Source organism: Trachurus japonicus, chromosome 16 (assembly GCF_045865225.1).
Source record: "Trachurus japonicus isolate A0001 chromosome 16, Traja_1.0".
In the NCBI taxonomy this organism is placed as follows: domain Eukaryota; kingdom Metazoa; phylum Chordata; class Actinopteri; order Carangiformes; family Carangidae; genus Trachurus; species Trachurus japonicus.
In genome coordinates this window covers 11,127,459-11,362,919 of record NC_140922.1, presented here as the reverse complement: position 1 = coordinate 11,362,919, position 235,461 = coordinate 11,127,459, and the positions used below count along the sequence as shown (strand labels likewise).

Below are 235,461 nucleotides of genomic sequence, written 5' to 3'. Positions count from 1 at the left end.
ATGGCTAGTAAAGGTACTTTTATCTCCTGACAGGAATCAAACCCTCTGCCCCCTGAGCTCTGACCTTTGACCTCTTTGTTATTTGCAAACGTAGCATAATGCTGCACTCATTCACAGGGAATTTTCAGCTTAGCCTTAAACTGCCACTTATGTCATTCATTTACAAAGCAGTCTAAGAAATTAAATTAAAAAATAATAATTTGCCAAACTACTGTGTAACTGATTATTGGTTTTAGTTATTTGTCAATAAAAATGTCAAATATTCTCTGATTTTTTTTTTATCCTTAAAGGATTTTCTTTTACATCTGTCAGCTGATAAAATATCTTTAGGTTTGGGACTGTTAGTCAAGCAAAGCAAACAACCTAAAGACATCACCGTTGTTTGAGTGAGAAATATCAACACAAAAAAAAAAGAAAAAAATAATCATTAGATTCTTACAGTATATAGGCTAGGTTACTAGGTATATTATCTAACCTATGTCTTAAAGTTTTTAACTGTCTGCCATTAACTAGCAACTGTGTGATAAAACACAAAATTTGATGAAAGTGAATAAATTGTTTATCATTTAGTGGCATATATATATATGTGTGACCTCATGCAAATGCAAACACCCATTGTAAACGTTGACCTTTGCAGGTTAGTGTGGTTTTGTGTTGTATCTCAGTTGCAGTGACCCTTATTACAGCCACAGCTTGTTTTCCAGAGAGATTTGGCTATCTTCCTGTCCTCATGACCCCATGGACTATAAAAGGAGCATGTCAAGGCTAACAGACTGACATACGGCACCGTATGACTTACCTTTAGACTGTACCTTGAACTTACCCCAGATAGAAACCATTTGCAAATGTGGGGATTCAAATGGACAAGGTCAGTGAGGTCATTCTTCATGTGAACGGCAATCAGCAGGTCTGACATACAATAATCAGAATTTCACTCTCAAAACAAGTATTAAATAGCTGCGATTGACACATTCAACATGTTCATGAAGTTGCATTGACATTGGTCTTGCTTTTCAATTTGTTGCTGTGAAAAAAAATGTATTGGTGATGACCACTAATGCAAATACATTAGTGGGTTCATGCATGCCCAGCTATTGTGTGTGGGCTAAAATGGCATCCCCTTTCATTGCAAAAATAGCAAGTTGTAGAAGTAATAGGTCATAAAACTGTTTGAATAATTTGTAAAGTCTGGGCTAAAATATGGCTTATTACCTGTGTTCATATGGGCTCACTCTCAACAAAACTCCATGAAGATCACCAATGTTGTTGTCTGTTTATTCACCCCTTTTACTATGGTTTTATACTATCATATAAATGATATCTGAACTTTAACAATATGTTTTCCTCTTAACACTGAGCCACCTGTACAGCAATTCAAAAAGTTGGAAAACAAATGGACTTGGTGAATGTTGTGAATCCGGGTAGTGAGACTTTTTTTTCTTCAGCCTTTAGTGAGCTCTGTTATGGAAATATTATGTAGTCATCCAGCTCACAAATAATTTCATATAGCATGTAGGCTACACTTTCATTTGCAAAAATATGTTAGACAGATGTCAGAAAATTTAACTGAGATCAGCACCTCAGAGAAAAAACTGTAGCTAACATTGTTCCACAATGAGAAGAGTTAACTGGAGCTAGGTTCTCAAAGATACAGCTAATACAGCATTTAATTCTGTTGATCAATAAGAAGCCTACTCCCATAACGAGCAGTGTAGATAACAAGCTCTGGCACATCAGTGGTGAAAGAAAGTGCGCTCTCTTCTTCCGATTACATGTGCTCTTCTTATGCCCCCATCTGGTCACAAGACAGACGTGCGCTCTCCTTGCTGTGGCATTGGTGTTGAATCATTCAAGTCAACACTGATCCTCTCGCTCTCTGTCTCTCTGTCTCTCTCTCTCTCTCTCACACACACACACACACACACACACACACACACACACACACACACACACACACACACACACACACAATAAATCTCATCAGGACATTTAGTATGATACTTTTTATTTTAACTTAAAAAGAGAGTGGATCAAAAACAGGATTCAATAAATTAGAAATAAATATAATTGCTGTAATAATTAATACATACATTATAATTACTCGATTGCAAGAGTCTGACAGAAACAGGCCCTCAAAAGGTTTTCTCTAGAAAATTCTAAAATGAAAATATTGCAACCCACTCAAACCCCTTCTCCCAATAAACAAAATAACTGATAAATTAGTAAATAAATAAAAAATAGCTCAAATATTAAAACCTCCCGAATAAAAGTGCAATCCCCCCCTCCCCTGTGTTTCACCTAAAATCTAAGTAGAAATTTAAAATATGTTAGTGATTTCCCATTTTACAATTTGGAATGTAATATCCCTTTATGTAGATGATGATGTTACTAGTGGTAATAATAATAATAATAATAATAATAATAATAATGATGATAATAATAATAATAATAATGTTGCTGTGTCCTGTTCAGTGTTTATCTAAAGTAGTATTCTTTTTGCATTTTTTCTTGTTTTTTAAATGCTGCTCTTTGTAAACTAAATTATTTACAGGTCATTAGGATTTTCTCCAAAGTCTCTCTAACCTACTCATTTAATCATCTTTTTTGTATTTTCTTTTTTTTCTTTTTTATTATGAAACATCGGTCCCTCTATATTTGTCATGTAATAGACATGGTATAGACATGTTAAAGTCTATTGAAGTGATATATCAGCATTTTTCATCAGTACCTTCCATACACACTTGGTCTGAGTTGTCGTAACTGTACTAAACACCCTGTTGGCAAACTCCACACAGTCTATGGTCAAACCAAGCTCTCGGCTGTATGGGTAAGATTACTGACTCGCGTGAAACCGTGTGTATCTGTGTGAGTGTCGGCAGGTGTATTTGTGTGTGTGTATGGCCATGTGTGTGTGTGTGTGTGTGTGTGTGGTTGTGCACTTTATGTACATTTGTATATCAGCCTTGTACCGTTTGAGGTTCTGTGTTGAAGAGTGCATGTGTATTTGTGTGAGTGTGTGTCAGTGTATGTGTATGTGTGTGCGTATGTGGCTGCACTCTCCGGACGCTCAAAGGTAGCAGACAGTCTGAAAGCATAATGAACCCTGGGATTCCACCTTGGCTGGACGCTGAAGGGTCACCTGCGAAGGGAGGGAGAGTTGGGGGGAAGAGGGAGTGATACATAAACAAGGAGAAAGGGACAGAGAGGGAGGGAGGATGTGTCAGAGTTATAAATACACTCGAGCACAGAGTTTCTGTCTTACATCTTGAAAAACATGCCCCTCCCATCAAACCAAACTCTCCTGTAGGCACGACTTGAACTGCTACCATACATATTGCAGCAACCTGCACCTCAGGATGCTCCTAGCTCGTCTCTGTTTCAGTTTCATCTTGGTGAGTTAAAACAAGAAGACATCATTCACAGTTGTAAAGCTCTGTCTCTCAACAGCGGTAAATCATGGTGCTTTAACACATACACACACAGTGTCTGAATCATGCAACTCAGTGAAAATCCACTATTCGTGTCCTGGTGTGACTGTGTTTCTAAATGTGTGTGTATTTATACATGTACTGGTATGCATATGTGTGTGTGTGTGTGTGTGTGTGTGTGTAAAGCTCCAGTATCTGGTAATCATGTGTTTATATGTGTGACCTTACAGTATATGCATGTGCTGCACTCATGTGCCTCGAATCATGGCAAGCAAACACTACTATCGACATGCATCACTCTCTGGCATTTGCAGTATAGAAATTCTGGGTGACAGTTTGAATCAGGCTAATGTAGGGGCAGCAGGGTTTAAAGAGCTCAAATAGATGTTTTTTTTTATCAGACAGGTCCATTGCACATAAAGACCATTTTATTACCCACAAGGATTCGTTATGTAAAGGTTTGTCTAGAAATAGAAACAGAATCCTTTATTTATAATGTGTGCTGCCATGTGATGGTGCCTCCACACACTGACTTGACAGCAGCTACACATTTTCTCCTCTTTGGTTAAGGTAAGAGTTTGTGGAGGATTAAATTTACCTCAAACTGCATCCTATAGATTCTTTATTTCTATGTGTTATATTTCTCCCAGAATTCCTATAGTTGAAGGCTGTTCTCCAATAAGCAAGAGGCATTTGTTTTTCCACCATGGCAACCACATACCCTTTACCTTTAAACTCGAGCTAGAGGGACAGAAAGAGGAGGCTGGGATGAAGAGAGGCGGGGACAGAATGCAACAGAGGAAGGAGGAACAAGAAGGAGGAGATAAAGGGACCAGAGGTGGAGGAGGAGGAGGAGGAGGAGGAGGAGGGAGGTAGTGAGAGGGAAAGGAAGGAAACACCACAACAGCAGTGACAGAAGGTGTAAAAGAGACCAAGAAAGAGAAATGAGGGAGCAAAAAACTAAAGTGCCACATCAAACAGTGTAACAAATCAGAACCCAGAGTTACAAACTCAGCCTATCAGAGTACAGCTCAACAAAATGCATGCTAACCCAAAATAGTGTGCTTTTGTCATTGCCTTATCTGGTCTTTTCTCCTCTAAAATGTATGGCCCATGTTGTGGACCATTTTGTAGCCATATTTAAACTGTAACTAACTACACTGTATTTCATAATACCTAATAATCATCACCTCTTGTCCAACACTGCCTGCTGTTTTTGTATGTTGCATGAAAGCATAAAATATTTCCCATTTCCCATCAACAATTGAATGATATTTGGCAGTAAACTGTGGTGCTACTCTACATTTCTTCACAAGTCCTCTATGGAAACCTCTGGAAAACCTCTCTATACAGACACCGGTACAACAAGGATTATGCACTCTTGTATTACACACTAACAGTGTAACACAGACACATATGTACACATAGATGCCCACGCTCACTACTGTACCCAAACAATTTGTTCAAATAATAATGACACCAAACAGAACACTACAGAAACTGATCAAAAACAAAGCTGCAAAAAAATAACGAGCGTTTCTACAGAATTTATCAAATTACTATGCAGTGATTAAGTGTATCAAATATCCAATCAAATCAATTGTTTCTGAGTACAGTCCTGGCTATTGATAGTTATTGATCAGTATGTGCACAGGTCAATACAAAATAAAGTCACAATGCACCAAACACAGTCTGTGGTCACTACAGCAACAGGACATGCAGGTCAACGCATGGCTGGTTGCTCGAGGTGACAGAACAAAAATTGCCAAGGGCAACCAACACAGGCAATCAATCGCCACAGCAACCCAAACACAGGCCAACCAATCAACTTACAACAATGCGAGAGGAAGGGGGGGTCAGGGCTTTATCGGTCACTAGGCAACCGTTGCCATAGCGATGGGGTCCTCGTGAATTATGATTGGACGGAAGGATCTTGGGTGAGGTAAGTTGCCGTTTCAGGAAAAGATCAAAACAGCAGGAAAGAAAATAAATAAGATTGTGAAAGAAAAATAAAAAGGAAAACAATATTTTAGTATTTTCACTTTTCCTGAGTTGATTAAGCTGTTTTTTATACGAGAATCCCAATGTTAATTCACTGATATGTCACATTAAGTTTCTCCTCTTAACTTTTTACCATCAGTTAGCATTGAAGTGTCAAGCATAACTTCTCCATGTTTCTCTCACTAAACTCATTTCTTCCTCCTGCTCCCCCAACATACAACACCCCACCTCCCTTGAAGTCGTGCCATTCATCACCTCCTGATTGCCACCTCACCTCTTTTTATTTCTTCCTCCTCCTCTCAATTATCACTCAGTACGGGCGATTGGCATCTTTGGGCCTTTTGAGTTGCACTTTCAGTCTTTTCATGCCGATCTGGAAACCATTCATGGCCTGGATAGCGGCCTGAGCGCTGGCTGGGTTGTCAAAACTCACAAATCCTGAAAGAGAAAGAAAAAAGCAGACCTTGCGTTGCCTTTATCTCACCTTGATTTAGATAAAGAAATGAACACAACAGTTTGTCCTCCACACAGCCAGCCCCTGTCTTGTTCATTCGTCCTTTCCTCCCACTGATGCAAGTACTCTCCCCTCTCCCTCCCTCTTTCTTCTCTGTCTGTGTCTCACCGAAGCATTTGCTCTGGTTGGTGGCCCGGTCCACAAACACCTTAGCTGAGATGACATTGCCAAAGGGCAGGAACATCTGCAGCATCTCAGAGTCACTGAACTCCTGGGGCAGGTGGTAGATGAAGATGTTACACCCCTCTGGACCTGGGATACACACACATGGACACACAGACACACACACACACGTTACGCAGAGTGTGATCAATGATCTCAGGCTGTGAAATCCCTGTGAAAAACAACTTTAAATTGAATAGAGGGGTGTGGCCCCAGACAGACAGGAAGTCACATCACCTTCTCTCTGCTGCTGTTGCTGGGGTTGCTGGTGTTGCTGGGCAACCAGTGTTGGCTGCTGGGGGAACGGCTGCCCAACCAATCCGTAGGCAGCAGGGTAAGCCGCTATTGGGAGAGACAGACAGTAACAAAATCTGATTGGGTAAAAACAACAGGTGGCAACATAGCAGCATCCAATAGAGTCATTTTGTTTGAACTGAAGTGTGTCCTGCTGAAGGTGAAAACTATTAACTGTAACAGCTTAATGGAGCAAGTCTGCTAAACAATGACACTGTTGACGAGTCTGGCATACACACATTATTGTCTCCCGCTACTACATGGTAGTAAATTGTGAGGAACATATCAGATGTCAGATGCCAGTCATTTATTATTTATCTTTTATGTATCATGTTATGATACAATCATTCATTCATCTGTCCTAGACCTAATCAAACTGCCCCTGGTCTTCCTTTCTGTATAACACGATTTAACCTGCTAGTAGTCATTTCTGATAACATTCTGATTTATTGGTATTTGCAATTGACATAGAATGTGTCTTTATATTTATGTGCAATGGTTTGTGAAGGAACTTATATACACTTACACTGGGAGCTTAGTTTTGTTTTGTTTTTTCATTTTACATCAACCCATATACTATCACGACATATTATTTTACACCTGCCCACAGCAAAAAGTTGTAACTCAGGGATAGAGGTCTGATGGTACTGTCCACACACTGGGCTTCATTTTACCATACCTTTTGTTGAATTTTGGAATACCGTACCAATTGTAATAGCAGAGCATTTGAACTGACTAAACTGTCTTTTAACTGTATCTGTCAGCAAACCTGCTTTAGGTTTTAGTAGCTTTGCTCTAATTACAAATGGTTTATACTTTATAATGTAACATTTAATCCTTTATGCTTGTTCATATACCAACCGGTGTAGTGCTGCATGCCTGCATACGCCTGCTGTAGGGGGTCCAAGGCAGCTGGACTCTGAGCTGTAGAATAAAATAAATAAATAAATGAAAAAAATGCACAAAAAAAATATGGTAATGTCATAATAAATCCTTGTTGTTTTTCCCTGTTTGATGTGTAAATTGAATTTCTACAGACTTCACTACAATACCTTGATATGGGTGAACGCCATTGGTGTATAGTGCTTCTGTTGCTTGCTGTCCATTGGTTGGGGCTGGCAAACTGCTGTAACCGTTAACTCCTATTGGTGGAGGAAGAGTTGGCACAGGTGTTGCTGCAATAGTTGGTGGAGTGTTTGCACCTGCAGACATAGATCACACCCCAGGCATTAAGCCTCTCTCATTGCAGGTCTTTACACCTTTTATAGGGCTGTATCTGTTTATGATATCATTTGTACAATCAATCATATTGCTCTATTTATGCAAAATACTGAAAAAACATGATTACTGTAATCAAGTATAATTTGTCTCATGACTTGTATTATGACAAAGCAAAGCATGAAAGAGAAAAACTTAATCTGACCACACACAAATTCAAATGCATCTGTGTGTGTGAGCCTACCCGAGGATGGTGTGATGGGTGTGATGGGTGTGGCAATGATTCCGTTGGCATTGAGCGCCGCCATCTGCTGCATCTGTACGGCGGCAACTGTTGCCACAGGAGACAAGTATGCTGACTGGGCAACCAAGGCCTGCTGTTGGACAAGCTGTGGACAGGGAAGGAAACAGAGAGAGAGAGAGAGAGAGAGAGAGAGGAAGGGGATGGGGAAAGCAAGAGGGGGAAAATGAGGGAGAGAGAGGACAAAGAAACAGTTAAATGAAAATAAGAACGAGAGAGAGAGAGAGAGGAAAAGGTAGGAAAAGGGAGAGGAAGGGACATGCAGAGGGAGTGATGGAGGAACAGATGAATAGAGATCTAATTACAAGGCCATTATGTCTTGAGTCAGTGGGTTAATGGTTGTGTGTTGCGGGAAAGCTAATGCCCGGTGACGTATGTTCTGTTGTCTGGGTAATAACATTAGCCCCAATTAGACTACTGATAGCCTCTTCAAACTTATTACATCCTTTCATAAGCACAGCACTCCCCTTACAAACTTGGTGTGTGTATATGCGTGTAAAACAGTGAATGTTTGTGGTGCATGCACTACTTGCCTGTGCGCTGACCGCCTGTGTGTAGGCATTGTAGGCGGGGTAATTGAGGGTCATGGGGCTGAAGATGCCGAGCTGGGAGGCCACCTGCTGCATCCTCCTCAGCCCCCGCTCTTTCTCCGTATCAGCGAACTTCACCACCAGACTGGACGATGCTCCCTGAGGGGAGAGAGATAGAGCCAGGCCTTAGTTTCAACGGCAATTACAAGTAACGTTATGTTATCTTCTTTTTGTGTTAATGGGACTCTGCTCTGTTTATTAATTCATTCATTTTCTCTATCCATTTAATCCTTTTACGAGGCACATGGGGCTCAGGCCGAGCCCAGCATATAGGAGGATGCCCAGGACAGCACCAAAGCGGATATACGCTTACAATACTTACACTCAATCAGCAGCTACATAAAATGTAAACTCTCCCAACTGGCCTATGCATGCACACATCTTTAGAGGGCCATTCAAACGTTATGTCTTTGTGCTGTATATGACTGGTTTTAATCACATATTACCATATGCATGCAACCTACAGGCATTGTGCGGCTTCCATGCAAGCTGTTGATGGCAGCCTGGGCTTCAGTGTGTCCTTGGAATTTTACAAAAGCACACCCTGCAACAAAACAGAGTGAGCACACAGGCTGGTTTTTAATTACACAGTACTACCACATGAAATATTTCATTTGTGAGATTTTTTTGTGTGTGTGATACCTTTGCTGGTGCCATCGGGTCCTCTCAACACAGTACACTCGTCTATGCTGCCAAAGGGCTCAAACAGCCTTCTGACGTCCTCGTCGCTCTGTTGTTTTCCCAGCATGCCCACAAACAACTTTCTGTCCTCTGAGTGATCAAGGTCATGTAGAAAACAACAATGCAGATACAAATACAAATGTTATTTTCCTTTAACTGGTAAAACCTCTGATGATAACTGTAGAAATTGTTTTATCGAATGGAAGCTACCACTAGCGACCACCAGGGAGCAGTATTGACCACACTGAATAGTGATATGAGCGGGGAGTGGAAATGTGTGTCTGTGTGTGTACTTGTGAAGGCTATTTACTAAAAACATGAGTCCAGTAACCCTCCAAGCACCCCGCTGCCTAGTTTCTATCTTTATCTGATCCAGCTTGACACCTACCCCTGGCGTCTGTGTCTGTGTGAGTGTGTGTGCGTGTGTATGTTCATATGCATGTCTCACCTCCTCTTCCCTCACTGTCAGCTGGTTTCACCTGGATTGGCCGATTCATCTGAGGGACAAAAGAAGAAAGCAGGAACATTAGCACAGATTGTCAACATGTCCATTCATTTATATCACCCATATTACAGGGAATCTATCTACTTACACTAAATAGTCTCATGCCTTTTGTTGCTGTTTTCATTTATCATCATTTGTTGATAAAGACAACAGAGCAATTTTATTCTAAACGTTCCATGGTTGGCCACTTCACTAATCTTCAACTGCATGCTTATGCGGCCAAATGAATTGGGTAATTAGTCTGTAAGGTATAACACATCAGAAGACAACCAGTGTCTTTTGACAGAGCATGTGACAACTGACCTTCATCAAAACAGTAAAACAATAAGAGATAATTCTCTGTACTGACAGATGATTTTGTGTGATATCGAGGCCTGTGTGCGCATGTGTTTGGGTGTGTCCACGTGTTTCTTAGCCCCTGATAAATCAAGGTTAGCAGGTGACAGGTGTGTCTGAACTCGGTCCCCTGTTGCTCTCTTTCTGTGTCAAACCCCACACAACCGTACTATCTCTGACTTCTCACTCTCTTTCTCTCTCACTCTCTCTCTCTCTCCAACACACACACACATACTCACAGAATGGATGGGGGATTGAGAAGTGATGAGATTAAGAATGCAGGCCAGCTGATCTGGATTACAGAAGAACTACGGATTAGATGAGGGACAAGAGTAGGCTGAGATAGAGAGGAGAGAGGGAGAGAGCGGGTGAGAAAGACTACAGTGGAATGAGATGACGAGTGTGTGAGAGGAACGGGCGCAGTCAGCTAAAAATAAAAGAATGGAGAACGAGAGACAGAGGCCTGGGGGACCCCGACTGATTTCGACAGACTGAAAGGGCAGGTGGAAGGCCAAGAGGAACTCAGGGAGTGAATGGAAATGCTGGAAAAAGGAGCATTACATGGGGAGGGAGAAAGAGAGAGACAGGGAGTGGGAGGATGAAAGCAGAGCTACCCCTGAGAGGATGATTCAAAAAGAATAGAAAGAGAAAGAGGAGGAGGAGGGAGGGAGGAGGAGAGGGGCGTGAGTCAGTCGTGACTTGCTCTGTCTAAAAAATGTCACGACTACAGAGATCCGTTGCCTCGAGTGTTGCTGCGTGCATGCACACACATATTCTGAATGGCCTGCACTATCTATACACACACACACAGGTTTGTCACATACACATACATGAAGGCACGCACAGCCTCGGAAACATACTACACACACTGTGCTTAGTCATAGCACTGAGGCAATGAGACAGAGTGTTAATGCCAGAGGGATGTGATGGGGGAGGAGAAGGGCTGCAGGATGATGGCGATGAAAAGAGGGCAGAAGTGCAAGAAAGGGAGAGATGCATATGGTTGGATAAAGAAAGGCGAGGAAGGTAAAGCAGAATAAAGAAGACAGAAGAAGCAAGAAAATGAATTTTAAAAAAGGAATAAAATCAACAACGTGCTCGTGGAGCAGACTCTGCTTTCGGCCAATCCGAGCTTTGACAAATTGTTTTTGAGTCAGGCTCAGATTTAAAGTTCCTCAGTCTGCTGCAACAGAGTGTAATTAATGCTTTCTCACTGCCAGTCAAAATGTGATTTGTAGTAATAGTGGCTGAATTACTGTTCTTGGCATCCATGAATGGTTATTCAAAGACAGGGAGGAGAAAAGTTTCAGAGGGAGGAACAGAGGATGAGAAGAGGGACAAGAAGGGACAGGCAGGAGGAGGAAGAGGGTGGGGAACGAGGGGAGAGGGAGGGGAGGAGAAGGAAGAATGGAGAAAGGTCCCAGAGGGGTGTTAAGGCAATGTAATGAAGCTGGTAATTGAGGAGAGGGCAGAGCAGAGAGAGACTGATCCATACATTTGATTAATCAGCTCTTAGCTGTCACCACAAAGCTATTGATCTAAGGCAAGGCCATCACACACAGTCAGAGACACAAACCCACACAGATGCAAACACATCTGCACACACACACACACACACACACACACACACACACACACACACACACACACACACACACACACTGTAGGAAGGGATGATGTCCATTTTTAACCCCACACCTTTATTGACGGGAACTGTCAGCATAAATATAAACTTAACGGAAAATACACACACCCCACCTCCCCAGTTATCTGTGACCTTGGAATCACACTGTCCATCCATCCATCCATCCATCCATCCATCCATCCATCCATCCATCCATCCATCCATCCATCCATCCATCCATCCATCCATCCATCCATCCATCCATCCATCATATTCCAGTCCTGGTGTTATTGCTGTCCATCCACACTGCCATCCATCTTGCACTATCAACTCATCGATCAGTCCCGTCTTGTTCATTGATTTTGGGCTGTGTTGTAGAGCAGGCTGATTGTAGCGAGATTTGTGTCCACAAACCCTTTCTCTATCCTTCCATCCATCCATCACCTCCTCCATTTCTTCCTTCATTAGGCCTATTCAAGCTCATTCCATGTGACCGTAAAATAGACTGAACAGAAACACCTAATGATTACAAACTATGGCATATCAATGTTTTGGTGTTTATAAGCATTGACATAATACGCATTCATATTCTAATACATAAAGGAAGATGGGAGGAAAAAGGAAAGGAGATGGAGAAAAAGCAGCAGGTGAGAGGTGCACACTGCTGTGACAAAGACGACACAATGGCATCGGAAAATTGGCATGGCAACCGGCTTGTTGTCATGGCAATCGTATGACGGCACACTGGGTAGGTAAACAAGGATGCTGGTTGCCAAGGGTGACTGCTGTGCTCTTTGGATAAACAAAGAATTTTGTGCCGGAGAGTGGTTTGCTGGCTTCATACCATTTTTTTCTCTCTGAGTTGTAAAAGAATGAAACACGGGGGACAAAATGAGAATTGAGTATTAGTAAAAATGTATGAGAACAAGGGAACTGAGCAAGACAGGAAATTTATAGCATAATGAAGAGTTGTGGGCAGTATCCAGAAGAGGAAGTGAGTGTGAGTTGGCTCCGAACGAGAGGAGGCAAGGGAGAAGGTGAGGGAACTGAATCTATATTGTAGCAGAGTAATTAAAATTCCCTTGAGTCCAAGAGAAAAATATATAAATAAAGTACAGTCCTTGGTAGTCAGTCACACTGTACTCCACTCCGTCTTTCCCGCTCTCTCTTTTACTCCAACACACATGAACAGCCACACGCTCCTTTCAAGTCAAATTATCCTCTAATTACTCACGTTCCAATTAAGACTTAATTAACAGTAACCATCTGCAAACGTGCGCACGTACAAGGGGCTGGTTCAGTACTGTAGCACGGTTTGATCTGTCCTGCTGCATACTAAGAAGCCCTTGCTCAAAGACAGAGTTTCTGAATCTCTGAGGAAAGTGGATTCGTATGTGAGCAGTGGCGCGGTGATGCATGAGGGCGAGATATGTGATATATGATCGTGTGTGTGTGTGTGTGTGAGCTCGCATGACCACTCACACTCAGTGGAGGCACGTCGTCCACTAATACACGCATGGCCAAACCCTGCATGCAAACACCGCTCCATTTGCATGCTGTGGCGCCAACACAAATACAAACACAGTGCATGTCATTCATATGTGCACACACACACAGACACGCACACACACACTCGATGTGTACGCTACACTTGTCCCAACTCCCAGAGCACCCACCCTCCTGCACACAGAAACAAACACATACTACACACATACAGTTAATCTTGCTCCCTGCAGTAATGCAGAGAGGATTGTGCCAGGATTAGGGGATATTAAATCCTTGGATTATCCAATCAAATCGTATTCTGCCCCCTCCCCCACCTACGCAAAATCAGTGGAACAAACCATTTCACCACATCATGAGGGTGGGGGGGTCGCTGTGTAAATGTGTGTGTACATACAGTATTTGGAACATGGATTAAACTACAGTGTTGAATCAGTGTTTTTTTCACTTTGGTCTTTTTTGGTCCAAAAAAAATAGCTGGAAGGCAATACTTCCATAAAATAACATCTAAAACTGACTACAGTGCACAGCATGACAACAGACAATGGCGAGTGTGAGTGTGTGTGTGTGTGTGTGTGTGTGTGTGTGTGTGTGTGTGTATAAACACACAAACACTCTCTCTTCCTATCTCTTTTTCTCATATACACACATGCACACACCCTTCCCCCTTCAATCTCCCTCTGGAACAGTCCATCCGCACAATTTCAGATGTCCATTTTCCAGAGTGCACAAGAAAGGAAAACTATTTTTATCCCTTCTCCACTATTCCTCCCTCTTCCTCTCCCTCATCCTCAATTCCCCTTTTTCCACTCTCAGCCCTATAATCCCCCCACACCCTGACATGGGCATTTCTGCTTTTTTTTTTTATTATTATCTTTTTCCATCCCTTCTCGCTCTCTCTTACTCTATCTCATTCACTTCTTTCTCTTGTGTCACTCCTACTCTCTCCATCTCTCTCCCCACCCCCCCACCCCCATCCTCCACCCTCTCTCATTTTTTCTCCATCATTGCTGTAACATGCCTCGCAGGCCTACAAACTCATTATCATCAGTGTAGTGAAGCCGTATGTTGATTTGACAAAACCAAAATTAGACTAAATAGCAGCACTGTTCAGCACAGTTTTCTCTCTCTTAAAAACTGAATTTTTGACTGTTTTTTTTTTTTAAAGAATTACCTTTACTTTTTTTTTTTTTCATTTTACGCAAATGTCAAAAATAATTATATTTTGAACTAGACAAAGTACCTACTTGGCCCTTGATCAGTGCAAAATGACGCAGAAAGAGTTCACTGTTTCTACTCTGTGATAAGTTAACAACATGGTTTTACATGGTTTTACACAATAACTTATACATTATAAATAATAAATAAATATAATTTTTGCTTGAGTTGTTTTGATTACGACTGCCAGTGATTTCAGAGATATTAACAGAAATGTTTCATAAAAAATGAATCTGCTGTATCGATGTGATGGATTTTACAGCTAGGAGGATTTTTTTCCCCATACCTTTCAGCTGAGATGGACACATTTTGAAATTTCCAACTTTTAGTTTCAGCAGCACCAATGAGTGCATTAAAAATTAACCTGCAGTTATCAATTACAAATACTATCAATTACTGACCTTAATAGTTTTAAAACCAAAAAATTAAAAAATTAAAAAGAAGAAGAAGAAGAAGAAGAAGGAAAAAATCCAATATCTTTGTGTTTTGTTTGTTGGTTAAAGCTTGGCATTTTAAGCTGTCATAATGGCTCTGAAAAAATGCAAAGGTCACAGTTTGCTTTCATTCAATTAATTCAGAAAAGAATTGGCACAATAAACAAAAATGAAAATAATCATTAGTTGTAGAACTACAGACAATAATCAGCCTTGAATCACAACACTGTATCTACATATTACTCAGCTTCACTACATGGACCATCTGTGTGATAATAATTCATAGAAGCTGTTTTTATGTGGTGTGTCGGAGTGTTTACATTTCTATAAAACGGGGAGGTCGCTGTAACGTCTACCGTCACGGCTCCAGGATGAAACTGAGTTTGCGGCTCTCATTCACAGCTGGATGAAGATACAGAGATGTGAGAAACAGAGAATGAGCGGGAAGGTGGAGCAGCCCGGCAGCGCAGCTCCACCCCACCCCTCTCTCATCTCTCTATCACACCACGTTAAGGCTTTGCATCCCCCAGGTTACCTAGCAACCTGGCATCTCGCTCTGATTTGTTGCCAGGCAACGGGGGCCCGCAACCATAATACACGCTCCTGAGCGGCCCATCCCCCTGCTCTCATCCCACCTTCCTCTGTCTCTCTCGTTCCATTCTTCACACCTGAGAAGTCTGCCCTCCTCCTCCTCTCAGTACTTCATCTGGCAGTTAACCCTTCATCAGCCTCTCTACTGGAGCATGGATTACCAACATATTCTCTTCTCTCGTTCTCTTTTTCTCTTTATCATTCTCCATAGTAATGGTATCAAACCATGCATAAAGCAGAACTAACTACCCTGTTGATCCCTATAATATTATGCTGTTTTTGTCAAACCCCAATGAGAACATTTTGCATGTAGCAGTGGTGCACTCACTGAAATTTGATCCTTTGGATTTAGTCCAACATAATCCAACAGCACTATAGCGGATAACTGTTAGACCTATGCACTTGGACCTTCTTTCTATTTTAGGGAGTGTAAGTCCTTTGGGAAATGAGCTGGTGAATTAAAAAGGCTGCTCAAAGCCATACAAATTCATGATTGCAAAAATCTCTTATTCACCGAGATTACATTCACTACGGTGCCAGTGACACATTTTCAGATGCTCACAGTCATGGCGTTACGCAGAAACCCATAAAATTAAGGCAAGACAAATATGCAAATGAGCGGTATGTTCTTTTAATAGCTTAACTGAAAGGAACATATCATGTTGAATATCGCACTTTTTGTTTTTGTGCTGTCATAGGACCGAAATAAATCTATGGCGGTGTGTTTTGTGTCTCTTTGGGGCAACTCAAAAGAAGTATTTTAAATTTCTAGAATGCAAATCATGTCAAGCTGATCTCACTTTACCTGAACGCCAGTAGGCGGATCAGTATCTTCAGATTATAAAAGAGCAAGACAGTATCAAATCAGATTACAAAATCTAATGCCTTAATCTACTTTAGATTAGGCTAAATTTGAACCATTGTGTTATACCAACTATGATTTTATACTGTATCTTTCCTGTACTCATGATGTTTTACATAATACACAGTAAAGTGCTTTCAAATGGAGAAAGGATGTAATTTTTGAGTATTAAACCTGAAACATGATGATGACAAATTTATATGTACTCATATAGTCAGATAATAGCTGGGCTAAATGTATGTCTAAAAGTTACACTTCTTTTTTATTAATTCAAAGTTATATTCTACATGATAAGTCTAGTCTTAGTATCTTAAAATGTTTTTAAAATCTAAATATGTGGTTCAATAAATGTAAAAACCAAAATTTTAACAAAAACTTAACCTGAATACATATAGCCACATACATGTCAACAACAACTGCATTATGAAAGGCTCCTGGCTGTCACACATTAACAAGCCAAAGAAACAGAGCTATTTAAGTCCTGCTGTCCTATTCTCTTGTCCTCTGTTGTTGAACAGTGTGGTGATCTACACCAATGTAATTTGGTGGTATAAAGCTCCAGCTTTGCCCTGTGGTCAGTGTGAAAAGGCCATTATCTAGACAGCAGGTTGAAACGTGGTTAGAGAGGGGACCTCAGAGCAGAGGTCACACCCCAGGTGCAACTTAAGTCCTGTCATCCCCTTCCCCGCCTAATCACACACACACATACACACACACACACACATACACACACACACACACACACACACACACACACACACACACACACTCACGCATATGCAGACACACACCAGTGGCCCCCTCTGACAGATGTCTCTGTTTAAACTGACAGAAGTGCACCCGGGCCCCCTCCCACCCCTCCACCACCCAGCAAAAGCCCTTTCTTCCACACACCACCCGCCTGCCCTTCCTCCACGCTCATTATAGCAAACTTTTGTCTTGTTTCCTCCTTCTCTCCAACCCGACCTCCTCTGCTCCTCCCCTGTCTCACCCTGCCCCCTCCCTGTCTATACACCCCTATTAATGCCAAACCTCTTCATGGCCCTCCTCCGCTGCTCTTAACCCCCCTTTTCATTCAGACAAATTCACACACTCATTCAGCCCCCCGTATGGGCCCTGGTCTATACGTCCATCTCAGAGCAGACAATATAAATATTGCATGCTGAGGCAAGGTGTCTGGATCGCAGGCTCTTGGTTTTAGTTGAACAGTCCCATGAACACTGTGACACATGCTAACTTATGTCAGTATCATTATTGACTTGTCAAGATGTTACATTGTAGAGCATTTTGTTTTTTCAAACTGAGGACAGCAAATTTAAACAGAAAATAGTGTAAATCAACACAAAGTAAAATGTAATCTGCCATACACTTGTGAAACTAAATTTAAAAAAAACTTTATGATTGAATATTCATGAATCCAGTTGTTACTTTACTTTTAGTGAATTTAGTCATCTTTGTCCTTCTAAATGGTAAACTCAGCACATGATGTTCAGCCAATTGGAGGCTTGAAAGCACTTAAACTGGTGGCATATGCATCGTCTTTCAATCTAATGTTTCTAAAATGTCACATTTTTATGTCCATACAGGCTCTGAGAGTCCCAAAGCTCCCAAGAGTAAAGATCTGTGCTTGGAAATGGAATTCAAAGGGTGAATGTTACAGTAAATGAGGTAAAAAAGGAGTGATGTTTGGTATATGATCTGGCACTGGACATCAGTGACACAGCTCAGTGATCAAAGTCCTCTCCAAGTGCAAATGCTGAGATCTGGGCAGCGGTTACAGTCATTGCATTTAAGTGATTTTTTGGCACACTCTACCTTCTGACACTTGTTTTCTTCATTGATGACTCCTTAAAAACCCAGATATATAAATAAAAGACATTCTCCTTGTGATGTTAGAATAATCTGTCATTTTCAGTTTCGCAGCTGTATGCTGTGGTCAGTGTGAAATATCTGGCTTTAATATCTATGTTGAGAATGAAGATTGAAAGAGAAACACTTTGATTTCCAGATTCATCACCTTAAGTGAGCAGCTTGCAGTAAGCCAATGTGTGAATCCAGGATTTAAATGAGCACACTAAAGCTGCCCGTGCTGCGCTTCACTCAGGGTCTGAAGCCAGCTTCAAGTTGCGAGAACAAAGCATGCATCAGTCGGTCATCAGAACCAATAATGATGACTGGTAATTGCTACTAACTCGATGGTCTTTTCCAGTCTGAATGGGGAAACTAGGGCCCACAGATTTTTGTAGCGAGTTGGATTTACAAAACAGATGGTGTGTGATATGGACTCAACTCAACTTAGGGCTACTTTAGAGCTCAGCATCTGAGAGACACAGATTTGGCAGTGAACAGTCACATACCCTGGTAATCATGTGTCCACACAAACATGATTTTCAAACTGGCCAGGATACAAATGTTCCTCAGTGTACATGTGTGTGCATGTGTGTGTGTGTGTGTGTGTGTGTGTGTGTGTGTGTGTGTGTGTGTGTGTGTGTCAGGCCTTAACAGAAGCAGGCGCTCTCCAGGGTCAGGCTTTTATGAGACTATGATTAGATTCTGCCTCAATTTTGTGGTGAAATATGAGGCAGGCACTCCTTCTCTCTCCATGTTCAATGCACAAATGCACTCACATGTTAACGCACATGCAAGAAGATACACACACACACACACACACACACACACACACACACACTTTCACATACTACAGCAAAGACTTTTGTTTTAAACAAACAGGCTAAATCCCCCTTGGTCTAAGCTATATACGTACAACCCCACACAAACATTGCATCTGCATATACCCTCTCTGTATCACTCTCTCTGACTCCTCCTCTATGTCTTTACTTCTTGTACACACACACACACACACACACACACACACACACTTGATTCTACACCTGTCCCTCTACTCCCTTCCCATCCCACACACAGTGAGGATAAAAATAGAGAAACAGCACAAGGGAGGGGGAAGCGATACACATCACAAACCCCATCAGGCGGGGAGAGATAGAGGCAGAGGGATGGCAGAGGAGGAAGAGACACAGAGAAAATGAAAGAGAGAGAGTGAGAGAGGGAGCTGGGGTCTGTTCTAAATTGAAAGTGCAGCAGTAAGCAGTGAAGGGGAATAGTAAACAGTGCTGCTGACCACATAAATATGCTAAATTAGCCTACAAAGTCGCCCTAGTGGATAATTGCTCATCATAGCTTTGCCCCATAGGGAGGCTGCCTGCCAGGCATCTTAGATTCCACATGGAAACGCACATTCAACATACACAACATGCACACGTTACATGTCCTGGGCGGATTTGATAAACATCAGCTACAAGTTCTGGATGATGGACATGCAAATGCCCAACTTTCCAGTCTCGTAAAACAGCGTACGCCAAAGGGGGGTAGGAAATTTTGTGTTGTCAGTGAACCACATTGTCATGTTTCATTTGATGTCAGCAGTGTTAACAGATATTTGCCTTGCATTTCAGAAATAATTCATGTACAACTAACTATCAGGAAGTCACACTCTTGGCATTACTGCTGAGCTGCTGTTGTTGAACCTTGCAAGTAAGTACCCAACTGAGTCCATACTGTCCATGCATATAAAATATAGCCTTTTCAGCCTGGGACATAAATAACTTTGCTGCTTCTCTTTTCGATCTAGGCTCAATAAAATACACAACAACTCCCAACATGTTTGCGCAACCCAGCGTCACCCATGGACGTAGACAAATTTATTGGATTACCGTAAGAATGCCACTGTCATGCCATATAATGCATTTGAACAATATCCACAGTACAAACATTTATTATATTTTTCATAAGCGTATTGATTCTGTGCTGTATCAGTTATTGTTAACTACTTGCCTTGTAGCACTTCTCCTGCCTTTTTAATAATTCAGAAGGCATCCAGTGTGTCATTGCATGTATGTGTGTGTGTGTGTGTGTGTGTGTGTGTGTGTGTGTGTGTGTGTGTGTGTGTGTGTGTGTGTGTGTGTGTGTGTGTGTGTGTGTGTGTGCTACATTTTGGCTCTAATCAAAGAACAGGGAGCAGAGTGCTGCCTGGAGAGCATTGAAGCATGACAACACACACCTGGTAAGCTGCTTATCACACTTTAATTTCACCTGCGGAAGCCAGCGTGACCAAACAGATGTGTGTGAGTATGTTTGTATGTGTGTAGGTGTGTGCGTGCGTGTGTGTGTGTGTACCAACACTTGTGTTTGAAGTAGGACAAAGATGAAGGGAGTGATAAACGCAGAGAGAAGAGAGTGCAGATTAAATGGAAAGAGAGATACTGTTGGTAAAAAACAAAAAAAAACAAAAGACAAAGATAAGGGAGGAAATACAGCAGCAGTAGGCCCTGGAGAGATGGAGCGATAGACAGAGAGTGGAGGGAGATAGGAGGTTAAAATCTAAACAGGCTGGGAGGGAAGTGTGGCCTGATGAAAAGGTGGGGAGGGGGGGACTGGAGGATTAGGAAGCAAGGACAGTTGTATTAATGATTACTATAAATTCTGCATGTGTACAAGCAAGGATGTGCATTTATGAGTGAGTGTGTGCAGTATACGCTTTGATAGATGCATATTAGGACTGTCCGTGCTGTGCACCCGTGACGGTTCCTGATGTGCAAAAAACTCGTGTGAGTGAAAGGAAATGAGAAAGTGTTATAATAAAAGTTAAGTAGGTTAAGCTTCTGATTATTTATCATGGGTTGCAAATATCAACTGATCTGTTACTGCTTAAATAAAGGCAAATTGGTAATGACATACAATCCTGGCGACCAACAAAATGCTGATTTAATTGGCTTACATTGTAATATAAACCCACATTAGCCTTACACTGGCGAATCATTACGTTGCATTTGTGTTACACTGTTAATAAATGAGGCTGTCAGACAAACTCTGCCCCGAGAGTGTTAACTCCAAAAGAAACTGAATAACATTCATTCTGTATCCAACTTTCACTTCACCATCCCTTTGCCACCATTCTGTCAGATGTATTATGCTAAATAGTGCTGTTCCAAACACTAATGGGAGCTGTCATGTCCTTCTACTGGTTCTCCTGAAAAGTTTTACAGCTCTGAGACCAGCCCCCCCTGAAATTGTTGACTAGAGGCTGAGCCCTGACCTTTGACCTCCGACACGCGCCATCAGCCTAATGCCACCATCTCTGGACTAACGAGGCACACGCTACTCGCTAAACAACTGCGCCTCCACTCTCTTGAACTGCAGATGATCCTGTGTTTGTTACAAAAGCTACAGTATTGTGGCAATGCGACGTGTACTACAAGTCATGTTTGCAGATATGATAATGAGTATCCCATGGCTCCTCTGGAAAATATGCAAAAGTAATGACATAAATAAAAATCACTGCTTAACGGAGATGTTTCTTTTTTTGTATCCTGATTATTTTCCTATTTGTCCTGTCCTGTTACTTCACTGTATATATCTCTCATCTCATCCCCAATTGATGCAAACCCTGCATGCAAATGCGTATGAGAAATTCAATTTTCAAGTGCAAATAAGCACTGATATGTGACAGCTAAACATGAGCTCTTTCATGTGAATGAATCCCAGAGGGGAATCTCTGCACCACATCTAATACAGGAAAACATCTGTATGCTACACTGTGACTTGCTAGTGGTTCCACTGTTTCTGCCACTGTGACTAATATAAAGCATCTCTCTCTTTTCCTCTTTCTGTCTTTCTCTCCCTCTCTTCATCTTGTGCTCCCTTTGTGCTTCTCTTCCCCTCTCTGTGTCCAAATTAAACACAAGGCGCAGGGCATTCTGATAAGACCATCTGTTCATCTCTCTCTCTCTCTCTCTCTCTCTCTCTCTCTCTCTCTCTCTCTCAATCCCTCTGTCCTTTTTCCTCATTTTCCAATCTGACAGTCTACTGCCTCTGCCGGACCTAGTGGGGGGGCGGGGGCGTTTGTGATATAGTTTCTCTGCATCCGTCTGTGTTTGTCTCTCTCCATTCATTCCTCTACTGGCTGGTTGGAACTGTTAAATCAGCGTTAAATCCCATCAAGGAGTGACAGACAGGAGCAGCAAGAGTGCTCTGTACCATTGAACTTGCCACCCGACCTTAATTGCTTGGCCATGGGTATAAGCAAATCACGTCTGTATGAATGCGTGAAGCTACAGTTCTTTTTAAGTTGTATAAGGGTGCCTGACTTTCCACCAATGCTCGCAATTAAGAGTGATCCCAAGATTCAAGTCCCACTCCACCAAGACACACACACACACACACACACACATTCAAATGCACCTTAGCTCGCTCGGCCCGCGGTGAGCCTGGGATTGTCCTATGAAAATGAGTTTGTGAGAAACTAATCATGCAGCTTAACAAGTGGAGCTGGGAAAGGGGGGTGGGGTTGGGGGTGTGAAACGGTCGAAAGGGTCAACTAATCAAGAGGAGGGGAAATGAGACAAGGGGTAGTGGAACTCATGGGGGGAGGGGGTCGGAGGAGGGGAGACGGAGAGAGGAGGACTGATGTTGGGAGGAGGTCTTGGGAGAGGGGTTACCATAAATGACTGTGAAATGAGAATCCGAGGAAGAAGCGCAAGCGTGCAGTAAAGGGGGAAAAAAATGAGTAAGAGACAGCAGGAAGGGAAAGTGGGGATGAGAGAAGGATACCATGAGGAGATGTTAGAGAGGAAAAAGGAGCGAGCGATGAAAGGGTTGGGGGGGTAGTGAAGGGAACATTCTGTAATATTCTACTGGTGCAGAGAAAGTGGAGGGAGGAGTTGAACACAGGACTGAGTGGATTTGAGGAGGAAAAAAGGGAGATAAATGGAATGAGGGGAAAGCATGGAGGGCTGGGGGGAAATAAAAGGAGGAATAAGGCAGGGATGAAAAAGCAATTCTTGGGGAGAGAAAAGAATGGGACAATTGGGAGGATGTGTGAAAGAGAGGGAGAAATCCTCTGAAGACATTTCTAGATCCTGTCAAAGGAGACAACGGCTGCCAGGGAGGGGGAGGAAGAAGAAGGAAGACACAGGAGAGAGAAAGGGTACAGACAGGTGGTGTGAAGTGAGAGTGGAGCTGAAGCTTAGAGAGGATACAGGGGGAGGAGGTATGGGCACTATAGAGCTATACAGAGAACTCCAAGATAAAATATTTACATAAATATTTGGAGACATGAGATGTTGATTTATCCTTTGAAAAATTACCGGTATATCAAACCCACGCATGAGTCAACATATTACGGTGGTTAACATTATCAATACGGAATTAAGTAAGACTGCGAAATAGCTTCTGTTTACTGTTATTAGTCAACCAATTCAGTGAAGTCAGACAGGCATGTTACTGTAATATAAGCTCTTTGAACATTTTTTCATATTCTTATGAGTCCTCTACTCCGATGACTTTTGGAATAAGGGATGATAGCACGACAGCGAGAGACACTCCAAATCAACCAAGGCCACATGCAGAAACAGTAATGTTGCAACGTTAACACTTTGAGATTATTGAGAACCCGGTACGCAACAGCCACACCCACGTTCTAGTACTTGTTTTTCCCAGGGGAGTGGTGCTTCTGATTGTTGTGTGCCGCCTCTTTAGTAAATCTGTACAGCTAATGAGCATCCTCCCTGCAAATGTTTCCTCCGAGTGTCCGCAATATTCATCACAATTTAACTGCTCGGAAAGCAGGCTTATTGATAATTTCCTTTGCTCCAATGAGCCTGTTGTTGGTGTCGTCAGTTGGAAAGGACAGAGTGAAAAGGGGTTAGAGGGGTGAGTGAAGGAATAACACTGAAGAGAAGAAGGCACAGAAGACAGCAGACAGTGGAGAGGTGATTTTTCCCGAAAGGTCAGACCCCTTAGTAGGCCCTAATTGGATTAATGTCAGTATTAACATGCTGTTTACGTGTGAGCATGTAGTTAGCTCTAGACTTAGTTACATGGAAAATGCATGCATGATTGCAATATATATATGTATGCAGAGATATGTGCACATGTGTGTTAGAACATCTCCCCTCCCCCAACGCTTTTTCTTCAGGCTCTCCTCCAACCATTTTCTCACAGAGATCTTATCAACACCCCAGCTTGCAGAGAAGGAGGAGCTGAAACTCTGAGCTGAAACTCTGATCAGTGGCAGAGTGACACAGAGAGAATGAGATAGAGGATGCCTCAGAGATGGCAGACATCGTACATTCACGACTGTGTTATAACTGTTCAAAATCAAAGCTTAGATACAGTTAGGAAAATGTAATTTCTACAAAACGCCCTGTACTTTCAAAAACACCCTGTCTGGGGCTGGGTAGCTGCGCACACGACCAGGTCTAAGAAATAGGTTAAAATTGGCAAATGTTCCAAAACAGTTACTGTAAAATCCGTTGTTAACTGGAAACCAGGTCAGAGAGAGAGAGAGAGAGAGAGAGAGAGAAAAAAAGAGCGAGGGAACGACAGAGAGGTACAGCCTATGAGACAGACACAGATCCCGCACTGTGCCCCATCCATAATGAACAGTGTCCTACCCCAGCCCAGCCGCAGCACTCGATCCCTCACTAGAGAGACTGAGGGAGACTGGGATGAGACAAAGGGGAATGGCCACATTAATTACACACACTCTCTAGGCGGGAGCTATCACTGGAGGCTAACAGAGGGGCCGACAGAGAGATGGAGAGACGGAGGAAGATAGAGAAATGGAAATAATCATGCTCACAGAGTACCGTATGTGTCTCCGGTGAGGGGGAGTGTTTGTCCTTAGCAGCAAGACGCCTGCTGGCTGTTATATTATGTTATGTCACAGTGTTACTAATGGGAGCTGAGCCTCCAATTGCACAGACACACACTGATGTGAAGTTGTGTGTGTGTATACAAGATAGTTGCCAGTGTCCGTGCATGCAGGAGGAGGAGAGGGGACTCTTGTGATGTGGGTGTATCTGCAAACTTGTGACTTTTATTGCGTAAGTGTGAAGTGTGCACCGTCTAGGACTGTGTGTTTTCTTGTATATGTTTGTGATGTGCACTCACCCCTGGTAGTGTCTTCTGCTCGTGTAGAGCGCTCTGGGCTTTCAGTGCCGACTCTCTCGCACAGTACGTCAGAAACGCACATCCTGTCAGACAGAGAGAGACAGAGACATAGACAGAGAGGGAAAAGGGATGGAGAGAGAAAAGTTCAGTGAGTTGCTCCAAGATTTGTCATCCTCTGACTCTGTACCACTCTCCTACAAACACACACACACACACACACACACATACACATACACACACACACATACACACACACACACACAAACACACATTTAAATGTCTCCTTTTCTGATGTTTCCCTGGGTAACTTGTCACCTATTCTGAATTATTACTAGGCCAACTGTTGTGAGAGGATTAAAAAAAAAAACATAATCATGCACTGTGACTATACTTGACAACACCATGATGATGCACTCTAGAGCAGAGAAAAACACTCCACGGCACGGCACATTTCAGAACGGCACGGCACGAGTCAGCACACGACAGCACCACAGACGTGCGCGGGGCTAACAAGGCCTTACAGGCTGGGCACAGTCAGGTTCCTGACCTATACCAACCACTATGCATGCCTCACGATCACTCCAAATACACTCCCTCTGTTTTCCTATGTGCTGTACCTGTGTCTGTGTGTGTGAGGGAGGGGTAGGTAGCAGAGCTGGCTGGCCAGAGCTGTTTACTACACCTGTCACCAGCACTAAGACAACAAGATTAGCAGCAGGTTAGCATCCCAGTGACATCTCAGAGGGACTAATGTAGATTCAGAGTGAAGAAGAAAAGATTTCACCATTAGGAAGGAAACATTCTCGCAGAGTGTACATCTGAAGAATTGAGAATGACTCACCATAATGCCAAAAGATAAATAAAACACATACAGAAAGACAAGACAAACCAAACCACACACCAGTACACAACCAACACACACATACACACACGGGCACACATGCATCTTATGGCCCATCTCATTGCTTTTAAGAGGGGCTTACTGTGACTGTGGGGATTCTCAAAACAACAGATTCTTTCCCTTGTGTCACCCTGGCTTACAGGCCCATTACACTGATTGGAGCATACAGCCTAATCTGGTTCATAACACACAGGACCCCAGGTCAGTTTGTGTATGTGTGTGTGTGTGTGTGTGTGTGTGTGTGTGTGTGTGTGTGTGTGTGTGTGTGTGTGAGTGTGTGTGTGTGTGTGTGTGTGTGTATGAGAGAGAGAGAGAGAGAGAGAGAGAGAGAGAGAGAAAGAGAGAGTGAATGTGTTTGCTACAGTCGTTTGTTTTGGTTTACCTGATCTTTTGTTAAAAGTGGCAATTATTTGCAGGCTCATTATCTTTTACATATTAAGGAGACTCTAATTTTAATATATCTTATATTATAAAGCTACAGCACACCTATCCTATTCTGTGGAACAGAAACATGGATCAGCAATTCCCCAATTTCAGTACATTTCCACATAGACTGCTTATTTTCGCCACAATTGTACTCATGCATAAAACTGCATTTGATTCAGTCTTCGAGTAGTAACTGAGTTTCTTTGGCTGCCATCATAATCTCACGTTGCAGTGTTAACGGGAGAGGGAGACGAGAGGAGGTGTGACAGTTTCCATGGAGACATGTGACACTCACCGCAGGAAAATTCAGCCTTCTATCTGCCTTACTGTCACGTCTATCTATCTATCTATCTATCTATCTATCTATCTATCTATCTATCTATCTATCTATCTATCTATCTATCTATCTATCTATCTATCTGTATTTCTATGTTTAGGCTGTGTTATAATGGCAAGACCTACCTTTGTGCATGCCAGTGTATTTGTCCTTAATCACAGTTAGCTCATAGATCTTGCCAAACTGCTCAAAAATAGGCTTGAGGTCCTTCTCTTCCAGATTCCGGGGAATCTGCCCCACGAACAGCTTGATGGCGTCGGCCTCCTTCATCGGGACAGAGTGGAGAGGGCGACTGGGTACTGCAGGGGCTGAGGGGCAAACGGATCAGAAGCAAGTATCCCTTGGGAAGAGCAACGAGATGCCGGACAAGTCTTTGGGTCCCATCCGGATAGGTGGAGACAAAAAGAAAACAAAGGGAGACTTGGATCAAAAATCACATTAATAATCCTAAAATAATTCACTTAGTGACTTATTGGATGTAATAATCAATTCATAATCAATAAGCTTTATGAAAACTCATATGGCATATGGATAATTAATATTTCCTTAGGAGCTTGTGTTTATAATATGACATTTTTTCCAAATGTATAATAGCATTAGAATATCTGTAGTTGTAAGGTGAGAAAAAAATGAAGAATAAAAAGATATTACTAATATACTTTCTTAATAAAATATCTTATTTGGAGAGGCTCTTAGGCTATAATAAATGTGCCACAATTATATTAAACCGTTTAAAGACTATTTGCGTAGTTATTTTGAATATTTATTGCCCAGTCGTTGATGACAAAGGGCTCCAGTGGCTTCTGGAAAAACAATTATGCAAATGTTAATTAGCCAATCAAAAAACAATAATGGCACTTTTTCTCCCCAATTAAAAAAAAAATCTATTTATATGGTGAAAATATCTGTAAGCATGCATTTACCTTTTGATGGATAAACGGCGGTCAGGATCCCTACACATGAAAAAGAGGAGAAATTGTGTGACTGGGGGTAAATCATTGCAATAGAGCGGTTTCTTTGTTTAGCCAGCTGTAGGTTACAGCATACACACGGATGTCATGGGGCTCCCTTGCTCTTTGTCCGATCTCCCCTCAATGTACACACACATACATATATATATACACACACACACATATACACACGAACGAACACACACACACACACACACACACACACACACACACACGCACACACACATATACACACGAACGAATACACACACACGCACACACACACAAGAACAAAACAACACAAGGAAATATACCGGGAACATACATTAAGGCTTACCGTTCACAGATGATGCCTATGAGCACAGTGTTGCCTGTGCAGATCAGAAATTTAAGAGGGATGCTCTCCGTCGGGTCCCCGTTGTTGTCCTCCCTCCGTGCTCCGCTCCGTCCTCCTTCCTCCCCTCTCTGGATGCTCTCCGCTCTTTGTGCCGTGCCGTGCTACTCTCCCACTCCTCCGCCTCCTCCTTGCAGCCGCGTACAGACACTACAGACTCGGCTGTTTCCTTTACAAAACCCCGGTGTGGTCCAGGTCTGGAGGAGGTGACGGACGGTCGGTCGGAGGAGCAGAGTCCTGGCAGCAGGTGACTCCGGATCACAGCTTGTCACGGGTCCCGCTGAAACTCAACCAACCTCCCGACTCCCGAGATCCAGAGTGCGTCGGGGCTGGTTATCACTTTAAGGAAAGTCCACTGTTTTAATGCCTGTAAAAAAATTTCAAAGTGATAACAGGCTAACCAGCTTAAATTTCGGGTAACTCCGAACTGTTTAAACTTGCTTGTTCTCTCGTTAACAGCCTATTTCGGCGTCGCCGTTGCTCTTCCGACGGTAAATGGTGGGTTTTTTGTCGCTTCTTATTCTTGCAATTTTCTGTTGTCTCTCGGTGTCTCACCCGTTCAACGGCTGGATGGCTTTTCACGTCTTTTACCGGTATCTCCCCTACTCTCTTTCTCCCCCTCCCCCTCCTCGCACCAAAGCGGTTGCTAGCCTGTGACGTAACACCCAGGGACCGTCAATCATTTTCTTCTCCGCACTCACACGAAAAAAACACAATATCGAGTCTCATTTACTCATTTTACCTTTAAAGCTACACTCGTTAAAGTCGAAGCGTCTATGTGCTGTGTCCTAAATCCACAATGTGCATTTTCGTAGGCAATTTATTTTATTTTTTATTTTTTAATCGATTTGCTTGAGCTACGGTTTGTGGGAGGAACTTTACAGACGTTGCCTAGACGACACCGTGCGCGGAGCCGCCTATTGTTCTAGCCGCGAGCCCTGGCCTTGGTGCTGAAACGATTCTTGACTTGACGAAGTGAATCCGAACGCGCGCCGCCGACGTCGTGCACGCAGTCACGACTACTACAGCTGTTCACGCCCGATCCAGAAAACACGCTCACACCCACACAGAGTAAAAAATGTGTGACAGAGAGGGAAGGCGAGATAGCTCCGGGTTGGAGTTGGCCTACTTTGGAAAAACCGGTCGACATTGGGGGCTAAACAGGCTACTTCCTTTGCTAAACACCAAAATCACACCATCTTTTTTTTTTTTTTTTCATGTAAGGTGCGTGATGAGGGTCTTCGTAGGAAACAGGGTGGAAAGAGAGAGTCATAGGGTTCATGGTAATCTACTCCAAAAGGTCACCATCTGCCTGCTTTGCCTCGTGCCCTCTTTGAACGAGCATCCCCCGCCACATTCATCCACCATACATACACCCTAACCCCCACCCCCACCCACACCCACACACTCATACACACAAACTTGCACGTATATCACCACACCAGGGGCTTCTTACAAACCCGGCACCGCGAGAAGTGGCACGCAACGCCCGCTGCGCCCAGCGGATGTGAGCGGTGTGTGAGGCAGCACGACAACGGGGCTGTTGAGCCTCCCTGCACGATGGAGGAGACTCAACACGCACATGCAAGACCTCGGTTGCTGAAGGGGGATTTAAACTTTAACTCTATGTGACTCGGTTTTCCTGTCGACACTGCACATAGGCCCATTCCTTCCCCTCCTTACAGGCTACTTTGAATGTTCAATTTCATTTAAAAGCAACAGTAACAGATTACAAAGACTTTGCATCTTCAAGATTTAATCATTTGTGTGTGGGCCTGTCATCACTGATAGACAATGCATAAAACCCCCCCAGTTTTCTAGAAACAGCATCATCTGGCAGAGCCTTGGCTACTAAAGGCCCAGAGGTCATGAATTTGGCCATTAGATTCAAGGTGGGCCTATTGTGTGTATATATGGGGAGCATTCTCCACTGTGCCTTGCCACAGGCCTAATATACTTGACGGTACAGTTAACAAAGTTGCTATGCCATTTAAACTTTCAAATCCTTAACTTTGTTTTACACTTGGCCCTTCTTGTCATACTCCTACTCCTCCAGGCCACCCTATACATTTACACCTCAGGCATTAAGAGATATCTGACCTTTCTATCTTACCGTTTTTTTTATTCCACATTATCCAGTATGGACTTGGAATAATCTCCATTATAAACTTATTCATGGTTTTTGTATTGTAAACATTAGAGGCTTCATGAGGAATGTGATTGTTTAACAAGTGTTTATGGGTTATTTAATGTCTGTCAGATCCCATTCTCTTCTACACAGGAATGTGGTAAAATGACTGTGCATACTGAGTTTCTTTTTCTTGCAATTTTCCTCATCTCTTTGTCAAATTGTTAATCAAAGGTAAATACAATTCAACAATATATAGTCTCAATAGAGATGTAGCACCAAAAACAGGCATTTACCCTGTAGGAAATTGATTTCTGAGGACAACTGGACCTGGTAATTTCTTTATGAGACTCAATGGCGCCATCATTTGGAGGAAACTATCTATATCAACCTCATTCACTGGACAAAAAACACAACCCATGAATCAGGAATCTTAATGTCTCTGTCGTTTCAGTTTTATTTAAAATGAAGGTTTTTTTTATTTAATGATTTTTCCACACAGTTTTTTGTTTTTGCATGATAAAAAAAAAAATCCGTCCATGTATCAATAATAACAATCTCATAAACTCTGGTGGTAACAAAACAAAAATGCTACAGCCTCTTAAAACAGAAAATAAATTACATGTTCTTTAGATAATAGATAAATTACTATCCTTTTTTTGTTTTTTATATAAAATGTAATTTTTACTACGAGGGATTAGAGACAAGAATGACACATTCAAAGCCATGATCACAAGAGACACAACCATACGCACACGCAGGCTCACATGCACACACACGTCCATATCACAAACACCCACAATTCATGTGTACTTTTCAAAGGCAAAATACAATCGTTATATGACAATTAGATGTGAATAAATGCAGTCTACAACAACACTTCTGATAACTCTACTCAGTTATAAAATATAAGCACCGACTATGTTCAAAAGAAATTATAGACATTAAAACATATCTGACAAATATACAGACTCCTCCTTACCTCTGAGTGGGCAGAGTGTGAGTAAATGCTTGTTGGTGGGAAAGGTAGGAAAAGGAAAAAAGGGAGCTCAGTAAAAAGAGTCAGGATAAGAGAAAGAGAAAAGCATGGAGTACTTACACACATATACAGAGGTTGCCACTTCAATATGCAAAATATTTACTTTCAGTTCAAAGCAGAATGGTTGTATTAACTGCATAACTCAATTTAATAAAAGACGGCTGTAAGAAAGCAGCTTTCCCAGTCTTCATGAGGTTTTCTTAATTCTAGCTTCACCTATTCTCATAGGACAGGTTGATCCTCTGACGGAAAGGATGTATTGAGATGAGGCGAGGAAACAAGGAGGACATTAAGATGTGTTTTTTTGTCACTGCACTGTGCGATCATGAAATTGGAAAATTAGGTCAGCCAGGAGTGACTCATTTTACATCGCCAAACCTGTGCGTCACCAAGGTCATGGTTAAAGGAGACACTCTGTTTTTCCTGGTGTCAACAAATCCCATTAAAAACACCAAACTAACAATAAATTGAATTTAACCAACCAGCCTTATAACTATATTTTTCTTTGTTACGAAGCTCTACTGCTGTTGAAAATATTCAAAATAATATTGCACTGAGTGACATGTTCCTTCATTAGGTATGAATATATGCACCGTAGTTTGTTTTCAGACAATGTCATGAATGTGCGCTATTCCCTAAACATTCCCTAACAAATGCACAATTCACTAATTACAGTGCCCATGTTTCAGACAATTACTGAGCCTTTTTGTTAAATGCTTCATATTATTGTGAGCCAAGATTTAACTCTTCAGCAGGAACACCTGGACTTAGGCTGGAGTGTCAGAGACGTAGTCGGCAAACCAGAGCATCTCCAGAGGCAGAATCGTAAATTAATGGCTTCAGTATTTCCAGGTGATTTGTTGAAAGGAAGAGAATTATACAACCAACCACCGTCATCATATTGTCACTTGATAATTTCACTTTAATTTCTTAATTAACTTATTGAGCAGCACTGTCTTTAGTTTAGTAAAATCATAACTGCAAAATATGAGTCTTCACACCTTTATACCAAAGGTGGATTTTAACACATGAATACGTTAAAGGCCTGTGCAGAGTCTGTGTCTCTGCTCGATTACCATCTCTGTCTAATATCCTTCTTGTTCAGGAAGCCTCTCACCTCTGTCTTCCTGCTCTGATATAATTTATTTGGTCACTTACTGCCATGGTTACCCCCACTCCTTTGGTTCGTCTGTCCAGATACTGAACTGAACAATAAGAGGACACTTGAGGAAATATTTTTGGCAAACAGAAAACAAACAAACATACAACATGTAATTGAAATCCTTCTAGGTCAGTTGGGGCAGAGGTGGGGTGGGGGGTGGGGGGTAGCCACTGTAGCTCAGCGGGGGACATCTGCTGCATACAGAATAACAGTCGATCTATTCCAGTAGATCTTCAGCACACATAGAACTACAGTATAAACACTTAACCTACCACACATGGTAATTATTTGTTCAGCACATAATTAGTGGTATGCATGTCTGGCTAAATCTCTCTCAAGATCCTGTAGATTAGGAGGAATCTTAACAGAGGCTAAATTCACTGTTGAACCACAGCTGTGTCCTCAGTGGGGACCATTATCATCTCTCAGCCAAAGGAGCCTTCAAGAGCGGAAATCACAGCAGAGGCATCACTCAGCCCTGTGTGACACATTATGAACCTGTTAAAGCTCATGCACAAAGAAAATAGAAGCAAGCTCAGTGGAATATGTGGCTCAAGGAGACAAAGTAAAACTACATACAGAGAACTAGTGAGAGGAACCGGCTGCTTTCACAGTGTTTTACCTGAAGACTCAGGAGAAAAAAGCTGAATGTTTTCTGAACATCATGCCATCACATATCTACCCTGGGCTGTCCATTTCTACAGACTCGTCATTTGAGGGGTAATCAGCCCTTTTGACATCATTCTCGCACACAGGGGCTGTTTGAGCTCGGCAGGTCAGTGCCTCTTTGCACGCTGTGCACTCTGGGTACACGAGGCACAACAGGCCGTCTTGTAGTAGTGGTAGACGCACAGCCTGGCCTGCACCACCATCACACAGTTGTGGCGTCTGTCCCGGCAGTTCTCATCTGTGATTAAAGAGGAGAAGAGAGATGCTGGTTGGGAGAATAGCCAAGATACACATGAATGCACTGTCACATCAACACACACACACAAACCTGCAACTTGTGGACTGCAGGGTATTGTGTTGCAGATTTGCTCCTGTTCAGGTTTGGTGTCGGAATCACAATCGTGGCTGTGTTTTTTGTCTGGTGTTAGACACCGCGCCTCCCTCATCTGTAAGCCTTTCCCACAAGAACGTGAGCACTGAGGGAAAAAAAGAGAGAGTTAATTTAATAACATCATAATATGTTTTAATTAGCATACAAAATGCCAACCATGTTATTCCCACTCCAGCATGCATGTCCCCTTGTCTCTTACTGCGCTCCACTCGGTCGTGAACCACTGTGGCTGACACTCTCCCATCTCACACTCCTGGACCGCAGCAGGCTTGTCCAGATGTGCACACTCACTGGCTGGTACAAGAGTAAAATCATTCCCCATCTTCTGGACACAAATGATGTCTCGTCGCTGAGTTCCATTTCCACATCGGACGTTGCACTGGAAAAAGAACAAAAGCCTACTGTTATTTCAAAATAAAGGGAATTGAATAAGATTGTAGGTGATGAAAAAGATGATAGGAAGATGAATGGTAAATTTAAGAAGGAAAGTTTAAATTCCTGGCATACCAGGCATCAAACTCATAGAACGACACAAACAAATACAGTCTCTGGATTTCTTTCCTTCCTTATTTCCTTCTTCCTACCTGGGTCCAGGGGCTGCTGTACCACATGGCTGTTGGGACACAGGGACCTCCGTTACAGGCCTTCATCTCTGCAGGTTTGTCCCCAACACATTCCCCTACTCCTTTCCCCTCTCTGACCCCTCCTCGAGTCAGACACACCACCTCCCTCCTCTGCACCCCAGGACCGCACTGCGCCAGACACTGAGGGGACACAAAGTGGAAGATCGTGTTGAGGATTACTGTGAAGTGCTGTGAGCGTTCTTTTGTATCCGTGTATGTTACTCACATTGTTGGACCAGTTGGTGAAGTACCAGTTGGTTACACAAGGTCCCATATTGCACTCCTCAGTCCCCTGTGGACGGAGCCTGGAGTTGCACTCCTTGTCGTTCACCACGCTGCCTTGATCACTCACGCAACGCACACTCCTTGTCCTCCTCCCTAATCCACAGTCCACTGAGCACTGTGATAGACAGAGGGGAGAAAAACAAGAACAAGAAGAAACCGATGAAAGAGAGGGCACAAACCATTAACATATCCACTGCGATCTAGAGAGAAAAGCTTGATTATTAATCATTTAATCACTTTGTTTATACCAAGTGGGTGTAAAATCAGAAACACAAGATAAGACAAAACACACGAAGCACATTAATGCATAGATATAGATATAAGTTTCATTGGATACTAAGTACTAAATTAATGAATACTTGAACTAAAAAAAAACAAAGTAAGACTATACTATCTATACTAACTATCCTAAGGCAGTTGTTTGTTACAGAGCATTTGCTTTTCTTATGATTGATAACTATTGTAATTATACATATTAATTTTATGATAGTTAAAGACTCCCAAAACTAGAAAAAAATAGCTGAAACATTAAAAATGTTGCAACCGGGCCCATGGCACAGTTTGCAGTGGTCTCTGACTTGAAAAGTAATCACATATTTGTAAGCTGATCTCATGAAGGCATTTCAAAATTTATGATAGAAACCACTCACCATGCTTATTTTAACCAGACCACACCCACTCTCTCTCTCTCTGTCTGTGTTATATAAACAGATACTGAGATACAGGCCTCTTGTTACCACGTCTACTGACATATAAGCAGACGCAGTTCCCAGTCATGTGCTAGAGTTGCAGACCTACCGAGCTCCAGTCCGAGCCGACCTCCCAGTGGGAGCAGACACTGAGTTGACAGGCCTGTGTGGAGTCTGGTGGGGTGAGGTGTGCACAGCGCTGTGGGTGGACCATGGTGGATCGGTTCCCAAAACTCTGCCTGCACTGGAGCTGCCTCTGCTGCACTCCGGGGCCACAGGACACACTGCACTCTGACCATGAACTGGCCTCCCAGCTATCACACAGATGGTAAAGGAGACCGAGAGAGGGACCAGTTAAAGGTAAATGTTACTGGAAAATCACACGAGGTCACATGCATTGTTTGTTTGTTCAAAAAAATACCATTTTTATCCATATTTTGAGACTGCGGATATTTATTGTTTGTTTAAAGGAACCACTACAACCACTATGGTGTTTTAGCATATTTTAGTCCTTTACAAATTACACATATTACTTGTGGCTCATGTATACAATAACAATGATATATCCAGTGTTATCCAGACGTAACTACTGGTGTTTAAAATTTGACATTTTGGCATTTTGACATGCTGGCCAATGGTTTCGAATCATAATAATCTAATATGACATAATAAACTGACAATGATAATCAGTTTGTCTTGAGACTTTCATCAACTCATTGCAGTCAGCATTATTCTCAGTTTTAACAAGCCACAAACTAAAGTCGGTCTAGACAAATGGGCAGTGACTCGTGCTTTCCAAAACACAATCTCCAGATTTAGAAATCAACTTGTTTTATGAACTTTTCCAGGAACCAATGCTCAAACAAAACGGACTAAAAACAAGATGCTGCACTAGAGTCAAGAAAAATGTAACTTGTTGTAGGAAAAGGCCTTAGAAAAATATTCTAAACAAGGTGTTTTTGTGTTTTCAGCTATGTAAAAACAGACTTTTTTTGGCAGATAAAAACAGAAACCCAAGGTCTGTATAATTTGCATCTCTGGAAGATAAATTGTGTATAAGCTCACAATGGCGGGCAGGGGTGTGTGTTACAAGGCTCCTCCTCTGGTACAGGTTTTGCTGCAGAGTCACACTTCCTCTCTGGGACCTCCTCGTCTGTATGACGGTCTATACACAGAATCACTCTATACTGAAAACCTGTGGAGACATAAGGACAGGTTGACAGGGGGTTTATCTCCATGCTCTCATATTTGCAGCCATCAACCACAGGAGGGAGACATCACGTCATATTAAGAAGCGTGTTCGGTGTGTACAGGGCAATTAATTTTACAGTGACACATGTATGACGGTGTCTGCGTCCTATCAGAATCTGACCTTTGCCACAGGAAGCAGAGCACTCTGTGAGTTCGCCTCTTCTCCAAACAAATGGCGGCTGAGTGTCTGGGGGCAGGTCAGTGCGAGGGGGGATCCGAGCGTTTCTGTTGGGTGCAGCTCCTCGAGGGCGCAACCTGTCAGGTGCCCATCGGTCTTGGGATGGGGGAGAAAATACAGAAGAGGAAGCGGAGGAGGACGAGGAGGACGAGGAGGACGAGGAGGACGAGGACGAGGGGAAAGAGGAGCCCGAACCAGGGAAAGGAGCAGGAGGAGGATTTTCGACTGACACTGTGAGAGGACCTGGGAGAGAAGAAGAAAAAAATAGATGGACACAAAGACAAATTAAAGAGGGCAGGGAAGGTGGGAGAGAGAGGCAGAGATTGGGAAACAGAGATAAGGAGGGGGAGGAGCAAAGAGTGATAAAGTGAGAAGAAAGAGGCAAAACACATAAGTTGAACTTCTAAGAAAAGGAGGACGGCAGTGACTCAGAGGCTAATGATGTCATGATGAGGTCAGGGTCTCATGACAGTGAACATGTGGACCAGATAGCCTCCCATCTAGGTCATACACAAACACGCAAACACTATACAGAAATCCCTCCCACTTGGCTCACAACCACACCCATCCTCATCCATAAACACATCAATCATTCTCCAAGGATATGAGATGATGTTTCCTTGAGTAATTTGGAAAGAATGAATGGAGAAATCTTTGAATTTGATTCAGGGTTCAACTCTGCCACCCTGCAATTTTTCCACATTCTGTTATGTCGCAACCTTAAATCCACCCCCCAGACAAACCCACACCATAATGGCAATAGCAAAAACAGAATTAAATTACTGCAAATTCATGAATAGACCCTGAGTAGACCCTATGTTGTGGTACTTTACATTTAGCTCAGGCGCCTCCAGTTCATCCCACTTTGTTTTTGAAGCCTCATGATCTGAATTCCAAGTGTCAAAGGGTCTGAATACTTTCTGAATGTCTATGTCGATGCTACCGTATGGAACAGCAAACAGTGAAATGTTTGCCAAACAGAGATGTGACGGACTTACTGCGGAGGGGCGACCTCGCCGGCTCTCTCTCCCTCGGCCTCTCTCTGACCGGCTCTCTCTCCATCAATTTCTCCCTCTCTCCCTCCTTCTTCTCCACGGGGATGTAAAACTCGTAGTCGATGCCCGGGTTCTCCTTGTGGAAAATGATCTGCACGGAGGGAGGAGAGGCAGAAAACTACATGTGAAAAGTAGCCAGTGACAAGAAACCACCCTAAAACAACGTAACTCATCCCCAAAGACAAATGTACTTCTCCCTTTTCCTCACGGGGATGAGCAGAGGTCAGGATGAGCTACAGGAATTCAGTGTCATGCTCTGGGTGCCTCAGAGGGGAGTATGCCTGTCGTATGTTCCTCTTACTATGAAACCCTGCAGCCCATCTACAAGACTTAACATGGTAAAGGTCATCTGAACTTCATCAGCAGGAGTCTCAAGTTTAGAGGATAAACCATTTTTATAAAAGAGACATAGCACTACCTAAAGACTGCACTTTCTTTCTGAAAAGTTTTTCTTTTGCTATTTGTTATATATATATATACCAAGTATATTTACATACGTATATATGGTATATATATGCTCCTGGCCACACATTGCAGGTCATGGTGAGTGTCTTCACACCAAGGCTACAGGGACACCTCGATATTAGATTTCCCTGCTGATCTACAGATAGCAGTCTTGTCTTTCTATTTTAATCCACCCAACAATTTATTTTCCAACGTGTAATGGGCATTACAGCCTCACTGTGCCGCTGGCATGGTTACAGAGCTTCAGTCTTATTTCTATATCCCACTAAGCCCTAAAAATGTACGTGACTCCAGAGGAGATCAAACTCCAACTTTGGTGGGTGCTTGCTGTTTTTACCCCCCTCCTGGTCTGTACCTACTGGATGTAAAGCTGCACATGACTCCTCTTCTTTAATAAGATCTTAGCCTGGGGTTAGAGCTGTTATTATTAAGCCATGGATAGTCTTATGTGGCTCAGGCGAAGCATTAGTGTAGCTGTCTTTATCCCACAATAACGCTAAAATAATGCTGACTATCTTGGGGGATCTTGACACAGAGCAGGAGAGCGTAGCCTGGAGGCTTACAGCGATGCGAAATCGTCTGTGTGCACATGTATGTCTCTGTATGATTCTTATCATTAACTTCATTTTGTCATGTCCTGGTTCATGTTTACTTACAGGGTTAAAACAAATTCTTCCTGTGTTGCAGTACTTACATATAGCTGTAGCTGTGTGGTGGTGGGTCCTGGGGCCTTGAGGGACTCTCCTATCTCCTCCTCCCCCTCTGCCTGCGCTCTAGGTCGTGTGTAGGTGAAGGTAGTCCCCCCTGCCGGGTAGTCCCCTGGGGGGTCCACGGCCCAACGCCCATTCACCACTGAAGCCCCCGTGCCGCTCCTCATGGCTGGAGAAGTTATTGGGGGGTTAGAAGGTCAGAGAGGAGGAGAAGATCGTGCTTTAAGTGCTCTTTACTTATTTTGACCTTGTCTAGTCAACACAGTGTTGAATTCTTAGGAAACCCCCCGTAAACAACACTCAAACACACACTGAGACTGACAAACACAGACTTTGGAGGGCTGTCTCATTACCAAACAGGGGGCTGGAAAGACAAACACTCACACGTACACACTTCACTGGCTCCTTTCGGGCTCTAACAATACGAGCTTTATCTGCCCCGAGTCTGCAAGGCCACGAAATTTACAGTCTTAACCATCGCACACGCTCGTGGGCCAAGTCTCATTCCAAGATCTGCAGTTTCCTCGCCAACGTCTCACTTTTACAAGAGCTGCAAACAGTAATCTTAAACTGCTTTTGTGTGAGCGTGCATGACATGTTTGTGTGTGTGTGAGTGTGTGTTACATCCTACCCAAGTAGTTAGGGCTTGCTCGTCTCTCCGTGATGTTAATGAATGTAGCTCCAGGTGGGATGTCCAGGATTTTGTGGTAGCCAAGGGGAACCGTGACATTATGGAAGCTTCCCGTCACCTTTCGACAGGAGGTGTCCCGCCCACCACATACTCCGCACTTGTCTATCACGGAGCCGGAGCCCAGTATCCCATCACAGCCCTCGGTCTGGCGTCAGGAGAGGAACGAGAGAAGGTGTGAGTGACGGGTGAGACAGTGGGGAGAAAAGTGGGGTAGAGAAACAAGGGAGAGTTGGGGACAGCAGCAGAGAATAGCTATTCCAGTCTTGTTGACATTTCACATCCTTTGCCAGTGTTTATGTCACTGTTGTTTGTGCAAATTGGTTACTGGTGCTCGCCACATTCCTGCCAGACACTGGAGTGTGGAATGAGGGTGAAATCAGAGAGCGAGATTGCAAACGAAAGAAAGAGAGAACGATGCAGAGAAAAGAGGCCCGGAGGAGGGAAATAAAAAAAAAAAGACTGGAGACGCTCCGAATCTGAATGCCAGGCTTAAATCAACCTCCAGACGTGAGACTACGAGAGCCAGGTTCTGGACTTTGTCAACCCCTGGCTAGACAGGAGGGACTTGGACTCAAGACACCTAGAGAAAAGAGAAAAAAAAATCTCACACAAGCACTCACCAGACATTGTCCTTCTACGCACACATCATTTGAGCTGACATTGAAGCAGGGAGTCCCGTCTCGGACACGCTCTGCCTGACGGACGTAGAAACGATAGCTGGCAGGTCTGCAGGTCAGTTCGCACTGCTTGTCCACACCGACTGCAACACGGAGAGAGGGTATCGTGAGGTTACGGCGCAATACACGTTTGTCATAAAGGTAGTGTGTGGCTGTGACTGTGTGTGTGACTCTTCTGGGTCTTTGTGCGTCTGCCTGGCGAGGGGAAAGACGCAGCTGGGTGATGAACGTCTTTCCATGTGGCCAGGAAACCGAGGTCAGACCATATAACACATGACTGTCAGACAGTCAAAGAGCGATTAGCTATTTCCCCCGCTGCTCACTCCTTCTAGTGTGCAGACCGCTGCACCTTCCCCGGGAGATACAGTACATACCCAGAAGTGTAAACGTAAACTCGAGGAAGTTTAGATTTATGAGAGGAACCCAATGGGTGCATACTGCAGGGAGACATGTACGCAGAAACGAGGGGGGGAAGAGGGGAAGAGTCAGAGAAAGAGAAGATCGCTTCAAGGTAAAAGAGGAAATGAGAAGTCCTTCAGCTCTTGGAGAACACGCAGAGAAACAGACGAGTGGAGAATACAGAGGGTCTCACAGGGGAATGGGGGTGAGGTAGAAGCAAAAAAATGTGGATTAAGTAAGAGGAGTGTGTCTACGTGGTGAGATACAATGGACAGGTTTAAAGCACTGGTTCACTCTTGGGTTTTAACTCCTTCTAAACCCACAGATGATCATTTAACAGTGTGGAGAAGATGACTTTGAGGTTGTAGGTAGGTGTATACTCTGAACTATCAATTTAAGTCAGGCTCACTCTTTCTTCCCATTTTAAGTCTTTATGGTAAGCTAGAAGCCCAACCACAGGCCTCCAGCTCCATACTTAACACACGTATGAGACGAATGTTGATCATCAAAGCACCTTTTATGTGGTTGTAGCAAAGGTGAAAAAACACAAAAATGTTTCTGTGACAGGCCTTCAGTTCAGATGTGTCTACTCTAACTTTTAATCAGCAATAAATATCAATATGATTCACCAAGTGGCTCCATGCTCCTGCCACACAGGACAACAATAAATCCCATTTTGGGCCTGGATATTGAATGGATGAATGACTGGATGGATAGATCCATGGATGGATGGGTGTTAATCTTTTTGCAGAGAAGAAGTGACTTCTTGCATACCCCAAATAAACAAAAGTATTTCTTTACCATCTCTATGGATATTCTCATTCATCCAGGTCATCGTTCTTTTCTGGGCAAATTGAATCGTAGGCAACTGGACTTGTATTTGTCTGGGAAGACGTTTCGCCTCTTATCTTATTTCTTTACCAGGAAGAAAGCAATAAACACATGGGTGATAAAGTCAGGAAGGGAAAGTGAGCAGCTCCACTGCTCCTCATCCACTCTGAGGTAAGACACTTGGGGGTGGGACAGAGGTTAGAGGCTTCAGGCAAAGCTGGTGTGTGTGTCCTAGTGTGTGTTTGTGTGTAATAGAGTTATAGACATGAGCTCATAGCCTGAATAAGGGGTCATATATTAGGTTGCAGATGGGAAGGAGGGGTTTCTGTCACTGGGAGTTCAGGGGTTAAGAGGACAATTTCTGTGCTTCTGAAATTGTGACTTCCCATTGTGGTGTTGTATTTCTCTTGACACATATGGACAAAAATGTACACACTGTTAAATCCTATATATGTCGATATGAACAGCTTGACACATTGTCAGTGTGGTGGTCAGAGACTGCTCTACAGTTTTATTATTCTGCCCTTGAAAAACAGTACTTTCTTTCCAACAGTCTTTTATTTTGTGAAACAATCTTACATTTTAAAAGTAATCAAATTGTGGTTCAGCTATCACACTGTTGCCACGACATTTGAATACAATAACACAAGAGATTGTTTCACTATGCAAAGATTTCCTCTCCCAGCACACTGGAACATTTACAGCAAATAGCCCGAAGCTCCTGCTGCCACCTTCAAAGTCAAAGGGTTCATAGGAGATGGCCAAGAACAAAGACTAAAGGTCAAATACCAGATCCCTGCTCTCTGCTTGTGAGTCCAAAGGAGAATTTAAAACCTGTGTAGTATGTGGTTAACTCAGTGGGACACTTTCGTTGAATTTGCGAAGTTGCCTGAATTTCTGGAAATACAACAAAACACTGCCAGGCGTAACACAAGTAAGATAAATGATTAAACATTAAAAAGAGAGGGATTAGTAAAACTGGACTGTTAAGATGCCATTACATTGTTGTGTGGGTTTCCATTTCAGCAGGACAGAGGGATAAGGTGCAGAAGTATTTCAGTGGTGGAGCAGAGTGCACCAAATGTAATGTCTATTGTGGGATTTGTCATATCTGCGTCAGGGAGCAGGTGTGTTGTGAGTCCTGATAAACAACACTTTCGTTCAGACAACACACCATGTTCAGTGTTGTGCCTTTGAGCCACGGTTGTTTGCATGACTAGTTGTGTTAGGAAGCGGTGAGGAAGTAGTACACGTGAAGCAATTGACCCCTAGACTGGATGTTTATCTTTGCACAAGCTTGTAAGGAAGTAAAGATAAAGCATTTTTTTTGGGTGCATCAATCTACTTATAAATAAACACAGCAATGGTCCTTCAGCCCTGGGTGCACCTCAGCTCAGACATCCTCCAAATAATGTTGCAAGGGTCTAGGGAGCAGCGCCAGGTTCAGTGGTGCAGTGGACGTATCGGAGCTTAATGAATTCTGTCAATGTTTCCAAAATACAGCAAGAGATCATATGAAACATTAGAAAGGAAATGGTATACTGTCAACGTTTGGGGAAACCTTGTGGTGCCAATTAGAGAGAGAGGTCTGCAGTGTCACAGAGGCACAAAGAAGACACTGATTTATGTTTTATAATGTTTTCTTATTATGTGCCATACTTCTATTTTTATGCTTCTTTTTAATTCTATTTAGCGCGTTGAAGGACCTCTTTGTACTATAATGTGCTATACAAATGAATTTGTCAAACAAAAACTGTTTTCTTTTTGAAAAAATCCAGCAGCAGCTATTTATTCTTATTTATGGATCAAAAGTTAATGTTAATTTGATTTTGATTAACACATGACTGTTAATCTCAGGCATGACTGCTGTAAAAGATGAAAGATGTTGATGATGTTAATGAGCCAAACTTCATTTTTCAGCCACTTGTTTTACTTCATTGTTTTTCATTATCAAGTCTATAATTGTAGGGAGACAGATGTACAGTACATATTTAGAACGAAAGAGCAAAAAGGGAGGCAGTTCCCACCCTCTCTCTCTCTCCACCCTTGCTCTCTCTTTCCGTCTGTCATAGTTATCTTTGAGAGATTAGACTGGAGACAGTGGCAGAAAACAGAGTGGGAGCTAAAACTGGGAGACGTGTTGCCACTCATGTACTCGCTGCCTCTCGCTCTCTCTCTGTTTTTTTTTTTTTTGTCTTCCTCCTCGTCTCCCTCATGCTCCATCTCCTCTCCTTTGATTCCTGTCCTGAAGTCATGCTTGAACACTCTCCAACTCCGAGCTCACCCCTAATCTCTCCTCACTATTTGGGTCGTTATCTCTCATTTGTCTCTAGCTACTTCTCTCTTTCTCTTTCTCGCCTCGATCTCTGGCCTCTCGTTCTCTTCAACTGTCTCGCTCTCCCTCTCTGAGCTTAGTGTTCAGACAGTGGAATATATGTTGTCTAAATATACTTCCCCATTATCTCTCCATCTAAACAAACTCCAACAGGGAGAAAGAAAGAGAGAGGCAGCGGGACAGGAAGAGGGGATGATGGGTTTGCAAAGCAGGGATGAGGCCTGGAAAAAAAAGGGGAATATTCAAGTAAAACAACACCTGCACGTGTCGTGCAGCAATTACAAAAATGAGGTGCTGCTTTCAGAGCGGATATTAGCCTGGACTATCACCTCTGTGGTTTATTACAGCAGCAGCAGCTTCACAGTTTAAGCTTCCAGTTCCAAATCACAGGCTGCGCTGCATATACAACAGGGTCGTTACCTTGGAGGCATGTGGATCGCGCACAAAGAGCCAAGAGCAGCAGACACACTGAACCTGCAGCACTGTACAAAGCCCTAAACAGATGAGTGCAGCTGGAGAGAAATTACTAATACGCTATTCAAAACAGACACACACTGCTCGCAGCCTCCAGTATGTTGATGGGATGCTAGATATGAAGGTCTGGGCTGCAGCCAGTGGGAATGGGTAAACAGTGTGATACAGTTTACTTAGCAGAGTGGAAAAGGATCATCCTCAGCACAGATCGAGAGAGTGTGTGTGTGACCCAGCTGACGTCATCTGCAAATAGTTTTGACACATACAATACTGTATCTAAGCCATGAGAGCAGCCTCCAATAAATGTGACGTCTGCCATTTGGTGGCTTCCTTTGTCCAAAAAAAAAAAAAAAAAAAAAAAACCTCACAGGCCGCTGTCAGGGGTTGTGTCTGTTTTTCTTCTCTCTCTGTCCAGTTCTCCCCTCGTCCCCTCAGCAGATCTCAAGGACACGATGATTATAAAAAAAAAATCCCCAACTGGATCAGAGGGCAAGGACACACAGCAGATAGAGAAAATTTAAGAGCGGCTCAGTTCAGTAATCTCACTCACAAACACACAGAAAGAGGGGTGGTGGGTAAAAAGAAAAAAGGAAAGCCCCTGTGTGTTTATGCAGACAGTCTGACTCCAGCTGATACCCCGGCGAGGGCTACCGCTACAGATGTACGGCCTGCGTCGTCTAGATCTGCCCCCGTCCTCTAACTGCCCTCAGTCTGCTCTGACCAAAATACACAGGAAGAAAGCTGTAAGTTTGACGTCTTTGTATTTGCTTAGACAAAGCGGCAGAACACCTGCTGCAATAGGAATAGGTTATGTCGATTAGTCATTTTAATTCTTCAATTTATTAGCAATTAAGGATTGTGTAAATGTATGTCCAATATGCCCTCTCTTACATTTCAGTCTTCGGTCTTTACTGATCCAAACCGCAGTATGGTGCTGAGCAGGTAGTGCACAGTGTTTAGGGAGCAGAACGTTTTCTCAGAAAACATCTGTCTGCTGCAGCTGACAATGGGAAGGAGTTGATGGGAGCAGTGAACCATAACAGAAAAAGTTGTGGGCTGGAAAACCAAAACAATGGATCCAAAGTGGGAGCTGCAGACCTGGGTGACGACTCTCGGCGGATTTGTCCTTGTGAACGTTCATCTGTTATATTGTTGTTCGTCAATTCCAAATACTGTCTGTTCAAATCTGTTTCTAGTTTTGCATATTACGTATATTTGGACGAGTGTGTTTTGCAAGAATGTGATCGAACTAATGTATGTGGTGTTGCTGATCTAGTGTTACACGCTCTGCACTCTCACAGTGTGTGTGTGTGTGTGTGTGTGTGGAGGAACCTCAGCCAGCTGATACTGTAATCACAGACAGAAAACAAACATACATGAGCAAACATCTTTTGCACATATTATCTCAGCTCCATTAAGCCGTTCATCCTCAGTGCCAGCACTTGCCAATAAAGTTGTAGTGTAAATACACAGAGGCCCGTGGACATATTTTTAAGTCTAATGACAAATACTGTTGATATCATTTCACAGCTGTGTTTCTCTCACCCCCCCTCCGCCCCGCCCCCCTCCCTCCTGACTCCCCACACCCCCGTGTTTATAATATTCTCTCTATCCACTCTTCCTTTTCTGTCAAATTCCTCAAATATCTGTTTGGTGTTTTCTCTCTTCCCCTTTCTTCCCCGTCCAGCGGTGGAAAACAAAGATAAACAGACACAATCTCCACTGAGCTGAACTATCGTACACTTCTCAAGAAAGTAAACAAACACGCGTCGCCACACATGGAGAAAATCACACATACGGCGAAACAAAGAACCGCGTTGTCTCCCTTCGCTCCCAGTGGTCATGTGACAAAGCACTTGCATCCCATCACCTCTCACCTCCCTCTCTCTGTCTTTCTCTTGCTTTCTTACTTTATCTCACCCAATAGGAATCCGTGTGCTCAGTCAGAGCAGGGAGGAGAAGCTTGGCCAGAGAGGACGGGAGAAAAGGGATATGTTGAACAAATGAGAGGAAAAAGAGAGGAGGGAGAGCGTTTTGTGCAAAGAAGAAAAGCGGACTGAGTTCCAGTCATTCTCTTTTCCTCTTGACTCTCACCACCCTTGACGACGTAGGCCTGCTCCAATGAGAGGAGGGGGTTGTGGTGGGTTGGGCAAGCAGATCGAGGCCTGCCAACACATACTAATACCAGAGAGCAACGTTTAACTCACTTAAACACACATTTTACTGATGCTTTTCAACCCCCTCCGCTCTCTCCTCTCCCATAAGCCTATTATCACATCGAAGCATTGTGCAGCTAAAGCCTTAACTACCGTGTGTGTGTTAACTCAGTCCTCACCCTCAGTGAAAGGTTCCCAGTTGTAGAGGCGACCCATGAACTCCTGGGTGTTAAATGCCGCACACTGCTCCGCTCTGGAGTCCAACGCTCCTCCCGCACAAACCTGGAGGACAAAAACAGAGGGAAACGTGAAAAAAAACAAAACGTGCCACACATTGAACTAATATGAAATCACCCAGCTAGTAAACCTGTTTCTCTCCTGGTCCCCAGATAAGTCAGGGCGGAGCGGACTGTGGTAAGTAAAAGGCGAGGAAAGAAAGCTCATAAAAAAAAAGAGGAGAATTAAGTTGAGATCATGGAGGTAAGTGCAAACACGCCATACCCTTATACACAAACACACACACACACACACACACACACACACACACACACACACACACACACACACACACATACACACATACACACACACACATGCACACAGTCTCCAAGCTCCTCTTGGCAGGCAGCGAGAGTATTAGAAACATATGGAAATAATGGATTTTTTGGAAGCGGCTGCTCACATAAATCCATCGTGGCTCTCAGTGCATGACCACAGAATGCTAGTGGCTGTGTGAGCACGTGGACGAGTGTGTGTCTGTGCACGTCTGCGTGAGCACATGTCCAACTTGTGCGCTTACGAACGAGTCCTTATGGAGCCGTACAGTGGAAAGAGTTTTAACATACCTGCACTTAAACAACAGCTGAAACATCGGTGCATCTGTTGTTTTTTACTGTACTAACTCACTGAGCTCTACCCAGCTCCTGTGGGACACACACAGATAGAGTGGTGAAAACAAAAAAGTGCGTTTGTAGTATGAGTAACAACACTGTAATTAAGTGTAATTTTGTTGCTTAACTCTGGTATTTTCACTTTATGCTACCTCATAGTAACAACAACACTACATTTGATGAAGAAATATCAAATCTCTTAAGTACAGATGGCTGCACAATGGATTGCTAAATTTTGTATTTTCATTCCACAGTGCTTGAATCATCCAGTGTCAGCATAAGGTCTAAATTTCACTGTCCAGTTCATTTCTTTAAACACATGAAAAACCAATAACATTACTCTCAGCCTCTGCTGGGCTGCTGTGTTTAGCAGCATATTACTAGGCCATAACACATTAAAGGGATAGTTCAACATTTTGGCAAATTAGCCCATTGCAATAATCCCTATAGTTTTAGCAGTAGGTTTGTTACCTTTAATTGTCAGTGCAAGCTATTTTTAGAACGGTGGAGCAGAGCCGCGAGCTGCTCAGAGCTACGCTACAGAGGCTCATGGGATTTCTTGGTTTCCCTCATCAAACTCATCCAATACACAATCCAGCAACTCCAAAACGCTGTCATGGACAAGTTGTGACCTGCACAATCACCACGCTATGAGATAATAACGGAACGTTACGAGACGGAGTTGTTTTAGAGGTAAATTCATACAAAACCATTGATGCGCGTCCCCGTCAGGGGCATTTTTTCGGCAAGTAGTCTCTGCATTTGCCGCTATAACAACTCTGTCTCGTAATGTTCCGTTATTATCTCATAGCGTGGTGAATGTGCAGGTCACCAGAGCGTTTTGGAGTTGTTGGATTGTGTATTTGGTGAGTTTGATGAGGGAAACCAAGAAATCCTATGAGCCTCCATAGCGTAGCTCTGAGCAGCTTGCGACAATTAAAGGTAACAAACCTACTGCTATTAGGGATTATGGCAATGGGCCAATTTGCCAAAATGTTGAACTATCCCTTTAACATGCCAACTATAATCAACACAGGCAACATTTTACTGGCTTTACTTTAGTGTTGTCATTATGAGCATGCTGGCATGTGGCTCCTTCACAATAGCCTCAGAGTGCTGCTAATGTAGCTGTTTACTTCTAATTATTAGTCTAATAATGCATCACACAAGGCTGCCGACATCAGCTGGTTAGCTTAGCTTAGCATAAGGACTGGGAAAAAGGCTGGAAACACTTAGCCTGGCTGTGTCCATAGGTAATAAAATTCACAAACAAACAACCTCATTAAGTAGCTTCATACTGAATGGACAAATATGACATGTGATATGTGGTGAAAAAATGTTACACATTTGGTAACTCTGTATTTTTTTCCATTGTTCTGGATTTTTCTTGAGTAAAAGATCTGACAACTTCTTCCAGCACTGAACACACACATGCAGCTTCATCGGGTTGTGTTACTTTGGGAAACCACAGCCATCCTGCCTGGTCAAAAACCCACTGGGTTTACAACCCCTCTGATATACAGCTGGTTCTAACACACTTACACACACACACTCTTGCACGCCGCACACAGAGCTCTCAGATTTCCTTGCAACTCTAATCTCTGTTAGCTCCATAATGTTCTTGTCTTTCCCTCCTCTCTTTATTTGATTCGTTCCTCTTTTCCTTTTTTTATGATCCTCTCTTCACTCACACAGCTGTCACAAACAGCTGGAAAGTTCCTCATCTGGGGAGAGAAGAGCAAGGGAGTAGTCAAGTTCATGCACACACACACACACACACACACACACACACACACACACACAGATTGACAGTTCCCATGTTCCCATGTGAACGACGGTGTAACTAAAAGACTCTCATGGATAAAACGTCAAAGCATGTGCTCATTGACACCGGCCTAGCTGGATTTCACACTCTGACAACGCTGTGTGTGAAGGAATGTATATGTGGCCGTCATGTCACCAGGCTCTCATTAGGATCATCTGTTGTTTCTCTTCTGGGGAAGCGTGAAACCGGCTCGTCAAACTTTATGTGGTACGCCACGCCACACTGTCACACTGCTGAAAGAGACTTAATTCTGTGTTATTTATGGCCGGTGTGTTATTGACAGGTTTAAGGCTCTAATATGAGAGTGCGTTTGAAGTGCATCCTTGGAACATGTGAGTGTATGTGAGCGCTCGGAGGTCAGTACACTCCTGTGATCTGCTATTTTCCAACTTGTCTACATGTGCCCGGATGTGTGTGAGAAATGCGGTTGGTAATGGTTGTAAATATTTCTGCTGGACATAAACATGTTGGGCCCCATTTTAAACCAGATAGTTTCTGTGTATCAGTGCTTGTAAGCCCATAAACAAAGAGCAAAGACCCTAAACACACACAACGGTTTTGAATGAGCAGCAGTGAGATGCTTCAGTGTAGTGAAAACGACAGAAGGTGCCTCCTTAAAAAGACAAAACGGGGGACGTGCGATGAAAAGAAAGAATGCAAGAAAATGTAAAGTGTGTGCATTCATGCGTTGGTGATTGTATGAGGGCTGCAGGGCGAGTGGAGCCCCCTCCCAAAGGAGTTTAGGGTGTGTAAAAACAGAGGGAGGCTAATGGACTGAATGAAAAGAGGAGGGAGTGGAGGTGAAGTGAGAGTAAAAACAGAAGCGAGACACTTGTTCACTGGTGTTTCATGGTCATGGAGGAGAATTTGTATGTTATTCTAAAGGCTGGTAGAGTCTTGTGTTCCCTCGTTTACTGTGGAGCTCGTGTTAGGGGGTCTCCTCATAACTGCTGAGGGGTGGATGAACAGAGGGGAGTGGGGAGGGGTGGAGTGACAGAGGGGAGAGTGGCAGTTATTGAACGAGAGGGAGAAAAGAGGGCGCCGGCTTTTTACAGACACAAAACAGTTAAAGATGTGGTGAGGATGGGTCTGGACCTGTAAAATGAAATTGAAACAACTAAAACCACAAGAACGCCCCATAGCACAGTCGCAACCACTGAATCACTTAACACATAAGGAACAGTTTTAACTATTCCCAGTTTCAGAGCAGTTTATTTACCTGTATATCAACCAATTACGGCTGCTGTAAATACGCCACAGGAGAACAATCTGTAGAAAAATGTCCCTGGTTCGTTGTGATGAAAACGACATTTCTTAGATGTATTGTACAACTGAAGTTGGGTTTGAACTGAAATGTGTCAGGATCAACTTAGAATGAAAACAAGTCAATGGTCATAAGGTCAAATTTCAAATACTGCTTACTTGTTATATCTATACTCAAAAATGGCCAATTTAAGACACTTTTATAATGATAGATAGTTCCTCACTAAAAAAAAACCAAAACGAACCTTGCTAATTTTAGCCAAAGTAAAAGTTCTACTTGTGTTTAGACATTGAACATCTAGTCTCTTTTGTCAAACACAGAGGAAATACATTTTTATTTATCTATATCATTTATTTTATCTATAAGTAAAGAAGTTTAAGTTGTTTGTTTTTTCAACTGGGACTTTTAGTTAAGTATCAAATGCGGAACAATAACCACATTTAAATCTAGCAAATAAGATGACTATCTAAAGTTGATTTGTAAAGTCAATCAAAACTTTTTGTATTTGTCCTTGTCGTCATTTTACAGGGTTAGGGTCTTCTGTCTTCATGTCTGTGTAGATTATCAGTCATCCAGTTCAAATGTGTGTTAGAGCTGCACAGAGGCGACGGGACTTGGACGCTGTTGCTGAGGACGTTCCACATCACATTCGACGGGCGCCTCAAGAGCCTCAAGCAAGTCGAGTAAAGCTCCAATAAAATTGTCTGTCTGCATTTTCTTTTTGTCTAATATTGGCCAAATGAAAATTACAGTCACCTCCTACTACCTGTATGTGGGTTTTGTTTTCACAGTTCTGTCAATCATTTACACTCCACATGGCAATCAGTCAGTTACGATAACACTGCTCAATGAAGTAACGACTGAGAGCTGGAAAACAACACTGTGGTTTCATCAGTACAATGAAGAAACACGGGGAGAGAAATGTGAGCGGTCAGACAATCAGACAGGATGTAAACAAGCCAACAGTTTAGCCAGACAACTAAACCACTTTAGAGAGGGAGCATAAACAACAATAATCCCCCCACTGCACATGAACCCAGACCTAAGCTGAATCAAGAGACCAGCCAGTGAAATGTAATGGATGTTTACAATGGTCGGTTTGGGAACTCATTTCAACTTTTGCTTTCAATTTCTCACAGTGTCCCACAATTTAGCAGCATCAGCATGGTGAATATGGTGTAATTACTGATAAGAGAGATGACTAAAACTACTAAACTAACTAATCAAAACAGTTTATCTGCACCCTGTGGTTACTGAGGCTGGCCAAAATCACTCCTTAAATACTATTAAGGAGCCTGAGAGGGAGCAGGTTGAGCCCACAGACAGGCAGACCTGTGTAAGTTAACAAAAAAAATGAGCATGAAGTGAAAGACGTAGACACTGGCAGCTTCTGGGCGGGAGACTGACAGAGTGAAAGACGTCGAGTTGAGAGCAGGTGAAAGAAAAGTGAATACAGCTGGTGAGAGAGGGGCAGTCGTTGTTTTTGTACGGGAGCTGTGGAGCTTACAGATGTGTTTTACAGCCAGGGAGGGGGGAGGAGACAGAGAGAGAAAGTCTGGGTGTTGGGTACGACCTCGGGCACAAACACAAACACATACAAGCCGAGGTAACTCGTACACGTTAAGCACAAACACCAACCCAGAAAAGACGGACGAGTTTTGAGGAGGAACAGATGAGGTGGAAAAGCTTGAACTTTTCACCACAGTCTGTGTTTCTGTGGGGAAAGCCCTGGTGACACGTTGCTGTCATCTGGCTCCATACTCAAGCCATCCTCTTAAGTAAGTGTGTGCCTGCACAGCTGGCCGCATCGCCTCAATACCACATACAGGTTAAGGCTGGCCGGTCATTCCTGAAGCATTACTGCAGCGTTGCTCAGACTAAACAACTGACTGCTTGGCCCCTGCGGCCATAAATCAACACAGTCCACATGGCAGGACTAATCATTGTATGAAATGCACAGAAATCCATGATGTGTGCTAATGTGCATGCGTGTGTGTGAATGTGAAGTGTGCGTTTGTCCTCTGAGATCGACATCCTCCGGCTAATCTTGTGACTGAGGCCGTGTGTCGGCGCTTTTCAGGGCACCACCCAGCCTTCAGCCTTGACCCCGGGGGGGAAAGTCCTCTAGAGGAAACACTGATCATCCATCAACAACAGGCAACGAGTGAAGGAGGAGGAGGAGGAGGAGGAGGAGGAGGAGGAGGAGGAGGAGGAGGCCCCGTGCTGTGCGAAACGAACACAGAGATACCTCGCTGTTGTTTTCAGAGAGAAATGTGAGTTTGAAATTTAAAACAGCTTTAAGTGCTGGAGGTGATGAGAGGAAAAAGAAAAGGAGAGAAAGGAAAAGAAAAGTGCAGCAGTAGATAAACACTGTAACCACAAGATCAATAAATGAAACCAGAACTTTGCACTGAAAATGACAATATTTCCATGTTCCTCTTTCCATGTAGCAGCTCTACCCACATCAGGTTCCTACTAACCACACAGTTTTCACGCTCAGCGATGACTCTTTATTTAACGTGTTTTTATAATGACACATCGGCGTGAGACAGACGGAATGAGGAAGTGTAAACAGCTTTGCTTTTTGTTCCCAGGACTCGTGTTTTGCTAACAGATCCCAAAATTCACACTGGACTACGTAAAAGGAGTTTTACTGTGAAATGCTGCTTCCTGTGCCTGGAAACCTGAAATTGCAAAACGAGGTCGTTCTTTCTGTCTTCAGGCTGCTGATGTTATGAAACACTTCAACTTGGTCTTGGGTTCTTGTAAGGTGTGGTTTTTGGGGTTTGGGTCTTTTCTATGGTGAAATCTGTTGTGTGACACCGATTGCATAAGAAATTCTGTTTTCTTTTCTATTCAGCATATCTTTTTAACAATGCATATTTGTTTATTTCAGATCTTGTGGCATCTTGTATTATCTGCCTCATAATCTCAGTGTTAGTTCTGCATATCTTGTTATCTTAAGTCTTTGTATGGATTGAACAAACAAGATAAACATATTAATTCTGATGTTTAGACGCCTTGTTAGGCAGATATGTAACTTTGGACAGAGCCATGCGAGTTGTTTCCAACTGTTTATAGTCTTAAGTCGAGGAGCAGCTGGTGATGGGTTCATAGTTATTGCACAGACGAGAGTGAATAAGCTAAATGTTTACCTGTTCCTTTTACATAAAGATAAAATTATACAGAGAGGCAGAGTGACAAATGGCGAATGGGGTGGAGTGAGAGTGAAAAGAAAGATCAAAAAGGATGAAAAGCAACATGAAAGACGGATTTGAAGGGAACTCAGAGCGCACAGGAGCTAATGTGAACAGACTTTAAAGAGCACAGGTACCTGTTTTTGTTGAAAAGCAGATACCTGCTGCTTGTTAAAGTAATGAAGCAAAGAAAACGCAGACCACTCTGGCTGGTTGCATGTGGTCGAGTATTTATGTGTGTGTGTGTGTGTGTGTGTGTGTGTGTGTGTGTGTGTGTGTGTGTGTGTGTGCCACAGCCCAACACATCTGGGCCTGTTTGTCGCTTCATGGGAGCAGCAACATTGAGCGTGGCAGCGTCTGCACATGGTCACTGAGGCTGAGGAGAGCGGCTCAGTGCTCCGAGTCGTGATTCCTGTGTATTGACAGACTGTGATTAGATCATCCGACTCCGGCTGCAACAGCCTGAAGCCACGTTCGCTGTGTCTGCTTGGTCAAACACAAACTCCTCACAGTTTGGCTGCAAGAGTTTAGCACTCTTCAACAGTAGTTCAACAGTATGTGAATATACAGCCTGCATTTAAATATGTCTCAATTTGTCTGGAAAATAGCAAATGACAATGAAATCAGTTGAACTAATACAATGTTTTGCATGGAAACTCTTTGGTCAGCCCTGAAGTCTTCCTCTGAGGCTGCACATGGCCAACAGCCTCCAACATTTTATAGGACAGGGAAATAATCTGCATCTATTTTGATCACTGGTTAATCACCACACTCCTTTTGTCATAATGTAGTGGAGAAATGTCAATCACTCCCTGATCAAAGCAAACTGAATATTTTAGTTCTTGGCTCAACATAAGACATCTTAAGAGGACACTTTAAGCTCTGTTTTTGATATTTCATGGATTAAATGGCACATCAATCAATCATGCAGATGAATTGATAATGAAACGAATGATTAGCTGGAGCTGTGTGCAGCCTGTGGGGTGAAATCCAGAGTGAGAAGAAAGCTGTTGGTCATTAGGACTGTGAAGGCGCCACAATAACTGAAGGCAACTCAAACAAACGTATCAGCGTTTCCATCCGCTCATCTGGATTTTGGCAGATGGACAGTACGAGACAATATTCTGAGAAACTTTTAAGCCTTGACCTCAAACTGACACCATAAACATGGATGTGAGGGGGATTTGTCTCCCCTGTCCCCGGTGGATATCAGGCCCTCGTGTCTGCTGGTATCGATCTCATTAGGCCATGTGGTAAACCGCTTCCACATCTAAGATCCACAGGCCTCTGATCTGCTCTCACTCGCTGTTGCAGCGGCACGCACTGTTAGTGACTCCTGGTAAATATTTACCCCAGCGAGGGGGAGAGAGAGAGGAGCCATAAGGCGACAGGGAGCGCTTAAAGAATCATCACAAATTTGGGGTGAAAGACTTTGAAGAGTGAAAAAGCAAAGAAGAGCAAAACGTCTGTTTCAAGCTGGAGCGTCGCTTCTTCTTTTCTTTTTGTTTCAGGCAGCTTCTTCTCAAATTCCACCTTTTCCTCCCCTCTCCCTCCGACAGAATGACTTCTCCTCTGGTTACACTCTGCACTCGCTCACACACACACACACACACACATACAGTATATACAAACTCTCTCAAACACACACACTTTTCCATGAATCCCTCTCTTCCTCTGACACAAGCTTCCTCTTGTTTTCCTGCAGGATTTCTTTCTCTCTCCGTCCTGCTCTATCTCTTTCTGCTGCCAACCATCTCTCTGTATTTACTGCTCCACCGACACATCTCTCTGCTCTCACACACACCTGAACAATCCTCGCCAGCCTTCATCTCTGTTTCTTCTTTGTTTTTCTCTCCACCCACCTTTTGCCCTTTACCTCAGCCTCCCACCACTGTGTGCTGATTTTCTAAAAACAGTACTCTCTTTCACTACTACTTAACTGCGTCACTTCCTTTGCCACCCTCCACTTATATTCTCCCTCGCTCTCTCCCACACACACACACACAGAAACACACACTCTTCCCCTCTTGCCCTTCTCATTTCCTCTGTCCCTCTCTTGGTTCCCCACTTGCCTCTACGCAACAGTAAAAACACACACATACACACAGCCAATCACACTTGTGATGGGCCTCAGGCGCACTGTGTTATGACAAACACACCTAATAGATAATAGGATGTGTCACACTCAGTCTGGCTCACTCCCTCAACCACACACACACATGCACAAACTAATATACAGTCGGTACAAGCCTGGACAATGTTTTGCATTCATTAGCACTTTATTTCTAACAAACGATGAGAGTTATAAAAAATGTGTGCACCAATGTTGAACTGCAGCAGCAAACAAGTCTAAAGCGGAGGTTAATGCTGGGTAAATATGTAACCCAATGAGTCAGGCTCAGCCGTCACAGGACTGCTATTAGCGCTGCTGGCGCACAGAGGGCATGTGCTCTGCCAGCTACTAAATCTGTTTTAACATGGGGACTATCACACAAAGTCGGGCAGAGACAGGGAGGGGGAGGGGGAGGGGGAGGGGGGGCGGTGGGTGGGATGAAAGACAACAAGAGAGGCTGCCAAATGATCTAAAGAGAGGGAAAGTCAAGAGCCCCAGAGTGCCAACCTGGCCCCGCATTCAAGTGACTACTTCCAGTCAATGAGAGGCAAGCTGCAGACGTGATGTGTGAGAGTGAGAATGCGAAGGTTTGTAGTTGTGTGTGTGTGTGTGTGCGTGTGTGTGTAAGGGTCTGTGGTATTCGCTAACGTCAATCTTATCACCGCCCTCTACACTCTCTCTTAAGACAGTGTTGCTATGAGCGGCCCGCTGGCTTAAATAACCCGGTCACATGTCCCTCTGGGTATTTTTGTCCCCATGATCAAATCTTTGAAGAGGTTATGGATCGGTTTCCTTCTGTTTTTGTTTCATTCCTGCGTCTGTTGTGTGATTAAATCTGACACAAAACCACAGTTAGAAGGAAAAATCTCATCACTGCTTTTAGTGCTTTTTGATGTTTGTTTGTTTCGCTCTGATAAGCCTAATAGGGATATTTGTGGTGTTGTTTGTAGATCAAAGTGTTGTCTGAAAATGTATGACACCGCTGCCAAATATCTCTGATAATCGAGTTTTATAACTAATTTTAAAACATATTTTACTTACTAGGGAATTAGAACGTGTTTTTCTTTAAAGTAGTTTTTGTCATTTCACAGCAGAAACTAAATTTACTCAATATCATCATATACTGTCTAAAAACAAGCAGCTGTAGAAGCTTTGAAAAAATAAAACAAGATATTCATTCATCTAACCCATGACCCTCCATCTGTCATGCATGACCTTCGCAGGTACCATGCGTCAGTTTTTATTACTAGTTAACACTCGGCTGAATACAGGTGCGGGTGTTAACCTTTTTATGGTTGCAGTTGAGAACAAGTAAAACATTCAAGCTTCAGTTTGTGACTTTCCAAATGTTGTGTGTCTTCCTGAATCCCCAGGGAAAGTTGATTGATTGGTTGTTGACTTAACGCGATCACTGCAAACGGTGGAAAATACGCACGCTAGTCCGGTGCGGCATGCCGAGCTGAGGAATCTGATTTTGATTAACATAGATGAAATGTGTCACACTCATTTTCCAGGACAGGTGCAACCCCACAAATTGATTAAGTGCACTTAAACATGGTTTATGTGCTTTAAAATATTCACCGTACCAACAGACAATGTAATATCACAGATATATTAATTATTCTAAATGGTGGATATGATCTAAGAGGGAAACACTTGGTCATTAAAAACTCACTGTGTGGTTAGAAAAACCTCTAAAAACTCTGTCCACCTTGTTCACTCTCAATCTCTCATTTAATTGAGTGAAATCAAGCGTGGCATTCCTGTGTCAGTGAAACCTGAGTTACAGCGAGGTCGCCCTCAGTTTCTCACCTGCGTGTTGAGGGTGATTTGGCCCATCGGACTCGACCGGCCTCGTCTGTGTCTGTGGCTGCTTTTCTTGGCAACACGTACACACACACACACACACACACACACACACACACACACACACACACACACACACACACACACACACACATATATACGCATGCATACATCCACATACATGGCACATATCTACACTCACATGTGCGCAATCATGGATACACACTTCAGTACAATCACGTGTATTGCTTCACAACTGAGGTCTGTATTCTGGTTGTAACCCAGGACACACACACATACACACACACACACACCTCTGAGTCGTAGCAGAGGCAAGGGCAGGCATTTTCCATCCAAGCCCTCACAGACAACCCACTGGTGTTGGAGCTGGGGAATGATCTGCCTATCAAATACACTCCGCTGACCTTCAACTACTTAGTTTTACAGCTGCGTAACCGTTCCCTTCAACACGCGGCATGCATGTAAATCAAGAACAACTGCAGGCTAAATACAGATGCAGCTGAATACAGCTGAGGTGGATTACTGGAGTTATTAGGGAGGGAGTGGAGATGTGTGTGTGTGTGTGTGTGTGTGTGGGGGGGGGGGGGTCTGGGGTTAATAGATGGAATATTTTACCTGTGAGAAGCACTTGCGGTACTCCTTCTCCGGGCCAGAGCATCTGTAGACCTGAGGAGCTGCTCGTCCTCCATCCCTGCCCGGTTCGACCCCCAGGTGGGGGACGTGGCTGTGCTGCAGAGGGTAGACGTTGCCCGTGGGCGGGGCCTGCGGGCTGAAGCTCAGGTGGGGCTCCCTGTCTCTGTGCACGGGGCCGGGGCGGTGCAGAGGAGAGGAGAACGGAGAGGCGATGGCGGGGGAGTTTGGGCGCGAGAGGGGAGAGATGGGAGGAGGCGGAGCCGTGACCGAGTGCCAGTCGAAGTGGTGGTGGCGGCTGGACACCGACGGCGACGAGGAGCGCGAGAAGGGGTGAGAGGGCGGGACTCGCTCTCTCCCCCGCACGTGCTCCGTGTGGGAGTGCGAGGGTCGGTCGACGCTGCGGTGCGGTTTGCGGGTTGTCGTGGTGGTCGTTGTGGGCGCCTCGCCTGGTGTGCTCTCCTGCTCGACATTCCTCTCCTCCTCCTGCTCCACCTCTCTCCTCGCTACCTCCCTGTCTTCTCCATCACTCCCTCTCTCCTCCTCCTCTCTCCTGTTGCTCTCCGCCTCATCCTCGGTCTCACCTCGCCCAGACGCTGGTGTTGCAGTGTCAGTCCCGTTCTCTGTGTGGCGAGCCTGTCGGTTCTGACGGTGCAGAGGCAAAGAGAAGGGGACCCTGCCGTACCCGAACTGACCTGGACGGATGGAGGAAGACCTGCGAGACAAAAAGACACAGGGTAAAGAAAATGAAGCAGGAGCAGAGAATATTAGAGAGACGTTTTTACAGAAGGGCAGAAAGTGCGAGCAGCTCTAACAGAGAAAACAGAGAGACAGTATTAAGTCAAGATGAAGCTCTTGTAAGTTGTCCAACATCTTGATAACCCAGAGTGCTGCGGTGCCTGCCTGTATGACAAAGACCAGAAGTAATGATGCAACAGCACAGCAAATACCAGAGGCAGAGAGAGGCATGCCTCCAACTCCCAGTACTCAAAACATCATAACAAACGCTCTTTAATGCTTAAACAATGTCAACACTGTAACTAATAGCACCTAAACCAATACCAAGTGTGTGAGTCCAGTGCTGCCCCGAGGAATCAGCATTTTCTTTTACTCTGCTGGAGAACAGCGTTTTAGTTTTTCTCTGTGTGTTGTGATGAAATTACAAATCTGTTCGTTGTCAGCTCACATGTGGTGGCTATTGCTGCTCATCCTCGTTACTGTCATCCTCTTATTTGTCCCAAACATGCCACTGTTGCTACTGCCAGCAAAGCAAAACTCAGTTCCTGTGTGCACGAGACATTTTCCTGGAAAAGTCAAGCCAAGGATGCAGAGCTAAGCAAAGTTTCCATTACCTAGACATCAGTTAATCACTGCTCATGTCTTCTGACTCTTAAAAACACCAATAAAATATTCTGATATCATTATTTGAGAGTTAAAAAATGTCTGTCATTGATGTATTTGCTAAAATTTGTGGAAAAACATAAACATAACAGTCTAGATAAAGATAGAATAAATTCTGTGACAAAAAATAGGTACTGTTCGGAACAAACTCAAGAATATTGAGACAAAGTTGACATAAACAACCTCAGCACATGGTCCATTCAGAAGCTGCCCTGGAGTTTCTGATGAAACCACACAGTCTTTCTCTGCAGATGTAGATGCAGCAGATGCAGCACATTTATCATGGAAATGTAGAAATGTTAAACATCCACACTGATCACAACTTGGCAACTCCATCGGCTGACAAAGAGGGTGTGACGCGACTGAAAGCTCTGGACCGGTTGCAAAAAGGAACTTGTGATGAGATTGTTTTTGTCAACTTTACCCCAACACATGCAGCGAAGTCCAAAAGCCTGAGACCACAATGGGAAAACGGTGTCAGAGTGTTGGACCTCACTGTGTCTTTGGTGTCATGTTAGTGTTGTTTCCACTTATTTACAGGCCATCATATACACTGACTCTCATAAATAAGTGAAAAGCTTAAGTTGGGTTGTTTTTTTTTGAGTTGTCCAGTCTCACCTCCTCGCCGTCAAACTGTCCCGGATGCTGGAGACCGACCGTCTGCTCCCTCCTCCTCCTCCTCCTCCTCCTCCTCCTCCTCCTCCTCCTCCACCCCTCACTGCTCCTGGATTGGTTGGTCTCCTGATGATCCGTCCCGGCTGATTGTAGCCGTGTGAAGGAGGGTGATAGGGTGATCGGTAAACGGACACATGGTCCTGATTGGTTGGCGGGAATTCTGGTTGGTAAAACGGAGGACCTGGATTGGCCTGTCCGGGAACAGGAGCTCCAGCTCCTCCTCCTCCTCCCCCTCCTCCTGCTGCTCCTCCTCCGCCCGTAGGCGTATTCCGAAATAGAGACAATCCTGGGTTGTGACTGCCGGAGATTGGGGGGGAACGATAAGGCGGGTGTTGCCCCGAGTAACGAGGAGGGTAGAAGGGGCGCACAGGTGAGATGACAGGACCTCCAATGCCCCCGGGAAGATACCCCGCCCAGTTAGGAGGGGAGTGAGAGAGGGGGGGAGACTGTGGGGCTGGAGGAGCTAAACACCTCCTGCTCCTCTGTGAGATGCCGATGCCGCAGGTTTGAGAGCATTCTGACCACTCCCCCCACACAGACCACACCCCCTCCACCGGCTCCGCCTCAAACACCTGTCTGGACCGTCGGCCTGCCACCTGGGACACACACACATTTACAGAGAAGGAGAGATGCTTGATTTTTGATTTTGCACCAAAAAAAAATCTGAATAATAAACAACATTTCTAAAGCCAAATCAGTCATTTCATTATTGATTTTTTTCTTGATAAATAGATTAGTATTACCACAGATTTCTAGTTATTATATGAGACAAAGAAGAACAGAATATATTCACATTTAAGCAGCTGGAACTCATAACCCTTTGTTTCAGAAGTTATTATAAATGACTGAAAATCATTTTAGAACAACAATAGACCAACTGTTTCAGCTCTGATTATTTTACATGTTATATGATATTTTTTGTGTTTCCATGAACTTGTTTATATATGATGCATTTTTGCACATCAGTCCCTGTCATCCCAAAACAACAATATGTTAATTTATATTGGAAGCTAATCTAAGTCTAGCTGAAAGATCTGTCGTCTTTATTCAGTCAGATACCACAAAGAAATATACAAATAAAATGAAAGTTTTTGGTTTCCAAATGTCCAAGTTCAATCCAGGATCTAAACTTCTGTTGACATCCACCAGGATGGGGAAAATGTATTCTCTATTGCATTTTGAGAAAATGTTCAATTTAAAAGTCAGTTTTTAACCCTTTTTATACTATTTAGAAGTGTTACATCTGAATGAAGTCGTAAGGAAAGTTATTAAATCAATGAGAATCGACTGTAACCCTGACTCCGCTGTACAAAAGGTCAAAACTGCGAGCCTTGGCAACATTTTAAAGAAGTACTTAACTTAGCAAAACTGTTGCAACTGCAAAATCTAAAGTCTCTGGAAGGACTTATTTCTTCACAGTAAGTGAGTCCACTGATGAGCTAAAGTCTCGTGAGTTTCCTTCCTCTGAGGCCAAAATATAAATCCTGAACTCTTCATAGTTCACTCGAGCTTAGGAGAGACTCAGTCACCTGCCAGCAGCTTATGAGCAGACGGATAAACTCATTGGAGTTGGTGTCGTATGAACGCACGGCACAAACAACATAATCAGGGCTAATTTGGCTGTGTGTTTTGTGTTTGTACATACATGTGTGTGTGAGTTTACGTATGTGGGTGCCAGGTCAGGCTTTGATGCCTTCCTCTGTGGCCGTAGATAAATGTTTCTCCTCTCATTTCATAACTGAAGCTCTGGCCTGGTTGGCAGACCAGCAAACATGGGAGCTGAACAAAAGTTTCCATTCAGAAAGAACCGATACATAAATATGTGCTCCACTTCTCTCCCCTCTCTCTCTGAGCGTGTACATGTGTGTGTGCACATGGCACGCAATGCTCAAGTAAACATACTGTACAAAGTGTTCATGGATGGAAGGGAGAGGACAGGTGTAAGTGGCATACTTGTGTGTGTGTGTGTGTGTGTGTGTGTGCCCTGGTACTGTATTGTCCAGTTCACAACCTGATTAAAAGAGTTCCTGCCGCTGTATGAGGTAAAATGGTGGGAGGGTGGGAGAAAAGAGAAGAGAAAGAGGTGAGAGATGAGGGGGGTCAAGGCTGACAGGCCTAATGACCGTGTGTGTGCGTGTGTGAGTGCGAGTGTGTACATGTTTGTGCGAGTGTGTGTGTGTGAAGGGGAGGTGGGGTCTGTCGTAATGGGTGACATCAAACACACAGCTGCCACATAACTGGGACCATTAATGAGCTCCGTGCAGTGACCCTGCAGCAGCCGCCGCCGACCTCCGGAGCTACTGGTTAAACTCCTGCGACAATGCGCCACCAGTCTGGGCTGTGGCTGTAAACACCCGCTCCCCTCTCACTGCATTTCTGGAGGAAATTACCACACCGGTGTGACTGTGGGCCCTCTCCAGCTCAGTGAAAGAGTCATTAGTCACTGTCACTTCCTACTCTCCACACTAAGGGACCCCACCTTCCTCTTCTTCTTCTGCGTTCCACTTAAGGTGGTGGGAAATTTCTTCATCTTCTTTAACCATCGATAGCTGTTGTTTTGGCAACTTGGTGAATGAGTTCAATATTCTTTTTTTTTTTTTGCTCTGATTTTGGTCTCTACCCAGGGCCGTTGTATAGGGGAGAAAGGTGATGATAATTCTAGGGGCCCACAAAAACCCCCAGTAGTCTAATCTTTGTATGACTGAATTATTCTGCATAAGATCCTGACTAATACTCATAGTAATGCTGCATTAGCATCAAGACAAAGTAGGCTAAATAAAAAATGATGATACGTACTAAGAAAAAAAGTGGAGAGTCAGGGGGCAGGGGCCCACTTTAGTATTCTTTCAGGGGCCCAGAATTCCTACCAACGGCCCTGTCTCTACCAACTCCTGTAGGTTATATTTAACTGCAAAATGCCCCACCATGTTCACCAGCTAAACGCTAACGGTGTCTGTGCACTGTTCGGTGTTGGGCAGGTGATGCACTGTGAGATTTTAGAGCTGTGCAGGTTGGACAGATAAACAATGAGCTGAAACTCTGTGAAGAACCTGAGGAGAACTGAAGCTCCATGATAGTTGAATCTCTAGGTTCATCACTGTAGGCAACTCCTTCAACATTATCACTATCTGTTTTTACTTAGTACATCATTATTAAAAACAACAGATACAGCTGCTTTAGGCTAGATGAGCCATTTAAAATGCTTAATTGGATTATCTGGTAATTGCATTGGAACAGCTGAAAACGGGGCTGTTTATCTGAGCTCATAAAAAGGTGATGTGACCCATGATGACAAAAGTGTATTCAGATGCTCATCTGAAGTTAATACGAGGACTAAGTTCCTTACATGTCGCTGCTGTAGAGTTAATATTCAAATCATGTTCGTAAAATGTCCTTTCAGTCAGTGTCAGTGACCAATAACTCTTCCGATGTGCATACACGGCATGGGAGTATTATTTTAAGGGAGACTGGGGAAAAAAATGTGACTCTATCCTTTAATTGGGATCACCTTTCACCCCTCTATAGTGATGCCATTGTCTGAGACTTATGATGAGCTAATGACTCACCTTCCTCTTGGCAGCCTTGGTCACGGAGGTCGTGACCACCACAAAGCCCCACAGCACATAGAGCCTGGAGAGAGGAAGAAGTGGCAGATTCACAGGGTTTCATAAATCATACGGTTGAATAAGCTCTTTCATGTAATAACTGTTCCACAATCTAAAAGTTAAATCAGTGTTTGCTGTGTGAACTCGCACAGATTTTCGTTAACTTTCTCGAACCGCTTCCCTACATTTATTTGAAGCCAGTTAAAAGGTGTTGAGTGAACACCCTATCAAATGTTCCAGTAACTGTACTTTAAGCAACCAATTATTCCACTTTATTTCTCACTACAGGTGGCTTCTGGGCTTAGACGGGGGTGAACAAAAGTTTCTTTTTCCCTTCAGGGTTCACAGGCAAACATCTCAATCAATCTGGGGAGGCCTGAGAGGTGCTAACAAACTAATGGGTTTAAACAGCAAGCATGTTTTCCCTCCGCATGCCTCTCTCTGGGACTGTACACACCCTGAGGATGTGGTTTTAACACACACGCACACACACACAGCCACACTCCAGGAGAAATCAGTCACAACATCCAAAAATCATCTTGTTCTGTGAGGTTTATTTGAGGTTTGGTGTTCAAAGGAGGTGGTTTAAGGACTTGGTGTTACATGGCCTCTTTAATTTTGGTTTAGACCTTGAATTTGACATGAAACTACATTAGGAGACGTGTGAGTTGAGTGTGCAGTGAGTAAGAGGCTGAACAAGTAGATTTGACCATTTATTGATCCTTATTCAGTCCTATTTTTCAACTAGAGTGTGAAAAACGCACTTGTTCAAACAGAAAATCAACTTGTCTCCTGAGTTTTCTTGAATTAGTTAGTTTGTCCGCAATTTCTCAAACTCTGCTAGAAAACAGTGGAGACAAGTGCACTGGAAACAAGTGGAATCTGTGCATCTGCCAAGGAAATAGCCCGAACACGATCCTGAACGACTCGCTAAGATGGACATTTCAGCGCAGCTCTCAACGAGAACCAAAACCATCGCCGCAATCACCAGTCCGCAAGCCACATGTAGTCAGAGTAATTGGTCCCTTCTTCCCAGTGTGGTGCACCGCCGTGGTCTCTGGAACCTTCCCCACACCAGACTACACAATTACCCCCGAAAAACACAGACAAAGGTCCCGCACAGTCCGACACAACAGAGCCGCTCAGGCCGAAGTAACGACCCCCTACCCGGGTCCACGTTTCTCTGGCCGCTACAGTGGCACATTGTAGAATAAACTCCGAGTCGCGGCGACAGGGAGAGAGAGAGAGAGTCAGAGGGAGTGAGAGCTATGCAAGCACGGGGAAATCTCCCTAAAAAAAATCCACCCTGAGGAGAAATAGAGGGTTTTAACCTAAATCCAGATGCCTTCGGGTAAATTCCTATCATATATCCTGCACAGCGGCCAGCGCGCACTGAAGAGGCGTCGTGCGTAAAAACTGAAAAACTTCACCCGCAAAACAAAAACAACTTATTTTGATTTAGGTTAAATCTTCTACCGCAGGCAACGTTAACTCCCTGCTCGCTCAAAGGAGGATGCAAACTTCCCCCCCCGGGGGGCTGTTGTGTACAAGCAGACTGAGAGAAGCGACAGGTTGCAGCTGCACAAGTCAAAAGTGTTTTTTTTTGTTTTTGTTTTTTTTACCTGAGCAGTAAACTGAGCCGCATGCTCATCCAGGACCAGGAGTCTCCAACAACACTTCTCACTCCGCGATCGATCACAGATATTGATTATCAGTCCAGTTTAGTGGTCCGTCTAAGTCCGCGCAGCCCTTAAAGAAAGGGGGATGACGTCCTGAGAAGCTTCTTACTCTTATTGCTCTGCTGCTCCCTCTCTTTCTGTCCCCTTCCTCCTGTCACAGTCACTCCCCGTGATTTTTTGGAGAGTGGGAAGGGTTCAGTTTTTTTTTCTCTCCCTCTCTCTCCTCTCTCTCTCTTTCTCTCTCAGTCTCGTTCACTCGACAACTTTTTTTTTTCTTTCTTTTCTGGGTCCTTATTATAAACTGGTGTGACGCCTGGCAGCCAGGGGGCCAGGGGAGAGAGAGGGAGAGAGACAGAGGAGACAGGAGACACAAAATGGACAGATTACACAACTCTCTCTCTCTCTTTCACACGTATAAACATACACTCCCAGTGCCCCTCTCTCTCTCACACACACACTCTCTCTCCCTTTCCCTCTCTCTCTCTCACACACACATACACACCCCACTATGGGCCCTGACTAAGCTATAATAACTCTCAGAGCCGCTTTCTTAGTTGCACAATCCAACATAAGAATGCTCCATTGTACTAGGTCACACTGATCAGTAGTAATGATCTACTCATTGTCGGAAACGGCCCTGAGCTGGCAGCATCTGCAGCAGGGACACTTTGCTGGGGAACCTATTGTGCCAATACAAACATGAATTGTTCTATGACAAAGTTACTGACACAAGTTCAAAGTGGGAAAATAGTTTAGATATTCTTCTGCAAGGATGAAATATGACTTTTGACTCACTGGCAGTGCGTATGTGTATGTGTGTGTGAGAGTGAGTGTATTTCCAAAGCAGAAGATATTTTTATATGATATAAACATGTGCTGTGTTTTCTCATGACTGTTTAATCACTGTTGAACACTTGAAGCCAGACATGCTCCACCAATTTGGAGAGCTGGAGTAAGTGCACCCCAGAGACGGGCCACTTCTGAGCGGGAATGATGTGTGTGTGTGTGTGTGTGTGTGTGTGTGTGTGTGTGTGTGTGTGGTCTCCATCAGTCATGTGAAAAGGGCTTCATGCCGATTTGTTTACTATGTTTATTTGGTTGTAATTCACAAACCGTCCCATTACGTTAGCATAGTCTTCTCTAACTTAACGTGCTGATCAAACAGGAGCAGATAAATGAAAAGTTCTCTATGGTTGTACAAGTGTGTTAACTCAGTTCTTTTAGAGGAGGCTGATACACAGACACAAACACAGGACTTGTGGTGTAGCAGAGCTGAACTGAAGGCCACCAACAGGAACAGAAGTCTCACTTGTTGTGCTTATCTCCAGTTAAGAGCTGGTGTTCATCCTCCGTCTATTGAGGCTGACAGATGCAGTGACATTACAGATGGAAATAGACCGTATGAGAGAGAGCGTCCCATCTGACTGTCGGTTTTTAAAAACAGGAAGTATTCTTGTAGACAAATGACAAAAATTGAAGTGGTTATTTGATTTTGATGCGTTTAAGTCTGTAACATTGTGTGGGAAAAACACACAAGACAGATGGCGTGTGCTTTTCTTTCTAAAATATAATTTAGGAACTTGTTATGATCGTTTACAAGAGTTATGCGATTTGGTTTGCTTTATCTTTCTGTGACTATTTGTAGAGTTGTTTAAAAAAAAAATGATGTGCTGTACTCTGGGTCTGGTTTATATGAATTTGTGGTTTAAGTCCCTTGAGGACCCACCACATGCATGAGCAGCCAAAAAACAAAAAACACCCCCCCATTGTACTTATCATAGGAAAACAAGAAGAGAAGAGGGTTGAGGGTTGATACAGGAGTCAAAGAAAGGAGGGACAGTTTAACTAATGTGATACTTAAAACAGTGTTTACGGCCGATCCTACGAGCTCATTGACAAAACAGCGTAATTTCCAAACTTGTTCTCAAACATCTTGCTTCATATTTCCCACCCTGTTGCCACTGAGGGAGGAGAGGTGAGATGGTGGAAATGTGAGAGAGACACGATGAGTGGAAGGGAGGGAGAGTACGCAGTGAGTTATGGTCTAACACATATTAACACACCCAGGGCCTGAGATGTCCCAGGGCCGGGCCGCTGCTTTTCTTGGACAGGCATCCTGCAGCATGGGCACAGTGATGGTGACGGAGATTAGCGACTTCAAAGCGCCCTGCGAGCCAACAACTTAGACTTAACCACATTACAGAAGAGGCTTAAGATCTGATCTGTCAAAATAAAAAAGTTAATGTCAAAAGCGTACCAGGAATGAACAGGGTGGATTCCCCCCGTGATAGTGCACATACACAGACACATGTGCGGTAGCTCAGGGCGTGTTTCGTGTGTGATTAGTGAAATGGATATCTCGGTACTTCTAAGCAGCATGTCTATCAGTAACTACAATTAGCCAGAGGTCATTGCCATGACCACCAGTGGTCCGTGACCACTTTTAGCGCTCCCTCCTCCCTCCCTCTCTGTTTCTCTCTATCTGTCCCTTTCTTCTCCTCTGTTCTCTATCCCTCTTTCTTTCTCTCTCTCTGGATCCTTGAGATGCAATAAGTTGCATGTTGGCCTGTGGACATGCACCACCGACCGCAGAACGCTGATTAACAAAATGTCTGTATCAAGTAGTCACCACAAAACATAGATGTGGTGTGTGTTTGTGTGTGTGTGTGTCCAGGGAGGTCTGTATGTCGTGGTAGATCTGTTATTTGTCTCGGATGGCTGATCTGAGTAATAACGCTGCAGATCAGAGTGGCTGGCCCCTGTGGGGGCGATAAATCACTTGAAAAACTTCTAGCATGGACGCACACACCCTTCTTCCAGAAGGCACACACACACACGGACCCCGGCCTCAGGCTCAGACACAGTAGGCCCCCAACCCCTTTTATTGTTTAAGTTAATGAGGCCTCCAGGCTTCTTCAGACCAGCAGAGGGTCGGGGTTCAGGGTTAGACCACTGCAGGCGGCTGTGATGGAGGCAGCAAGACAGAGTGACTTCAACGGTATGAAGACCTGTCTGATGGTTATCATTCAGCATTTTCAGATGGTGACAGAGGAGTTCACCTCTCCCTCGCACAGAGACGGGGGGCTGAAGCAAGTGTCAGCAAAGATGTATGTAATCATCTGTTGTTGGTTGGTTTGTCGGTCAGTCCAAAGGTTCTGACTGAAACGTCTCAACAACTCTGAGATGGACTGCCATGAAAGTTTGTGCAGACATTTCAGCAGCCCAGGGGAAAAATGTTTACATTACATTTCTTTTTACATTTGGATGTACACCTTGCTTAACTGACATGTACGCTTGATACACAGGTCCATGCTGCTTGTTATTGAGACTTGCACCAGCTTCTCTTTATGACCTGCTGGTGCCCACAACACCACTTTCTACATAGGTTTGGAGATATATTTAAATGAATCTTTGTGACACAAAAGTGTGATGTAAAAGTTTTAGTATAATGTGGCGATTGTGGCTCATCCAATATATCCAAAACTATAACTACACTAAATCCATATCTTAAGGGCAGTGCCCATTAAAATTATTATCTATACCTAACTTACTAGTTATTTTTCAATCTCTTCCCTGAATTTGTGGTGTTCTCAGACAGGTTTTTTAGAGCGTAAACTGAAAATGCACATAAAAACAGGAGCAGACAATGTATTTATTGACCAGCTGTAGCCAAAAGGTGAAAGGCCGTCTTTAAATACTAAGGCTGGACTTTTTCCGTTTCTGTCTGGCTTTAGAGATGAGGCAGCCGGGCCGGCTGCAGCACATATGAATATAACATGAAAATATGTTGGCACAGGCCTTCAAGAAAGTCTTCACTCTTCACAGAGATGTAGACTTATGGTCAAGGCTTGAGGCAGTGGCAAACAATTCAATATGTGGATAATTTGAAATCGAAACTGGGTTTTACACTGAGATTTTCAACTCAGTGGATTCATCTCTGTGAAGGCATCTAATTCAGCGGAGAGGAGGAGGAGGAGGAGAAGCCTGACCTATCGGTACTGACAGCCTGAGAAGCCGGGAGAAGGGTAGAGAGGAAGAGAGAGAGAGACTGACAGACGGGCACACAAAGGGAGTGAAAAGAAAGGCAGCAGCGGAGAGGGGATGAAAGGGAATTTGAGAGAAAGAGGTAATGGCAGATTAAACGGGAACTGAGCAAGTGTAAAGGAGAGCGAGAGAGAAAGAACGCAGGAAGGGGGAGCGATTTGTCTGGCTCAGATGGAGTCAATATTTGCTCCATTCCTCCAATCCTGTGCCAGGGTCTGGATCAAAGCAGGGCGTGTGTCCTCTGGAAATGGTACAGAGAGCCAAAGAAGAAAACAGCTGACATCCTTACAGTCTGGTCTGTATGTGGCTGACAGCACAAACACAAATAACTTTTCCACTGACATAAATTTAATTTAAATTCAGCGTCTGAGAATTCATAAACACCCAGTCCCGAATAGGAGCCATCGATGAACCTCCGATGGAAAATCATTTTGAGAGAGAATAAGGAGAAAACTGTAAAAGCTGAGGAAGGTTAGAGGGAGATGAGTTGATAGACGGTCAGCGTGCTCTAATGAGGAGTTACAGTGTGGCTGGTGAAACAGGGACGTGAGAGGGAGGGAGGGAGAGAGAGAGGTCAGCTCAGTTGGACCCTAATTGGCTGACGAAACTGCTGAAATAACCTTGTTCCAATTATGCACACAAAGAACAATTGTGGCTCATTCAGAGAAGCCACTGTGCCACATATGTACACACAACCACAACAAACAACAAGATTTAAGTCTGTGTGAATGGGCATGTATGGTATGGCTTGGCACAGGACACACTGGGTCCCAGGAGATAGAGCGGAACGACGCAGCTGGGTAATAAGAGCTTCGGTATGTTTCTGCTCGATTGGTTATAGACTACTGAGTGTTGTATCGCGGCCTGCATTTCAGTTGAATTCCTGCCTGGTTTATTCATGAAGATCTTGGTCACTGATGGCAGATCTAATTGCAATCAGCAATCTATTGTCATTACTTCTAGATTACTGTGCTAAATTTGACACAGAAACGTTTTTGTTCTCCCGAGTTTTCCAGTCTACAGCCACTTTTATCTTTTATAAATGGATAAACCAAAGAATTGGACACATAATTTCATATCTTGACCTTCTCTGTTGGGACATGAATAGCTGTGCCAAAATCTTTGCTGATCCATCTTGTGGATATAAATACATTTTAAGTGATTAACTGCAAGCATTGACCTGTTGGTAGCACTGGAGTACAGGTCAAGGGGTCAACAAAGTCAACGGGCTTCATCCTCTGGAATCCATTACTGTCTGCTCGAAATTTCATGGTGATCCATCCCTTAGTTGTTGAAGTATTTGAGTCTGGACCAGAGTCATGGACTAACCAACCGTCACTTATCCGTACTTATCATCCATCCCATCCCTAAAGCCATATAATATGGCCATATAATATGGCTTTAGGGATGGGATGGATGATATATAGCTCCACGTGGACTGAAGAAGTGTCAGAGTGGAATCAATTTACTTTGTTCAACACCAATGACAAACAAGACTTCATCATAAATATATTTTGGCAGGTAAACACAGCACTTGAAATCATTATCAGCTACTTTGCTGCTGTCCTGTCCTGACATGTGCTCCAAAGAAGAAGCCAAAGGAACTGAACCACAACTACTACTACTACCAATAATACTTAACATTGCAGTCCAGATGCTTTGAGATAGAAGAAAACTGGAAAGCAACGGCGAGTCCTACTACTGAAAATTGTTTCAAGACCTTACCAGACATTTTAAAATGTCTCTCTAGACATTCATTGATATAAAATCCCTTGGTATGTCCTTTCTCTTTATTTACCAATTATTTATAAGTCCTGACCAGATTAATCCACTGTGAAAGACCCATGATACAAATGTACTATGACTTCAACCAAACAGATGAGTGAAGGGGCCCCCAGATCTGCACAACAGAGACGCAAGACTGACTAATAATGCAGCACTCTGAGAGAGGCCCCAATCAGTCCAGTTGATAGTGTGCCTGGGTGTTGCATATTCCCACACAAATTTACATTTAATCAAACTGTCACATAACAAATGAAACAAGATGAAAGTACAGGGCCCCTGGGCAGTCGAGGGCCTTTTTGACAGCGGGCAGCCATGCTTGAATTATAATTCAGCCTCAATAGAAACAGCTCTCCCTCAATATGATGTGAGGTCAAAACAATACGGGGAGTTTGCTCCTTATCAAAGAGAAACAGAAAAACAGTAGCTTTAGATTTATCCACCAAATATAAGAGTGATATCAATCACAAAATCATTCAAGAAAGTACATTAGTCTATTTCCCAAAAATGTTGAACTGTTTCTTTAATGCATTGGGTCATATGAATAACATTCACTTTAAAATCATCTTTTTCCTTATCCATCTGTACTCTATCTGCAGCCCAAACACAATATGTCTGAATTAAAACAGGATCAAACTTAGCCACACATATTTAAGTTTAAAGATGTTGGAAATCAGGGGCTCACCCCGTAGAGTGCATACCACACAGGCTCGGTCCAAACCACAGCAGCACAGGTTTGAATCCAATTCATGGCCCTTTGCTGTTTGTCATACACCCCCTCTCTCCCCTGATTTCCTGCTGTATCTCTCTATCACAATAAAGGCATGAAATGGCCAAAAAACAATCTTAAAATATGTTGGAAATACAAAATCATAATTCTACCGTACAGATAAATAGTTTTGTGTCACAAACAGGCTCAGTGAATGTGAGAATAAGGGCGATCACATATGAAAAAGCGTGTAGAGTTTCCCCCTGCAACATATTTGAACATGAACCTGAGCCTCATCAAAGCCACGTCAAAGCTTTGGCCGTGCACTCTCCTCCTTCAGCCTTGTATGAACTGAGCGGTCCATCTCTCCTTCCCTCAGCCAGGTTTAAGTTACCGTCCAAAGGCAGGAATCTTGAAAACAACCTGAGGTCGTGGTCTGAGGTCAGCTTCTCCTCCACTTACTCCCTAAGGCTTCACCAGATTCTGCAGAGCACACCGGGACGAGGACGAGGGAGTGAGTGAAAGTTTATACTGGTCATGTTGTGCGCACGGTAGATCATGTAGAGCTGAATTTCTGAATGAATACCATCTGTTAGAAACTCAGCTTCAGAAGAGCCGCAAAAGAAGCTATTTTGTTTTTAATTACTTGGATATACTGTTGAATTTTTATTGCAAAAAATCCATTTGAACCAACCGTCTACAGTAAATGTTATCTTATCCCATAAAATCTGTCTAATGACTGTGCAGTGATGGATGACCATACCTCCAACCTCCCAGTAAATATCCAATCATTTTGACTTCCCTTGTGTCCAAAATGTTGTGTTTTTTGTTACATAAGCAAAAATAAATCAACTTGCAGCTATCTGTTTTCAGTTTTCAATGGTTGACTTGTAACTTGGAAGTCATTGGGTCTAGATTTATATCCCACCCTCAGGTATTCTGTCAGTTTTTGTTTACTGCCTCTCTTGTTTTTTTTCCCTTCCTCTGTTCTTTAGAGTCCAGTAAGTTCGAAACAACACTAGCGTTAGTGTAGGATATCAGAGCAGGGGCGTCTTCCACATGGGTTGGCACAAAGTCATGGAAGAAAATTCAAAACTGATGCTTGCCTTCCAAAGCTTTTCCTTTCCTCACTGCTCCTCGAAAAAAAAACAAAAAGGGAATTTACAGTGAGCTGCTGCGGGAGGGAGGACGGTGACGGTAAATATTTGTAAATTTACTGAGGGCTTGTTTTATTCCCCTCGCTTACTAAACTGGCCTGAGAGTCAACATGACCTCTGACCTTCCCCCGAACCCATAAACTCCTCCCTTGTGAGAGCGACTCAACAGGTTGGCTAGAACAATAAACCAAATGCCTCTTTCAGGCGGGCGTTTTGATTGGAGAAAGCTTCTTTCTCCGGCCTCTGTCTGCTCCCTCTCCTCTCTAGGTATCCTGCTCTCATCAGAGCGGGATAGAAAATCAGGTCAGCAGTGTGTTGAGCATAGCAGACATACTTGGTAGCAGGCTGAGGCCAAGCTGGGACTGTACACTACTGTGCTGAGTTATGGGTTATCTGTGTGTCTTTGTGGGAGCGACTTCCACCGGCCTGGCAGAGCCGCCATCTCAGCATGAGTGCGCGCATCCATTACTTTTAAACGAATCTAAAGCCAAGAGCGCGCAGACGTCTACATGAAAGGCGTGAACTGCACACTGGCGGATTAGAGCAGAGACTGGCTGACGGGTTCAGAGAGCAGCCAGATCAAATAAGCAGAAACATACCCAGAAACCTTTTTTGGAGGGTTGAGACCGAGCTGAGTTACAGGACCCAGAAGAGTGAAAGCGAGGAAAAGAGGGAGAGAGAGAGAGGGAACTGCTGAAAGGGAATAGGAGCCCAGCCTGTTCGGCCAGGCAGTGCGGGTGGGCTGAGGTTTTGGAGTCAGAGAAGAAAGCTTTCTGACGACTATATTCTGCTGTCTTAGAGTCAAAGGAAAGATTTTTTTTTGTTTTGTTTGATTGTTGCACAACATGATACACAAGTAAATACATCCCCACCCTTCTGAGTAACGCTTTGCGGTGTGTTTTTATGTGTGCGCTTGCGCTGCAGTGCTGTCATGTATTTGCATGAAAAACATTTAACCCTGGCACACCTGTCGAACAGAGTCAACAATGATGTCCAAATGAGCCAGTGATATTCCCTCAGGTGCTCATTAACAGTCCCTATCTAAACAGTACGGACTTCACGAGTTGGACTCATATGCAGCTTGGAAATTGGAGGGAGAGGCTCGATTACTGCAGGCATGTTGGAGAGGCCAAATCAATGTGTGTGTGTGTGTGTGTGTGTGTGTGAAGAAGAGGTCAGTGAAGGGTCTTAAGCGCCAGGTCCCTGTCACTGTTTGGTTTCAAGACTCACAGACCTCCTGTTATTGTTTTCAGTGGCTTCACTTTCTGAGGCTGCCTTGGTGGCGATCACATTTCTTTCTCTTTGCTCACACACATTCTTTGTTTCTTGCCCCCTCTCTAAAACACACACACATAAAATGCATGAGCACAGGGCACGCACACACACACACGCACACACACACACACACGCACACACACAGAGGAGGGGTTATTTATAACATGGTGGAAGGGAAAGGCAGCCCGGCCTCGCAGGGCCTATTCTGGGAGGTTCAGCCTTCAATCAGTCAGGCTGACAGCTTTTCAGTGATACCAGGAGAACAATACTACAGAGCAGCCGGTTTATCTTCCCCTTCCTCCTGCGAGACTCTGCCGCCCTGCCTGGGTCACCGTCACCCTGCCTCCCTCCAGGAAAACTTGACTTCCAGGACAACAGCAATCTCAAAATCTGCCACTTCACAATCACTGTTCGGCTCCCAAAAATGGAATGGAAATATTTTTCCCTGACCAGTTTTGTGCGGCCACCGTCATTTCTGAACCGTTCGTCACCGCGGCGATAATCTATTTCTATAAAGCCGACATTCCACATATGCAAAAACAAAAAGTAAAACGAACGTCAGATTTCATTCCTTCAGACTTTAACAGTCAAAAACTCAAACAAACCTCCTGCAAAGGCCTGCACCAACCCTGAAGACTCCACCAGCAAGATAATTCAGCATCTTCACGTTAAAGCTTTTCAGATGTGAGGAGTTTATGTTTTTCTTCATGATATGAAACACTAATCAAATCTCTTTGGACTCTTCAGGTCGGATAAACAAACATTTGAAAAACATCCCTTTGGGCTGTGGGAAAAAAATCTACTTTTTCTTTTTTACATTTTTCCCTGCTGTTGCTTATTCTAAATGTGAAAGTACTGAGGAGAAGTCTAGAGAGAAAATAATGAATATTGCAAATAATAATAATTGGCAGTTGCAGCACTATTTGACACTGACTGAACTGAACAGATTGTGATTGAAATGCTAAACACCCTTTTTTTTTCCAGCTGTGACCGGCCCACTTCAAACCAGAAATTTCCTCAGGAGAAAATAGTGTCTTGATGCAGAGCCCTATAACTCATAAGAAGCTGATTGAGAAAATGGGTTTTCAGGGCCTTTAACTTTATTCTTCTCATATCCTGCTCTAGGTGTCCATCTGTTCCTCCCTAAATTAATTCTCCTCACTGTCTCACTATATACTGGAGTAAAAAGCTTCTGTGACTGCCCCAACAGCAGCTCTGTGTTTAAGTAAACCCCTTTAGCTAAAAATAATTTCCTATGAACTCTGCGCGACTCCAGATGACAGATTGCTTTGTGTGCGAGTGAGTGTGTGTGTGTGTGTGTGTGCAGCACGGAAGAGATAGTCGGGCGGAGGGTGGGTGCAGTGGGCTATTGAGGAGGGTGAAGGAAGAATGATATTGTTATCTGTTCAGTAAAGATTTCTGGAGTGTTTACTGGAGCTAATGGTCTGTGTCATCACGATGCAACTACTGTGCAATGACGGCTGGCAGCAGCTCTGAACTTCCTCCGGCTTAATTTACCTCCACATTTTGTACGAACTTTATAGAAATCGCAGCAGAGTTACACATTGACCACCACTAACATCATATTTTTGCCACTGCAAAAAGTAGACAATAAAGTTTTTCTATTTTTTATTCCAATTTAATCTACATTTCATCTGTAATAATTTTTATCAATCTATATAAATGTGAAGTTTTCAAATGTCTTGTTCCTTCTCACCAAATATATTCAGTAAACACCAGCACATGTTTGTTTTTGAGAGGTCCACACCAGGTTATTTTTGGGAGCTTAATGACAAAGATAATCCATCCATTATCCACTGAGTCAATTTTCTGTCAACTGACTAATTGCCTTAGTGATAATAATATCAAGAATAATGTAAGAAACTCATTCTCATTCTCAGAGTTTTTCTATTAAAGGGTCAGTTCATTGAAATTCAAAGAACCTCCTTTCTCGCAGGAAATATGGTTTTAGTTTTACTTTCCTGTGTTTCTAAGTAACTTCTGCTGTTGCTGCAACATAGCAGAAGTGAGCTGAATATTATTTATGTGGCTGTCTACATATTAAAAATTCAACACCAAGATCTCAGTCCAGACTCAAGTGTCTGAGTGATAATCCACACCTACAACACTTTTTAGTGGGAGAAATTCTCTTCCACTGAAAACTGTGAGGCGTGTGGATTATCAAAGCGTGACAGGGACATTGTTTCTGGACACACATGTTACCATTAGGTTTTTTGAGCATCACATATTGCCCCACCCCTTTGGTCCAGACTGAAATATCTTAATAGCTATCTGATGGATTGCCATGAAAACTCTCTATGGTCCCCACAGGTTGGAAACTCTGGTGAGTCACGTGAAATATTTGAAATTTCAGACATTATCTCAACACCATGCTACAACTGAACCAAGACAACAAAGTGGGAATACATTTTTTGTACTGGGGTGAACGTATGACAACTTAATATCTGCTCAACGACTATATCTCAGGTTTGAAACACCGATCCCACTGACTTGGCTTCAAATTTGGGCTTGACTGAAATATTTTGACCACGGTGACCTGAGTGTAACTAACGGCGGATGCTTCATCACGAACCTGCCTCACCTTTCCTCTCCGGCTGACTGAATTAACTCCGGAACAAGTAAACACACGACCCACACCAACTCTTTCACAATCAGCTTTGTCAGAGTGTTTCCTTTTGTCCAGTGGACTCAGTTTATTCTCTCAGAGCCGACACCTTCCTCACCCTCTGTGTCACTGTTGTGACTGATGTCTTTTCCATCCTGCTGCCCTCTCTCAATTAAAAAGGAAAAACTTCCAATCCCTTTGACCTTTACCTTGACTTGGCTGTTTCCACTAAACACACATGAAAACACACAGCCCTGACACGGCTGTTCCCTCTCCTATTTTAGTCAAATCCCCCTCTGTATCCTCCCTTTCTTCCAGTCTTTTAAAGGTATGCCTTGGTTTTCCATTCTGATATCATGACACAAGCTTACATAAGCAGGACGTTTGCATATTTAATGGCTTTTAGTGAACAAATTGCATCTGTAGCTGAGTAATGCTTATACTAGACCGATAGCGATCTTAAAACAACCTTAAACTCTTCTGTGCTTTCTAGTCGCCAGATTTACAAGTGACTGCTAATAAAGAGCAGAGAACACAGACACAAGTGAAGTTATATTCTTTTATTATAAATCTTAGCAGCAAGCCTTCCTCGAAGAAATCCAAAGTATAACAGCTTGAACATGTAAAACAGACACTAATTACACGAGTGACTCATTATTTCCTGGACGCTCTCCTCAAAATTCATCTTGGTTGCTCCTGGTGTCTCTTAGTTGTGTGAGGGATGTCAGCACCTCCTCCGTCGGCCTCCTGCCCAGCTGTTTACCCCGTCTGCTCCTCACATTCACTGTGCCACTCTCACTCTCCTTATCCCCCACAACTGCGTGGAAAAACACACAATAAAAAAAAAAGCCTTAATGTTACAATCAAATATGGTGATGTTACAAGTGATGACTCAGGAGACTGAGATTGTGCGGTGAATTAAAAAACAACAGTAACAGGATTTAGCATATTATGTGGCCTTAGTATTCGTCTTTACCAAATATGTAGTTGTACTGCGCCAGTTGAGCAGAGCGAATCTTCTTATTTAAGGTTGCTCCCTGATCGTCATTCAGATCAGCCATGAAGCCTGCTTCACGGAACCGCTGGACAACCTTAACAGGAGAGAGGCACTTCTTTTATCTCTCTAATACGCTTTTCACTTTGACAAGCAAATTAATAATGACAGAAAGAAAAGCGCCCATAGTCTGCAGATGTATCCACAAGAAAACCTTCCATCATGGACTGACCTGCTTGGCGTATGACTCACTGTTGCCCCCCACAGGAATAACCATGACCTGCGCTGGAGACAACCACAAGGGCCTGGACGAGGTAAAGACACAGAGGTTATGGGTTAAGGTGCGCCGTCGTTACAATAAGAGCCTGATATAGTGCAGCTGACTTCATGTCGATGTGATCAGTGTCGTTTTCGCACCATTTCCCTCCAAAGTTTTCAGCCAGTATGGCGATCATCCTCTCCAGTGATCCCAGCACAGCTCTGTGGACCATCACTGGCCGGTGCAACTGTCCGTCTCGCCTGAGAGGAAGGAGAGAAGATTCACTGTGGTGGTTATCCATAAATATACCTTGGATTATCAAGTCATTGTGTAAATCAGTGAGCCAGGTTGGTTTAATTATTTCTGCATTAGCCCAAATCACTCATTTCTTTTATTTTATGCTCAATGGTTTATCAGTTTCTTCTCCAGAAAATGTAGTAGGATGATGACATTTATGTTGAGCTATAAAACGACATAAATTATGATCGAGGGTTTTTATTCAGAGTTATCTTTTAAACTGTGTGGTCAAAAACACAAATAAGAAGCAAACACAGGTTTAAGGCAAAAACGGAGAGTGTGCTTGTTGCAGCTGATAAATTCAATAAAGGACCAATCTTTCGTGATCAAATTAGGCTCCTAAGCCGTTTTCAGCTTCAATAACAAGCATGAGGGTTTATCAAACGGACGGGCACGTGGTGTTAAGTACACGTTTGAAACGCTGCAGATGTAGGAATGTTTAAAAGACGGAAAGCCAAATGCAGAAGTGTATGACTCACCCGACGTACTGAAGATCAAATCTGATAGGCAGCTGAAAGTCCAACTGGATTGTGGCACACTGGTGCTGTCTGCCAATGGCGTCTTTGATCTGGATGTCAATCTGCGAAGAAGCATGGAGAAGTGTTTCAGCATCAGGCTTTGATTTTCATTTCCAGCCAAGAACTACAAATGTCGGAGCTTTTGAGACGCCGCTGGTGGTAAACTGCATTTTTGTGGGCCGACACGGTTACAAGTGAACTGCCAAGACAAGCTGCTAACAGCCGACGGTGGCTAAGACGCCCTAGCTAGACAACTTGGAGGAATGTTTGTTTGTTTCATGGAGCATGTTGGTGTGTGTCTAACCCCACTCTGCCTTGACCTACCTCAACTCTCTGCGACTCCACAGGAGCTTGATCATGTAATGTCTGCCTGACGCTGACTTCCTCTTCATGCTTACGAACTTCTTGCACGACTTTATGTGAAAATGAAATCTCCTCGGAGAAAGCCAAGGTCATTCTCACAAGTCACACCGATTTCCATCAGCGAAGAGACATAGTGCGACAAAATTAAGCCATAGTTTCACGCTTGCTTTTTACATAGGGCACATTATATGCCTTACATCGATACACACACCATGTGCTGCTTTGGAGTGTTTTAAAGTGCAGTGAAAGTGAATAATGTGAGTAGGAAACCAAACATGTTTTGTCTGCGGGTATTGTGATGAACAATATTTACTCTTGTGTGTTGAAATCAATTCCCATTCTTTCCTACGTGTCGCCCTTCCCACTGACCTTTGGTCCATAGAAGGCTCCGTCTCCTGGGTTCAACTCCCAACGCTCACCAAAGTGCTGCAGGCTCCTCTCCAACTGCTACACACACACAGAGAAAGTAGGCTAGAATGTAAGTCCATTACTGTACATTATCTTCTATGTGTGTGTGAGTGTGAGGGCACTGGGAGCTGTGGGACCTTGGAATCATAATGTTCAATTACACTCAATTGAATCAGCTTTAAATTGCCGCTGTGCCTATTTGAAAGGCGTCCATGGAGATTGAGAGATATACATCTACCCAGCAGCCCGACATGGAGCAGTAGAACTCTATTGGAAAGTACCACTCACATGATTGGTTAAGTGGATATCATTATACCGTGTTATTTTGTTTAAATAAGATTTTTTTTATCCTCCTGCAGCTGTGATTGCCTGGGTCCAGTTAACATTCAAGTTATTACCTGGCCTTGGCTTGGACTTACTCTGCTTCTTGGAAAAGTGTGTAAGTGTGTGTGTGAATGTTGTGTGTGTGTGTTTACCTGCTCAGCATTATCCCACTGTTCAGGCTCCCCTAGACACGGTGTGGGACGTGTGGACAGAAGGCAGTGGAAGGAAAACCCAAACACTTGATACACACTCCTCACAAAGTCCAAACAAGCCACAATCTCTTCTTCTAGCTGGACAGAAAGAATGAAAAACAACAACAACAAAAAAAAAGGTTGAAGACAAGTGTGATGAGAACATCTCATAATATAAAAAACAGCAGTAGAAAGCAGCATATGTATTTACTGAAAAGACCTGAACAGTCCAGAGATTGAATTAGTATTTCAGACTAATAAAGTAATGATCATCATGTGAATGTTATTCTCAACAGGACACAAACAGCGGGGCTGCAGGCACACAATCAGTATCATGGGAACGTTCCAGGTCTCTCTATAGGGGATCAGGGTTACACAGACTGTGCAGCCACACAGATGCACACATGGAGGTGTAATATTTAAGCAGCACAAAGACCTTCATTCATCTGGGCTAAGGCCTCCTGGAATGTCAAGTTATTTGTACAGCCCATCTGATCACTGTAATGGTTCCACGTGCGTCCCATTTACAGTTTCTGTCCCAGTTAATGCACCTTATAACAAGCACGTCGCCCTCGTCTGGAAAAGGTGAATGTTGTGACATGAAGCAGTGTCCGAGTGTTCGTGTGTGTAATGTTTACCTGCTCAGGTGCGCAGAAGATGTGAGCGTCGTCCTGGCAGAATCTGCGAACGCGAGTCAGACCTCCGAGTGCTCCGGAGAGCTCGTTACGATGCAGCGCCCCGAAGTCAGCCCATCGCAGAGGAAGCTCCTTCCATGAGCGAACTCGCTGCTCAAACATAAGACTAAACAAAACAAGGGTGAGTTAGTAGCCACTATGATGATGCTGCTTGACTACAGGAGTGTGTGTGTGTGTGTGTGTGTGTGAGAGAGAGATTCACCAGTGTGCAGGGCAGTTCATGGGTTTGAGAGCGTAGGTCTGAGAGCCCTCTGAAGTCACCGTAAACATGTTGTCGCTGTAGTGCTCCCAGTGGCCCGAGCGCTCCCACAATGCAGTGCTGTACAGAGTCGGAGTGACGACCTCGTTGAAACCTCTCCTCTGGTATTCGCTCTATGAAACATCAGGAAGGAAGCACGTGTGTGACACTGAGCGCAGGGCAGGGTCAGACTGTCACAACACTGTAGTAATTGAATGCTAACAAGAGTAATATCCTGACGGCCGATGTGAACGTGCCTTTCCCCAGGACACAATCAACACAGCACATTTTATAACACACACATTTCTGTTTGAAGGACTTGTGATACTTTTGTTTACATTATGTTATTATTCTCCACAAGGAAAGTTTTATCTACAATCAAGTCTGATGCTCCAAACGTGATGGAAGGTGGTACATGGTTGAGGAAACCCATTCAATTTTGGGGGCGGATCGATATCTTTCACTTTTAATTTAATATTTTTCTTTGTCTGGTGTACATTATTGGATATTGGCGGACATTGGTGTGGGTCTGTGCCCCCAAGCGCCCCTCTGGTTGGCTTATAAACCCAGTGAATGGGGAGGGAATCGTATCAACAAAAAGGCCAGTCTTCACCCATAGATACACAGTTCTAATACAAATACATTACCAGTGATTTTGTTTTGATTGTTACTGAAAGCATGAAACCAATGAAGGCTGTTTACAGTCGATGTGAGGTTGCAGTGAGCTCTGTGTGTTTACCTTAATGAAGTCAGTGAGTTTGTTGTAGATGTGGGCTCCTTTAGGGAGGAAGAAGCAACTGCCTGGACTGACATCATTGAAGAAGAACAGCTCCTGATCCTGTGAAAAAACATGTCCACATACCATTTTAAGACCAGAATTCACTCTTTCAACATTTAATTTTCACCTCCCTCGTTTTATCTGATTTTCATTTATCCTATTTCAGACTTCATCTTACCGTCCCGATGCGTCTGTGGTCCCTCCTTCTGGCCTCCTCCTGCTCCTTCTCCCACTCGTTTTTGTCCTTCTCCGATGGGAAGGTAACCCCAAACAGACGCATCAAACTTGACGACTCAGTCTGATTGGCCAGCGTCACGGGCGACAGCTGCGATGTTACAGAGAGGGAGAGAAAAACAATGAGTGGACACAGAGGTGGGAGAGAGAGAGAGTGACAGTCAGCCAGAGGAGGAAAGGTGAAGCGATGAGAGAAACAGCACGTCTGATGGATGGCAGTGTGTTTGTAAGAGCCTAGAACAGGAAAATGGCCTCTGACAAAGACAACATCCTGCTGCTGGTATTTCCAGCCCGGCTGCCATGAAATTCCAGTCTTCCCAGTCAAAGCCCAGTATGGAAACCCCTCCCTCTCCCTGGATCCATAAAGATCAGGGAAATTCCATTTGCCCAGCATGTGCAACGCAGCATGGGCCAAATGAGCCGTGCCAGTCCAAACATGTATAGTGTTTAGAGATGAGATAAGATTAACCCTGCTGCATTTATCTTTGATTAACAATTGGTATTGTTGCAATCTATTATTTTAAACAGTGATTATTTCAGATTTTAAAAGTGATACAGGCCATCAAGCCCAAAGATGAAATTGATGAAAGCGCTGATGCACAAGGTGAATCTGGGAGCGGGTGTGCAGTAAAATTCAAGGAAACAAGAGGAGAGAACAGAAGAAAAAACACAACGAGACAAGAGGACAATTACACACACGCAGGCACGCACACACAGACACACACCTGGAGCATCTTGAAGACCTTGAGGAGGCCGGTGTGTGGAAGGAGGGGGCCGCTGCAGACACCCACACTGTCTCCACACCTGAGTCACACAGGACGGATGAAACAGGTTTAATCTCTTCACGAGGGTTTAGAAGACACTGACAGGTCAAGTCAACATCAGGCCCTGTGTGTACAGTATGTGTGTGCACATGCGTGTGCGTATTAATACATGCCTGTATACTGTAACAGTGGGACCATTCATCTGCTCCTCGACCAGCTGCAGTCTCAGCTTGCAGCTCTGTAACAAGAACGCCCACAAAACACACAGAAAATTCATAAATTACCACAGTTCAACGTGGATGGCAGGAATACAGAGAGGAAGTCAACCTCGGTGAGTAAACTCTGGGATAGTAGAGCATATCAGCAGCACACTGTAAACATTATCACTGGCAACATAGATAAACACAGCTGCTACAGGTACAAATCAGACTTGCTATAAAATATTATAAATATTATTATTATATTATACAATATAAAATATATTGGTCTGTTTATAATTTAAAACAAATTAAATCAAGTTCATTTTTTAAAACAATTACCAATACGAATTAGTATAATTTGTATTATTCTATCAATTAAAGGCAAAAATATGCTTAAAAAAACAAAACACAATTAATTTCAATGTACAGTACAGAACATACAGATTTACAAATAAAATATATGCTTGAGTAATTCATCAGCCCTAACCTATTTCTATGCTATAAGAGGAAAAAAGCCAGACAAGCAGCACTGCTAATCAACTATTCAATGTCTGTTCATTGATCAATCCTTTTTAAGGAGGACGTATGACATGTTGCTGCAGCAGAAGCACAGATGTAGTTAATAACATTAGTACTGGCAGCAGTCCCCTCAGTGCTGCCAGTTCCAGAAACCTGCTTAAGGCGTTTTATTGAGAACTTGTGAGCAGAAGTTTTATTATTTCCTGTGCTGTGCCTGGTCCGTTAACTCTAAATATCTGCTGTGAATCTGGAGTACTGATGCAGCGATGTTGCTGCCTGGTGTAACTGACCTGAAAGAGCTCTCGCACCTCTTCTGTGTCCAGCTCCAGTGTGGACAGAGGAAGACTGAGGGCTGCAGCTTCCTTACACCGGTCCTCTATGTCATTTAGAGACAAGGCACTGTGGAGACAGAGCAACCGACAAATCAGCAGTGGTAAGACTCTTCTAAAGAAGCTATGAATAAAGAATCACAAGCGACGCAAGATGATCATGGGGCAGGGTCAAGCCAAGCACTCTGTATATGAACTTTAATAATTCATGTAGGGGTAAAGGCAAAAACACAAGTTCAGGAGGACCAAGTGCTGGATATTATTTAAAGAATTTTGTATAGCTTCTTTACCCTTTCTGTAAACAGCCCAAACGAGGACGTACGATATTGTGACAGATTTTGCGAACCACACTGTTGCACCTAAAGAACAGGATACGCCTGTCTCCAGTGGAGATCCTTTATCAGAAATGATTATATTGGGGCGTCGCGTGGTGTAGTGGTTAGAGCGGGCGCCCCATGTATAGAGGCACAGTCCTCGCTGCGGTCGGCCCCGGTTCGAGTCCCGCGCCGGGCGCCATTTGCTGCATGTCATCCCCCCTCTCTCTGCCTCCCCATTTCCTGTCTGTCTCAACTGTACTATCTATAAAGGCATAAAAGCCCAAAAAATATACTTTAAAAAAAAAAAAAAAAAAAAAAAAAAAGAGAAATGATTATATTAAGATTTTACCCGTTATCTAGAAGATGGTCACAGTAAAGCCCAAACTCTGATGCTCCCTCCCTGCACACCTCTGCACCAAAGGCCGTCTCCAGCACGCCACCGGTCACACACGCCCCTGTCCTCCATGCCGCCTGAGAGAGGGAAGGACGTAGAGAGTAGGTTAGAAGTAGTACGGAAGGCCCCTAACTAATCAAAGCAAATTTCTAACTAAATTTCCTTAGTGCTTCCTTTGGCCGAGGAAGGAATCTTCTAGTGGGATGATTTATTAACGTTATATCTACATTTTTAAATATACCTGAACCATCTTTACCTGGTAAGGCAATAAAAGGTCAATAAAAATACAAAATGTAATAGAACACAAAGAGGCTGTGATCATTTACATTTAAACCAAATTCCACCTTAAAAGAAAAGTAGAGCATTTCAGATACCTTGAATGATCTCAGAAAAGATTTATGGGAAAATGTTTATTTACCAGTTTTCCCTCGACTGTGTCAAACCCCAGAAGTTGTAGTTCACAGTCCGCCTCTAGAGGTTGTCCAATCTCCCACAGCTGACCATTCACCTTACTCACCAACGCTCCCTTCGTCCTGCAATAAGATAAAAAAAAAACCACCTTCATGCCACTGAAATTAAAATAAACACAGTGAAATAAAACGCTGCTGTATTAATATATATTTACCGAATACTCTGAGCGACAAAGAGAGGAGTGGTCACACCAGCTGTTCCTTTCACTGTGCGGCCGTCAGCCAGTCGGATACTGAGGGTCTTTTCTGAAGGTTCAACTTTCTTCTTCTTCTTCTCCCTGAGTGACTCAAAGACTCGCAGACGCTCCGATACAACTGGGGACACCTGCAGCTGGACAAGGAGGAAAGAAGTAAACATCAAGACGTGAACAGGAAGAGAGGGTGATGAAGTGAACTAAAGTAGGACACATAAGAAGGCAGCAGAAAACCAAGTTTACATACACATGTGCAGCACAACTAGGAGGCAGACCATGATATAGAGGTATGTGATTTTTGTGAATAAAAAAAAAGACCCTTTCTTTGTGGATTCTGTCTTTCCATTAGTTTAAAATCTATGTTATGGTCACATAATAGCATAGTTTTAAACTATTTTACAGCTCTGGCAGAGTGGACCCTTCACCTCTAGCTTGTATTACATAGTAATCTCATTCATCCATCCATCCATTCATTCATTCAGTCATTCAGTCATAGGGCGCCTGTTAGTTTAATAAAACATAATTCAAACAGCCTCCCAAACTCTGAAACACTGTTTCAACAAAAATTATTCTATAACCAAACAATGTTACTAAAATGTAGCTAAACTGTTTTGGCTACATTTTAGTATCCGATACATTCAAAAGTGCCACTAACTACCATTATATTGAATCAACTGAAAAACAACACAAAACAACTGTATTAAAATGTATATGTAATATTATACTGACATGCATAACCCAAATTATTAACTGAGGGAAATTAAGCTGAAATATGTCTCAGGGGGATAAAGTTGTATTGTTCATGTCACTGAAGTCAAACAATGATGCCTGCACATATCGGTGCTGAAACTAAGTATTGTCATTACTGATTATTTGTTTTGTCCAGAAAAGGTACAAAATTTGCCAAGAGCATCTATCTGAGTTTTCCAGAGCTCAAGGTGACATCCTTAAAAATCATGTTCAATAAATTAAGATATTTCAGTTGCAATAAAACAGAGAAAAGCAGCTAATCCCCACATCTAAGGTGCTGGAATAAGGTTATTCTTCCATTTCTGCTTCAACAGTTAATCTTATGATTACTTAATCATCAAAATAACTACAGATTGGACAACTGACATACTGATTTCAGCTGTACTGTACAGGCTACTGTTTATCTCAAATATACAACAGTCTATACAAACCCAGGTGTCGGACTAGGACCAATGTGACTGCAAACACAAGATGGAAACTAAAGAGAAACAAGGTTTAAGTTGAGAACAGCTACATCTCCCCAGAGGACAACAACAGCTGCAGCTCTGCACACTGACAGCGCACAAACACACACACACACACACACACACACTGTAGCACAGCTAACGTTAGCTGTAGTTATTGCAGTAAGGACAAGCGCGCGCACCTTGCTGTACCTCCTGTGAGCGCGCAGTGTCGCACGAGCTGCCAGCCGACAGACAACCAGTCTGAACAGGTGTGTCACCGCCATCCTACACACACACACCTGCCTAAACACACTCGCTCATTTCCTAACAACTCCACATTACTGTCCCCTCTCTCTGCGAGCGGCCATTTCACCGGAAGCGCATTAGGAGAGCAGCAGTGACGTTGCGGGCGGAAAACTGTGACGCTACCATAGGCAGCGTGCGCGTTCCCGAGAAACGGCGCCAGAGCGCGCTTTCACAGTGGAACTGCGCATATAGTTAAAGAGCGGGGCATCTGCTGTTGTCAGATAAGATAGGCAATAATAACCCACTGTTAACACCTCTGGCCATGCAGGCAGGTCAGGCCTCTCAGACTGCATCCAATTATGCAAATGTAACGAAAGCGCGCACACTCAGTGGGACTTGACGACAGCTGCAGCCCAGCACACACCTAGGCAGCACCTATGGTGCACAGGAGATGAAAGAAAATACACCTGCCCGAATTAAGTTCACACACAGACACCGACTTTAAGACCGACCAGCAGAGTCTGCGAGCTCCGGCTTCATTAGACTGAAGAGCTCACAGCTACAGCCTAAAATATGACTGCTCCACAGCCCGAAGCCTTGGTAGCCTATCATTTAAATCTGTAAAAGGGAAACTCTAAGTATTTTACCCTCTAGGAAAACCATCTCCACTGCAGCGACGGTCCAATAACTGACAGCCCTAGAGCCAACCTCGTGGAAAGTATCACAACAAACACAAAATTCAAGATTCAAATAAAATAAAAAATAAAAAAATCAACCTAAAACCTGAATGCATAATGAGCCCTGAATTAACTGTCTAACAGACAATAAGTTACCAAGTGACTGCTATGACTCTGGGGCAGCTCACTTCACGCCATGATAATGTTTTGGTTTTTATTCTCAGAAGTCAATAGTTGTATAGTAACATCAGCACCAAACTAAACAACTGAAGTTACCGCTGGCTGCCACTTGGGGGAGCTACAACACTTTCAGACAGTGTTCTGCCTCTACATAATCAAAACAATACATTTTAGCATCTGATAGTGTAAATGCTGCGCATTCAGCCATTTCTAAGTATGTTTTCATGTCACGAATGCTAACTGTAAAACTCTTGGCCATTTTACTGTGGTTGGACCCAACATTTGTTAAACCACGTATAGATTTATGTGTATTTTATGTAGGACAAATTCTGGTATTTGCTGACTCACTTCAATCTGTCCAAGGTAAAGTGAAGCATCCAAATATAAAATATAAGAGCTTTAAGAGCTACATGGTTTAAATCAAGAGGTCCTGTGTGATTTTCTCAGAAAGCTGACTGTGAAGGAGAGCTGATACTTTCCCTGTGGTACAAAGTGTAAAACATATGGGACAGTTTGGCTGTACAATTCACTGTTCACTACAGAATAGTGGAATACCTGCCATCACGAAACACTTCCCTTTGAATGCCTAGTCTAGCTGAGAAGATGCAACATAACTACATAAAGTTATTATGTCATTAACTGAATGACACTATATTAAGAAAAGGTTGACTATCATTTGATTGAAAACTTCGCAGCCATTGCTCATAGTGTTACTCTGTTACGTTGTGACTGAAGTTATGACTGCTGAACTGCAAATGTGGCCTATGCAACCGAGGCGCAAACCCAACATAAATAGTGTTGCAACAATTTCAAATTGCATTCCTAAAATATGAATTTCCACCAACAGTGTGCATTGTAGTGTGAAGTGGGAACAAAAAAGTGAAACAAAGTCAGTTTCCTCAAGGAGGTAATTAAGAGAAAGGTGAGTCCAGGTCTTTGCAAGAGGAGAAAAAGTTGTAGAAAACAGCAAATCACCCCCCATGTTAAAATAAGACAGTGCACCAACTGCTTACAGTCAGTGTTGCAACCAAAAAACCAAATGAGATAATAAATGTGAGGAAAATGGATGCAGGTCACTCCATGAAAGTGCTAACAAAATATATCCATGTAAAACTGTGATATGCTCTGGAAAAAAATAGAAATATGTTTGCATATATTCACTGTGTAAAATAACTGCTGCAGGATGTGTGCATCACACCAGAAAAGATTGGACACTCAAAGACCAGTGATATAGCATCATTGATGAGAACAGCAGTAATAGCAATTGAACTTATCAAATATACACAGATAGATGAACCATCAACTTTGTCACTTCTTCAGTTATTCAAACTCATCTTGTCAAAGTTGTCTTGAGGTCAAGAGAAAACAAAGGCGGTTATTTACAGGGACAATTAACGTGTTGAACTTGGTGAGTGCTTAGTGAGCAAGAATTTGTTGAGCAATTGTCGCCTTCTGTGATCACACCAAACTAATCTGGATTGATTATTAGCTTCTTGACTGTGTGACTGCAGAGATGACAGACATACAGTTTACAGAGTGGTAACAGACTTGTATGACATTCAGTGAAACATCAGAGCTCTGACGATGTGCTATAACACTGCAGTGACATATATATCCTGTGTGGTTACATTTTCACAATGTATCGCGATCTGTCTTGATGAACTGTACTTTGAAGTCAACTTGTGAGTGAGCACAGGAGACAGCACACATCTCATGATCAGACAAACACAGGAGACATGAGTCTTTGACACAAACACTCGGCCTGCACCTCTCACTACGTTTATACACGTCATCGGTTTAGGACAGAGGGCAGCATTATGGCAACAACTCCTGTACAAGAGAGAGGACTGCTGCCATTGTGCCTACACTTTTTTTTTTTTAAACCACAAGATGTGTTGAGAGGTGCAGAAGTGTTTTTGGATGAAGCCATGTGAGCACAAGGGGGCTCAAGGGCAAAAGCATGAAATTAGCAAAGAAACAAAACAGAGGAAGGGGCAAAAACAACAGGAGGATTTAAATCAACCATTTACAAAACAATCATAATTGACTCAAATCTCTTCACCCCCCTGATATTATCTGTGGGTATCGGTGCTGCTGCAAATGGTAAATTGCCACACCTATCTTAAAGAGGAATACAGCGCAAAAAATAAAAGGCATAATGCAATGTTGAAATGGCAGCAGCTGTTTAGGTAAATGAAAACAAGTTCCTCTGAAAAAACAGCGCAATTTAAGTGATAAATAGTCACCAAATAAAATACCTCCCTCCCCAGTTGAATTGAAACTCTGGATTTTATTCAAGTCAGTACATGTTGAAGCCTCGCAAAAGTGTGGTTCAAACTGAAATGCCCCCCCATTTTCTACTGAGTGTCTTCATGACTGACGTCTAACTTGAAGCGCGCACAAGCAGACATTTATGTTAGAAATAAAAAATACATAGTTATCTTCGCCCTCCTCTTCTGCGTGGTTGTTTCAAAAGGAGGACAGAAAGGTGCGACAGATACTGCAGAGAAATTCCTCCGGAGCTAAAGCTTATCCAAGGCCTCATTCACAGTAAAGACGGGGTGCGTGAGTGACCATCAATGTCCTCAGTAACAGAAACAAGAGCTTGAAGAGAAAAAGCTGTATCATCTCAGTTTTTTTTTTTATATTTACAAGCTTAGAAATATACAGTGGGAGGGATAGAAAGGTGAAAAAGATTGAGCAAGAGAAGAATATTATTTACAGCAGGTACTCAAGAAATATGATGTTAAATGTTAACCTCAGCGGCAACACAAATCTCAGCACTTCAAATGAGATATACCTTCTCAGAGCACACAACACACACACACACACACACACACACACACACACACACACACACACACACACTCTCATGGAAGAAGAGATAACGTTGGAACTTACTGTCATCATTTCAGTTAAACATTTTCAAAGCAATAGTTTGACATCTTTAGAAATGTGGTTATTCTTGGTTAGTCTGCTATATATGAAGGTGGTGACAGGAGACAATTAGCAGTACATGGAAATTGTAAATGGCCCAAGGGCGAGTCTGGTGCTGTCTGAAGATAACAACATCAATCTGCCCTCTGTGACTGGGGGGCAGTGGCTTCCTGAGTCCTGACGTTGCTATGACATTTGTCAGGCAACAAAGACTCAATGAAGTTACTGCTCCCAGGCACAAATCTACCCCCAATAAAACCACAATTTGCACTTTAACAAATAAGAAACTAGGTTTTAGAGGTGGTAGTAGATTGATTTAATTTTTTTTTCTCTAATATATATTTGGACAGAACCAGAATAGCCGTTTTCCAACATCTTTGTGCTAAGCCTTTTAAATTCACTGCTGGCTGTAGCTTCATATTTAACAGACAGACTGATCTACTAATCCAACTCTGAGCAAGAAAACAAAATGCTGTTTATTTTTGCTTAGTTCCAAAAATATCAAACTATAACTTTTTGTCTCTCTTTCTATGTATCCCATGAGACCTTTACCTTTCTCTCCTGCTCTCTTTTAGCCAGAGTAACTATACAATCACACATGTAGGTAAACTCTAAATAAAAGTATAGTTTCATTTCAGCTTGAACTAGTTTTCCTTCCTATTTTTATGTGACTCTTGAACCAGACTTAGTGAAACTTTTTTCTACTGTGTATGGACAAATGGAAAAAGGGACATATTGAGGGTCGTTACACAACACTCTGCACTATGTAACTGATAACCTCCGAGCTGTGCTGTACAGTGTTAGATGACTGGCTGGCTACCTACCTGAAGCATGAAGACCTAATCAGCTATTTACACACGACTCAAGGTAGTTTTAATTCAAGCTAATTAACAGAGTAAAGATATCTGGGCTCATACCAGCGGGGCTAACACACACACTGCGACGCTAGATGTGTGGCTTGCACTTCTCATTCAGCTTGTCATAGACGACCACTTCAGTAGCGCGGGGGTAGGAAGGGTCTCTTCTGCCCGTGATGGAAGGGACCACCTGTAAATGGAGGACCGGGCCTTTTGCCCCCACGAAACCCCCCCATGGGGGAATCTTGGTTATGGTGCTGAGGCGGGGCTCGGCCTCGCAGCAGAGGTCTCTGTGAGATGGGGACTGAGAGGATCGGGGGGCGAGAGGTGGGCAAGTTGAGGAGGGGGACGGGGTTAGAGGTTTGGCTGCGGGGTTGGGCCGGAGGACTGGTGGGGGGTTTCTGGAGAGGAGGGGCAGCGGACTGAGCGGAGAGGCGGGTGGGTGCGGTGTCGACTGCAGGGGAGTTGGGCGTGGAGGGAGAGGGGGTGGAGGAGGTTGGGGAGGGGGAGGGGGAGGGAAGAGGTAGATTCAGAGGCTCCTTCACTCGGCCCAGTAGAGGTGGGGGGACACCGGGGGTACCCGGGCGGTGGAGGGGGGGTGCGTGGCGCGGTACAAAAGGCTCTTTGACGGTGCCAGGACGGGGAAGCTGTGGGGGCTCGCCCAGCAGCGACGTCATGAGGGGCGGGGGCGTCACCTTGTTCCCTCTGAGACCCCCTCCGCCTCGCTCTCCGCCGTCAGGTCTGACCGGGGGAGGGAGGGAGAGGGGGCGGTCGACAGGGACCAGCACCCCTCCCACCATGACCGCGGAGGGCACGGCGGGGTGGTTGGGTGGAGGGGAGGGGCGCTGTGGTATGGGGGGAGGAGGGGGTCGTGGGATTGGTGGGGGGCCGCCGAAGAAAGGGGATGGAGGAGGGGGGTGCTGGTGGAGGTGTGATGGGGGGGGGCCCTGGAGGCCGTCTGTGTGGTAGGGCATCTGAAACTGGGCCTGGGGGGGCAGGTGGGGGTGGGGGTGAGGGTGGGATGGGGGCGGGTGGAGGTGGGGGAGGAGGAGCTGTGGGTGAGGAGGGGGCATGGAGGGGTTCCTGTCCTCGGAGCCTCCCGGGCCAATGTTAAGAGGAGGGGGCACGGCGCGCGGTGACGGGGGCTGAGCCTCCATGTATTCCTCCTCTTCGTACCACATCACTCCCCCCGGCCGGCTGCCGGCCCCTCCCCCTCGCCGAGAGCCTCGGCCAATCACGCGGATGCTCTCCACCGTCTTGATGCGCTCGCCGGTGAGCGGCCGGTTGGAGTAGCCGAGAGTCTGAATGGGCGCCCCCTCGGTGCAGGGCGACACTAGTGTCTCGATACGGTGGTACTGACCCTCCTTCCCCTCCCCACCTGGAGACTCTGGACCCCTCCCCTTGTCCTCTCTCTTCCCGCCCAGTCCGCTGTCGTCTGACCCGGAGCTCGCCTTACGAGACCCTCTCCTCTCGCCCATCGCCCGGTTGAGGCCCATCATCCTCAACTGGCCGTGGTGTCCGTCTTTCTTACCCTTCATGTCACTACTGGGGGAGGAGGAGAGCTGCCTCCTGACGTTTATTGCTTCGTCTTCCTTTGATTTCGTGCTGTTCTTTTTACCGGCGCCGTATCGTGAAGACGAGGAACCCATGAAGTCTCCGTCGCTGTTGCTTCCCGACGGGGTGATGACAGCGTCCCAGGGTTCGCTGCGGTAAGCTGTGGGCGAGAGGTTATGACCTCCAGAGGAACCTAGAGATTCTGGCACACTGCCAGGCGTGTCCATCATCTCGTCCTGGGTCGGCGTGCCGGCGGCCTCGTCTCTCACCGGGGTCCCGTCCACCCCGTCGGGACTGACGTCACCTAGAGCGAGACTGAAGCCCGGGTTACCCTGCAAGAAACTGTTGATTTTTGATTCTAGGCTCGGGGGAGAGACTGAGAGAGCTGAGGGACGAGGAGGGGGCGGAGGCGGAGGGGACAGCTGTATCTCTTTCTCCCAGTCTCTGGTTCTCGCTGGCATGTCTCGTTTGAGGTTGTTTCCCTGACTGGGTTTTGTTTTTGGGGTGGTGGGGGTAACTGGTGTTTTCACTGTGGATGAGTCTGGGGAGGTTCGGGTGGGAGTGGCGGAGGCAGTGTTTGTCACGCTTTGTAGGAGAGAGGACAAACCTGCGTCACGACAGAAACAAATGGGGAGAGAGAAGAGGAGACAAATAAGATCCTTGTATATCAAATACATCACATATATTTAGTAAATGCTAGTTGGAATTAATAATACAATCACCGTTTGTGCGTCTTACCTGGTGTGTTTGTTTTAGACAGAGCATTGAGTATGCCTTCGGGCGTGATGTCTACACGTGACAGGATGCTGGCCAGGGCAGGGCTCGGAGGGGCTTTAGAGGCTGTTGATTGGGCAGAGGGGGTGGTGGGGGTCCCAGGAGATGGCCGTGGTGATGGACTAGCTGCTGAGAGGCAGACGAGGGCAGAGAGACAGAAAGATCAAAGTCACTGCACAAATCTCAGAAGTGACTCAAGCACATTAAATCAATCCCAAGCTCTTAACTTTTTTTCTGTTCTGGTTACATCATGCAGTGCAGGTGTGGATTCTTTCAGGGCAGGGACAAAAATTTAAGTTTTAACATAACACAGCGGTTGTTACTTTGGCTAATAAAAAGTTTTTTTTTTTAAATTATTCTTGTTTAATAACAGTAACTGAAAAAGTCTCAAAATGATTTTTTATTTTTTTAAGTATATATTTTTTGGCCTTTTTCGCCTTTATGGACAGGAGAGTTGACACGCAGGATAGGGCTGCTCGACGTGGGATTCGAACCGGGGCCGCCTGCAGCGAGGAGTCGGACTATAGCCTCAACACATGGGGCGGGTGCTCCACCAACTGAGCTGAACACCGCCCCGTCTCAAAATGATTTTGATGAGTTGCTCCAACAGGCCTTGATCGTTGGTGCACCATCTTCTACAAAACCACACACACACACACACACCTGTATTCTTCATGGCAGACGTGAGGGAGCTGAGAATGGAGCTGATCTTTCCCAAGTCCACCTTCGCCAGGTTGACACCTAGCGGGGTGCTTGGTGCACTCTGAGCGGTAGCAGTGGTGGGAGTCACTGGAGTGGCTGTAGCAGCAGCCGTAGCGTTTGTCTTCGAGGCTTTTGTAGGAGTAGTTGGAAGCTTTGACGATGCATCCGACTTTGTAGCCTTGGAAACCGCAGCGGACGCCTTGTCTTTCTTCTCATCTGCTAGTGAAAATAATTCAAAGAGCTGATACATTTCAAATCCCAATCACAACCATATAACTGGGCAGCCTGATGAGGCCTGACATGGACATTTCAACACAGTGCAACCACAGATCTACAACACTCGGAGCCACTAACCCCCTGGTGCAGCAGCGTCAGCCTCTTCTTCAGACATGTCCATGTCCTCCATGTCTCTGTTGTCGCTCGGCATTTCTCCATCGTCCATGGCCTTGCCGTCCAGCTCTGGGTCCACCTGGGCTCTGCCTGCTCCCAGAGCCAGGAAGGGGGAGTCAGAGCCAGTCGGGGAGGGGGCATCTTCGGAGGGTGAGGGGATGGGGGAGTCCTCGGGTCCAGGAAGAGTAGACTTGAGGGAATCCAGTTTCCTTTTGAGACTGGCCACACGGTTGGCAAAGGCATTGTATGCCTAAGCAGAAAGAAAGTAGAGAAACACATGGGAAACATGAAGAAAATAAAAAGGTTTTCCAATAAATACAATAGTATCTATTGTAAAATGGACTTGTTTCTGAGATCAGTTCACCAATGTTTTTATTTTAAAATACAGAAATAATGACATTTCACTGTAATTATTATGAAGGGAATTGATAATGCAATGATTTGATCCAACACTCACATTGGCCACAATCTTGACCTCCTTATACTGCATCTCATAGAAAATGTCTGCGTTTCCCAAAGCTTCCAGCAGAGGAGGCCCTGTTTTCAACTCTTTCTCCAGGAAGCTGACAAACTCCTGCAGCTTCAAACTGCCATCCTCAAAGTCCTTAGCGAACTTGTTCCCCCCTGCCTTGTCTGCAGGACGAGACAATCGACAAAGTCAAATACATGGTGTCTTCTGTACAGAGAATAAAGTGGTCGTATGTCTTCTTAAAATCATTCTATTGATAATATACATCACTTCTCTCAAACATCTGTCACTTCATCCACTTTTTATTTATATTTATATATATATATATATATATATATATATATATATATATATATATATATATATATATATATATATATATATATATTCTTTATATATTCTGTGATTTATCTGCTGAGCAAAATAAACTCTAAACATTCATGTGATAGAGAAAATTTCCCTTCATTTTAATTTGAACAACTTAACAGAAATGGTATGTGAACCTCTTGGCCTCATCTGTATGAACACTCAACTACTCTCCATGTTGAGTGTATGGTTAAAGAGTGGAGTATGCTATGGGTTGAAGACAAAGTGCACAGGATAATAACTGGGCAATGACGCAGAAATAAGCTCGGTGACATCTGACCTTTAAGCCTCTTGAGGGCCTCTGTGCTGCAGACATCCACCCTGAGAGCTGCCAGCTGCTTCTCCCTGAACTCTTCCTCGGCAACTGCTCTCTTATACCTCGACAACTGTTCAATGAGGGAGTGAGGCTAGGAAAGAAACAGAGTGTAAATGAACATGTACATCACTAATGACACTGCCACAGACATGTTTAAGCCAGCACAAACAAGACTTACTGTGAACTCCGCTACAATCTTGGACTTGAGGGCAGCCTTGGTGGTGGTTGGGGCTAGAGATTAACAGTGAAACACAAATTTAATACACACACTTTGTGTTGAACCTGGAAATCATTTGTATTCTGTCATAAGTTATTGCACTCTTTAATTTGAGTTACAAACTGACCAACTGCAGGTGGAGTCTCCTTTTCTTTTTCTTTTTCCTTCTCTTTCTCTTTCTCCTTCTCCTTTTCCCTTTCCTTTTCTTTGTGCTTCTCTCGCTCCTTTTCCTTTTTATTCAAACTGGCTTTTAACTGGGTGATGAGCTCCTCAGGATACACACTCCTCTCCTCCCAAATTGTAAGGATCCTCTCCACTGACTTGCGCACCTTTCCATCTCTGATGGCGAAAAATGGGAACACAAATGTCACATTTCTTTTTTAAACAAAGTAATAGCCATATATTGAAAAGACAAACACATCTAACACTGCCTCAATACTACAAATACTGAGTACCCACCTGATGAGATGGATCGCATGAGGAAGGACCTCCGCAAAGGCAGATCGATAAACAATGGCGTTCTTTCTTTTGCAGTTTTGTATCACATCATTGGCAAGGTAGAAGAGATTCAAGCGATGATTATTGTCAGCTGGAAAAAAAAAGCAAACAAAGAAGACAGGATAAGATTTGAGTGAACATTACTCTGGGGTGTCCTCATACTCAAGTGGTCAAAGCACATACAACACAACAGCAGTGTCCCTGGTTCTCAGCCATCCAGGTGTGTTGGGTATCCTACCCTCCCCCTCTCTCCCAAAAATGAGCAGATACAAGAGAATAGCATCACTGCTACGGGCACACCCTGTAAGACATGGTTCAGGGCTACAGACGGACTGATAAATCGATTTTGGCCAACAGTGGCTTATCACGGACGGACATATTGGATCGGTGTGTATGTCTGCTGATAAGTTAGAAATAACAGAACAAATGAATTTATAATATTTTGCCATCAGAGTGTAATGACAGGTGAATTTTTCAACGGTACTTTTTTCCCCACGCAGTATGCATATCAGTCACAGTTCTATTTTTAAAAATGTCAAGAAATGTTTTCATGTGATCAGCTGTAATACGCCATTTGACAAACTTGCTGCACCAAGTTATTATGCAAACGGTTACATTGTTCCTACACTGTCATAACAGATTCATTCCATATATTGTATTTAGTTTTATTTTTCCTCATCGTTTGCAGTATGGGCAGTTTTTGTCTTTGTGTGAATTGGGTTTCATCCAAAAGCCTTTCAGAATTCAGATCTTATAGAAACAGTTATGGTTTAACAGGAGGTTGCCTGCTTTTACTGCTTAGTTCAGTCATAGCTCTAAAACCATTTCCATAATCACCTAACTTTAAATATTCATCCCTCACCCAGGCATTAAAAAAAAAAGCAGTATCGGGAAGGACATAATTACAGCCAGCGAAGCGAACACAAACTTAAGCTAATGTCCCCTGCATTTCAGAGGAGAATGTTGCCTTTAGATTTTTCCATAAAATTTATGAAAGCAGATGTGACCACCCCAGGTAATGAAATGCTTAAGTACCAATCGCTTCTTAAGTTTGATCTTATATAGTACAAAAAAAGAGACAAATATCTACAGTTTATGGCATTACAAAATCGCCATTACAACATGGAGCCAAACAACATCTGTTTATCACAGATTAGGTACGTAATATAAGCAGAATAGATTTATACTTTTTTTTCCTTTTGATTCTTTGTTTTACCATTGTCCATAACAAGGGTTCACTAGAAACGTGGTTGACACTAAAGCATTATATTTAACAAAACACCTGAAATGAAATGAGAATCTATATGACAAGTGTATCTACACAGCAACAACAAATGACTATTGCATGGAAAAAGATCAAAATTAAAATGCATAAAAAACACTCAACTGTTACGATCACCACAAGACTAAAACTATATCCACCTCCATCGAGAAGACAAATCTGTAACCTAACCAGCATATCTGCATCCTCTGCTCTACGGCTGTAGACAATTAGACTGCAAAAAGCCAAACAACAAACAACCTGAGTGGCATTCAAAGCCCATAAAGAGGCGCCAGGTGAATGAGACATTTTAAATGTCCACAAACTCTACAGCAGCAAAGTAGAATTACAAATATGTCAAATCATGTGCATCATCATTGTGTGTCCTCTTGGTACAATACAAGTTGATTTTTTAAATTTTTTTATTACAAATATGTTATAGTGAAGATACTGCCTCTGGGCAACTATTATGCCTCTAATTTAGACAGAACATGTGCATGACAATGACTGTATGTAAATCAGTCTGATGTACATTTTCTCTCTCTACTCTAAAGAAACAAATATTCAGTTAACTGAAAACCTGCTGAGCTCAGATAGATATTGAGTCAAGTAAAATGTCTAATACAGAACTTGCAGCAGTAAACAACAATATATCAGACTGCTTCTTAAACCCAAAAGAATCTTTCTGTTACTAGAATATTTTTGTTCCTTTGTGTTGTATGAACAGACTGACACACAATCAAAACAAGTGACAACCAAAGGGTGAATTACATAATCTGTCTGTTAATTAGCATTCATTTGAGTAATAGAAAGTAAACGGATCAATGTTGCTGTTGTGTCAGCTCTGTTTAAAATGTCTGAAACGTAACACTGCACAATTAAGTCCTAACGCGCACCACAAACTATGAAACTATGCTGTACCTTAAAAACGTTAGCCTCTTTATTTTCATCATCCTCTCAACAGTATCCACTCTAGTAACATTACTGGAACTTGCTTATTATCCCATCACAGGACAAGTATCAATCAAATGAGCTCATATACCAAACGCCAATACTGATGTGACACTCAGACCAGGGCTCAAATACAACTTCAGTTATTAATATCCAAAAATGGCATGTTGACTACTCTATGTATGAGGGCAAACTGCCAGATAGGAAGGTCTTCTTCAGTCTTTTTATCAACTGCATTGAAGAGAAAAGATGAAATACCATACTAAAAAATATGATGTAAACTAATGTCTACCTGCAAGCTAGGGGGAAAGAAAATGGACTGTCCTTGCATCAGCTTTATACCATTTAGACATTTAGACATCATTCATTTTAGATGAGACCGAACATGTCGTCGTACAGAACCAGCAGTAACTGATGATCAGTGGATTGCCTCTTGGCACCGCGCTCTCCATCAGTGAATAGTGGCTCAGCCAGTTCACAGCAGCTCATTGTGTGTTGTCAGCATAAACTTTTATCGTGCATTCCTCTGTTGGCACAGATGCAGGGTGGGTACTGTAATGGGTATCATCAAAAAAGATGGCCACATGATGATGATGTGACTGATGCTGACGACGACTCAACCAGAAACTCCCTAATGGATCTTTAAATCTGCTAATCCCAGAGGCCAGGCCTAGAGCGATTTAACTCTTAAGTCATTTGTAGAGCTGCTTGATTATGGAAAAAATCCTAATCACGAACGGTTATTTCGGTCAATATTGACATCACGATTATTTACACGATAACCTATCTTTGACTTGTCTCTGTTTCTTTATTAGTTAGTTTTGAGTAGGTTTGAGGTGGTTTAAAAGATCTGTGGTGTTGCTAAGTGGTGCAGAAACCACCTTGAAGCAAATCTTGCTCATAATGTTTTTTCTCCTCATGGAATTGTCCGAATACAAAGTGTTCCCATACAAGAGAACTTGTTCTACCTTTCATGTTGACCAAACAGCACTTCTCTCCCTCTGCCATCTTCACTTGCATTGATTTTTAAATACAGTGTGTCCCCCCCCACACACACACACACACACAACTTGCCTCACTGACAGTATAGGCTGAGCGAGTGCAGCGCAATGAAATCCGAATAATCTTGTAAACGGAAACGGAAAAAGACAGAATAATCATTTTCTCCCCAGTTATATTAGTTTTGAGAGTTAGCCAAGTAGCTAGTTTTCAACTGCAATATATGTATAATTGTTTTAACATTTTGATCAACACTTTCGTGCAGAAAACTAGACGGATCCAAGCATCTTTTTTTAATGTGACATTCAGGTACATTTTATCAAAGCAATCGTTAATATTAATAAATATACACACTGAATTAGCTTCCATATATAATGAAATCCAGTGTAATGCAATAAATCTGTTCAACCCTGTCTTATAAACTTCTGAGTTGTTATGAGGCAGCATCTAGGTATTCACTTACAATAATAGGCCCTCAGTCCTCATAAGAACTATTACAATGTTTGACAGCTGGGAGTAAAATAGCATTAAGAAGACTTTTCTTATCATTGTCAATTAATGAACAGGTTTGTGAATGCTTCCAACTTCACTCTCTCAATATAAAAACTCATTAGCAATATCCATAATTTTCATCCTTCATTCACCATTATCAACAGAAGCCAAAGAACAAAATATAACCTGGTGAAATATGTGGTATACTCTATTGCCGTCACTGTTCTGCATACATTCAGCTGAGAATGGGAAGAAAACGGTGTAAATCTACACATGTATGAATCACTCAAAATAACCAGCTACAAAAAAACATATTTCTACAAACTTGAATAAATCGTTTACGGTTGCACAAACTAATATCATATCTGAGATCATGCACATTTCTGTAAAACACTCATCTCATCACTACAAAATAATGCACACTGTCTTAAATCCTGCTGTAATTACACGTTTGACTTTAGTCAAACATTGAAAACAAGCAATCACGGAAGTTCAGTTTTGACCTTAAAGTGAAATTCCGTGATGTGGATTGTTATTTATTTATTTTCTTCGAAGTGGTCGTGGGCCAGATTGAGATGGCCCATGGGCCGGGATGAGGTGTTAAAGTGAAATTCTGGCGTAAGTGTAAACCATGGTCAAACACACCGTAACACCGAGTTAGACCCCCCCTCGAGAGATCAATTTGCCCGACCGCTACATTCACGAGATCCACCAACTTCAGCAAATACCGCAATATCGCCACACACGGCGCTGTCCGGATCCACTGTCTGACCGCAACCAAAACGCCACCATTTGCCCAAAATAATGCTCAGAACTGCACCAAATGTCATCAATAGTACACACAGGGTCCCAGCACGTAGTACGAGTTGTCAAACATCTGCTAGCTTTGCCTGTTTTCTTTAGCAAGGAGATGCAACTCAACTCACCTACTTCTCCTCCGGGAGCCGCTCGTTGGTGAGGAAGCCCTGACGAGTCGATCACCGAGTGCACCGGAGTTCCGCAGCTCAATCAACAATTACCTCATGGAAATACAATCAGAGTTTTTTTTTTTTATATCTTGCATATCACTTTATAACTATTATTATCGAGTGCTGGCCACGATATAGGCGCAAATGAGCATTTTTAAGAGCTGCGGAACTCCGGTGCACTCGGTGATCGACTCGTCAGGGCTTCCTCACGAACGAGCGGCTCCCGGAGGAGAAGTAGGTGAGTTGAGTTGCATCTCCTTGCTAAAGAAAACAGGCAAAGCTAGCAGATGTTTGACAACTCGTACTACGTGCTGGGACTCTGTGTGTACTATTGATGACATTTGGTGCAGTTCTGAGCATTATTTTGGGCAAATGGTGGCGTTTTGGTTGCGGTCAGACAGTGGATCCGGACAGCGCCGTGTGTGGCGATATTGCGGTATTTGCTGAAGTTGGTGGATCTCGTGAATGTAGCGGTCGGGCAAATTGATCTCTCGAGGGGGGGTCTAACTCGGTGTTACGGTGTGTTTGACCATGGTTTACACTTACGCCAGAATTTCACTTTAACACCTCATCCCGGCCCATGGGCCATCTCAATCTGGCCCACGACCACTTCGAAGAAAATAAATAAATAACAATCCACATCACGTTGTCTCAAGGCGGATGGCTACAATGACTTTGTACTACTATGTGACTTGACTCCCACAGAGGGCGCTTTCTTAATCTAGATTGGATTAAATGGCATAGCAGAAAATAAGTTAGTGTGTTTGTTCTTAAAATTATAAGCCTAAACTTTTCTTCATTCAGTAATGCAGGTCTGTGCTATGTTGTTAAAGTCTATGTTATCTACACATATAAAACATTTAAAATAGTACCTATGAATATCATTTTACAGTCATTGTCAGTATTAAGTTGTGATGATACAGTCTGCCTTGGCTTGAGTCCATATTTATAACATAATGCAGTGCGTTTCGTCAGTGAGCTGTGGTGCATGTCAGACAACTGCCAAGATGTTTAGGCTAATATAAAGGTTGATGATGCGATTATGTGGATTGTGTTATGTAAGCAGTCTTTTCACATAGAGCTGCAAAAAAAAAAAGTCAATATTTTCTAACAGAAAGTTTTTGGTTTTTGAAACAAGGGACTATGCCTTCTGGACTGGTAAATAGCCCTTTGTAAAACAATTAGCCTATGTCTATCATGTAGCCTAGTTTAACATAATTCAGCACTATGCATTTCATGTTTCAATTTGATTTTTAATTGTGTGGCCCTTCACTTACTCCATATGGCCCTCTGGAAAAAAAATATTGTCCACCCCTGCCTTATCCAGATTATATCTTATCTCAGAGCTTTCAACTACATGTATCAGGCTTCAAAAATACCTAGATGGTTTTTGTTCTTTCAAGATTTTCGGATTGCAGCTTGAGTAAATAATGAAGCTGCAGGACAGCTCTGATCACTAACTGCAATGTTTCAAATGCCGTACGCAGGATTTACAAAACCTCCTTGGCAGTAGCAGGGAGTCACGTCCAAGGTGCTGCATTGCAATTAGAGCTGTGATGATCAGTACATTTATCGATTTGACTGCAGTAATTAATCTGTAGCTACTTCAATAATGGCAAAGGCAAATTTCTCAAATGTGATGATAACATAAGGCAGTCGGCTGACGTCACATTTTAGTATCGCTTCGGCTCGCCTGGAACCAGGGCTGAGGCAGTACTAAAATAGTACCAGGTACTAGGGGCTAGTAGGGGCTAGTGGAAAGCGTACCGTCCTAGTGGAAAAGCACCAATAGATGAACCATGACCATTGAAATTGCTACTCAATTTTTACTGTCATCATTTCTGTCATTATATAGACAAATACAGATAAATCAAACAATCAAGATAAACAATTGGAATATCAATTCATAAAACTATCATTACTTGTCATCCTAGTGATGCCTCTGTAGTTTTAAGTTTGAATATAAAAACCTTTCAGACACACAACTGAACTTGAAATTCCCACATTTAGCATTTAAATGAGGACGACTCTAAACAGAGTAGTGAAGGGATGCAGATTAACCATTAGTTTAGAAATGAGGTCAAACACATGTCAGACTCCAATGATACTAGTCTGCAAAGAATTTGAGGTGTCACTTTGTACTGATGGTCACCAATAACAGATATACAACCAAAATATCTACTGTGTTAAACTTGCAATTACCAACCTAGATCACCCATCAAGTTTAAATTACTGAAATACATGTTACACCAACACAAAAACAGTAAAATTTACATCAATTCTGGTCTAACTTGTAACAAGCTGCCTCCAGATCTTTTTCTTACATCAATGTAACAATACAATGCAGAAATACTACTTAAATTCTTACCTCTGTAAAGAGGTAAGGTAAGAAGATTAGAATCAAAATATATTTAAAGCTCTTAGCAGAATGGTTTACTTTGGAAAATATGTTATTGCACTAATACCTGATAGGCTACTTGACTTTTTGTATTGCTGCCCGTAAAGATGGGGTTAATTTTTAATTACTTTACATACAGCTGAGTTGCCAATAAAGTCTCTTCTTCCCATGTAAATGACGCGTATCAACGTATTTGATTATAGTTTTGAATTTCTAATTTGAATCTGCGCATATCAATGACAACTATTAACACACAGTGGAATAAAATTTTATTTGTTTACCAACTACAACCGAGCTGAAGTATAAAATGCAAGTTAACTCTAAGTACATCAAAACTGAATTTGAACCCAATATGTGAAGTACTGACAGTGTTATTATTTACACAGCTGCTATAAGGTAAAAATGTGTTTCGGTTATCACTCGGATTTACCCTGTAATTTTTAACCCCGGCTTTAAATGCTGCTTTGAGTGGACTTTCCCTTTACCCCGACTTGAATAAAGGTAACTAATTCATCCCAAAATGAATCCTGCATGTCGGACCCCTGCAGGACCTGCACACTGATCAAACTGCACAGGACCGACGACTAAGCTATTAAGGTTAAATACTGGAGCACAGGGCCGTGGCCACCTTCACCTCAGGGGTTCATCCACCGAGATGAGCGGTGCACTGCGTGGTAACTAGCTCACGGTGAAAAGCAGCAGCAGGACCGTGTCTCCTCGGAGCCTGAGCCCGGGAGGCCCGACCATAGACATGTCTGCAGCAGGGGCCCAGCGGTAAACACGGTGGGCAAGGAGGCGTTAGCGTTAGCTGGAGTTAGCGGCTAATTGCCAGCACTGATAACGATAACGCTGCCATAAACACATGCAGCCGAGACGAGTAAAAGGTTAAAATTAATTTAATAAAGTGATTAGGTTTTATTTTGTGGTGCACTGCCTCGTCCTGTCCTTCAGCAGGACCACCACCAGTAGCTGCAGCGGACTTGTGCAGGCTGAACAGAGACGGACTGAATTAGCTGAAGTGAGCTAGCGGGTTAGCTTCAGCAGCGAGCCAGCTAGCTAGCTACTCACATTTCTTGAGCCACTTCATCCAGTGACGCACGATGAGGCCGTGGTGCTTCTTGTTTTCAATGCACCAAGACGAAAGTCCCTGTATCGACTCCATGGTGTTGGATACTCCTTGAAACCGCCGGTCCAGAGACGCCTCCAGAGCGGCGGTAGAGCCGCGGGCTCCGTGGCCGCTCGCAGCCCCAGAACCGGCCGCCATCTTTCAACTCCGTCCGTCCGTCTGCAGGTCGTCGCTGCTGCTGCTGCGGGTGGAAACGAGGGAGCTGATGTACCGAGAAAACACGCCCCCATGTTTTACTTTGGCATAAACACATAACTGTTTTTTGTTTTTTTTCCCCACTCAGTCCAAAATAGCGCCAATAACCGACGTTTGAACAAGTAGCTACACACCCAGCCCAGATGACGGGAAATAAACGACACAAGTTGTTTAAATGTTGTTGTTTATTTAAGGCTGCGACTGATATTTTACATGGAAATATAACTGGAGGTGACCCTTACTTCCAAAAAGAAGAAGAAGAAGAAAAAAAAGCTTTCGGGACCATCAAATTCTATTTAATATGCGTGTAACAATGCCTCAATTAAATTTTCTAATATTAGCCGTGGATCTTTCCAGGTTTCGTCCTTATGGGTGTTTATAAAAAAAAAAGTGAAATCGAAGTGTGTTAGCCCAGTAGTGCCCTCTGCACTGATGGGGTGCTTTATTATTAACAGCTGAGCTCAAACAAGGATTATTATCAGTGTACATGGGCATTTTATCACAAAACTTCAGTCACAATATAGTCTAACACAGTTTCTCCTCATCGCATACAACCTTAGGTATCGGATTTGCATACCGTTATCTATCCAATAACAGATAACAATATGTGACTGAAGAGCCTACCACCAAAAGACATGAACACTGATGTGGGCATAGACACTCACACATACTGTCCTACACGCACCCTGATCTGTCACACATTCTCACAAACACAACCACACAGGTTTTATTGTTCCTCCTTTTTCTATGTCGAAGTCTCTTGATAAAAGTTTGTCCCCAGGTGGAGGCAGCCAGCGAGCAGTGAAGGTCAACTGACGGTGAGGCTGTTGGTCTGCGCGGGGCCGTGTAGGGAGAGGTGGGGTAGGTAGGTGGGTGGGTGGTCTGGGTCTGGCGCCGGGTAAAACTATTTGCTCTGCAGGCAGATTTCAGTCATCTGTGGTGTCCAGCACGCTCTGGCTGAGAGCTAGGTCCCAATAGTGTTCTGTGCCGTGCTTCTTGAAGTGTTCTCTGGCCATGCTCTCTGTGGGGCACTGCTTGAACTTCATGTCCCCAAAACTACGCTCTTTAGCTGTTCCCTGAAAAGAGAAAAAGGAATTACTATATCTGAATAAGAGATCATGAAACAAAACAACGATAACCAAATATTTATGAAAGCGCAATATGAGAACACTCACCTCCCAAATCAACCAACACTTGTTGTTTCTCTTTGTATCGTCATCACCATCTGGATCTGATAAAAGGATAAACGGTAAGGACTTTAGTGTTCCTGAGAAAGCACAAACACATGATAAGTGTTGCAAAAAGACAAGTCACTCTTACCATCCCTTTTACTGTTGTGTTCCTCCCATTTGATTCTGTGCATCATCAGCCTCTTGAACTTTTTCTGAGATTTAGGACCTAAAACCAAAAAAATTTATAAGTAAAAGTACACACATTTAAGTTTTAAGTTTCTTACATTTTTAATTTCACACAGAGCAACTGATTAAAACTGAGGATAAACAGAACGGTAAATGGAGATGTCACAGTCCCCTAAATAGATCCATCAACACATTTTTTGATACACACACTAGGGCTGACCCAAAAAAATCGAAGCTTTGAAGCTTTGATCATTGCCGTGGTAATCGATCATGATGTCCGTGATCGATTTTTTTTTTCTTCTCCTTGACACCGGGTTCTCGGGTACAGTGAAATGAGTGGGCTACTTGACATCCTGGAAACCTGCCTGATAAGTTTTGGAGACATGCAGTGTTTCCTGCACACATCTGCATGTGCAATCGTGTGCCATGGGAATAGTGCAATTTAAGTCAATCCTGCACTTTATTGGGGCATTGTGCAATCACATTAAATTTAATCTTGCACTTGTCGCTTTAGCACATAGCACTTTAATTAGCACTGTAGCACTTTATAACTGTTCTGTAATCTCTTGGTCCCCTTAATACTTTTTGGCCAATTAATATACGTATGTTGTTCATGTCATATACCGGTATGTTGTGTAAGATGTCAAGGTGTTATCATGATGCATTGTCTATTGTTGTAGTCTTGCCTCTTGTGCTTTTACCTTCATGTTTTTATGTTTAACATCAACCTGCCAATGGGACTGGGGATGGAAATTAGCCACTTGGCCACAATCCCACATATTTACACAAGTGTTCACTAATATGTACTGTTCCCATTAAAAAAATAAAATAAAATCTGTACTCTGAAAAATCTGCAGTTTTTAAAGGAAATTGTGAATATGAATGATTGGTATTGAATGTCAACTCCAGAGATCTTCCTTTGACCACAGCAAACATTAAGAAGCATGTGTCAATTGTGGAATAATATATATAGAAAAATACTTAAGAGCAACGAACAAGTTTCCAAGAATGCCAATGCTATTGCAAAATGCCTGAAAATTATTATTCTGTACACTGTGGTGTATCTGATGTTTTTTGCCCTTACCTCCCTCCACTACGACAAGGTTGACGTCTCTGTGCAGAACTACTGTGCCCGTCAGGTACAGCTGGTTGGCATTAGCCTCCACTTTAAACTTCTTAGCGGGATTCTGCAGGTTACGGATCCTGTACAGGAAGGGAGAGGTGCTAAAATTAGACACATCTACATTACGAGACAAAAACGCTGCACTTCATATTTGCTCTTTTCCTACAAACACACACCGATACACTGCAATGTGAACACCGTCAGTGATGTCTTCTTTTAACTTCTTGACTTTCTTCTCTTTCCTCTGCTCGGCTGTTAGTTTGCGAGCGGCGTTGGCCTCTTCATGGGCCCTGAAGGGAGGGAGACAGAATTAGGAAACCTGAAGGCTTTTACTTTTCATGAATAATCACACATTACGGTAAGTGGGGAAAAGTGTACATTAAATAAGAACATTATTGTGTTACTAACTTCTGTCTCTTTGCCATCTGAGCTCTGACATGGGCCTCTACTTTTGTGGGATCCTGTACCGCCTCCGTCCCCAGCACTCTCATCAGATTGGAGATGCGTACTGAGAAAGGTGAGACAAACATCAGTTACGTTCTGTTTAATCCGACGCTATAGTAATCTTTAAATTGTGGTGTCCTGCGTGTGGGTACCTTTGGGTTCAGGTGGGGGCATCAGTCCAAGACGAACCTTCTCTTGCACTTCTTTTTGGCCCTCCCGCCGTGTCTGTCTTCTCAGTTTCTTCTGTTCTTTCTTTGTCAGGTATACACCCAGCGTCACCGGCTTGTCTGTGTCAACTGGAAAAAAACCCCCACAAAATATTGAAACCAAAGTAATTTTTTTATGGTAGTAATGAAATTAATACCATGAAAACGGTTCATAGGGTTTGTCATGAATGTATAGCTGCCTCCAGAGAAAAAAATCTGAACATTGATAAATCTGCTTTCCAAATGCCAAAATAATTAATTGAAGATATTTCTGGTATTTCTCCATACAGATACTGAGAATTTTCCAAATGCATCTCTATGGTGTTTCTGTCACAGACAGCAACCTGTTTGTGTTTTTTTCTGTTTGTTCTGTAATACACCATGAAAAAGAATACAAATAAGTTTCAAACCATTTGTCATATTTAATCCCGTGAGCACTTACCAGGAGGTTTAATTTGGGCAGGATGTTCCACCAGGTTGGTTACACCAAAGAGGTCCAGCTGGTCCAAGTCTGTGTCCTCGTTTCTATACAGGATAAGAGAAGAAACATGTCAGTTAGGGTTGAATATGAACAAACTATTATTTGTGCCACACAGCTTGTGCTTTTGGTTCGGCTGTTTCTTACATTTCTACGTTTGAGGGCAGGATAAAAGAGTCCCACCACTCAATATGAGGCACCTCCCCCTCTCCAATCTCCTTCTTGGGGGCAATCAGGGCCAGTTTGGTGGATGCCTGGATTCCTGTCTTCTTTGCTGCCTGAGCAATCTCATTCTGCAGCCTTTCCAACTGGGCCTGAGTGGGGTGAAGATCAGTGCAGGAGGGACAAAGTCAAGTAACTGTGTGAACTACATTTCAAAGGTGGCAAACTATTATATTCCAAACACTCGGAGTTAATAACCGTTGTCACTCAGTACGTTTACATGACACTTGAAAAAACCGAATTATTGCCTTAATCCGACTATAACTGGACAACTGAAGTGCATGTAAACACCTTAGTCCGACTGAAATCGGAGTTGAGAACTCCGATTAAGACACCCAGATAATGCGATTGGAATTCGATTTTCTCCGTCATGTATACACCTTAGTCGGAGTATAACTGGACAATGCATGTGCGCATGCTCCACAACAGTAGAGACGGCACCAACCCCGCAAAGTAAAGAAAAAAAACCAACGTCAGCGCCGATTCAATGCATTTCACACAGCGCAACCAGTGTTTTATTAAAAAAAAAAGAGAGAGAGAGAGAGAGAGGAAAAAGGAAGCCCGTATCCTATTCTCAGGGCGCATCCGGCCCAGACAGGCGCGTCTGGTCGGGTACTGCAGTTGAGAATTTATTATTAAGCTTACTAAGTTGTTTATATTCAGTTTTTTTACGAGGTGACAGAAAAGTCAACAGGACAGGGGGGCGTATTAACCCACTGAAACAACGGGTGACGCCGCATGCGGGGGCGGACCCCGTCAGTTATTCGATTTTCTCAGTTGCATGTATATTGAGACAAGGACAGAAGTCCGACTTGACGCCAAAATCGAATTTTGAGCATAGCTCGATTAAGGTCTGCATGTAAACGTACTGACTGAGCATTTTAGGAGTTGAATACAACCTTAGTCCTAATCCTCTGAGCAATTTTTTCAAAGCGACCCTGGTCGTGGAATTTGAAGCTCCTGCGAGGCCGTTGAGCTGGTGTTATAAACACACGCTGGTCAAAGTAGGACGTGGACTCCAAGTCGTCCCCAGGCTTCTCCTTCAGCTGCTGACGGAACTGCTCCCTCTTGACCGCTCGAATGTTGGCTGAACACCAAAATTTAAATTAATTGAGAAACAGTCAAACAGGAAAAACTATTATGTATGTGGGAGTTAAGCTGCTGTATCATACCTTTCAGTGTGGGCATGCGATGTGTGAGTTCAACCTCTTTGCCACTTGCATCCACAGTTCTTCCTTTATCATCCAGAATCAGAGGAGTTGGCTTGTTCACCTCCTTGATTTCCACTTTCCTATAGAAGAGAGACACACAGAGAACACAGTCTATTTTCACGCTGCTGCATCGGCACATTGTTATATTTTTTTCCTCTTTAGATTTCAAAATCCTCTGAAGACTGTGACATGACTCACGGTGGAGCAATTCCCATGGCATGCAGGTTGGCTAGTGCCACTAGGTTGTGAGGACCAGTGTTTCCCAAGGCTCCGAGGATACCAGGTTTCATGGCCAACTGAGACTGGATGCGTGCTTGTAGCTCAGCAGCCTTGCGGGCTTTCTCGATAGCATCATTCATAAAGCTGGCGGCCTGTGAGGGAGCAATGGAGGAGGCACCACCAGAAGCTGGAGCAGCGGAAGAGCCAAGAAGTCTCGATACTGGAGAGGCATCCATTTGTGACTGTGGTGTAGAAAGGGGCAAACGCTAGGGTCAGGCAGAGATAAAAGTATTATGCTGAACGTACTGCCTGAGAGTCTTAATACTCAATGTTGAGCATAAGAAATAATTTAAAAAATCTTACAGGTGCAGGAGGAACTGTAGAGGCAAAACTCAGTTGTTTTTTCCTCTCTTCGATCTGTCTTGTGGCTGCCTCCATCATCTGTTTGATCTGTTAATACAAGGAAAGGTTTATTAGATCATAATTGCTCATAAAATCAATAACATAATAAGCTATAACCTTTATTCTTGCTGAGAGAACAGTTAGTACCATACCTGCATTTTGGTAAGCATGCCAGGGCTCTCAGATGGAGGTCCGGGTATGACCTCAGGTTCTTCCACCTCCTCAAAGCGAGGAACCCGTTTCCGCTTTGCAGCTGTTCCATCTCCTGGATCCTGAGTTTCTCGCATCGCACCCAAATCAGCTTCATCACCAAACACATCCTGCAACCAACCAGTCAGAACACAAAAATACCGATAGGTTTTGATTATCATCAGGTAGTGACATTTTACCATTAGGCCAAACCAAAAGAGAGTTTTTGCTTACAACACCGGCGTGGTTATTTTCTGCTTTTGTCAATAATCTGCTTTTAGGAACCCCTGCATTAACATTAAACTAATCCTCCATGTTATGGTCTCAGAGAAAGGCTGTTTAAGTTTAGGCAGGGGGTAAAGCAAGGTTTCAGATGGGGTTTATAATAGACTAGTGTAACCTGTAACCTAATGTATGCAGTGAATAGGAATTGACAGATGTTTTTTTCAGGGCCGATTGTAAGTAATCAAAAAAATTGATACCGACACTTTGAACCGATATTCATTTGCATTTTGTCTCAAAGGGCTTTACATGGCATCATAACAACATCCTCTGCCCTTAGACCCTCACATCGACTGAGCAAAAACTCCATAGAAAACCATTTTAACAGGGAAAGCATACTGTTTGTTTCCTTTTTGTACACTGTGAAAGTCTGTGATAAAAAAGACCTTAAATTTTTGTAGAATAACACAAACTCCAACACAAATCTTGATTCAGTGGGTGGGACATTGTTACACAGCCGAGAGTGGTGACTTAAGACAGAGAGAAGGCTGCATCAGAGCCAAAGGAATGCATTTTAAATAAATGTATTTCATCGGTTATCGGTGACAAAAAATAAGTCTGATTACGATTATCGTAAAAATGTCATGCCATGCAAAATATAGGTCCATCCTTAGGATTGAAGGCAACATCCGATTTCTAGACTTTACATGACTACTTTTGTAAAAATATTAATGTAGAAATAATTTCTGGTAAATAAATGCCCTCGCTTTAGGTCAAATTATTATGTATATTGGGGAGTTTGTGTACCTTCAGATCTCTCTTGCGGTTCTTTTCTCCTGCTCCTTTGTTGCCACGCGCAGTACGGCTTTCCTCGAGTGCTTCAAAAAGACGCTCCACAAAACCTCCAGCAGAGTCATCAAGGAAGGGTCGCAGCTGGTCTGAGGGGTCACCAAATGTCAAATGTCAATACTCCATTAATCACTATCATGATACAATTACATGACCACAGAGTGCCTTTAAGTGCACAAGTGACAAATATGGTGACTGTGAACACAAAGTTTAAGCTGATGTTTTAAATTCAACATGTAGACAATTCACACTGATGAGACTGCTAACACAAAACAACAATCATCTTAGAGTCCACAAGGATATTAAATAAACCACAGTCACCTTGGAAATCGGGAGATTTCTTTGTGGATTTTAACTCATATTCATTTTCAGATCGATTTCTAACAGTGTTAAGAGCGGCACTAAGATCACTTTAAATTGTAGAGAAATTATACTAAAAACCACATTGGATGTTGCTAGGTGAAAGTATTACTTGGCAATCATATCATATATAATGATTTGGCCCCCACTAGTGTGTTTCTGATGTACTAGATAGATTAAAACCCAGTCTATACACTTACCTATGGTCTTCCTTTTGTCCAGTCCTTTTCCAACACAGTGCAAAGCTGCAGTGACCACAGTGGGCTCCGAGAAACCAAGCACTTTCTTCACTGTCCGCTCCACCCACGGCCTCAGCTCCTCCACCTCCCGCTTTGGAAGAGACATCTTCGGACGAAACACAGCAGATCCAATCTTTACAACAAGTCATGTCAAACTGTATCAATAATATGCAACCAGAACTTTAATCCTGCTTTGGACAGTCTCATCATCCCCTAGAGTTAAAGTCCCAAACAGGACGACATGTACACAACACAACACAACCCTCCTCTGACGCTCATAGCTTCCGCAACAAAAACATAAACGCTCTCGGATTATTTACTCTTAAAAACACACGCACAATCAGTCCTCCATGCTATATGTCGGTCGATACGGGTAATGTTAGACTTACTAGCAGATGTGCTAACCAGAAGCAACGTACAAGCTAAAAATCAATTACATCCGCCAAAACTCCCCGGCTGCCTGCGCTAACTCGGGTTAGCATGCTGCTAGCTGCCAGCCGTCAACATGAGCCAACAACTGCGTAGTAAAGCGCACAGACCTTTCTACTGTCCCTGTATCTTCTGCCCGACCGTTTTCGTTGTAAAAGTCAAACAGAAACCATCAAGTTTTCAGACGCGTAAAACACTTAAACTGCTGAGTTTTCTGTGAAACTTTCTGCTTCAAGTCGCGCCGTTCACACAACGTTTCCGACCCGAGACCCGGAACCGGAAGCACGCGACGCTACGTCTTCTTCTTCGTGAGCATGTCGGTGCAGTCGCGTGGAGGAGAAGTTCAGTGGTACCACCGCCCAGCAGCGTCTCTGGGAAACTCACAAAGCCTCTCCAGGTATCAAAGAAGTCCAGGGTTTACAGCAGCAGGGGTGTCAGACTTATTTTAGTTCAGGGCCCGCACACTGTGTAATTTGATCTCCAGTGGGCCGGGCCAGTAAAATAACAGTACAATAACCTTTAAATAAGAGAACCCTAAATGTTTGTCTTTGTTTTAGTGCACAGAAGAACAAGTAGGCCCGGTACATAGATGTTTACAGTTAATGAACTATCCTTTTGCAAAACATATTATGAACAACCTGAATTTTCTTGCGAAAACTATGTGCAATTTAAATAATAATTGTGTCTCTTGTGTCTTTTGTCTCTTCTGTTTGACACCCCTGGTTTAGAGAAACACACTTTCTCTATTAAAAGTTTGTGTTTTCCCTAGAGGAAATTTGCCTACAAACGTTTAGAAAAAAAAAAGTTAAAGAACAGGGACGTTTTACGAGGTTAAGATAGAGCCCTAAAACCAGCATCAAAGTCTGTCATGTTTTTAAAATGTATTTTGGAAACCTTCATCTTATCAGGGCTCTGATATGATGAAGGTTTCCAAAATACATTTCACTGAGATTCATATTATTACAATAGTATGCTATGTTGGGGTAGTATTATTCAGTCAAAGATACTCTGGGTGAGGTTGTGGAGCTTGAGTCAAAATATCTGACATGTGCTCCTTGTTTTTGCTTGATCTACAGAACGTCTCTAGCTGCGTTTCCACTGCAGGAGTTCCTGGTAAAAGGAGAGGGTAAGATCTTCTACAGTAACCTACCTGAGTATCTGATGTGTTTAGTAGTTGGAAACATACTGTTTAAAGCCAAGAGCTCACTTTATTAATGGTTGAGTTAAAACGTGTAGCTAATGTACAGTAACACTTGAAACAGGATCATCTAGCCTACATCTAAATGTGCTTGTTTATATTCATTGTAAGGCTAACCCTTTCAACGTTTTATGCATTTATAAGACAAGGGGATATTGATCTATTCTTTTGGTAAATTTGGGAAAACTCACCTGAGGTAATTTTGGTCCAAAATAGAGTCTCTGTGGATCTGTAGCAGGAGTAGGATTAGACCAGTGTCTGTGCAGTTTATCTATTTTTTCTTTCTTTTTTTCTTTTTTTTGTATCTCAAGTTTATTATTGCTTTCCCACTCCTCAAACAGCTTTGATTCATTTATTATTATTATGAATCATCTTTTTTTAAATCATCTATAGCCAGCTACAGTTGCTCATGATGAATGGCCAAATTTGGTATGTTTCATGTCTCTCGATAAACAGCTAATCAGTCATTGTCATTTATGTTTTTTCTTGCACCAAAAGTTGATGTAATGTTGGAAGCATTTTAATTATTAACCACAAAATGACCAGATAAACTGCAGCAAACTACTTTGAATGAAACTACTTTTATGGCTCAGGGCTTGGTTTACACCAGTAAACTAGTTGGCCTATCCATAATTTCCCTTTATCATTAGCTCAGCATACAGTGAAACATTGCCCAGCTATTGCCCAATAAACCACAGAGCAGTCATGAACCCAGTCCCCGGTTAAAACATGGGATTATCAGGTGATCTGCATTTCCTCTTCTGTAGGCCCGCCTCCTCATTTTTTCTCTATCTTTGCGTGATGTGGGTCAACTGAGTGCAGTTGTAGTAGTGTGAATAGACCGCAGCAGTGAGCCCGAGGCTTCACCAGTCTGCCAAATCACCCCTCCCTCTACAACACACCACGTCCACGCTTTCACTCACATTGCTAATGTAATGGAAACCACTGCTAATGTTGTGTATAAAATGTATATACGTGGCATATTATGGTGTGCCAGACATGCCCTTTCTGCAGAGTTATTACAATCATCATCATGTCAGCCATTCATTACGGCTACATGCAGTTACTCCAACTGAACAGCACACTCACTATCAGCCCCCTCACTTGCTGATTCATCAAGGATACATCATTCACTATTTACCTTCTGGCTTTCACTCACTCACTCACTTACTCAGTTTGTTTACATCCATGTTTACACGCAGCCCAATTCATGCACATAGACAGACTGTGCTTTTTTGCATGGTTTTGCAGTGCTCCATTTTGGTATGTGGGAGGATATCTGGTAGCTTAAAGGAAACCTCTTATAAACACAGCAGAATAATAGAAGGGAATTTGAGTAACTTTCATTGTATGTATATTTTTTTCAGTGCTGAAATTTGAGCTTCCACCACAACCACGAGCGTCTTTGTGTATACAAACACAACACTGGATCCAGTTCACTCTTTGGCCTTTCTGCACAGAGTCACAGCAGCCAAAGAAAGGAAACCAAGCACAACATTGTCTGAATGAGAAACCAGGGCTACAACTGACAGATGTTTTGATTAATCTGTCTCTCTCTTTGTACTAATGTTGCTTTGATCCATGGAAATGTTAGACATTTGTGGAAAATGTCCACAATTTTCCAGTGCTTGACCCTAATTTTCCACAATTCAAGCTGATGTCAAGAGCTGAAATACAGTAGCCTAAGTCATTTCAAACCATTTCACACATAGGGCCTAACTGTAAATAATCAGTTGTTTCAGCTTCTCAAGTGTAAATGTTTTTCATTTTGTCCTGTATCCTTTTAGGGGATTTCAAGCAAAATAAGAAAATTCATAATATTACAGTGGGATCTGTAATCTTTTAGTGGGCATATTTAGCATTTTGCAAATAATTAATCAATTAGTCAAGAAAATAACTGTCAGATAGACATGACATCCTGTGATTTCTATCCTATCCTAAAAAAAACAAAAACAAAAAAACAATTTACAGTGATTGAATACAGAAATACAGGAACTCCTCACATTAAAAAGCCGTGACTTAATGTTTGGTGTTTGTATAAAATTAATAAACAATTCTGAATACATTTTCCAGCTAATTTTCTGTTGATCAACAACACGTTTAATTCATCATGTCAGCCCAATATCAAGACAGTTATTTGCGAGATTAATACATGAAGCTCAGTCCAATTGTGACCTTAATTTCCGTAAGACAACCTGATTAAAGATGTGCATGACATTTACAAGGATAATGCTTTAATCTGGTTGTAATCAAATGATCAGTGGGCCAGTAAACAACACACACACACACACACTCACATTTACCCACCCAGCTATCACCGCCATCACCTGTGCTCAACCTGAATTCCTTGCTGGCACCTCACATGTGCTGTCTGCCCCACCCCCACCCCCACCCTCACCCTGCTCTATTATGTAATGATACCTCAGCACATAACATCACAATACCACAGATATTTACAACAACACATACAAAAACAAAACAGGCTTACACATGTACACGCATACACACACTGGCAAACACAATGACCCCCACTTTGCCTGTGCAGCTGAAACAAGCATAGCGCAGCATCGTAGGACCATGTGGTGAGATTTGTATGAATTAATCTATTATATTACTGGAATGCCAAGCATTTAGTGTTCAGTTAATCCGAGTCCAAAATCTGCAAAGCACTAATTGTGAAGTCTCTCACATGCGTCTCCTTCCATTGGCTGAACAATTATGCACAATGTGATGTCAGCTGAGTGCATTAAGGTGCCTTATTGCTACAATGTAAATATTACATAAGAGCATAATTTATCAGTTTAGTTGAGATATTCCCCGTTTTCCTTTGCATAGCTTTTTGATTCATCAAGTGTGTGGTTATGGTATATTTCATCATGCTGACCCACTTTTATTTCATTGTATCTGACAGGGGCTGTAAATCATCTTGGAAGATATGATCTCAGGGGACTCTGCTGTCTTGACTTCACACCGGCCTTCAGTGTGAGTGCACGTGCATGTACCAAATCCCAAGTCGTCTCCTCAGAATGCGAGCCTTTATCTCTCGTTTTTCCTCATTCATTACCCTCTCCGTTTGCCACCTCTGCCTCGTCTACGCACCTCTCTTTTTTTCTGTCCACACTATATTCTATCTGGTGATTCCCTTTCACTCACTACGCTTGAATAATTGAGCAGTCGTGTAAGATGCCGTCATCACGAGCAGCAGACTCCCGAGAAGCACATTCAGGCCAGAGAAACTGATGAGGATGTTATTTGCCTGTAGCTCGGGCGTGCCCCAAATATCACACACAATGTCATGGGATACACGTGCGTCCTTGAAAATGTAGTCCTTGTATCCCTGTCTCTACTGTGTCCCCTTGTTGGTGACATCATGGTGATGGGGACCACAGATGGTGGGCAGCGCAGAGTCTTCAACCCCGGCACGCCAAGGCCCGTCATCGCTGTGAGCTTCTAGCAAGGCAGAAATTACTTTGAAATAGCTCTGATTTCCATCGCAGGGCTGCCCACTGTGCAATTTTAATGAGCATGGAGGCTGTTTTGGGACTGGTCGGCACTAAAACCCCCTGAGGACTTGGGGTGAGTAAGAGCATGTGTGTGAGTATGCAGCTCCAACCAATGTCTCTGCGTTTGTGTGCAGTTGTAAAGTCACAGTGAGGCTTCACCTCACGTGAGTTTTTTTTTTTTTTTTTTTTTTTACTGGAGTGCAGTGAATTATGGGGGAGGGGGATTTTTGGAATAAGTGAATAAGCGCCTCATTGTGTCATTCCCTTCGTTACGCAGACAGCACATGGCAACCGGACAGACACCCTTAAATCATTAACTTGTTAAAACCAATAACGGGATGTGGACCCACAATTAAAACCTACACAGCAAGGGATAAGAGGGGCACTAAGTTAATTATGTGCAATCCTATTGATGCACGAACACACATGCTCAGTTACTCCAACACATGCTTGTTGGATACTCGGAAGTGAAAACAACAGAGCCTAGTGGTGCTCACAATAACAACAAAGGATTATTGTCTCAGCCTTACACTAAATACTCCCGGTATTGTAGACATTTAAAAAAAAAAAAAAGACATAATTTTATTGGGGAACCAAAACTTTTTCAAAATGAATTTGTAGAGGGCAGAAACACCACACAGATGTGTGGAGGTAGTTGAATTATTACCAAAAAATGTGGAAAAACAACTGATGTCCTTCACGCTCCCCAAAACTGAAGGGAGGTTAGGTCTCCTCCCTGCGCCCTCCACACATCCTTTTCCCGTCCTTTTCCTCTTGCCCCTCGTTTTCATCCTCCAGAGGAGAAAAGGGGGGGAGCGGTGGAGGGCAAGGGCTTCTCTGCTAAAAACTGCATGGATACAAGGGGGGGCCGAGAGGGAGGGAGGGAGGCAGAGGGGAGGAAGGAGGGAGGGCGGTCTCTGTTGTTGTAATGTAGCACAGTCAGTGTGTCAGAGACAGGCCCATCACAGAATCAGCCAGTCAGTGTGTCAGAGCGTGTGACGGGGAGGGGCGCACGCGTGTGCATCCGTGTTTTTAACTCCGGCTATGTTTGCGTGTGTGTGTGTACATGCAGCATGGCTGATTTCATCCTGTCTGAGCTGAGAGAAATCAAACCACACCCTCCTAAAATACGCCCCGCCACTCTCTCGTGCCCATGTGCACGCTGTATCCATGGATGTGATGCTGGGGTGGAGAGAAAAAATGGGCTCAGGAAAACTGTGACGGGCATTTTATCACTGATATTTTTTCATTCTATAAACAAATATTTAATTAATCCAAGAAATAATTGTAGATCAACCAAAAATGGAAAATATTTGTTATTTGTTATAATGCTGATGTGTATTAATTAATTTTATGTTCCCCCCACAGCCCAGAATCCAGTTCAGTTATCTGTTATATAAAACAGAAATGTAACAAATCCTCAGATTTAAGCTGAAAATATAAAATCTCCTAGATATTATTTTTGCTGGATTTTGGGTTTAAATTATTTAAAAACTGCTTTCCTGATCAACAAATCAATTAATTAGTAATTCTAGACTCATATGAGACAGTTAGCCTATTTGCCAGATTTATATATAATGCATTGTGTGTTTGAGATTTCAGTAAATTTAGTTTCCTCTTCGATCATGTTGCAAGATTAAACTTTATGGTTGAATCACACCTCATCTTATGAATAGAAAATATGACTCAGGCAACATATTTATGTAGTTTCATAAAGTTTTACAGGAGCACAGTTAATGTTTGACTTTCTCCCTTTCCTTTTTATTTCACCATGCCTGGAAGCAAAGATCAGGTTGAAGCAGCCTATGTTTGACTCTTGTATTTCAGCAGCTGGAATACAACACAACCACGTCGGCCTCCTCTCTGCTGGAGATGTTTACGTGTTTACTCATTGTGATCTAACGATGAAGGCATATAAAAGCTACAGTAGTGTTTGGGCTCTGTAGTAGCAGCTGGTTAGAGGATCAGCCAGCCCCCCTACTACTGCCAGTCAGATTACCGAGGCTCTAGTCTCACACCCTGTCGCCCCTCCTTCTCGCAGCCCTCTCACCACTCGCCAACCCCCCACCCCCCACCCCCCACCCCACCTCACCCACGCACGCACACTTCAAAATGTACAGTCTCTAAATCTGCACCCCATCGAGTCTCACATCTGTTTAGTGAGACCTGCTTTCCAAAAACCAAGTCCCGCTCACATCATCGCCATCGTTTCATGGCTGGAAAAAAAAACAACAACAATCACACAAATATGAAAACGTGTGAGCACGAAACACTCCCAAAAAATGTGCACAAAAAAATACCAGCAGACAGTTCGGCTTTCAAAAATGTGTCATTTATTAAAAGAGTTCTTCCTTTTTGTATCATTATTGAAAAAAGTAGCCAGAAGAGTAATATCATGTAAAGATGGGGGTGAGAGAAAGACAAGAGTTTTAGTTTGGAAAGAAAAAGATCCTAGCGGGGTAGAGGGAGATTGAAGGAAGGAGAAGAGGGCAGGAGCAGACGAATGCAGCAGAATGGGGGAGGGGAGGGAGGGCAGGGCGAAGAGGGAGGGGGGGGGGGGACTACAGTCAGCTTTTACAATGTAAGAAGAAGAAGAAGAAGAAGAAGAAGGCAGCTAAAATAAACAGGACATATTATTTCTGACCAGTCAGCAGTGGTCGGTCGCTGCAGTAGAAAACGTACATGAAAACCAAAAAGAGGACATTAACAATGAAAAATAAGTGCAATTGGTTTTTCTGTCTTAACCACAACCGTATAAAAACAGGAGTTTGGGTGGAAGACTCCCCCCCAGCCTCTGATCTAGAGTCAGCGTCTGGAGCGTCTCGCTGTCATTTCAGGGCAGGACAGTCTGACTCTGGCTCTGTGACTGAAGGGCTGTACACACACACACCGCACTCCCAAAAAAACGTAGGCAGTAACATGGAGGCTGCCAGTGGCTCTTGTGTTCACATGTGGTGCTTTTTCAAAGGAGGTTTAGTACGTGGACACCCCACCTCCCCCTTAATGTAAATATCATATGAACCACTCATATCAATTTAAAAATACATTAGTCTAAATATTTACAATTCTTTCGCAATATAAGTAAATCCAAATCACATCACTATATCCCCCTCCGACTTTCATAAGAATATTGTGACCAGATTCCCAAATAAAGAGAGAGCCTCCTATCAAATGTCTAAATTAGAGCTGGAATTAGAATAACAGTAGCAGCAGTAGAGGGTTACATTTATATTTTGTTTTTTCTTCAAGTTTTCAAATGCACCAGCTACGAGTGCAGTTCAGTTTGTTCCTCTGTTTATCCGGACCAATATAAAAGCCCCAAAGGAGGGCTTCACTTTAATATAGTAACGTGACAGATAGTAGCCACTGCTGTTGGTGTGGTATGTAAAAGCTGAAGAGGATGTAGGCAGTTTTGGATTAACCATAGATGTCAGAATACTAGAGCTGGATGATGCCGGTTATTAAGCAGTAGATAGTTGATGAGACTGTTGGGTTTTGATGCCGTGTGTGTGACTTCAGAAGCAAGATGAAAAAAACGACTACATGTAGGCTTTTCATGATTGAATGTGTACTGGTTTGTGTGAAATACAAGCAAACAATCGAAACGCAGTATGAGTGCACTAAAAGCACCAAATGATTTTTTTTTTCCTGGTAAAAAGGCACAGTAGTCCAATAGTTCAATCGTAGGATTTCGCATCCTTGGTTTTTTGTTTCCTCGTGTTAGCAATAAAAACCACAAACAAACTGTCAACAGCATCTTCCCTATCGCTTCGAAACAAAAAAATAAAAACTGTAGGCCAAACTATGCAAGCGCACAGGAGGCGATACTCAGCTGCCCAATAAATAAATACAAACAATAAATAAAAGCAGTGTCAGATCAACACATGAATAAATTAACTGTGGGACTCCAGAGTCACATGTCCTTGAGTGGTCCTTATTTTTCCTCAGGCTGGTCTTTGTAAAAGTCTTTCTTGGATTTTGTTGTGAAGCTGATTACCAGTTGGTTTGAAGAGCAGCCGTGACCTCTGATCGCCGTGATGCCACTCCTCTCTCGATGCCGTGATCGTCGATCTGCCAGCCAAGTGCCCCGAACCGTTACTTGGATTACATTCGTGAGTTGATGACATCATGTTTTCCACAAGTGTCCAATGACTCCCAACACACCACCACATGTACAGTAAATGCTGCATTCTGTACACTGGATTTCTCACATCACTAGCTACAAGATTTTCAAATGACTTCAATGTCATTTCTTTTTTTTTGTTGGTTAAACCTCTTCAAGTCAGACACCTCAGTTCTATCTACAAGTGAATGTAAAGTTGTAAAGTCAACGTGTCGTCCTGCCGTTAAGACTGGAATCAAATTCAGCTCCGTTCTGTGTTACTCACTCTGGACAGCATCCTCACAAGAGTTACCTCATCCAATAAAACCTTGGAAGCTTTCATTCTGAACACTGACATCAGCTTTTCTATTTTCTGATTGAGCATGTCTCTCAAGTCGGATGTCTGCTGAAACAGTCGTGTCTGAATACAGTATACTGATTGTTTTCATGCTGAAGAGGAACTCGCATTTGCTCATCCAAATTCTTCAAGAGTCTCTCCTATTGGTCATTAACCTGTAAATAGCCGTTAATCTTTAGTTCTTCTCTCTTAAAAACCCACTCAACCACAACCACCTTTTGTGCCCATTTTTACTGTTGTGTGATTGTTATTATCAGTTTGTTTTGATCCGATGAAATACGCCCTGTTGTTTGAAATAACTGTTGTTGTAGCGGTGGCGTTGATGAGGGGTTGTGTGTCATCTATCGTTTGTCTTCAACATCTAAGCACCTACAGTTCTTTCCTCCCTTTAATGTTCCTATAATGACAGGCCGTCAGCCTCTTCTCTTCTTCCTCTCACAGCAGCTTTTAGCTCGGTGGTGTAACAAAGCCAGGCTGCCGGCTCTTTGCTCGTTGGATGCATCAGGTCTCTAAGGGGGCGGGGCTCACCCTGGGCAAAGGCTTAAGTGTGACATGAGGAGATTGGCTTTGACCCTGACAGGCCTCGACGGTCTCACTCTCACTCTGTTGTCCAGCAACAGGCTGGCTTTGGCACCTGGGCGACTTCTTTATGTTTTTGGAGTGCTTGTAGGTTGTGGTGGAGGAGATGGAGCTGTCCTGTGTGGCGGGGCTGCCTCTCCTGCTGGGCGGGGGGATGGCGGCGACAGGCTGGTTGTCATTGTTGCCTGATGCGGCCGTGCCCTCGTGCGAGGGGCAGGCTTTTCGCGGGGACAGGATGGGGGCGACGTGGACCCACGTCAGGCTCGGCTCAGAGCTTTGACCTGCTTTGTACTTTGATAGCTTGCCTACTTCCTCACCGTTACTGTCCTTTCCCTTTGTGTCCTCCTCATTTGGCTGGCTGATACTGGCCTCCTCGGGCGTATTTTGGCTCATTTCAGACGCCAGTGATGGAGGAGGAGGAGGAGGAGGGGGGTCGTCCCTTTCGTCTTCATCTCGCTTCACCCTCTTCTCCTCTGCTCTGACACGAGGGCACTTGGGAAGCGACGCACAAGGCGTGGGAGTGTCTGTGCCGGTCCAGCTGAGTCTGCGCTTCTGCAAAATGAGCAGGAGAGTAATTTGCAAGTGAGTATGGACGTTGTGGTGATGGCGGCGGTGGTTTGTACACAAGAAGGCTCTTTGACACACACACACACACACAGAGGAATGCGTTTGTTCTCACCTTGACAGGAATATGTGACTGATCCCTGTGCTTGTGTGGTGGGGTGGAGCCGGTGGTGTCTTGGAGGGAACGGGCAGGGGATGTGGCGACGCTGGAGGCTGCAGAGACAGGCAGAGTGGGGATCTGAGGAAACCAAAGCTTTAACATCATCTCCACCTGGAGCAGAGTGTTCAGGTACTTCTCCCTGGAAGACAAGAACATGAAAAGAGGAGATGTCAATGTCAAGTGAGGAACAGATGGCAATTCTGTCCCAGCAAAACATCTGAATGTTTATTCTGGCCTCTGTATATGAATCTAGATAAAATGTCCCTCTGAAGTTTGGTGTTCCTCTGCACTGCCTGTGAATGCTGTAACTCTACCTACCCCGAGGACTGCTCAATAAAACATGGAACAGGAGATGCGACTTGAAACAGAAGACTACCACACTGGTCCGTTCTTGTTATAACTACAATTCAATAATCAAAAAATCCAGCTAAGATCTGGTGTCTAATGATACAGAGGCAAGATGAGAATGAGGCTCAGGTTGTTGGAAACACTGAGGTGGACGGTGGGACAATGTGGGATGACAACTCACCCGATGTTGGGTCTCTGTAAAACTCCCACAATCCTCTGGATACGATCCATGGCAACGCTCTGCTGGAAACTACTCAAACCTGTCAATCAAAAAACATATTCATCCAGTCAAGACATTGATGCTCTGAAACCGACAATAAATGCACAACTATTCAGACTTTCACAGTCTCTCTCTGTCTCACACTTATAGGCGTGCACTGCACACACCACTTTCACTTGTGATATCAGTAAACTCCCGAGTGCTGATGAGTCAGCCGCAAAGACTGTCGCTTCACACATGCTGCACTTTGGACTACATCAATAGGCTGCGTCAATACAGGCTGCTGCACAGGGGAACAGGCGCTCTGCTCTGTGCAGGCCGATCGGATCGTATAAACGTGAGTTCAGCATCTACACGTTTAGCTGCCAGTCTGCACATATGCTCGTCTGGAGGCAGTGACGTAGTGTAAGGGCTGCTTACCGCGGTCGAATCGGCCCCTCTTCAGTCCATTCAGCAGCTCCAGAAGGGGCCTGACAAAACCCTGCAGCTCAGCACACTGACAGGAAGAGGAAGAGAAGACAGATTACTACTGAGTTTGGGTTAGGACTTGCTGTCTGAGTCAGTCTGCTGGGCTCGTCTCAGCACACACACAAACACGCTGCTCTGTCATCCCCTGTCCCGTACCTTTTGAGCAAACAGCAGATCTCCCTCTGATTTTGGGATCGCTTTCGTAAGGTCCGTCTCATCCAGGCCGATGTGAGCCGCCTTGCCGCCTCTCTGCAGCCTGTACGACTCCTCCTCTTCCTCTTTGTCTGTGAAGCCGTCACACGTCCACTGGGACCCGGGACTTTCCGATCCCCCGTCCCCATTGGCTGAGGGTCCGCTGGCCTCGCCGATGATCACGGAGGACGAGCCGTCTGTCAGGAAGACATCCGTGTCGTCCTCTGCCTGCTCCGAGTCGCTGAACAAGAGGCTGTCGCTGGAGCTCAGGGAGTCGAAGGAGGGCTGGGAGGAAGTGCTGCCCTGGGACTGCATCGCTGTTGGGGAAGCAGCACCAGTGGGGGGGTTAGGGTTATTATGACAGTTGACTTAGCTTAGAAAGGCACGCACACAAAAACAGCTTGACTGACACAAGAAACAAGAACGTTTTTAACTCTTAGAGACGGGCCATGTGAATTCAAGCAAGAAGCAAAAGGCAAATAAACAAAAAATCACTGTGAAAGAACTGCTTTCCATTTGGCAAAGCTCATTTTTTAGCCCATCTCTCTCCCAAAAATAATAACCCCAATTACTCAAAATGGTGGGTATACCAGTGCCCTACTTTAACATGGTGCAGAAGGGGACTGGGGCTAGGCAGTAGGCACACAATGGTAGTGCATGTCTGGCTCCCATTGAGGAGATTGGAGACTGGAGAGGAGAGTAAAATGTGAGGGGGATGGGAGATTGTAGAGTAGTGAAATCAGAATAGGCAGTCTCTCTCTCTCTCTCTCTCTCTCTCCCCCACTGCCTCCGGTGCTCTCTCTAGCCCCTCCTCTCTGTCTCGGGCTTGCTCTCCATCCCCCCTTGGAGTCACACACACACATACAGACACACAAACCTCTCTCTTTCCTCTCCGGCTGCATTTCTGTATGCCTCTCATCTCTCTCTGCTCTGCCTTCAGCTCATCCTGTTCGTTATGCGCACGCACACACACACACACACACACACACACACACACACACACACACACACAGTCACTCACACACACACACAGAGCTCCTCTTCCTTTCCTCTTCCACAGACCAGACCAGCCCATCTCCTCCTCCTCCTCTTCCTCTCTTACTCACATTTTACATTCTGTATCTCTGCCCATGTGCCTTTCTCTCACCTCTCCTCTTCCTTTCCTTCTCTCTCTCTCTCTGTAATCTCTGAGTGCCTGCTGGTCTCTGATCCCACCAACACAGCAGGGGAAAATTAGAGGGGTCAGAGGAATACTCTCAGCCGCTACACACACCAACACAGCTTTTTATCAATGTGACAAAAATATAGTCAAACACACTCACAAAGAGGAGTGATGCTGATTTTTTTTTTTTTAGGAGTGTGCCCACACAGAGACAAAAACAACAAAAATCACTCAGAGTCCACACTTTGCCTCTATTTCAGGAGCACAGAAATTTTTAACCAACCCTGTTTAGCGTTTCCAACAGACATATGCCTTGCCATTCACATTTTATATTTATCTGATGGCTGGCTGCTCCCTCCTTAAAATCATATTTTAAAAACGTTTTTCATGAGTCAACTAAAAACAAATAGAGGGACAAAATTATAATTCAATTTAGTCCTCAATCCTTTTTCTTTTCTTTTCTTTTTTTCCTTCCCTCTAACGCCCCCTCCCTGGTCTGGTCCACAGCCGGGATGGGGACGGGGTGGGGTGGGGTGGGATGGTGCATGTGTCGGTAACAGCCTGCACAGGTAGGCATGGACCATGAGGCTGCGTCTCAGGTGCTGGCTGCCTGTGTGTGTGTGTGTGTGTGTGTGTGTGTGTGTGTGTGTGTGTGTGTGTGTGTGTGTGTGTGTGTGTGTGTGTGTGTGTGTGTGTGTGTGTGTGTGTGTGTGTCTAGTGTCTGCGCACCAGGGTGAACCGACCACCACAACAGGAACTATAACTACACTACACACCGCACAGTTTCATACAAAACGTCCTGTACATTTACAACCAAGATAACACCATTTAAAACATCTGAAATCAATCTGGGTGACATGGCAACAAAGCGAATAACGTTATCAAACATAGGCTACGCTTGCGATATGGTTTCTTATTGTGTTGTTAAGACGATATTAAAGTCCTGCGGATAGCACAGTGTTACACAACAATTGATAATTAATTATATTTTTAAAAAAAATGGTTGTCAACAAGCTACGGTAAATAGGTTTATCAATAAATTATAGCACACAGTCGGAGAGAGAGGATATGGGGGTACAGGAAATTCCTTTAGGCTGCACTACGAACTTCGGGAAACGTGAGCGAGAAAACAAAAACACACTCACCCTCGGTAACGTGGGCTTACAAAAAATACAAAAAACAAAAACCACAGCGGCTGCCACAAACGAGCGTTATTATCGGCTCTCTTCTCCCCGACTTTGTAACGGCAGGTCCGTCAGTTGTGGGTCCGTCGCTGGAGCTGCATCGGGGCGCCCAGCCTCACTCTCGTCGCTCCGCCCGGCCGCCGCTCATCGGTGTGTCTTTGCTCGCTCTTTCTCTCGTCACTTTACGAGCGTCAACATGTGCGCGGATCCACGTGCCCACGTTTTGCGCGCATTCTATTGGCTGCCGGCCCGGCGGCGGCGCACGCCATTGGTCGACCCATTCAGCCAGTGATTGCTTTACTCGTCGCTGATTGGTCGGCGGCCCCGGCACTCACGGTCCAGCCCACTCATGTGTAGCTCGTGTGTATGGTGTGGGCAGAGCTGCAGCTACTACCGCGAGCGGGGTGTAAACACATGCACGCACTACACGCACGGCGTCAGCCGGCACGAGATACGCACTATATGTCCTATGCATCTGATGTACACAGTATTGATGACCCCGCCCCCTCACACTCACACCTAAAACACAAAACCACGCGCACGGTGTGAACGCACCACAATATTAAAAAATCTTATGCAACCAAGCTCCGATCACACTGATTTAGTTGGATCGAACAGATGCAGAACCAAGAAGCAGCAGAAAAATGTTGATGACTCCACCTCCTTCAAATAAATAAGATATTTTTCTGTATTATTGGTTGTTGGGTTGTATCATTATTAAACAATGATAAATATAGGCCTACACTATAGCTCCCACTTCCTTCTTTTCACTTAAAGCTCCATAGGAATAAAGTCAGTCATCAGTAGATTTATGTTGTAGACACTGCAGGAGAAAATATCAATAAGACATGACATTTCTGACAGCAACGGGAGCAGTAACAGAAATATATCATTTTAAGTGGCTGAGGTTATGCAACATTACCTGGAATAGACCATCCTTTTTTCCCCCAAACACAACTTGTCAACCCTTTCTGAGATAGCCTATCTTAGATAATATAGCCTACCTATTTTTTTTTTGAATAAAAATGTATTATTATTATTATTATTATTATTATTGTTATATTTTTCATTTCATTTCTTTATTTATTGAATTGGGACAGTGCACATTCATCAACACTGACGCATTAAGCATTAGTGTAAATGTGCCGGACTTAGCACAACTGCTAAATTTCAGCCGCAGTCCCAAGGCAGGTTTCTAAAAAACATAAACACAGAAGACTTTAAAACCTTGTGATGACAAGTCATACAGTGGACAATTACAAGACAGAACACAGACAGACGATATCAAGGCAAAACAGACGCAGACATACAAAATAAGAACAGACAATTTTAACCCACAGTTAAAGAACGATATACCATACATGCCCAGGAACAGACATCAGATTAAACAGTATATGAGTACATGTCTGATTTGTTTTTAACCAATGTTTGAGATTTTTTTTTAAAGAGTAAGTTGTCACAGTTTCTGATGTGTGGTGGTAACTTGTTCCAGTACTGAGTTCCTCTTACAGAATGTTTGTAATTTACTTCCAGCTTTGCCATGGGAGATGTGGATTTTCTGTATTCCCAGTTGTCTTGTACGCTTACCTGACAAACAGACTTTGCGACGGAGAGATTTAACATCACACATCCTCTAACATGGAGTCTAATTCTAAAAAAGAGAAGAAAAAAAGGATTGTCATTGTTCTCATAGCACAATTGGAAAACAAAACTCAAAAATAAGACGTAAATGTGAAAAGAATGCCCTATGTCATGTTTAATTTCATTTTATTTAAAAAAGAGATCATGTTTTTTCAAATGTCACTGGGGCTCTATTGTTAAATTGACATCACATCAATAACATATTAAGTGACATAGAGAGCAAAAAGTGGCAGCTTTGTTTCTACGTTCGTGATTTATGGTATGGAAACAGCCACCCTACCCCCTCTGCTTTAGGTTACTACATACTACATAGTGAACCCAATGACCCTCCTCTTGAAACATGTAGTGCAGTGTAGCAGTATGTATAGACCACACAAACACACAAACACACACACACAGAGCTCATCTGTTCTCTACTTATCAGATGTATTGGTATTCCCCCCACCCCATAAGACTTTAATTGCAGGTCAGTTATTATGGTGGATTTTACTGGTATTTTTAGATGTGAAATGCCAGGTTGAAGCAAGAGGAGTGGTGGGTGCCTTTAAGCGCCTTGCATGTCAGGGAGGAAGGGGCTTCCCTTCCCCCTCTATACATACAACATACACATGAACCCACTGACCCTCTCCTCAACACGCACACAGCAAGCTGTGTCCTTGTGTGATTGACAATACCTGTCTTCAGGCATTGTTACTATGTCCAACCAGTCAGTAACCTCAACACCAGCCGAGAAACCACCCTCTTCAGTTGTCCAAACACAACAATGTTTAACCTTTGGTAATAGTAAACCCAGGGAAAAGGTTCCTGTTTGTGTACATACGTAACAGAGACGAGGTCAACAGAAAAAAGCTTTCCATCCCCAACAGCATTCCTCTGCAGCACATGAACCCGTTGAACCTCCTCTGAGTTCATGAGCGCTGAAGACCACCCCCATCATTTCCATCTCCCATCTCCCATCCCCCTAAGTCCCAACCCCCCACCTGATGTGTGTGTGTGTGTGTGTGTGTGTGTGTTTTTCTCTCCATCGCCTTCACATCATTGCCCCTTGTATTGACATGCTTGAGAATTCAATAGGAATGACCATGTTAAGCCTAAGCCTAGGGATGGTGCTGCAGTCGATGAAGTGGGTCAAAGTGCAGTGCGTTCAATGGGACCCTAATATGACAAACAGAGCCTTGCTCTTATAGGTTACTGAGGATAGAAATGGAGTAATGCACATCTGGAATAAAATATTACATTGCCTTTGAAGTTACGATGCAATATAAAAGATTTGTCGATCAATAGATTGGAGATGGGCTCATATCCTCAAATGACACGCTGACCAGTGCTGCAGAGTGCTGTGGTTTATATAGTGGACAGGGCTGAGTGAGATCAATGGGGGAATACACAGTTATACTGACTATCGTAATGTTAATACGCATTGAAGAGCTGCTCATTGTGAAAGTGTGCAGGCATTGAGGTAGTGAAAGCACTCGGGAGTTTCTGTAAGGCCATAAGCAGGTGTGGTGAGGGCTAGACACCACAACAGATATCTGATCTGCCTGAGGGAAGACAGAGGCCTAAAGAGAGACTAAACTGTAAACTGTGTCCTGACTCTCATTGCAGAGGCCCAGCAACATATCACGTTTCACCTGGAAACCAGGACAGCTGGGAAACAATTACACACTGCTGCTGCTGGTGCTGGTGGTGCTGCTGCTGCTGCTGCTGCGTCCTCTCTGCACTGCACCTGTCTGCCAGCCAGCCCGTTTGTCTGTCTGTCTGTCTGTCTGCAGCCTCCTCTACTTTAGAGGAGGTGGATTAGCTGGGTCAGTTATCACATATCATGGTCGATCAATTGTATCAAAGGAACAAGATGGAACTGTTATGTGTGTAACTGCCTCTGTGCCTGGACAGTGCAGTTCATATTTCAGGCCATGATGAGAAGCACTAAATGTGGTTCGAGACATCATGGCACAAAGCGATCACACAATTATTGATCAGTATCTCCCTGTCAGTCAGGATGGGTTCTGCATTGGCATTGGTAGAACAGCACTTTCATAACAGTCTCTCATCAAAACGTATGGATGTAACTCAGCTGTGCATCCATAGCTACGTAATCCGACAGTAAAAGAACACATGTGAGTTGGAAATAATAATACCCTAATTAAAAACCATTGACGTGTAGGTCTGAGAACCAGTCCAACTCCATCCCTCCGTCGAGCCTGCGACGTCTCTCCCTGCTCACATTTGTGCAGCGGAGACATGTGTTCAACAGTATAAACAGTGGGATCTTCACATGTCGGAGAGACGGTCCGTTGGTAAGATTTGTGAATGAAATCAACCGACACGCCCCCCGGGTGGACGTAGCCAATGGCGTGCGACGACGCTCTAGCCACGCCCGTATATGGAACGCCGAGCAACCAATGGGAAGCCGACGACAGTTACTGCTGTTGCATAATTTGGCTGAAGCGCTTCACGTTTGAGCGGAGCGGTGCACAGTGTGAAAGGATGGAGCAGCAGGCGCCTGCGCACACGCTCAAACACACACACACACACACACACACACACACACACACACACACACACACACACACACACACACACACACACACACACACACACACACACACACACACAGGGAGATGGTGGAGGTAATAAAAGTAAGTTCCTGTGAGAACTATTCAATGCCAGTGTAACAAATCACTGTTATACCCAGAGAGCAGAGCAGTTATTAGTGCACGGGACTGATCGAAAGCTTCCTAAGCGATGTGATGACAATTAACATCCATACAGAGACGGTGGTGAACAGGCGTTGCTGAGCCCTGAAATATAACGGCTTTTTTTTTTTTTTCAAAATCACAAACACAATTTTAATCGATGTTTTTATTTGATAAAGCAAGAGATAACTGATCAGAACAGGAAAGTTATAATCAATATTTACTGGATAGGTAATGGACTATGGTTATTACATTGATTAACGATCTGGATAGACAATAGTGGTTGTGACTCTTCCGGACCAGCCATGATGTAACCTTTGCAGTTATATTTTAATGTTTTAAATTTATCCTTGACTTCACAATGTGATGTAATCCAGATCAAAAGACTCTTGATTTTAAAGGGAACTCCACCCTGAAAACACAATTTAGATGTATTTGATGTATATCTTATTCCAGTGATTGAGTAAAACAAAAGGTTTCAAATTATAGCCTCTATTATTAACCTGAGCATCAGAATTTCAGTGGTAGTTTTTCCATTGATGATGGAAATACCAATGGACTCACACAGGCTCACAAACCAATCATGACAATGTATGATGAGTGGCACAATGTAAATTGTGTTTTAGGGTGGATTTTCCATTCAAAGACTCAGCAGCATGTCACGTGGAGAGGGCTCCCTCTTGTGTCCAAAACGCAACAAGTCAATAAAGTTTAGGTAACAGGACAGTAAGTACAGATGTAATAACCCTTGTAATAGACACAGAGGCTACTGGAAATTATAAACATGCATTTAAACATACATTATTCACAGCCAGTCTTTGTTCAGGATACAACAAACAAACAAACAGCCACAATAGTCACATAGCCTATGTAAAGTGTAAATCAGAATGATGCAAGTTTATGTAATAGTTAAAGCATTGAACATATGGAGCATCGGCAATAACAATAGACCTCTTTAAAATATTCAAATCCTGCAACACACTGTGGCGGTGAGTGTATTTGCAGTACATGCACACAGCCTGGTTTTGATCTTGTCTGGGATGTGGTGCATGAGAAACACATCACTCTGACACTCCTGTTGTGTCTCCATTTCTCACCCTCTCAGCCTCTGTCTTCTTCTTCAGGAACCTGAATGAGGTGTTAACATGTCACCACATGCAGCGTCCTGGTTTCATCTGATTCTTCCAAATAACACTTTCCCAAAACCAGGATAAGATATCTATATGTGTCACACACATAACACAACCTGCAAGTGCACATGTGACAATGAGCCAGGATACACAATACCAGGAAAAATCTAGATGCAAAAATGACAAACTGTGTATGTTTAATACACAGCAAAAGTATTGTATATTAAAAAACGGACTAATCTAACATTTATTTCGTACATTAAATTTAGGGCTGCAATGAATATTATCAACTGATAGCAAAAATGTCCCTAACAGTTGTTTGATACACCATTATTTTGATTAGTTTGATATGCAGCTGCTTTCAGATTCTTGAATTTTAGAGTACTTAATAACACATTTAAAAAATATATATCTTGTGAAGAAAAGAAAAAAAATTGATAATAAATCACTGTTAAATGTAGCCTAAATTACAGTGGTATTGTGCTTCATATACTACCAAAAAACACAGTTCCATAGGACCTGAAAGTACAGAAAATGCGTGTTAACAGAGAACCTGCGTTACAGATTATTTCAGTTAAAATGTTGTTTTATCGTCATGTGGGTCCAATCTGGGGGTAAGGCGCCATGAGGGATTTTTGAGATTGATCAAAGGGTGTTGTGCAGCTTTCTTCAGCATCTATAGATATTTGAGTTAAATGTTATTGCACCTGCATTGGATCAATAGGAATCTATACAATTACCTTTTTTTTTTGCCAAAGAATTTTTAGCAGGCAATTAAAAACAACAGATTAAACATCTCTATAGTGCCCTAATGAAGACCATATATAATACACATTTACATTAAACTTGGATAGGCCAAACTGCAACAGTCAAACATTACTTCGGTATATTGGCAACACCAAGCTAAACAATCTGTAGAATGAAAACCATAGAGGGTCTGAATGGAACATTTCCTTGTTACAAATACTGTACCAGCCAGCATGATACATCCTCTTCCTCTCCTCTTCCTCTCCTCCTCCTCCTCCTCTCATGTCCAGTATTTACTGCACCACAGCAGAGGATCAGTGAGTTCAGGCGAAGTTTGCTCTCAGACTGAGGCAGCCTCCTCCACAGCAGGATTTCTGTCGCTCTTGTAGAAAGTTTAACATGTCGGTCTCCTCCTCTTTAAATCACACGTTTTCCTTTCTCCTCTCTCATGATCTGTGCATCATATGGCACCTTTCTCTTTTCCCCTATTCCTTTCTTTTCTTAACCCATTGCTATTTTTGCACTCAGTTGCTCCCATGCTCTAACCCCCTCCTCACAGCCCCACATTCTCTCCCTCTCACCCTCCTTTTAGTAACTAACACTGAATTCATTCTCACCCGCTGCTCTGTTTCCAGTCTCCTCACTCCGTTATTTCTTCTCTCTCTTCTCTTTTCATACCTTCTTTCTCTCCATTTGTCTCTTACTCTGGTGCCCTGTGCGCCAGAGTGGATTCAGCATGTAACATCCACACTGGCTGTTAGAAAGAGCCGTGGCAGGTGGGATCGCTGGACCCAGTCGGCCTCCCCTCCTTCCCTCTCACTCACTCTCACTCTCTCTCTCTCACACACACACACACACACACATACACACACACACACACACACACACACACTCTCTCTCTCCCTCTCCCTCTTTCCCTCTCTCACTTGCTCCTCATTTCTCTGTCCACTTTTATTCATTTCTGTGTATGGACAAGCAGGGCTAACATGGGTCTTTTTATCCTTCTAATGCTTCTGTGTTTTCAGTGGACAGCTGCCCCTGCTGCCGGTAAGGTGTTCATTAACATAATAATCGGCATCATGCAAGATTTCTTTGTGTTAGCTTGTTTGGGTGTTTCATTGTGAGCTGTAGTAGTGGAGCAGTAGTAAAAATCCAGAAATAACAATCGGATTTGAGCAGTATTTGCAGACTACAGTAGTGCTGTATTTAGGAATTAACAACTTGTTTAGAAATGCACTGGAGTGATATTAAGCAGCAGTAGCTGTTGATTAGAAGTGATATAATAGAGCTAAGTGAAGTAGAAAATGTTTAATCAGGTTCTTTCTTACTTTTTTTTTTTTTTTTAATTAAAAGCATTGTGAACCTCAAGAATGAAAATTAGCTAAAATTATCTCTTTTTTTCTTCTTTTTTTTCAGAGGAAATTAGCTGGACCTACACAGGTAAGTTCAAGTTCAAGTTTATTTACACCTCAAACCCTCATGCAAATGCAATATTAACTGTTATAAAGTGATTTTAGAAAGTAGAAAATTATACATAAGTCAATCTAGATGTGTTGTATGTCAGATATCATGTATATTCTGAGGAGCAAAATTCAAACAGGTAAGAGAAGTAGAGATATTTGAGACTTGGCGTGATATTTAACTTTTTGTCCTGCTGAAACAGCTTTTATGTCTAACACAGGACAATTTAGCTTGAGTCCATACGTTTTTCTGAATATAACTTTTCAGCTATGTGATTGAATGAAACTTCTCATACTCAGACTTTTCACTCTGACTCCACTGCACGTAATTCAACCTGAGCCTTTAATACATTATTATAAGTATCATAGAAGCTTGTCTGACTTGGACAGGATTTGTGCTTTTCTCCCTTCATATCTCCCACCCCTTGTCCCTCTGTTTTCCTCTGCTTCCCCCTCTGTCTGTATTAGTTACAGTTCAACAAGCTGGCATGAGCACAGCAGTCACACAGAGATGATGAAGGGGTGGAGGGAAACAGAGAGGAAGAAAGCAAGAAAAAAAAGGCTTAGAGAGAGGTTGGAGGAGGGAGGCAGGTGCATGGCGATGAAGCGGGCCAGAGTGGTGGTGGACAGAGAGAGGGAGATGGGACGGGATGAAGCTAAAGCATACCAAATCGTGCCCTGTATTGTTGCAGCGCACAAAAACCTATGTGTTTATTGTTCTGCGGATGCACACTGGCTGCCTTTGCCGTGGACAATGACATTGTGGGAATGAATGGGGCACACAGGCGACCACTCTCTGCGTGTATTCAGACGACCAATAGCAATGTACAGTACATACAGAATGCACAGCAAACTGTAAAGGGCCGTGCCTGGAGCTAACTGGTATCTATGCATTGTCTATATAGGCATAATTATAATAGATACAGAGGCGAGTGTACTGCACAGAGCGCGTGGTGTTATATCAGAGCAGTAGCTTGTATAGAGTGACATGTTTGATGAATTTTGATACATTTCGTTTGTCAAGAAGTTTCACAGCAAAAGGGATTCAGTGGCTGAATGAGTGAGTGTGTGTGAGACACAGCATTGCATGATGTGGCGGTTACTTTGCTGCTAGCTGAAGTGGAAAGTCAGTTTTGTTACACACCACATTTTGTCACACGAAAGAGCAGAGCTACATGTTTTCAGAGATGCCTCTTTCCACGAGAGATGGAGAGTTACATAAAGTAATGGAGGGAAAGTCACTCTCACGTCCTCATCATGCTCTGAGCAAGTGAATCTGCATATGTGTGTGTGTGTGTGTGTGTGTCTTTGTTCCTGGCTGTATTCAGGACAGCGATAGCATGCTAGGAGAGGTAGAGCGGCGCGCACCGGGTCAGAATTTTCGGCCTCCGGTTACTATGGAGACCTCCATGACGACCAATAGCGGGACTGTGGGACTCACTTTTGAAGTTGAGTCGTGGTGCGGGGCTTTGCTGCGAGGGGCAGGGGGGTGGGAGGGCCGCGGACAGATTAGAAGTGTGAGGTGGGGGTTGTAGGCATTAGGAGATGTGGTATGTGTTTACATCACTGATGTAGAGTCTCCTCCTCACATTGTACGTGAGGGGATGTAGGCCTACTTACTGTGTGTAGATGGATTTATTGGTTTGACTATGTTACAATCAATAACAGCTTGCTGGGCTATCTTCTGTTTTACCTTTCTCTTCAACTTTTCTACATGAAACGTGCTCTTCATTAACACCAGAAACTTGTTTTTGCATACTGCTGACACATTTTAAAGTGTGTTGGTGGTGCGCTCCTTTTCTAAAGCATTCTTCTCTTTGCAATTGAAATTCACATTCTTCAACTCACATGTCACTCTCTTTTTCATTCAGACTCCTTTTTCTAACTCTCTTTTCTTATGCAATTGGGGACTGCAGTCTCTCTTTTTTTACTTTGTGCACCCAGGCCTCAATCACTCTCTCCCCTCCCACACAGCTTCTTAATATTTTTCTGTTCAACTTTTAATTAAATTCTTCACTTTCAATGTTTCAAATGTTGTATAAGGATGAATGACGCACTAATTAATGTGAAAATATGTTGTTTGGAATAAGCTAATGTTGGGTGTTTCTTTCAAAATTATTTTAAATTACTATATTATTATTAGTAGTAGAAGTAATTTTTTTTATTATTAATAATAACATGTTAAAGAAGAGAAACATTTGATTTCAACAGCATTATTATCTCATCTGAATGTTAAGCTTTTTTAAGAGTAGACAGAATTTGTCTACTGAAAGATTCAATTGTTGTTGTTTTTTTCAACCTCCATTGATTTTTGTCCTTTAATGCCTGAATAGCTATTCTCACATTTCAGATCTAAATCTTCGGCCTATCTTATTTATTGTAGGGCATGATTATAAGATGGTATCAGTTATTCAGTCGTAGTGCCTAAGTCGGCTGCTTTTGTCAGCACGTTATTGATAAACACTAATATTTGTGAATTTTTTCGTGTCATGGGAGTTTCCTGCATCAAGTTTAGTTGATCCAGAGCATCTGTCTGAGTGCATCATTCCCGCTCATGGTTCTAATGTTGATGGACAAAATGCAAAGACAGGCATCACTTCCTGTCTTCCTGTAATTCACTGGTCAGTGGAATTTTCATTTAGTGAAAAATCTATAAATGTTGTTACATGTTAGTGGCTCAGTGTGTTTTCAAAATTCACCACCGTGTTGCTGTGAACCTGAGCAGAATAACTAGGAATAATTGTCCTGCTTAATTAGAGACCGATCAATGGAGGCTTTTCACCAGATGACTCGGAGGCAGTGGACTGTGTGATTGGCTGACATCATTTCTCTCCTGTCCGTTCTCCTGTCTAAGGCTTGGTGGGTCAGTCCGAGTGGCCCACGTATTTCCCCGACTGCGGCGGTACATCTCAGTCCCCAATTGATGTGGTAACCACCCAGACGAAATATGACCCCAGTCTGACCCCTCTGACCCCACTGGGCTACAGTCAGCACGGCAACAGCCCCTTCGCTCTGTCCAATAACGGACACACAGGTAACTATAGCAGCTGATTTCTAGCTCCAAACATAACCCCTCTCCCTGGTATCCCAGCAGCTACAGTACGGTTGATCTGCTTATACTGCACCATCTTCAAACATTTCCTGGCAGTAAACGTTTTACTGCCCACGGATGAGTTTAGGGGATTAGTTAGAATAAAAAAACATACTAATCTTCAAGAAAATATCCTAAGAGAAACCCGTTAAAAGGATGAGCTCAACTGTTTCATCCTTCTCTCCTTCAGCTGTGATTGATCTGCCAGAATGGATGGGACTAGGGGGGCTGCCCTGGCTCTTCACAGCGGTACAACTGCACCTCCACTGGGGCAGCGGTGGCCCAAGCCATGGGGGCAGTGAACACACCATCAACGGGCTCAGTGCAGATGCAGAGGTATCTTTGAACACAGCCGACGGTAAATAGCAAAATCACAGTCAGACTACAAGAGGAGGCACAGCCAATCAGAGTCGCAACCAGGAGAAAATGGCAGCTATGGTCACATGGTGTGATACCAGAGGTTTTCTAACAATGTCAAGATTTTATACCAAAGAATAGACGAAAGTACCCAACTGCTCCATTGAATTTTCTACAAAACGGCTCTGATGCTTAGTTAGTTTTCTCTTTCTTTCTGTTCTTCTTTCTTTCTTTGCTCTCCTCTGTCACTGTAACCCTCTTTACACCTCATACTTGTCTGTCTTCCCCACACACATTGGTTACCGCTGAGTCAGCTTGGATCCCTGTTCTGGTTTACTGTGGGATAAAAGATGGCCTTTACCGTCAGCTTAGAGAGCCGAGCAGAGACAGAAGAGCAACAGAAATGAAGGTTTTGGGGTTATACTGCTGATGATGAAAAAATAAAAAATAAAAAAAAATCCCAAAAAGAGGAATAAATAAAACGTGAAAACAATAGATTCACCTTTTTCGGAAGGGGACAAGATGGAGAAAGAATGTAGAAAGGAGGGAAGATTAGCTGTGTCAGCGCTTCAGTTCTTGTCCATCTGTCACTATGCCAACACAATGGAGGGGCAGATTAAAGATCAACATTATACATGGATCAAGAAATAATAAGAAAAACACAAACATAAAATAGAGGTGGTCTTAATGCATACCAGGGCAATCTGTGTCTTTTTGGCCAAAAGTCATTCTCTCCTTTGTCTCATCACAGTGACTAAACGAGCTGTGTTTTTCCTCTCTCCAGCTGCATGTGGTTCACTACAACTCTGAGCTCTACCCCAACATGTCTGCAGCAATGACGCAGAGAGAGGGCCTCGCTGTTTTAGGAATTCTCATTGTGGTAATAATAATAATAATAATAATATATATAATAGCAATATTTTTTCACTCTTTAATATTTTAATAAAGGTAATACACATTAAGGACTGAGTTCTGGTTTTCTAGACAGGTGAAGAGACGAACCCAGCTTTTAACAACATCCTCAACTACCTGAGCCGCATCAGACATGCAGGTAACAGCAGGGAAAATATATAACATTACATCTTTTTGTTTTAGTATCTTTACTGATTCATTGGTATACAGCTATAAAATTATCTATTTCCAAAGGTAAGAATAAAAAGAAACACATTTGCCTCAGGTATTTAAAGATACCGATAAAGCAATGGCAGAGACAAAAGCTGTTTTTCTCGTACATGCTGCTACAAGTGCCTCTTCTTACAATGTTTTGATGACTTGTGGAAGCAGTAAAGTGAATATACGAAATGTTCTCCTGTCTCCTCCTGTCAGACCAGAAAGTGCCCATCCCGGCCTTTGACGTTCAGTCCCTGCTCCCTAAAGACTTGGGACGCTACTATCGCTACAATGGCTCCCTAACAACGCCGCCCTGCTATCAGAGTGTGATCTGGACTGTGTTTCATGAGAGGGTTCAGATCTCAAAGGCACAGGTGAGGCCACGAACATGGCTCGTCTCCGCCTCAACTCTACAATGACATTTCATTTAGGCACTGATAACATTTACATTTATGATCCAGTGTGGATTAAACAAAAAAAAGGCCTAGATATCCTTTACTATCACAGATTGATGAGAGACATTAACAACTCATCTATAAAGTTTTGTATTATTTGTCATCTTACAGCTGCTACTTACTGGCCTTAGAAACATCTTAAATTACAGCATAAACCAACAGCATAATGATTTCTCCAACAAATCCAAACTCAAATAATTATATACTGTTATAAGAAGCAAAGAAGAATCAGTACATTAATGTCTATTTGTATGAATTACTGGAAACTAAAAATTGTCCTACTTGTTCCTCTGCACTGGATTGTCTCTTCATATGGAAGATTCCAAAATAAAATGCATAGATTATATTAGAGGATAAAAACACTGTGCAATTAGATAACATTTTAGAAACCGGATAAATTCACAGGATCAAGGTTAAGTGTCAACCTCTTGCATTAGTGCAGTGAAGTCATTTTATGTTTAACTTGCCCTTATTTGTGCCAGATAGTGACTCATCAGTAAATGTACTGAACAAACAGGCAATGTTTGCTCACTGAATCAATGTACTCAGCTTTCCTTTATCTATAGACTGATAAACTTTGACTGAACTATTCAGTTTCACTACAGTTTACTTTACTTTTCGCAGCTATGTCAATCAATGAACTTACTTTGTGTTTTGAGTTGACTGCCTCAGGACTGCAGCTGTTGTCACCGTCTCTCTCCCTTTCACGTGTCTTCTCCAGCTGCTGAGGATGGAGACAATACTTTACTCCACTAAAGCCGATAGTCCTGACAGGATGCTTCTGCAGGACAACTACCGCGCAACACAACCACTCAACCACAGGGTCGTCTTTGCTTCTTTCTCTGCAGGTTAGACAAACAGATAAAATGATGATGTGAAAATGACATCCACTCTTTCATGTTGACAGCTGGCATGAAAGATAAGATGTGTCAAATTTCTTATGAATTACTTACTTTGAATCTTTTTTTTTTTGGGGGGGGGGGGTCACAAATATTGCCTGATTGAGAATATACAATTTTTCCTTTCAGATTGTACAAAGGCACAGGTGTAAAAGGTCACAGCCAATCTGCTTTGAGCTCCAGTGTTTTACCCCAGCAACACTTGTATACTGGTGGATTGTGCTGCCTGCCTGCTGCTCATAATGCAAACCACAATAGCATGGCAGAGGGTGGCCACATAGACCAAAGCAAGCAATTAGCACAATCCACGCAGAGAGTGAAAAGTGGAATGTGGGGAAAAATGTTGGAATATGAAGGATTACCGGTGACTTTGTCTGAAAGAGCCTTAGGAAGGCAGGAACAGAGAGAGAGAGACACTGGCAGAAAGAGAGAGAGAGAGAGAACGAGAGAACGAGAGAGGGGGGTGGCCGGGGCAGTGTTTGTTTGCGAGCTGATTAGAGAAAAAAGGATTTTCTAAAACTAAACACTGACTCCATTGTTATCTTGTAAGTCTAACTGAGAAAAAGGGAGAGGAAAAAGAAACAGAGAAATGAACGGGGGGAGACAGAGTGTTAGACAAAGACAAAGGAGAAAGAATTTGTGTAAAGTGCTCATTGTAGTGAGTGACTGAACTGGAAGGCCTGTGATATCAGCACTGCTGTCAAAGGCAGCAGGACTGACTAGACACAACATTTCCAAACAGCTGAACAGCAAATCCTGACGAGAAAAACCCACAAATCATTGTGTTATGAACTGTGTGACAGAAAGAAAAACTACTGTGTTTCTAATGATTTATTCTGTCTTTTATCCGTTGTAGAGTCATGGAAGGAGCTCTCTTCCGGTAAGACTGCATTGGATTTTCCTGCATGTATTGTTTGTTTTTTTACAAACTATTATTGATGCTACTGTTCCTAAAATTTAGTTACCTACTTTTGTTTATTGCTGTGTTTTGAGGCATTTTATTTAATCTCACATTCGTTTTTTTTTGGTTTTGTTTTGCAGGCGAAGTCACAGCCATAGTGATAGGAGTGATGTGTGGCTGTGTAGGTCTGGCAGTAATCGTTCGCTTCATTGTCAAGACAATACGGTAAGAAATTCGGAGGCGCTGCGCGGATGTTTCAGCGATCTGTTTGCTATTCTGTTTCTCCTCTACTCGTGTCTGCAGCAGACACTGGCTGCCAGTCTGCTGCTGTTCTGGTTTAACTGGGCAGACTGCAGACCCTGTGGGAGACGTCACTGTGGAAAAATCCAGTCACTTCTCATCCTCCATCTCCTATCTCTTGGCAGATTTTTTAAACTCCTCCACCGTGAAACAGTCGTGGTAAACAGGTGGCATATTTGAGCTCAGTACTGACCAAGATGCTCAACTTTTGTGCTTATCAGATATCCTTAAGTGCAGATCTATGATCAAAGCTGTGAAAAACAAACACTGTTTAGAGGCAAACTGGGAATACAGTAGTGATACTTGCATTGCTGAGGTGCATTTTTTAATTCATGATGAAATACTGTTATATTTTACCATGAATTATAGCATGAATCCTGGCTGATATATTGGTATTGGCGCATACATCAGCCATCATTGTAAATTAAAAAACAAATATTATTCTGTGGTCAGAGGACCGTGCTGTATAATAATAATATGTATAACAATAATAAATAATATAATAACTAATAATATAAATATAAATAATGAATAAAAAGACGAAAACACAGGTCTAAAACATTAATTATGTTATTGGACAGACAGGTAACAATCCGTCATAACCTCATGAAGACGGGTAGGCAATAATTTAAAAAAAAAAAAATCTTTTCTCTGTTCACTAAGGCACACCTTAGATTTTCAAATGATTTTTGAAAAAATGCCAAGGTGGTATCCTTGGTATTGGCCTCAAAAACAGTGTTTGTTGTGCTCTCAAAAATGGAAATGCATAATCCTCATTTAAGGTTTCAACAGAAAAGTTTAAAGTGACCCCATGGATCAGCGCTAAGGATAATCTGATCTTCTGACCTCTGCTGCAATAACATGGCTGTTTCCCAATGTGTGTGCCCAATCTGTTTTTACTTCCTCCCATAATAACCACTGATTAATTAAAGTATGTGGTGGGTTTCCCCTTTGTTTGACCTATAAGTGATTTAACCTTTCTACTGCTATGATCAAAGGTTCCCAAAGTTCCCATATATGTGTTCATTTTAAGTCAGAGCGACTTGACTCAAAGGACAAAAAATATTTTCAGTATTAGCTTTATATTTTAGGAACACTGGATTACCTTTAAACTGATGATAGGTAGAATTAAACATCTCATCATGTGTCTGTAATCTTCTCACACAGTTAATCTTTATATGTGATCCCAGCGAAATGATGAGAGCCGTTGTTTTTCCCAGGGTCCTGCGAAAACCTCGTCTCACTTTGGGAACCGTTGCTTTTCATTTTGTCAATCAGCCTTGTGTAACTATTTCAAAATGTCACCTCTCATCCTTCCATCTAATGAGAGGAGAGGAAGGAAGAAGAATGAGCTTTTGAAATATCTGCACGCTGTCACTTTGAAATGTTAAATTCAAGCTCTTTTCTCTGTTTCTGGTCATGTGATTCCGTCTTTTGTGACAGCTCTACCTCTAGCTGGGACGTCCTGCCCAGTAACCGGCCTGCTCCCTTGCCAAGGTCACCGTTAAATATTATGACATTTGACCTCAAAATATTAACTCCAACATCTCAGAGTTAGATTCCTGAACATATCCCTTTGTCTTAACCACCCATTGTGTCCTGTCTTTAATCTGAGGTTAGACCTTAACACCACGTTTACTGTAGCATTAGTGTATCCATCTGCCTATCCATCCATCCACAGTTTCTAACACTGATGCTTTAGGAGTTTTGTTAGCAGTCTATTGATGCCTCCGCAGTCCACTGGATGCAGATCTCCATCCAACAATATCCAAAACGTGATGAACACAAGACTACATTTAAAGTCTGGTTGCTGAAGAACAGTGGAGATGTGACAACCTGGGTTAACATGTCTACTTCTCATAGTTTACTAGTCTAATCTCACTCATTGAGTAACTTCTCTTAAAGCCATATTACCATTAATCTATTTACAGTGTCATCATGTGTTTCTGACTACACATGCATGTCTTATCCTCATGCTCACTCTTGCTTTCATTTGTCTTCTAGTAAACTAGTTGTCATTTTATAGTGAATTGGTATGGAGCCCTAAACTTGACAAAGAGGAACCTCTGCTGGACTATTTAACAAACTACATCAGCACTGAGAGACGCGCTCTGCTCTCCAGCCACTTTTAGACTATGACTCAGTAGGAATGACTCTTCCATTTGGTTTTTTCCAGGACGAAGGAGCCAGAGAAAGAAAAGGAGAAAAAACAAGACATGGCTCTGAACTCGACCACCGAAGCAGAAAAGAAAGAAGAGCCCTCGCCGTCTGTTCAGACCGAGCCCTAGCTGACAGCACAGACCATTTCAGGCCTTGTTCAGACACTCAAATACTTCCTTCCTCCTTCTTGTCGTTGATATTCTCGCTGATCCGCGTCTCCTCAGGAGACAGGTAGCAAACAGGTAGCAGGAAACACCATTTTATAAACAGCGAGGGAAGGGTGTAAACTGGTCACAGGACAAATCACCTGCTGCTCTGATCACTTCACTGTTTTCAGTAATACTCTTCCACCCACATTCAGAGGTGTTGGCAGTCTTGGTGTCAGACATTTCTTCCGTTTGCACTTGAAGCACCTGGTGTAAATATGTTTGCTGGCTCCGAGTTGTATGTTTGATCTTGCAATGCCTGGGATGCATGATTGGTTCATGTAAATACTATGTAAAATATATATTTGGTTTGTTTTTTTCACATTTGACTGTTACTTCATCCTGCCTTGAAACACAAACACACTGTACTGTATGCAATGTTATAGATTTGTTTATTGTTTAAGTAATAATTAATGTAACATTGACCGTAAATGAGAGTTTTAACAGAGTAAAACTAAAATTCTATGATTAAAGTCTAAAGTGAATTGAAGCATGATTGATTTGTATATAGTGATGCTGTCCAAACACACTGGCTCTGAATTTAAATCAGCAAATTATGTTGTAAATGGATGAGGTATATTTATATACATGTGTTCAGTCTGCCTGAAAAGAAAAAGATTCTTGGTGCCATATCTATGTCTGATTGAAGTTTTGTGCTCAATATGCATGGTCAGTGTGGACACTACATTAAAACACCTGAACGTCCAACCCAGTGGTTTTTTATTTTTGGGAGTAACATTATCTAGATCAGATTACAAGTGATTGTTTTTAATTAAGATATAAAATAAGCAGCCTGGATTTCACAACAATTTTGCACATACAAGAAGCAGTGACTCAGACTTGGCTCCTGTTGACACAGATTGTGAGTTTCCATATTTGCAGGTTGGAGGGGAAAACTGAGGTTAAAAAAAAGGTGCCTATTATAGCAAATAAGAAAAACCTCACAAAGAGCAGAAATGTAGCTGAACATGTACATTCAATCTATAAATCATAAAGTCTGTAGAAATTGAATTTGTTTCACAATTTAAACTGTGTTGAATGATCACTGATGGCTAATAAAACAAAATTTAATTAGACCATACACAACAGGAAGGTGCGTTCCTGTTCATCACTGACCTGTGGCTCGCTCGCTGGGAAACACATGTGAATTGTGGTTGATAGAAGAGGTCAGCACATCTGCTGCACCACCTGGTTGCTGGCATCATGTCACTCACATTCACATATCTGTACAGAGAAGTGAGCCAAACAGAAAGGTCTGAAACAAGACAAGCCAATGGGGAAGTTGTATATATTTTACCTCTGAAAGTATTTTTTTAAAGTCTTTATTTTTAACACAGGCACCTACACACACCCTTTGTCTCCTCAGACTGATGGCATTTAAAATGACCTTTATATCGTCTTTGTTCTCTGGATAAACCAAATCCAAATCCACCTCATACCAAATATTTACACTTGACTGATTATTTTTCCTGTTTTTAAAATATTCATTACCTGTTCTCATACATACACTGCTCACAAAAAGTTAGGGATATTCAAATTTAGGGGGACATTTATGGAAAATTTAAAAAGTTCATGCTACAGTGATATTATTTCATGAAAGTAGGGCATTTAAGTAGAAGTATGGAATGGTCATTTCTTCATCTCAAACAAATTAATTGAAACAAAAGCTAACAACAGGGGTGGGTATACCACAACAAAAAAATGTCAATCACTCAATAACTTGTCATGTGGCCAAAGGACGTCCACTTCTCTAACAGTCTCAACCTGCTGATGACACTATGAGACACTGAGCTCAGTGGACACTTCCCTCTGACAACATCCCATTGTCTGAAGCCTCCAGGTACTGTTGATGGACTGTTATACAGGTGTCAGCTTGGTCTCATGATGTCAAAATGGGGACAGCATGACGATCAGGACTGTTTCAATACAAACTGTCATTGAACCAGGACATTTAGTGGATCAGACACTTGTTATTTTTTGCAATTAATCACCTTGTTCGAGAACAGCTTGTTATGTTATAAGTACTGAGACATTGAATAGTTGGACATGTGCATTCAAAAGTTTACAGTTTAAAGTTTTCACCTGTTAAAGTTATAGTGCATTTTTAGGTGCATTCTGAAATTTCATCCGATAGCTGAACGTACTTAACTATAACTGTTTGTGAGTAGTGTATATAACTAAATGAAAACATGAGAATAAATCATTTGAACTGAGACTTCTTTAAAGTTTCGGTTGACCACCACTTTCCTTCATCTGTATTTTTGCACACGCGATGTGTGCATGTAAATCTCACACATTTGCATTAGATGTGAGGCAGTTCTATTTGTTTAATCAGTACAAATAGAAGGAATGACTGTACAACTAATGGGAAATTATCTAAATCTACAGCCTAGTTTAAGTTGGTGCATTAATAGGGTCCAGCATGTGGATATAGTATTATTGACAATGACAGCATCAAATTAAAAGACAAATATATTACTAGTGCTTCACTTAGTCAGGATCTATAGCTAAGTCAATCAGTTTCAATCAGTTCAAAGTTTTCAGATAATTCTGTTCATTATTATGAACTTCCCTAACATGTGGTTGTTATACGTAAAAAGTAAGTTAACACTTACTGGGTTATCTTAAATATATGAGAGAATGTTTGCTTTGTTTGAGGTAGCACACAACCTACGGTAGTTTTCTAAATGTGGGTGACTGGATTTCCAGAATGTATTTTTAGCTGTAACTTGATCGCCTGCCTCCATGACTGCTCTTCTCCGGCACCGCCATGTGGACAGAGTTATGTAATGCTTGTGTGTTTAGTTTAGGCCACACCCGCTCACGCAGCATAGGAACTGGAATAAGGAAATGAAACTGAAGGACAGAAGAGAGATTTTACAGCTGGAGCTTTTAGGTCACTTAGAGCTCACTGAAGCCTCCACTCTGCTAAAATAAGGTAGGGAAGTCATTTTCTCACACAGCATCATCTCCTATTTTCATGTTTAAAAGAGCAGACAGCTGTGGCTTTGTCAAACCTGACTCTCGCACTCAAAGTTTACCTTGTTATGAGTCATGTACTGTAACTGAGTTTGGAAAAACATAAAAATAGAACATCTAAGATCTAATTAAGCACTTTGTCATGACTGAAGAGAAGGCTGTGTTGAGTTGAGTTGAGTATTTGTTCATACTTTGGGATCTTTCTTCCCCTCTAGATCTGCTGGATAATGGCTGCTCTCAGGGTTTTCCTCAGCCTTGCCATCTGTCTCCTGCTGGGCCACCAGACATTTGCGAGAAATGATGCACCGTGTCAACGCGGCAAATGGAACAATGCCTTCAACACCTTTCTCAAACGCCACATTCGCAAAGGACTTCCTAATTCCAACAATAACAATGAATGGGAGAAGTACATCAGAGACAACGGGGGCTGCGAACGACCCACACAGTCTTTTCTGACGCCAAAAGACCTGGACAGGGTGAAGGATGTGTGCACGAACTCAGGGGGAAAAGTATACAAGGATAACCTGTGCATCAGCGACCAGACTTTCACCTTCGTCACAGTGAGGAGCTTCCCTGGAACCTGTGGGATTAAGAGGATCGACAATGAAACCAAACATCTGATCCTGGCCTGTGAAGTGCTGGACAATCAGTGTGTGCCTGTCCACTTTGAGGGAAACCCTGACAATCAAAGGCCTAACAACAACGCCAGAGGCTGCCAGGACCCATCTAAAGGCCATGCTCCCAGCTTTAAAATGACCTGGCTGCAGCTGTTGTTTCTTCTTCTTATTGTTATGTATGGCTTTTGAACTTTTTATAATTTGAGGCTGATATGACAGAAAATTTTCTCAGGGGACATTTTTGGACATTTGTAATCCTCAAACACATTTCAGCAAAATCTTTTACAGTTTTATAATCCAATTCAATATCAAAGTGTTTTATTCAGTATTACGAATTGCCACTTTGGTCAACCACATTTTTAGAGGGCTGTCAGTTTTTTTTCTTTTTAATTTTGTTTTTTTTTAAGTCACTATTATCACTAATCACTAAAATCACTATGTTGTATCTGCATCTGTCTTTTGGGGATATTCAGAGGGTTGGTCCTCTAATGGCATTTCATTTATAGTTGCAGTTTGGCTGATGGTGCAGATGGGATCTTTTACCGTGTTGTCAGTATTTTATATTAAAAAGCCACCCATTTAACTGCCATGGCTTAATAAACTGAATTCAGAAAGATGATTTATAGTCTCTGTAATTCATCCCCAGTTGTTTTTATCCTGGTTTCTTTTTAGTGTGGACTATGTGATTATATAATTTAACTCTAATGATAAATTATGACACATTAAGATAAAATCTATGACAGACAAACAAAATGTTACTCTATGAAGACTTTTGATCTTGCAGCTCTCAATCAATATAACCACATGTGTGAACTTTATGAAGCTACTATGAACTCAACTGGCTCTACCAAAACTACTTTATCACAGATTTAAATTTCAACAGCAACACCGTGAATGGTGTTGCGAGGCAGTGATTCACATCAACAAACAGTGAGTCATTCATGCAAACAGAGGAACACTGTGCAGGGTTTATCTAATTTCAACAGAGGTGACGTTGCACCTTAACTCTGGCAATGTCACAGGAAAAATAAAAGCTGCAGAAAGGAGACAACAGACTCAACTGTGCTACACTGGATGCTCTGAAAAGATTTCTGTCTCCAAACTTAATCAACCAATCAAGTATTTTATCAAATCCATAACTGTTACACTCAACATTTTTCAAAGGCTGTTCTGCAGTTTAACAGAAAAGGGAGTTCCTTTTCAATGATTTGAGATTCTCCACGTCCCCAATATTGGAGAAAATGGTGCCCCATCATCACTCACTCTCTTATTTGTCTTAGTTTTCACTGACTAATTCTTCTCCGCTGGTTTAGCAATCACTCCTATAATATTGTCCAACTTACTACAATGGAACACTTACAGAGATAAATGATACCAAGACCAAAAAAATCTGTGTTTTGATTCTTCAACTTTAACCTCTAACAGTGCAGTGTGAAACCAGCAGGACAGCTGTCAAATGGGTTGAAGTGACATAATCTACCTTGCAGGACTGAGCCTCAACATTGGGTAAAAATTCAGGTAGTGATTTAAGTTTTAATAATTTCAGTAAATAACATAATTTAGTGTTGTATATAGTATAAATATAGACATTTTCACTGGTTTCTAATCCAGCCTTGACCTCGAACCTTTAAACTTTACAGTGACCTTAACTTCACCTTATTTCTAAAGTCAGGAACTCCTAAAAAGCTCTGGGACGCCTCCAGGCCTGTGTGGATTGCAGCACTTTGATAAGTTGTCATCACTCAGCATATCTCACAGTAAAATTTGGTTCTCACGAAGAAAGATACACACAAACACAAATACACACACACACACGCACACACACTAGGTTTTCCAACAGTTTTCTGGACAAACTTGCATGTCTTCTGACTGCACCTGTCCCTGCAGGGATTTGAGTGGGTCTGTGTGCACAGTCACGCAAAGCTGTGCGCATCAAACAGAAATAAACATTACCAACAATAGTTTGATCAGTTACAGTAGGTCAGCATAGTTGCACATGCCCAAACATCTCCCACATGTAAAGTCAGAAAAGTTCAGGTCTGAGCGAGGAGACAAAACATCACCTGACTGACTCCACTAGATGGCAGAAGAGTTACTTATTACCCACAGCAGAAGCCCCAGGACTGAAGACTTCTCATGAACCCTGCCCATTTGTCCAACGACTGTTTGTTTCAGTCTGCAAACCTTGCATTATTATTGATTACTTCTAAAATGTTTCACACAGCACATGGGGAAGGATGTTCAAATCCTGATCACCTGTTGTCTTATTTGAGGCACTGAAAATGCCTGATTTTGCCAGTAATGCTGATTATATTCATAGTGGAAACAACTTTTACTTAAATAAATACTGTGTATGTAAATAAAGAGTTATTTACAAGAAGATAAGAGATTTACCATAAGTGTCTAAAGTCACCAAGTAACTCTGACCTTTGCACTGAGTTCATTGCAGCCCAATTAGACTATAATGGCAAATAAACTGACCATATATTTAAACTTTTATGCAGAGGACACGAGCATATGAGCATGAGCTACAGTTGTAGCAGCTAGTAGTACAACTTCTACAACTTTCCCTCATCTTACAGCCGTTCCTTCCTCCTTGTAGTCAGCTTCTATAATTTTCCGTCTAGAGATTCAGTTGCAGAGACGTGGAAATACAGGTTGTTTGTGATTCCGCTTTCTGGTTTATGTTCTTATCCTTTCATTTTCTCCCATGCCTTCGGGAGAGTCACAAGATCATGAAGAAATCACAGGACACACTTTAACTTAATGTTATTTTTCTGTTTCTCTGGCCAGAGGCAGAGGGGAGGACAAGTATGCTGAATGTTATTCAAGACGTTAAAGCAGCACAATAGCACATAAACATCTCACCATTTCATCAGGTGATTCTGAGACTTGAGCCACTCACACCGGTCACATACAGTAACAGTGACCCCAGGCTGACCTCCAGTCAAGTTAACTATGGCCATACCAAATTCATGACATCATAATGTCTGTCTCTCTCTCTCTCTCTCTCTCTCTCTCTCTCTCTCTCTCTCTCTCTCTCTCTCTCTCCCACACACACACACGCACACACTAACACAAACACACACCTCTAACTACATAATCAAATGTGTACAAATGCACTATAATTGAGGCACACAAACATCTACACACACACACAAAGTCAAAAAGAGAAGAGCGCCGTCTGCTTAACACACACACACACACACACATAGTGGCTGCTGAAACACACACACACACAAAGTGAACAACAATCGTTGACTTGGGGTGAAGAGGAAAGGCTAGAGGAGAATAAAAGAATGAGTGCAGAGTGAGAGGCGGCGTGAGGGTGGAGGGGGCAGAGCTGTAGGATGCGAGGAGAAGGAGGGGTGACACGATAAAACCAGAGCTGCACTTTTATTGAACTTTTTTTGGTGGTTTTCTAGAAAAACAAAACACATGGACATAAAATAAGGTGAAAAGCAGGGAGAGTATGGGAACCAGGGCTTGTTTTTCTTCTCAGCTTTCTCTCATTCCCTCATCTTCTCCCATCTACTTTGACTCCAAGAAACCTCACGCAACTTTCCTCCTGATCATCTCCATCTATTTCACTTCCTTTATTTACACAAGTGACCTCCTTTCCCCCTTTCTTTTCTTTCTGAATTCTTCCCCTCTGTTGTCCTCAGTCTTCCTGTCGAGTGTAAAGCAATTCAGCATCATTCAGCTCATACAATGCTGTTTTACAGTGCTGTTGGCACGTAGTACCTCAGAGGAGCCAATGGGCTCGTTAAACTGTAGGTGGCAGTGGACAAACTGCAAAAACAGACAGCAAATTGGAAGAGATGGACACGCACAAGACCAACTTATACGGTAACTTCCACAAACTGAACATTATTTATCATCTTGATCCAGAATATTTGTATACTGTATGTTTCTCCTTCCTAATTTAACTTTTCTCCTCTCGCTCTCCCTCTGTCCAGACCAGCTCATAACAAATGAGCACGATAATTACAACCACAAAGACTTAAGGGGGAGGGCAGAGAGATTTTAGGAGTTGTTGGAGGGGTGAGTGGGGGGGGTGAGTAATACAGGCGTCTGGGAGCAACTGCCCAAGCATCTGGAGGTTGAGTCTTGTGTACACAGGAAGACTAAAGCTCGACTCATGTACACACTCACACCCACACTGTGCAATCTGATACGACGATACTTTAAATAAAAGAAATTCTGGGTAATGTGACGTGGTGAGAGTGTGGGCCGGTTATGAAGTAATAATCTGTATCTGACTGTGTCTGTTTGACTCCTGTGAGACGCGATGTCTTCCAAGAAAAATATTAAAGTGACAAAGAGTGACATATGTCTGGTGGAGCCTGCATGAGCACATTCATGCAGACAAAGCAGAGGCATCCTGTGTTTACAGCATTCACACAAGGTTGGTCTTGAACTTTTGCCCCGGTCTTTTGGGGATTTTGTCGGGCATGGGGTTTAGACATATGACATGCACAATATCACACACACACAAACAACAATCTCTTTCTCCAGTCTTCGTTTCTTATCTTCTCTCTGCCTGCTTGTTGGCCTCTCGTGCTCTGCCTCTCATTTCCACGTATGTCGTTAAACGCTGCCATCTCCTCTGCTCTAATCAAACCCACATGGTTTGGTTGGTCAGCATGCCAGCAGCCCACAGAGCTGCACACACTTTTGGCTGTGAATCTGTGTGTCACTGTGGCTGCTTGTTGTGCAGTTGCTGCGCACATCACACAAAACTGTGGCTCTCAAAACCTTTGTGACCTCTTAAACCAAAGCATCCTGTTGCCAGACATTATACATGTCTATGAGCTGGGAGAGATTTTCACACTGTAAGTTTTAGACGCCTGAAGAGGTAGAGCTGTCCAGTAATTCACAAGGGAAGTGCAAAGATTAGAGAAAAGGACACTTTTTTTCTTCCTTCCTGTCCACTTAATCTCCCCTCGACCTGTCAGATTCATTTTACAGCCCCTTGGGGAGGCCTCGACCATTACACCGACACTGAGTTAAATCATATGACAAAGATACAGTAATTTGTGGTGGCACAATTGCATTTGCACTTCTTGTCCAGTGGCTTCCTTTGAGGCTAAAGGCCAATCATAATGACTTCCAGGAGTTGGCGATGGGGAAGGCCAGGGTCAAGTTCACATCTGGGATTACCGGGGTTATTGGGGTGAGCGGCTTTTACTGGAGGTCATCGGGATGATTAAGTGGAGAATGCCACTGAAGTGTGACTTTACTACAGGCTGATCGCACGCGTTCACACGTACGAGCTCCAACTTGTTGCAGTCATGTTGATCCTCTCCAAAAAACTGTTGATTGCAACACTGAATGTGATAAGGGCCACAATTGGAACAGGACACCACTTGACTACACATTTTGCACAAGTTGCATCCACATTACACGTAAAAGAAGAAGCTACTTTGTAACTTTTGTCATTGCCAATGTTTGCATTAACAGCTGTTTACTAACCAGTCTGCAAGATATGTTGTGGATTGAGGGTCAAATGTTGTTTCACTCACTCACTCACATAATTTCTTCTCCAGCCATGGCAGAGTCGAACTATCATCGTCAGTCTGTAGCCATAGCGCTCTGAAGATATTAGTGCTACCCAGTGGGCGTATTGGAAACACGACAATGGCCGAAACGCTTACAAGATTGGTAAATAAACAGCTGATAATGCCATGAAGTTTCCCATCCCACACCCAGATAGTGGCTGGAATCTGTGGACAATCAGGATCCTTCTCAGATATGGGTCAAATCTGTGTCATTTGAATGAGGGAGGGAAATAGGAAACAGTAAAGCACACAAGAGGAAGTGCGCGTGGAGATATGGTACATTTCACCTCAGTGAGTGTTGGTACAGGACTCAGCCTGATTTGAATGAAACAGAGATCACACAAATCCAAACAGTGAAACGGAAAGACTCAGTTAGTACTGCTACAACTTTACTGGATTTTAAGTTTAGATTTATGAGTTTATAGTTGTCTGACTTATTTGTAGCAGAACTATATGAGGAGAAACACAATGAATACATAGGTCAAACCTGCAACTATCAACTTCAGCATCAAATCATTTGTTTTCCCTAACCAACATTCAAAAACTCTAACAGATTAAGTTTCACGTGAGATAAAGCAGAGAAATACATCAGCAAATACAGATTTTAATCAATAACTAATCATTTCAACGCTATAAAATATTGTTTTAAGTGTCAGGATTCCCAACATGTAAGAACTCTCCTTTTCTTTCGCCTGCCATATTACTGTTGTTTATTCCTCTTATAATGCTGAGTCTCTTTGCTTGTTAAGAGTCAACCATTGTTGTTAACAAACAAGTCATAATACACTTTGTTTAATGTACTCATTGTACAGTCTGTAAATCTTTGGGTCGGCAGTTGGATCTTATTTTGAGATAGAGAGAGAGAGAGAGAGAGAGTACAGAAAGATGAAGATAACAAAAGGCGTGCATGAACAGTATATGTGTGGAAAAAAAAGTTGGAAGGGAACATAAGGAAATGAAGATGAGTGAAACAAAGTTGGCAGCAAAGAAGCAAACTAATACTTGCTCATGGCTCCAAAGACAGAGGAGTCTCTCTTTACATATCTGTCGTTTCCATTCTTTCACTGTTTCTCAACCTCTCCGTCTCTGTCAGTATCTGTTTGCCTTTGATCTCTTAGTTCTGGGTATCTGTCTCTCTTTGCTGACTCACTCTCCCTATCCTTTTCTCCACAACAATGAGATAAAAAATGACCTGCACTCCAGCCTCTAACTTTCTCACTAACTTTCTTTCTTCTCCTTTCCATCCTCTACCCTTCTGCTCTCTCCTTCTCCCTCTCTTCAACGTGGTTGAGGAATGTGTCAGGGCAGCACAAAAGAACAAAAGCTTGACAGGAGGAGGAGGAGGAGGAAGAAAAGGAGGAGAGGGGCGTTGGGGAGTGGGGAGTCGGGGGGGAGAGAAAGTTGCGTGAGGTAAGGGAGAGGCAGAAAGGAAAAAAGGGGAGAATGGAGGGAAGGAATGAGCGGAGAGAGAAAGGTTGAGAGGAGCGGAGCACGGTTGAATGGCTCTGAATGCTGAGCGGTGCTTTGTCATCACGTGCTGACATACAGCATCACACACATTTCAGAGCTCTTTATCAAGCGCTCCCTCTGCACAGCACGCACACAAGATGGGTGAGGCTGTCAGTGTGCTATACGGATGCCTGTTTGATTCAGTGGCCTTTGATGCATTTCTTGTTATTTCATGGTATTATGCTAAAGGCCTGCAGCGAGGCCGAAGATGAATTTTCCCCCCAACGCTAGACAGCTCTCTATTGTAACCTTTGTGTTTGCATCAGTCACTTTCAAACTGGGGGCATGATCAATTCTCTTCTTTCTGAACAGACCATGTTCGTCCGACCACCACAGCAGCAGTGAGTCAGCCTCATGCTGCACTTTAACATTTAGACTGAATCAGATCTGATTCTGGACCCACCTGGCATGTCATTTTTTTTTTTTTTTTCTGTTTTAATCTGATGGATTGTTTTGTTTCTATACCCTATACTGTCTGAGTAAACCCTTAAAGGGTTAACAGATACAAGACTGGGACAAAAAGTGACTGATGGGAAATAAAGACATAATGGGAAAAAATTATAGCTCTGAAATGGCTGAGATCACCTCTGCTGTTTGGACCACGAAGAACTTGTGAGGACATGCTGTTGACTGTGTCACGGTGTGTGGCCAGACGTGTGTGTGTGTGTGTGTGTGTGTGTGTGTGTGTGTGTGTGTGTGTGTGTGTGTGTGTGTGTGCCTGTAGGAAACAATGTGAACAAGCTTTGTTCACATCAAACAGATCCGCCCGTCGATGCAAACCGCTGGATTTGGATACAGGTATGTGCGTAAAAGCGCATATCACGTTACCATATATCAACCTGAGACCATTATCCACTTTTGTTCGTCAGTGTGTCTTTGTTATAAGCCTGACACTGAGCTGGTGTACTAGTCTGTGAGTGTGCGTGTATCCTACATGGTTTGAGGGATCCTATGCTGACCCCCCCCCACCCTCCACCCCGCCCTTCCTTCAAGTCGCCCGGGTTACCTCGCGCTAATTCGCCGTGCAGTGTAGCGGATGGGATCATCCATCAAGAGTCAATAGTTAACGTCGGCTTTGTCCCGTAACCATCCATCATCAGCGCGTGCGTGCGTGTGCGCATGCATACAGTGCGCGAGTGAGCGTGTGTGTGTTCTTTATAGGGCTACCTCCGACCCCGCGGGCCCCTGACCCTGGCCCGTCTGACGCGCTGTCCCAAATGCCCCCGCGTCTCCTCCTCTCCTCCTCCTCGCTCCCCTCTCTTCCGTCCGAGCAGCGGGAGGCCAACAGCTCTGAGGAGACGCCGCCGACCTGCGCCATGCAGCCCCACCTCTTATTTTAATCTCCTTCTTCTTGTCCACCCCCCCACCCCTTCCCCCCCTCGTGGGTGCGTGGTCTTTTTTTCCTCTGACGCAGTCCCCGTTAAATGGATAGTCCACCGGTCGAGGCCAGAAGCTGTATCCAATTACCACCGCTTTTATTTTTATGACACAGCGCGGTGGCGCACAGGAGGCTGGGGGGTGAACTTGGCCTCTCTCTCTTCTCACAAGTGCGCGCGCACACACGCACACTCACACTACACACTACACACACACACACACACACACACACACACACACACACACACACACACACACACACACACACACACACACACACACACCGCTCTGCCATCCACTCAGTCTGCCAGTTGACCGGTTCTTCCTTCGCACCGCCCTGCCAAGACGACATGTTCTGTCAACAGACCGGCCCGGCTACATCCTCCCTCTTCTGCACAAGTAACGTTCACCGCACTGAAGTAACTCATTCAACCAAGGCATGACTGACTTTATCACAACAGCAAAACACACCACACATCTAGATATTTTACACATCCGCCCTGCAGCGGCTTCTCCAAAGCGCGCAGGACCCCCAGAGCGCGGTCAATGCCGCTGATTCAATCTACGCGCTCGGATGAGAGGGGGCAGCTCCGCGGCGCACATGCTGCCTGCAGAGGCGTGGTCAGGTCGGGGTCCGCGCCTGTAGTCTGTTGGCCACCGGGGCGTGCCCGGATCGAAAGGGGGCGTGAGCATCCATACACAAGTACCTTTGCTTTGCTTTCCGTGCCATTCATTTGGAGCGCAGTCGCTTATAACGTGCACCGGCACATAGATGAGAAAAGAGCTCTGACAGTCGTCCACTCATCCCAGGACAAAGGCACAAGTAACTGGACACACAGAGTCGGACCAACCGACGCGCCCACACACACACACACACACACCCAGACCAGACGGGACAAGTGGAGCTTTTGACGCACAGACGCGCACAGGCAGCAGCAGCGCAGGGGCCAGACGTGGACCTGACAGTTCACCCACATTCATCTGAGAACTTCCCACAGCCAAACATGGAGCGCAAAATCCCCGATTTCTCCGGCACCTGGGAGATGAAGAGCTCTGAAAACTTCGAGGATCTCTTGAAAGCACTGAGTAAGTGATGGAAGTTATGATTAAGAGAAAAAAAAAACAACAACCGTGGCCAAAATGTAGCAGCTTGACTCATTTGTTTTTGCGCAAGACTGGTTTCTTGTGAAGCTTTTATTTCTGGGCATGATGACACAGATCAGATGTGTCAGCTCAAACCGCGGCGTTCTCAGCACATTGTAGGTCAAATCTTTCTGTGTCCGTGCACCGGCCAGAATCACCCTCTGTATAGCATGGGTGGTGGAGGGGGGGGGTCTTTGTCATTCTGCACAACCCAAAACTCTGTGCTTGGCCCCTTGCCAGCCTCACCCCTCTTTTTCTCTCCTCTCCCCCGTTGGCCTCCCCACGCTCACACAATAGAGACAAACGGCGGCACATCTGTCTGTGTCACAGTCTCAGATTGTGAGTGTGTGTGTGTGTGTGTGTGCGTTGAAGAGGGCCGTTATGACACGATGTGCGGGGCAGAGTCGCATCCTTATTTAAAGTGACAGTCGGGGCTAAGAACAAACACCTGCTGCTGAGATTCAGTGTTTGGTCTGTCTGTGCTGCATCACTGCTCCAACTGTAGTCTGGGCAGGCGTCAGGGTGTGTGTGTGTGTGTGTGTGTGTGTGTGTGCTTGCGCGTCTGTCATTAGTAGCCAATTGCCATTGGATGACTTGCCAGTGCACACCTGGAATTCATATCAATATGTCTGTCTCCGTCTCTGTCACACCCACGCACGCAGATTTATCGGCTGCTGCATATGGAGGTTAATAAATAGCTGTCAAATGACATGGTTGTTCTGGATATAGACACATCACCGCTGAGCCAGAACAGGAATTCCAATTGTTCTGTTTGACAGATGCACCAATTAACATTTAAGGTGTCTGTCATTCTTTCTGTCCATTGCCATCTCATCTGACTGTGTGTGAGAGCGGCTGAGACTGGAAATGAGTCAGTGAGTGTGCATGTGTCTGTGAGGTTTGTGTGTGTGTGTGTGTGTCCTTGAGGTGATTATAAAGCGTGTGTACAAGTGAAGAAAACAAATAATGGAGGAGAAACTGGAAAAGAAAAGCACTATAAACTTAACTGACTGTGCTGCACCCCAGCCAATACTCTCTCTCGCTCTCCTCATACACACACAGCCAAAGTAATGCATGTGTGCCTATAACGTCCCTCTGCATTGGTATATGACTGACAGAGAGGAATGGCCCCTGGTTGGGGGGCAGAGCACAGCTGGACACAGCCTGTCAGCGCTCACCCTCCTCCTTCCCTCCATCCTCTCTTCCTTTCCTCACTCCTCCTGCTCTCCTCCCCTCTTCCCCTCGTCTCCCCGTGTCCCAAATGCTTCCTCTGCCCTCTGGTCTTTGACCTCTGACCCTGACCCTGACCGTCTGTCTATCTGTGTTAGTGTGTGTCCTCATGTGGGCAGGTCTGAATTTACTGCATTTTGGTCACAGGTTGGCCAAAGCCTCTCCAGGTAATTTCTAACTTCTAACAACTGGCAGTTATTTGAGAAGCGTCGTCAGCCCCCTCTGTGGCTCCCAAATGGTCCAGAGGCCAGCAATTTACTCCTGCGTTCAAGCCAACAGACTGAGGTCAGTTACTGTCTGCAGGTCAGCCTGTTGCCTGAAATAATCTAAACCTTCAGTGAGGAGACTTTACACATGCAGAGTTACATTTTCAACAAAAGTTTGTGTAGCAACACACTGCACTTAAATACAGATCCATATAGACATTGTGTATATCAAATCCATGATTGTTTTATTTCATATTTTGTTGTTACTCAACAAACATTACCAAATGGAAGCCCACCTATAAGTCTTACCCAATTTCCATTATCAACAGATATGTTAATTGGCATCTCAGAATTGATCAACTCTATTTACAGCTAAGAGAAAAACTGGAACAAGCAAATGTGTGACATTTTGAGTTTAACTTGAGTTAAAGTGTGTGGAAATTCATTTTACATGCCATACTATGCAGAATGGCTAATATTTGGATACTATATGAACATACAACCGTTGTATATTGTAGTGTGTTATATTTTTCATTTGAAATATAGAGAAAAAGTAGAAATTCCTAATAATAATAACAACAAAAACCTAGTATGTGCCAAATGTTTCCTGCAGTGATCCTCCAACACTTTCACTTTGCACAATGCAATTTGCATGAAAACACTAGACAATGACGATGCACATGCACACTGTTCTGTACTGTACAGCAGTGTGTACGCTGTGCTGGACGTCCTGATGTATGCTGAATGACTGTGCATTTCTGAGTGTGTATATATTTACCCTTGGTGACAGGTGGGAATGTGTAAGAGGTGAGAAGTGCGAAACCCAAGTCGATGGCAGATACATGCTGGACGACGTACACACACTTCCCCTCACACTTGGACAGAGATCTTCACACACCACACACAGACCACTACTACCTTGTCTGTCTGCCTCCCCTCCCTCCTTCCTTCCACACTGATCTGTTCTTTGCTCCTCTCTTTTCCCACGCTGTATCATCAGTTTCCCTCCTTCCCCTTTTCAAACGTACAGTATCTGGCCAGGGTTTCCCCTCCTCTATTTTCTCTCCAAATATTTATTCTCATTCTTATCATATTCTTTTTGGATGAAATGGGTTGAATCATAATTTATCATCCCATGGAAACAAAAAAGAGCATTAGTACATTTAAAAAAATGAGGGGTTTTCCATTTGTTATATAACATGTTTATATAAAGAATAAACAAGTATAGTATGTCTGCAACACCTGAACTGGGAGCTGGAAGTTGTGCAAAAAAAATCATCAAGGCTTATCCTGTAAATCCCAGTTTTCTCTCTGTTTCCTATGTGTTAGATGTGTTTATAACATATATACATCAACACACACACACCAAATTGAGAGCTAGTCTGTATCTTTGTCTTGCCGGACAGCTCCATCACTGTGTGTTTGTGGTTAGAGATGTAATTTAACTACAAATGTATTCAAACTCAAACCACAGACCAGAGAGTACCAATCATTAGTCTGTCAGTCTGAGTCACAAATCACAGTTGTAAGTGTGTGTGTGTGTGTGTGTGTGTGTGTGTGTGTGTGTGTGTGTGTGTGATGATCAAGTCTGGGGGGAACGCAGATGTGCTGGGCATGCTTTGTCATATGACCTCATTGTTTCCTCTGTCATCATTACTGGACAGAGCTGTGCAATGCAGCGCTGCTCCTTTTACCCTGACTATGCAGGGGAACACTGAACAAACAGCCACTAAAACACTCACACACACGGCCCAAGGCCAGTGGTTTTGCATAATGTGGTACAAACAGGTTTAGTTTGCCTTGCTCCTTAAGGCTATCCTATAAACGAATTCTGCAAAGACAAAAAAGTTCAGTCCTCTTGAACTGAGTTCACCTCTGGTAGGTGTGTACCGCCTGCATGGGAATATTCATTCAAAGGAATGACAACACGTGGGTTTGTGTGTGTTGTCTTCTGGATCAGCTCAACCTCTCTTCTTCGAGGAACTTTCCCTCTGGCGTCATCACTGTCCCCTTGTCTTTCAGACGTGAACGTGATGCTGCGCAAGATCGCGGTGGCGGCAGCCTCCAAGCCGCTGGTGGAGATCACGCAGGACAAAGAGACCCTATCTATTAAAACCTCCACCACGGTCCGCACCACCCACATCACCTTCACCGTGGGGAAGGAGTTCAACGAGAGCACGGTGGACGGACGTCCCTGCACGGTATGGACACATGGACTCGCTCCTAAATGTTCTTTTACTTTCTGTGCACATACTGTACACACAGCAGAAATAATAATGGGGAGGGAACTGTCCAGATCAATCTGTTTCATTTGGCTTTTCATCATATTTGGACTGATAGCATATCTTTACCCCTCCTGGTCTCTGAAGGCCTATCATGCTACACTACGCTCCCTCACACTCTTTATGACCCCTTTCAACTTCCCGTCTTCCCTCCATTCCCCCTTCTTGCCCTTCCTGCCCTCTGTCCCTCCCTAATTCTCCACGTTGCTCTCCCCACTTTCCCATAGACGGCCTCTGTTTGGCCGTCTCCAAAGCAAACACATGCAACCGGCCAGTGCTTCGCTGTACTAACGATGAGCGCATCACAAGTTATCACCTCTCAGTGATCGTCCTGCTCCACCTAACTTGTTTTCTCTACTGCTCCCACAGTATCCCCTCTTCCCTCTGAATGGCACTGTGCAAGTCTGCATCCATTCATCCATCCCATAATTAACATGCCTCTACCGTTTTTTTTTCCTACTCTCTTTGTCTGTCCTCAGAGTTCTCCACGTTGGGAAACAGACAGTAAGATCAGCTGTGAGCAGACTCTGCAGAAAGGAGAGGGGCCTAAGACATCCTGGACCCGAGAGCTCACCAATGACGGCAAGCTGATCCTGGTAAGACGTTTAGCACTGTAGTTATAAACCCCAAATTACAGTGCATCTGTCTGTGCAGTTTTGGACTCGGGTCACATGACTTGGATTTTTTGGATTTCAAATAATCTCACTCCTTCCTGGGAAAAAAAAGTAAAAACAAATCCTTGGTCTTGTTCATTCTTGACCATGAAAAGAAAAGCTTGAGAACACGACAAAAGAAAAACATAAACTGACTAATGTTAAATAAATAAAACTTAATGAGTTGACACCAACATAATTCTGTATCTTGAATCAACAACCAAAAAGTACCTTGCAGTAATACTTGCAGGGGTTTTGGTCCAATATTAAAATGTATTGTTTATTTTTAATTTTCGCTAACTGCTGGTCCCTCCCTTTTCTATTGACATTCTTTTATCGTAAAAACTGCCACTAAGTATTTTATTGGTTCCCCCATTTGTAAAACATGATTACACTCTATGTTACAGGCTATAGTAAAGTTGTTGCTTTTGAATATATAATGACATAATTGTTGTTAAAGCACGATAACGGCAATCTAATTACTCTGCTGGCAGAGGATAAGAGGACATTTCTTGCGATTACAAAATGCATTCAGGCTTCAGCTTGAAGTCTGGAAAGTGGGTGTGCAGACGGCATCTATGCTGTTCGTGTCAATGTCACCAATAATTACGTTCCTGATGTTTACCACCCAGCAACAGACCTGTATTTAATTAGAAACTCCCCTTAGCTTCGACTTCATGTTGACTAAAACAACCTTTATGAGGTATTGGTGAACCAGTCCAACCAGGTAAGCCAGAGAAGACACAAGGCATCATTCACAATCCTCTCTGGAGTAAATTGTTTTTGAATTGAACAAACCGCAACAAATATTTACGAGGAAATGTTTGCTGGAGGTTCGGAGAATCCTGACAGGCTTTCAAGCTCACAGTGAGATATTAGACTTAACTGCTGCAGACATCACAAATATCTCCATTTGGATTAGTAGGGAGGATCAACAGTGTTTCACAATATCTATATTTAGTCTGAATTCACAATGAATGATAGATAACTGTATATTTGTTACAGTGCCTGAAAACATCCACAGTGAAACATCCGCATTCTCCTCTTTCTTTTTTTCAGACCATGAGAGCTGACGATGTGGTTTGCACCAGAGTCTACGAACGACAATGAACAAGAGCACTTCTCACTTTTCCTCCTTCCAGCCCCCCTCCTTCATCACTACTCGTGTCACCACTCCCCTTTGTCAAGGCAGCGCGGAGAGATAGCAGTCTTTAGTTTTATTCCACTATTTTTGTTAGCTTCACTTCATAATAAGTGTAGTAATTGTATCTAGTACGTCACCTATCTACACAATAGTCTTAGCTTCTGAGTTATCTGTCCGTCTTTCCGTCTCACTCAAATGTGACCAGCTGGATTTTAAACAGGAAAATTATGCATTGCATTTGTATTGCATTGTATGTTGGATTTGCTTAGAGGAAGCTCATGTAGATGGCATTGTGTGTGTGTGTGTGTGTGTGTGTGTGTGTGTGTGTGTGTGTGTGTGTGTGTGTGTGTGTGTGTGTGTGTGTGTGTGTGCGTGAGAGAGAGAGAGCGAGAGAGAGAGAGAGAGAGAGAGAGGTGTGAAACTATATTTGTAGATGTGTAAACCAATCTATGAGCTCTCCCAGTTTCAGGTCAGTTTTGATGTGTCCCCCCTGCTCCTTGATCCCTGTCCCACAACTTTAACCTTTTGTATCTCATGATGACATTTTGTATTTATTACTACACCACAGTCTGATACAGTACTGCTAAGGTTTTTACTTTGTGTCTCTTTTATATGAAATGTGATCATAGGAAACAACACTTTCTATGGGAAAACAATAAAGCATGATATTAACTCAGTTCCCCTCTTGGCTGTAACCATTACGCATTTAACAGTACACATGTTTTATGGTTTGTGAGTGTAGCTGCAGAATATGGGCACATTAGATGGCTCCATCTTATTTTAGGCTTTCTGTCAGCTGTCTGTAACTAGAATAACTCGTCTGTCCCCTCCCTACCAGCCTCCCTCTCAGTTTTTCTCTCTTCCCATCCCTGCCTTCCTTCTCTCTCTGTCAATCATCTCTGTGCCACATGCCCTCGTTCTTCTTCTAACACTATGCGTCACTTTTGTCTCTGCTCACTTTTATCACACATTTAATGTGGCTCTGCTTATCCTAAGTTTCCTTGGCCTGGCATGTAAAGCAACACACCGAGAGCCAGCCGTAGCAACGCCACTACGAGGCCCTGCTCTGTTTGCATTTCACTTGAAAGTTGGTTTCAGTGTTTAAAAGCTGTCTGACTGAAACATGCTTTCGTGTGAAATAGTTCGCAGAGAAAAAAAAAGATATCAATCAACCAGCACCTGCAGTCTGCACAGAAAGCAGATATGAATGCAGTATCAATGTCAACTTACTCCCTCAAACATCCTCCTATGGGGAACATCTGTTGTTATGGCAACCAAGGAGGGGGGGTGAGACAAACAGAGGTCAGCCTGGGACCTTTTAGTGTCAGACAGTGAACTGTCTGACCAGTGACCAAATGGTCAGACACCGAGGATCAGTGGGCGTGTCCCCAACAGCAGGAAATGCCAATTGGATTACAGGGTACAGCTGATTGACAGCAGATGTGCTTAACAAGGAGTGGGCTGTTAAGGGACCTGGAAACTGAAAAGGGGCTGGGGAGAAAGATGGATGACCTGAGGTTCACATGTATACAGTTATACAACAAGTAAAAACTCGATAGGGATGGATTCCTGAGATAGGAATTTAGTGATGCTAAAACCTTTTTTTTCTCCACAAACTATCTTTTTTTAATTTCTCTTCTTGCCCTGCAGCTGTGTGTAGTTACAGTGTGACCCCAATAAAGTATCCTCCTCTGCCTCCTGCCCTAATAAAAGGGGTAAATAACTACCCCTCCCTCTCTGTTTATTACCCCCTGGGGCAGTAAAAGGCAGCTGTCTGGCCCCCTTCAAACCCCCTATAGCCTGTACCGGACCTCCGTTAAAAAAAAAAGAACAACAAAAAAAACACACACATACATACACACACACACATTCACATACCAAACTAAAAACACACATTCTGGGAACTCTTCACACATCCCATCAAACACTCACACGTACGCACAGCTCATAAAACACTTTTGAGGCTCACCCGAAAGGTGATCAGACAAACTGCATGGTGCACGAAAAAACCCTGTGAAAACTCCTCAAACATGCAGCACTACGAGAAGGTCTGAAAAAACAAGAACAACACTGAGCATGCCATCTCTCCTGTGACATCCTGACAGCTCTGGTACGGCTGCAGGTCGTTACAAAACATAATAAGGAACAGAAGACGTGTAAACAAATACACTCCACCCATACGCTCGGTAAGCCAAGAACCAAACAGGGGGTATACTGTAAGTGTAAACACACACGCGCGCATACCAACAAAATAAAAAACACCTGTATGACAAATGAATAAATACACATGATCCACCAGGACTAAGCTGAAATTCGATATCCTTTGACATATCGAACAAGATAACTGAAGGCAATCAGCAGATATCTGAGAAACCCAACATTTGTGTGACAGCAGGTTAGTTTAGGTGCCCCGGGGACACGGCTGAGTCAGGAGCAGCTTGAAGACTTATGTGCAGGTAGGAGAGGAGTGTACTCGAGTCGACTGCATTCTTGAGCATTTGTCACAAAAGGAAAGGCGGGTGATTTGTGACCTGGTTGAAGCAATTATTGCCATGTGGGTCAAGTACATTCTGGGCTAGATAGTAAAGAAGTGGGAGGCCTTGGAACGAAAATGCCCTGCAGGTGGCAACGCGGGAAAGCATGATGAGTAAAAAGAGGCACAAGCCCCCATTTCTTCCTCATAGTCAACTGTTGCACGCACACACACTAGATAGAAAGAACATGCATGTGACAGTGTGATGACAGGTGAACGTCATTAAAACACCCTCACATACTGTACTGTCTCTGCTCAGGATGATGATTTACACTCACACACACCTGCAAGCCTGCTCCAACTGATGCACGCAGCAGTCATACACACTTCACAGTGGTAAAAGTGCACCAATCTCCTGTGGCAAACACAATTAGACCACCCAGGAACCTTGGAGGCCTCTTGTAAAACATTGGTCAAGGATAGTATACATGAGGGCATATCCCACACACACACACAGCCACTCTTACATGGTTACAGTTTGAGTGTTTACAGGAAAAAATAGAGGAAAAGAAGTAACTGAAACCACACTGGCCCTCTGGACATGAACATAAACCAACAATTTCATACAGAGTCACATGCTCACACACATGATTTTTTAAAATTCCCCCGTTTTCTCTGTAAAGATGCAGAGCTAGTAAGACACAGGAAAGACATGAGAGAGCGGGGAAGGCATGCAGTTAAGGCTTGTTTTGGCACCTTGGCCCATTTGAGCCACGCAGGACATTAAAAGCAACAACCTTCAAAAGCTCTTCTCTTTACAGTAATGGGTGGGCAGAGAATCCTTCCATTAGGGGAAATAAAACCAGAGAGGAGTGCAAGGGACAGACATGGAGAGGTTGAGTCAGAAAGTCAAGAAGGGGTGAGGTAAGGGCGAAAGTTTCCCACTAACATCTTCATCTAATTTTATAGAATATGATTACACACAATCTAAAGTAAAGTCATGTATTTTGCTCATCTAATATCAGCTCAGTGGGGAGAATCCCCACATCACTGGCGCGAGCATCCTCCTCCTCCTCCTGCTCCACTATCAGTGGGACAATGGTCTTACAGTATAGCAGAGGTAGGCTGAATGAAGTCTTTGTAGAGATAAAGAATGTAATAACAAATCTGATTACAGACTCAAACGCTGACCTCTGGGTAAACAGAGGGAGTTAAGGAAGATGGAAGACACAGTTTGGAGATAAAGTATAGACGAGGTCCACAAACTAGTGGAAGCTCCCAAAAATGTAAAGATACAGGAACAAAGTCCTTTTCATGCAAAGATTAATAAATGATAATGAAAACACATATAGTAATGTCCGAAAAAGCTGGAGCCAAAAAGGATAACGTATAGTGCACTTTTCTACAATACATATTTTTTATAATGGCGGGAAATATACGCACATTCCACACATTGTTCTTGTATTTTTCCTGCCATATTTCAAGCTGTCAGTTCTGTTATACACCCAGTGGGCACTTTACTCATTACACCTGTAATATTCAAAACAGCAGCTCTGTCATAACATCTATCTATACAAGTATAATGTTCAGAAATGTGTAGAGATTAGAATACTATTATTAAGGTCTCAGCCAAAGGTGGTGTTGCATTACATGGATTACATGATGAAGGAATGGTAGAATGGTGTATTAGGTTACAAAGGTATACCTAACAAAGAGACAACTGTGTGAGCTATCTGTAGCTGTCATCTTTTTGTTACAACCTGCCTTTTGTTCATTTACACTAGGCTACATGTGTTAAATAAAGCTGGATGGTTGAATCACTGCACCTGTACTTGAATGCTGAACAGCCCAGCATTTAAAAGCTATAAAGCAGCAACCGCAACATTTTGTGACCTGGTTGGAGGGGTTTAATCCAAATTGGCCAAAAAAAGCATCAGAAGGTCAGGGTCTAACATATGACTGCTTTATACACTGTTGCCTTTATAACATGTATACAATATGAGAGAAGGAGAAAGTAGGAAGGGAGGCGCCTGGGAGGATCATCAGGCATTACAGGGTGATCAACTGTCATAACTCCATGACTCATAGCTTCTTTTTTTTTTTTTTTTTTTTATAGTACCAGCTCATTGTAAAGATACACACACACCAATGCACAAGGGAACACACACTCAGGTGCACACACACACACACGCATGCCTGTTCCCATTTCACACAGGACTTGTTTTGTTAGTATAAATATATCCTCCACAGCAACTGTGGAGTGGATGGATCAACTGATTCTTTACTCAGAACAAGCTAACCTATTAAGCCCCGAGTGATTCCTGAGAGGCTCTAGGGATCAAAGACAAGGTCTAAAGAGGTAAAAGATTTAGAAAACTTAAAAGGGAAAAGGAAAAGCAGGAGTTACTCTCACTTTTCCTCTTTCCTTCTCTTTCCTCTTTTGACCAGCTCCAGACGGCAGCCAAGCCAAAGCATACCGGAGACCAGCATGTCATAGCTGGACAGAGTGGAGCACTGGCTGAGATGTGTTGTGGTGTCGTTTGATTGGTTGCAGAGGACTGAGATTTGAGAAACAGGGTGGAGGAAGCACACCTTGTAAAACTGAAAAAAAAAAAAAAGTGCAAACTCTTTCTCACACACACACACACACATGCACACACACTGAAAACATATGTCTGCCTGAAAACCCCCTTAAGCTGCTACCCACAAATTTCTGTATGTGCAACAGAGGAGTGTTAAATGTTGGCACGGCTCCTGCCAAACCCGATAGGAGTGACGGCTCAGGATCACCTGATGACAGACAGAAAACAGGCTCGTCTACTAACACCACATTGTCACTACCGTCTATCTTACCCACAAATCACAACCACTGTACTGCACTGATAATATGTAACACGCTGGTGCTATGGTCTCCCACTGCCCTCCATCTATCCATCTACGCAGCCGAGCTCTGTGTCTGACGATGATATACTGATCATCCAGCAGGCAAAATATCCCACAGACATGCCAACTAATGTAGTACGCCCAGTGGACATTCCTTGCTGCTCATCTTGAAATGTGCACTTCCCTTGAAAGGAAAAGGTGGGCACACTGAGCATTGGCTTTCACCATCAATTCCCTGCTGCGGTTTCATCCAGCTTGAATGGAGTTGTACAACATTTTCTAAATGATTGTGCACACTAAAACAACTGCACAATCGGGAGCAGTTACATGTATCACAGGTATTGTATAAAAAACAAATGAATGCACACTTTTTAATCAAGTTTATCTAGTCTGCATTGAACTGGTGTGTTGTTACAGCAGTGTAACTTACTAATAGATATGCCACAAAGCTCCCCCCAGTGTCAAACAGACTGTTTTGGCTTTGACAGGGGTTCCACCTCAGTGAAGCAATCTGTGGTTGTGTACACCGAGGTTTGGTTGCATGTGAGCTTGCATATCTGACTTTACAGATGCCATTCAGCATATGCTCCTAGTTGAGTTGCCTCCTGTCAGAAAATGACAATGAGGATCAGCAAATATTTAAAGATTCTACCTCTTTGTGAACTATATTCCTCAAATCATGGTAGATTGTTATCAAATGCTGTTCATAGATTTTCTGGGGTTACGATGAACTGAAATATCCAAGAGAAGGGAAGGCAGATACATCAGAGAGAGGCAGAGAAAGAAGAGGATGAAGGCAACACAAGCAAGGACACTGATGTAGACCAATGTCAATCAGGCAGTTACTGTAGAGCAATGATGGAGAGACCGAGGTCAATTATCCTGTGATCATCATCCCCCCCCCACTGGATTCATAAATTAAAGCTAATGAAGTTCTTCCCATTTCAAGATGTGATGGCCACTTACAACTGTACTCTCTAAACTCATTGCCCTCTCTGTCCCAAGCCTGGCTGAAATCCATCACCACATGATGAGCCTCAAGTGGGAAAGACGATTTACAAGAGACAGAAAAAGACTTTCGGCAACGTAACGACTAATGTGAAAGGAGGAATTCAGCATAATATGGATCTGACATAAGTTGATCATATTAGTCACAAATTGGTCTTGGATGATCTTAGCAATCAGCGGTAAAAGAAGCTGATACAATATTCAATACTGATGCTGCTCAGGCAGGCTTGGCCAATACATTACTTGAAACAGGGCGGCCCCAAGTGGTGACACTTAAAATTACTTTACCAGCAGTCAACCATAAAAACTGCAGGCATAACATAGGCTATAAAACCATCTTTCACTAACACAACATAAACAATTACATGAAACACTGAGACAAAATATGCAGACTACAGTAAAAGTTATCAATAAACCAGTGACAATACACAACATTTCTAGACCTAGTCTGCCACAGTGTAGGCTACACAGGTTGAATATTTGACAGTGCCATAAAACATTGTTTTCTGTATTTTAATTTTGTGTATCTTCATTTTCAATACAGGTCTAAATCATTTGCCTTAAGTGATAACACCACTTTTTTCTATGAAACATTTTAAGAAACAACATAGCCTATACCGTAATTTTCCAGAAGGCCATTCCTTTTGATCGTTTCCCTATACAGATCCATTCCCACATTCCTGTATTCAGGATGTTGATTCCCCTGTCAACATAGAAGCACAATTTGAACAGGATTAAGGGGCCCTAACCTTCACATTATTGTAATTCTTGACTTGTAGGCTACAAATGACAAGGAATTCATATCTGTATCAGAAAGGATCATGTAGCAAAATAAGGGGTAAACGTGTGGCTTTTGGGGCCTTTGGGGATCTGCATTTTGCCCATTTGTTCAGTAACAAATTTGAGGACATATGAGCCCTGCAGTAAGGTGGACTACACCTTTGTCATGATTTATCTAGGAGACACTTTTGTGCCTTTGTGTCAAGGTTGATCCCACTTACAGATCATATCAACTAACTGTAATGGTGGGTTATGCCAGAGGTGGCACTAACAGCCCACTGAGTAAACTAGACCTACATCACAACTTTGTTTTGCCATATAAACCAAGGCATTTCATCACAGAATCACCAATGGCATAGGCCTACTCATAAATCCTCATTCAAGGTCAGCTACAGTGGCCTACATAGGCGGCCTTACCTATGTTTCAACCGTTTCAATTGAAACGGGCCCCAGCCACCAGGGGGGCCCCCAGCTGCCAGCCACCAAGTAAAAGACAGTACAATAATTCATAGGTTTCACCTTAACATACACACACACACACACACACACACAGGCCTACATCCACCACACACACAAACAGCTCTGTCCACCGTGCGGTCACACACTCGACCCCTGATCCGCTCTACAACCACTGATGCGCGTGTCATGCCACACCGCGACTGTAGCCTACTAATCGCTCCTAATTAATAATACGGCAGGAAATATCAATAACAACGTAGCTTACCTTTGAAAACGGCCCGCAAACTATCAATAGACCCTCGTTTTCCTTCTCCTAGTATTATTCCTTTTCTCTTAGTGTTTGTTTTTCCTGCTTTCCTCCTGACGTGCGCCCAGTTGCGTAACCTGATGATTGACGTCTGTCAATCACTTTCCTCCTCTTTCCTTTTTTTCCTCGGGTTAAAATGCCTCCAAACAGGCGATCTATGAGTACACTATGAGCACAGCGAGAGCACAACTAAAATGTGATATTATTGGCAGCTTATTTACAGATTTTAATAATGAAGGAGACAGCTGTCTGTGGCTGCTCCAGCACCGCAGCACCTGTAGACGTCTGTCTGTCCGCATGTCTCGTCCTTTCCTTGTCCGTGGTGCTGAAATAACACGGAGCACTTTGCTCTCATTACTTTTGTTGCCAATTTAAATTCAGAATATTGTTGAAGCCTGTAGTTTGTCTGAAAATGTACATAATGATTTTGCTTTTTGATGAAAACCAACTTCAGTCCTCGTTTTTCCTGCTAAGTCCTGGTTTCTTGCCCTGATAGTGATTTTAACACTTAATGTGTTGTGCGTAGCTGGGATGCATGGATAGTGCGTTTACTGCGTCCTTTCAGGGTTTAAAGCATCAGCGACACATGGGCACTAGCTGGCAAATAATTTTATGTTTAACAGGGTAGGGCCTCATATGAAATATTGAAACGGGCCCCCAGATGTCTAAGGCCGCCACTGGTGGCCTACTGTATATTCATATAGCTATAGGCTACCTACTTTGTACCTCAGCGCGGGGGGCGACCGCCATTCCGAAGGACCGCCATTCCGACGGTCTGCCAGTCCGAAAATTCCCGAAGGTCCGTCATTTCGAACTTCCCGAGGGGCCGCCGTTCCGAATGTGTTTTATTTTGAAAATTGACCGGATTCTCTCGTGGTTTGACTTCCTGCCCGGCTTGACACGACGCGCCACGGGGACAGCGCCCGACCGGCCCCTCCCCCTCCCCCTCCCCCTCCAAAGTTTCACCCAGGTGCGAGTCTGATGCATTACATCCATGGTCTGATGCAGCCGCGGCACTCCTGCTGAAAATAAATGTCCTTGCTCTGTGCTTTGGTTAGGTTTAGGCAATGTAGAAAGGAGTTGGTTAAGTTTAGTAAAAAGGTTAGGTAGAGGCCAATAAAATCTCAATTAATATGTATCTCCCCCGGGAGTCGAACCCTGATCCACCACGTCAAGTGCAGATGCTCTGACCACTACGTGCCGTAAACCATTCAAGATTTTTTCAGGTTCGGAATGGCACCCTTTCTTTCAGGTTCGTAATGGCACCCTTTTCCCATAAATAATTAAGGGTCGGCATTCCGACAAATTAAAGTAAACGTTCGGAGTGGCGGCCCTTCGGAATGGCACCCTGGAACCCCTGAGCGCACATCCTGCCAAGTTATTATAGGCATTATTTTTCGGTGGGAGCAGTGAAGTATGGGAAAAAGCCTGCGACTATCTGTATTTCCTTAACCGGGAAAATCAATGCGTCTGATCAAAGTTTGAAGGAACAGTTAGTAGCTATAGCTGCTTTAATATCTTATGGCCACTAGGGATCAGAAGAAACAAACAGTAGCCTATCCGTTCATCCAGCAGAGACAAGATACAGCACGAGCGGCACCAACAAGTCTCTATTCCAGTGGCCGGAGAAATGTAAGTCCAATATAGGCTACTTAACTCAAATAATAATTTGCCCTCGTTTGGTGGGCCTATCACATCATAAATAAAATATCATAAAATGTTCAACCTTGTCCACCTGTCACTCACCTGGTGCTAGCCATGTCACTGTCGACCCTGCTAGCCAACATCCGATGGTGGATCTCAGCGAAGCTAGGCATTTCTGTCAGTTCAGGTATTAATTTGTTTGAAATAATTTGCAACTTGTTGTGGTTCGCCGAAAGTAAGTCTGTATTCTTGGTGACTCAACGGGTGAGGGAAAGTCGACATGAGGTGGGTTAAACTTCGACTGAAGGAAAGATATTTGTTTAGGCTACACCTGTGGTTTTTGCACTCCCTGCGTTAAATCCAAGATGGCGTACACTTTCTTCCTCGTTCTGAATAAGGTAATGTGCTCTTGTGCTGATGTGTGTAGCTACTGCCACCGGTGGATAGAAGTTAATCTGCGACAGCAATTTACCGTAGTTCGTAATGGTGACACGGTTGTATTCGTCTTGTCAACATGAAAACAGCCAAAACGTTTCTGGTTTATTTATAGCTAGGGTTTAGCATGGAGAATGTAGGTAATTCTGGGCTTAATTTGCCATTGGCTACATGCTTTGCATGATAATTTAATGGGGTTTAATCATGGCTGACCGGACGAGACGTTGCAACTGTCCCCGTGCAATATATGAATATAAAAACAGACCATAAAACAGTATTTTGACATTAATTTTTTTTTTTTTTTACTGTTGTATTGCTAATATTAAAATAATGAGAGAATAAATGACAATGGCAATATAAAAGTTATTCCCTCACAAATTGTTCCATTCATCTTATGTCACTGAAAGTCTTTTTTTTCAATTTGAATATTTGACATCTGCACATACAGTAAGGCCTCCTAATCTAGACAAATCTATACTGTAGCCTAATTGCCATCTGATCAAAGCTGATGAATAAATAACACTATAGAACTTACATTTTTGATAATAATCATTTTACTAGACATGAAATATATTGTATTTGTAACATGTTGCAACTGTCCCCGGGCCCGGGCCGGGCTCAGTTGCAACATCTGACTCCTTACACTCAAATGCAAATTGTGAAGAATGTGGATTCTGTAATCATCTTTTAATTGTATTGGCTATTAACAGACAAATGTAAGTTTATTGTATAAAAATTTGGTTTGTCTAATCCAAACCGTCTCTGAGTAAGAGAGCCAAATGCAAAAAGTGTTGCAACTGTCCCCGGTCTCCCCTATTATGACTTTATTAGCCCATGTCATGTTGTGACATCAAGCTGATGACTGGATGTTTTTAGTGCCCCTCTAAAATTTATAGTTTTACTGTCTAAGTGAATTTAAAATTATGGTCCAGCAAAAATAGCATCACTTAAGCAACTGACCATAATCACTCCCTTTTGTAGGGCTATACTGTGTCTTTGTGGAGGAGTAACACATGAGGCCTGAGAGTGGCGCCCAAGAGCTTTACAAGAATAGACAGTAGCTAAGCATCACAGATGAAGCCAGGGAAACTCATTCTCCATTTATCACAATGATGTCGAATAGTCTAATGCTTCTTGTGTTGTACATCATAGCATTTATTCCTTTATCAATTATGATAATGAAATATCATAATAGGCCTCTATATGTTCACAATTAATATGTTGACAGGACAGGACTGATAACTGTTTTACACAGAAAAAGACAGAAAGTTATCCTCCTGTAGGCCTATTGACATTAAACTTGTGAGTAAAGTGTTTTACTTAGCCTACCTGAATCTCAGCATCAGGGCATCATTCATCATTCACCGGTTCAAACATTTTCTTTACATCACACGTTTGACTTTTATCACAGCTGGATTGTATCATATTAACGATTGCTCTCTTTTAGCAAGTGACAATCATGTTTCCACCTGTGTTTCACAACTCAGTGGACATTATACCATCATGCACCAACCAACATATAACGGAGCCATCTGGATCAAGCATTAAAGCCTTTACTCTTTTTCTTTATTTGACAAATTTAAAAGTATTTTGACGCCTCTTAATGAAAATGACCACCGTTGCCACGTTAAGTCTTTTTTCTCTGTCTTTTTGGACTCTTTAATTGAGGGCAGTTGTGTAGGTGAACTGAAATCGAACATGGATTGTTGTCAAGAACTTGGAAAGAGAAAACTCGAGTTTGAAAAAGAAAGAGAGAGAAATGGAGAGAGATGTGGGTTTGAGGTTTTGTCAATGTGAACCAGTTGCTCAGAGAGAAGTCTGGTTGATGGAGGAGGACGGATGGAGGGAAGAAGGGAGGGAGGAAGGGAGGGAGGGGAGCTCTGAGGATAAATGCGCTCTTTCATTTCAAAGTGAGAGAAATCCGTTACTGGAGGCACATATTTACATCGTCAGGGACGCACGGGCGAGAGGTGGTTTGGAGTTAATATGTGAAAGCCATTACACAGGACCACGGATTATACGTTATAAGAGGAACTGCGCACAGAAACTCACCTTAATTTTTTGGCTTGCTGGACGGAGTTTGTGTCCACGGGAGAGTTTGATCTTCAAAGACGCGCACCGGAGTCCAGGGGATAAGGCGCACTGCTGACGGACTGTTTGGGAAGGTGTTGCGCGTTAGTAATGGTTTAATGACTCTGAACTGTGGCCTCTTCTTTGATGGGGCAGGTACAATGATTTTCACGCCCAAAAACATGGGTCACTGAAGTGTCAATTAAGTTTTTTTGCTTTGTTTTTTAAGCCAATCTCCGGGCACCACGGTTACCTACCTGCCCGGCGCGGTGCCACTCGGGAACTTTAACCGTAAACGCCAAAAATCACGGACAACAATAACCCTGGAATAGTTTTATTTTATTTTGACAACCTGTTTCTGTTTTACGGACCAGTCCTGAAGTGAGCAGACATGCCACTGCAGCACCGTTTGACTGGATTTTACGCATCTCTGGGGGAAAGAGAGGGCTGAAAGAGCGCGCGTGTCCATGCGTTTGTGAGTGTGTGTGTGCGTGTGTGTGTGTGTGCGCGCGTGCGTGCGTGCGTGAGTGTGTGTATGTGTGTGTGCGTGTGGTGGTGGTGGACGCCAATGTACTGCATTTCCACCAGCTCAGGGGAGACCACTTTGTAAACAGACGGAAAAGGAAGAAAATAGTAGACACTGCTTTCATTCTGTTTCATAAATGGAGTGGCGTAAATACCTGTTGTGCCTGGGGTTCATCCTCCTTTTCAAAGGTAAGAACTACTTTTCATTCCATTATTTCAGTGGTGTTTATGATTTTAAATGTAAAAAATATGCTAGAGCTTTATTTTTCCATATATATATATTTTTTAAGTAATTTGAGTCTGAACAGGTAGGCAAATACTTAAATCACTAATCTTAAAGTTGCTTCAACTCTATGAAAAGTCGAACTCTTGCCCATGATTGATGCTTGTTCCCTTTCCAGTTGCTCTCCTCTCCTCTAGTGCTGTCCAACTGGATGATATGGTCATTAACCTCCACAACTTTTCGTCTTTAACAGACAACATATGTGAATAACAGCGTCACACGTGCCTCCCCAATTCCCAAAGAGCTTTGTTCTTTGTGACAGTAAATGACTGACCTTGAAGACATTCCTAACATGACTGTGCAATAGAGCAGAAAGGCAAGCGCATTAAAACATATGGCCTCACTCTATTTGCCAGACAGATCAAACGTATAGGAAGTTACGCATGAATCCAGCAAAGTGATGGTTCCCCGTTCAGAGTCTCATCCTTTAGTAAATCAATCAGCGATGTCCATGCTGAGGAAGTATTTCATTCTCTTTGGAGGCCTTCAGCTACCGGGAGATGTCTGGAGTCATCAGAGATATTTGCATGTATCCTCTGCCAAAAGGTTACTGGTTCATCTCTGCTTTCAGCTGACACCTTCTAACCCTGGCAGCTGTGTAAGAGGACCTCACAGGTCATATCCCCCATTTGCATTTCTTGGACTTGATGTCTAACGTGCCCTTAATAAGGCGTCCCTGCCCTGCGTCTTTTCTCCATGAAACATGAACATCAGTTCCCCTCCACTACTCATGTTCGCTGTGGCAGACTGGCCCCACACACCTCATTGAGCCATTCCTGCTCACCAGGAAGAAACTGAAGAAAAAGACCATTGTTGTCTACCTAAACTGAATGGTTATGCAGCCGATAAGCCGTGGTTGGACTGCTGCATTACAGCATGCAGCCATTAAGCAAAATTAGATCAACAGAGTGATATGTTGTGCAAGGCATGTTAAGTTCATTCATATCTGCCAGGAATCGCACACAAAGTGTCTGAAGTTGATCTATAGATTGTTGGCATTTGTGCCAGATTTGAACCTTAGCCTAAAAGGCCTGCTGATCCATGAGGCTATGGTTTTTTTTTGCTCTTTGTAAGGTGCCTCTTATTCAGAAGTTGAGTAATTAAGAAGGAATGCATATAGCATTGAAGCAGCCGAATGTTCCCTGTGGTATGGTTTTACACATTACCCTCCATTAGCTGTTTAAATCAAGCATGTACAGTACAGGGCAATTTAACCACCTAACCTATGCCTTAATTTGTGCTTTAGCTTATGTGATTGTAGTCTCTCTCTCTCTCTCTCTCTCTCTCTCTCTCTCTCTCTCTCTCTCTCTCTCTCTGTGTGCATGTGTATGTGTGTGCTCTTGCATGTGTGTGATGTTTTTAGCTTGTGCATGTGTCATACACAGCAGCATGTATTCGAGGGGAGTATGTGTGTAATGTTAATGGTTTTAGCAGAGCTCCCCTGATGTGGGCAGCAGGCATCCCATGTCTGTTACACTTTGTTATGCTTTACTGATATGTCGAACACAGGTGTGTATGTGCTTGTGTGTGTTTAGCTCCATTTACAGCGGCCATTCATAAATTCTAGCTATTATTCTCCCAGCTATCTCCTTGTGTTTTTTTACTCTGCTATCATTTGCTGACTTTCATTCCTATACTCCCCCTCTTCCTCTTCTTCCACCCCCATTCCCCACGAGAGGGTGACAGAGATGAGAACAGAACACATTTGAGATAATGGAGAGAAAATCTGTGAAAGAGTGAGAGGAGGTGAAGAGTGGGGGGTGGGGGGCTTGCATGGGAAACATTATTAGTTGAGTCAGTTGAATGAAGATGATAGAAACAGACAAACAAGCAGACATCTATACTGCTGGACCTTTCACAGAGGAGGCATTAGGGACTTCAATATCTCAGTCTAATTAAAACATTATACATCAACGTCTTTGCATCCCTCGACTATAGTTTCTGTTCTTTTCCTAAACATGTACACTCACATTTATATATAGCCACAACCATACACGTTTGAGAAGTTGTGCCCAGAGCTGAATGTGTGGTTGCGAGAATCTGGACTCAGTTTGGCCTGATAAATGTTTGCCGCCAGTTGTCATGGCGATGGGTGGTCAGACAGCCTGCGGTACAGTGTCATATATAAACCCCAATGAAAATGAAACCAGAGGGAGGGAGGACAGGACAGGGAAAACAGGGAATGATGGTACTGTTTAGTGGGAGTCTGAGGGGTTGGCAAGAGAGAGGGGGGCCTTGTGGTAGAGTTACAGTGTGTGTCTGTGTGTGTTATAGGAGAGAGGGTAAAAAAAAGAGAGAGCAATTTATGGTTTATGAGAGAATGAGTGAACCAGTGGGATGAAGGAGAAAATCAGTAGCAGAGGTTGTTATCAGAGGCCTGGTTTGTTGTGGAGAGAAATTTGGAACGGGTGACGGTGGGTGATGCAGCCACAAGAAAAGACAGAAAAGTTTCACAAAGCTCTGTGTAAAATGGGTGGTGGTAGAATGAGACGGAATAACGTGATACAGGGACTTTGGATAGAGATATTTTTATTTATTCAAGCCATGAAAACGAGAGATTTAGTGTTAAGGAATTACTGTATCCTTGCCTACGCATATTCCCATTGGTGGAGTGTATTAAACATCTGTGTAGAATCAGGGAGATGGCTGAATCTCAAAGTCACTGGGGGTTTGGACGTTGAAATATTGGAAGCTCACACACATCTACAAAATGAACGGAAACAAGACTGAGATTACAGCTGCAGTAGCAACTCTGTGAGGCTGTTTTTAGGCACAGAGGTGCAAAATGCGAATGTTGGCACTTTACCATCCTGATACTTAGCGGATGCAAGGTCACCATTTTAGTTTGGCATTAAACTGAGCTTTAGGCTACAGCGGGATGGTGGAAATATTTTTTGTTTTGTAGATATATAGTTCAAAGGATTGGACAAATTTGAACTTTGACCCAATGGTGGCGTTAAATGAAAGTTACCAAAGTTGTTACAGTTTAACTTGAAGAGGACCAAAGTTCATGGCAAACCATGGCAAAGTTGATGAGACATTAAAACAGTAAGCAGTAAGCAGTGTTGGATTAAGACTGTTGCCATTTGAACTCAACAGCAACCTTTTGACTTTCACCTGTTTGAGGTCGTGACCATCACGACCACTGGGACAAATACCAGTTGGTTGGGCTGGTATCAAATGCGCCACCACATCAGTTCGCTGTTAAAACATCCGTAAAGTTTTTACCAGTCCAGTCAGTCTCTTTCATTTGGAGTGTGGGCCAGTCACAGCAGATGAGTCCAAGTCTGAATTTCTTATGGCCTGTCTGACCGCCATGGAGTCCTCACTGACTGAGAGCTTGACCAGTGTTACAAATGTTGTTACGCTTGTCTGATCATAGCACTTCATTTTCAATTTGACCCTCTCAACTTTGGCTGTTTCTTGGCCATCTCTTCATCTTGACAATGCAATTATGTTGTTATGCTGTCATGCTGCCACTGGTAAAAATTTCTTCTAGGAGCTTCTTTCTAAATGTTTCTCAACCGCAATCCCCCTAAAAACTCAACATGCATGAGCACTGACACAAGTGTTGAATGCTACCTCTCCTTTCCCATTCTTTAATTAGCAGTATCTGTTCGCAAGTGGCAGATTTACCTCTCCCCCCTCTGCCCCTGTGTTTCCCTCACACACAACAAGAGCCTCTGATTTTTTTATTTAGTACACACACACAGCTAACAAACCATGATGAGATATTAACTTTACTTGATAAAAAAAAAGAAGATTATAATGGCTTACTTCACCTTTAAGTCAAAACCACAAAGCTATGAACCCCATTGTGGTGCTAGACGAGAGGTCAGGGCATCTCCAGCGTTTTAGGCTTCATTATCTAGGAAATGAACATGATTACCGATACAAAATTTCATAGCAATCAATGTAATAGATGTTGAGATGTTTCAATCAAGACTAACTGAGGGACCAACGTTGCCATCCTTAAAGCCATACGAGCATAGCCAAAAACCCACATCCTTGTAGTTTTAGATGTCCAGTGAGTAAATCTGCGAACAATAAAGAGCAGACTGAAAATGTAATGACATTACAAGAAAAACATCTGTAAGAATGAGAAAGTGAAAGAACAAGTTGAAGAAATTACAGCATGTGCATGCAGGAGATGGAAGAGAAACGGTGAACGTATCCAGTTTCTCGCTCAAAAACCAAGTGGAATCCCCCCTCTGATTGGCCTGGCTGAGGTAACTGTCTGTGTGTGTCGGTGTGTATTTGTGGGAAAGTATCTGTATACAAGTGTGTTCGAAAATGATGTATAACCACAGCAGCAACGTTCTGGTCCTGGACTACTTTTCTCCAGTTGAATAACTGAGTTGTGTACAGTGGGGGAGTTACTGTACCCCTTGATGCTGCAAAATTACATGTACAGTCAAATTTATTTAGAAATTCCTTCTAACGAAACACACCCTGCTTTTCATGGCTACAAATGACACGCAGTAGATACACACAGATAGTTAAATACTTACTGTAGAGAACGTCATGGAGTGTCTCAGACTGACAGAGGTGGAAGGAACTGTCCATTTATAGGAAATGTTTTTATAGTCATGTTTGGCCAAAAAGGCTCCTCTTTTCTTAGGTACTAGTGCTTGAATGTTCTATCAGCTTGAAGAACAACCCCCCAAATATTACATTTATGTTAAGACTTTGCTGAATTAACAGTAACGAGAATATAGCAGAAGGTAAAGGGTGATAGAGGGAGCTATGGATAGTTTGACATTTTGGAAAATGTACCCTTTGACAGTACCTGAAGCCAATGGTCTGTCTCAAACTGTGATAGTTAAACTAATGATATTTACCTGTTAGTGAGATTTTAAGGTGCTGGTAGGTTGATTGTGTTACTTTTGAGCAAAGACATACGAGCTGTTTCCCCAATGTCACCAGTCTTTATTCTAAGCCAGTTGATATAAAGTAGCTGCTGGCTGTGGCTTCATATTTACCAGTCAGTTTTCTTTTTTTCTTTTTTTCTGGAATAACGTGACAGACTGATTGAGTTCATATAATGAAACTAGGAACAACCTCAAAAGGCAAGATGACTGCAAGATTCTGATATTCCTAACAGGAAGCATTTGATTGATTGTACATTCATGTCCCTGGTATTTAGTATTTCCCTTCAGACTGTGAAAAAATAAATTGTTTGACAGTTAGAACTAGTTTTCATGCATCATTTTACACCTAAATGTCCACAAGTCAGTGAACTGTCTCACAACCATCTTGCTGCTCTCCGTGTCTTCTGTCTCCCTCACCTCTCTCTCACTATGCATGAAGGGCAGGCTTGTGTGTCATAACAGGGGTCTTACTATACTCCATAGTTTTTCTAACCCACACCCTTCTCCGCTTTGCCTCTTCTCTTCTCTCCCTCTTTCCCCTCAGACTGAACTCCCTTTTTCCTCAGAGTTGCCTTTGGTCACTCTGTTTATCCATATTTTCACCCCCATTTTCTCTCCCAGCCCACTCTCCAAGGCCAAAAGAGAAAATGATAATCTGACGCTTCACTGTAAATATAACTACAGTTGTGGACAATTTACAGACCCATGTTTTGCATGTTTTTAAGTAATGTTTAACCGTTTTCTTGCTGGTTTCAAAGGAAAAGTTAGAAATTTGGGGGAAATATGGTTATTCTTTTTTTTCCCTATGAGAGGGATGAGAGGATTAATTCCATTCATGTCTGGAAACTAAATTTGAAGTTATTAAGAAATGTTGTGACCTAGAAACCCTGGCAAATATTAATTTCACACTCTGGCTTTTAAATGTATCAAACAAGCAAGATTTAAAATCTTAATCTGAGCTATGTTTGAGGTATATTTTGGTATCTTCAGACAAAGGTGGCTGTTGCTGTTTTCATTCTTTGTTATAAACAAAATTAGCCATCTGCTGGCCACATTTGCATATTTAATGGCCAGATGTGAGCGAAGTGTCGCCCCAAAATGTCAAATATTTCCATTAACATCCAGTTTCTCTCTTTTAAGTTCCCTTAAGACGTTTTAACATTGAAAAAAAAACCTCTAATTCCACACTGACAGTTTGACCGTGTCTCATTGATATATTTCAGCCAGTAATAACTTCTTTCCACTGATTGAAATATTCAAACTCGGGATTCAGTGTTTTCTGCACAATTGGAAATATTATTGATGTCCTAAGAGTCATTTTATATACATTCTCTTCGTTCTCTGGATTATGCCATATTTGATGTTTTTGAAAACATTGGCATCTACATCTGAATTTACAACAAAGTTCTGGGTGAGAGGGGTCCGTGGCTACGTTTGGCTGCACAGTGAGAGTTTGCAGTGGGATTTTAAAAACCTGCGGGAATGTCAGCTAACATAGTAAAACGCGTTATCTGTGTAATAATATTTTTGTTATGTCTTCCAGGGTTTTGTCAGTGTTTCAACATAGATGTAAAGCACCCGCGCATATTCACCGGGCCAGAGGACGCTCTGTTTGGCTTTTCTGTTTTACAGCATGATATGGATGGAGAGAAGTCGTAAGTGTTTGTGAGGCTGTGTGAAAGAAAGAAAGAAACAATTAAACTGTCATAATGTGTACTCAAAGAGGATGCATGATGGTGTTCTGGCGATAATGGGCTTTGTCATTATGTTGAAGAATGCTGGTTGGTGCTCCCTGGGATGGGCCTCCCAACAACAGGAAAGGAGATGTGTATAAGTGCATCGTGGGAGAGGAGAGAAACTCAAACTGCATGAAAGTGAATCTAGGTGAGAAAACAGATCATCTGAATAAAATCAGCTCTCTAAGAACACATTTATATCAAGTTTAGATACAAAGAGTATGTCACCTCATGCTAATCTGGTCTGTCCTTCCATCTCAGGTGAGACTGCTCTGCAGAACGTCTCCAAAAACCTGAGGAACTCTCACCTGGGAATGACCCTCACTCCGGACTCACCTGATGGCTTCCTGGTATGGAGTCTAAACAGTGGCAAAGAGGGCTATTTATTTCTGCTACGTGGGCATTGTGAAACTTATGTGGGAGACTGAAGGGATGTGGTGAGAGCAGATTGTTTGTTTGACAAAATCAGAGTGAATCATTTCTTCTAGTCTATTTTTATTTGACTCCAGATGCCACAAAGTGTAGTTCACTGATCCCTCAGGTCCATTTAAAAGTCGAGAAATAGTGAAACTCCGACCAAACTCCCAGCGCCAGAGGTGCCATCTTCAATTTTTGTTTTTCATTTATTCCCAAATATATTAAGTACACAGTGATATATGGTAAACATATCAAACAAATGTTCACGTTTGAGAATTGAACCACAGAATGTTTGGCATTCTTTAAATCATATAACATAAGCTCCACCTCCATCTAGACATCCACCTGTAAACTCCACTGTCCACTGTCCTGTAATGGAGATGTTATTGTCGGCACTCACTGCTGGTGTTTTGCTCATTGGGAGTCATGATAAAAAATCCAGTGACTTTATTCTGATTCACATCTGAGTCTCACATCTCAAATCCACAGCTCTGACACACACATCTTGTTGTTGCACGCCAACCCTGATTTCTTCAGCTCTGAGGCTTCTGGTTTTCTTATGAATACACTTCTAGAACTGTGTGTGTGTGTACAGTAGTATGTGTGTGTGCAGTTCGTGTGTGCGTTTGCGTCAATGGATAAACGCATATATACAGTTATATGTGTGTTAGGCATTCGTGCTTGTGCGTTTTCATGTCTGCCAGGTTTATTCTGCTGCTACTTCGGGTGTGGAGTCGTGCATAGTTCATGAATGCTAGCCAACGTAGCCGACTTTAATGTGTGTGTGTGTGTGTGTGTATGTGTGTGTGTGTGTGTGTGTGTGTGTATGTGTGTGTGTGTGTGTGTGTGTGTGTGTGTGTGTGTGTGTGTGTGTGTGTGTGTGTGTGTGTCTTAACCCCAGCGGTCAGGTCTATAACAGGATCGGAATGCGTCTCCGGCCCTTTGTTAATGACAGACCTACCAAAAGCCATAGCACCTCTCTTGCTTTTCTCCATCTTCCTCCCTTTCTCCCTTCCTTCTCTCCATCCCTTCTTCCCTCGCCTGTCTGTGTTCCTGAGGAGAAACCCATCCATAATGACAGGGCGAGCAAAACCAGGATGTTTCTCCTTCTCTTATTCTACCCCCATTTCACCCCACTTTCGGTCTACCTCCTTTGTCTCTCAGCTGAGTGCGTGAGTTTCTCTTTTATCTCCTCTCTCCACACTCTCTACATATTCTCCCCTCTTAGTATGAAAGCCAAATAAACGGCATGCTTTGAAGACAGAAATATTTGAAATGTAATACCCCCCCCCCAACCCCACTCTCACCCCCTTACATTAAGCACAATCAGATTTAAATTGCTCCACCGGTCTGGTGTTCCAGCTCTGTTAAACCGCTCATGACAACAGTGGCTGCCAACATGTCAACAATAGTCTCTCTGCCTCTCCCTCATTCTTCTGTGACCTAAACCACACCATTGTAGTTTTTCCATGACTTATTCCCTCTTATGACTTGTTTTCTTTTTGTTCTCTCCTCTCTACCCTCCTTGAGTGTTTTTTCTGTGTTTATACTTGGGTCACCCGATGACACAAGTCCATGTGTTTAAACCCTTTGATAACAACCAAATAACCACCTACACATCTTGAGAACGCAACACAAATGCTTATAAATGTTAACTGCTCAAATTGACTATAAATGCTGATACTCCCGTAATTGTTTCACCTGTAAAACAGATGCTGTTGTGTGTGTGTGTGTGTGTGTGTGTGTGTGTGTGTGTGCGTGCTTGTGGCTTGGCAGGCTTGTGCCCCTCTGTGGTCTCAGGAGTGTGGTACATCTATGTTCAGCACTGGTATCTGTGCCTCTGTCAGCGATGACCTAGAACCAAGAGAGACCATCGCTCCAACAGCGCAAAGTAACCACATATTTGCTCACACACACACTCACACACTCTGAAGCAAAGAAACAAGCTGCACTGGCCTGCCTTAGCTAACCAAATATTTTTGAACTCCCACATGTGGTAGGGTGCTCCACATACATGGACATCGTGATCGTGCTGGACGGCTCCAACAGTATCTACCCCTGGTACGAGGTGCAGAACTTCCTCAGCAACATCCTCAGCAAGTTCCACATCAGCTCAGACCAGATGCAGGTAAAAGTGCAAATGAACACTTGCAATTTGCTCAGCCTATACATTTGTAATGGAAGATTTGTGGGTTAGAGTTTTGGTTTACACTTAAATCTGTGAAGTCCCATGGCTGTTGCCCAGAACATTAAGACAAGCTAGTCCCTTGAGTCAAAACATGCACAGTGTGTGACACATACAAAGAACCAGTTTGGCAAATATGACCATAATGAATTGCAGTAGTAACGTAAAGGGACATGAGCTGAGCTAGCTTGAGGTTGAGGAGGAATGGAAGCTGGCAGGGGGGGATCTGGGGACATTATACTGAGCCAAACAACAAGGGGAGCGAGAGGGGGTTTGGGTTTTGAAAGAGGAGGATGGAGAGGGGGGGGGGCAATGTGAGGTGAAGAGGAAATACCTCTGGTTTTTGAATGAATTCAAAAATTCCCCAAGTGCACTGTTTGCTTTAAGAACAGGATTGGTACTTAAAGAGATAGTCCGCCCCAGAAACATGCGCCTCAGATGTTGCTTTCCACAGCTCTGTGCCAGCACAACCATGAACATGTGGCATTGTTGAAATGCTTGTGTGTTTGTGTGTGCGTGTGTGTGTGTGTGTTTGTTCTGTGTGTGTGTGTGTGTATGTGTGTTTGTTCTGTGTGTGTGTATGTGTGTGTGTTTGTTCTGTGTGTGTGTGTGTGTACATTTAGGTTGGTATACTGCAGTATGGTGAGGTAGCGGTCCATGAGTGGTCTCTGAAGGACTATCAGACCACACAGGAGGTGGTCGAGGCTGCCAAGAACATCAGCCGTCAGGAGGGACGAGAGACACGCACTGCATACGCCATCCACATGGCCTGGTAGGCCCGTCAATCACCCTTACTCTGCCCTTACTGGCTGATCCTTCTCATATTAGAGCATACTGTAAATTTGGCTGGCTAACTGGAAACTGTCTGACTGTTTACATTTTCATGTCACATTCTTAGGGGTTTTCTTCAAACCTATCTCTATATAATTTGTAGTTATAATGATAATCAGGCCTATTTTCTTCTAGTCTGTTCTTCTTTCCAGTAATATGCTGCACAATAATCTCAACAGGCTGCTTTTGGTTTATGGTTTCCCAGGCTATCAGAAGAATTAGATTAAACATCATGGAATACTTAGTTCTATAAGCAATATTTTGGTACCACTAGTATTAGTATTAGTATATTAGTATTAGTAGTACTAGTATTGAACATATTATATACAAACCATGTGATCAGGAGCAGTTACAACAGACATTACCCCAGTGGACTAAAATAATTAAATCTACACACTCAAACTTTTTAGTTCAGGGGCCTGAGCATGATAACCTATAAATCAAAGAACTCTGAATTTTTCCATTTGTTTTAGTACATTAATGAGCTATCCTTTTACAAAACATATTATTATTTCTTGATAAAAAAAAATATGTGCAATTTCAACAATATTATGCCTCTTCTGTTTTCTATGTAATTTTCACACTTGGCAAATTCATCCTGAGGGCCGGATTGGACCCTCTTGCCGGGCCGGTTTTGACACCCTTTCTCTACACATTTATGTATAACTACTGAAAATCTAATCATGTATAATCATTTATAAAGCACTCACTGAGCAGTTTTTCTGTATGATGAATACTTACTTCGATACTTTAGCTCAAAAAGTTTGCGAATCTACTTTATACCTGTTTTTAAGGTAATAAACAAACAGACAAAAGGTTCCTGACATAAACTTGGGTAACAAATTTTAATTATGATCATTTTCTGGAGTTTTAAATTGCTGCAGTCAAATTGACCCCAAGGATAAAAGGTGTTAGGATGTTTGAAGGTAACAGGAGGATTTGACAAATTATTCTCAATCAGAGTAGGCTACTTCTTATACCACCAACTATAAATTCTCCTCTTTTTCATTACTCTGGGCTGTATTGTTAGCTGGTCTGTTATCACCTTCATGGCCTCTCTTCATAGAAGTATGTTGGGGGTGTTTAAGTTTGTAACCTAAGTCTAAAGAAACAGCGCTATAGGTTGAGGTTCAGTGAAAACCTCTAAGTCTTAAAATATCCCTTTTTTTTCAAAATAAAATTCCTGCTTTATTAAAGTCATACCCACATAGAGCACCACTCCCAGACCTGATGTGTGGCCACGACTTCCATTTTGGGATGTGAGTCTTGGAGAGGTGTTCTACTTTTCTACTACTTTTCTACTCTCTCTCTCTCTCTCTCTCTCTCTCTCTCTCTCTCTCTCTCTCGCACACACACACACACACACACACACACACACACACACACACACACACACACACACACACACACACACACACACAGACTCAGGTAATTGGAGAGTTCCTGTTTTCTGGTACATTTAAAGGTAGAAGTTGGAGAGGTTTAGGAGGAACATTTAAAAGGTAGTTGAAAAGCAGTGACTGGAAAATGGAGCCATTAAAATTGTGTAACTGTGGCCTTTAAATACCAGCGACGGGAAAATCAGACAACACTACTACACACTCCACTCTCTGCCTCTTACTGTCGCTAATTTTCTCCCACTGACAGAGTGTGAAAACACTATCAGTAGACACATCAGGGCCCATTACTAAAAAATAACTATTGCATTTAACTACTGAAAGTTCCTCATCTACGTGTGTGTGTGTGCCAGGGTAAAGAAATCAAACCTGCTTTACAGTTTGTAAAAATAATTTTGGATTAATTTGATATCAAGCGGAGACCATATCAAAATATAACAATTTACATTAAGACTTATTCAAACATATGTACTCCTTCTCACACACGCAGATGTACAGATGGACGGATAGCAGCATAGCAGGGCTGGTACCGGGCAGTTTTTCTACAGGGTAGAAAAACAGTGAGATTAGCTGAGCTGGACTGGCTGGCTGCTGGCTCAGCATGGCTGCAGGTGTGGCACGGCCTGACCCAGCCTGGTCAGCCAAGTAGTGCTGCTACAGCTGTAAAAATACACACACAGACATGCACGGTACACACATGCGTGGATGAATACCCCTGCACACATCAGGGACTCACACCACACACTCCAAAATCTCATACATACAGTTTTAATTTTTTATGCTCATCAAAGGCATTGACTGCATTCACACCTCGGCCCCTTAACCTCAACTTTAACAGCATGTTTGACTTTTAACCTTTACCCCTAACCCTGTCCTTATTATAAACTTCACACTGAACCCGAGCACTTAGCTAAAATAGCTCTTAAAAGAATATGCAAACTGGTCCCTGTCTCCTCTCTCTCTCTTTTTTTGAAGTTTTTCATATCTATATTCTAATCAAGATGATAAATTCACATTTATATAGATCTTAAACTTTAATCTCAAACTTTATTTGGACTAAAGTTAAAAAAAAAAAAGAAAGAAAGATAAAATTAGACTTAAGAGTGTCAGCTTAGATGTCTGACTTAATTGAGACGATGTTGAGACATCGTCTAGGGGGATGACAGGACAAATGGTTGTTTGATTGTTGATTGACTTGTTGCTCAAGTCAGTAGAAATAAAATCACTCACCACACAACCAATCATATCATATATCACTAAAAAGCTCTTCTGATGACTTGGGAAAACTAGTAAAAAACAGTATAATAATAAATCAAAAATTCAGTTTATAACTGAAGGGGAAAATTAGACCATAAAGCCACCATGAGCAAGGTCAACTGAAAGGTGCAGAAAAATCTCTCAAACAAGAATAAGTTGGCTACTGCAGTGACAAACTTGCTGCTAAAACGCAACAAAACAATTACAGCAAAGTTGCACAAAATAATAGTTTAAAGGGACTGGCCTCACCTGACTCACAGCTTTCAGTTTTGGTGTGAAGGTCAATAACACTTTAACCCCGGTACAGAAAATATGAAGCTTTGTTTAGCATGCTGGACAGAAACATGCAGAAACAGCTGAGCAGGCTCCGTCCACAGTGAACGAAATCTGCCCCCCTCTAACACTCAGTAATTAACATGGATTACGTTTTCAACCTTTCTGAAGTCTTGTCATTGTCCTGAGATACTGTTTGCTTCCAAGAAATAGCCCAGCACAAAACCCACACTGATGGACCAGTGTGCCATCATTATTAAAGTTCTGTTCGAGTCTGCGACACACCATGCCCGTAAACCATAATCTCTTATTTATGACAGATAAGACTACATTAATAAACACATCATAACATGTATATATCCATTGATCCACTGATTGATTATCAAAGGCTTCGCAGAAAACAAATGCACACGACCGGGAGGAGGCTTAGTAAAACAGCAGAGAGGTGAGCCCCCATGCTGGCTACGAGGTAAACAGGAAGTCCAAATCCCGTCAAAATTTCTTAAATTAATTACCCCTCTAAACGCCCTGTGGATGTGTTATTTTTGAAAAAATAAAGCTTTTAATAAGCATTCTCCTTTATATATATATTTGAGAACTTTTAAGAAAGCAATTAAATTACTTCCCAAATTGTCATTAAAAGAAAAGTCAAAGAAAAGTAGAACTGAGCTTGCTGCTCTGTGGTCACAGACCCACTTAACACCACAAACACTTGAGGCATTTTAGATCTCCTTACATTGCGCCGTACACACAGTTACCAAAAATAGCACCTATGTTTTGACACTTGTCTTCCTGCGCTGTAGGGCATCAGGGCACAGTGTAATGTTGACATGCAAGGACGGTAATGGACGGTAGATTGTACGGTCTCAAGGCAGAGTAGATGACAGACTCGTGCATGAACATCAAACAGCCCTCTACAATTGGATTAGCCACTGAATTTTATATTGCTCCACCCGTCTGAGACACTCTCAGTCACCCACATACATACACATGAAAGTACACACGCAGACCGCTGGGCTGTGTCATTACCATACTACTGTGACTCCATAAAATGTCTAGTAAATACAACCAGGCCTCCCAATTAGCTCTACTCACTTTCTCTCCTCTTTCATCCCCCCTTCCCTCTTCCCCATCCCCTTGTTTCTTCCAGCCTACTTCTTTTTGGTTTTAATGCTACCTTCTTTTCTTACCTGTTTATGTCTGTCTTGTCTCATGGTTTATTCCTTCATTTCCTCTACAGCGCTGCTCTCTCTTTGGTTTCTCCCTCTCTCCTACCATCTTTATATTTCACACGAACTTCACACCACATCAAAGCATCCTGCACTTCTCAGTTTTTACTATTTGGCTTCATTGTACCGTCTTTTATCATTCTTTCAGTTCTTTTTAAATTGTTTCACATGCCCATTTTATTCTTTTTAGTTATCTTTTTATGATCCCCTTTCCCTCTATGTATCTTTTTCATTCCCTCGGGGTTTGCAGTTTGCCTGTTTTTTGATAATCTTTCCCATTCTTTTAGTCTTTCTGTCATGTATTTGTTCCTCTCCTTTCTCTTACTTCCACTCCTCTGTTCTGTTTTCCTTCCTCTCCCTTCCCTTTTCTGCACCCTATGTAATTTGCAGGAGTTGCATAGGGGAAGCAGTTGTTTTTAACTCTGAGTTTCTTGCGGCTGACCACAATGTTATATTTAGGCAGCGGCTGGAGTTAGGCCTGAAAATGACTGAGTTCACCAGAAGTGACTACGCTTCCCATTTGTGTGTGCGTGTTGGTCTGAGGCTAACCAACCCTATTCAACACTTGAAGCAGGTCCTGCTGAGAACAGGTTTCCTGCAGACAAACAGGGTGCGGCCTGGGTTGGTGTGTGTTTGTCATTAAGGTTTCCTCTCTATCATGGCACAACCGGATGGGAATGCACAGATGCGGTCACTGTCTGCAGTGACACATGCACATTGCAGTGACCGATTTGAGTCAACTGGCAGCTAATGTATGTGTATCAAGCATGACTAATATAGTTGTGGAAAAGCCCAGTTGTGTTTTGAACCACGTATATATGATGGGAAGGGACTCAAATCCCACGTCTCACCATACAAGCTATTCATTTTCTCAGAGAAGCACTTTAAATTGTATGTTATCTTATGGAGGACGTTTATTTGAGATTTTAGGAAACGTACTGTCTGGGTACTCCCTGGTGTCCTCTGTCTCCATTTGGCCCTTTCAGTCCTTTAACATTATACTTTTCTTCCATTCTGGCTCTCTTTTTCTTTCAAATTAAATTAAATTCATCTAGAATTGTATAATTGGCATGACAGAGTTGTATTTTTTGACCTGTCCCGCTGTCTCACTTTCTTTCTGTCCTTAGCACAGAGGCGTTCAGTGCTGAGCGTGGAGCAAGAGACGGCGCCACCAAGGTGATGATCGTAGTGACAGATGGAGAGTCACATGATGGGGAGGAGCTACCAGACGCTCTGGCGGAGTGCGAGAATAGAAACATCACGAGATACGCCATTGCTGTGAGTATCTCATCAAGTTTTGATGGATCATTTGGAGCTGCTGCCCTAAAAAAAAAAAAATTCTGGGTTTTATTTGAGAGCTCTAGTGTTTTAATGATGCTAAAAATTTCATCCTTGATGTTCCACGCGGATTGTGTGAAAGCTGTACGCTGAGCATGTACCCCGCATCCTCAGACAACTGCACAATACCACCACCACTCCCCCAAAAATAACATCTCCAAATTACCAAATGAACCCTTTGGGTCTACTAAAATAGCCGAGTGGGAACAAAAACTCTTCCTTTCCAGCCCCACCCGACCCCCTCTACACACAGAAACACGCTGAGTGGTTGTATGGTTCCAGACTTAGAGGAGCAGACAGACTCTTGTGGCAGCACTACTTGCAGACCCCTCCCTATCCCACAAGAGGAACTGGGGAGGAGAACATGAGCCAACATTGAGAGGTTGCCACCATAGAAATATGTGTAGATGGTGACAATCAGATAGAGCACAGCTTATGTTCAAAATGGATAACAACATGCTCTCTGACTATATTCAGAAGATGTTCAATAAAAGACAAAGTAATTACAACCTCAGAGGAATATGTATGTTTACAAAGACCAAAATCAGAACAAATACAAAACAAAGATGGATAACAGTAACAGCGGTTAATCTAGTATGCAATAATCTTGAAAACGATATACTTTAACTTAAAAACATAAAACTGATGGTTTGCCACAGTGTTATAAACAATGTTTTGTGTTTTGTTCTCTGGCCTCACTAAAGTAATACGGCTTGAGAAATCCAATCTCTTAAGCATTTGTCCACCCGACGCATGTTAGACAAAAACAAAAACACTTCAGCCATTCCTCAAGACCATGCAATGATTAGGACAAAATTGAATTTGTGTAATATTTTATATGAGCCTGGACAAACATATTTCATACATCCTGAGAGACAGAGACACACTCTAATTCTATTGTTTTTTCTATTATGAGTCAACCTATCATTTAAGGTGTTTATCTTTGTCTAAGGTCTAAATCCTGACCATCCAGTAGCACAGGAAGAGGCTAAAGGTTAACTGTTTTAAAACGTGCTGTTATGTCCATATCAGTGAGAGCTAGGATATAACTACTTGTCTGGAGCTATTTGACATTGCGTTTCAGAAGAATTCAGACGGCCAGAAACAAAACCTTAAGGTAATAGTCTTAAGAGAAACAAACAAAAATGGATACTGCTGCTTTTTCTGCTCTGTGTTCACCTGAGAAGTCAGAGTGATGACAGGTAAGTCGTGCTTAATAGCAGCCATGTTTTGATGCTGCTCTCAGTGCTACTGCCCCCGCGTGTGTGTGTGTGCAGTGAAAATTGCTCCCAAGGGAGGACTGAGCTTTCAGAAGCATGGGTAATGCAAACTGTTTTATACATCAGCGCAGGCCAGGGGCTAGAAATGTGTGTTTGTGGAGGAGCGGTTTATGTTGAACCGTGTCAAACTATGTATCAACACTTTTATCACATCAGAAAATCCTTCACATGTCCACGTTTTCTTCTTGATTCCTCTGTGTTCATGACCAGGCTATATAAAAACCAGCAGCAGTTTGACGCCTGAGTGGAATGTTTTGGCCTCTATAAGATCTTAATGTACATATTTATAAGTCGAGCCTCTTCACGTTACACACCTCACCCCTCGCCACCAGCTATCCTTTGAAAACAGAGGATTTCCTTAGTTTGCTTGGCAGCTGGAGTCACAGGGGGAGATTCTGGGGTTTGGTTTCTCTTATGGAATTTTCTCATTTGTACTTCAGGCGTTAAGCCATAGGCCACTGCTGCCACAGTATATCTTGTGCATCCGTCATCTCTTCACCTCTCTGCTAGGCCTGTGCACCTCATTTACAAATCTCTGGTGGCCCCCATTTCCTTCTGTCTTGTGTTTTGCGAGTCAGTTTGTGGCCTTTAGGTATTGCTTAATTACTAGTAAATTACACAGGCATTGACACAGCTAAGACGTGTGATTATTTTCATGTAAGAGAGTTAAATCCTGCAGCTCCAGGTTACTTGTGTGCTACTTCAGAGTTCTGGGGGCGGTGTTGGCTCTCTACTCTTTTCTCAAACTACAGATTCGGATATCTCTCTTTGCTGCCTTCAACGTTCCTCTAAAACATGGAGAAGCAATTGCTCTGATGCATGCCAAACTATCTGTTTTTTCTCACTTTCTCTACTTTTCTCTTTTTCCAGCACAATCTCTCAATGTTTTATTGAACCCGTGTGTTGTCTGTTGATTCATTCTCTTACAGTTGTTTCTCTCTCTCTGTCTTTTTTTCCCACGCCGCACTCCAGGTTCTGGGTCATTATATCCGCCGGCAACAGGACCCTGAAACATTCATTAATGAGATCAAATATATCGCCAGCAATCCCGATGAAAAATACTTTTTCAATGTGACTGATGAAGCTGCGCTCAATGACATCGTGGATGCCCTGGGAGACCGTATCTTCACCCTGGAAGGTGTGTCCAATAAGAAAGCAGCAGTGTAAAATTAACACTTTGAGCCATTAGCACTGAAGATCACTGGTGTTTCAGTATAATTTTACAATCCGTTTCACACAACAGCATGTTCTATTTGTTAGTCACAAGCAAAAACATAAAGATACAGATATTTACTGTATAATGTATAGAGGTAGGATTTTTTTTTCATTAATGTAAGTCATTCTACCATGCAAAATGACCAAATCCATATACAAACTATTACTCATATGATCAACTTCAACCACACATTCTCTGCATTAAAGTATAGATTTATTTATGTCAACCAGAAAAAAGTAAAGTGTAAAGTCAAAAAGTCGAAGAACAGCTTTAGTTGGTCATATACGCAAATAACCTATAAAATATTGGATTCATTTACACAAAATGATATGTGGCAGCAACATACATATTTGCAGTATATGATGATAATCACATGAATAAACTTTTACCCACTTTTTAAGTAGATATTTAAATAACATGTTTTCCTGCTGTGACATTATAGATAATTTGATTCCCCTTTTTCACTTTTATGTTCTCTGGGTTTAAGATGTGTTTAAACCCACAGTTTTCACAGTTTTTCCTTCTGCACTATTGGTTTAATCAGATTAATGATTATTGAAGAAACAAAACTGAGAAATGAGAAGAAATGAAATTACAAGAATGTGAGGTAGAGGTGGAAAAGGATCAGTGCAGAGAATGGAAGGGAGGGAAAAATGTGAAAAAATAAACAGTAGCCCTGCAGAAAAAGCAAGAAATGGAAACGAAGACAGAGGGAGTGTCCAGCTATCACAGTAGTCGTGGGAATATGAGAGGAAGGCTGAGGAAAGTTGATGCCATCCTGTAAACATTCAAGGAAACCAGAGAGGAAAGGACAGGAGGAAAGGAAAGGGCGAGGCACGTCTGCCACCTGTGGTCTTCAGGGTGAGAGTGTTAATGATGCCATCTAGATCAGATGCTGGGGGGAAGAGGAAGGAAGGGAGGGAGAGGGATGTGTAAAGAAACACGATGATGGAGAGCGCTGACTCGTCTCTGCCCACCTGCAGGCACACTGGGCTACAACGAGAGCTCGTTCCACATGGAGATGTCTCAGATCGGCTTCTCCACACACAGACTGGATGTGAGTCTGACCTTTCATTTCATTTCTTTATTTATTGAATTGGGACAGTGCACATTCATCAACACTGACGCATTAAGCATCAGTGTAAATGTGCCGGACATAGCACAACTGCTAAATTTCAGCCGCAGTCCCAAGGCAGGTTTCTAAAAAAACATAAACACAGAAGACTTTACCTGTAGACCTGTAGTTTTTTCACCTGTTTGTGAAGTGAATGAGTTTTACCTGTGTATCTCACCCACTTGCTCACCTACTTCCGTTCTTCAGGATGGCATTTTGTTTGGGATGGTCGGTGCCTATGACTGGGACGGTGGAGTGCTGAAGGAGGGGACCAATGGACGCATCATGCCGCCCAGAGAGGCTTTTGAGAGCGAGTTCCCGCTGGAGCTCAAAAATCATGCTGCTTATCTAGGTAACAACATATCATGCCACTGAACACACCATTACTGGTGTTTTTCATCTGTTGGTGCATTACTATCACAGATAGAAAGTATATTTAAGAATATGTACGTCTGTAAGTCTAACATCAGCCAAAACATTGGAGTTGTGAAACAAAATCTTTTGACCCACTGTCACAGACAAGCCAACTTAATTATCACAAATAAACTGCCAAACAGTGAACCAGGGGTTTTCTGGGGCTCCTGAGTGTCTGGTGCTCCAGCGAACTGGCTTTAGCTGTGTGCAAAACAGAAACTTCTTTCTTTGTAATAATCTCCAAAATACACATGATCCTATTCAAAACATCCTTGTGTTTTCATAAAGTTACGTTGAAAGACAAACAATGTGCAAACAACCTGTGAATGCACTCCTGTTCGCCAGCTCACCCTCAAAACACAAATGACAGAGTTTTTTTCCGCGTGCACCTAAACACAACACCCCAGTGGGATTTCCCAAACTACATTTCAGACTGCCTGAACACGTAACATGATATAAACATTGACAGAAAATAAAAACAACATGATACAGATCACCTACCCGAGAGTTATTTTACAAGCACTTAACCAGAGGCCAAAGTTTGAGCAGCAGTGTGTAATGACGTGTATGTAAACGTGTTTTCAGGTTACACAGTGTCATCTGTGATAGTTGGGGACTGGAGGAGACTGTATGTAGCCGGGGCTCCCCGCTTCAAACACAAAGGCAAAGTCATCTTGTTTGAACTCAGCAATGAAGGCGATGTCAACATTGTACAGGCTCTCAATGGAGAACAGGTAACACTCTCTGCTCAGGTCTCTCATTCTTCCTCCTCATTTTCATTTGTTCATGTATTGGAGCAGAAAACTGCAGGAATCTCGTGTCAGAGATTTAAATCGACGGCTCCATCTACTGGCAGTGAGATGTAATTACATGTTCCTGTTTGCAGATTGGATCCTACTATGGCAGCGAGGTGTGTGGGCTGGATATCGACCAGGATGGCATTACTGATGTCCTTCTGGTCGCTGCTCCCATGTACCTCGGCTCAGGGAACAAAGAGGCTGGTCGAGTCTACATCTACACCCTCAGTGGGGTAAGACAATAGTGACATTGATCTCCCTTCACTATCATCACTACCATCAAAAACACACAACTTTTATCAAATTCTTGTGAGGCTTTTATAATAAGTAACCGCCTCTAACTCTTCCACCTCTCTTCCCTCTTCTTTTTTTGTCTTTCAGGAAGAGGTTTTTGTTTCTAATGGTACTCTGAAGTCGGATGAAAAGTCTCAGGATGCCAGGTTTGGTTATGCAATGGCAGCCGCTCCTGACCTCAACCACGACGGCTACACTGACCTGCTGGTGGGAGCCCCATTGGAGGATGAGCACAGAGGAGCCATCTATGTCTACCATGGAGATGGAATTTACATCAACCACAATTATAAACAGGTACCCGCCGTTTAACCACCACAACCACAAACACACCCGCACTTCTCAGGAATAAACTAACAACTGACTTGTGATTTTGGCTCTGCCTCTCTCATCCTCACAGCGTATTCCAGGGTCATCGATTTCTCCCTCCCTGCAGTATTTTGGCCGCAGTGTGAGCGCTCGGCTCGACTTGGATGGAGATGAGCTAATAGACTTGGCAGTAGGAGCTCAGGGCAGTGCTGTCCTGCTCAGGTGGGTCGACAGTCGACACAGAGGAAGAAGGGCACAGAGGGAAGGGAAAGTCATTGCCAGTGCTGATTTTACTATATAGCTGCAAGCACTGGGATAAAATGAATCTAGCCAGATTGTTTCCACATCTGAAATAAACAATATAATAGACTTTTATCAGGTAGATTAAAATCATCTACTGGCTAAAAAATAGCTCCTAAGTCAAAAACTGAAGTTTTTTCAATGACTGCTTCTCTTGTCTGCAGCTCACGAAGCATAGTACAGATCAATGTGAGTCTGTCCTTCCAGCCGCACTCCATCAATGTCATTCAGAAGACCTGCCAGAGGGGTGGCAGAGAATCAGCTTGTCTGAATGCAACCGCCTGCTTCACAGCTGTCTCCCGCTCCCCTGGACCACAGAGCAACAGCTTTGGTATTTTTCATAAACCCCATATTCACTTATAACAAGAAATATAAGTGTTGTAAATCGGGCAGGCACTCAAATTATTGTCAAAAAGTAAATTTTCCAACACTCGCCATCTGTCTCAATTACTGGCTCTCTCCTCAGATCTGTGGGTGTCAGCGATGTTGGATGACAGGAAGTTGTCAGCCCGGGCCCTGTTTGACGACAGCTCCCACAGACAGACTCAGCTGGCCGTCGGAGTTCACACAGGACAAACTCTCTGCCACAAACTGCCTTTCCATGTCTACGTGAGCGTCTGCACACACACCAGCTACATTAAAACGCCATCCCAGCTTCTAGATACATCTATCAGGACAGACAAAATGACACCCGTGACCTTTTTTCACAGGACACAGCAGATTACATCCGTCCAATCAGCTTCTCACTGCGGTTTAAGATAAATGACACCGAGAGCGGTCCTGTGTTGGACGAGGGCTGGCCAACCACTGTCAAGAAAACTGTGAGTGGCACAATATTGATTCATACTGTGGCACATTTTCTTCATTTTTCTTCTCCATTAAACATGCTACGCTCTCAACGTTTCCCTCTCTAGATCCCGTTCTTTAAAGACTGCGGTGAGGATGACGTGTGCACAACCGACCTGGTGCTACAGGCTCATATGGACATCTCTGGGACGAGGTACAGATATGAGACATTCCTCTCTTCGCTGTATCCTCTCAGATGTTTGGTTTACAGCTAGTTTCCATTGTGTTGTCTCCACAGACAGAAGCCTTATGTGATTCGCAGTCCTCGTAGGCGTCTGGCGGTGGAGGTGCAGCTCCAGAACAGACTGGAGAACGCCTACAACACCAGCCTGACGCTGCACTATTCACGCAACTTGCACTTCTCCAGCCTCAGCATTCGGGTAGACGACACTCATATCACGCACCCAGCACTGTGTGTAATTAACCATAAGCATGTATCAACATACACTACCTAACACAGCCTCTTTTTCTTCATCTCTCTTTTATCGTAGGAGGATGCCCACTTCAAGATTGAGTGCACAGCTCTTGGTACCAACAGCCACTTGTGTAATGTCAGCTATCCAGTATTTCGCTCCCAGTCAAAGGTACGTCCATGCCAAGGAAACGGCTCCATCGCTCTCAGCTCGTCCCACTCACACTTCACCCCTTCCAGCTGAAATGTGTCACTCCATCAGCCTCTTCTCCTCTGTGTTTTCAGGTTAACTTCATGTTGGAATTTGAGTTCAGTTGCACGTCTTTGCACAATCGAGTGCAGATGAAGCTCAATGCTGCCAGGTAGCCCACTAAAGCAGCACGTTCTGGGGACCCCATGCATGTTTTAGAGACACTGAAGACTTCAATAAACATTTCATTTTTACATTTTCAGTTCCACAAAAACACACTGGTGATGTTTCCTCTTGTTTGTTTGAAAGGCACTATAGTTTGTGTAACCATCTGGTTGTTTTACAGTGACAGTGTGGAAAGAGAGGACACTCTGGGGGACAACAGTGTTCAGCTGCAGAGTTTTGTTCAGTATGAGCCAGACCTTTTCATCAGCAGGTATGTGTGTGTGCCGCAGAAAGATATTTTAGCTTCTCTTTGGTTTAATGCACGAGTATTAACAGCCTGTATTTCTGTGCAGTGACTCCAATTTGAACCGATACGAGGTTCATCCCACTCGTACAGTGTCAGAGGCAATTGGACCAGAGTTCTACACACACCTCAGGGTATGTCTCATTATATGCTCATTACAAAACATGAAATTAAAGACATCCAAGGCTTTAGGTTGTGTGAAACATCCATTAAGAAAAATGGGGCAAACTCTGAGCATTATTTGTTCGTTCTGTTTGTAGGTGCAGAACCTCGGCTGTTACTCTGTGAGTAATTTGGAGTTGAGGCTGCATCTGCCCTCTGTGGCTGCAGGAGACAGTGTCTTCATGACTATCACTGATGTCTTCTCATCCAACGTGAGTAGTGCTTCTGCGAGTAAGTAGTGCAAATTCGTATCTCTCTTTTAGATCATATCTGACATATTTAAATTGCCCCACAGGCTACAGGGGTGAACTGCAGTGTGCTGAGTGATCTGACCCAGCTGAAGGCCAGACAGAGAGACGTACGCCCCCTTCACCCTGAAGACATGTTGCAGAATGACATACTGGTGAGACCACCGGCAGCACAGCAGCTATTGAACCGTGTGTGCAGCACCAGCATGCATGTTATCAGCTGATGTATTTGTATCTGTTTGTCTAGAACTGTAGCAGGTCATGGTGCACAGAGGTTGTGTGTCAAGTCCAGCAACTTCTGAAAGGGCAGGCTGCTGTCATTCGTGTCAGCCGCAGAGTCCATGATGACTTTTTCAGAAAAGTGAGATTAACACACACACACACACACACACACACACACACACACACACACACAGATGCTTCTTTCAGCCCAAATCTTCTGTCCTATGACACACACACTGGTCATCACCTCTGTGTCTCTTTTTGTAGGCCAAATATAAGTCAGTGAAGATAATAGGTGCCTATCGCCTCTCAGCTCAGGAGACTAACCTCATCACTCTGGACACAGGAACAGCCTGGAGGGAGGTAAGATGGCCATGGTGGGACTTTGAGTGGTGCAATCAGAAAATCATTCACAGAGCATTTTACCTTTTCTTAACTCTCCCTTCTTTGTTCTATCTCTAGACTGTACTGGAAGTATTGAAGGGCCGAGCTATTCCCATCTCGCTCTGGATTCTGATCGGCAGCATCGTTGGAGGTTTGCTGCTCCTGGCCCTTATCATTTTCGCTCTGTGGAAGGTACGCGTTTCACTTATACTTTTGTTAAGCAATTTACAGCGCTATTGAATTTATAAGTGGGATCAATGACATGCTTCATGGGTGCGAATTGTACATGGGGTTAGTCACAGACGGGTGCACTTTATGGTTGCTCTGATGAATAGTACTAATATTAGAGAGGCACTGTTGTATTGGTCAGATTTTCATATCATAATAAACAATTCGCTTGCACCTACTGATAGGTACCATAAAATTAAAAGAAAATACCAGAATGTGCTTTAAACAGAGTATCAATCCTCCATCTGACTTCCCAACAGCTGGGGTTCTTCACACGCAAACAGAGAGGAGAGGATGAAAACCACGAGGACTGAGCCCAACTCTTGCTGCCATGACAACGGTCATTTACTATGACAACTACCACATGATCTGAGTCCACCTCCCACCAGGCACACAGATAATCCTGGGACTGGACTCATGACACAGATGCAACAGGGACCTTCAGGACCAAAGAGAGCATCATGACGGTCAAAGAGAAAATGCACTACCCACTATTTCCAGGGTTGGGAGCACTTGTGTAAATAATCTTTTTTTTCTAATTTCTAAGGAAAACCAAAGTGTATTAAACCACAATACTTCTATTTAATATACAGACATTTTCATGGTTTTATATTTCAAGCAATCACTTTGTCCTATGTCTGTCCTACAGTTTTGTGTTTGTTCTTTAAGGGAATTAAAAGTGTTGTTAAGTTTTCTTGGTCTCGCTTTATTCATTTACTGATGCAAGCAGTAAAAACAAGTACTTTATTCCAAACTGAAACAATCCAGCTATAAACTTCAAAGCAGTCAAACTTGACAGCGTTTATACACAAAAACTAATGGGAAATTTTTCAGAAGTACTGCCGGTGAGTTGCTGTGCTCGTACATATGACTCAACTTGATGTGGCGGTGGAGTTGACGTAGGACTCTAGAAGAAAGATGGTTTCATCCACCTGGTTCTCTGCTGAATCTAACCTGGAAGAAAAAAGGAAAAATTATGAGAGTCACAGTCATGACAAACCACAGAGGTGACTGACATCTTTGTTCAAGGGAATGGTTGTTTTGTGTCACATTCGTACTTATTGATATGGACCCGTAAAGAATCCAGCTGCTGCCTTTCGGGAGCGGTGATCATCTCCTCAACCTCGGTCAGTTGTTCCGGCTCAGCCCCACTGGCCTGCAGAGACGCCAGAATGGCTTCGATTCGCTGGGATTTCTCCAGCAGACGCCTGTTGATCAAACACAAAACCAAGCAGCCCATTCATTTATGGCACAATGCGCAAGCCAAACTGCTTTTAAAAACTGATCATGTTAAATTATCTGGCTAAGATACATAAAACATGACAACATAATGAGACACTCACTTGCTCTCTTTGGACTCGAACAGGCGTCTCTCTATGAGGTTGGCCACTGTCTGCACAGAGAAAATTGTCAAACCCAAAAAACACAAATATAGATAGAAAAAAGCAGAAACCTGTGTGAACTGAACAGAACAACTTATGTTCATGATTTTACCTTGTAGCAGTTCTGAAGCAGCATTCTTGCAGTTGCGAGTTGGTTGACGGTGTAAAGATAAAAGGTACGAGAGGGAGCATAATCAGGAGTCTTTGGGATTTCCTGAAGAATTAAAAATATAACAGTAATGATGTGTAGGATGATTAAATGAACAGCGGCTGCTCCCTTGAATTTGATGACTCAAATCATCTAAGTGTGTCTCTTCCAACTGTCGGTCAGTGAAACAGACAGACGGCCACTTTGTTTAAGTCTTCCTGCATCTTTGAAAAGATTACACTCCTGTGTGGTTTTAAAATATCTCATTCACTTAGTGCATCTTAAAAATGTGGGCCAAATAATTTTCAAAGTAGGTTTTTGGATCAGATATATTTTGGATTATTTCTGTCCAGGCAGCGGGAAATTAACTTAAAGAGATCTGAAACTTGACTCACATATTGAAAGAGATCAGTAAGTCCCCTTATTTTATTTTTTAATCAAAGTAACAAATCATGCGTGTGTTCAAATTCTTTTAGGGACAAAGGGGAAACGCATTTATCAATCCCAAACCTACAGTATGCTTAGGAAATAATCCACAACTCGTCATCTGCTCTGATGTCAAACTGCTTCATCAGAGTCTGAGTTCGAGTACCAGCTCAGTAATGACTGGATGCAACAAAAGGAACCGTGAAAGCGTCTTCATGTGTGAGGCACCTACCTGTAGCTGGACCAGGTTCTGTGAAAGCAGCGTGTAGAGCATGTCTTTAGCCTCCTTGGCAGGTATCATGGCAAAATCCTCCACCTGCTTCTGTTCCAGGTGACGTTTCCTCAGCAACAGACGGAAGATGCGTGCTGACCGGGAACCAAACCTGACAACAGAGTAAAAGTGAAAGAATGAATGTGGTTTTAATGACAGAATAATCGCAAGTACACACAGTTAAAACCTCACACACACACACACAGACCTCTCTTGTACTGCAGACTCTAGTGTGGCCCGTGCCAGATTGGCCAGTGCTCTGTGCATATCTGAGAGATGAGTTAGGAGAAGTGAACACACCTTTTTCATGAATTCAATAGTAAGAACCAGCTTGACAACTCTTGAAAACACTCTTACATTTTTAAAAAAGGATACTGACAACGTACATCCCTCCTCCACTCTCACCAGCCTTCCCCACAAACTCCATCTAGGAAATGGGAAAAAAGGATGAGTGGATGAAAAAAAAAAAAACCGTCCTTGTGAAAATTGTAAAATTGATCGACACATCAAGTGCCTTGAGGATGTCGTACCGGGTCGTCCACCAGCAGAGTGAGGTACTGGTCGAGAATGGGTCTGGGGATATTGTAGCTGCTCGGGAGAGATCGAAAGATCTCGTTGGCTGAGAGCGGCTTTGTGCAGGTGGCTCTGGGCAAAGTCGTCACCTCGCTCATCCTCAGCATCGTTCGCACTATCTCACTGCTTGTCTGAGATGTAAAAATTAAAATATTTAGAAAGATGAGAAAGTATTAGAGACGAAGAAGTTTTAATTAAAGCTCAGAGTTTGGATGCACTGTAGCTGTACTCGCTGTGATGTTTTCTCCTCTTCCTCAACACTATGGCTGAAGCATCTGTTCCTCTTTCAAGATTGTATAACTCGTCAACATTAAATTCATCAGTCTAACTTACAAAGGCTTGAACCAGCTAATTAAATGCAGCAAGGTTTTGCGTGATTTACAGCATCTTGGTGCTAACATGAGTTGTGGCAAGGTTGGATTGGACAGGTGCAGTATATCTCTGTCTTTTCTAGCCGATCAGGAGGGGTTACTATTACCTCTCATATAAATCTATCTCTTTGGTCCATGCTAAAACTATCTGGTAGATTTATTATTATTATTGGGCCAATTTATCCTGGCTTTTTTCATTGTTATCGAATTAATCTTCACACCAGTTAGTCTTAGATGGAGATTGTAACCGCTGGCTGAATCCTTACTTGGATCCATCCTCGGCTATCCCAAGCGCTCAGTCTAAATCTGCTAAAATAATCCAAACTAATATGGAGGAGTTAAATGTTTCTGAACTCTGGCAGTTGGTTTATCTGTCTAAAAGGAATCCCCCAAGTCCACTACACCTTCAAAAACACTGATGTCTTTTTGGTTCACAACAGACCGACTGCATCTGTTTTTGGTTGTAAATATGACCCAATTGTTTTATCAGACCATGTCTGTTTTCAAAGAATGTTTTTTAAGTCAACAATACTCCAGATGTTGGAGCTTCCATGCTGTGGGAAACCATGGATGTGTTCATCAGGGGTGAGATAATCTCTTAGGCCAGAACAACATAGAGTACAGTATGTCTCGTTTAGACTCTCTCCTACATTTCCTTTTATGCGTTCTCTGTCCAATTTTATGGACACCATGATTTTCTGGCAGCTTTACACTGAATCTTAGTAAACGTGAGGTGTTTTCTGTCAATAAGCCTCCAGAAAATATCTGTCACAATCAGCCCCTTAAAACTGCCAACTTTAGTTTTGTTTATCTTGGTAAATATGTGCAGATACACTAGCCAATGTTTTCAAGGGACATTTATTGTTGCTGCTGGAATTTCTCAGCGATTTTCTACTTCTTAGAAATTAATTTCAAACCTCCAAGTTTAAAACTGACCTGGTCCAGTTTGTTGGCTACAGCGCTGATGATGGCCTGGTCTCTGAAGTGGAGATGGAACCTCTCAAAGTTCACCTGCCAGTAAATCCCCTCATCACCATGAGTCTGAACAAGAGAGCCAGACAGCATGTGAAACAGGCAGAGAAAACACAACTTATGCAATATGTAAGGTGAAGGAGAATGACAGGATAACAAAAAAAATGTCCAAGCACTCACATCTGTATCTAACTTAGGCTTCTTTGCATTCCTTTGGTCCTCTCCCTCCTCACTGGAGAGCTGCCTTTTGCCTCGCCCGTGGAGTGTGACATGTGGCACCTTGTAGCAGTCGGGGAAGCTCTCTGGTGTGGGCTGTGGGGTGCTAACAGGGGTAGCAGGAGCAGCTGGGGTGGCAGGGGTAGCTGGAGAAGTGCTCTTTGTTGCTCCTGCTGCACCTTGCGGCGGACAGCGCTGAAGGAAATGAGTCTCCACCAGTTTGGAGAAGGCAGAAGACACTTCACTGTAATCCATGCTGTGCCCCTCTACAACAAGAAATACAAGAAGAATACAGCAACTTTCCATCATTACATTCCACATGTAAGACATCAAGTCATCGTATTTAACACCACACCCAAATATCAAGGTCACAAGTTACTCTAAAGAAACATAAATGTCACAAGTCAGCATCACCTCTCATATACAGTAGGTGTTGGTTGTGACCGTTGTTAAAGACTTTTGAGGAGTTGTTGATTAACAGGTGTCATGGCCCATTACAGTCATCTATGGTGGTTGCCACTTGCTTGTTTCCAACCCAACTTTTCCACCTTTTTGACCAAATTTGGATTTACCTGTAACTACCGTAGTCTTTTTCAACCTTGGGGTCGGGACCCCACGTGGGGTCGCCTGAAATTCAAATGGGATCTCCTGAAATGTCTAGTAATTGATAAAAAAAATTACTGATAAAAATATTTTTTTATCTAATTATTATTATTTTTTAAATTATCATTAAAAACACCACACACAATCTTAAACAACTGTATTTTTCACTTTCTCAAATATAAATCAAGTTCAAATAAAATGCAGCATATAAAAATATCTGAGCTGGCGCATTTTGATTGACGGCCACATTCACGTGACACATGATCGCGGGGTCACCAGAAATTCGTGATGTCAAAATGGGGTCACGAGCCAAAAAAGGTTGGGAACCACTGAACTACCATGAGCGGTAAAGCCCCAATCCAGGTTTCAAAACCTTCCATTGTTTGATACAGACGTCAAGATACTGACCCTCCATGTTCTGCGTGAGGCGGTCGGCGACGGTCTTAACAGTGCCGCTCATGGTCATGTGACCTCTCTGTAGTAACTCCTCTATGATGAGCTCTCCGGTGTCACCGTACAGTGTCTTTGCAGTGTAGATGTAACGTGGGTAACGCAGGATTCTCAGTATTAGATGACAGCTGGTCAGATACTCTGTGGGACTCCCCGGTCCTTTACGGCCTGAGCTGAAAATACAGACCCCATGCTGCACAAGGACACACAGAGACTTCTTTACCTGCATTGAGACAGAAAATAAAAAGCACTCTCTTTACAAGCACATAAACAGTTCACTTATCAAATTAAGGCAGAAAATGCATTTGCATATTAGCTGTAATGTGTTGGGGTGTATTGTGCTGCCTCTATTGCTCTAAGAGTCCCGTCAAAACAGCAGCATTGTCAGTAATCATATAAATCTACCACAGCAAAGATTATGAGCTTGTAAACAGGTTTTCAGTGCAGGGTCCAGGATCTGATTCTGGCCCTTTGCTGCATGTCCATGTGGCATAATTATGTAACGACAGTGCATGTAAACACAATGATATTACATCTAGCATGGAGCAATTGACTGATGGTCAATCTACAATGGTCACCTAGTGTTGAACACAGTAATGTTTCCATGGTGTGAGATTGATCGGCATGGTAAAAAGTCTAGACACAGTAAGAAGAGGAGTGTTACCAGGTCCAGTGAGATGCCAGTCTCATGAATAATTGTTCTTAAAGCCTGTGCTCCACTTCTGAGCAGGTGTGTTCCCACTTTTTCCACCACTTCTCCAAAGTGCTCCCGCAGCAGGAGGCCACACAGACGCACTTCCTGGGCAGTCATCTGCAAAAACACACACACACACACACACACACACACACACACACACACACACACACACACACATAGAAATACACAATCACAGGACTCAGGTTAAGGCTCATTACAAGTTTTCCAACAGCCTGTATCAACACAATAATCAATATAACACAGCTGTGCTTTTAATTTGCAGTATACTGCAGAACACCTGAAATTAATAAAGCACTGATTAAAAGCATTTAATCATCTGTGGGGCCTGTGAGTCAGTGTGCACTGAGCTGTCAGGTTTTAAAAAGAAAAAGATGCATTTTGCACAATATGTGAAATGTTTTTATTTCTATTGCGTTGAAAGAAGGCTGCTATAATGTGAAAAAAAATCATGTTGGCCTCTCCTCCTCCTGTTTTCATTTGACCATTCTTCTGTCAAAACATATTAAATCACTGGGGTACTCCTTTAGAGCTTCAGCCATGGCTAAGTGACCTGAATCAAACTTATTCAGACTGAAATCAGTGCCTTTCTCATCTGTCCTATCGTATATTCACTCTGCAGCATAAAAACAGACCAAAACATCCAGAGACATAAAGAATAATCTCCAGAGACAAGGAAAACAAAAGAGCCCTGTACTTTAAAAAAAACTAAATAAATTTTGCTGTGGCAATATTTCATCACTTTACTTAGGCTATTAACAAGTGCACAGCTCAGAGAGTTGTGTAATGTCAGCGCTTGTTATATATTAGGTGATTTTAAAAACAGAGGTCTACACATGAAAAAACAGCAATAACTGTTAGAAAAGAATAAGAGTCAAGGCTATTTCTACTGTCGCTTATCCACTACTCCTGAACGAGATTACGCAGTTTGTATTAGCAGTCACAGACCAACTCTCTGAGCGCGAGCAAACGGCTAACACAAAGAGAACATGGTCTGTTACCTTGGTGAAATCTTCACAAACCTTTGAGGACAGCGATTATGGTCTCTCTCTCTCCCTCTTTTTTAAAGCATCCCACAGATAAGACAAGACGACAGCCTGGACCAACACATGCGGCTTCTCGCTGTCAACAACACACGGGCACTTCCGCTCTCCGGCGGCGGCGGCGGCGCGGTGCATGCCGGGCTGGCGGCGGACAGCTGTCCTCCGTCTGTGGAGGACCGACGTCAGTGTTTGTGTGCTGGTCTGGGGAAGATGGCGGAGGCTGCGGCTGTTCCCCCGCATCGGTTTTTCTGTCACTGTTGTAAAGGAGAAGTAAACCCCAAACTCCCGGTAAGGCAGGCGGTTTTCTCTCTCTACGTGCGACCCTCTCCTGTGTAATATGTCCGGTTGACAAGTCAGCATTTGTCCGAAATACCGTTTGTTTTCGCCCGGTTGCTACAGCTAAACCCTGGCTAGCCTGTTAGCAGTTAGCGGCATTTGTTGTTGTTACTCACTAAATAAACTCGTGACACTCGCAGATGTCTTCGTCAAAAATAGGAAATAAAAGGCGAATATCGACTGGTTCTATTAGTTTATATGTTTGCGACAGTTTGGTCAGAAAAGTCGACACTTGGCACATGAGCTTGGGGGTTGTTGTGTTTGTGCACAAAACAACACAAACAGCTGAGAGAAAGAGGGTCTTGGCATTGAATTTTTACATACTATTTGTTTCAAATAAGATTATCCTTGTCTTCAGGTGCAGTTTCTGGTAAAACATACCAGACAGGAGGAGTCGGGGAATTTTCGGGAACACAAATGTGTTTGCTTTCAGTTTTAAAAGTCAAAAGTGAGAACAACATAATGTTTGGACCTTGGCCTGACATACCATTTCTACAGACTTTATCAACTTTTAGATGTTTTAAATCATTTTCAACATCCTAGAGAGTTGTGAAAGTTTCATATCTCATTAGCCAGTTTACTAGGTAGGCCGACACTCACTTAACCTCAATCTGGACTCAACAGCCCTGCAGTAAATCCCAGACACATAAAGGTTACAAGGTTAAGGTTTGTTTAAATAGTTTGAGAGTAGTGAGGATTCAACGTTATGGTCGTTTTGGAAACTGTTTGTGGAGCTGTATACTTGTATTGCCTTGTGCTGACTAGAGACAAAATGATAAGTTAATTAATTAGTTAGTAAACTGTCAGAAAATTAATCAGCTACGTGGATCATTGGTTAATTGTTAAAAACTTAAATGTAAGATATTTTATTTTCGTTTTCTTTCTCTTTATTTCCAGATACTCACACTTGATGGTGCTTATACAGTATTCTTGCAACATAGTAGACATGATATCTTTGGTTCCAGTCTAATAACTAGGACAACAAGCAATCTGAGCACATCAACCTGCATGCCAGGAGATAACTGTGATAAGCATCTTATTAAAGTTTGACCAAATGATTAATCCATTAAGCAACCATCAAATGACTGGCAGATTAACCAAATGTGAAAATAAAGATTAGAAGCTGCCTAATATGTATATTTAGTCTTCTGTCAGTCCTCCTGATGAACTTCTTGACTGCAGACTCAGTCTTTATTTTTATGGTACGGTTCAGGGTACTTTCCGTCTGCGTTGTCATGGACTCTAAACAGGCCTGCTTGTCTCAATCCTGTGGCATGTCTTCACTGAGCCAAGTGACTGCAACACCCGCGTTTATCACTTCGCACTTTCATAGTATATCCCCAGGACCACCTAGTTCTGTGTCCATTTATACAACAGTAAATACAACTACTGAGCAAATGATACACAATTGTCATTAGCTGTTTAGGATGAGATTTCTCAACCATTTTTGTTGTGAGTGACTTTGAGAACGGTACAAATATGTTTTCTCATTTCAAAGGCACACCGTCAGCTCCGAGCAGAATATCATACAAAAGTATAAAATAATATGAGAGGTTGCAATTTTTGTGACCTACTTTTTTTTCATTAAAGCAAGCAAATATATTGGTCTAAGCTCTCATAACCCTGTTTGAATATTAAATAACCCCATGTTGAAAACCCCAGGCTTCCGGTGAGCGGACAACACGTGACCCAGCTGTGCTAGGTGGCAGTGGAGTGTTTTCCTCATTCTGTTACAGCAGCTTCTTTTAAACTCTGCACGCTCTAGGTGTGGTTGGCAGACCAGCTCTACCTCCTGGGTTGCATTCATCAAACACAGGCCGTCATACAAATCCTGCTGATAGTATCCTCTTAAAGACAAGTTGACAAAGTGTCCTTTTCTTGACAAAGCCAGGCAGCACAAGGTCCTTACAATGATTTCATGATTTTCCCTGTAAGGCTGAGTGAATATAGAAGAATATTTTCAAGATGTTACATCAGATTAAACTTTTTTACATCTGCAAGACAAGAAATGCAACCTTGAAGTTTATTGTTGTTTTAACTGCAACTTTGAATTCATATGAGAAACTTGTATTGAATACAGTAAGACCATGTCATTCGTTTGAGCATTCCCTGCTCCTAACTATTTCATATCATTGTCAACTGAATGCCCTCAAGTTTAAGACATTTGAATGTGTCACCTCGGTTTCTAGGGAATGACTCAGACTTTGTTTTTATTCTCTCCAGGAGTACATCTGTCCAAGATGTGATTCAGGGTTCATAGAGGAAGTAACAGAAGACTCCAGGTGAGACACTTTTTATTCTTATCTACCGCACGGCTCATCTACAGACAGACAGCATGAGATGTTAAGGCCTGTTAGTGTCAGGAAACAAAAGTGGGCTGACGGACCTTTTACATATTTTCTGGAGCGTCTTTACAAACAAACCTACATGTTATGCTGTTAAACTTGTAGTCTCACCGTGCAGTTTTGTCCCAAGCTGACACTGAACTTGAATATGCATGTAGAGACGTTCAGTGAATGTTGCTAATAATGTGTCTTTTTGTCCCCTTGTGTGCTGTTTCTCTCAGTCTCCTAGAGGGCGGTGCAAATGGTATAGATGACACAGCCACACAGTTCGCAGAGGTATGGGTTGATCTGAAGGTTTCTGGGTGGGGAAGGGGGGCAAAGAGGATTGGTTGCAATCATTTCATGTGTTTTGATTAATTCTTATTTCTCTTTCTCCTTTCATCTTTCCTTTCGCCCCTTTTTTCCCCTCCATAAAACTACTTTCTATCCAAAATATCATATTGCGACAACCCTGTAGCTATGGCACTTATTGTTACTGGAGCGGCCATTTACAACAGACAGCGACACCCCCGACTCAGAACCTCGGCTCCCTGGAGGACGCCTGGGAAGTCTCAGCGACCTGGGGGGGTTGGGTGGAGGACCAATCGGGGGGTCAGTCCCAGCAGGCTTAGGGGGGCCTATGGGTGGTCTACTAGGAGCTGGGGAACACTGGGGACCAGGACGCCCTCCTCGCCTGCACAGCCAGAGGAGATACCGGTCCAGAGGCAGCAGCAGGCCAGACCGCTCGCCTGCTGTGGAAGGGTGAGTAACCGTCTCCCGTCTCGATCACCGTCCTCTTGGCTCTCCTCTCTGACTCGCATCCTCCCACATCTGGTAATGACAGTGCTATTTATGCCGTTACAATCCTAACTGTTCTTGTTTTTTTGGCAGTGACATTAACTGTACTGTATTTTTTCTCTGCGTGCTAGGATTGTGCAACAGTTTCTTGCTGGCCTCTTTGCTAGCTCTGCAGTCCCTGGGTCGCCCCCGCTCTCATGGTAAGATGACATTAGAGTAGCTGCACAGTGGTACTACTAGTGTCACAGGGTAGCGCTATTTCTCGTTAGCTTGAGCCATTTATGTGCCTCTTTCAGGACGGGGATGCTTCACTCTAACCCAGGGGATTACGCCTGGGGACAGGGAGGGTTAGACGCCGTGATAACGCAGGTAAACCAAACTTAACAGAACTTCTTGCCAATTTTAAAAGTGTCACCTTTTAATTTCTCTTTAGCTTACCTGTGTGTGTTTGTGTAGTTACTAGGTCAGCTGGAAAACACAGGGCCTCCTCCAGCAGAGAAAGAGAAGATCTCTTCTCTCCCAACTGTCAATATCTCTCAGGAACAAGCAGGTGAGACACCCATCGTAGTTTCTCTCTAAATTCATCTGTGTTTATGATGTTTGTTGCGCAAATTTCAGTTAGAGCTAGACAACTGGTTGAATACACGCCTGGAGCTAAGTCTTTGTTTAAAGTCACTCAGTCGTAGTAAAAAAAAAAAAAAGTGGCTAATTTCCAAGTAGAAAATGAAATTGGGTTGCACCACTAAAATACCCATTATGATGTGCTGTACAATCACAAAGCAATCAGTGATGTCAAGACAGAAGTCACCGCAGCATGACGTGCATACATACGTATCCTTAATGTCTATCATCATCCATATATGGCTAAAAACATATTTGTCACTATGTAAACGACACTCGATGTCTCTGCAGCAGTAGCATCAACGGGCATTTCTGTTATATGTCGCTGCCAAGAGATGCCTCTGAAGCTGTGTCTGTTTGGTACAGAGTGTTTGTTAACCTTGAGAGTATCAACAGTTCATTGCATAAATGATATAATTTGGCTCACCGGTCTTTCACCACCAGTCTTTCCTTTATCCCAGTGTACTTTTCTGACTTCTCTTCTGTATATGCTGTACTGTTTTACCACTGAGTTGTAAGTGTGTGGTTAGCTCGGCATAAGTCTGATAGACTGATTGGTATAATGAAGGTCTGAGTGCTTTTTTTTAAAGCTCTTATTTCAGTCAGTAGTCAGAGCATCCTCAGCACCATTATATTGCCTTGAATCCCCTGTTAAGGAATTTGATAACGGAAACTTGTTTTGCTTGTAATGATTTGGTGGATGTCTACCGAAGAAAATGACTGATGGTTATCACTAGGAATCAGTGAATGATGAAAAACAAACAAACAAACAAACAGGTCTGTCTTTTCCGCTGCAGACTGCTGCATGGAATGTCCGGTGTGCAAAGAGGACTTCTCAGTCGGAGAGCCAGTCAGACAGCTGCCCTGTAACCACTTCTTTCATTCAGACTGTATAGTACCATGGCTGGAAATGGTGAGTCAAAACAAAGAAAGCAAAACTTAAAGTGCTTGCACTTTAATTTGAACAAACCATTCACTGTGGCTAGCTGGCAATAGGCATAAACTTCAGAGTCCTGTGTGTTTGACATTAAAGACATAAACCTTAAAGAATGTCTCCTAAATAATTATATTTTCATTTAAAAAGCATATTAATTTTCCTATGGAGCTGCATCCTGTAGGTTTTAGCAAATGCTACAAAGTGGAGCAGCTGCGGATTCATTTGGTGCCCAGTATTTACAGCAGCAGGACCATGTATGTGGGATTAACTCAAATAAACATTTCCCTTGTTTATGGTTATCAAGGAACACGTTGCCCAGTGTGGCTGTGTGGCCATGACACAGAGGAATAAGCTATGTCAGGCTTTGGCCTTGTTAGTTTTTTGGATCAAGTCATTGTGGGTTTCAGTCCTCACATGAGATTTGTCGACAGTACCTAAGAAAAAGTGTGTAGACTATTACCAGCCAAAACCTTTAAAATAGCTTCTGTTGGAAAAAGATTTAATATATTATCCCTGATTCAGATTATGTAAATTCAGTAATACATTTGTTTAATGCTAAATCCTGGATTAGCTTGCTGAACTTGCCCCTGTTCCACCGTTCATTTGACATTGATGTATATTTGACTGAGCAGACAGGAGGACCGTGCAACCAAAGTATCATGTAATAGGAAGCCCGCTTGTTACAGCTCTTATGAGAAAAACTGCCCAAAGCTAACGTTATGTACATTCTGTTCTGTGGCCACGCAGCATGACACATGTCCAGTGTGTAGGAAGAGCTTGAACGGAGAAGACAGCAGCAGCGAGCCCCCATCACAGTCCCCCTCCCTCTCTATGGACCCTCGTCCACAGGAGAGATGGTCCTTCTGAGACACCCACCTGTCTCATCCCTCAGTTCTCCACGCCTACATTCTACAACACACGGAGAAGACAAAAAAAACGCTTCTCACTTTCCTCTGTTCATCTCTGTTGCAGTCATAATCATCTCAGTCTGATTTTTTTTTTTTTGTATTTTTATTTTCTATTTCAATGCCTTTCTCCTCAACCATGTACACAGACACCCAAACAGACGTCTTAACAGTCCGTTGAGGTCCACTAGATCTCTCTCGTTTTTTGTTATTTTTGCCTCATAACAAACCAGCCTAGTTTGATGGTGATCAAGCCCATGTCTTCTCTACTTCCACCTCTTCAGCAAACTCCTTTTCCATCTTTCTTGAAATGCACTGCTGCAATACACTCTTGTGGGGAAATGCCAGACTTTATATCACACACTATTCCCTCCTTACTCACCCGATGATTCGCTGAAACCTGCAACTGAGCCCTGTACGGCATATGGGAATACAGTAGGGGTTACTTTAATTGTGGGCATTGACAGAGCCTGGATGTAACAACATGAACACCTATATCCCTGCAGTAACTGTTCTGTCTACGAAGGCTTTAATGTTCCTTTTTTCTTGAGGTTGAATCAGAAAGATGCTGATTGAACTGTGGTTATTTATTCTGGTGGTGTTTTTTTTGGATCACATTGTTAAGGGTGTTCATGTTGTTGTGTCCATCCTCTGTAGTGCTACTATTCACTTAAGACCACAAGACTATTCTGTAGGAATCATGTGGAGTAGCTGTTGTCTAATGGCAACAAATGGAAGCTTTGACATCAAATGTAAGCAAGGGATTCCTCACATCTTTTGGGACTTTTCTTCATCTGAAAAGAATAATTGAAAATGTTGTACCAGTAAGGGAATGAAATTAAAAGTCTACGGCTCTTGGCCCATTATCTAATGCTTTATGATAATGATTTCAACATATTCCTCCTGGTGTATATATTATAAACAAATGGCACCCCTCTGTCATTTTATTCCTGTTTATGACCGTCTATTGTTTCACATTTTTAATCACATTTCTTTTTTTTGATGTAAATAATTTTAGTCCAACTACCTATGGTTTGCAAAGAAAAAAAACATTGAGAATGGAGACACAAATGTGAAATACCTGGTTATTGAAACTGTATATTATATATATGAAAAAAAAAATGTCTATGAGGTATTAATAAATTGACAAAAAAACTGTCATGGTTTAATCTTCATTGCTCACAATCCTACATTGTTTTACATCATCTCTGCACCAAATTATACATATAACATTAGATGCGACAGGGAGGATTTCAGAACAACATGTGGTTTATTTAAAATTAAAAATTAAATAGCAACAACACAAGGCATTTACAAACATTGTACATTTATATGGTTTCTTCTGAGATTTGAAATTGTGAGGACACAAAGCATCTTATTAGCTGCAAATCAAGGCACGCTTCACATTCATTACTTCCAGGTATCATCCCTGATAAGAACTGGTGCATTTAAAAAAAGGCAATATTAAGATTTTGGTTGCATGTGAAATGAGTCAGGGTTATTTTAAGTCCATCTGTTTTGCTGAAAAGCAAGGCTGATGACAGAAAGACACCTATGCCCTCATGTTAACGGTCAGTGTGTGTTCCAAGCAAGTGTGAGCACTGAATGAGCCGAAGCAGTGGAGGTGATGTAGCCCACAGCCGGGTCCCACACTTCAAACGGGACCACTGACGATGACCTACAAACCAAACACATGCACACGTGGTTCAGTTAAACCCATAATCATTTACACACACACACCCCAACATATTTCATGTACAGTACCTGTTGAGTATGATGAGCACAACTGAGCCATCTGGTCTGATGAAGGCACTGTAATCTAGGTCTGTTTTGTGACTGGCGGACACACCCACTCTCTGTGACCCCTCCCACAGGAATTTACTGTGTAAAAAAAAAAAAAAAGTAGGTTTATGTGATGTCACATTGGACTGACACCTTGTGATGATGGAACAGGTGCAACCGGACACAACAGTGCAAACAAACAATATGAACTACCTGAAATGGGCCAAGCTATAGAAAGTCGGCTGCTTGTAGAAGACGTCACGCTTTGTGTCCACTATAACGGGGCTGTCCACAAAGTTTTTAACCCAGTTTGGCCCACCGGTCTGATCCAACGCCAGGTTCCAGTCAGTCCAGCCCACCACATAGTGATTTAAGTCCTGCCATGGAGAAAACACCCACAGCTTAGCATCGAGTTGAAGCTGTGTAACTTTGGAGTGAGGTGTGTTGTTTAAATGACTCCATCAGTGTGGAGCCTGGTGTTTTGTTTAGACGTCACAAGGACAGCACTTCTACATAAACAAAACCCTCCTGACTCTCCAGACGTCTAGAGGTTGAATGCGCCCCATGCAAAATGGATGGAATGGATGGAGTCCAATTTCCTTTGAGAGTGAAGACAGAAGAAACAGGATGCCAGTTCCAGCTTGCTTTGATGGCCTGCAGGCAGTTTCTGTAGAGTATGTGCAGCAGCGTGCAACTTGTAAACCTGCACTGCAGCATCAGGGGAGGTGACTCACCTTTTCAGGAACAACTCGCAGCTTGTCAAATCTCACATCTGTTACCGTGGATCTGACTGAACAAGCACAACCCTCATGCATAAGATAAAACGATCATACCTCTATAATGTCATGTGCGTATTGTTCGGCCCTGTCCCAGCTGCCCAGCTTCACCCCTCGGTCCAGTGGGTTCCACCCGGCGCAGGCCTCCGTGCCGAACAGGTAATACTCTGGATAGAGATGATGGGTGACTCCCAGGCTGATCTCAGCTGGGACGAGCCTGTCCATGTACCAGTGAACTGCCACACCATGAATGTACCGTCCTGCATGAACATCATTTAGGACCTGCAGGGATTAGAGAAGGAAATAGCTATAGTGAAAACTGAGTTTCTACTTTAAAATGCAGGTGAAAGGGGTCTTATCAGGAAGTTGGTGGTTTGATTCCCAGCTTCTCCTGTCTGTTTGTCAAAGTGTTCTTGGGCAAGATATTGAACCCCAAATTTGAAGGGTGAAAGTGCACTGAATGGTCTCAAAGAGCACAGAGCATTTAGCATTTATTTATGTGAAAAGTCTTTAAAAAGGTCTTATAAGTTATTAAAAACTCTTCACTTTCATTTATAATAACCCCACATATTTCTCCTGCTTTCTATAAGCAGAAGTATTAGTTTAAAATATATTTGCAGCTTTATTGCAGGCTATCACCTTTACAGACCGATAAACTAAAACTGAGATTATTGTAGATTATTCATGCAGGATGCTTTGTGTAAATCCATTTTATGTTTGTGTCAACTACCTTTAGACCTGTGGCTCACACTGCTAGCTGCAGTAGCTGAGTTGATTTTGGCAAAACCTTAAAATAAATGAATAATTTTTTATCCCGGACACATTAATATAACTGATTATATCATCTGGAATTATTGCTATACACTGCTGGGAAGTTCAGTGGTGTGACAATAAATAATCTTAAGTAAAATTGCTCCTACTGGTTTTCCATCATACTTAAGTTCTTCGGGTGGCATGACTGTGAAACAAGGTATTAAATTGTGCCGTAATAAAATGGTTTTGAAACAAAAAAAAGCCTTAAGTTTAACTTGGCGAATTCAGCAGACATCTGTTGTGTGGACAGAGCCATGTTCAGTCTTTAGTCTTGTCTCTTGTAGAATGGTTTAGGATGTTTCCTTCCTAGATTATTTCATCTTGACAACCAGTTGGATCCAAAAGATGAGACAGCTGCATCACCATAGAGTGAGTATTTTTCCTCTCCACCAGCGTTTAACCACTGTGACCATATCCTCTATAATATGTTGCTATTATGATCTGAAGATGATCTGGTTATCTTGTATCAAAAACTGTTGTTATTTGAATTCTACACTGATGAGTCCTCTCTTGGTTTCTGCAGCACCAGCGTAGCCTCAGGTATAATAAAGTTTCCTGTGGCCTTTCCCTCTGTCTCTGTCCTTGGACTCACCACTTTGGCCCAGTGAGGCAGCAGCAGGCGGTTGTCATCCAGTATGAGGACGTGTGTGTGGGGGTATGATGAAGCATGCAGAGCAGGGCCCAGGTCCAGAGCCACCCAGTCCCGCTGCTCCTCAGGCGTGAAGCCCAGAGCCTGGAAACTGCAGTGAGACAAAGATACCTCTCAGCCGGTTGTGAAGCCGCGAGGATGGTTAATATCGCTTTGTATAAAAATCAGCTGCAAAACGAACTGAGGTGAGACCTGTAGTTTGTCATCTGTCCTGCAGAGGGCTCATTCCCTGTAGTCAAAGCCCAGAAGGTCAAGTTATATTTAGCATATTCCTCGAGGAATCTAAGAGGAGAGAGGAGAGCAACCATCAGAATAAATTCCCTTGTACCTTAACATTATAAACATGTGACATCACACTAAGTCACCTGATGTAGTACTGAGCCCATGTTTTATGCTCTTTGCCACCAGGCTTCCCATTCAGGGAGCCCTTTCCTATGAGTGCACCATTGGTTTTCATCCAGGCGGGGGCGCTCCAAGCACTGGCCAGCAGGGACAGGGGACGAGGAGACAAGGCCTGAGCTCGCTGCAGAAGAGGTATCTAAGGGGAGGAGGAGGTGAGATAAGAGGATGGACGTGTGTGTGACAAAGACAGAGACAGAGAGACAGACCTTCATGTTGATGTCCTCATGGGCCAGTGTGAAGTTGTCCAGGTTGTAGTCTCCAGGTGTGTCAGCGTAGGTGTACAGACGGGTGGAGAAGTCACAGCTGGCCATGGGGACTCGCACCACGCTGTAGCCAATACCTGCCACAGACACAGCAGCAGCTGGGTGATTAATATGGGTGCCAATATTATCACTACTGAAGTGATAAAAGGGAAATCATTTTGGTGATACAGCCTACATAAGTAAGTTTTATGCAGTATTTTGGCATGGGTATTTAATAATTCATAAAAATATTTATGCTGTCCAAATTAAACTGAGGTACACAGGTACATTTATCACCCACTATTATTTGGTATTCATAACAATAAGTTAATTTATAATGAATCATTATATCTTATCTGTAATATAGTTGTAAGCAGATGTAAGTGTATTTGTCAACTATACATAAAATACCTTATATCTGCTTACAATGACATAGTGTCTAATAAAGCACTTATATTGTTTCTATACATGTTAGGCTAAGATTTTGATGCTAAAGCTTTTGATTTACACATTCATGAGTGAATATTTTGTAAATGGGTCTTCATGCATTCTCCATTGTATGATATCTATGTATCTATGTGCCAGACATACAGCTCAGTCATAAAAACACTTGATGTGACTCGAACAGAAGAATGAGAATTCTTACATCTCTTCATACAGCTCTCACTGATGGTGTGAAGTGTCATTTTCTTTATGTTGGAGCTCATTTCTACATGTTCATGTATGCAAAATGATATATTAATTCTTGAATATGTGTAATTCCTGAATATTCCTGGAAAAAACATGAACATCATGCTCCTCTGGTGCATTACCCAGGTACTACAAAGCAGCCAGCAGTGGCCACATGGAGTACCTTCACTGGAGAAATACTGTCGCAGCAGCTGGTCCTGTGCTCCAGCGGACAGGGACAGGATGTTGATGGCTGCCGCGTCCGTCATGGCTCCACCAAACCCCCTGATCTTCTGGTACTTCTGGTAGGGAACGATGGTCAACCTGAGGCCTGACGAGGAGAGACAGAAACAGAAGAGATCCTCTGAGTCAGAGGTCTTCAACAGGGGTCTGTGACCCCTAGGGGGTCCGCAGAAACATACACTTTTTTGGTTGATTATACAATTTAGTATATTTTTTCATTTCCACATACCGGTATGCTTAAAATAAAAACATATGATTATCATGCAATTGACAGACATAGTTGATATAACATAGTTGATATAACAAAGTGTGTTTATAAATGACTGTATGAATGGCCAGCCTACTTCACTGTACCTTTAAAATAAAAACATGCATATATGAACCTGTGTATTATTTGAATAGCTTAGTACTGAATTAAGGGGATACTAGGCCCAGTTTAACTTAATACAAAATAGCAGGGGTCCCTGCTCCATCTCTCCAGTAGTTTGGGGGTCCTTTGCCTGAAAGACCCTGCTCTAAGTTACCTGCCCCAACATCACTGACAGCCCAGTAACAGCCCCGTCCATCACTCACCTGCCCCAGTGCTGTTCACCTGGACCTGCCCCTGGCCCGGCTCCAGCCTGCTGCCCGCCATGCTGCTCAGGTAGGAGGAGTACTGACCCCGTGGGGGCAGGGGGACCGACCCCACACTGTCACAGTAGGTGGCATTACACTCACACACCACTGAGCCATGGCCGAAGTTTCTGCCAACACATTTATTGCTTCCTGGTGAAGAAGACATAGGACACATTGAATTGGTGAAGGACACTTTTAGACAACTGTAATGAGTCATGGTGTTGTGTTGTGTTGTGTTGTGTTAGGCTACCTGTTGAGAGGGCCACTTGTGCTGTCAGGAAAACAAGGGTCAAACACACAGCTGACGGCAAAGACAACGCCATTTTCTCTAGAAACACAATTAAATCCAGGTGTCATTGAACTAAACACGAGTTCAAATCTGCGTCAGACTACAAAACACACGTTGACAATGACCCAGCTGCTGTTTATTTAGCTGACACACACACATTTCATTGTTACTTACAGCACTTCACAGCAAAACACACTCACCTCAGAGGCTCCTGAGTCCTGACAGACACTCTGCCCTGCCCGGTCAAATATCTTCACCCCGCCGTCACCTCACGTTAGTCCAGGCTGCCATACCGGGATCTGGGCTCTATTTCCCTGAGAAGTTTGAGGAAATACGACTTTCACCGGTCATGTGACTTTGTAAACTGTCACGTGAACACCCCTGCAGTAACCACTACCTGCAGCCAGGGGGCACCGGACATTCAAAGAGGTTACGTTACAGTAAAAAAAAGAAAAAGAAAAAAAATGAAAAAGAAAGAATAGCTGCTCTTTATTGACCATCTGGACTACTCTGACCACTCTGATTTTTAATTATTTATTTATTTTTAGGCTTTTACAACATTTTGCATCTGAGCTGCCGAGATAAAACTGGCTCTGGGAAATACTTCAATGTGATTTCGCACCATAACTGCCTCACTTTTCCCCTTCAGATCTGAACAGTTTCATTTACAGAAAAATAAATGGTCATGATTTACATGTCAGATAATACCACTGTATTTTAAAGTTGTTCAACATGGTGGAGAATGCTTTTCCATCTGACTTACAGTACAAATGTGCAAGGGCATAGTACAGTGTTTTCTTTTCTTTATCCATTCTTTTTTTAAATTTTTTTTTTAGTCACCTGAATAATTTAATACAATTCAGCCTTAAATCTGTAAAGGTAAAGGTACTTTATTTGTCACATATATAGCTTGTACAGTGAGGTTCTTTCTCTGCATTTAACCCATCCCTGAGGAGCAGTGGGCAGCCACGGGGACCAACTCCTGATCTTGAGCCAGTGCAATGTATTTAATTTTTGTGGGGTGGCTGCTGTGATTGAAATTTCGCTATGGGATTAATATGATCTATATATCTTGCAATTAATGACTGCATAATAAAGTTAAGGGGGAAAAAAAGACTTACTGTACATTTCTTCTAAAGTGGATTCAGTTTAACTTTGCTTTCACAGTTAAAAACAGACAGTCTTTAGTTTGTTCAACATTTTATTATCAAAGACACACATGCATCATAATTTACATATTATAGACATGGACGTTTGTATATTGATGTATTTTCAGGACACTGATATTGTTTCTGTGATATTTGTGTTTGTATGTGTGTGTGTGTGTGGTTTAAGTCGGTCTGTGACTTCATAAGGAGGCACAAATTCGCTCCAACATGGTTGGATTTCTGTTGCTCAAAAAGATGAGTTCCTTCTTCCCATCCTCTGTTCGGCCTGATGAAGTAAAAACAATCCAAGTTAGTAAAATGATGTCATTGCATGTTATAGGCCTAAGTGTATCATGGCAGAGCATCGGCATTAGTGTTATTTACTCTGTGGGTGCTGCAGCCACTGACGGTCCATATAATACAGGTAACAGCTCTCAAACTCCTTCTCACTGTAGTTGGACACGGACACTGGGACAAATGGGTCCATGCTGTCAAAACCTCTCTGATGAGCAGAACACACAGGAAGTCAGAACACAAGAAACCAAACCAGTCATCTTCAGGTGTATTTGACAGAGACGTTCACCAACAATGTCAGTATCATTATGCATGATCACAAAGTTCCTGCACGCCACAAGTTCTGTAATAACATTCAAACAAGAACAGATATCAGTATCCATATAATTCAGAGGCACTGTGGGAAGAAATCAATAATGCATATTTTTGGGTGTGTATAAACCCACTGAAAAATACAAGATAAAGTCAAGAAGTCGTGGTGGTGCCCAGAGGTCTAAATGATTCATTTTATCCACTATTAACATCTTAAGTTTTTTATTTGCTGAGACAAGTTCTGATATATGACCCTCACCCTACTTTGAGTTTTACAGTTCAATCACTGTCCGGCATAAATGGAGGAGGCGAGTGACGGTGATGGATTTACTTATGCATTAGGAAATTGATCTTGTGACATGCAGCAGATGGCAGATAAATACGACTGCAATAAATAATATAATAATCCACTATGACCACACAAGGCTACCAACAGGTACAGCTTGCAGCAACAACACAAGCTGAACAAACCAGACAGGGTGGAAACACATTCAAGGATTGATTCTGTTTATGTTAATGTTTCACCACGCTTCTCTGATATATTGAATACCAGTTTGTACTGAGACTCTGTTATGTAACAAACCATTCTGCCAGCACTGTACTGGCTGTTTTAAATTGAGATATTCACCAGAACCACAGCAAAGCATATGACAGCCTTGGCCCCCCACCCTCAAGACTGGAGTGACACAGTCTTGAGGTCAGAATAGCAACTTTCTCACTAATGACCAAAGTTAGAGAAAGTGAAGAAAAGACTTATTTCTGGTCAGAAGTTGAAAGCAAAGTGGTATAGTACAATAAAATGACCTCTCACCTCTCCAAGCAGCTCTTGAGGCAAGTATGCAGATTTTGAAGTGTAGAGAGACCCCGTCTGAGACAAAGTGGTGATGATGGCGCCTCCAGTCTGAGACAAGACAGTGAGTGTTAATGAGAAGAAAAAAAAAACATACAATATTCTCATGTAGCTGCGGTTAGCGCCTTTGGTGTGTTCTTCTCACCCAGTCGTTCTTCATCATCTTTCTCAGGTTGTAAACCAGAGTGAGCTCCTCTGGATCCACCTGATGGTGAGAGAGAGAGACACATGAGACGTCCTGTCAGCGGAAAGGGAAACAGAAACATGATGACAAGTACGAGGCATGGCAGGATCGTGAATATGTCTCCTCACAGCGCTATGATCCTCCTTCTTGATGGTGGATCTTCCCCACAGGGCGTTGACACCATCCACAGTCACGGCCAAGCGGAAGTTTGACTCCGGCTGGCCGCTTTGCAGCCTCAGTTCCTTCATCAACGCCCCCACCACATCGCTGCTGCTCTTCACACGAGATATACCCTACAGCAAAGGAAACTCCATCATCAAAGTCTGTTGTATATGTAGTGTCAGTCATAACAGTAGGGAAATCTTAAAGACTGAAATTGTAACATTAGCACAACTTCTCTCAATCCTGTCAGAATTCTTCAAATTCAGTGGGAAACAAAACACAGCATCTGTTTGTCTAACCTACTTTGTCAAATTATGTCTTGTCAGACATCTGGTTATCAGTATAAGATCTAACCACATTAATAAACCACAAAAAACTCACAGTATCACCAGAAATCTCCTAAAAATAGTCTCACTGACAAGCCAGGCCCAATACGACAGCACTAATGTCCTTGAAGTTTCCCTTGTCTTAGAGCAAACGAGATGCTAAACAGCAGCAGAGCAAAATGACTTGACTGCAAAGAGTGAGAATTTCACAGGCTGCATATAAATCCAGCTTGTTTTGGCCTTTGTCTGTGTGTGGCACGAAAATATTGTGCTGATCCATCACCGCGCTTAGTTCATTGACTATTGATCACCACTAAGCACAGGCAAGGCAATAGATGAAACTTTAATGATCCCTGTGGGGAAATAATCAGTCTGGCAGAGGGAAAGAATAGGTAACAGATAAAAATATGAAAATGTCTTGGAGGATGAGATAAGCCACATCTCCAAGGAAGAGAAATATCACAAGCAAAAAAAAAAAAACAGTCCAGTGTGAGAGGACTCACCTGATCCACCAGCTGTCCGAGTAAACTTCCCTCCTCAGTGAACTCCCTCTTTGTCCACATGTATCGCTGCTTTGTCTTTATCTGGGAAGGAAACAGCACAGAGTCACTGACCATCTCTACACCGACTACGTTCTCATCTGAGTTTGTGCACCAGGTTTCCAGTGCCTCTTTCCACGTGCAGGAAAAGTGGAAAAGGAGGTTTGTGGTTCATATAAAGGTTAAATGTCTTGGTTAGTTTGGCAATAATTATGTCCACTAATACTGTAAAAAAAAGAATATTTAAGCTGCTCAGTGTTTACTTTGTTACTTGCAAGCATGTCATTATGTTGCTTTTTGAAGGATTTGTGTACTTGTAATAAGGTAGTTTTGACAGGCAATACAACAATACAGCAATACAGATCTGACTTTGGACTGTTTACAATAAAATGTCTGACTTTTCCATCAAATAACAAACTTAAAACTCAGTCGTGCTGCTTTGTTGCTACTGTGCTATGCAGAGAAGCTTAAATCCAAACGCCTTCTTTCTAAAGTTGCACACATGGGTAGACTCAGGTGGTATCATCAAGCTGTTTAACTGCTTTACATATATCAGCAACTGCTGTGAAGATGCAGCGGCGGCTCATTTAATGCCCATTAATGCCTAAGCGCTTGTTAATAATCTGACAAATTTTTGTAAAACTCCACAGGCCTCCTACATATATTCTGAATCATTAAATGGATAAATATGCAATGTAAATATGAACTGAGACCGAGGTCCGTAAACTAGACTGCCGAGTCGACTAAAAGACTTACTGTTGAAAGGAATTTCTCATTGGTGGTCTTGAAGCAGCGTAACCACTCAGCAGCTTGTAATGGTTGGTCAAAGCGAGAGGAGTTATAAGATGAGGGCAGCAGCTCTCTACAGTTCTTCACCCAGAGGTGGGCTGTGGGTGTAATAAAAACATAAAGAAGGTGTACAGGGGTTAACTATTGAAGCATTCTGGTTACTATTAAGCCATCAGTTGTGCGTGACTCTGTTTGTCTCACCGTCAGGAATATGCAACACCAGCCATCCCTGTGCATAGCAGAAGTGGGCCGCGTGACACAGAGACATCGTCTTCCCACTGCCCTGCAGTCCGTCTGAACAACTTGATAAGGTCAACAACAATCAACAAGTCAGGATCTTTGACAGTGTGGTCACTTTACTGTCTGTGTGAACGCTGCTGTGCCTTTCAAAGGATACAGAATAAATATCGCTGCACAGGTTTGCTGTAGTCTGTTTTCTTCAGGTAGGAGATGACCTCGAGAGCTGGCTGCCTCACCATTACACAGGCCTCATTGAACGTCTTTATCTAGAAAACCACACATGAAAAAAATGTCAGTAGAAAGTAAAGTAAAAGTAAGTAAAGTAAACTAAAGTATTATCTATGACCTAGTAAAACAAATACAAATTGTGCATGTTATACCAAAAAGACCCCACCTGCTGCTGATAGCGCCAGGGGAGGCCCCGAGGGAACAGAGTGCGGATGTGTGCGGCGGGAACAGTGTAATACTGTCCTATGTGTTTGTCAGACTGACATGCCTGGAGAAACACAAACAGTGAGTTCACTAGTTTAAAACCATAGATCACCAATCGCTCCATGTTGAGGACAGTAGTCGTCGTCTGAACACTTGACTCACCGGATCATTCTCCTGCGTTCTGAAAACTGAGAAAGGCTCGGGCTCTGACTCTACAGCCACGGCCTCCTGCTGCTGCACACATCCACTGGTATGGAGGGTCCGCACATGGGACACCTGCAAAGGTTTAGTAGAAGGATTATTTTTATTCAAGTGTCATAGAAGCTGCAAAATGCACAATGTATACATGCACATAGAGCATGACTGTGTTGATACAGGACAAAATAAAGTGAAGATATAAACCTGGAAATTGACTTGATACTAAGGTAGAATGTAAACATGGACTGTAATCTACTTTATCTGTCTGTCAAACAGACTTAAGATACTCAACTGGTATTTTCATAAAAACCTTAAGCTCAAATATCGTAAATAACTTTTAAGTCAATTACAAACTCAGATGAACTCAGGTGAATCTTTTTGCAGTTTCTGTGGGACTGAATGGGCAAACAGAGTGTCCAAAAGAAGGAAGCACAATAAGGAAGCATAAATATTTCTGTTCTGATCACCATCAACTGAACAATTTCATGATTCAACACATTCTAATCATCAATTAATCAGTAGACTGCTTTGATTAAACATGTTATCCATTAAAAGTCAAGTCTTTTCTACAATTTAGGAGAAAAGCAAGATTAAATTCAACTTGAGAGACAATAAGAAACCAAATGACATTTTTGCTTGAAAAGGAAAAAGAAATAGTTGCTGATTACTTTTCTGTCGATTGACTATTGATGTATGAACTAATAATAACATGGTCTTTCTGCATAACATATTTAACCAGTTATCAAACGACTGTCTATCTGAGGCAGTATATTTCGATGTAAACAGTGAAAACCGAACTTTGACAGTAACACCAGCTGCCTGACCCATGGTTGCAGCTGTATGGCAGGTTTATTGACAGGCATTTGAATAAACCGATGCACAGGAGATTATTGCACAGCACCGGTTATGTGTCTGTCTGCAGCTTCTCGTTTAAATCTCTTATTGGTAGTGACCTCACCGTTTGCCGTAGTCTGAAGGACAGTCTGTGAAGCGCCATGATCTGAAACACGGAGAAGGACAGTGTTATAAGTCACATAACCGGGACCAGAGGCTCCAAACCAGCAGGTAATGCCCACATCCACACCACAGCGCTGTAACCTTGTGTAAACTCTGAGCTAACAGCTAACACCGGCGCTGCGGAGCCGTGAGGCCACGTGACGCCGTTTTACCTCCGTCCAGCTCATTGAACGTCGCCGGTGAAGTCTTCGGCCGTTGTCATGCAGCGACAAACGCGGTGGCTGTCGGGTTAGGTAGTCTGTCAGCCGCACACCTCCAGGCCAAGTCAATGTGCCAGGGCCGTCATGGGCACCGCCATCATGCAGCACTGAGCAGGAAGTGACGTCACGCCATCACAAACGCGTTTGACCAATCAGGTGTCCGGAGCCAGGCGACAACAACAACTGAGGAAAATGGAGTTTATCAGACTTTGACATGTTTCACCTGTAAAAACAAACCCGTGCAGGTAGACTTCAGAGAGCTGCACACGCAGCGTGGAGGTGTTCAGTGTTTAATAAGCGGTTTAAAAGCACTTAACGTGGCTGTTCTGAGTCCTGGGGGATTTGCCCACTTTGTATTCTTTAAACCAGTAGCCTAAGGCCCAGTGGGGCAGCTACACAGTACCTTCAATGTAATAATCCCAATTACCTATAGTGGCTCCAGAGAGATTTAAAAAAGAAAAAAGACATTCCCCTTTTATAATATTCTAAAATATGTAGGCTACAGTAGGCTATAATATTTGTCATATCCTCTATCTTCAAATATTTTTTTTATGTAAATTCTTATATTCTACCAACTCCATAACATAGGCTACTTGCTTTCCTTGTATTCCACCTCAATTTGATCTTGATAATATTCTTACATATTGTATCTTTAATTTGATCTTTTTTTCTCTATTACATGCACTAGTCTGTGAATACTGTAACTAAACTGAACTGTGTGAAAACCCCATATTTTAGTCTTTCTTTTCATTAAAAAAAAACATAAAGTTTGCTTGAAAGCTACAAACACAGTCTACAGCAATTCTTACAAATAATTTCCTGTAGTATGTGAATGTCAAGTGAGGGCTGGACCCTGCTGAGAGAGCAGCCCAAATGGCTAAATTCATTCTAGTTGGGTCCAGAATATACACTGCTATAAAAAAAAAAAAAAGTAGCCTACCTCTGTCGTTTTACCTGAGTCTGCTGAGGCTTCAAGGTGTCTTGACTTGTTTGAGCCATGGTGACCAGTGACAGCTGATGATAGGATGTCATCTTAAAGTAGGCTACAGCATCAGACAACTGTACAGGCACCATGAGGGTGTGTCCTACAGAGGGACCCTTAATAATACAGTTTTGAAAACCATTTAGGTAGGTGATATTAGGCCTCTCTACCTGTAATAATCTTAACATAAAATGGTATGTTTGATTTCGTTGCAGACTAATGGAAATAGAACAAACCTAGTTGCTCACTGGGTATGGGAGAAGTTTGTGTGTAACTTACTAGGAATAAGGATCACAGTGTAGCCTACATCCACTGTGAAGAAGACAGGGGGTAAGGGGGCAAATAACAACAAAACGGCAGTTTCGGTACTGCTGGTGTGACTAGCCTACTACTTTTGCATTTTACTGCTATCTACTAGGAATTTAATATCACTATTGTTTATTAACTAATAAAAACATAAACATTCAAATCAAGTTAATTAATCTAAAACAATAGGCTATTCAGTTTGTAAAACAATATTAATTAATTGTTTGTAAAACAATATTAATATTGTTTTAGGTTAGCTGATTTGAATGTTTATATTAAAATGTAAAACGTGACGTTTGTTGTGTATTATGTAGATTTTATGTTGCTCCCACTGCATGGAAACAACACTGCTTACAGTTTTGGATCAGTATTTTTTTTCTGGTGCGTCCTGCTAAAACAATCTCACAAATTAACTTTTTTTTAATAAGTGCGCGGTTCAGCCTGCTCTGCTTTCCTACGTAAACTAAATCCGCTATTACATTACACGGCGCAACTTTTCAGCTGCTCCTCGGCTCCCACCAACCAACAGCCTATTTTAGCCAAGTCGTCGCCATTTTATTAAGCGTCTAAATAGCCCTCCCCAATCGCCTATTATGAACCGCAATGAGATCCTGTGCTGTATTCACCGTTTTATCCCCTCCTCTGGCCACATGAAAATGGCCACGCAGTTGCATTCCCGCACATCCACCAACCCCTCTGCTCCGTCAGCCTGTAACCACTGTAGCGCGCGCGCACGCACGCACACACACGCACACGCACACACACACACACACACACACACACACACACACACACACACACACACACACACACACACACACACACACACACACACACACACACACACACAGTGCTGCAGCCTTCAGCTTTCAGCCCTGACACGTTAACAGCCTGTGCGCATATACGGAGAGAGCACGATCCGAGCCATTATCACAGGCGGGAGCGATGTAACTTTCCCCGAGAGAAGTGGCGAAATAGCAGCTCCGGCAGCGTAACCAGTCCGCCACCTAGCTGCGGAGACGCGCCGACGGAGATCTGTCGACTGTATGATTATGAAAACACCCGCGCCAATGTTGTTGCACAGTAGGCTCCGCGCTCCGATGGCACCGAAACTCGGTTTTAGGAGGTGTTTTAACCTCCGCTGGCCTTAGTTATGTAATCAAAGCAACATCTAATGCACCAAAAGCTGTGGATCGCTGTCGGTGCGAAGAGGAGAGCAGGACAGCAACACCTTAACCTCCTGGCTGCCTGAAACGCAGTTGGCTCCGGGACGCGCTCTCGGGTAAGTAGCCTACGTAGCCTTATTAGAGATTGTCATGGCAGTCTGTATTAATGTGTGCAGGCCTGTCATCATCGGGCCAGCTCAAAGCGCACAGTTAGGTTATACGGGGAATTTGTGCATCCGCTTTGCGCTAATTTTATCCCTTGTTGCTGAGTGTGTTTGCCCCTGTGTTCTCCGTGCATGGTGATATTTCTTATTTCAGTGTTGCTGACACCAGCAGAAGGGCTAGCAGAGGACAGACAGGAGAGAGAAGGGGGGGGGGAGAAAAAAAAAGAAAAAAAGAAGGTGGCTCGGGACTAATCCACAAGCACATTCGTGCTACGTAGCCCCTCTCCCTCCCCTCCCACCCCCACCGACACCACTTCCATGTTGAGTTTCAGTGTGCAGCTGTGCATGTTTTTATTTTCACTGATTGTTATTAAATGTGCGATTCATTTCTATTCCCCGAGACGCGGGAGTGACGACAACAACAGCACGTGCATGTGTGTATCATTTGTAAGTGCGACAGCAGCAGGCGGAGAGTGATTTTCAAGAGGTGCGCAAAGTCATTATGGAAGAAGGAAGCTCCTGTTGACGTCCTCAGTAAAGCAGCGATAGGTTGCTCCAGTGCGGTAACACCCCCACTGCCCGTACTGTATCTACAGTAGCAACATCAGTCAGCCTACGCAGCTGCGACCTGGGTACACAATGTACGACCAACACACTTCTAATACACTAACTAATGTGTGTGTGTGTGTGTGTGTGTGTGAGGGAGAGGAGGAGGAGGAGGAGGAGGGGAGTCTCACGTGAGAAACTTCCCCCTGTGAGAAGTTGAGGCTGCACCTATAGGCTGTGTGAGCCTCCATGGTGCTCAGTGTGTGTGTGTGTGTGTGTGTGTGTGTGTGTGTGTGTGTGTGTGTGTGTGTGAGATGCCATCACAACAGCACCCTAATTTCCTAAGGGAGGTGGAGGTGGGGGGGTTGGGGGTGGGGGGCAGGGCTGCTGTTGCTCCTGCTGTTGTCAGGCAGATGATGACAGTGGTGTTGTAGTTATTGATGATCACACCGTCATGGGATGGTGATGATGATGATGGCTTTGGAAATATGGTGGGCCATTATCTTGATTTAATCGTCGCCTCAGCGCTGCCGAGGAACCACACCGACTCCGGTGTCAAGTCCACCCATCATCCTGTCACTGGGAATAGCTTCTGGTCTAATGTTAGAATAATTTTGAGTTATGTTTGAGAGGTATAGCTCGGTAGAGTATAAAAAGCTATTAGTATGCACTTTGACTGGTGTTGAATGGATTTGCCCTTTTAAGTTTGAAAACCTGCCACTCATAGTCTCCTCTTATAGTCTCTTTTGCACAACACGATTGTGACCTGGAGGACTCCGGCTCCTCCTCCACACCTGGATCCTCTTCACTTTGCTCTCTCCTCAGGCTTCTGGACTTGAGGTTTCAGTAAAAAAAAAAAAAAAGTGGCTGCTGTTATTTAAGAAGACCACTGTCCATCTCTGCGCTCATTTTATTTTATTGTAAGGAGGTTTGGCCTTGGAAATGCTTTCCAATACGGTTACATAAGAGCAGTTACTGGAACAGATGTTGATTTGAGCTCAGTATGATTCAAGGAAAGGGTTTGGGTGTGGAGGGAACGAGAGGCACGAGAGATAGCCCACTGAGCTCTTAAATGAAAACATTATCTGAGATGCTCTTGTAAGTTTAAGAGGGCAGCTCAGTGTGTTGAGGGACAGACAAGCTATTTCATAAGAGGCTCTCAGGAGAGATCTGCAAGAATGCTTGGCAGGGTGTGTTTTATTAGAAAATGGATGAGTGTCTCCCTTAATGAGAGACTGTAATGAAGGAAGCGTGACAGAAGATGCTGCTTCCCTTTGAAACGTCAGACTAGAAAACTGGGCGCGAGTGAGGGTGAAAGTTTCCCTGGTGGAGAGGGGAATGTTATTTTAGGGTGTGTTACTTTGCTGTAATGTCACATTAAAAGTCCATTTACAATGGGGTCAATGAAAAGCTTACTTGACTTAGAGGAAGCAATGGGAGGAGGAGGAATTTGCACTCCTTTCCAAAAATAAGTTTTACCCTTTCCTACGGATTTGTGTTACCACTACTGAAAGGGGAGGAGGGGAACGGTCGGACCGTGAATGGAGGGATTTAAGTTGGAGAGGAGAAAAAGAACGAAGTGGAGGAGGAAATATGGTTCTGATTAACATGGATACAGTGTATGAGTTGACCATTTTACTGTGTGGTCTACACACACAGAGGGAGAGGGAGAGAGCGAGAGAGGGAGAGAGAGTGGATGGGACTAATAGAGAATGCATGCAAAAGCTTTCTGCCAAACATGAAAAGGGGAGTTTCGGAGAGAAAAGAAAGTACAGCAGAGGGAAGGGTGGGAGGAGAAGTGCTTGTGGGAGTAGCTGAGAACAGAAGGCGCAAAGACAGTGGGGAGAGGAGGGGAGGAGACTGGATCAAGTGTTTGAATTAGTCAGGAGCTGATTGATTGATATATTGATTTTGGGGAAGCGGAGGCCGAGTAAGGATTAGGGCTCGAGTAGAACTGTAGAGGCTTAAGGAGTCTGTCGGCGTCTGCTGTTATTTACAGATTTGATTGGAGAAAACTAGCTGATGGCGTCTTTGAAGAACGTGAGTACGTCTTTTCTTCCCGTCAGTGCCGACATTCTGGGAATCAGCAGCGTCGATTGGCCCCATGGGCTTTCTGTAGGATGAGATCATCTCTGTGGACACAGAGTTTAGCACCTCTCTACAGCTGCCTGCAGGAAGGGGACTTTCCCCCTCAATTCCTGTACTGCTACTATTCAACATCTGAGCTCACTGAAATGACTAATCACTGCTCTCTCTATCTTTCTGTCTGTCTGTCTGTCTTTCCTTTCCCTCTCTCTCTTTTTCTCTCTCTCTCTCTGCCTCAATCTTCCTCCCTCTCAGTTCGAGCCTGAAAGAGAAGAGAGAGACCTTCGCTGGATGAAGGCACCCAGCTGTGCTTGGACTGTTAGAGGATATTCTTTTGGAAATCTCCTGACCTACACCTGCATTCGTCTCTTTGCCCTTGACTGCGCTAACCCCACTGGGTACACTGGGAAGTGTTGAGACTGGGAACCCCACAGCATCCTGCTCCTCCCCCTGACTCCTCTGATGGACCAGAGAGTGAAGGGGGGAACCCCTCCGGCCACAAACTCCACTCTGGACCCCACCTCTGCACCCGAGGACTCTGAGCAGGACCAAGTGACAGAGAAAAAGAGAAGAGGTGAGGGGGAGAATGGAGACGTAGGGAAAAAGGAGGAGGAGAAAAGAGGAGCCGGGAGGAAGAGGGAAGGAGACAAGGGGGCAGTGCTGGAGCTGCTCATCGAGGGGCGCTGTGGAAGCGCAGGGCAGCAGCAGCTTCAGATCTCTGGCAGAGAGACCAGCTGCCCCGAGGGGAATGTACGACTCCGGATTGGTCTCCAGGCCAAACGCACCAAGAAGCCGCCCAAGATTTTGGAGAGCTACGTCTGCAAGCCCACCATCAGGACCTATCAGAGGCAGGGCAGGGGTGGGGGGCAGCCGAAGGGGGATAGTGACGGAGGAGCGGGGCAGCAGAGTAAAACCAGCGCTACCCCAGAGGAGACAACCAGAGAGCAACGCTCAGGCTTGGATGGTGTCCAGACCACATCCAAACAAACTGCATCTGCTGCCTCACCGCCACTTGCATCATCATCATTATCATCGTCATCATCGTCTTCGTCATCGCAGCCACTGTCGCTATCATCAACATTTACTCCAGCTTCCACCCCAGCCCCAGTCCCTGCCATACCCAGCCAGGGGACGAAGTCTGCCAAACAGGTAAGGACAAGGGCCACTGTCCTTCTCACACATGCACAGATTCCCTTGATATGCCACCTGCTAGTTGAATTCAGCATGAAATGATAAACAATAAGGCGGACAGTGCCTGAAGACGTTTGGTTTTTACAGTTTACCACTAGGCAAGCTTAAGTGGCGCATAATCGTCCAACTTTGTGCTCAGTTGTAATAAGGTCAAATGAGCTATTGTCTCAATGCTGAGGCTTAAGCAGCACATTTAAATAAACAGACCTATAAATAGGACAACAGCACAGCAACCACTTGGAGCTATTACAGACATTGGTCCATCAGTCCTTATGACAATCACCCAAGGGGAAGCTTATTGCTATAGCTGCACAAACGCCACTCGGGCTGCAGCATACCAAAATTACAGGACAAGTATGAAATGTCAAGCCTTCTCATCTGTATTAGTGGCAATTTATAGCTACCAATAGCACAGCTTTCTCTCTCTCTCTTTCTGTCTCTGCCAGGCTCTCTATATCTGTCCCTCTCTTCTATTTTTACATCCCCTCTTTTCTCTACCTGCTCTCATTTATCTTTCACTCCCCCTCTGTCCCTGTCCCACTCCCTTCCTCCCTGTTTCTCTGCCTTTGTATTTCTCCTTTCTGTGTCAACCCCATTCCTGTTTCCATCACCTCACCCTCTCCTTCTCCTCAGTATGCCCTCCTTTCTCTGCCTGATTGAGTCATTTTGTCCTCACTCTCTCTTTTAATGGGCAGACAAAAACAAAAGCATTTCAGTTATTGTCCTTCAGTGTTTTCTACAGCAAACTAATGGATGTCACAGCCTTTGCTGTCTATGACAAGAGATTGCATGTTTGCATTCCTCAGGTTCCTATCAAACTGGCCGATAAGACAGAGGTGAACTCAAATGGCTCATCTGAGAGAGTGAAGAAAGAGAAGCTTCCTAATGTCAATGGCCAGCCTGTTCCTGCAGGACACAAACCCTGCTCATCCACACCAGACCAGACTCCCTCCGCTGCTCCCGCCACACCATGCATCCAGACACTCTCTGCATCAGAGACCAGAAATGAAGGAAACGCCTCCAAGAAACATAATGGTTTGGTCCAGACAGCGAGGCAGAAGGGACTGTCGAATGGGAAAGGCTCTGCTGACGTCCTTGGCACTTCCACCTCCTCAAAAATCAAAGCTGGGAAACACAGCAGTTCCTCCTCTGTTTCATCTGTGGACTCCTCGAGAAGACCTCAAGTCTCCACCAGCTCCCACAAAGAACTTAGCCAGTCCAACAAGAGTAGGTCGGCCTCTCCCTCCTCTCCCTCAGTCACCCCTAAACCACAGTCCTCCCCCTCCGCCGATCGCTCCTCTGCCCAGTCCCAGGATCAGGATCCCTCAATGCAGCCCTCACTAGAGAAAGACAGAGAGAAAGAGAGGAAAGCAAAGAAAGAGAAACGCAAAGACAAAAAGTCAAAGCGAGATAGACTGGAAGCTGAGAGAGCAAAGAGTGAGAGCAGAAAGGAGACAGGCAAGAAGAAGAAAAAGGAGAAAGGGAAGGACGGGAAATCAAAGCATGGTAAAGATAAGGTTGAAAGACATAGAGCTGATGATATTTGGAGGGATGAATTAAAGACTGAAAGAGGAAAGGCTGAGAAAAGGAGGGACAAGCTTAGTCCCGATAGACAAAGAACAGAAGATAATAATGTCAAATGTAGTGAAACAGTTGATAGTGGCAAACTAGATAAAATCTGTAAAGTAGCGAATACAGGCCGAGCAGAGGAGAAAGACAAGACTGAGGACAGTTGCAAGCCAGTTAAACAAGCTGAGCCAGCAACAACAACAGGTGATACCAGTAAATCAAAAGAACAAGACGTCTCGAAACATTCAACTGTGCCTCCAAGCCACCCCTCCTCTTCTGCCCCTCCCTCTGTGCCCACTCCCTCTGCCCGTGCCCCTGTTTCTCCCCCTTCTTCCCCCCTAGAGCAAGACAGCCGACCGCTCAAGAAACGTAAAGCCAGACGGCCCAGCTGGACCAAGCTGGTGCACCGGGCTCAGAGGGTGGAAAATCAGGAAGCCCCTTCAGATTCCCAACATAATCCTTTACTGAGTTTCCCCCAGAACCCCAAGACGTCCCTTCCTGCCAAGGCCACTGCTCAGCTGACCGATGAGTCACACCCAACTCCGTCTAGCTCCTTAACCAGCAGCTCTTCTCCTCACTCTTCTGCAGGCAAACCTCAGTCCCCAAAGCAGAGTCACCCAACAATAGACCCGAGCCCCCCTGCATCCAGATGCCCCGTAACC

General features: G+C 43.1%; 15 protein-coding genes across 35 annotated transcripts in view; 6 read left to right on the top strand and 9 right to left on the bottom strand.

Moving 5' to 3' along the window:
* Window positions 1-2,600: 2,600 nt before the first annotated feature.
* Window positions 2,601-28,853, bottom strand: celf3b (cugbp, Elav-like family member 3b). Of its 3 annotated transcripts, XR_015037832.1 has the most exons (16): window positions 28,184-28,368; window positions 27,820-27,849; window positions 27,022-27,267; window positions 25,233-25,315; window positions 9,638-9,686; window positions 9,151-9,279; window positions 8,973-9,052; window positions 8,452-8,607; window positions 7,862-8,006; window positions 7,444-7,601; window positions 7,261-7,318; window positions 6,343-6,447; window positions 6,052-6,195; window positions 5,704-5,867; window positions 5,262-5,360; window positions 3,014-3,139 (listed from the first exon to the last, which is right to left on the bottom strand). XR_015037832.1 is itself a non-coding variant. In XM_085801374.1 (15 exons), exons 3-14 carry the CDS (start codon window positions 27,164-27,166, stop codon window positions 5,740-5,742), a joined length of 1,377 nt encoding a protein of 458 aa, XP_085657500.1. In that variant the 5' UTR covers window positions 27,167-27,267; window positions 27,820-27,849; window positions 28,184-28,853; the 3' UTR covers window positions 2,601-3,139; window positions 5,704-5,739. The 3 variants fall into 3 exon arrangements, 2 of the variants coding, with proteins under 2 accessions (XP_085657500.1, XP_085657499.1); XM_085801374.1 differs by lacking the exon at window positions 5,262-5,360 and having other exon boundaries at window positions 2,601-3,139; window positions 7,261-7,323; window positions 7,452-7,601; window positions 28,184-28,853; XM_085801373.1 differs by lacking the exon at window positions 5,262-5,360.
* A 3,068-nt stretch (window positions 28,854-31,921) lies between these two features.
* Window positions 31,922-65,693, bottom strand: adamtsl4 (ADAMTS-like 4). Of its 3 annotated transcripts, XM_085801371.1 has the most exons (18): window positions 65,498-65,693; window positions 63,837-63,900; window positions 60,308-60,866; window positions 60,214-60,274; window positions 58,180-58,909; window positions 46,628-46,730; window positions 40,197-40,336; window positions 39,517-39,721; window positions 38,870-39,054; window positions 37,654-37,801; window positions 36,599-36,898; window positions 36,292-36,421; window positions 35,336-35,540; window positions 34,479-34,652; window positions 34,214-34,393; window positions 33,829-34,008; window positions 33,567-33,714; window positions 31,922-33,476 (listed from the first exon to the last, which is right to left on the bottom strand). In XM_085801371.1, the coding sequence occupies exons 1-18, from the start codon at window positions 65,524-65,526 to the stop codon at window positions 33,346-33,348; spliced, it is 3,672 nt and encodes a 1,223-aa protein (XP_085657497.1). In that variant the 5' UTR covers window positions 65,527-65,693; the 3' UTR covers window positions 31,922-33,345. The 3 variants fall into 3 exon arrangements, with proteins under 3 accessions (XP_085657497.1, XP_085657496.1, XP_085657498.1); XM_085801370.1 differs by having other exon boundaries at window positions 60,214-60,866; XM_085801372.1 differs by having other exon boundaries at window positions 36,599-36,751; window positions 60,214-60,866.
* An 11,999-nt stretch (window positions 65,694-77,692) lies between these two features.
* On the bottom strand, window positions 77,693-91,986 carry tars2 (threonyl-tRNA synthetase 2, mitochondrial). Of its 3 annotated transcripts, none has more exons than XM_085801351.1 (18): window positions 91,787-91,986; window positions 85,595-85,770; window positions 85,388-85,502; window positions 84,925-85,046; window positions 84,220-84,328; window positions 83,384-83,448; window positions 83,172-83,250; window positions 82,391-82,537; window positions 82,174-82,272; window positions 81,399-81,568; window positions 81,140-81,302; window positions 80,463-80,600; window positions 79,948-80,025; window positions 79,177-79,277; window positions 78,559-78,660; window positions 78,374-78,446; window positions 78,124-78,238; window positions 77,693-77,964 (listed from the first exon to the last, which is right to left on the bottom strand). In XM_085801351.1, the coding sequence occupies exons 1-18, from the start codon at window positions 91,838-91,840 to the stop codon at window positions 77,822-77,824; spliced, it is 2,049 nt and encodes a 682-aa protein (XP_085657477.1). In that variant the 5' UTR covers window positions 91,841-91,986; the 3' UTR covers window positions 77,693-77,821. The 3 variants fall into 3 exon arrangements, with proteins under 3 accessions (XP_085657477.1, XP_085657475.1, XP_085657476.1); XM_085801349.1 differs by lacking the exon at window positions 91,787-91,986 and adding an exon at window positions 87,030-87,209; XM_085801350.1 differs by lacking the exon at window positions 91,787-91,986 and adding an exon at window positions 87,030-87,209 and having other exon boundaries at window positions 85,595-85,764.
* On the bottom strand, window positions 85,595-105,359 carry rprd2b (regulation of nuclear pre-mRNA domain containing 2b). Of its 4 annotated transcripts, XM_085801345.1 has the most exons (11): window positions 105,150-105,359; window positions 96,974-97,103; window positions 96,642-96,853; window positions 96,476-96,528; window positions 96,262-96,388; window positions 95,604-95,779; window positions 95,111-95,396; window positions 94,718-94,975; window positions 94,019-94,183; window positions 91,787-93,887; window positions 85,595-85,770 (listed from the first exon to the last, which is right to left on the bottom strand). In XM_085801345.1, the coding sequence occupies exons 1-10, from the start codon at window positions 105,343-105,345 to the stop codon at window positions 91,864-91,866; spliced, it is 3,627 nt and encodes a 1,208-aa protein (XP_085657471.1). In that variant the 5' UTR covers window positions 105,346-105,359; the 3' UTR covers window positions 85,595-85,770; window positions 91,787-91,863. The 4 variants fall into 4 exon arrangements, with proteins under 4 accessions (XP_085657471.1, XP_085657473.1, XP_085657472.1 ...); XM_085801347.1 differs by lacking the exon at window positions 85,595-85,770 and having other exon boundaries at window positions 91,864-93,887; window positions 94,019-94,180; XM_085801346.1 differs by lacking the exon at window positions 85,595-85,770 and having other exon boundaries at window positions 91,864-93,887; window positions 94,718-94,972.
* A 213-nt stretch (window positions 105,360-105,572) lies between these two features.
* On the bottom strand, window positions 105,573-113,612 carry prpf3 (PRP3 pre-mRNA processing factor 3 homolog (yeast)). Of its 2 annotated transcripts, none has more exons than XM_085801339.1 (17): window positions 113,464-113,612; window positions 112,886-113,030; window positions 112,284-112,414; window positions 111,218-111,385; window positions 111,027-111,113; window positions 110,643-110,929; window positions 110,406-110,524; window positions 110,133-110,320; window positions 109,159-109,325; window positions 108,976-109,058; window positions 108,480-108,623; window positions 108,292-108,391; window positions 108,060-108,173; window positions 107,845-107,963; window positions 106,723-106,800; window positions 106,578-106,633; window positions 105,573-106,478 (listed from the first exon to the last, which is right to left on the bottom strand). In XM_085801339.1, the coding sequence occupies exons 2-17, from the start codon at window positions 113,028-113,030 to the stop codon at window positions 106,329-106,331; spliced, it is 2,136 nt and encodes a 711-aa protein (XP_085657465.1). In that variant the 5' UTR covers window positions 113,464-113,612; the 3' UTR covers window positions 105,573-106,328. The 2 variants fall into 2 exon arrangements, with proteins under 2 accessions (XP_085657465.1, XP_085657466.1); XM_085801340.1 differs by having other exon boundaries at window positions 110,643-110,905.
* A 6,752-nt stretch (window positions 113,613-120,364) lies between these two features.
* Window positions 120,365-127,577, bottom strand: LOC146971819 (uncharacterized). Its single transcript, XM_085801337.1, has 6 exons — window positions 127,353-127,577; window positions 125,010-125,362; window positions 124,806-124,881; window positions 124,347-124,425; window positions 123,773-123,956; window positions 120,365-123,645 (listed from the first exon to the last, which is right to left on the bottom strand). The coding sequence occupies exons 2-6, from the start codon at window positions 125,358-125,360 to the stop codon at window positions 123,016-123,018; spliced, it is 1,320 nt and encodes a 439-aa protein (XP_085657463.1). The 5' UTR covers window positions 125,361-125,362; window positions 127,353-127,577; the 3' UTR covers window positions 120,365-123,015.
* Window positions 127,578-134,276: 6,699 nt separating this feature from the next.
* ca14 (carbonic anhydrase 14) lies at window positions 134,277-145,246 on the top strand. Of its 4 annotated transcripts, none has more exons than XM_085801344.1 (13): window positions 134,485-134,652; window positions 135,022-135,045; window positions 137,920-138,099; window positions 138,347-138,492; window positions 139,298-139,393; window positions 139,498-139,564; window positions 139,840-139,997; window positions 140,800-140,926; window positions 141,834-141,857; window positions 142,019-142,103; window positions 142,304-142,337; window positions 143,622-143,675; window positions 144,355-145,246. In XM_085801344.1, the coding sequence occupies exons 1-12, from the start codon at window positions 134,592-134,594 to the stop codon at window positions 143,631-143,633; spliced, it is 1,014 nt and encodes a 337-aa protein (XP_085657470.1). In that variant the 5' UTR covers window positions 134,485-134,591; the 3' UTR covers window positions 143,634-143,675; window positions 144,355-145,246. The 4 variants fall into 4 exon arrangements, with proteins under 4 accessions (XP_085657468.1, XP_085657470.1, XP_085657467.1 ...); XM_085801341.1 differs by having other exon boundaries at window positions 142,304-142,345; XM_085801342.1 differs by lacking the exon at window positions 142,304-142,337 and having other exon boundaries at window positions 134,277-134,652.
* Window positions 145,247-147,343: 2,097 nt separating this feature from the next.
* Window positions 147,344-148,563, top strand: LOC146971817 (uncharacterized). Its single transcript, XM_085801336.1, has 2 exons — window positions 147,344-147,482; window positions 147,739-148,563. Exon 2 carries the CDS (start codon window positions 147,751-147,753, stop codon window positions 148,327-148,329), a length of 579 nt encoding a protein of 192 aa, XP_085657462.1. The 5' UTR covers window positions 147,344-147,482; window positions 147,739-147,750; the 3' UTR covers window positions 148,330-148,563.
* An 8,499-nt stretch (window positions 148,564-157,062) lies between these two features.
* crabp2a (cellular retinoic acid binding protein 2, a) lies at window positions 157,063-163,921 on the top strand. Its single transcript, XM_085801335.1, has 4 exons — window positions 157,063-157,673; window positions 161,189-161,367; window positions 161,928-162,044; window positions 163,161-163,921. Exons 1-4 carry the CDS (start codon window positions 157,592-157,594, stop codon window positions 163,209-163,211), a joined length of 429 nt encoding a protein of 142 aa, XP_085657461.1. The 5' UTR covers window positions 157,063-157,591; the 3' UTR covers window positions 163,212-163,921.
* An 11,117-nt stretch (window positions 163,922-175,038) lies between these two features.
* On the top strand, window positions 175,039-201,268 carry itga10 (integrin, alpha 10). Its single transcript, XM_085801329.1, has 30 exons — window positions 175,039-176,018; window positions 182,527-182,638; window positions 182,758-182,867; window positions 182,981-183,069; window positions 184,913-185,027; window positions 185,137-185,264; window positions 185,945-186,093; window positions 191,436-191,586; window positions 193,899-194,064; window positions 195,126-195,199; window positions 195,464-195,608; window positions 196,256-196,404; window positions 196,557-196,700; window positions 196,849-197,055; window positions 197,159-197,289; window positions 197,532-197,698; window positions 197,834-197,976; window positions 198,078-198,188; window positions 198,282-198,367; window positions 198,452-198,593; window positions 198,705-198,797; window positions 198,911-198,987; window positions 199,162-199,251; window positions 199,334-199,418; window positions 199,545-199,658; window positions 199,742-199,849; window positions 199,942-200,055; window positions 200,184-200,279; window positions 200,379-200,492; window positions 200,789-201,268. The coding sequence occupies exons 1-30, from the start codon at window positions 175,967-175,969 to the stop codon at window positions 200,840-200,842; spliced, it is 3,516 nt and encodes a 1,171-aa protein (XP_085657455.1). The 5' UTR covers window positions 175,039-175,966; the 3' UTR covers window positions 200,843-201,268.
* Window positions 201,091-207,885, bottom strand: polr3c (polymerase (RNA) III (DNA directed) polypeptide C). The gene is made up of 13 exons (XM_085801331.1): window positions 207,657-207,885; window positions 206,605-206,751; window positions 205,899-206,163; window positions 204,852-205,153; window positions 204,636-204,740; window positions 203,286-203,459; window positions 203,131-203,182; window positions 202,964-203,024; window positions 202,717-202,867; window positions 202,023-202,124; window positions 201,872-201,921; window positions 201,587-201,736; window positions 201,091-201,482 (listed from the first exon to the last, which is right to left on the bottom strand). The coding sequence occupies exons 2-13, from the start codon at window positions 206,749-206,751 to the stop codon at window positions 201,401-201,403; spliced, it is 1,641 nt and encodes a 546-aa protein (XP_085657457.1). The 5' UTR covers window positions 207,657-207,885; the 3' UTR covers window positions 201,091-201,400.
* On the top strand, window positions 207,883-214,566 carry rnf115a (ring finger protein 115a). Its single transcript, XM_085801334.1, has 9 exons — window positions 207,883-207,986; window positions 210,258-210,316; window positions 210,601-210,655; window positions 210,837-211,120; window positions 211,288-211,356; window positions 211,453-211,525; window positions 211,613-211,706; window positions 212,575-212,690; window positions 213,462-214,566. The coding sequence occupies exons 1-9, from the start codon at window positions 207,909-207,911 to the stop codon at window positions 213,579-213,581; spliced, it is 948 nt and encodes a 315-aa protein (XP_085657460.1). The 5' UTR covers window positions 207,883-207,908; the 3' UTR covers window positions 213,582-214,566.
* Window positions 214,567-214,870: 304 nt separating this feature from the next.
* gba1 (glucosylceramidase beta 1) lies at window positions 214,871-220,424 on the bottom strand. The gene is made up of 12 exons (XM_085801332.1): window positions 220,300-220,424; window positions 220,061-220,138; window positions 219,769-219,960; window positions 219,137-219,283; window positions 218,248-218,381; window positions 218,005-218,177; window positions 217,832-217,921; window positions 217,583-217,730; window positions 216,235-216,459; window positions 215,615-215,778; window positions 215,384-215,500; window positions 214,871-215,297 (listed from the first exon to the last, which is right to left on the bottom strand). Exons 2-12 carry the CDS (start codon window positions 220,131-220,133, stop codon window positions 215,192-215,194), a joined length of 1,569 nt encoding a protein of 522 aa, XP_085657458.1. The 5' UTR covers window positions 220,134-220,138; window positions 220,300-220,424; the 3' UTR covers window positions 214,871-215,191.
* Window positions 220,425-221,282: 858 nt separating this feature from the next.
* On the bottom strand, window positions 221,283-226,899 carry dap3 (death associated protein 3). The gene is made up of 13 exons (XM_085801333.1): window positions 226,743-226,899; window positions 226,532-226,573; window positions 225,538-225,651; window positions 225,338-225,439; window positions 225,101-225,209; window positions 224,905-224,997; window positions 224,671-224,801; window positions 223,879-223,959; window positions 223,016-223,180; window positions 222,849-222,908; window positions 222,665-222,754; window positions 221,632-221,749; window positions 221,283-221,533 (listed from the first exon to the last, which is right to left on the bottom strand). The coding sequence occupies exons 1-13, from the start codon at window positions 226,755-226,757 to the stop codon at window positions 221,448-221,450; spliced, it is 1,206 nt and encodes a 401-aa protein (XP_085657459.1). The 5' UTR covers window positions 226,758-226,899; the 3' UTR covers window positions 221,283-221,447.
* Window positions 226,900-228,925: 2,026 nt separating this feature from the next.
* Window positions 228,926-235,461, top strand: part of LOC146971810 (uncharacterized) — a 15,605-nt gene continuing 9,069 nt past the window's right edge. For 7 of the 8 annotated variants that reach the window (XR_015037826.1, XR_015037827.1, XR_015037830.1 and 4 more), the window contains exons 1-3: window positions 228,926-229,360; window positions 232,295-233,188; window positions 234,037-235,461. The exon at window positions 234,037-235,461 is cut by the window's right edge and continues 2,752 nt beyond it. Coding sequence is in view for 2 of the 8 variants with exons in the window: in XM_085801320.1 (XP_085657446.1) it covers window positions 232,502-233,188; window positions 234,037-235,461 (2,112 nt within the window). In the remaining 6 variants the exon portion in view is untranslated. Of the gene's footprint in view, window positions 229,361-231,776; window positions 231,995-232,294; window positions 233,189-234,036 lie in introns of those variants that run through there. The other variant, XM_085801321.1, reaches the window with a different exon arrangement.

Excerpts from the sequence above, each read along its gene's own strand:
- celf3b (XM_085801373.1), bottom strand. The coding sequence starts at position 27,166 with ATGAAGGAGGCCGACGCCATCAAGCTGTTCGTGGGGCAGATTCCCCGG. Across the intron at positions 25,316-27,021 it reads ATACACTGGCATGCACAAAG|GATGTGCGTTTCTGACGTAC; the intron begins GTAGGTCTTGCC and ends TCTGTCTGACAG. Across the intron at positions 5,868-6,051 it reads CAACCAGAGCAAATGCTTCG|GATTTGTGAGTTTTGACAAC; the intron begins GTGAGACACAGA and ends TTTCTCTTTCAG.
- adamtsl4 (XM_085801370.1), bottom strand. The coding sequence starts at position 65,526 with ATGAGCATGCGGCTCAGTTTACTGCTCAG. Across the intron at positions 58,910-60,213 it reads GACAGTTTGACGGCGAGGAG|GTCTTCCTCCATCCGTCCAG; the intron begins GTGAGACTGGAC and ends TTTGTCTCGCAG. Across the intron at positions 39,722-40,196 it reads GCGTAGAAGGACAATGTCTG|ACCGAGGGCTGTGATGGGAT; the intron begins GTGAGTGCTTGT and ends TCCTGACGCCAG.
- tars2 (XM_085801349.1), bottom strand. The coding sequence starts at position 87,113 with ATGGCGGTGACACACCTGTTCAGACTGGTTGTCTGTCGGCTGGCAGCT. Across the intron at positions 85,771-87,029 it reads CTCACAGGAGGTACAGCAAG|CTGCAGGTGTCCCCAGTTGT; the intron begins GTGCGCGCGCTT and ends CTCCTTGTCCAG. Across the intron at positions 77,965-78,123 it reads GCAGTACAACTACATATTTG|TTGTGGGGGATAAGGAGAGT; the intron begins GTAAAGACGAAT and ends TTTTCCACGCAG.
- rprd2b (XM_085801345.1), bottom strand. The coding sequence starts at position 105,345 with ATGGCGGCCGGTTCTGGGGCTGCGAGCGGCCACGGAGCCCGCGGCTCT. Across the intron at positions 94,976-95,110 it reads TGACGCTGCTGCACCAGGGG|CAGATGAGAAGAAAGACAAG; the intron begins GTTAGTGGCTCC and ends TATTTTCACTAG. Across the intron at positions 94,184-94,717 it reads GTCTGCCATGAAGAATACAG|CAGCTAGTCCATCACCACGG; the intron begins GTGTGTGTGTGT and ends TCTGCCTCTCAG.
- prpf3 (XM_085801339.1), bottom strand. The coding sequence starts at position 113,030 with ATGTCTCTTCCAAAGCGGGAGGTGGAGGAGCTGAGGCCGTGGGTGGAG. Across the intron at positions 111,386-112,283 it reads ACCGCAAGAGAGATCTGAAG|GATGTGTTTGGTGATGAAGC; the intron begins GTACACAAACTC and ends GGTTGGTTGCAG. Across the intron at positions 108,624-108,975 it reads TGCCCAAATTAAACCTCCTG|TTGACACAGACAAGCCGGTG; the intron begins GTAAGTGCTCAC and ends GTTTTTTTCCAG.
- LOC146971819 (XM_085801337.1), bottom strand. The coding sequence starts at position 125,360 with ATGCAGTCCCAGGGCAGCACTTCCTCCCAGCCCTCCTTCGACTCCCTG. Across the intron at positions 124,426-124,805 it reads GAGGGGCCGATTCGACCGCG|GTTTGAGTAGTTTCCAGCAG; the intron begins GTAAGCAGCCCT and ends TTTGATTGACAG. Across the intron at positions 123,646-123,772 it reads AGTCACATATTCCTGTCAAG|AAGCGCAGACTCAGCTGGAC; the intron begins GTGAGAACAAAC and ends CTCATTTTGCAG.
- ca14 (XM_085801341.1), top strand. The coding sequence starts at position 134,592 with ATGGGTCTTTTTATCCTTCTAATGCTTCTGTGTTTTCAGTGGACAGCT. Across the intron at positions 140,927-141,833 it reads CTTTGCTTCTTTCTCTGCAG|AGTCATGGAAGGAGCTCTCT; the intron begins GTTAGACAAACA and ends TATCCGTTGTAG. Across the intron at positions 143,676-144,354 it reads CGGCCTGCTCCCTTGCCAAG|GACGAAGGAGCCAGAGAAAG; the intron begins GTCACCGTTAAA and ends GGTTTTTTCCAG.
- LOC146971817 (XM_085801336.1), top strand. The coding sequence starts at position 147,751 with ATGGCTGCTCTCAGGGTTTTCCTCAGCCTTGCCATCTGTCTCCTGCTG.
- crabp2a (XM_085801335.1), top strand. The coding sequence starts at position 157,592 with ATGGAGCGCAAAATCCCCGATTTCTCCGGCACCTGGGAGATGAAGAGC. Across the intron at positions 157,674-161,188 it reads GGATCTCTTGAAAGCACTGA|ACGTGAACGTGATGCTGCGC; the intron begins GTAAGTGATGGA and ends CTTGTCTTTCAG. Across the intron at positions 161,368-161,927 it reads TGGACGGACGTCCCTGCACG|AGTTCTCCACGTTGGGAAAC; the intron begins GTATGGACACAT and ends GTCTGTCCTCAG.
- itga10 (XM_085801329.1), top strand. The coding sequence starts at position 175,967 with ATGGAGTGGCGTAAATACCTGTTGTGCCTGGGGTTCATCCTCCTTTTC. Across the intron at positions 185,265-185,944 it reads TCAGCTCAGACCAGATGCAG|GTTGGTATACTGCAGTATGG; the intron begins GTAAAAGTGCAA and ends GTGTACATTTAG. Across the intron at positions 200,056-200,183 it reads ATGATGACTTTTTCAGAAAA|GCCAAATATAAGTCAGTGAA; the intron begins GTGAGATTAACA and ends CTCTTTTTGTAG.
- polr3c (XM_085801331.1), bottom strand. The coding sequence starts at position 206,751 with ATGACTGCCCAGGAAGTGCGTCTGTGTGGCCTCCTGCTGCGGGAGCAC. Across the intron at positions 203,460-204,635 it reads TAGCCAACAAACTGGACCAG|ACAAGCAGTGAGATAGTGCG; the intron begins GTCAGTTTTAAA and ends TTTACATCTCAG. Across the intron at positions 202,868-202,963 it reads GAGTCTGCAGTACAAGAGAG|GTTTGGTTCCCGGTCAGCAC; the intron begins GTCTGTGTGTGT and ends CTCTGTTGTCAG.
- rnf115a (XM_085801334.1), top strand. The coding sequence starts at position 207,909 with ATGGCGGAGGCTGCGGCTGTTCCCCCGCATCGGTTTTTCTGTCACTGT. Across the intron at positions 210,656-210,836 it reads CAGCCACACAGTTCGCAGAG|CTATGGCACTTATTGTTACT; the intron begins GTATGGGTTGAT and ends ACAACCCTGTAG. Across the intron at positions 211,121-211,287 it reads CGCTCGCCTGCTGTGGAAGG|GATTGTGCAACAGTTTCTTG; the intron begins GTGAGTAACCGT and ends TCTGCGTGCTAG.
- gba1 (XM_085801332.1), bottom strand. The coding sequence starts at position 220,133 with ATGGCGTTGTCTTTGCCGTCAGCTGTGTGTTTGACCCTTGTTTTCCTG. Across the intron at positions 219,284-219,768 it reads GGTGAACAGCACTGGGGCAG|GCCTCAGGTTGACCATCGTT; the intron begins GTGAGTGATGGA and ends TCTCCTCGTCAG. Across the intron at positions 217,922-218,004 it reads TGGGCTCAGTACTACATCAG|ATTCCTCGAGGAATATGCTA; the intron begins GTGACTTAGTGT and ends CTCTCCTCTTAG.
- dap3 (XM_085801333.1), bottom strand. Across the intron at positions 225,210-225,337 it reads CCTGGCGCTATCAGCAGCAG|ATAAAGACGTTCAATGAGGC; the intron begins GTGGGGTCTTTT and ends GTGGTTTTCTAG. Across the intron at positions 222,755-222,848 it reads AGATGATGAAGAACGACTGG|ACTGGAGGCGCCATCATCAC; the intron begins GTGAGAAGAACA and ends GTCTTGTCTCAG.